The sequence below is a fragment of the Enoplosus armatus genome, chromosome 6, assembly GCF_043641665.1.
Source record: "Enoplosus armatus isolate fEnoArm2 chromosome 6, fEnoArm2.hap1, whole genome shotgun sequence".
NCBI lineage: Eukaryota > Metazoa > Chordata > Actinopteri > Centrarchiformes > Enoplosidae > Enoplosus > Enoplosus armatus.
Window position 1 is genome coordinate 401659 of NC_092185.1, and position 281055 is coordinate 682713.

The 281055-nt window shown below is 42.5% G+C and overlaps 26 protein-coding genes and 1 non-coding gene across 38 annotated transcripts in view; 8 read left to right on the forward strand and 19 right to left on the reverse strand.

Annotated features, from left to right (window-relative positions):
• The first annotated feature begins 4616 nt into the window (after positions 1-4616).
• LOC139286199 (carbohydrate sulfotransferase 8-like) lies at positions 4617-38086 on the forward strand. Its single transcript, XM_070906932.1, has 4 exons — positions 4617-4713; positions 5042-5245; positions 36407-36549; positions 37097-38086. The coding sequence occupies exons 1-4, from the start codon at positions 4617-4619 to the stop codon at positions 38084-38086; spliced, it is 1434 nt and encodes a 477-aa protein (XP_070763033.1).
• Positions 38087-43158: 5072 nt separating this feature from the next.
• On the forward strand, positions 43159-50356 carry LOC139286511 (BTB/POZ domain-containing protein kctd15-like). Its single transcript, XM_070907329.1, has 5 exons — positions 43159-43255; positions 45362-45537; positions 46825-46969; positions 48459-48761; positions 49632-50356. Exons 1-5 carry the CDS (start codon positions 43229-43231, stop codon positions 49791-49793), a joined length of 813 nt encoding a protein of 270 aa, XP_070763430.1. The 5' UTR covers positions 43159-43228; the 3' UTR covers positions 49794-50356.
• Positions 50357-52736: 2380 nt separating this feature from the next.
• Positions 52737-75059, reverse strand: LOC139286607 (transcription initiation factor TFIID subunit 4-like). The gene is made up of 15 exons (XM_070907476.1): positions 73868-75059; positions 72908-73074; positions 69907-69981; positions 69181-69372; positions 68944-69066; positions 68766-68855; positions 68064-68252; positions 67735-67810; positions 67466-67571; positions 63809-63978; positions 62200-62330; positions 61443-61568; positions 60635-60691; positions 56720-56842; positions 52737-52937 (listed from the first exon to the last, which is right to left on the reverse strand). The coding sequence occupies exons 1-15, from the start codon at positions 75057-75059 to the stop codon at positions 52776-52778; spliced, it is 2979 nt and encodes a 992-aa protein (XP_070763577.1). The 3' UTR covers positions 52737-52775.
• Positions 75060-76338: 1279 nt separating this feature from the next.
• lsm14aa (LSM14A mRNA processing body assembly factor a) lies at positions 76339-91139 on the forward strand. Of its 5 annotated transcripts, XM_070906909.1 has the most exons (11): positions 76339-76608; positions 78465-78628; positions 78736-78931; positions 80079-80198; positions 82099-82299; positions 83465-83545; positions 84073-84255; positions 84765-84930; positions 85098-85136; positions 85911-86151; positions 86913-91139. In XM_070906909.1, exons 1-11 carry the CDS (start codon positions 76488-76490, stop codon positions 86934-86936), a joined length of 1536 nt encoding a protein of 511 aa, XP_070763010.1. In that variant the 5' UTR covers positions 76339-76487; the 3' UTR covers positions 86937-91139. The 5 variants fall into 5 exon arrangements, with proteins under 5 accessions (XP_070763010.1, XP_070763009.1, XP_070763008.1 ...); XM_070906908.1 differs by lacking the exon at positions 80079-80198 and having other exon boundaries at positions 78736-78895; positions 82099-82428; positions 84765-84942; XM_070906907.1 differs by lacking the exon at positions 80079-80198 and having other exon boundaries at positions 78736-78895; positions 82099-82428.
• A 900-nt stretch (positions 91140-92039) lies between these two features.
• Positions 92040-105601, forward strand: gpia (glucose-6-phosphate isomerase a). Of its 4 annotated transcripts, none has more exons than XR_011597383.1 (18): positions 92040-92260; positions 94623-94713; positions 95973-96041; positions 96898-97017; positions 97105-97188; positions 97880-98026; positions 98855-98926; positions 99129-99173; positions 99739-99792; positions 100604-100664; positions 101303-101346; positions 102001-102153; positions 102455-102584; positions 103223-103299; positions 103895-104023; positions 104513-104588; positions 104960-105119; positions 105240-105377. XR_011597383.1 is itself a non-coding variant. In XM_070906755.1 (18 exons), exons 1-18 carry the CDS (start codon positions 92142-92144, stop codon positions 105361-105363), a joined length of 1662 nt encoding a protein of 553 aa, XP_070762856.1. In that variant the 5' UTR covers positions 92041-92141; the 3' UTR covers positions 105364-105601. The 4 variants fall into 4 exon arrangements, 3 of the variants coding, with proteins under 3 accessions (XP_070762856.1, XP_070762857.1, XP_070762858.1); XM_070906755.1 differs by having other exon boundaries at positions 92041-92260; positions 104960-105026; positions 105240-105601; XM_070906756.1 differs by having other exon boundaries at positions 92041-92260; positions 103922-104023; positions 104960-105026; positions 105240-105601.
• Positions 105602-106683: 1082 nt separating this feature from the next.
• Positions 106684-111326, forward strand: hsd17b2 (hydroxysteroid (17-beta) dehydrogenase 2). The gene is made up of 5 exons (XM_070907322.1): positions 106684-106942; positions 108182-108394; positions 108735-108920; positions 109128-109265; positions 110309-111326. The coding sequence occupies exons 1-5, from the start codon at positions 106684-106686 to the stop codon at positions 110647-110649; spliced, it is 1137 nt and encodes a 378-aa protein (XP_070763423.1). The 3' UTR covers positions 110650-111326.
• A 576-nt stretch (positions 111327-111902) lies between these two features.
• On the reverse strand, positions 111903-114637 carry mphosph6 (M-phase phosphoprotein 6). Its single transcript, XM_070907324.1, has 5 exons — positions 114496-114637; positions 113948-114060; positions 113250-113340; positions 112559-112662; positions 111903-112268 (listed from the first exon to the last, which is right to left on the reverse strand). The coding sequence occupies exons 1-5, from the start codon at positions 114541-114543 to the stop codon at positions 112133-112135; spliced, it is 492 nt and encodes a 163-aa protein (XP_070763425.1). The 5' UTR covers positions 114544-114637; the 3' UTR covers positions 111903-112132.
• A 783-nt stretch (positions 114638-115420) lies between these two features.
• snx20 (sorting nexin 20) lies at positions 115421-119706 on the reverse strand. The gene is made up of 4 exons (XM_070907323.1): positions 119632-119706; positions 118710-118785; positions 118183-118325; positions 115421-116936 (listed from the first exon to the last, which is right to left on the reverse strand). Exons 2-4 carry the CDS (start codon positions 118723-118725, stop codon positions 116265-116267), a joined length of 831 nt encoding a protein of 276 aa, XP_070763424.1. The 5' UTR covers positions 118726-118785; positions 119632-119706; the 3' UTR covers positions 115421-116264.
• A 133-nt stretch (positions 119707-119839) lies between these two features.
• On the reverse strand, positions 119840-129723 carry sall1b (spalt-like transcription factor 1b). The gene is given in 6 exon segments (XM_070906933.1): positions 119840-119962; positions 124142-124253; positions 124255-124391; positions 125695-126302; positions 128436-128585; positions 129654-129723. Coding segments are annotated over 6 exon segments (1200 nt in total).
• A 2189-nt stretch (positions 129724-131912) lies between these two features.
• LOC139286864 (L-fucose kinase) lies at positions 131913-145601 on the reverse strand. The gene is made up of 23 exons (XM_070907795.1): positions 145520-145601; positions 144555-144706; positions 144305-144355; positions 144109-144234; positions 143314-143386; positions 143107-143204; positions 142891-142971; positions 142308-142427; positions 140555-140726; positions 139956-140062; positions 139769-139870; positions 139059-139232; positions 138655-138728; positions 137539-137894; positions 136642-136876; positions 136397-136563; positions 135508-135735; positions 135269-135412; positions 134624-134743; positions 133807-133994; positions 133483-133582; positions 132336-132559; positions 131913-132067 (listed from the first exon to the last, which is right to left on the reverse strand). Exons 1-23 carry the CDS (start codon positions 145599-145601, stop codon positions 131996-131998), a joined length of 3246 nt encoding a protein of 1081 aa, XP_070763896.1. The 3' UTR covers positions 131913-131995.
• A 996-nt stretch (positions 145602-146597) lies between these two features.
• pclaf (PCNA clamp associated factor) lies at positions 146598-149235 on the reverse strand. The gene is made up of 4 exons (XM_070907884.1): positions 149137-149235; positions 148035-148121; positions 147745-147925; positions 146598-146741 (listed from the first exon to the last, which is right to left on the reverse strand). Exons 1-4 carry the CDS (start codon positions 149180-149182, stop codon positions 146705-146707), a joined length of 351 nt encoding a protein of 116 aa, XP_070763985.1. The 5' UTR covers positions 149183-149235; the 3' UTR covers positions 146598-146704.
• A 1068-nt stretch (positions 149236-150303) lies between these two features.
• On the forward strand, positions 150304-158765 carry nedd1 (NEDD1 gamma-tubulin ring complex targeting factor). Its single transcript, XM_070907624.1, has 16 exons — positions 150304-150340; positions 151231-151371; positions 151855-151949; positions 152048-152164; positions 152347-152487; positions 153469-153698; positions 154270-154471; positions 154878-155001; positions 155328-155459; positions 155564-155614; positions 155691-155780; positions 155953-156113; positions 156246-156438; positions 157009-157150; positions 157249-157315; positions 158191-158765. The coding sequence occupies exons 2-16, from the start codon at positions 151236-151238 to the stop codon at positions 158293-158295; spliced, it is 1986 nt and encodes a 661-aa protein (XP_070763725.1). The 5' UTR covers positions 150304-150340; positions 151231-151235; the 3' UTR covers positions 158296-158765.
• A 603-nt stretch (positions 158766-159368) lies between these two features.
• lyrm5b (LYR motif containing 5b) lies at positions 159369-162018 on the forward strand. Its single transcript, XM_070907239.1, has 3 exons — positions 159369-159647; positions 160904-160970; positions 161541-162018. Exons 2-3 carry the CDS (start codon positions 160926-160928, stop codon positions 161745-161747), a joined length of 252 nt encoding a protein of 83 aa, XP_070763340.1. The 5' UTR covers positions 159369-159647; positions 160904-160925; the 3' UTR covers positions 161748-162018.
• On the reverse strand, positions 161940-166566 carry LOC139286440 (E3 ubiquitin-protein ligase RLIM). 2 transcript variants are annotated; one of them, XM_070907238.1, is made up of 11 exons: positions 166494-166566; positions 165981-166207; positions 165268-165325; positions 164726-165170; positions 163886-163977; positions 163728-163802; positions 163539-163614; positions 163116-163207; positions 162634-162752; positions 162445-162544; positions 161940-162157 (listed from the first exon to the last, which is right to left on the reverse strand). In XM_070907238.1, exons 2-11 carry the CDS (start codon positions 166112-166114, stop codon positions 162086-162088), a joined length of 1263 nt encoding a protein of 420 aa, XP_070763339.1. In that variant the 5' UTR covers positions 166115-166207; positions 166494-166566; the 3' UTR covers positions 161940-162085. The 2 variants fall into 2 exon arrangements, with proteins under 2 accessions (XP_070763339.1, XP_070763338.1); XM_070907237.1 differs by having other exon boundaries at positions 163886-163980.
• A 2822-nt stretch (positions 166567-169388) lies between these two features.
• On the reverse strand, positions 169389-172269 carry sycp3 (synaptonemal complex protein 3). Its single transcript, XM_070907722.1, has 8 exons — positions 171926-172269; positions 171750-171828; positions 171577-171611; positions 171117-171234; positions 170696-170795; positions 170236-170334; positions 170024-170128; positions 169389-169490 (listed from the first exon to the last, which is right to left on the reverse strand). Exons 1-8 carry the CDS (start codon positions 172050-172052, stop codon positions 169437-169439), a joined length of 717 nt encoding a protein of 238 aa, XP_070763823.1. The 5' UTR covers positions 172053-172269; the 3' UTR covers positions 169389-169436.
• Positions 172270-173277: 1008 nt separating this feature from the next.
• actr6 (actin related protein 6) lies at positions 173278-178973 on the reverse strand. The gene is made up of 11 exons (XM_070907546.1): positions 178808-178973; positions 177960-178077; positions 177770-177838; positions 177483-177606; positions 176342-176477; positions 176208-176264; positions 175924-176022; positions 175714-175792; positions 175448-175619; positions 174836-174974; positions 173278-173590 (listed from the first exon to the last, which is right to left on the reverse strand). Exons 1-11 carry the CDS (start codon positions 178873-178875, stop codon positions 173461-173463), a joined length of 1191 nt encoding a protein of 396 aa, XP_070763647.1. The 5' UTR covers positions 178876-178973; the 3' UTR covers positions 173278-173460.
• Positions 178974-182077: 3104 nt separating this feature from the next.
• Positions 182078-188018, reverse strand: LOC139286931 (protein FAM3C-like). Its single transcript, XM_070907875.1, has 10 exons — positions 188000-188018; positions 186771-186809; positions 185657-185740; positions 185281-185355; positions 185086-185194; positions 184110-184168; positions 183952-184002; positions 183780-183864; positions 183076-183202; positions 182078-182167 (listed from the first exon to the last, which is right to left on the reverse strand). The coding sequence occupies exons 1-10, from the start codon at positions 188016-188018 to the stop codon at positions 182078-182080; spliced, it is 738 nt and encodes a 245-aa protein (XP_070763976.1).
• A 5310-nt stretch (positions 188019-193328) lies between these two features.
• Positions 193329-202057, reverse strand: LOC139286201 (uncharacterized). The gene is made up of 10 exons (XM_070906935.1): positions 202006-202057; positions 201830-201923; positions 198559-198646; positions 197302-197608; positions 196898-196991; positions 196640-196727; positions 195701-196019; positions 194857-194950; positions 194595-194682; positions 193329-194230 (listed from the first exon to the last, which is right to left on the reverse strand). Exons 1-10 carry the CDS (start codon positions 202055-202057, stop codon positions 193667-193669), a joined length of 1788 nt encoding a protein of 595 aa, XP_070763036.1. The 3' UTR covers positions 193329-193666.
• A 2164-nt stretch (positions 202058-204221) lies between these two features.
• On the reverse strand, positions 204222-207193 carry LOC139287077 (uncharacterized protein alr4393-like). Of its 2 annotated transcripts, XM_070908054.1 has the most exons (3): positions 207137-207193; positions 205899-205992; positions 204222-205315 (listed from the first exon to the last, which is right to left on the reverse strand). In XM_070908054.1, the coding sequence occupies exons 1-3, from the start codon at positions 207151-207153 to the stop codon at positions 205016-205018; spliced, it is 411 nt and encodes a 136-aa protein (XP_070764155.1). In that variant the 5' UTR covers positions 207154-207193; the 3' UTR covers positions 204222-205015. The 2 variants fall into 2 exon arrangements, with proteins under 2 accessions (XP_070764155.1, XP_070764154.1); XM_070908053.1 differs by lacking the exon at positions 205899-205992 and having other exon boundaries at positions 207137-207174.
• A 1880-nt stretch (positions 207194-209073) lies between these two features.
• On the forward strand, positions 209074-214387 carry kcnj11l (potassium inwardly rectifying channel subfamily J member 11, like). The gene is made up of 5 exons (XM_070906714.1): positions 209074-209232; positions 210958-211197; positions 211287-211556; positions 212958-213165; positions 213957-214387. The coding sequence occupies exons 1-5, from the start codon at positions 209074-209076 to the stop codon at positions 214385-214387; spliced, it is 1308 nt and encodes a 435-aa protein (XP_070762815.1).
• Positions 214388-216227: 1840 nt separating this feature from the next.
• On the reverse strand, positions 216228-224449 carry cd59b (CD59 molecule (CD59 blood group) b). The gene is made up of 5 exons (XM_070906715.1): positions 224375-224449; positions 222584-222710; positions 219011-219074; positions 217165-217266; positions 216228-216609 (listed from the first exon to the last, which is right to left on the reverse strand). Exons 3-5 carry the CDS (start codon positions 219063-219065, stop codon positions 216410-216412), a joined length of 357 nt encoding a protein of 118 aa, XP_070762816.1. The 5' UTR covers positions 219066-219074; positions 222584-222710; positions 224375-224449; the 3' UTR covers positions 216228-216409.
• Positions 224450-225043: 594 nt separating this feature from the next.
• prdm11 (PR domain containing 11) lies at positions 225044-236040 on the reverse strand. The gene is made up of 6 exons (XM_070907991.1): positions 236012-236040; positions 234551-234810; positions 234385-234452; positions 232951-233138; positions 231279-231800; positions 225044-230733 (listed from the first exon to the last, which is right to left on the reverse strand). The coding sequence occupies exons 1-6, from the start codon at positions 236037-236039 to the stop codon at positions 228572-228574; spliced, it is 3228 nt and encodes a 1075-aa protein (XP_070764092.1). The 5' UTR covers position 236040; the 3' UTR covers positions 225044-228571.
• Positions 236041-248794: 12754 nt separating this feature from the next.
• Positions 248795-248866, reverse strand: trnam-cau (transfer RNA methionine (anticodon CAU)). The gene has a single exon. It is a non-coding gene; the product is annotated as a tRNA-Met (tRNA).
• A 5506-nt stretch (positions 248867-254372) lies between these two features.
• Positions 254373-257665, reverse strand: LOC139286843 (mannose-binding protein C-like). The gene is made up of 5 exons (XM_070907771.1): positions 257636-257665; positions 257041-257155; positions 256057-256131; positions 255379-255444; positions 254373-255083 (listed from the first exon to the last, which is right to left on the reverse strand). The coding sequence occupies exons 2-5, from the start codon at positions 257147-257149 to the stop codon at positions 254701-254703; spliced, it is 633 nt and encodes a 210-aa protein (XP_070763872.1). The 5' UTR covers positions 257150-257155; positions 257636-257665; the 3' UTR covers positions 254373-254700.
• Positions 257666-259129: 1464 nt separating this feature from the next.
• ifitm5 (interferon induced transmembrane protein 5) lies at positions 259130-260580 on the reverse strand. Its single transcript, XM_070907772.1, has 2 exons — positions 259965-260580; positions 259130-259604 (listed from the first exon to the last, which is right to left on the reverse strand). Exons 1-2 carry the CDS (start codon positions 260175-260177, stop codon positions 259386-259388), a joined length of 432 nt encoding a protein of 143 aa, XP_070763873.1. The 5' UTR covers positions 260178-260580; the 3' UTR covers positions 259130-259385.
• Positions 260581-261494: 914 nt separating this feature from the next.
• On the reverse strand, positions 261495-272943 carry cat (catalase). Of its 3 annotated transcripts, none has more exons than XM_070907768.1 (13): positions 272808-272943; positions 271703-271874; positions 271441-271551; positions 269668-269798; positions 269255-269359; positions 268938-269063; positions 268653-268844; positions 267947-268099; positions 267475-267613; positions 266122-266252; positions 265115-265222; positions 263639-263722; positions 261495-262823 (listed from the first exon to the last, which is right to left on the reverse strand). In XM_070907768.1, exons 1-13 carry the CDS (start codon positions 272871-272873, stop codon positions 262758-262760), a joined length of 1584 nt encoding a protein of 527 aa, XP_070763869.1. In that variant the 5' UTR covers positions 272874-272943; the 3' UTR covers positions 261495-262757. The 3 variants fall into 3 exon arrangements, with proteins under 3 accessions (XP_070763869.1, XP_070763870.1, XP_070763871.1); XM_070907769.1 differs by having other exon boundaries at positions 263633-263722; XM_070907770.1 differs by having other exon boundaries at positions 261495-262800; positions 263619-263722.
• Positions 272944-275465: 2522 nt separating this feature from the next.
• The window catches only part of syt12 (synaptotagmin XII), a 10260-nt gene continuing 4670 nt past the window's right edge, over positions 275466-281055 (reverse strand). The window contains exons 4-7 of the mRNA XM_070907969.1: positions 278947-279162; positions 277309-277429; positions 276790-276923; positions 275466-275717 (exon numbers count right to left, since the gene is read on the reverse strand). Of these exons, the coding sequence (XP_070764070.1) occupies positions 275544-275717; positions 276790-276923; positions 277309-277429; positions 278947-279162 (645 nt within the window). The 3' untranslated portion in view covers positions 275466-275543. The remainder of the gene's footprint in view (positions 275718-276789; positions 276924-277308; positions 277430-278946; positions 279163-281055) is intronic.

The window sequence follows — 281055 nt, forward strand, 5'->3', positions numbered from 1 at the left end:
CAACGGATGTTCTGTAGAGCTGAACCCATTCATTGTTTAACTATTTCAATAATCACTTAATTTCCCGTAGTTTCCTGTTTTATTTTGTTAATTTACCCTGATTAGTTTCACCTGCCCCTCATTATCCCCAGTGTCAGGTCGTGTGTTGTTGCTGTGTGTTACCTGGCTTGGCTCCCTGTTTCGCCTGAGTTCCTTGTGTTCCCAGTATTCCCAGTGTTTTTGGACTTTTGGACTTATTTTTCGGACTCTAATTCTGGCCTGCTCCTTGTCTGATCTGTTTACCTGTTTGGACTGCGTTCCCGGTTTTGACCACTGCCTGCCTCACAATCCTGTAAGTCTTTGTCCCACTGGTTTAGCCAATAAACCTTTTTACCTGCATCAGTTCTGCCCGTGTCTGCATTTGGGTCCTACTCCGTGTGCCTTTGCAGCCCTACGTACACCAGCCATCACAAGATGTGAGAAACAGGAACATTACAAACACAACAGAAAGGATCTGAAAGAATCAAAGAGGGATTTAAAAACTAATGAAGACAGTTGTCGCTGTAGGAGACCCTAAAATATAAATGTTTCTCTGTAAAAGCAAGTTTGAAAAGAAAACAGTTTTAAAGAAAAGTGTTTAATGGTCAGTACATAGTTTTGGATTGAAGCTGCCACCACACAACAACATGAACATTCAGTGATATTAAATAAGAAGACAAGGTGGAAACCTGGTCTAATGCTGGACCGTGTGCTGTATTACTGCCAAACCATCACACAGTTGGTCAGGGGTCGAGTCTATATGTGAATTACTGGATATGAAATGTTCTGAAGTGAACTGAGGGAGAATATCACATGACATGTAAAAATGTGGTTTGAAAGAGAACTTGTTCTAATGATCTATTAACTCTTTCATTGGCTGAGCTCACTCTGTTCTGAGTGTTTTGTCAGACTGATGTCATTTTGTTTTCTTTAACTGAGAGCAGTTTTCTCTCCTACTCTGCTCTCTGCTGGAGTGGTACAGTGCATAACCATTGATGGGGTATGGACTGGTTATTGATTTGAAGTGTGTGTGTTTGTGCTTGTGGGTACGTTAGTTACATACCGGCACTCCAGATTCAGAGTGTATGCGCAGCGTGAACGACAGAAAATAATCAACGATATTTACATAATCGGTTAATCGTTGGTCTTTTATTGTGAGGATGTGCTGCTTGTCTTTGTCTTTCGTGAAGTTAAATTGAATATATTTGAGCTTTGGACTGTTGATTTCATGACGTCGCCTCAGGCTTTAGGAAGATGTTACAGGCATTTTTACTCTATTCTAACATTTTAACGACCAAACAATTGATGGGTTTATTGAAAATGAGTCGATAATGAAAGTAATCGTTTGTTGCGGCTTTCACTTCCTACGGTCACTGTTTTGTAATAATAGTAATACTAATAATTGAATTGATGGTGTGAAGTAGGAGGAAGTGTGATCAGGTGGATGAGGCTCTGTGCTCCACAGTCTGTCATCATACCAGTCTGTACTGAACTAATCAATGAGGAGGTCGATCAGCCAGCTGAATTAACTGATTGATCAGAAGAGTGAGAATAGACTGTCACATCAATGGAAACACCTGCTGTCAGAAGGGAAGGAGAAGCTGGATCTCAGCTGTAGTCAGCCTGATCTGTAGCTCCCTGAGTTATTGTTCACATCAACCGTTTTAAAGAGTGGCAGAGCCAAGAAGAGAAAAATGCGGCTCTTTGTTGGAAGTAGTTGTATATTGCTTGATATGATCTAAATTTTCAAGTTATGTTTGCAACCTGTGTTTACATTTGCAACCTTTAAAATGCCTCATTGAGCATGGTTTTGGGTCCAACATGCTGATACAGTATGCCAAAGAGAAAAAATAATTGTCAGGTCATACAGATGATATTGTGCCAAAGACAAAGATGCGAAACACTGGCATGGTAAACTTTTTTTTTAGATTGGTGTATAAAGGCAAAATCCAAAGTGTTCAAAAACGGCCAAAATAGCCAGAGACCTCGAAGGGTTAATGTTGCCATAATAAAAAATAATGTATCAAGCTGAAGCCATCTGGACTCTTTGTTTGGCACCAAATCATCAATCGTCATCATCAATCAGAGCAATGAGGTTGAACAGAGTCCTGACTCAAATACACTGCTCAAAAAAATTAAAGGAACACTTTGAAAACACATCAGATCTCAATGGGAAAAAAAATCATGCTGGATATCTATACTGATGTGGACTAATGTGTTAGGAACGAAAGGATGCCACATCGTTTGATGGAAATGAAAATTATCAACCTACAGAGGGCTGAATTCAAAGACACCCCGAAAATCAAAGTGAAAAAATGATGCAGCAGTCTCGTCCATTTTGGTGAAATTCCATTGCAGCAACTCAAAATGGTACTCAGTACCGTGTATTGCCCCCATGTGCTTGTAAGCATGCCTGACAACGTCGGGGCATGCTCCTAATGAGACAACGGATGGTGTCCTGGGGTATCTCCTCCCAGATCTGGACCAGGGCATCACTGAGCTCCTGGACAGTCTGAGGTGCAACCTGGCGGCATCAGATGGACCGAAACATAATGTCCCAGAGGTGTTCTATTGGATTCAGGTCAGGCGAGCGTGGGGGCCAGTCAATGGTATCAATTCCTTCATCCTCCAGGAACTGCCTGCATCCCCTCGCCACATGAGGCCGGGCATTGTTGTGCACCAAGAGGAACCCAGGACCCACTGCACCAGCGTAGGGTCTGACAATAGGTCCAAGGATTTCATCCCGATACCTAATGGCAGTCAGGGTGCCGTTGTCTAGCCTGTAGAGGTCTGTGCGTCCTTCCATGGATATGCCTCCCCAGACCATCACTGAGCCACCACCAAACCGGTCATGCTGAACGATGTTACAGGCAGCATAACGTTCTCCACGGCTTCTTCAGACCCTTTCACGTCTGTCACATGTGCTCAGGTTGAACCTGCTCTCATCTGTGAAAAGCACAGGGCGCCAGTGGCAGACCTGCCAATTCTGGTGTTCTATGGCAAATGCCAATCGAGCTCCACGGTGCCGGGCAGTGAGCACAGGGCCCACTAGAGGACGTCGGGCCCTCAGGCCACCCTCATGAAGTCTGTTTCTGATAGTTTGGTCAGAGACATTCACACCAGTGGCCTGCTGGAGGTCATTTTGTAGGGCTCTGGCAGTGCTCATCCTGTTCCTCCTTGCTCAAAGGAGCAGATACCGGTCCTGCTGATGGGTTAAGGACCTTCTATGGCCCCGTCCAGCTCTCCTAGAGTAACTGCCTGTCTCCTGGAATCTCCTCCATGCTCTTGAGACTGTGCTGGGAGACACAGCAAACCTTCTGGCAATGGCACGTATTGATGTGCCATCCTGGAGGAGCTGGACTGCCTGTGCAACCTCTGTAGGGTCCAGGTATGGCCTCATGCTACCAGTAGTGACACTGACCCTAGCCAAATGCAAAACTAGTGAAAAACAGTCAGAAAAGACAAGGAGGGAAAAAATGTCAGTGGCCTCCACCTGGAAAACCATTCCTGTTTTGGGGGTCGTCTCATTGTTGCCCCTCTAGTGCACTTGTTGTTAATTTAATTAACACCAAAGCAGCTGAAACTGATTAACAACCCCCTCTGCTACTTAACTGACCAGATCAATATCCCAGAATTTTAATTAACTTGATGCTATACTCTGATTAAAAAGTGTACCTTTAATTTTTTTGAGCAGTGTACATAGAAGACTAATAACTTCAGATTGTAGTTTTTTAAGCAGCTATAACGTATATTTTCATAATAACAATGTATAAATGACTGTCTCTGGTGGGGAATCATCAGCTGAATCTGTCCTGGTTCACTCTCAGCTCCTGGTTTATCTGTCCTGGTTCGCAGACAGACTCGGAGACCAACTGCTGAACGTAGTGCAGCATTTAGCAGCTAAAGAGCCAGATGTTTCCCTCAGAAGGTGGAGGAGACCAGAACCAGAGCTAACAGAGAGAGAATACTGGACTTCATCCATCAGGAGGCTCAAACACGACTCCACATGGAGGACCATGTTGCTCTGTGACTGCTGGAGGTGGAAATAAGCAGCTGTTTGATCACAAGTTCCACACATCAACTTAAAGGTGACGATGTGTAAATGTTGAGTCACTACAGAAACATCAGTAAGAGTTTCCTCTCAAAGTGAAATTAGAAAAAGCTTCATTTTATTGTAATTACTCTGAAATCTTATAGTCCTCATGAGCCAAACATCAATTAGAGATCCTATTTTCTTCAATAGACATTTGTTGGCATTTATTCCCAAAATGCCTGCACTGTGGTGTTGTTGTACTGAGCTGCTTCAACCAGCTGAGGTCAGAACAAAGCAGGGGGGGCATCATCAATCCTCCGAGCTGCTGTTTCAGAAATTAATATCAGCTCAGTCTGCATTATGAGCGTGTTCAGAGGTGTGTGTGCGTGTGTGCTGTACCTGGGTAGTTTATTTCCATCGCTACGGTAGAGTCACACCTGCTGAGGTAAGATGTCTGACTACACTCCAAGGAAACAGATGTTCCTGCACGGCCTCATGGGAGCAGGAAGTGTGCAGTCAGCAGGAAGTCTGTGAGATTCATTAACAGTAAACACACACAGCCAGCATGTTCAAACACGCTAGCAGAGACTGTCCTCGCAAGAGCTTCAACACAGTCAGTCCCTTCAGCATCATTTACGTCACAGTGAGGGCAACCTCTGGTGGTCAGAGTAGTCACAACTGCAGTCTGGAGCAAAGCTTTTTATATAATCAGTTCATCAAACAAAACCTTCTGTGTCTATCTATATTTTTATGTATATGTGTGTGTATATATATATATAGACCACATATATACATGTATATGTGTGTGTGTTTCATCTTCATTCAGCATTTTTTTGTTGGATGAATCGTTGAATATTTTCTGGTTCCAGCTTTTTTTCCAGTTTTCTTCCTCAGTAAACTTCTTCAGACTGTTGGACGGAGCCTTACATGTTGATTGATGTATATATTTTATGAATAGCTTGTAAACTATCGGTCTCTTCACCCCCTTAGGCTGTGCAGTCGTGGCTGATCTGGGATCAGCCTGGTGGAGTTTAGGCTGCAGGAGTGCCTGGGGGAGGCTGCTGTCTATGGTCATGAAGCTGCCCTGCTCTCTCTACTGCTCTCTGTGGTTCCTCCTGCTGCTGGGAGCCGGATCTCTGCTGCTGCTGGTCCACCTGCAGGACCTCACCGAGACGGTCCAGCAGCAGATCCCAGGTCAGTGCTGCTAGGCAGGAGCAGTTCCAGCACTGGAGACACCGATGACATGGCAGGTTTACGTACATTAGTAAATATAACTGACCAAGCGATCAAACACATTCTGACATTCTGAATAGTATCATCACCATCGCCATCATCATCACGCGGCAGTCAGCCAAACATCTAGCTAAGTAGTGTTCGCTGACAGCATGGATGTAGCAGGTTGTAATCCGTGCACCATTAATCAATATAGGCACACAAGCAGTTTGTGCTTTTCCTCACGTGGAGAGAAGAAGTGGCGGAGCGTCGTTCCTCCTAAGATCATGTGACCAACAGAGACAGCTGAAGGTGTCAGGAGGCTAGTTTTTGGTAGCTTTGTTAGCATGTCTGCTTGTCCTGTAGATGAGTTAAACTTTCTACAACAAAAAGAAAAACACAGTAAAGCTGTTAATCAACCTGGTGCTTTATTCTTTCACCTCTATTGGCTAACAATGCCAGGTTATTATAATATAATATCAATGATCATTAAAAACAAACTGAAGACTTGTAGCAGCTAACCTTCTATCATGAAATTTCATACAAATTAAATCACTATTTAAAACCCTGTAAGGATCTCTTCAAAATAAAATACTTTAACTTCTATATTCCACTTTTATTAGAGTTGTCCCCTTAAACTCTTTGATATATTTAATGTTTAGCTCAATGCATGAAACATACAGTCACTTCTGTCCGTCACACGCATTTTAATAACATCTCAGACAACCACACTAACCCTGTTGGTCACATGACCCTCGAGTTGCAGGTCACGGCGATGTGTCCAGAGTCATCGTTGTCTCCTTCTTCATCTTCCTCCTCCTCCTCCTCCTCCGTCTCTTTTGCTGAATTGTGGCCTGGTATTGCTGCCCTCTGCAGTCTGTTATAGACACATCACGCTCGTGCTCGTGGTGTGCACGTGGGTCGTTGTGTGTGTGCTGTTCCAACATGTGATACAAACCGTGGTGTCTGCACCCCTTTCCATTTATTGGTAATTGGTCTTTTTTGTTCACTGAGTTTTCTTCTTTTCTGGTTAATTCTAGTAAGTCTGCACTGACAATGCAGCTGTGTGTTGTATAAAAGATCATCGGGCTGCAAAGTGTTTGTCTCTAGCAGAGGTTTTTAAACGGTGACGCCTCCTCAGAGTCATAACTCTGAATCTGAACTCGCAGACATGAAGCACATATTGAATCATTCAGTGGGACTTGCACTTCATGAAATGTGCGCAATGGACAATTTTGTTCTTATCACCATGTAGATGTCCTTAGTGTAGTGTCTTGGGGAGTGACCATGGTAAAAAAGTGTCTATTTGCACCTAACCAAAGGCTTTCTAAATCTGACTCTTTTATATACCCTGCATGCCTGTTAATAGCAAACTAGTAAATTAGTAATTAGTAAATTAATGGTTTGAAATATTGTTTTCTATTGAAGCATGAATGCAGTTTTAATATGCTATGTATTTAGTTAAAAGGTGTGTGTTTACGTTTTCTAAGACAGCCGGGCCTCCATTATTTTGTGCGTACGCATGGTCTTAGGCAGTTCGATATTTGTTCGCAGAGTACGAACAAATTTAGAAAAGAAAATATTGATGAATCCCAGATTTGTGCGTAAAACATTTGTACGCACTGTTTGTGAATTAGGCCCAATGTGACTAAATGTAAACAAATATCAGGTAAAAAAACAGGGCTGAAGTTGTAGCTCACAGCTAACTCACTGACTCCATGGTGACATTATACGTCCTGTATACATTTCACAAAGCATCATGGGAAGTGTATTTCCAAGGCTGATCTACCAAATAGAAGTAAGACAAAGAATAATAAGAGTGACAAATCCATTAATATGAATTATAAAAGTTTTACTGAGACTGTTGGTGTGGTTTCATTATGTCAGGAGGCTCCATCCTGAAATAATCTGCTGACACAAGTGTGTTTAGCGGGATCAGCTGTGGAGAGACAGTTTAAAATAACTCAGGATGTGAAATGTGAGTGATGGTCAGATTGTCTGCTTTGCATTTGTCTTGAATTCAAATTAAAAGCAGGGACAGTCCAGTGTCCTCCTGTCTGTCTCTTCATGCTGTTTGTTGAAGTCGTGCTCTGTTGTATGTTCTAATGATGTATTCAGGACCTGGTTAGTGCTGAAGGATGAGATGTCTTTGTGCGTGGACGACTTGTCTCTGTACAACATCCTTGTGTTTAAGGACGAGCAGTAGAAGGGAGTCAGTTATGGTTCTGAATGGAGACGACTGTCACGTTTATTTTTTCAATAATATTTAATAATTCAATTGTTGAAGCTTTAATTAAAGACACTCAGTGAGCCCATGATACAGTTTCATCATTAACTTTCTCACAGAGTGAATTCTGCTTCCTGTTTTATAACATTAATGACAGCACGTTCAGTTGTTTACTTCCTGTTTGCTCTCATGCTGCATGTGAACAGTTTTACTGAATATTCATTTATTGATCCACACAGTGAAACTACATGTAGAGACTGTTGGTCAGATTATTACTGTGGTGTCTTTAACCTCTTCTGCTCCGGTCGCAGCACCAGGAGAAAATTGTTTTTATAAACTTCAAACTGGTCCTTTCCATAGTTTGTTCAAGTGATTTTGTGTATAGGGAAATAAGATTGAGCTAATGAATGAATTACAGTCACATTTCTCTCTCTGCAGATTAAACTCGTCTTTCTGCTAATCTGACATCATTCAGTTCAGATTGTCGACTTGAAACAGAAATGTTTCAGATGGTCGTCGTAGCTTTTACATAAAAGTCACTCGGTGTTTATTGAGTCATGAGGCCGACATGAACTACTGTCAGATTAAAGTGAAGAGGTTCATGTCTGTAATTTGGACCAGTGGTTGAGAGAGGAGTGTAACGGCATGTCTGCTTTTTTGTATTGTTATTCTTTAAGAAATGTAAATAGTTGTATTGTTGCATATTTTGAAGATATGTGGAACAATAATGTGTCTCTGAAGTGAAAAAAGAAAAGAGTTTGGCTGAGTTAGTAACCAAATAAAAACTGTTCAGAGGTCGTTTGTTTCTATCAGAGCAGAAAACACAGCAGCAGCCAGACATTAGTTCACTGATGTCTTCATCAGCTGTTCTCCTCCAGTCAAACAAACACTTATCTCCTTGAGTTCAGAGGAAACTGTAGTGGAGGGTGTAACTGCTGTGTTGTGAGCGCAGCGTGCGTTCACTAATAAAGGCTTCACAGCTGCCATTAGGCTGCTGCTTTATATGTGTTCATATGAAAACAATGAGGCTGTCGGCAAATCAAATGAAGCAGAGACACAAACATTTAGCAGCTCAGAGGGAAACACAGTTTACAGAAGACTAAACTGTCTGACTGTGCTTATTCTGCTTTAAGGGAACAACAACCCAAACTCTTCAGTCAGAACACAACATGAAAACATCTGTAATGATGTCTGTTTCAGAGAAACGTCTGCAGTTTGTTTCATGGAAACATCTGCAGTTAGTCTGTTTCAGGGAAACATCTGCAGTCAGTCTGTTTCAGGGAAACATCTGCAGTCAGTCTGTTTCATGGAAACATCTGCAGTTAGTCTGTTTCAGGGAAACATCTGCAGTCAGTCTGTTTCAGGGAAACATCTGCAGTCAGTCTGTTTCAGGGAAACATCTGCAGTCAGTCTGTTTCAGGGAAACATCTACAGTTAGTCTGTTTGTTTCATGGAAACATCTGCAGCTAGTCTGTTTCATGGAAACATCTGCAGTTAGTCTGTTTCAGGGAAACATCTGCAGTTAAGTTAATCTGTTTCATGTAAACATCTGCAGTTAGTCTGTTTCAGACAAACACCTGCAGTTTGTTTCATGGAAACATCTGCAGTTAGTCTGTTTCATGGAAACATCTGCATTTAGTCTGTTTCAGGGAAACATCTGCAGTTTGTCTGTTTGTTTCAATAAAACATCTGCAGTTAGTCTGTTTCAGAGAAAAGACTGCAGTTAATCTGTTTCAGAGAAACATCTGCAGTTAGTATGTTTCAGAGAAACATCTGCAGTTAGTCTGTTTCAGAGACACATCTGCAGTTAGTCTGTTTCAGAGAAACATCAGCAGTTTGTTTCATGGAAACATCTTCAGTTAGTCTGTTTCATGGAAACATCTTCAGTTAGTCTGTTTCATGGAAACATCTGCAGCTAGTCTGTTTCATGGAAACATCTGCAGTTAGTCTGTTTGTTTCAGAGAAACAGCTGCAGTTAATCTGTTTCAGAGAAACATCTGCAGTTAGTCTGTTTGTTTCATGGAAACAACTGCAGTTAGTTTGTTTCATAGAAACATCTGCAGTTAGTCTGTTTCAGGGAAACATCTGCAGTTAAGTTAATCTGTTTCATGTAAACATCTGCAGTTAGTCTGTTTCAGAGAAACACCTGCAGTTTGTTTCATGGAAACATCTGCAGTTAGTTTGTTTCATAGAAACATCTGCAGTTAGTCTGTTTCAGGGAAACATCTGCAGTTAAGTTAATCTGTTTCATGTAAACATCTGCAGTTAGTCTGTTTCAGGGAAACATCTGCAGTTAAGTTAAGCTGTTTCATGTAAACATCTGCAGTTAGTCTGTTTCAGAGAAACATCTGCAGTTAGTCTGTTTCAGGGAAACATCTGCAGTTAGTCTGTTTCATGGAAACATCTGCATTTAGTCTGTTTCAGGGAAACATCTGCAGTTTGTCTGTTTGTTTCAATAAAACATCTGCAGTTAGTCTGTTTCAGAGAAAAGACTGCAGTTAATCTGTTTCAGAGAAACATCTGCAGTTAGTATGTTTCAGAGAAACATCTGCAGTTAGTCTGTTTCAGAGACACATCTGCAGTTAGTCTGTTTCAGAGAAACATCAGCAGTTAGTTTCATGGAAACATCTTCAGTTAATCTGTTTCATGGAAACATCTGCAGCTAGTCTGTTTCAGAGAAACACCTGCAGTTAGTCTGTTTGTGTCATATAAACATCTGAAGCTAGTCTGTTTCATGGAAACATCTGCAGTTAGTCTGTTTGTTTCAGAGAAACAGCTGCAGAAACATCTGCAGTTAGTCTGTTTGTTTAATGGAAACAACTGCAGTTAGTTTGTTTCAGAGAAACATCTGCAGTCAGTCTGTTTCATGGAAACATCTGCAGTTTGTCTGTTTCAGAGAAACATCTGCATTTAGTCTATTTCAGAGAAACATCTGCAGTTAGTCTGTTTCATGGAAACAACTGCAGTTAGTCTGTTTCAGGGAAACATCTGCAGTCAGTCTGTTTCAGGGAAACATCTGCAGTTAGTCTGTTTGTTTCATGGAAACATCTGCAGTTAGTCTGTTTCAGGGAAACATCTGCAGTCAGTCTGTTTCATGGAAACATCTGCAGTTAGTCTGTTTGTTTCATGGAAACATCTGCAGTTAGTCCGTTTCAGGGAAACATCTGCAGTTAGTCTGTTTCTATGAAATATATATATGTGTGTGTGTGTGTGTGTGTGTGTGCAGTTAGTCTGTTTCAGGGAAACATCTGCAGTTAAGTTAATCTGTTTCATGGAAACATCTTCAGTTAATCTGTTTCATGGAAACATCTGCAGCTAGTCTGTTTCAGAGAAACACCTGCAGTTAGTCTGTTTGTGTCATATAAACATCTGAAGCTAGTCTGTTTCATGGAAACATCTGCAGTTAGTCTGTTTGTTTCAGAGAAACAGCTGCAGAAACATCTGCAGTTAGTCTGTTTGTTTCATGGAAACAACTGCAGTTAGTTTGTTTCAGAGAAACATCTGCAGTCAGTCTGTTTCATGGAAACATCTGCAGTTAGTCTGTTTGTTTCATGGAAACAACTGCAGTTTGTTTCAGAGAAACATCTGCAGTTAGTCTGTTTCATGGAAACATCTGCAGTTTGTGTGTTTGTTTCATGGAAACATCTGCAGTTAGTCTGTTTCAGAGAAACATCTGCAGTTAGTCTGTTTCAGAGAAACATCTGCATTTAGTCTATTTCAGAGAAACATCTGCAGTTAGTCTGTTTCATGGAAATAACTGCAGTTAGTCTGTTTCAGGGAAACATCTGCAGTTAAGTTAATCTGTTTCATGGAAACATCTGCAGTTAGTCTGTTTCAGGGAAACATCTGCAGTTAGTCTGTTTCATGGAAACAACTGCAGTTAGTCTGTTTCAGGGAAACATCTGCAGTCAGTCTGTTTAAGGGAAACATCTGCAGTCAGTCTGTTTCAGGGAAACATCTGCAGTTAGTCTGTTTGTTTCATGGAAACATCTGCAGTTAGTCTGTTTCAGGGAAACATCTGCAGTTAGTCTGTTTGTTTCATGGAAACATCTGCAGTTAGTCTGTTTCAGGGAAACATCTGCAGTTAGTCTGTTTCTATGAAATATATATATGTGTGTGTGTGTGTGTGCAGTTAGTCTGTTTCAGGGAAACATCTGCAGTTAGTCTGTTTCAGAGAAACACCTGCAGTTTGTTTCATGGAAACATCTGCAGTTAGTCTGTTTCATGGAAACATCTGCATTTAGTCTGTTTCAGGGAAACATCTGCAGTTAGTCTGTTTTAGAGAAACATTTGCAGTTAGTCTGTTTGTTTCAGAGAAACATCTGCAGTTAGTCTGTTTGTTTCATAGAAACATCTGCAGTTAGTCTGTTTCATGGAAACATCTGCATTTAGTCTGTTTCAGGGAAATGACTGCAGTTAATCTGTTTCAGAGAAACATCTGCAGTTAGTATGTTTCAGAGAAACATCTGCAGTTAGTCTGTTTCAGAGACACATCAGCAGTTAGTCTGTTTCAGAGAAACATCAGCAGTTTGTTTCATGGAAACATCTTCAGTTAGTCTGTTTCATGGAAACATCTGCAGCTAGTCTGTTTCATGGAAACACCTGCAGTTAGTCTGTTTGTGTCATATAAACATCTGCAGCTAGTCTGTTTCATGGAAACATCTGCAGTTAGTCTGTTTGTTTCAGAGAAACAGCTGCAGAAACATCTGCAGTTAGTCTGTTTGTTTCATGGAAACAACTGCAGTTAGTTTGTTTTAGAGAAACATCTGCAGTCAGTCTGTTTCATGGAAACATCTGCAGTCAGTCTGTTTCATGGAAACATCTGCAGTTAGTCTGTTTGTGTCATGGAAACAGCTGCAGTCAGTCTGTTTGTTTCATGGACACAACTGCAGTTTGTTTCAGAGAAACATCTGCAGTTAGTCTGTTTCATGGAAACACCTGCAGTTTGTGTGTTTGTTTCATGGAAACATCTGCAGTTTGTCTGTTTCAGAGAAACATCTGCATTTAGTCTATTTCAGAGAAACATCTGCAGTTAGTCTGTTTCATGGAAACAACTGCAGTTAGTCTGTTTCATGGAAACATCTGCAGTCAGTCTGTTTCAGGGAAACATCTGCAGTCAGTCTGTTTCATGGAAACATCTGCAGTTAGTCTGTTTCATGGAAACATCTGCAGTTAGTCTGTTTGTTTCATGGAAACATCTGCAGTTAGTCTGTTTCAGGGAAACATCTGCAGTTAGTCTGTTTCTATGAAATATATATATGTGTGTGTGTGTGTGTGTATACATACAGTACATGTTCTGTTCTCATGTTTGTCTATATTTTGTCTAAAGCACATTGAGGTCACTTGTAATGAAATGTGCTCTATAAATAAAATTGCCATACATACACACGCAGCATATACATACATGTACAGTACATACTTGCAGTATCTCTCTGAAATCTAGTGAAGTAGAAGTATAAAAAGTAGAAAAGCTCAAGTATTTGAAAATGGTACAGTACTCGAATACTCAAGTAAATGGCAGCTGAAACTGAAAGATGTTTTTATTGTGTTACTGTGTTGAAAGGAAACACTAGCATACATTTCATTTATAGAGCTGCAGGGTATAATTTGTGTTCCTGGTCTTGAATAGATGAAACCAGAGTGCCACTTAAGTGTTATTAGATTATTAGACAGCACGGAGGAGAAGAGGGATTCAGTTTCACAGCTTTGACTGAGAGGCATTGATTTCATTAAAGAAGAACAATCATCCGAAACAGCCTGTAAATTATTACAACTGTTTGAGATCCGATTGTGCACTTCTTCCACTCTATGGGCGCACTGGAATCAATGGCCTGCTAATCAGTCAGGTTTTAGTGATATCTGATCATTTATGAAGAAAGAGTTGAGAAGCATCAGATCAATGACAGAGGAGACGTCTCTAATTTTAGCTTCTGTTTGGGCAGGGAGGCCAGCTGAGAGGGAACATGATATTTGTGATACCTAATCTATTTATTAAAGAAATCAATTGTTAGAAAGACACGACCAAACCAAACAGACTACAAACATCTCCTGCTGCAATTCAAATATCCAGTGGCTCCGTGATATCGACACAAATGCAGATTGTTCAGATAAAATCTGCAATGAAACTCTGATAGCAGAGAACAAATCTTTACTTTAATTTTAACTGGAGTCTCTTTGTGGTGGTTTTGAGTCTCTTTGTGGTGGTTTAAAGTCTCTTTGTGGTGGTTTTGAGTCTCTTTGTGGTGGCTTAAAGTCTCTGTGTGGTGGTTTGGGGGGGAATCAACACTGGTGGCTGGACAGTCAGAGGACAACGTTTAGAGAGACTTAAGTGCAGGGGTCTCAAACTCAAATTGCCTGGGGGCCACTGGAGGCAGAGTCTGGGTGAGGCTGGGCCACATCAGGTATTCCACAAAAAAAGCTTTGCTAAAAAAAATCCAAACTTCTCAAACTACATTACTAACAGTTATTTAACTTCAATGGGTTCTTCTGAACATGAACGTTCCTTCTTAACATGGCGTCTCTTGCCTACTCCTTGCTGCCAGAAACCTGGCAGCGCTTCCTCTCACATAGCTGAGCCGAACAGAACAGCCCGGTAGCAGTCGCCTTTCTTTTTGTCTTTCATGATGATATGAACATCATGACATTTGTAGATGGTAGAAAGTACCGGGTTAGTGAACGCAAAAAAAGGCGAATTCTACCGGGCTGTTCATTATCCGCCGTGCTGTTGTTGTTGTAAACGTCGTCATAGAAACAAGCCGGGACAGTGGGACACCATTATCCCATGGAAGCGTTATTTACTGGCTTTTATTTTCTATAATAACTCCATGGATGCAGCAGGAGCATAGCGGCGTTGTCTAATCAAATATGTCGTGTGGCACAGCAGCAGGTACGCCTGGTTCTGTTTTATTAATGTCACACACTGTGGAATCACATGCACGAGCCTCATTTGCTGTCACACAGCGCGCCAAACATGGATGTAAAGGTCTTTTAACGTCCGTTTGTACGTCTGCTCTACTCATTAGACCTCAGTGAGAATTACGCACAGGTTCTCCAACAGCTGATCAGTACGCACAGCTGCTGTGGATATTTGGGGCGACTTTACCCAAAATTCATCACATGTTTCTGCAAACCGTCACCACTGTAAAGTGTCAGTCATCATTATTAAACATCAGAAGAACGATAAGTGATGTATTGACAGAGCTCGTGTTGAAATGGACTTTACAAAGTGCTTCACAATAATTAAACTAAGTGATCATTAACGGGGAGATGATGCTCAAATTAAAAGAATGATGCTTTATTAAGGTTTAATAATGCCTCTTTGAATTTTACAGAAAGCTGTGTAGCAAAAATAACAACACAATCTACCGTGAGGTGCGCACATTCTCAGCGCACATTGGACGAACAAAAATCGCGGGCCGCACTAACATTAAACTTTTATATCAAGGTGGGGGCCACAAAATATTGTCTTGCGGGCCGCAATTGGCCCGCGGGCCGCGAGATTGAGACCCATGCTTTAGTGAGAAAATCAACATGAAACTATAAAAGTGGAGATGACCGCCTTACTGCTCTGTTCATTATCTGATCTGTCCTTCGGACTCAGATCCTCCACAGTGAGTGTGAAAATTCAAGAGGGCACCTTAATGAAGTCTGAGGCAGTGTGGCTCCACTGGCTGAATAACGTATTGATCTGTATCTGGACCTTCTCATCACTGTCGTCCTCTCTCCATCTGGACACCTGCAGCCGAACATACACTCGTACATTCAGATGAGATGTTTCAGGATGAACCTCAGGAGCAGTTTCTCATCTAAAACATAAAGCATCGAGACCAGACGACCACAGAGGACCTCCAGAGCTGGTCAAAATAACTGAATACATCAATGAGACATGTTTCTTATATATATATCATATATATATCATATAATAACTGTTGGATGGATTGTGATGAAAAGTGGTTCAGACCCTCATGTTCCCCTCAGCATGAACTGTAATAACTTTACTGACTTTTCATCTAGGGCGATCATCAGGTCAACATGTTCATTTTGAAAACAGAAGACAAAATATCGTTTCTGTTTTCCGTGAGTCTCCTTCAGTTATTACCATGAGCTCAGATCAATAAGCTTAATGAGCAGCAGGGAGTGCTTTGCAGGTCTTTTTTTCCTGGGTTTTGCCTCTCAGGCCACATTCAGGCAGCTCTATGTTATTGCTTGGCCTGTATGCAGCCTGAGAGGAAGACTGCAGACACTACTTGGGGCTGAAATAAGCCCTCTCACCTTCTCTGCTTTATATTATTTGGGAAAAATACATTAACTATACAAAAACATTTCAGTAATATTTTGATCTACTGTTATATTCTGGGAATTATGTAGTAAACAAAAAAAAGTGTTAAACAAACCAATATGTTTTATATTTTAGATTCTTCAAAGCAGCCTCCTTTTGCTTTGATGACAGCTTTGCACACTCTTGGCATTCTCTCAATCAGCTTTATGAGGCAGTCACCTGGTTTTCAAGGTGTGCCTTGTCAAGAGTTAATTTGTGGAATGTTTTGCCTTCTTAATGTGTTTGAGCATGATGAAAGTGGCTCTCATGAGCACCGTCCCAGGAAAGGAAGACCAAGAGTTACCTCTGCTGTAGAGGATGAGTTCATTAGAATTACCAGCCTCAGAAACCGCAAATTAACAGCACCTCAGATTAGAGCCCACGTAAATTGCTGCTTCACAGAGTTCAAGTAGCAGACACATCTCAACATCAACCGTTCAGAGGAGACTGCGTGAATCAGGCCTTTATGGTCGAATTGCTGCAAAGAAGCCACTACTGAGGAAGAACAACAAGAGGAAGAGAATTGCTTGGGCCAAGAAACACAAGGAATGGACATTAGACCAGTGGAAATCTGTACTTTGGTCTGATGAGTCCAAATTTGAGGTTTTTGGTTCCACCCGCCATATCTTTGTGAGACGTAGAAAAGGTGAGCGGGTGGTTTCTACATGTGTGGTTCCCACTGTGAAGCATGGAGGAGGAGGTGTCATGGTGTGGGGGGGCTTTGCTGGTGACACTGTTGGTGATTCATTCAAAATTTAAGGCACACTTAACCAGCATGGCTACCACAGCATTCTGCAGCGACATGCCATCTGGTTTGCGCTTAGTTAGACCAGCATTTGTTTTTCAACAGGACAATGACCCCAAACACACCTCCAGGCTATGTAAGGGCTATTTGACCAAGAAGGAGAATGATGGAGTGCTGCGTCAGTTGACCTGGCCTCCACAATCTCAACCCAATTAAGATGGTTTGGGATGAGTTGGACAGCAGAGTGAAGGCAAAGCAGCCAACAAGTGCTCAGCACCTCTGGGAACTCCTTCAAGACTGTTGGAAAACCATTCCAGGTGACTGCCTCATAAAGCTGATTGAGAGAATGCCAAGAGTGTGCAAAGCTGTCATCAAATCAAAATGTGGCTACTTTGAAGAATCTAAAATATAAAACATATTCTGGTTTGTTTAACACTTTTTTGTTTACTGCATAATTCCATATGTGTTCCTTCATAGTTCTGATGTCTTCAATATTAATCTACAATGTAGGAAATAATACAAATAAAGAAAAACCATTGGATGAGAAGGTGTGCCCAAACTTTTGACTGGTCTCTTTGTAGTAGATTCCCTTGAGATGACACAGTTTTCATTAGCGTGACGGTGATACAATTTGAACAATGAAAAGTTTGTCTGATGTGGTGGACAGCTCAAGAATATGAAGAAGATCTAATAGAACAGAGAACTCAAGAACAAGTCACTGTTTCCAGATAAAAACCTTGTATCTGCCCATGTATGTGAATTCTACAATGAAGATTTGAGAACAGGTAAATAAGTAACCATGGCATGTATATATATGTATGTATATATGTATATATATATGTATATACACACACGTGTATATATGTATGTGTATGTATGTATATATGACACAAATGTAAATATACATATTGTTAAAACAGCAGCTTCCCATGAAAGATAGCTTTTGTTTAAATGCTGCTTGTCTTTAAACCCAGGGTGAGAAGAGGCAGCGGTGTGTCGAGAGCTCTCTGAAGGAAAGCACATTAAATTATCTCCGAGCTCCCTCCGTGTGCTGCAGATTCAATTTCCTCCCTTAAGTGACCTAATGCAATTTGAAAGTTTGGCTGCAGGAGTGTGACATGTGTGATGTGCGGCCTATTTCAGTCCAAACAAAAACATGTCACAGCACGCTTCAGCCTGATTTGAACAGTACACTTTAATTAATGTTCTCGGAGGGAGTTGCTTTAACAATGACTCTGCCTGGCTGCTCCCCCCTCACAGAAAGAGCCTGTTTATGCCAGGATAAATAACCTGAGTGACATGCACATTATTCTGTGTTGTCACTAAGTTTCTAGTTGAAGCTCTGTGTTGCTGAATCTCATTTGTACATTTTGCCATAGTTTGTCTGAATCCGTCAGAGGTGTTCAAAACCCACCTGATTCCACCGGTTTGTTTTACCAAAGAGGCTTCAGTCCACAAAGTTAACAACACGGAACTGTGAATATTTGTCTTGCAACACTTCCTGTTTCCCACTTGTCTAAACCATGGATTTCTCCTTGTCCTCGTCACACTTGATTTGCATCACAACCGCAGCAGCTCTGTGTCTTTGTTAACTTACATCAGCAGACAGTTTATCCAACAGCTGCTTGGCAGATCATCTCTCTGCCTCCCAGCAGCTCAGAGAACACAAACTGACTTTGTCCGACAGTTTCTTCAGCGATGAAGCAACAATTAAGGAACAGTGCCTCGAGCATTTAGCAAACACTGATGATGGCTGCATCTGTGCTTTTCTGGAAAACTTTATGAACAGCTGTATAGACAGGATAGAGTCTGAACATCAGTCAGAAAGAATAAAGCAGGGGCCCTGTTCTGTTTTGGAACTTGGTTGTTTTGAGTCTTTGTGTAGTCATTTGGGGGTCTTTGTTGTCGTGTTGTGTCTCTTTGTGCTCTTATTCTGTCTCTTTGTAGTCATTGTGCTTCTTTGTAGTCGTTTTGTATCTTCGTAGTCATTTTGCATCTCTTTGTAGCCGTATTGTGTCTCTTTGCAGCCATTTTGCGTCTCTTTGTAGTCATATTGTTTCTTTGTAGTCGTTTTGTGTCTCTTTGTAGTTGGATTGTGTCTCTTTGCAGCCATTTTGTGTGTCTTTGTAGCCATATTGTTTCTTTGTAGTTGTTTTGCGGCTTTTTGTAGTCGTATTGTGTCTCTTTGCGGCCATTTTGCGTCTCTTTGTTGTCATATTGTTTCTTTTTAGTCTTTTTGTGTCTCTTTGTAGATGTATTGTGTCTCTTTGCAGCCATTTTGCATCTCTTTGTAGTCATATTGTGTCTTTGTAGTCGTTTTGTGTCTCTTTGTAGTAGATTCACTTGAGATGACACAGTTTTCATCAGCGTGATGGTGATACAATTTGAACAATGAAAAGTTTGTCTGATGTGGTGGACAGCTCAAGAATACAAGGAAGATCTAATACAGGGGTGCACACACTTTTTCAGCATGCGAGCTACTTATAAAATGACCAAATCAAAATGATCTACCTACTATAAAAATGCAAAACATATATTTATTTATAAATATATTGAGTATTCTTTATATGTACAATATGTGTTGGTGTACCTTGCATAACTGCATGAACCCATATTGCACAATATAACTGTACATTTTTTGTCATTACCTTACTCTGATGACTTGCACTGAATGGAATCAGCCAGGGATGCATTTTGCCGCACTTGGCGCGCTTGTGTCAGAAAAGATCAGATGTCAGACTGGCTGCCCTGTATGTCAATCAAGTGACAAATTTCATAGGATGGATGATAGGCTGACGTCTATTTTTTTAATGCCATGCGATCTACCCACACTACCTTTGCGATCGACCGGTAGATCGCGATCGACGTATTGGGCACCCCTGATCTAATAGAACAACAGAGAACTGAAGAACAAGTCACTGTTTCCAGATAAAAACCTTGTGTCTGCCCATGTATGTGAATTCTGCAATGAAGATTTGAGAACAGGTAAATAAGTAACCATGGCAACTATGAATTCAGTTGAAGGGAAAGAGAGGCTCTTCAACACTAGAATGACATTAATATGCGAGTCAAAAAATCAGTGCGTTGGAGTTTTTCTTTTTGAATAGAGATCAGAAGCGTTGAGCGTCCAGGGATGTCTCCCGGGAGCCGAGTGTAAAAGGCTTTATTTCATTACAGCTGAGCCTTTTAACTCCTCACGGCTGACTTTAGACCTGTGCTACGGCACTGACTCTTTACTTTCATTCAACATGGAAGAATCTGAAAGCAGCTCACAACATGTGACAGAACGTTTTATGTAGTTCCTCAGACACAGATTTATCTTTAATGGAACAGTTGGTGGGGAGATGTCAGAGTTTTTGTACGTTTTATATCTTTGACTGGAAAATCCTGTAAACTTACAGGACTGATGACCATTTTCAAAGCAAATGTATTTTTCCTTCAACACAGCCATTTGTTTCAGGTTGGAACAAAAATCCATGTCTAAAAGTTGCTATACATGTGCATATCATCTCACTTGTTGCCATAGTTTGATTATTGTTATTTCTATATTGATATGTGTATAAAGTATAATATCTGTCACTTGTGTACTGTAGCTCCTGAGTCAGCACTGGTCCAAGGTGAAGGCCTCCTTCTGAGCAGGTCTTTATGGGGGCAGATGAGCTCCTCGCAGCCTCCCTGACCTCCATCCACCTCCCAGCAGCCACTCGTTGTTAATCAAGAGGCGGCGTCTCATTTCATCTCTGCCAACGTCCTCATAATCTGCATAAGGTCACGTCCTGTGCTGATGTGATGTCGCGGGGGCACATATCCCCCTGAATATGAAATATTAATTCTGTTAGACAGAATGTGTGTAAATGTATGCTAATGTCATGTTATTATGAGGACATTTAAAGGATTGAGAGGTCTCAGACGGTGACCTCGTCCTGCCTGCAGCCAGCGATCACGGTCTCAGGTCCAGCAGCTGATCACACAGCAGCATCTTTGTGTGAAGACGCCCACAGACACTGAAGGAAACAGAAGAGCACTGAGAGGCCTGCAGGCCAGTTCAGTCCTCGGGGGGGGATGCCAACTCCCACTTCCTGGACTGAGCTGCATGCAAACTAATAGGTTGGACAATACCTGTCAGTGTGTGACTGCACTGCCAGTCACTTAGTTTCACATCACTGACCGAGGCTGCAACCACTGATTCTATTTGTTATTGATGAAGCTTTATTTTTACTCCAGAGCTGCAACACTTGATTACACTCGTTGATTAGTAACAGAAAAATAATTAGCAATAATTGGTCTCTGGTTTCAGCTTCTTTTGTGAGGATTTCAGTGAACTGAATTTATTTGAGTTTCGGACGGTTGGACAGACACAGCAAGACATTTGAAGACGTCAGCTTGGGCTGGAGAAGATTGTGATGGGCATTTTCACTGTTTTCTGACATTTTACAGGCCAAAGAGTAATCGACTAATCAGGAAAATAATCGGCAGACTAATCAATAATAAAAGACTATCAAGTGAATCAAATCACTGAATGAATGAATGAATGAATGAATGAGGAGATTTGAAACAATATGTTGGGAATGACACTGGAATTTGTTCTTTAATCTGGATGTTTTCATTTAACCACAAGATGGAGATAACTAAATAATGTTTGAAACGGCGATGCAGTTGTCCCGTACGACGCCTTGTGAAAGGTGAAACGTTGGTTTGATTCACTAAAATGCTGCAACAAGGTTAGCATTAGAGCTTCAAATAAGGGTTATTTTCATTACAGATTAATCGGTAGATTTCTTTTGATGAATAGTCTATAAAATCTCAGAAAACATCAAATGTCTTGTTTTGTTCGACCAACAGTCCAAAACACAAAGAGATTTTCTGAGATAGGAAATCTGAGACATTAGAGAAGAAGGAAACAAAATATTTAGCATTTTGTCCTTGAAAAAGAGACTGAAATGATGAACAGATGTTGATTGACGGTTGTTTTTCTCTCGATTGACTCGTGGATTAAACGACTAATTCTTTCAGTCATCATTAGTAGTTTTTCTCAAAGAAGAAACTGAATGCGGCGTGACTTTTGCTCCCAAAAAAACTCTTTCTCACCCTCCTCAGTCTCAGCAGCATGAAATATAATAGTATTTTGAAGCTAAACTTAGAAACCATCCAACAGTAAATACATAAACAGAACCACAGCTCCATTTCCAACTAGAATAACTTAACAACCTGGCATGATGTATTCAGATGCCTCCAGTTTGCTTCCTGTTCATGGATCGACATCAGTAAAAGACGTGTTAGCTTTATTGCAAAAGAGGAAGCATCTGCTGCAGACTGACGTACAGGAGGACGTGGAAGCTTTTAATACAAAGCAGCCAAATGTGTTGAGAGCTAAAGTTCGTTCTCTCAGCCTCATCCATATTCTCAGTTCACACAGCAGAGCGCAGACACAGCGCTGGATGTTTAAAGTCTAACACTGTGCGCGCCCCCCCCCCAACACCCCCGTCTTCATCCCCACACCCCCGTCTTCATCCCAACACCCCCGTCTCTATCCCAACACCCCCTTCATTCTGGTCGGTGTTTACATTCCACCGGAGGCCAACGTGCAGGACGCACAGCGCGCACTCGCCGACCAGATACTGGAAACGGAGCGGACCAACCCGGACTCCTTAGTTCTTGTCCTCGGTGACTTTAACAAAGGTAACCTCAGACATGAACTCCCAAAATACAAACAGTTTATCAAATGCCCCACCAGGGAGGGGAACACTCTGGATCACTGTTACACCACAGTCAGTAACGCTTTTCACGCCGTCACCCGCGCTGCACTGGGACACTGACCACGACATGGTCCACCTGATTCCTGCATACAGGCAGAAGTTAAAACTTTCTAAGCCTGTTGCGAGAGCATCGAAGAAGTGGACCAGTGAAGCTGCAGAGGACCTGAAGATGTGTTTGGACTGTACTGACTGGGATGTTTTCAGGACTGCTACCAACAGTCTGGATGAGTACACAGAGGCTGTGTTGTCATATATCAGCTTCTATGAGGACTGCTGTATACCAACTCGGACCAGGGTGAGTTATAACAACGACAAACCCTGGTTCACAGCAAGACTGCGACAGTTGAGGTTTGAAAAGGAAGAGGCGTTTAAGAGTGGCAACAGAGCAGAGTTTAAGGAAGCCAAGTACAAGTTTAGCAAGGCGGTGAGGGAAGCTAAACGACTGTACTCAGAGAGACTACAAGACCAGTTCTCCTCCAACAACTCTGCTTCTGTGTGGAGGGGGTCAGGCAGATCACCAACTACAAGCCAAGAGCCCCCAACTCTGCTAACGACCATTGCCTCGCCAACAGAGGACTTCAGCTCTGCCTTCAACACGATCGTCCCGGCTCTTCTTCAGGACAAGCTCTCCCAGCTCAACGTGCCTGACCCCACCTGCAGGTGGATCACAGATTACCTGTCTGACAGGAAGCAGCACGTGAAGCTGGGAAAAAACGTCTCAGACTCGCGGACGATCAGCACCGGCTCCCCTCAAGGCTGCGTTCTTTCTCCTCTACTCTTCCTCCTGTACACCAACAGCTGCACCTCCAGTCACCAGTCCGTCAAGCTCCTGAAGTTCGCGGACGACACCACCCTCATCGGTCTCATCTCTGGAGAGGATGAGTCTGCCTACAGGTGGGAGATTGACCATCTGGTGACCTGGTGCAACAGCAACAACCTGGAGCTTAACGCTTCAAAGACAGTGGAGATGGTTGTAGAAGGAAGAGCGCAGCCCCACCCGCCCCCATCACCCTGTGTGACTCTCCAGTGGACACTGTGGAGTCCTTCCATTTCCTGGGCTCCATCATCAGCCAGGACCTCCGGTGGGAGCTTAACATCAGCTCCCTCATCAAGAAAGCCCAACAGAGGATGTACTTCCTGAGGCAGCTGAGGAAGTTTAACCTGCTACAAACAATGCTGGTTCACTTCTACACTGCCATCATAGAGTCCATCCTCACCTCCTCCATCACTGTCTGGTACACTGCTGCCTCCACCAAGGACAGACGCAGACTGCAGCGTATCATCCGCTCTGCAGAGAGGGTGATTGGCTGCAACCTCCCATCTCTTCAGGACCTGTACTCCTCCAGGACCCTGAGGAGAGCAGGGAAGATCGCTGCCGACCCCTCCTACCCCGGACACCATCTGTTCGACCCCCTCCCCTCAGGAGGCTGCGGTCCATCAGGACCAAAACCTCCCGCCACAAAAACAGTTTCTTCCCCTCTGCAGTCAACCTGACAAACTTACATTGACACCCCCCCCCCCCCCCCCCGAACACAAACACAAGTTACACGTTAATGTACATCACCCCCGTCCCCCCTGTGTTACATTAACGCACCCACCCCCTACTGGACACTTCACTTTATTTTGGTCACTGCACTGTTTGTTATTTATCTTATCTTATTTTTATTTTTATTTTTATTCTTATTTTACCTTTTATATTCTACATATTGTTGTCAAAACAATAGCACCTTCAGAACACGGCAAATTCCTTGTAATGTATGTTACTTGGCAATAAACAGTTTCTGATTCTGATTCTGATCATCATCCCAACACCCCCCTCTTCATCCCAACACCCCCGTCTCCATCCCAACACCCCCGTCTTCATCCCAACACCCTGCCATCATCGCCATTATCATCACTCTGGAGCACCAGTCCCTTTCACCTCCCTGTGTCCCTCCACACCCCCCCTCAGCTCTCCTGTGCACGTCTGGTCTGGATGGACGTGTGAGTAAGGATGAGGATCAGGAAAACCCTGTGTCTCCGAGCCGTCTCCCAAATATAATATAACATATAATATTCACTCACAGTTCAGCATGTGGGAGGAGGAAAAGCTGTCGCTCCATCTTCCTTCATCTGCAAATCTGTCAGCTGAGTCAGACGAACATGAGAGCAGCTGCAGCATCCTTTCATTCATTCTTCTCTGAGCTGCTTCCTCTCTGCTGTAATGCTAACACAATGCTAACCGCTCCTGCATGTTGACATTAAATCACAGTTGGCACAAACTGACGTTGACGTTGTCATGATGAATGTGGCTTGTGGAGCTGGTGGATGCTGTGAGGGATGCTTCAGCGTGCGCAGGTGTTTATTATTGATGACAGAAGAAACGTGTGTTCAGGTTTGGTGGAGGCTCAGATGTATTGGTTGCGGCGGCGGGAGCCGTGTTGTGATGCATTGTTGTTCACAGAGCAACAGCAACTGCATTAGCTGATAGATGGAGCTGCTGAAACTCTCTGCTCTCAGACTGCTGTAATACATCCACTCTGCTTCCTGGAACTTATTTTATTGCTGTATTTTTATGAGGTTTTAGTTTGGTTTAACACACTACAGCAGATATTCACCAAAAAACAAAGAGACAAACAAAAAGACAGATTCAATCCAACATGAAACTGAACTAAACAAAATGGCCTATAATAATAAAGCCATGTTGTGAGCTGCTTTACATAGACAACATGTAGAAATGTGTTTGGTGTAAAAGTGAAGCAGTTTTCACACCTGCAGTTTGGTTCGGAAATTATCCATTGTTGTCTTTTAGTTCTGGTTAGGTTCTTGTTCAGATTTATTTTACAAATAACTGAGAATTCAGTCCAATTCCAAGTGAAATCTGGTGTTTTGTTTGTGGTCAGAAAGTTACTCAGACCAACCACAAGATTTAAAGACAGGATTTTCACTTTGCTGAGTAATCATCCAAGCTCAGCTAGCTGCTAGCTAGGTAGCATGTGCAGCCTTGTTGAGGCTTAAAAGCTAACAAGGTTTAGTTTCTGTGTTCTGAGTTTATTTACAGCTGCAGTTAGAAAGCTGCATGAACTTATGACTTATTTTATCTGTGAATCATGCAAAGCTGCTCTAGTGGTGTCGCAGAATGAAGATATCGAGCTGGAAATGAGCAGAATACCTCCTCTTTAATCATTTCTAAAATGATTTCACAAGTGATTGTTTCATTGGTGTATTTTACCCAGTGTATTAGTGTATTAGTATATTTGTGCATCTGTTAATTAGTCTGTCGTTCTTCAGCTCTCACTTCCTTCCTGCTGAACAGATTGTGTGTTAGTGATTCAGGGTTAATTAATGGCGTTTTGCTCACTTTTTCATCATTAGTGAAAGATTAGCCAGATGGCATTTTGATTAGCAGCTCTGTCATCAGCACTCAGCATTTCACTGCCTTCAGGCCTCCTCCTATTAAAGCAGTGTCATCTGTTGTTCACAGCATGAGCTAACAAACGTGTAAACATAGACTTTTTCACAGTGTTTTGTGTGTGTGTGTGTGTGTGTGTGTGTGTGTGTGTGTGTCTCAGGGCTGCAGCTGAAACTGTCCAGCACAGTATTTTACAGTGACGTCATTAAATGTCTTGTTTTGTCCAACCAGCTGTCCAAAAGCCAGAGACACTCAAGAGATCATTTTCCCTGAAGCCTAATAAGTATAATAATATATTTCATAGAGATGTAATATTTTCTACCAAGGTTAGCAGAACAGAGAGCCTCCTCTGAACTCTGCGTCTGTTCATGTGGCGCTGGTCTGACTGAGGCTGTGGTGGAAATTAGTTCTCTTAAAATACTAGTCTGTCTGTCTCTCTGTCTGTCTCCCTGTCTGCCTCTCTGCCTGATGTTAGCATTAGCTCATAGCAGGTTTTAGCCCTGTGAGCTCGACAGCTGCTGAATGAAGCCTTGATTGTTTTGTCAACTTCTGTTTCCAACATCAAGAATGAATTTAGCACCTTTGAAGCCAACAGGAAGTCCTGCCAGATCTGACAAGATTTAACTCTTTAAATACCAGGACAAACTCCACCTGCTGTGGAGGATCATGTGATTCGATCAAAAGCTCCAGAACAGTCAGTGAATGGAGCTTGTGTTGGCATTGTTTGACACGTTGCTGCTGAGCACACCACTAATGAAACATCCTCCTCCTTTGTATTGTGGAAGTGAGGTGGAGACAGATGAAAAGAGAGAACCTATGTTGGGTTCTTTTGTTTATTTGGGTGAAGACTTTAAGCTCAGATTAAAAACTTCAGATCCATAATGCTCTTTAAATGACTCGGCTTTAATCCACATGGACTTTTTTGGCTCAAGCATAAAACAATCTTTCAAAGCAGCATCTCTGCAGGACAGACGCAGCACAATATCACTAACAGGACCTCAGGGAGCCGTGAAACGGAGGCGTGATGTGATGTGACTCACAGTGACATGGGAAATAAAAAACACTGAACTCCAGGCGGACATCATCGCCCTGCTTTATTGTTCAGACCCGGTCGACTTCTACATCAGAAACCTTCTCATGAGCCGCAGAGGTCGATGAACTCTGATCACAGCAGAGAGTCTCATCAGAGCTTTTTATCTCTGGACGCTGTTAGTATCATGTTGGTGGAATTCATTCTCCCATTGTTCCCAGTGAAGTTTCTCCTGTTTCAAGAATGTATACAGATGGAGAGTTGCAACGATTAGTCAATTAATCGATTAGTCGATTGACAGAAAATGCAACAATTTAATCATTTGCAGTTTTTCAGCTTCTCATCTGTTTTTTGTTACAGAAAGGTGACACACACACACACACACAGTTCAGATGAGATCATTAGATTATTTAAAATACATATGTGTGTGTGTGTGTATCTATAGCTGCTGTCTGACTAAATTAAAGCTTCCCTGCAGCTTGAAGTGTCTTTTTCACCTGAAACCTGAATTCAGTTTACATTGTTGAGTGTTTTAGTCTCAACATCACTGAAGATATCCATTAATATGACCTCATGTTTATTACTCTGCAGTTGCCTTTGCAAAGGCTCATGGGAACCGCATGATAAATCCAGGTGTATTTTTAGACGCTTACCTCAGTGCTGGGGTTTTTAATGTTCGTCTACTTCTTCATCACGTTTCTCCAGATGTGCAGATGTGAATCATCTCCTGTGACAGCAGAGGCTCTAAGAGAGGATCTCTATCAGAGGTGTGAAGTCCATACTGTCTCTGTAATCCACACAGTGACGGTTGGAGAAGAAGTGGACCATAGTATGGGCCAGTAAACCCTTTCTTGATTAATGAATTAATGGCATGTCCTTCACAGTCCTAAGTGATGTCTTCAGTTTTGCCTGACCAAAACAGATTCAGTTTACTGAGACAGAAAACAGAGAAACAGCAAATCACAACTTTCTGGAACATTTGTGCTTGAAAAACTACTGAAAATGATCAACTGATTATCAAAATATTGGCTCAGTGTTCCCCCAGATCTGGCACACAGGTCCTCTGTTCATACTAACGTTGTAAATGTTCTGTATAAACAGTGCAGCGAGGCTCACTGTCTCACATCAGATCAGGGGTCTGTAGTCTGTGTGGGCGGCTGCAGCAGGAAGTGTCAGCTCACAAACAACAACAACATTCGATCTGAAGGTCCAGAGATGTTGTTCTGTGTCCATTCAGTCGTCTTTAAGACTTTGAATCCAATGTGGACACAATATGCAGGCCTTTATGACAGAATAACATGGCCGATGTTATTGGATGATTTTATCCGTTTATATGTTGTCTGATAGGAAACAAGGCACTTTATGTCTTTGCTCTTCATCACAAAGATCTGACAGGTTTATGTTTCAACTAAAATGTTTCACTGAGTCATGGCGTGAAGATATCCCTAGCAGACATGTTTTTATTAGTCAGTATTTGGTTTTAAGTTCCTAAAATCTTCTCAAATGAAACCGTTTTCTGTGTTAATCACTGGAAACAACTAGTGATGGAAATAGTGAGACTATTAACTATTTTCCAACATTTTATAAACTAATCAGTGGGTCGAGAAAATGATCTGTTGATTAATCAACTATGGAATGAATTGATGTCACATTTTCATTCCTTCACTACAAACATGCAGGTCTGAGATCTGCCTTTTCACATGTTCCAACAGGTGATGAGTGAACAGTTTGAACCGTCAGTAAGTTTACAGACATGTGGTCTCTCTGCTGCTCAACAAGCTTCATCCACAGGTTCACTGACGGATCCTCCAGCAGGTTCCTCTCTGCAGCCACATCATGTTGCTGGTCATCACCTCGAACTCGACCACAACAGCATGAATAACACAGGAGGCTGATGAATAATACAGGAAGCAGCTGTGTGTGTGTGTGTGTGTGTGTGTGTGTGTGTGTGTGTGTGTGTGTGTGTGTGTGTGTGTGTGTGTGTGTGTGTGTGTGTGTGTGTGTGTGTGTGTGTGTGTGATGAGCTGCACACAAACAAAAGGACGAAGGTGCAGTCAGAATAACAAACCATAATACACCCACTGAGCCTCACTGCTCAGACTTTAGAATAAAAGAACAATCAACAGATACCAGGAGGTCCTGATGCACCTGGAAAATAAGAAAAATTTGTTTCACAACCTTGAAGTAGATTTAGTTTCCGAGGTGAAGTTTTCGAACGTCTTGTTTTATTGTTTGATCAGTTTACTGAGACAGAAGCTGTAGCCACTCAATCTTTTTGAAGTATTTTTGCTTTAAAAATGACGAATACGGCCACACATCCTGCGTGAGCAGTGTGTCTGCAGCACGTGTTTCATTGACATCACACATGAAACATTTCACTACAGTTTCAATGTCTGCATCTGTAGAATATTTCAGACATCCAGACAAGAATCCAACTTTTTTTTTAAACTCAACATGTGCAATTGAGCACACGCTTCTTAACCTTTTCTGTCTAAACTAAATAAAGTATAAATGATATGAAACATTCTATTATTGATGGCCGTCATCAAAGGCAGGGTCAATGTAGAAAGACAGAGCAGGCAGCAGCAGCGCTGTCTGTGTGACACCACACACCTGCGAGACGCAGCTGTTCAGCACGTCGTCACGCAGGATGTCAAATTATCAAAGTAGTTTTTGATTCATTTTCTGTTGTTCAACTAATTAACTGACTAATCGTTTCCGCTCTACACTGTTCCAAATTATTATGCAAGTAGGATTTCAGTTTCACTTGTTGTTTCTCTACCCTTGTCTGTTTTAAACACTGACATCAATTTCAGACAGGTTTGATAATTCATTTGGCAGGTGAGCCTAATTAAAGGGCAACTACTTAAGGAGGTTGTTCCACATTATTAAGCAAGTCACAGGTTTCATGCAATATGGGGAGAAAGAAAGATCCTTCTACAAATGAAAAGCGTGAAATATAGCAATGCCTTGCAAAAGGTATGAAAACACTGGAAATTTCACGAAAACTTAAGAGAGATCATCGTACTATGAAAAGATATGTGTGTGATTCAGAGCGTTCAGATAAAGGTGTATTGAGGAAGATTTCTGTCAAGCAAATACATCATGCAGCTGTTAAAAAGCCAGGTATTTGAAGCTGCTGGTGCCTCTGGAGTCCCAAGAACCTCTCGATGCAGGATCCTTCAGAGGCTTGCAGTAGTGCATAAAGCTGTATTTCGGCCACCCCTAACCAATGCTCACAAGGAGAAATGTTTGCACTGGGCTCAGAAATACATGAAGACCAATTTTCAAACGGTTTTATTCACTGATGAATGCCGTGCTACACTGGATGGTCCAGATGGATGGAGTTCTGGATGGCTGTTGGATGGCCACCATGTCCCAACAAGGCTGCGACGTCAGCAAGGAGGTGGTGGAGTGATGTTTTGGGCTGGAATAATGGGGAGTGAGCTGGTAGGCCCCTTTAGGGTGCCCGAAGGTGTCAAAATGACCTCTGCAAAATATGTGGAGTTCCTAACTGATCATTTCCTGCCATGGTATAAAAAGAAGAAGCGTGCCTTCCGGAGTAAAATCACTTTCATGCAAGACAATGCACCATCCCATGCTGCAAAAAATACCATTGAGTCCTTGGCTGCTATGGGCATAAAGGGAGAGAAAGTCATGGTGTGGCCACCATCATCCCCTGACCTCAACCCTATTGAGAACCTGTGGAGCATCCTTAAAAGGAAGATCTATGAGGGTGGGCGGCAGTATATCGCCGAACAGCAGCTCTGGGAGGCAATTTTGGCATACGCAAATGAAATTCAGGCAGAAACTATACATGGACTCACAAGTTCAATGGAAGGGAGAGTTGTGAAGGTGATATCCAAGAAGGGCTCCTATGTTAACATGTAACTTGACCTGTAAAGATGTTTTTGATTGAAATAGCATTTATTTTGAGAAAAAAATATCTCCTAATGCAGAAAATACAACAGATTTCCGTTTTCAATTCTTTATAACCTATTGAATGCTTTGAAACTCTGTTGTGCATAATAATTTGGAACACTGTATTTGGAGTTATTTAAAAAAAAAAAATACTGTTGTCATCATCTGAAGTTTTGTTTAATAAAATCCTGATTATAATATAATCATAATATAACAGCATATGCATAATAATTTGGAACACAGTGTAATTTAAGCCAGACTGAGGGGCTGCAGCCAGCTAGCTGCTCTGTGAGACACAGCACTGCTCTGAGCTAAATGCTAACATTTAGCAGGTATAATGTTTACCATGTTTACCACCTTCTTAGTTTAGCGTGTTAGCATGCTAACACTAAACACAGCAGTAAACACAGAGTCCAGCTGAGGCTGATGAACGTCATCAGTTCTGCAGGTATTTGGTCATAAACCAAAGTATCGGACACATGAACATGTTGACCTGATGATGGCGCTGATGAAGAGTCAGAGGATCACTAGAGTTATTACAGTTCATCCTGAGGGGACCATGAAGACAGGCAGGCAGGCAGACAAACAGACAGACAGACAGGCTGACTGACAGACAGGCTGGCAGACAGGCTGACAGATAGGCAGACAGACAGGCTGGCTGACAGACAAACAGGCAGACAGAGCATCTATAGAGCTGCTAACATGACTATTAAAACACTTAATAATGTGTCTTTGAACTCCTCAAATGTCAGCCTCAGCATGGAGCTGTTGGTTCAGTGACCTTATCAGAGTTCATCATGGTTCGTCTCTTTGAAGGAGAAACAGCTCATAACCTTTATTCCCAAAGTGAATCCAAAGTGAAAATAATCTTTAGTTGCAGTAAATGTTTTCCTGAAGCTTCAAATCAGCCTTTCGTTGTCTAAACCTCAGTTCCTAAATCAGGTGACGAGGTGGACACATGGTCTCTGTCCCGAGCAGAAGGTCGTCTGGTTATTGTGAACTTTTCCTTGTGATCGTCTTTAAGCTTCAGGACAGAAAGAATCAAGTAACACAAACACACTGAGACTCATTTCAGAGGATTGGGAGGAATTTTGTTCCCACATTCGTCATCCTTCCGATCGCTGCCGTGTAATCTGGTGCACATTCAGGGTGAACGCACTAATACAAAACCTCTTCTGAAGATTTGAATATTTGTCACAGTTTAATCTGACTGGAATTTAAAATCTGTGCAGCAGCAGAAACAAAACCCTCCCAGAAGGTTAAATGTGAGTGTGATGAGGCAGAGAGCCGCGGAGCTGCTGAGGACAGGCAGAGGATGGAGCATCACTAAGGACTTCTTTATTTCCACTCGCTGATAAAAAATGTTTAAAAAAGTACTGAAGCGCCACGGCCGAGCTCAGCAGATCTGAGGCCAGCGGAGCACAGCTGAACACATTAAAGAGGAAGTGGATGTTGGAGGGTTGATTATGTAGGACTTGTATCTTAACAAAATCTGGCAAGCGTTTGTAAGATTTATGTTTGGTTGCAGGATTAAGACTTTGCCAGGTATATTAATCCCTGTGAAATTAGATTAAGCTGCTGCTGCTGCTGCGGATTTTCTGGCAGTTTTGATGCCTTGCTCGGTTTCAGATGTTAGACAGGAGACTGACATGAAACTGTGGAGCAAAGTGCTTCAAAGGTTTCTGTATTTCTGTATCAAGCAGTGATGAAGGACGTATTATATATACATATATATACAGGATATAAACAGTATATATATACATATATATATTTCATTTACGTGGGTCAATGGAAGCTGCAGCAGTTCAGCTTCATGTGCTCTTTATCACTTTCTCTCAGCTGATGGATTTTAAAACTTCTGTTTTTCTGTTGAGTTATAACATTACATTACATTGCTCTCATGCTGCATGTGAACAGTTTTACTGGATATTCATTTATTGATCCACACAGTGAAACTACATGTAGAGACAGTTGGTCAGATTATTACTGTGGTGTCTTTAACCTCTTCTGCTCCGGTCGCAGCGCCAGGAGAAAATTGTTTTTATAAACTTCAAACTGGCCCTTTCTCAGAGTTCCATAGTTTGTTCAAGTGATTTTGTGTATAGGGAAATAAGATTGAGCTAATGAATGAATTACAGTCACATTTCTCTCTCTGCAGATTAAACTCGTCTATCTGTTAATCTGACATCATTCAGTTCAGATTGTCAACTTGAAACAGAAATGTTTCAGATGGTCGTCGTGGCTTTTACATAAAAGTCACTCAGGTGTTTATTGAGTCATGAGACCGACATGAACTACTGTCAGATTAAAGGTTCACTGTCATAAAATAGAAAGTAAGACGTCCAGATGTTCTGTGATGTTGGTGTTGTATCTGAACTCACTGAGTCCATTTACATGCACACTGTATGTTTAGAGTCTTAATCCTGGTTTAGATCATATTCAGGATGTTAACACATTACCTGGTTATTCATCTCTATGTAAACATGAGTCTAACATGATTTGTCTCTGTGCTGAGGAGCGCTCTGTGGAAACAGTAGTATAAAGCCTTCAGTGTCTCCAGGTGTCTCCAGGAGTTCTCCTGCATGTTTTAAGTAACAACAAAAATATAGGTATTACCTAGTACCTACCAGCTAAAGCCAAACCTAGCCCAGCTAACTTTACCTATGCACAAGTACATCAAAGCATGTTCCTTGTGTGTGGAAACCTCTTTGGCAATAACCCTGATTGTGATTCTTCTGCTGCTGGTCTGTGCAGTTTCCTGCTGGACGTGTTAAAGATGACTGAACTCTGAGAGTTGAGGTTCACTGCTGAGATAACACAGCAGCTTCTGGTTGATTTAACAAAACAAATTAACATGATTCTGTAATTTCATGCTCCAGGAGACATTTGATGTTTCAAGTTTGTGAAATGGAGTCTAAGAACAACACTTATTTAGTTTCAGTGTTTCTGAGGTTGAACACTCCCCAGAGGGGTGGTTAGCAACTTCCTGTGAGTGTGTTGATGTGAGAGAGAGAGAGAACATTCACTATATGGCCAGAGGACACCCTCTTTTAGCTCCGTGTTTCCTATCTGTGATCTTTATAATAATTCTGGCTGTGAGTCACTGAGGTGTGACTCTTCTGTGATGTATGTTGTTGTTGTTAATGATATTAATATAATTGAAGTGGAAGGATTTCATGCTCCTCTGGTTGAAAATGTTCTATGAACATTTTAGGAAACGTTGTCATAAATGAAAACTTGAGACCAGTTCTTCCTGAGCACCTGAAAAGCTCATTTTGGAGATACAAGCTTTTCATTTGACAGTGACTGTGCACCTCCCTCCCTGTGCTATCATTAGCGAGCTACTCGGGTCACCGAGGCCTCAGCTGGGGTACAATACAGCTGATGGCATTGGCTGCAGCAGGTGCTGAGCTTGGCGAAACTGCATGCTGGGTAATTAATTAGAGTCCTGTGGGAGGCGGCATCACCTGGTCAGGAGTCAGTAAACACACCTGTACAACTCCAGCTCTGTTCAGCACTTCTCAGTCGCAAAAGTTGTGTGCAGCAGCAGTTTGTGGAGTTGTTGGGGGGGGGGGGGTAAAAACAGAACAATGCACCAGTTCCTTCCCAGTCCTGATTAGAGCTGTCACTGTTTCTTAAAAGAGGTCATTTGATATTCGATTGAATTGATTTGAACACAGCACATGTGGTGTAATGCATGAACATCTGTCAGTGTAACACAAACATCTGTCAGCAGCAGCACAACCTGCATCCTCCACAATGATCCTGCAGCTGAATCAACACAAAGTGAACATGAAGGATTTATGACTTAGTTTTGACTAATAGTACCATTCTAAGTTAACAGTTGTATCAGTTATAAAACTGTGTTGTCATTGATTAAGAAAGAGAATTGATCTTCTCCTCTTCAGCAGCTTCAGTATCAGTCTGATCATGTACAACAGAAAGACGTGTTTGTTTTTGGGTGTAAACAGCTGAAGTTGACTCTGAATGGTTGTTCTGCTCCTCATAATAAAACCGTGTTTGACGTTGAGCTGCATCACTGATGATTCACTGCTGACTGAATCCAGAGGAGATCAACTACACAGTACAGACTGTAGGAGTGACCATGATGTATCACCAACTACTCCTGCAGCCCCCTATCTCCTGACCCACACACCCCCACCCTCAGCACCATCTGTAGTGTTACACAGTGCTGTAAAAATGTCTCTGAGACACACAAGAGACCCTGTGTTTCCTCTGCAGAGAAACGGTTAGAGGACTGAAGTCTGCAGACACACACACGTATATACAAATAAATATACACAAACATACACGAGAAGTTACATGCATGCAGACTACAGGTGTACCAGAATACCAGTTTGACTTTCTACTGTGATGAAACGGCTTCTGTCCCGTCGTACTGTCATTATCACCACGAACACAGCAGCCATCTTGTCCTTATAACAATTCTCATATATAAAAGACCTTTTCCTCTTGTCAGACAGAGGCAGAGTGACCACAGCAGGACCGGAGAACCAGGCTGTTTGTCTGGCTAACTTCTAGCTACCTTGCTATGCTAACGTCAGCTTCTCGACCTGCTGACACACGACCAGTTTGTGGTGCTGAGTTGTAATGTTGGTATAAGCAAGTGACAGGAAGTGACCTGGTATATTGCCATTCCATGTGTTAGACAGTGTTTGACTGTTTGATTGAGGGCCAGAATAGATTCAGGCTGATGATTCAGGCTGATGATGATGATGATGATGATGATGAAGGTTTGGAAGTTTGTCAGCTGGTTTCTAACTGCTTTGTTTGTGAATACTTGTTCTTCGCTAACGAACATGTTAAATAAATGTTCTTCTGCCATAATCCATCATGTCCTCATGTCAGCACTAACAGTTAGTGCTCAGGTGTGTTTAATAAGCTTTCCTTAAGTGAGTCGTCTTTGAGCTAAATGTGACAGTTGATCATGATATTGATCTCAGGTGATAGCGATCAGCCACATGAAAAAGCACAGACACAAAAGATTGAGGAGCCAGTTGTCTTTGTTTGAGCAGCACAGCTGCTGCACGGAGGTTTGAGACTCGGGATGAGTCGCATGTTTGCTTTGTGTTGTGTGTGTCTGACGGTGAGGTGCAGTCTGGGTAATAAATAACCAGCAGCAGCTGCAGGAGGAGCAGGACGCTGCTAACCTTCAGTGTCAGGAAGCTGCTGAGAGGCCATCTGGAGCCACCGCCCCCCGTGTGTGTGTGTGTGTGTGTGTGTGTGTGTGTGTGTGTGTTCTGAGTGCGATCACGACTTTGCCTGAGTACTTCTGAGTACTTCTCTCTAGCGTGTAACAGTATGAAAATGTGTGTGTTACAGTCATTTCTCTGTTCTGTGTGTGTGTGTGTCTATGCTGCCAGAGTTATTTAGAGCATCATTGGCCTCCTGTTGAGTGCTGTCAACACTGTATGTTTTGCTTTGTCTGACTGTGTGTCTGTTCAGAGAGCAGAAACACACACACACACACCACAGGAAGGAGATGTCTTTCAAAATAAGACAACCTCATACAGTCACTCATACATTTTTGAAAAGCCAGAAATCTGAAAAGGTTTGATAGTTTGACTGATTGATCAATCTGATTGATTGACTGATAACTCACTTCATGGATCACCAAAATACCAAAAAGACCAACGTGGACCTCTTGTTCACAGGCCTGAACTGGTTTGATAATGTGGTCTCTGCTGCTCACACACTGATGACATCTGATGTAAATGTTGTGTCTGTTGTTCCAGAGGTTATAGTTCAAGTTATACCTTATGCTGAAGGTCCCGCTGGCTCCAGATCAGTTGTACTCTGTCTCATTTGTTGTGTTTCTTGTCTTTGTGTCTCTCCAGGCCTGAATGTGCTGGCGGCTCCCAGGTGGCCTGTAGAGAAGGTGAGCCAACTGCGGCTCTGCCAGATCAAACAGTCATTACCGAGCTGTCCTCCACTGCTGGAGACAGGAGACAGGGACACCTGCTGGACTGTTAGAGCACTACAACACATTAGATTAGATTCAACTTTATTGTCATTGCACAGAGTACAGGTGCTGAGACAGTGAAATGTTTGTCATCTATAAGAAGTGGAAAGAGCAGTAATGTGCAGAGTGATGGACACACAGACTGTATAGAGCTGTATATACATACACAGTGCAGATATATATGAATACACACTGTACACATGTACTGGATCTCTGACGATATCGTCATACAAACTCAACAGAGTCAGTAGGGACACACACACACAGAGCTGTGCTTTTTTTCTCTTTTCCTATTTATTGTGTATTTGCCTGAATTGAAAGAAAGCATCGCGTGTATAAGAGTGAAAAAATGAAATAATACAAAAACACAGAAACAAACGAGTTCTCCCTCAGTCCTAAATATCTCATCAGGTCACACACCCTCAGTGCTGTCTCTAACCCCCCCCTCCCCCCTGTGTTGAAGGACCTGCTGACTGACTTTTCTGATTCGTCTCCGTTGATGCTTGAAGATTCTGCAGTCGGCTCCAAACAGCCGGTCACCAAACGGCACCGGAAGCTGCTTCTGAAGAGCAACTTTGTAGCTTCTGCTGGCAAAGAGGAGAAACAACACCTGCAACAGCAGCTGGCGAGGACGCAGGAGTCCCGGCGCCGCCTGCTGGCCAACGTCTGTTCCAAATACCAGCCGGGCGTCACCAAGCAGCGCATCTCTCAGCGGCAGGTGTCCCGGGTTTACGTGGAGGACAGGTCTAGACTGCTGTATTGTGAGGTGCCCAAAGCCGGCTGCTCCAACTGGAAGCGGGTGCTGATGGTGTTGGGTGGCAGCGCCAGCTCCACACGAGACATTCCTCACGATGCAGCGCATTATGCCAACCATCTGCGGCGGCTGGAAAGCTACGACCGCACCGGCATCGCCGAGAGACTCCGCTCCTACTCCAAAGTGCTGTTTGTCAGGGAGCCCTTCGAGCGTCTGGTGTCTGCATTTCGGGACAAGTTTGAGAGTCCAAACTCGTACTACCACCCCGTGTTCGGACGCCCGATCATCTCCAGGTACCGCGCCAACGCCACGCTCACTGACCTGAGCACCGGCGCCGGCGTCACCTTCAGGGAGTTCATCCAGTACCTGCTGGACGTGCATCGGCCGGTGGGGATGGATATCCACTGGGAGCCGGTCAGTCAACTGTGTAACCCCTGCCTACTCAGATATAACTTCATTGGGAAGTTTGAGAGCCTGGAGGAAGAAGCCAACTTCCTGCTGCAGAGCGTCGGAGCGCCCAGGAACCTCACCTTCCCCGACTTCAAAGACAGAAACCCCCTCGCAGAGAGGACTTCCTCCAGAATCACCCAGAGATACTTTGCACAGCTGAACTCCACAGAGAGGCAGAAGGCCTTCGACTTCTACTACAGGGATTATCTGATGTTTAACTACCCCAAACCCTTCAAAGATCTGCACTGAGCAGGAGGGGGTCTGAAGCCCAGTGACTTCACAGAACGTAACTGAATAACCTCAGTTATTAGGTTTTTTTTTTTATAAAGTTGCCTTCATGTTTTTTGACAGTCGAAGTCCTGAGTGTTGACTTGTTTATCCACAATGCAGCTGATGAGACAGGAACAACAACCCTCTGAGATGTTTTATGATGTTCATATGCTATAATGATGTACATGTGTACCCCAGGACATCATGACATCATGGTGGGTGAGTAGGAAACAAGTGAAATGATTTGGAAATGAACACGTCTTTAATTATTTATCTATTTATGTTTTAACATTTGTTTTGTCCTGACATTATTTATTACATTATGTATTAAAGTATTTCACACTGTGGTCTGAATAATAAGTATTATATATATTTAATAGAAAAGGAAGAGAATACTGTGATATAATAATATAATAATATAAGAATACAATAATAACATAGTATAGTAGTGATATAGTATTATTATATGGTTCTACAAGTAATATAATACAATGTAAAATAAACTAGTGTAATAGATATTTACTACTTATATTGCGACTCCCATAACGAGAATAAACTGGACAAAACAAATAACTTTATTTTGGCATTGTGCGTGTGTGTGTGTGTATATATATACACATATGTGTGTATATACACACACACACTCTAATGCTCTAATACCATACATCATCTTTGACAAAATGATTCAATTATGTTGAATTTTAGAGAATTATAAATATGAGAGGCTTGGTGAGCTTCAGCCTCTCTGGATACACATAAAGACAGACAGACGGGTCAGCAGACAGACAGACAGACAGACAGACAGGTTGAAAGACAGACGGTCAGCAGACAGACAGACGGGTTGACAGACAGATGGTCAGCAGACAGACAGACAGCCAGACAGACGGGTCAACAGACAGACAGACGGGTTGAAAGACAGACAGTCAGCAGACAGACAGACGGGTTGACAGACAGATGGTCAGCAGACATACAGACAGACAGACGGTCAGCAGACAGACGGGTCAGCAGACAGACAGACGGGTTGACAGACAGATGGTCAGCAGACATACAGACAGACAGACGGGTTGACAGACAGACAGACGGGTCTGACATCATTCATGAATCAAACTTCCTGCCTTTCTGAAAGTGTCCTCGTCTCTGCTGGTCTGAGATCAGTGCAGACACATGAAGATGACCTCGAAGCCTTAACACTGCCATTTCACCTGATGCATTACGCTGGTTGTTTCAAACGTTGCCGTGACTTCAAATAAATGTGTGACACTCTTGTTGATAATGTAATCGTCTGTTTTTATCCACGAACTGAGACGTGAACATGAAGATAATAATGAGGCTCGTCAATCTGTCTTTAATACTCAAGTGTTTAGAATCATGGATCAAAGATGTGAGGAAGTTTGTTTCCATCCCAGCTGAGATCTCATTGTCCAACAGGAAGTTTTGGTCCTTAACAAGAGAACAAACTAGGTCAATCTTTAAAAAGACCTCACAAATATATAGTTTCATGTTTGAAAGGCTCAGTCATTTCCTCAAACAGCTGCTCGCTGTGGTTTCTATCAAACAAACAGGAGGAAATAGTGCATCTGTTGGGGACTATTTTCAGCGGCGGGTGAATCCACGTGTGGTGCTGTAGTGAGTATTTGGGGCAGCAGGACGGTGTATTGAGTCACATTATGAATGAATGTAGATTCATTCAGAGCCGATCACCAGACTTCTCTTTTAAAAGTGTTAATTTAACTACAGCTCTTTTGTAACCTCTCGTGGAGCAGGAGGTAACTACAGATGAGCTCACGCTGAAGCTGACGTTTGCTGGTGTAGGCAGTGAGATGTGGTCAAAAGCTCCAGTGAACCTTTTATCTTGTCTTTTTAGGCTGTGTATGAAAAGTGAAGTCATGGGCTGTGTGACCAGTTCCACCAAACTGGGTGACTTTTTATTTAATTGGGTAAAAACAGTTTTGGTTGGGTTCTGATAATCTGCTAGGGTCAAAACCACGTCAGGTCAGAACTCTATAAAACCTCCATCTGTTCGAGCCAGAGGAAACTAATGAAATATCTAAAAGAATTCTTTTTTATTCCAATTATTTGATTTAATGACTGCTACCTTTTTCATTGGTGTAACTATGGTTACTGGAGGTGTTACACACAAACGTATATATGTATGTGTATATATAAAACCCTTATTGAAGAACAAAGAGGTCTTTGTGTCTGAATGGTCTCAGTGTGACGTCTGTCACCTCTTCATGGACTCGTCATGTCTCACTCTCCATGCCCCCTGGGGGGGCGGGGGGGTCTAGTGGCTTCCCTCCACCCCCTCCATCTCCATCTCTTTGTCTTATGAACTCTGAGACGCCCCTGAGGGTCTCTGTCAGAGGAGGCTGTCCTCCCTCCTGAATGAACATGACTTGCTGATGCCTCCCCACAGGGAGTCGGTGTGCCACAGGGAAGAGTACTGGGACCTTTACTGACCTTCACACACAGAACTGACACATGCAGACGATCTGGCTGAGGTTCTGACAGAGGAAAGAGTTCATACATGTCATTGAGCCCTCCTCCCTCCTTCCCTCCTTCCCTCCTTCCCTCCTTCCCTCCTCCCTCCTCCCCTCCTCTCTCCTCTCCCTCCTCCCCTCCTCCTTCCTCCCCTCTGTGCATAAAGAAAAATCATAGATTACAGACGAGCTGCCAGCGCTTCAGGCAGGTTTAGCAGATATTTAAATCTTTAAATTCGTAACATGGTTCCCTCGTTCTTCATCTAATTGAAGTAACTGCAGGGTTTCTTTAATTAGGAGACAGAGACGTAGAGAGTCAAGTCATTCTACTGGTTTACTCAAGGAAGGCACATGTGCTGCTGCTGCTGCTGCTGCTGCTGCTGCTGCTGCTGCTGCTGCTGCTGCTGCTGCTGCTGACGCCCGGGGCCAAAACTAATGGAAGAGGAGAGTTTAACTCAGTGTGTGTGAGTGTGTGTGTTGACTGGTTCAGGGAGGAGCATCCTTTAGACAATTGAAGACATGGAACTGGTTCAGTGTGTCTCTTTGAAGGCAGTCTCTGTGTCATCGACCTCAATTACACACACATTAGTTTCCCATCAGCCCCTGTTTTATCACAGATCGTTGGGGAAACCCCTCGTACAGTCCAGCAGGAGTTCAGACACCACATGTGATTATAATTAACAGTGTCTCTTGTTTTGGAGTATTTCCACTGAATTTAAGAGCAGGTTAAACACATTCTGCCTTTAAAGCTGCTCAGTGACATATATATATGTCATATATAAACAAAAAATAACACTTCATATATATATATACAAAAAATAACACTTCATATATATATATATATATGAAGTGTTGTTTTTTGTTTTCTAATGTTTTATATACCGAAGACTAATTAATCCAGGAAATAATGGGCAGATTAATCAATAACAAACATGATCGACAGAAATCAACACAATCAACACTGTGATTAAACACATTGTGCCCTCTGGTGGTGATTGTAAGTAAGACAGGTGAGATGTTTCCTGATAGGTCGGTTCAGAATTGAATGGACTGAATTACATGTTACGTTTCCAGACTTGAGTCTTGTTGGGGAACCTGAGCTGTGTGAAGCTTCAGTATTCTCTCTCATGAATTGAAAGTGTTGACACAGCATCAAAGTGGTTATTTACACATTCACAATCTGTTGGCTGTTGATTTTGAATGAAGGTTATTTTGTATTCGTTCACCTGTTACATCATTAATATATGAATCTGTGTGCAGTTTCCTCCTTAAACTAACATGTTTAAAGGCAACATTTGATGAACTCACATGAGGAAAGTCAGAAAAAAGTCACTTGTACTTTGATATTCTGTCATTTCTGGTTTACCTCAAGACCCCCTGAGAGAGTCTGACCCCCCAGGTTGGGACCCGCTGGCTACTCTCAGCTCTGCAGGATACCGCTATATATTTATGTATGTATATATATAGTTAGATATATATACATACATACATACATATGTATGTATCCAGGTCCAGGTCCACAGTTATAATGGTGCCACTGGTCTGCTGCAGACAAACGGACCTGGTCCGGATAACACAAGTGATTGTTTGTTGAAGTTACAGTGATGGAGGAGGCCTCCAGGTGAAACCTCTGCGACCTTCTGACCTTCTCAGTCTAAAAACAGATTTTCTATCAGCTCTGGTTGTAACTTCTTGATTAAAGCGATTCTAAAAGCAACTGAAAGTCAGATTATATTTATTAAAAGCAGAGAAGTGTGTGTCGGTATGAGGCCACTGGAGCGGAGGGAGTGATGAGTGTCTGAATGTGACAGCCAGCAGCCTCCTGGGCTCATCACATCCCGGCTGAGTGTCTGCGTAAAGTCGCGCGCACCGGAACACAAAATGGTTCCGGATGTCGCTGCAGATGAACGCACCAAAACTCTGCTGAGTTTCATCCTTTTTCTGATTTCTGAAACGGCAGCAGCGCAGACACATTTCGGATTCAGCCGAGAGATGAGGAGAATAAAACGGATCTGTGTGCGCAGCCCCCCGGCGCACATCTCCATCTACCAGTGCGCAATAATTGAAATGGCGCATTTGGCCGCAGGCTGCTGGAAGGGCATAATGCATGACGATAGACGTCATTTGGCTCCAGAGCCAGAGGGATGTTTGATGTTGCTAAAATATGAGTTGTCGGGGAGGAAGACGTGGATGTGCAGGGCAGACGGAGAGTGTGTGCAGGCCAGCTGCACACTGAAAACACACACACGACGGATTTCAAAGGTGCAGATGTTTGGTGGATATTAAATTCTGATAAATCATCTCACATCTTTCTCACTAAGCTCTCTGATAGGCGGGTGATCTCGCTTTTCTCTCCTCGGTTGACAGAAACGAGTTGGGGCGAGAGACAAGAACAAACCGTCCGCGTTATTGTAACCTAATCCTGGCCCCCGGGGGTCTGAAGGGCCCCGGGCGAGACTTCTCTTTCAGCCCTCCTCTTTATTCTGTCGGAGGAGACGCGGACGTGTTTTGTTCCTTCTGCCTGACACATACACACACACACTGGAGGACAACGAGGCAGACTGACGAGGACGTGAAGTGTAGACCAACCGGTATCCTCAGATTTCAAACCCCGGGACGGTGCAGACAGACGCCGGTCTCCATGTCTTCTGTGTCGGTGTCCTCTCAGGTAAGACCACGCTGCCTTCAGCCGAACAAGTCACGTAGGTCTACAGCTTCATGATTCAGACCCAAGTTGTCAAGTTTACGATGTCAAACCCTGAAATTCCAATATTCCGCAGTGTTTAGAATAGCCCCGATAGGCGCTGTTCATAAAGTCTTACCAAATCCCATTTAAAATGTGACAGTTTGAAGTATTTGTAGGTATCGGAACACACACATTAATTATACAACAACGCTTTATATAATCTGTAATGGTATGACACGGTGTTAAATTCGGCATAAATCAAGTGTTCCAAAGCAGGCTGTATTTCAATCAAACTTGAACTTTCACTGTTGGCTCGCCTGTTTCTCCTGCCATCTTTTACCATCAAGTACGCCGTGTTGGGCGGAAGAGATCCATATGACTCTGCAGTAAAAGTAAAGATTATCGAAAGTAAGCTTTAGTTCATGGATGATTCATATCCCGAATATACCAACAGGCCCTACACTATAGAGAAAAGCCCTTAAATCAGGCTCAGGCGATACTCAACGTCTGCCGATTAGCGAAGCCCCATTAAATGTTCCGATTTTTTAATGGAGTCTGGCTTGTGGTTTCACACAAGCGAGAGCGGCGCATATTGTGACCACGTTTCTCCACATACACTGAAACAGGTTAGTGAAAGTATTGAAGTTGACATGCGAAGCTACGATTTCAGATACATCCGGTGAGGAAATGTACGAATATTCAAATCGACCAGCGGATTTAGTGACGACACAGGCTTCTTGTTCTTCTGTTCTCATCATTTAGGTCAGAGTTTGAAAATCTGCAGTTTGTGATTCTCAACAGTTTCACCATCAGAGAAGACTGTTTTGATTTGTTTCTTTCTTGTTTATTTTGGTGGGTTGACCTCCCTTGTTGTGTTTACCTTTGGATTACTGATGGGGAAGACTTTCATCCAGGCCACACGTTCAGTTCCTTAAACGTTTCAGCCCTGAAAGTGTTTGTGTGACTTTATATCTGCAGCCTGTAATCAGCAGAGAGCTGCAGACAGGCGGGCACCCTGTTATTTCCGGAGGTTTTAACACCGATTCCTGGTGCAGCAGAGGACTGACTTTTCCTCCGCGCAACAGCAGACAGAGACGGAGATGGAGGGAGAGGGAGCAGTGTTTGTCAGTTTGGCCCGGGGCGGCGTGCAGGCCGCGGGGCAGAGACACTGAAAGCTGCAGCCCGCCTCCTGTTCACCTTTCATGCTTCAAAGCTCTTTTTTACAACCGAGAGACTTTCTGTGAGGGAGGGGGAGGGGGGGGGGGGTCAATTAATCCAGAGTGTGGCTGGCCCAGCAGCCCCCCAGGTCATCACCATCCTCTGTTTCATCAGTGTGGCTGCCCCCCCCCAGGCAGCTTCATGTAGTTAAAGTATCAGCAGTAAAAGTACACAAGTATTCTGAGCTTCATATAGTAAAAGTACACAAGTATTCTCAGCTTCATGCAGTAAAAGTACACAAATATTCTCAGCTTCATGTAGTAAAAGTACACAAGTATTATCAGCTTTATGTAGTTAAAGTACACAAGTATTCTGAGCTTCATATAGTAAAAGTACACAAGTATTCTCAGCTTCATGCAGTAAAAGTACACAAATATTCTCAGCTTCATGTAGTAAAAGTACACAAGTATTATCAGCTTTATGTAGTTAAAGTACACAAGTATTCTGAGCTTCATATAGTAAAAGTACACAAGTATTCTCAGCTTCATGCAGTTAATGTAACTTGTGAACGTGTGTAAAACGGAGCGTAAACACACAGAGGTTTGGTGCTGGTTGAGTTGAAGTCACTGAATGCATTTTGTGTTTTTGATTAAATCATCAAGTTTGAGTTTTGAAAACTTCAGATTGAACTCTGGCCTCAGAGCAGTGAGGTGAAGAAGCTGATTGGTGCTCCTGTGTACATTCTGAGCACTGATTGGTCTTCCTGTGTACATTCAGAGCACTGATTGGTCCTCCTGTAGTAGAATCTTATAGAACCAAGTCAGAACTTGTCTTTGTTTGTTGGAGCCATTCATGATCTAACAGAATAAATTGATAATAAATGAACCTGTTCAGCTCAGGTGTGTTCTGACCTGTGGTTACCTGTGGCAGGAGGGGCGGAGCATGTCCAGGATGTCTCTGAGCCGTTCCCCCGTGTCCCCCATGACCGCCCAGGGCATCCCGTCACCCGCCCAGCTCACCAAGGCCAACGCCCCTGTCCACATCGATGTGGGGGGGCACATGTACACCAGCAGCCTGGCAACGCTCACCAAATACCCCGAGTCCAGGTAAGACCACCTGGACACCCTTGAATTGTTACTGTAGGCTCTCAGGATGAAAGATGTGATAATGCCAGTGTTGAAGTACTCTGTTACAACTAAAAGTCCTGCATTCAAAATGTTACTTTAGTAAAAGTACAAAAATATCAGCATCAAAATATACTTAAAGTACCAAAAATAAAAGTACTCATCATGCAGAATAATATATATATTATTGATTATAATTATTCATGTGTTCATCACTTTAATGTTGCAGCTCATTTTAATGACTTCCTATTCTGATGCATCATATCATCATTTATTAGTCGATTATATTTTGTATTATTAATATGAAGCTGCAAAGTAACTAATGTTATTAAATAGACTCAGTGGAGCAGAAGAGAACATCATTTCAAAACTTTATTAGTTTATTAGTTTTTTCTGTCATCGAAATTAGAATAAAACAAATTCATGCAAAAACCCAAAACAGAAGTGAAATGAAACTAAATGACAACTTGAGAAGCAGAGTCTCTCTGACTGAACACATCCTGTCCAGCCCATCAGGACCAGGTCTCTGACCCCTCACACGGCTTCTCCTTGTTTTCCAAGTAGTTGTTTTCTTTGCAGAGTTGGCAGAACCTAGTAAAAAGAAAAATGTTCTCTGAAGACCTGAAACCTGGACTGTAGTGGGCTGAATTGTGTAACTGGTCTGGACCACTGAATCAACAGATGGTGTATCAGGACTCAGATGCACCAGATACCTGTTAGTAGCTATGGCCCCATGTACAGTCCTCCACTGGAGGTCGCCTGTCTGTTTGTCAATGGGGGTTTGTACCAGGACCACCAACAGCCCCTCTGGGACAATCCCATGCCAAAACACTCTGTCCATCTGGACCCCTTCACACCTGCAAGGGAGGGTGCATTTGATGCTGGATCTCAGGCTGACAGAAGACAGACCCTGAGAGGTGATGACACCGTTTCTAAACGGGGGTCCTCAAAGATCCACATCCCTGGTGTCATCGCAGCTTTCTGATGGGATGTTAGAACCTGAAACACCTTAAGGACAGACTAGTACAAAGGTGGATCTGAGGAGCTGTCCTTATCTTCCACTAGCGAGGTGGTCCTGATGAGCTGGATCTTAATCTATTCAGAAGAGGCTCACTAGCTAAGGAGTTTATCTGTCCTGAGAGAGGACATCCCTGTCTAATGTCTCTGAACCTGCACCGGACAGCAGCGAGTGTGTGTTTTAATATTAAATCTTAATAAAGATATATCAGCATGTGTAGTCATTCCAGTCTGCGGTCTGTGTCTCTGCAGGATCAGTCGTCTGTTTAACGGCACGGAGCCCATCGTGTTGGACAGTCTGAAGCAGCACTACTTCATCGACAGAGACGGAGACATCTTCCGCTACATCCTCAGCTTCCTGCGGACCTGCAAGCTGCTTCTGCCCGAAGACTTCAAGGTAACGTCTAAACTTCAGATCTACAGGTCCCAGATCTACTCTGAACCCGCTGAGAGAGTCTACAGAGTACACAGAGTATACAGTATGTGTATGCAGTATGTGTACAGATATCCTCTATGGAGTATCATCACTGAAGTCTACATGTTGTACTTTATTATTTCTGAAGCTTCAATATGAAACTTGATGCTGTGACCTTTAACTACATTGACCTTTGACCTCTCCAACACCCATCCAGTGGCACCGATGGACTGATGGGAGTCAGACAGTGACAGCGTGACTGTAGTACTTTTACTTAAAAAACAGTGGAAAATATATTTTGATGGAGTAAACATGTGAAGCATGTTCTGAAATATGAAAGAGGACGAGGAGGCAGTTTGTGTTCAGATGAGCGTAGTGGGTTAGGGTTAGGGGTTAGGGGGAGACCACAGCTTTGACTCCCTGACATAAAACAACTGGAGCTGACTCCAGGTCAGCGGGTCACAGACAGCCTAATTATTCATATTATTATTATTACCTTTATTTATCAGCTAGATCCTGATTAAGACCTCATTTTCAAGAGAGACCTGACTACATGTAAAACAATATTAACAATAATAATAATAATAGCAGCTCCAACTGTAAATGAGCTCAAAGATGCTTCGTCTCCGTCCACCAACAGACTGCAGTCTTTGAACTGTGCAGTCGCTTACAGCCCGACGAGTGTGTTTTACTAAATTGTATTGTGTGTATAGTGTGTGTGTGTGTATAGTGTGTGTGTGTGTAGTGTGTGTAGTGTGTGTAGTGTGTGTAGTGTGTGTAGTGTGTGTGTGTGTGTGTAGTGTGTGTATGTGTGTGTGTGTGTGTAATGTAGTGTAGTTAGCGAGTGCTGCCTCTGTTATTCTGCTCAGGATGACTAAAACGCCCCGCAGACACAACCCCTCTTTATAAAACACATCTATTCCTCGCTTCCAGCCTGAGATGGGGGGAGGACCGGGAGGGGGGGGGGGTGAAGGAGGAGAGGCTTTGATACAGTGTGAAGCCTCGGGCCAACAGCAGCTCTCTGTCAGGAGCAGTGTGGAGTAAAAGAAGCACCAGCCTCCTCGTCTTCCTCCGTCACATCAGTGACAGCAGAGATGAGGCTTCATCAAAGAGCTGCAGCTTTTATCAACAGTGAAGAAGTGACGCTGTCCTCCGTCTGTCCTCTTCTTCTGTCCCGTCCATCTGTCTGTCTCTCTTCTCCTTCTGTCCCCTCCATCTGTCCTCTGTCTGTCTGTCTGTCTGTCTGTCCTCCTTCTGGTCCCCTCTGTCTGTCCTCTTTACTTCTGCACCTCCTCCAGAAGGTCTGAGAACGTTTAAATTTCACTGTCGGAACTTTAGAGGAAGATGATGTGTGTAGTTGTTGTCGTCATGGTTACAGTGAATGAATGTAACATCATTACACTGAAACCACCTTCCGTCCCGTCAGCTGGTCCCGTCTCTAACCGTGACCCCCCCCCCGTGTCTCTGTCAGGACTTCCCCCAGCTGTACGAGGAGGCTCGGTTCTACCAGCTGACTCCAATGGTGCGGGAGCTGGAGCGCTGGCAGGTGGAGCGAGAGGCCCAATGGGCGACGCCCTGCGAGTGTCTGGTGGTCCGAGTCACGCCCGATCTGGGCGAGAGGATCGCGCTGAGCGGAGAGAAGGTCCTGATCGAGGAGATCTTCCCCGAGACCGGAGACGTCATGTGTAACTCGGTCAACGCCGGCTGGAACCAGGACCCCACCCACGTCATCCGCTTCCCCCTGAACGGATACTGCAGACTCAACTCTGTGCAGGCAAGTTCACACCTGCACTGCATCCATTCACACAAAGCACCAAACTGAAACAGCCGATCAATAACAGTACTTGTTGTTTTTGTAACTTCTCATATTAATTATAAATTAATTGATGACTTTATGTTGATTACTTTTGCAATCAACATTAATTGCTAGTCTCAGCTGCTCTGGTGCTCTCATCACATCAATCTTCCTGTTCACATTATTCTGGGCACTTTAACTTCTCGTCCATGTCGTCTTAAAAGTTGACTGTCTGACTTTCTGCCTGTCTGTCTGACTGCTGTTCTGTCTGTCTGACTGCTGTTCTGTCTGTCTGACTGCCTGTCTGTCGTTCTGTCCCAACCGGTCAAAGCAGATGACCCCCCCCCCCCCCCCCCCCCATCTAGAGTCTGGTTCTGCTTGAGGTTTCTGCCTCTTAAAGGAAGTTTTTCCTCTCCACTGTCTCCATAGTGCTTCTCATGGTGGAAACTGCTGGGTCTCTGTAATAAGATTATAGAGTCGGTCTAGACCTGCTCTATTTGTAAAGTGTCATGAGATGACTTTTGTTGTGATTTGGCGCTATATAAATAAAATTGAATTGAAAAAACAAATTGAAAATTGAACTGTCTGCCTGCCTGCCTGTTGTTCTGTCTGTCTGACTGCCTGTCTGTGTGACTGTCTGTCGTCGTTTCTGTCTGACTGCCTGTCTGTCTGTCTGTCCGACTGCCTGTCGTTCTGTCTGTCTGACTGCCTGTCTGTGTGACTGTCTGTCTGACTTTCTGTCTGTCAGTCGTTGTCTGTCTGACCGTCTGTCTGTGTGACTGCCTGTCGTTCTGCCTGCCTGCCTGTCTATCGTTTTGTCTGTCTGACTGACTATCGTTCTGTCTGCAGGTCCTGGAGCGCCTGTTTCAGAAGGGCTTCAGCATCAAGGCGTCCTGCGGTGGGGGAGTAGACTCGTCCCAGTTCAGCGAGTACGTCCTGTGTCGCGACCTGCGGCACAGCCAGTCCATCACCAGCACCCCCATCCGGATCAAACAGGAACCTCTGGACTAACAACCACCAACACACCTCATGAACAGTCTGTTTACTCACATCTGGATGGTCTCAGCAGCTGGAGGATAAAACCATGCTGAGACTTGAAGACTTGAAACCTTCACAGGAAGTGTCTCAAGACTTAAAGACCTTTGTGGTCTGCAGACGTCTGGAACTCTACATGAGCTTCAGGTTGGAGCCTGATGCCGGACTTACTTTGCGGTCACACGTAAATAATATTTGTAATAAGAAGCTCTCGTTTGATAGGAACAGCGTGCCGGCTGAATAATGTCCTCTGAGTGTATGGACGCCACAGTGCGCATAATTTAAGTCTTTTTATAAAAATAACATTTTGAAAATGTATATTTAATGTATTTGTTAGCTTCCTTTGTGTCACTACTTTTCATTTGTACAGATGTATTGATAAAAACGTAAATGTCTCTGAAGTCCCAAGTTTTAAATTCCACAAAGTCCAGATGAAGTCAAACCTGCTTCTTTATCATTTTCTTTATTTCATTTTTTTTGCAAAGGTACAAACAACTGTAAAATTGCATTGCCTGAAATGCGTCAGGATTGAATACAGAATGTAGGAAATATAAATAGTCGCAAAAATTGTGTCCTTCCAACAGATGAGACTTGACCTGGGTGCTCTGGAGACCCAGACTCTGACTGATATACAGTACATACACCACAGCTTCATTAGCAGTTAGAGCTATATACTATACAAACCAAATGCCCGATATGAGGGGAAAAAGACATTTAAAGCGTTAAAAACCTTCAATGTACACGCCCTTTCCAAAAAAGTCATCTTAAAAACTTTCAACAGCAAACCGTGAAGCGAAACTGCATCTTCAACTACTGACAAATGAACATGTTCAACAGTACAAGGTCGACGTCTTCAGGCTGAACTCTAATGTTTCAAAGTCGTACATTGCGCTAAAAGTTAAATCACACGTCAGGCGGGATGAAGAGGAGGGGTTAGGGGAAACTGCAGGAATGTTGTTTGATCTGAAGCTTTGTGTTTGTTAGTCTTCTTGAACGTAGCCTGAGTGAGTTCTGTCTGCAGGAGAGCCAGCTCCCTGTGATGACTGCTAACTGTCAATCATCTGTCTTAAAGCAGCAGGTCAACTTTTAGGTGCATCCTCCTCTTCCTCTCCGAGAGTCACATATTCACATCGATACCACTCTCATGTCTGTACGCTAAATATGAAGCTACAGCTAGTTAGCTTAGCTTAGCTTAAAGACTGGAAACGCATGGAAACAGCTAGCACTCTACAGCTCCCTGATCAACATCAGTTTGTGTCATCTGGACCAAAACTGGAGTGTAAACACTGCAACTCATTTATGTGCTGTTTTTTCTGTCTTTCATCTAAAACACCGGATCACTGCTGACGGCCAACAAGTCCGACACATAACCATGGAACAGCACCAAGTGTCGTTTTTAGACCTCAGTGTTTGTACAGGTCAAACAAACGAGATGCCGTGTTGATCAGTGCCTTTCTGTTAGCTTTGGACTTAGCCAGGCTAGCTGTTTCCCCTGTTTCCAGTCTATGCTAAGCTAAGCTAACATACGGACATGGGATGGCATCAATCTGGACAACTGACTCTCAGAGAGGAAGGGAAGAAAAAGAGGATGTACCTAAAAGTTGAACTGCTGTAACCTTTCAAGTCTGTCGGCTGTCGCCGCCATTATCCCACAAATACACACTGACACACACACACACACACACACACACACACACACACCTATTTCGTCTGCGTTCATTTGACCATCGAAGCTTCACAGTTCTCGCGGTGCTCATTCCTCTGACTACAGCGATCGATAACATGATGCTCGATAAAACAAAACTCATGATTCTCGGTGGACGACTAAAAAGTGACGGTTGAATGTGTGAACGTACCAACCTCGCAGATCTGAGCGTGCTCAGAAAACATTAAAAAACAAAGTGAAGAGCCCATGAGCCCGGCATCCTGAGTGGTAGCTGAGGGGGCTGCGGAGAGCAAGAGATGGAGCCAAGGAGACGTTCAGAGAGAGGAGACCCTAAAGGCACCTCAGTAGGTACAGCGCTGGATCAGCTGCAGCATCAGCTCATCTCACTGTCTGGAAAACACTTTGACGTCTCAGAGGCGGTGCCCAGTGTTTCAAATCTGTTAAAGGTGAACTCCAGTGGTTCTCTTCCTAACTGTGTTTCCAGGTGAAGACTACAAGTTTGAAAATGAGAAAAACTGCAACTGGACCTCCACCTAACTGTTGGACGTCCAGTTGCATTGTGGGTAGAATGTGCGGAATAAAAAGGAGGATAAGTTCTGCATCGAGTGTAACTTTGGTGACGTGCGACCGACAGCAAGCTGGAGAGTCCAACATGGAGGGAGCTAACGTAGCTTGTTAGCTGTGTGTTTTAATGATGATTATAGATCAGATTATTAAACAGAGACCTGGTTTACTCACGGTTAGAACAATAAGTCGTGTCAGTATGATGTCCTCCTGTCTCCTGTTCGCGACTGAGCTAAGCTAAGGAGCTAACCAGCTTGCTCACTGACTTATTTTCCCTCCTCAGTAACATTTATAGGATGAAATGATGTTCAATGGTGAACAAAATGTCAGGGGGCGTAAACGGAACAGTACAGAAAATAGTGAAAAGCTGAGAGAGATATTACGTTAGCCCGGCCAGCTAGCAAGTTAGCAATTAGCTTTGCAAAGACCCAGATTAATTTCGCTGGTGTTAACAGGAGATGTTAAATCAGTGGAGTTCTCTTTTAACAAACATGGAGCTGAAGTCCAAAACTAGGCACCCGAAGGAGCTAAAACTGAGACGTCCTTTTCAAAACACACCAAGAGAAGTTGTAACACTAGACGTGAGGGTTCAAAGTGAAGGTCAGAAGATGCTGCAGGGACTCGTGACTATGAAACACCTTTGAGGATATGAGGATTGGAGCAGGAGGTTGAAGTGTAATCCAGTTTGTGATCTGCAGTGGGCCGAATGCTCTACCTGGAGGGACTCCTCATTTCAGCAGCGCCTTGTAGAGCATTAGAGAGCGAGCTGTGGAGCGGTCCTGCTCCAGACAGAAGATGAAGTCCCTGAGGTTAACTCGTGTAATCCGCTGACGGAGCTGCTGGCGGGAGGAGGAGGCCGTGGAGGAGCCTGCACCCGAGCCCGAAGCCACCTGAGGGGAGACAGAGAAGTGTTAGACCAAGTCTGGGTGGGTGGCAGAGTCAACCTCCACAGACTGAAGATGGAGGAAAATTTTTTACCCCAAAATGCTAAACCAGACCAAGAACCACACGAACACCACAGCCACTGATGGGCCTTTAACAGCAGCTGGATTCAATCAGTTCTTTATCAAACCATTAGTCCATTAATCCAGAGTCAAACCACAGGAAATGATTCCGCAACTATTTATATAACAGTATAATATTCCTGTTAATGGGCTCTTGTTTGGTTTTAAAACGCCGTCGAACAGAAACACCAGAGCAGAAAACAAGTTTGAACTCGACATTAAACTCTAACTCCTATGAAGACCTGGACTACAGTGATACTTGAGGCTGTGGTTTTTATTTCCTTTCACTGTCAGGTGTTTCTGTTATTTTGTCCATCCCTTGGACATGTTAAGACTCTGTCAGGACTTCCTGCTTCAGCTCTGTTGTGTTTGATTCTCCAGAGGCTCCTGAATCATCAATAATGGCATTAAGTGAGATCTCCCACACTACTTTAACCACTCATTCAGTCCAGACCTGCAGGAGGATCACCACACCTTCACGGCTCAGGTGTGTCTGCAGCCTGAGGCCAGGTAACACCCGGCCCCTGCAGCTACTAGTCATGCACAACTCCTGTGCTCTCTCAGATGTTGCTCCAACAAGCCCTCTTTCTCAACATGGTACATTATACAAACAGTAACAGCGTCTCTTCCCAGGCTGCTCAAGTGTCCCGAGGCCAAAGCCTCACAGATGAACGTGTGAATAAGCAGTTTCCTGAACTAACCCTGAGGTCAGGACAGGGTCTCTGGTTGTGGGCGGTGTCTCTGATCACTGGGACAAAACCAGTTTACCTGATGGTGAATAAAAAGAATCAAATTTGTAGCTGAAAACGTGAAATAAACCACTTTCCACTCGACTTCGACTCGTGAGGCTGAACAATGTTTGAGTGCAAACTGTTGTAGAGAAAACTGAGCTTCTACTTTCTCCACGAGAAGAGCCTAAAGGCTGAGACAACACAAGATGTCTCAAGTCTCTGCTACGTTTACATCTGAATTATTTCACTTCCTTCTTCGACTACAGATGACTAATTTCTGAGGCTGATATTTGGGATGTTTCTGACCTTTCATTTCAGCTTTCATTACTGACAGTTTGACACAGACACCTTTTGGAGAAAATATGACATCATTTTCTCTCTGTAATCATCTGTGAATCAACCTTTCACTCTGTGGCCAACGTGTGAAACAACTAAAGTAGTACTAAAATATAAAAAGAATGAGTGGAAAATATGTCTAGAATTCAACAGAGTGAAAGTCAAAGTGAGAAGAAGACGATGTGCTGAAGGAGCCCTGAGGGTCGAGCTGCAACCATCAATCTGTTTTAATAATCGTCATTTTTTATATGACAAGACACACATTTTATTTACTGAATGATTAATCAATGAATCAATAGCTATGAAAATAATGGTCAGTTACAGGTCCGCCTGATGGAGGAGGCTAAAAGTGACCCGGTTACTGAGGCCTGATGTCTAAACCTGTTTCTGTGGCAGTTCGTATAGATAACTGAGCCTGCAGGCAGGGCTGACAGCAGAGGATAGGAATGAAGCTCCAGGTCCATACAGGAACACAATCAGAGTATTATGAAGCCATGAGGCCTGCAGGCATGGTCTGACCAAAGATCCTCTGTGAGGGAAGAAGCTCCACTCTGTAACACCACTGTACAACCTGAGTGTTTCTGTAGTCCAACAACTCCAACAGAGTGAGACGTCTTCAATAATAAAGCCAGCAGCTGATCTCACGTCAGTTTCAGGAGTCACATTCTCCAGTTAAACTTTCATTCATATCGGATCAATAATTTAAGATGATCAACTTCATAGTTTTGAATCAGGAGTTTCAGTATTTGATGAGGTGAAGGTATTTGTCAGGTTTAGCAGATACTCACTGTTAAAGGACTAAATGATTTAGGGAACACTCAAAGATCCTTTTTCTTCATGAGGTACCACTCCATCTCCACCTCTGAACTAACAGTGGGTTCAGTCAAACAGTCACTACTGCAGTTACAGCAGCTCACGAGGGACAAGTCAAAATTTTAACAGAAACCTCAATGAACATCTGCTGCTTATCCACATTAATGTCACATTAATGACATCAATAGGACTTATCATTCTATTCTGCTGGGAAGAACTGAAGAAACATGATATAATGAAGTCCAGACCGTCCCTACTGGTTTTCCATCATACTTGATCCATCATACATGATCATGAAACATTATTAAATGTCTTTCTCTGTGGAACTAAAAAGGTCTTTAAAGGTCCTCAATTGAACTCGGTGAGACCGTCAGTCTCCTGTTGACCTCAAAGGTAAAGCAGCTTATTTGTTGTTTTTTTCAGAATAACAAAGCTCCTGCGTTGCTAGTGTGTATTCATAACAGGCTGAAGCCCCGGGGCGGTGGAGTAGGGTGGGGGAGGATGGGACTATCTGAAGCCTGATCAGGCCTGCAGTCGGGAGCTAAAGGGCGTACTGCAGCAGCCTGAGGGCAGATTAGATAGAAAAGGCAGACAGGGAGGCTCAGAGAACACAAAACCATTTGTGCTGGAAGAAAACGTTGGTGTGTGGTTGAAACCAGAAACAGACTTGATGAATAAATGCTGACGTACATGAAGCTGTGACTCAAAGTGAAGAGCTGAAAACATCAGCTCTGTGTGGAGCGATGAGGAGGCAGTAACCTTCCTCACAACACAGATGTCATGTTTCCATCATGTTCTCTTCATGGTTCTCCGGCTGAGCTTCGACTGGAGCTCTTTTACTGACATCATCTTGTCGTGTCCTCCTTTTCTTCTGTGGTGGTTTAATGGCAGTGACTGGAGAATTAGCTCCACCAGCTGTTTATCTCCATCAACCAGGGAACTCACGTTCACACAGAAGAAAAATTGCACTAAATTTAAATGGAGACTTGACTTGTGTAAACAACTTGTTTCTGCTGCCCCCAAGTGGCCGAAACAATCGGTGTTTGCAGGTTTTAATATCTTCTACGAAACTGACCTCAAAGCTTTTTACGACCTTAAACACCCGCAGATGCTGCAGATGTGCTTTATAGAAGCTGCGCAGCTGTTTGCTGCAGACACACAGAGCAGCTGCACATCCCTCAGCTACGTTACCAACTACAGGCCAGCACATAGCTCACATTTCCCAGGGTTCAATGCCCCCCGTCAGAGGCTTAATCGACCCCCCGAAACGTTGGATTTCTCCTCAGGGTTTCTCCCCCCTCTCTGCTGCCTTTGTCTGGGCCTGCTGGGGGCCGAGCCTCAGGCGGGATGTGTAGGGGGAGAGAGAGAGAGCATGTGGGTGAGGGTGGGGCGAGCACGAGGCAGGCACTCCCCCAGGCTGTGACCCCCCCCCCCCAATTCCTCCTACACCCAGCCCCGAGCTCATTTCTGCAGAGCTGAAATCTATGGCTGCCCTCGGGGGGGGGGGGGGGCAGAGAGAGATGGGGGAGGGGGGTCACAACCACAACAAACCTCCAGGCAGACACTGACCCCCTTCACTCAACTTTGGTCACATTCACTGCCTGGACTGGAGAGGAGAGTGTGTTTCTCTGAAGTCATCACCCAGACGCTCATTGGACCTTCATGAACCTCTTCAATGTTAATAACGTTAATCTGATGTGAATTACACATGCCGTTAATCTCTAACACTCGATATGACTGCTTACTAACATGACACTGTTCACATCTCATGTTTCTCTGGTCTCTCACCTCTGTGCCGGCCGCGGCGCCTCCCGGTGAGTCGAGCTTGCGTTTCTTGCGCGGCCCGATGGCGGCGAGGGCCGTGAGGTTGGCGTCTCGTTGTCGCATCTGAGCCAACTCCTGCTGCTGCATCTGTGGAGGAAAACAAAGCAAATGTATCTACATATTTATCTTTGGCAGGAGAATCAACAGGAGTGACTGTCTCAGCTGTTGTGTTTTAATGCAACTCCCATGTGGTGCCATGTTGAGAACCATCCAGAATCAACCATGTTGGGGAGACATTGTGAGCCTCAGTTAGCCTCATAGTTCAGCACTTCATATCAATGGATTCTGTCACTCCTACTATTATTCTTTGTTTTACTTTTATTAGAGGGTTAATCAGGCTTTAAGTTTTAGAACTACAGTTCCCATAATGCTAATAGGAAGTATAATGTTGCCATCGAGTCAGTGAGTTAGCTGTTGGCTACAACTTCAGCCCTGTTTTTCCAGCCTATATTTGTTCACGTCGTCGCATGGTCTCCATCACAGCAGCTGAATCAGCTGTCTGCAGTGTCTTCGTGGACGGACAGACAACTATCACTGATCACTGATCACTGAGACACTGAAGGAAACTTAAAAACAGGAGGATTCTCATGATTTTTCTATGATTTGTAAGTAGATTCATGGCGTTTATCCACTAATAAACTATATCTGTATAATGATTGATAACGATATCCTGTCAGTCACACTGAATGTATGAATCAAATATGTGTATCATGTCAGTGACTTGAGATTCTGACTCAGAAGGAGTGAAAGAGGTAGAGCGTATTATACAGTATTTTCCTGGGTATTTGGTTTCATTTATCAGCCATTAACAGATGAGACAAAGTGTTATTTCAGCTTCCTCACACATGACAAGATTTTCTTTAAAAAATATATTTCAATCTCAAATCAATATTATCTTGATCAAAGTTCTGTCAGTTTCTAAATCGCACAACTAAACACGTTTATTTTATCTTTTTAAACTAAATAAGTGGAAGACATGTTTTCCTCAGTGAAGAAACACAAACATCAGTTTGTCACAGTGCATTAGATAACGTACAGGAAGGATTTGAAGTTCTTGTTGATTACAAACTCTTTTTGCATGACTTAAATAAAATCACTTGAATTCACAATAAAATAACAATCATGCAAGAAAGTAATCTAAGAACTATTGAGGAAATTCTCGATGAGGTCCGTGTTCCCCAAGCTGAAACAACTAATCAGTAAGTCAGTCGGAATCATTTAAGATAAGATCTAACCTGACCCTGAACCCGATCCTGAACCCGAGGCCTGTACTACTACTCATGCTGCACACCTAACCTGCTCCGGAGTTCCAGATAACAAATCAACTCGTAGAAAAGCTCCGCCTTCTCACCAATCAACTCTCTTGGAAACCGGCATCGCCAGTCATGGAGATCCCGTGGAGCTCGAGGCGGATCATGAGAGGGTCTCTTAGGAGGGCAGAGTGTTCAGAGACTGGCAGCCCTTTGTCTTTTCCTGACGGTGTTTAATATGAGAGATATAGATTCTGGTCGGAGGGAATGACTCCTGTGTGCTGATATCATCCTCCAGCAGAGACTGACTGAAGCACTGAAGCCTTGATGTTCTTGTTGTTCTTAGAAGATATGATAGTAAGCCTACTCACCGCTTTGAACCATGTTTTTATGTTTTATTTGCTCCGTCTGAAACTCCGGGGCTGCAGCTGACAGAATAAGACTAAAACTGTCCAACACGCCATAAGAACACGTCTTACAATACATGAATTTAATAGAACACACAAATGTAATCAGTCAGATCTGCTTGGGCCCTCATGATGGGGCAGTGATATTAGAAGCCTTCAGTCACACAGTGGGGATTGTTGGCAGCTGCAGCTGTGCTGCTTTCAGCCTGGATGATGTGTTGAACTTCTTCTTCTTTGTCTAATATCATAGTTTGCTGTTGGTTTGCAAAATATGCCGCTCTGCTGCCAGAAGACGTGCCCATGTTTGTGATTGGTCAGATGCTGCAAACCCCGCCCCTTTCATGTGAACATGCTTGTGACTAGATTGTGAGACCCTGGGTCGACTCTGACTGGTTGTTTAGTTAAATGTACGTCTGGTTAACTTCCCTCTTGGTTACGGAGCGGCACAGCAGCAGCTTCCCTCGGCTTTTCTATGACTGTGTGAGGAGACGGTCCTGAACAGGGCTAACCTTTGACCCCGGTGGCTCAGGTCACCTGACTAAAACTGAAAACATGAGGCCGCTCTCAGTCTGTTCTCATGATCCTATTGTGAAACATCATCAGTCTAAACATGTCCTCACTCCACCCGTTTAACAGAGGACACCAGTCAAGTATCCCAGAATGCATTTCATCAACCAGCAGCGATGGTGGAAGATTTGAGCCAGACACTTTATACTTTTACTCCACTACACTTCAGATATTGTACTTTTTACTGTAGTACATTTATCTGACAGCTAGAGTTACTGGCTACTTTACAGATGAAGATTTTATACAGAAATCATATAAAATACTAAATGATGATGTGTTGTAAATTTCAAACATCAATGGCAACTATTTCATGGTTTCAGCTTCTCATATTTGCTGCTTTTCGTCATCTTAAACTGCAGTAAACTGAATCATGTCGGGCTTTGGACAAAACAAGACAACTGGCAAAACACACAGAGTGAACACACTGTTACCTGTAGACACATCAACTGTATGAAAACCTAAAGCTGGAGTATCAGTGTAGCTGTCAGAGTGATGAATCTGATCACAGTGCAGCCATGAAGCATGCATCTGAAGGATCTATTCATAACACAGAGGGACGCTTCGCCAGCAGCTAAACGCTGATAAACTGTCTGCTGCCATTTTTCTCTCCTATAAACTACAAACCTGAGTTCACCGGAGTGGTGAAGTGTCGAATGAGACTGAACCTTCTCAGAGTTACAGATGAGCCTGCACTTCTGAGTCCTCTGGTTGTTATTGGGTGGTTAATTACAGCTGGCTTACATTAGATGATTTACCGGTGGTATGAGTGTATCCTCAGTTGTAACTCTGAAGTATCACCAGGTCTAAAGTGATCCTGAGTGAGACCTCTTCAGGACAGTTCTGCTCTGACATGCCTCCATCTGGCTCCCACTCTCAGGTTGCAGCAGAAAGACTTATGGGTAATGACCCCTGACCTCTGCTGGCCTCGGGGTCTGCCTGAGGTCTCTGCAGACTCCACCGCCTCGGAGTGACGCGGTAGGAGGACAAAGCCTCCACACAGGGTGGATGAGTGTGTGCGGACACTGGGTTCATGTATGAATATAAAGATGCTGCACACAGTAACAGATAAGCTCCTAGTCTAATCAACCAGCTGTCTACAGGCTCACGCTCTCCTCACAACATATATAATAACTATTAATATCTGTCTGACTCTGAAGTCAAGACTTTATGAAGCTCCAACTTTCTCTCTCATCATCAGAGCCGAAAACATCCAGGAAGCAGCTTCTCTGTTTGTGTATGAACTCGACCAAAGATCCTCTGCGAAGGAAGAACGCCACTCTGTGACAACTCCAACGGCTCATGAAAAATAAGGTGCGTCAGATTCTGTATCAACAGCTGTTATTTCAAAGTTATTACAGTTCATTCTGAGGGGACGTGATTGTTCAGTCATCGTTCTTCTTTATATTTTCAGAACGAACTCCATCTGCTGAAGATCATGTGATGGACTGAAAGCTCCAGCTATGAAATGGAGCTGAAGGTGAGATGATTTTGTCAACAGCTGTTATTTAATGCATTTGTTTTTTGGGTTGCTGACTTCAATGTTGGATGATGTTCACACTTAATGGACTTCATATGGAGATTACACTGAACACACACACACACACACACAGACACACAGACACACACACACACACACACACACACACACACAGTACCTCTTTAGCCTTCTGCTTCAGACGAGCCTGTTCAGGATCCTCTTGTCTGGCGCGACTCTGGAAGTCAAACACAGACAGACAGGTCAGTTTGAATCTGATGACCTGATGAGCTCAAAGCTCAGTGAAACATGAAGAACGCTGAACTGCGACTGATAGATGAAGCATTTTACAAGACAGAAGGCATAAATCAATACAGATATGATACATAAAGGTGATGTTGTGTGGATAATTTAACGGCAACCCTTTACATTAACTCCCCCATTTATCATCTATAATCAGTATTTAAACGTGTAATAAATGGTTAATAACAGCCTGTAATGTAGCTGTAAGCAGACGCAAGTGTTTCTTGCTGTATTAGTCAACTTGAACTGCTCCAGTGGACTGAAGTGGAGGCTGCTGAAGAAACAGATCATGAACGACAATATGGTGAAAGACAACTGTAATAATATAAAACTTCACAGGAGACGTTATAAACCATTTATTACATGTTCATATAGTGATGTTAGATGATAAAGAGGGAGCTTAAATCTGGTTATTTGTCAAAATGTACATATTTTATTGTTATTTAATGAACTAATTGAACGTTTAAAAATAAATAAATAAATAAAAAACAAGTAAAATAAAGGCGGAGAAGGAGGCTGTGGAGGAGGAGGAGGAGGCTGTGAAGGAAGAGGAGGAGGCTGTGAAGGAGGAGGGGGAGGAGGAGGAGGAGAAAGAGCGCTGTGTGTGATGATGGCCGCTGAAAATGCAGTCAAACTTTAAATAAAGCAGCCATCTTCTTTTTAGTGTTCTATATTTCTGTGTGTACCTTTGCAGCCTTCAGCAGGATTTCTCTCTCTTGTTCATCTTTCCTCTGTTTCTCCATTCTCTCCAACTGCTCGAAGAAACGAAGCTGAGAGCGAACGTCTGACGTCTGTTCATGATGCTCTTCATCCTGACAGAGGAGGAGGAAGGAAGGAAGGAAAACAAAGACATGAAGAAGAGATGAGTTATGAGGGAAGGTGAGAACAAAGACAGAAGATGACAGCGAGGAAAAGAAATAAAAGGCCCATTTATATTTGAATCATTAATATCGATTCAGACTTTGCAGCGTAATGCAGGCAACATGTTTTTTTAGACCTAAAAGAGCAACTTAACATGCTCCTTCCTCAAATTCAAAACACCCTTTACTTCATCTTCATTAGATCTTCATGTTTGCACTCTGATCGGCTGCCGAACATGGGCCGACACACAGTGGTCTGTCTGGGTACACTCTGCATGAAACTCCACTTTTACAGCATCACGTTTCAGATTGTTATCAAATGACGCATTTCATTCTCCACGATATATAAATCATAAACTTGCTGGACAGAAGCATTTTCAAAGTAGTGATTTGAGACAGAAGAACTTTACATTACTACATTAACATGAGCTGATTTCATCAGTCCACTGATCAACACACACATCTCTGCTTCACTGGCGATGTGTTTAACAGCCTTGAAGGCGTCACATAAATTAGCCTGTGACGCACTCTGATATTAAGCATCAACTTGATTCACACTCTCTGAATCAGTGTGTGTTCTTGCCTTTCCCCCGTCTGTGCGGTGCTGAGCGACGGCTGACACCTTCTCCAGCAGGGAGCGCAATCTGGACTGGGTGGCATGGGAGATGAAGTTCACCACCTCCAGCGGCACCTCGGCCACACCCAGCTTCTTAGCTGAGGACGAGAGGAGAAGCAGCACAAAATATATTTAGATGTATTTGTTATGCATTCATACACATTTCAACACCTGGAAGCGGTTTAACACCAGACTTCCACTGCTGGCTAGGTCGTTTTTGCAGAGAAAAACTACTTAGAAAAAACATCCACCCTCAAACCCTCCCAACTCTTTTTAACTTTTACAGCTCATGAATCTAAAATGTTCAGTACTTCCCAGAAGATTGAGGATGTGGAGTCAGCTGTGGTCAACAGAAGAAGAGTTTTTACAGGGAAGAAACATTAAGAGGATGAACACATCACACACAGTCTATCTGCAGGTGAACATCGTCTCACCTGAACTTTGCTGATCTGACTTTTCATCTTGCGCCATCATCAGGTCAGCATGTTAATGTGTCCAATACTTTATGGCCAAATACCAGCAGAACTGATGACATTGCCTCAGCAGGACTCTGCTGGTTTACTGCTAATTAGCTAATGTTAGCATGCTAACACGCATTCTCTTAAAATCTGGAGCAAAATTTGACACAAAAACTCAAGAGATAATTTTGCAATAATAATAATAAGTGTTTTGTTTGTTCCCTTTATGAGCTCCTTGAGGCTCTACTTTTGTGTCTGGACTAATTTTTGACTCAAACTCTGTGTGCTTGGGTAAACAGCTTCAGGGGATCCAGCCTGCTCCGGGTCAAGTGACGAGTGGACACCAACCAAAGAGTAAAAAAAAAAAAAAAACTGCCAATAAGAAACCGATCGAATCTGCACCTGAACATGACGGACAAAGAGAGAAGAAGAGCATCTCTGATCCTCGTGCATGAACATCTTCGTATATCTCTCCAGAGTCTGTAGTATTAGTATTAGTAGTAGTATTAGAGGAGCTGAAACAGTTAGAAGAATACTTCTCTGGTTTGTTTTGTATCAGTGTACAAACTCTGTTAACAGCACAAACCAGTAAATCACTCATTCTATCTTATGGAAAGACACAAAGAGGAAATGTTTGAGCTTTAAAGTATCTAACTTTTAGTATCCAACTTCATGTCAAAGTCCATGACTCATATTAAAGGCGGTCACGTGACTGTTACCGCCTACAGCAGGTGATGTTACACCTGCAGTTACAGCAGGAACTGAACTGAGACCTGCAGAAGGCTTCTGAACTAAGCTGCTGTGCTGAAATATGACAATAAAAATCATCACATTTAAAAACATCTCAGTGAACTGGCAGCCATGATAATGATGAAGATGGTGCTCTGGTGAACAGAATATTAATTTTGCATTAAGTCTGTTTTAGTTGTACATTTTATTTTAGTGTCATATTTAAACTGTAAATTCATTCAGATTGAGACGTTTCACTGAAATGACGGCAGGTCTGGAGTTTGTTGGTGAAACTCTCTTAAGGCGCTCATACATGCCACTAAATCTGTCCCTCGACTGCCCCCTCTGGTATCCAGACCCTTCTGGTCGCGGTCAGACATGTGACATACCTGTTTCCAGGATGCGGCGGTGCAGCAGGCCGGTGGGCAGGAAGGACTCGTCTTTACAGGAGCGGATCTTTGTGCCGACCAGCTCAGAGCTGGTTGCTAAGATACGGGCGTTTTCCTCGTTAAGGTTGACGCCGGCCATGGACGCCACGTCGTTGATGTCGTCGTCATCTCTGAGGACGACAGAGGCAGAGCAGTGATTGGTGGGTTGTTCTTCACATGAACACACGAGGAGAACAACCAGTGAGCTTTACTGCAGCACTGAAGACCTCAGCGACATTTGTTTCTAAATACATTTTAAAGTGTTAAATGTTCAAGCAGTTCAAATGTTTTCATGTTGCACATCTTTCACTTGCTTTTTTCCATTTGAATAACTGAACTTTGATGAGTTTCATTCTTCTATTCGTGAGTGTTTATTTCTTATTTCTGCCAATTTTTCTGACATCAAGTACATGAAGAGACCAGGGAGTGCAGTGTCTCCTCTGTCTCCCCTTCTAAGAGAAGGAAACCGTGTGAAGTAACACTCTCTACTGTGTTGAACTGGGTTCAATGCATCTAGCATCAAAACGTTCTGCAGCTTTTCTGAGGACATAAACACGACGATGCTGACCGAAGAGTTCAAACTTGGACTCGTCCGTCCAGAGTACCTTCTTCCAGTCATCTACAGTCCAGTGTTTGTGCTCCCTGGCAAATTTTAGGCATTTTTGGATGTTTGCAGGCCTCAATAATGGCTTCTTAGCAGCTATTCTTCCCTTTATGCCTTGTTCCTTCAGTCGTCTGCTTATGGTCATTCTGGAGACTTTCTCAGATTCTGATCCAGAAGCATTAATCTCTGCCTGAAGATCAGCAGTGGTCTTCCTTCTGTCTCTAGTACTTAAAATCTTGAGGTGCCTGACATCTGCTTCAGTTAGCTTTCGTTTTCGGCCTCTTCCTTGACGCATTTTGTAAGTACCAGTCTCTGCAATCGAGTCCAAGGCATACTTGACCACACTGTGAGAACACTTTATGTCTTGCCCTGTTTGTCTCAAAGACCATCCAGCATCATGAAGTGCTTTAATTCGGACTCTTTCTTTCTCAGTGAGTTCCCTACGCTTCACCATTTTGAACAGGAGTGAGGAATTTCAAACTGAATTCTCATTTTTATACCCAAATTTGAGGCAGCACACTGGAATTCTCTGAGAAGTCAGAAATTAATCAAGAATAACATACAACCACTAAAACAAATGTTTCTGTTCAGGAATGCAAGTAAATAACTGTGCAGTGTCTCCTCTGTCTCCCCTTCTAAGAGAAGGAAACCGTGTGAAGTAACACTCTCTACTGTGGGTGCAATAAAACCTTTAAAAAAACAAAATGAGCCACTTGTTTAACTACAATTTCCCCCTGGGGATCAATATATAAGTATTTCTGATTCTGATTCTGAACTAGTATGAATGTGCAGCATTCGAACATTTTTAGTTGCTTCGCCCTGCAGTCTCTCTCAAATGGAAGATGGCTGTATGTGCTGAACTGTTTCGCCTGATTAGCCATGTTTCTTAAAATTATACTCCATCTGGACCTCAGCTGAAACTCTGCTGTGATATTAATGTTTCTCCAGGACACAGTGATGGGATGTACTGAGAGCACTGTGTACACATGCTGCCCTCTCGTGGCTCATCTGTGAACTACATGTCTACATGACGGGCCGCTCACGAGTGGGAATTTCACTCATTTCATTCCAAAAAATTGTAGATGTTTTCATGTAATCTGGGCACATAATGATTAAGATAATCGTGACTTAGTGTCTCTCATAACCATGTTGTATTAATAAGCTCTAGAAGAATCTCCCAGCTCATTAAATCAAGTTGTGTTATTGATCTTCAACGTTGTGATCACGTTTCCTCAAGTTGTATTATCTTCTGTTTCCAGACACAATCTGAGTCATTCATGGATATACATATATATGTATATATAGATATACATATATATACATATATACACACATATACACACACACACACACACACGTATATATGTATATACACGAATTGAATTCAATAAATCCCAGATCTGTTCAATAGGATTCAAGTCTGGACTTTGACTTGGCCAGTCCATCAGTTCCAGTACTCCAGATTCCTTTTTCTTGGTCAAGTAGTCTCTGCACAGCTTTGCAGTCTGATTTTAACTAATTTGCCCATGCCGTTTCCACAAATGGAACCCCATACCATAATGGAATCTCCACCGTGTTTCACTGTGGGTTCAATGCATCTAGCATCAAAACGTTCTGCAGCTTTTCTGAGGACATAAACACGACGATGCTGACCGAAGAGTTCAAACTTGGACTCGTCCGTCCAGAGTACCTTCTTCCAGTCATCTACAGTCCAGTGTTTGTGCTCCCTGGCAAATTTTAGGCATTTTTGGATGTTTGCAGGCCTCAATAATGGCTTCTTAGCAGCTATTCTTCCCTTTATGCCTTGTTCCTTCAGTCGTCTGCTTATGGTCATTCTGGAGACTTTCTCAGATTCTGATCCAGAAGCATTAATCTCTGCCTGAAGATCAGCAGTGGTCTTCCTTCTGTCTCTAGTACTTAAAATCTTGAGGTGCCTGACATCTGCTTCAGTTAGCTTTCGTTTTCGGCCTCTTCCTTGACGCATTTTGTAAGTACCAGTCTCTGCAATCGAGTCCAAGGCATACTGGGAGAACCACACTGGGAGAACACTTTATGTCTTGCCCTGTTTGTCTCAAAGACCATCCAGCATCATGAAGTGCTTTAATTCGGACTCTTTCTTTCTCAGTGAGTTCCCTACGCTTCACCATTTTGAACAGGAGTGAGGAATTTCAAACTGAATTCTCATTTTTATACCCAAATTTGAGCCAGCACACTGGAATTCTCTGAGAAGTCAGAAATTAATCAAGAATAACATACAACCACTAAAACAAATGTTTCTGTTCAGGAATGCAAGTAAATAACTGTAATTTGGCATCTCAATCAAAAAATAATAATGTGCTTTACTATTTCTTTCTGCTTTTTTGTAAAACAGTAAATTTGAAAATTCATGGATATCAACAATAATTATATTTTAGCATTAAAGATATTTTGATTAAAGAGCTTGCACATACTGGTGGATTAACCATTACAGAAGCATAAAAAAATATTTTGGTAATCAGCAATACTGTTAATTTAGGGCAGCGGTGGCAAACACCTTACACTGGGTGGTGGTCTAATAAATTTGTTAAGCACTGTATATATGTATATATGTGTGTGTGTGTATATATATATATATATATATATATATATATATATACTTTCAACACGTGTGGAAACAGTCCAAAATTGTTTAACAGCACTGAGTAAATCAGTCAGTCTATATTCTCAGTAAATATCCTCTGTGGTTTCCTAATGATGCTGTCATGATTATATGATATTGAATTCATGATTATGAGAACATGTCTCAATTCGTAGTGTACTGATTCATGTCATTCACATTTCAAAGGGTAGACATTTTAATTTCATTTCAGTTCCCTTATCTGACCTGCTCCATTATTCATTTGTCCATCTGTATTTTATTCTCTCTTTTAATCGATTATATTTTCCTTCTTCAGTGTTTGTAAATGCTGTCTTATGTATTTCTTCACCTCATGTCTCTTGAGTTTGAAATTCCTGCCAATGAGTTTATACTTTACCTGAATGTCCCACCCCCTGGGTCACTCAGTTTCCTCTGATTGGCTTGACCTGCCAGGTTAACAGGACTTTTGCCAATTATAGTTGTGGGTCCCCTTACAAGAGTACCTGAAGAGAAACACATTTAACATAAGTCCTTTGTGATGTTTTCCACCAAGTCTGGAGATTTTCACAGTAAACAAAGTCAAGTCATGTTTGCTGAATGGATTCAGAAGGTTAACCGCTGCCATCCATTGGTCCACAGCAGCACAGAGGATGTTGCTAGACTCACCTTGAGGTCTGAGAGTCTGACTGAAGACAACAGGTGTACGAGTCTGAACAGTCTGGACTCCTGCTCTGCCCACAGCCTGGGGTTCAAAAGAGATTAAAAACCATCAACACAACATTAACAAGACAGAGATTAGGTTTAGTTTTGGTTCTTGATTAACTGCAGAACAGAGTTTAAAGGCTAACATGGACAGCACCGAGTGTGCAGTTTTACAGCAGAAATGTTCAGTTTAAATCTTTATTAACTAAATTATTCCATTCAGTGAGAATGTGAGACAGAAAACTGTCTGGGGACCTGAAGAGTTAAATGCAATATGCAGCTCGTGATCGTACCAGAGTGTTTGTGAGGGGCGGGTTCAGTCTGACGGTGCCGCCGACCGGACCGATGGGCAGCCGTGGCCTGATGGCAGCGGTGGTGACGGAGCCGGGGGCAGCCAGGGGGGGCGCGGAGGTGCTGGGGGTGGGCGTCACCAGAGACTGCTGGCTGCTGAGCAGAGACTGACGTAGGGAGGGGAGGCTTTTCTGTGAAGCAACAAGACATCTGAGGATTAAACAGCAATGAAACAAATGAAGCAAGAAAAGGTCTGTTTGACGTACAACTACAGGTACTACAGTGTACAAATACTGCATTCAAACTCTTCCCTTACTTCAAGTACAAAAGTATTATGTCAAAATATACTTAAAGTGCCAAAAGTAAAACTACTCATTATGCAGAATAATATACATATATTATATATAAAAATAATATATATATATATTATGATAATTATTGATGCATTCATGTGTTCATCACTTTAAAGTTGCAGCTGGTGAAGGTGGAGCTCATTTTAATGACTTCATATACTGCTGGGTAGTTTATACTAATAACAATAATACATCATCATATCACATCACATTTATACTTTGTATTAATAACTTGACAGCTAGAGTTACTTCACAGATTCAGATAAATGTAGTGAAGTAAAAGGAAATGTAGTAGTCTGTCAGTGCTGTCAGTAGCAGTAGCAGCACTAAAGTTGGTAATCTGGCTCGTACCTTGAGGAAGGGGATGAGGTAGGGCTGTGGGGAGGACTTCAGCTCAGCCTGCAGCCGAGTGGTGAACTCCTCAGGCTCAATCTTAGCATCCTGAACAAACACAACGCTAGTTAGACTCAAGTTAAATCAAAGTTGAAATGGAAGAATGGATGAAACCTGGTGCAACAAAGCAGCTTACGAGGAGGTCCTGCACCAGGGCCTTCACATTCTTGGAGGTATCTGGGGAGGGGGAGTTGTGGGACGCCAGCTTGATCAGCGTGGCGAGGAAGTTCTTGCATTTCTTCACGTTTTCTTGCATCTCCTGTTGACACGTTAAAAACCAACAGAATTATCCTATTACTTCTCTAACTTCTGTCTATGTCACTCTTCACTGACATAAGCACTGAGCTGTAAACCGTTTATGACTGGAGCCGACCTGGGACACCACATTGACCCTGCCAGGGGGCGTGGTGGTGGGAGCGGACGTCGTGCTGCTCAGGGGGGTGGACGGGACACCGGCAGGCTTGGCGGCAGGCGTCCCCCCCGCTGTTATCACGGTCTGGGCCTTCTGAGGGGTGGTCATCTTCACCGACACAGCTGCACCGCCGGGGGCCACAGTGATGGCCTTCTGGGAAACGAGACAAACCACCACCAAACAAAAGATACCTTAATTTACCTTGTTACTACAATCTTTATTTATTATATTACACATATATATAATATTATAATATATTCTATATTTATTAATCAGATGGTCTCTTTCTTCTTAAAATAAGTGGAAAAACTTCTGACGATGTCAAATACTCTCAGCTGAAGCACAATGAACTCGTCTGCCCTCTTCTTCATGAGGAGCCACAGCTGGAGGATGATCAGTGCAGGAGTTATTAGTTTAGTTTAGTTTAGTTATGTTTGACTTTGACATGAAATCTGATGAGTTTGAAGTTTCTTCAGACCTTTATAATACTCACGGACAGGAGTTTACAATTCTGGAGAGGTATCGCACTGACAGTTATATTATCTTTCACCATGGCAGTCGTCAAGTAAACAGCAGAAATCTACCGGGAATGTGTACTTTCATGTATTTTCTGAATGCAGAGCTGAAGTGTTTCTGAACGCAGCCTGGCTGCAGGTGAGTTTATGAAACAGGAGACAGGATACACACCTGTACAGTGGTAGTGGAGGGAGACTGAACCATTCTGGTCTGAGCAGGGGAGGCCAGGCGGACGGTCTGTGGAGCCTGCAGACAACAGGGAGGGAGGAAAGATGACGTAATGTACCAGCAAAGCATCATGGGAAACATTATTATCAGCAGTTACATCTGCAGCTGAAAGTTCAGGTAAAAACAACTTTTAAACAAACCTTTATGAAACTATCTCACCAGGAGAATTAGATCGACTGATTTTTATCCTTTGACGTTATTTTCTCTAATTTCTTCTCCTCAGGCAGCAACTAACACTGATTCCCACAATCAATTAATCTGCCTTTTATTGATTGATTGTTTGATTTATAGAAAGTCCCAAAATTACGTAATGTAAACCGTACATGAAAAAATGCAAACGGTCAAATAGTAGGTGTGTCCCGAAGTGTTTTTGGCCCCGATCTTGATGCGAGGCCTTAAAAGGTCCCATATTGTAGAAAGTGAGATGTCCATGTCTTGTTTGATCATAAAGCAGCTCTAGCTGCTGTATAAGTACTGTGAAAGGATCAAAACGCTCAGTCCACGGAGAAATACACACAGGCGGGGACATCCGTAAGGTTGTGATGTCACAACTATACAATCAATGCACTCAGCCACGCCCCCAGCAGGTCATCTGCTCCAATCACAGCACCACCCACCAAGTACAGGGACGCTCATTAACCCGCTCAGTCTGTCTAAGTTATTGGAGCGCTCTGCTCAGGACGACTCTTCAAGTTTTTGGAGGTTGTTCAGTTTGTCTAAAACAGCTTGTTTCAGACAGAGGGGGAACTGAGGGGCTGCAGAAAGGGCCAGGACAAGATACATAAGACTTTTTGAACTGTGAATCATGCAAAGCTTCTCTGGTGGAGTCCCAGAATAAAAATATAGAGCTGAAATTAGCAAAATATGGGACCTTTAACATTGATAATCTGCAGAAACACAGTCTGGTATTATATTTACTTTTTGAACATGTTTCTGACACTGAAATAATAACAGCTGTAGATACTAAACCTGACACACCTCATCAAATACTGAAGGTCCTGATTCAAAACTATGAAGCTGATCATCTTAAATTATTGATCTGATATGAATGAAAGTTTAACTGGAGAATGTGACTCCTGAAACTGACGTGAGATCAGCTGCTGGTTTTATTATTGAAGACGTCTCACTCTGTTGGAGTTGTTGGACTACAGAAACACTCTGGTTGTACAGTGGTGTTACAGAGTGGAGCTTCTTCCCTCACAGAGGATCTTTGGTTGAGTTCAGACACACAACAGACCAGTTTACATGAGTCAGTGACAGCTGATCTGAGCTGCAGCCGGGGACATTTGAAAGTGGCGTCAGCTGAACGCGAGGAGCAGCTTCCTGAATGTTTTCTGCTCTCCTCTAATGATTATTAATGATTATTATCAGTATCAGTTTAGTGAATCTGTGCGTTTTGAACTCAGAGTCTGAACTCAGAGTCAAGCACTGCTGTGTGCAAATAATATTTTAACACTCAGTAGAGTGCAGTAAAGAAACGCAGTAGAGTGCAGTAAAGTGCAGTAAGGGAACGCAGTAAAGAAGCGGGCAGTAAGTAAACGCAGTAAAAAAGCGGGCAGTAAGTAAACGCAGTAGAGTGCAGTAAAGAAATGCAGTACAGTGCAGTAAAGAAACGCAGTAGAATTCAGCAAAGTAAAGAAACGCAGTAGAGTGCAGTAAACAAACGCAGCAGAGTGCAGTAAAGAAACGCAGAAGAGGGCAGTAAAGAAACGCAGTAGAGGGCAGTAAAGAAACGCAATAGAAGGTAGTAAAGAAATGCAGTAGAGTGCAGTAAAGTAAAGAAACGCAGCAGAGTGCAGTGAAGAAATGCAGTAGAGGACAGTAAAGAAACGCAGTAGAAGGCAGTAAAGAAATGCAGTAGAGTGCAGTAAAGTAAAGAAACGCAGCAGAGTGCAGTGAAGAAATGCAGTAGAGTGCAGTAAAGAAACGCAGTAGAGTGCAGCAAAGTAAAGAAATGCAGTAGAGTGTATTAAAGAAATGCAGTAGAGGGCAGTAAAGAAACGCAGTAGAGGGCAGTAAAAAGAAACACAGCAGAGTGCAGTAAGGAAATGCAGTAAAGAAACGGGCAGTAAGGAAACACAGTAGAGTGCAGTAAAGTAAAGAAATGCAGTAGAGTGCAGTAAAAAGAAATGCAGCAGAGTGCAGTAAAGAAATGCAGTAGAGAGCAGTAAAGAAACGCAGTAGAGGGCAGTAAAGTGCAGTAAGGAAACGCAGTAAAGAAATGGGCAGTAAGGAAACACAGTAGAGTACAGTAAAGAAATGCAGTAGAGGGCAGTAAAGAAACACAGTAGAGTGTACTAAAGAAACACAATAGAGGGCAGTAAAGAAATGCAGTAGAGAGCAGTAAAGAAATGCAGTAGAGGGCAGTAATGAAACACAGTAGAGGGCAGTAAAGAAACGCAATAGAGGGCAGTAAAGAAACGCAATAGAGGGCAGTAAAGAAACACAGTAGAGGGCAGTAAAGAAATGCAGCAGAGGGCAGTAAAGTACAGTAAAGAAATGCAGTAGAGGGCAGTAAAGAAACGCAGCAGAGTGCAGTACAGTAAAGAAACGAAGTAGAGGGCAGTAAAGTACAGTAAAGAAAAACAGTAGAGGGCAGTAAAGTACAGTTAAGAAACGCAGTAGAGGGCAGTAAAGTACAGTAAAGAAACACAGTAGAGGGCAGTAAAGTACAGTAAAGAAAGAACCTCTTTTCATTGTCTTTATTTTAGCCAATACCGATCCATTAATATCTGCCAGGACTGGCTCGATACTGGTCCTTGTCAGTACCGATACTTCTGGACGTCTGTGGTCTTAACTGCAGCAACAGACGTCTAAACGTCAGCGTGATAATCTTTCTTCTGGTTGATGAGACCAGGTCCTGCAGCCACTGAACACTCTTTGTAACGGTGAAACGATCCAATCTGAGGGAAAGAGATCAGAGCCTGATGTGTACCAGACCTACCGTGGTGGCAGTGGTGACCCGGATGGTGGCCCCAGCCGTCGGTGTCGCAGGTCTCTGGGTGATGTTGGCCACCGTTTGGCCCTGCTGGGTCTTGGCCTGAGCCTGGGCCAGAACCTGCTGAGGAACCATCACCAGCTGACCCGTCTCTGTACGGACCAGAACCATACCTAGAGGAGGAAACAGTCGTCAGTACCATCATCTGGTAGAAACGCGTCATTTCTAAACTGAAACGAAAAGTCGGTTCATCGATTAGTCATGCGACTAAACTTTATTCAGAAATGGAGCTTACAAGATGTCACGCCAGCCAATGTATTCTGTGTCGTTTCTTGTCATATTCTGATTGGTGGGTTTGTAGCCATAGGTCAAAGCTATGGCTGCTACTCATGATTGTTTACATTATCGATTCATCTACCAATTATTTTCTCAACTAACTGATTAATTGTTTTGTCTATAAAATGTCAGGAAATTGTGAAAAACTAGATTTTTTACAGGTCTCTCAAGTTGTGACTGTGCTTTCTGATCCAAACAAAGATGGCAGCTGGAAATGAAAGATGTCCTTGTTCAGTTTGTATAACGGGAGCTAAAAATCAATCAGCAGTTATATTTGAATATTTAGATTTTTCTTTCAAGTATTTTATATTTTCATACAAAACACATGTGCTTACTTGTGTTTTAAAAAAGAGCTGGACATGTGTCATTTTCAGTTAAGGTGCCAACTTATAAATCTTGTTTCTGTTGCAGCAGACTCAATATTTTTCATCCAGAGGTTCGAAGAGTCTTTGAGGATTCTGGAAAACCTTTCAGAAGAGCAGGAAGTGAAGTTAAACCTCAAACATCACTGGGTATTTCTCTTTTATCTATTTATCTAAATCTGATGTTTAGAGTGTGATGGAGTCACACGAGAGGAACAGACTGGGCCTACAGCAACAACAGGTGAGTAGTATCCTTGTGTTTGCTCACCAGGAGGCATGCTGAACCCGGGGGGCAGCTGGATGGTGGTCTGCTGCTGAGGCCGGACAGCTAGCGGAGGCTGAGGAGCAGCCCCTCTGGTCGAGCTCGCCACCAGCCCGGGTCGCTGCTGCTGGATGGAGGTGGCCACCACAGAAGCACCCGGCGGCCTCACCACAGCCACTGCAGGCTGGCCCACTCCATTCACTGCAGGCTTCACCCCGGCAGCAGCCAGGGTGACAGTAGCTGTACTGGTCCCAGTCTGAGTCTGGCTGATGGGGGACTGGGCTGCAGCAGGTGGAGGGGTACTCGTCAGGATGACAGAGTTTCCAGAAACGGGCTGGCTGGGCACCAACATCTTGGTGTGCATCAGAGGGTTGCTGTGGTTCACGACCTGAGAGCTGGAGGCTGATGGAGAAGGGGCACCCTGGGTCACCAGCTGGGCACCCTTAGGATCTACCCCGTTCTGGGCGACGCTGGCCACCGGGCTGGGGTGCCTCTGCAAAGTTACAGCGGGAGACGCCACTGAGGACTGAGGTACAGGGAAATTCGGCTGTGAAGCCATGGAGGCGATGATAGTGGATCCGCCAGCACTGACAGTACTTATAACAGTGCTGGCCCCGACTTGAGGGGGGACAGCGGGCGAGTTCACCAACTTTACAGCTCCAGAGTTGCCGTTTAAACTTTGTAATCCAGGAGAAGCGGTCCTGATAGCCTCCGCCGCGGGGGCGATGTTGGTACTGGGAGCCGTGCTCGGACCCAGGACGGCAGCCCGGTGGAAGCTAGCAGCCGCGGACTGAGTGGTCAAAGTTACGGGTCCCGATACGGGGGAAATAGTAGGAGGAGATGCTCCAACTGTTTGCAGACTAGCTCCGGCGGTTATCACGGCCCCGGCAGCGACAGAGGAGGTAGAGGAGGTGAGGGTTTTGCCGGAGAGCGGCTCATTAGCGCCGGGTTCCTGGTTTAACCCCGCTTTTGGATGCCCTTGTTGCGGCTGCTCCAGAGACCCCACTTGATCGCGCACTTTCCCTGAGAACTGACTGACGGCCGGCGGAGCTCCCTCCCGTTTCCCGTCGGAATATGAAGCAGCGGGAGCCTTTCGGTCGCCGAGTTGTGATTCCAGAGAGCCAACTAAGTCGCTAACTGCTTTCTCATCCACCTCATTGAAGAGCATGTCCTCCAGTGGGTCGGAGGCTCCCGCCATCTTTGATGTTGGACCGTTGTGCAAATCGTATTTTAGAATGTACGCATGCGCGGAGGATCCGTGTTGTTTTTGAGCATAGAAATAGAAGTAATAGATTGTACGTGTTAGCTGAGGCGCTACGTACAGGTGTGTACTGCAGGTAAAACTCACCGTAAACGGACTTTACTATCAGCTGCAGTTTATAAAGTCAACTATTGACACCGGTAGATCACAGTTTAGTATTTCAAGATTTTAAGATGGCAAGTCGATTAAGTTGTGACGATGAGATGATTTATTCAACATTTATTATCAAGTCATGAATCTTGAGGTAATGAATCTTTCAACAGAAGCTAAACGGCTACTTTACTTTCATAGTTATTGTAATATTACAAAGAGGGCGGTCTAGACCTGCTCTATATGAAAGGTGTCCTGAGATAACTTCTGTTAGGATTTGACGATATATAAATAAAAGTTACTCGGTGTGATATGATGCATTACATTTATGTCTCAGTGTGATCTTCTGCTGCTATTTTGTACAATTTTTAATCCTGCAAGTCAGATTTGTTTTATATTTCTCATTAGAGCCTAACCCATACTGGACTTCTGAGACTGGTGGTGAGGCTTACATTTGATATATCAGCATCTCTGACCCCCTAAACGTGGTTCTTAAAGAATCATGACCACGACATAAACAGTTTCAGACATTTTACAGAGTAAAAACCAACTTGTCAGTGCTCTCTGGTGAAGACTCTGTTTCTATAATGATCTCAAATATACGGTTGGAATTTCGGTACTTTATACATGTACAAAGATACCAATATACCTGTGACTAAAATCGATAATATCTGCCATGCCGATGTATCAGTCTGGCTCGAATTTCCATTCATACATGTCTACCTTCACAATGAAAAAAATAGATTACATTTGTTCTATGTCTTTACATATTGTCTTTGCTGTGTTCCTTTACAGTTTGCAGACAAGACCTCAACCAGGATTTTAGATATTTCTGACTAGCCATGAAAAACTTCAGTATATTTATCTTAATATGTTCTTCTTCACGTGTATTCATTTAACTGTATTACAATTATATTTTAAGTAAATGTAATGTCAGTTGTCTAAATGTTGTAGGCCTAAACCTTTTTGGTCTAAAAAATAGTCTAGTAGTAGTAGTCAGTAACCCTATACTGCTTGTGTTTGCTCTTCTATCTTGCACAGATCTAGATCTCACGGCGGAGCGTAAACGCGCGATATTATGATTTCCCGTTAGCCCCCGCGCGCAGAGCCATTCGATGGAGGATGAGGTAGCCATGTTGTAGCGGTGACAAGAGCGAGTTGGTGGAAAAGCACAAACCGGAGAAATTTGGTGTAGAATCTGTTCTGTTAACCAGACGGTTCGGAGGAGCCGTACATCCAGTTCCCTGTTCAGACTGCTGAGTTCTAGAAGACACCATGAGCGGCGGGACGCCATACCTCGGCAGCAAAATCAGCCTAATTTCGAAGGCCGAGATTCGCTACGAAGGAATCCTCTACACTATTGACACGGAGAACTCGACTGTCGCACTTGCTAAAGGTAACACAGCTAGTCGGCTAATGCTACATTAACATCAGCTAGCATGCGTTTATGTTGTTATCGTCTCTGTGCGACTGTGCAGTCTTTATTGATATTTTCTGAATAAATATTAAAATATTATTTGGTGCCACACGGCCGTGACGTTACAGGTTTAATCCAGAGCCGCAACGTGAACACATTAATTACGTTAACCATGTGGCAAGCGGTAGCTTGCTAGCATACGCTAACAGGTTAGCAGCAGCATGCTAGAAAGCCATAGCGATATCATTAACGAGCGGTAGGCTAGGATGCTAAAACATTCGTCAAGTAAGTTAATAGCAACGTTACTTCGGCCGGACGAACAACTTTTTTTTTTTGCAGCAACGAAAACAACTGGTAACTTATTTTTTTTCCTAATGCTATGAAGGAAGAGTAAATGTTAATCTGTATTTGAGACATGAGTCAGCTTTCCAAACTGACTGCTAACGTTAGCGGGTTGGCTAGCTGCAGGTAAGCAGTGCCTGCAGCAGCCGTGCAGTGACATGTTAAAATAAACCAAAAAGGAAGTGTTGATGTCACGTTGACTAACAGCCGTTAAGTTTTTAGTTTGATTTGCTAACGAAGCGGCTTAAGTGTCTGTGTGGCAGGCTGACGTCATTCAGTGCGCACTCATCTCACCTGTTCACTAACAACAGATTATGACGACAAACTATTTAATGAAACTTCCACCTCAGCAGCCTTTAGCCTTCTAGTGAGCAGCCAGGTACAGCCAAGTTTGACGGTGAAGTACACATCATTGTAAATAAGGTTGTGGTTCGTGTGTGTATACATGTATCATTAGAGATCAACTAAACATTTGTCTGCAACCATTTGGATTATCAATTAAGTCATATTCAAGCACAAAAGTGTCTTCTGCTTCCAGCCTCTCAGTTGTGAAGATTTGCAGCTTCTCTTTGTCTCATGTGACAGTAAACTGAAGAGCTTTGGGTTTTCGATGGTTGGTCAGGCATAACAAGATAGCACCACGTGCTTTGGGAAATTGCAGTGGTTATTGTTGAAAAAATTGTGATGTCCTCATTTGAGTATATAGTCTGACAACAGTCTAAAACTCAAAGATATTCGATTTATTATCATAGAAGATCTATGAAATCTGGACCTGCTTCGACACATACTACCTCACTATTATTTATTCTTTAAACGTTTCAGTGCAATACATATATAGTCATACACAACAGTACAATACATACATATACATTGTTGTTGTGTATGTTTTTTGTTTTCTATTTCTTATTTTTATATTTTTGCTACTTTCTACTCTTGAATGGGAGCACCAGTACTGTACAATTTCCCCCCTGGGATCAATAAAGTATTTCTGATTATGAAGATGAAGAAAATTTCAGAAATGATTTATTGAATATATTTAAGAATTAAGCACTATGGCTAAAGCTTGTTTTGCACAGATATGTGATGTGAGTAGCTGACAACGTACCACTGCATTTTGTGCTGTAGTGCCACAATTCACCAGGCAGTCATCTTAATTGAACACGCCTTTAAATAGATATAGTACAATCTGACACTGACATTGACCAAGATTTTATTGGACCCATCTCGCCCAGTGTGCCATGCAATGGACCTGTAAGATCACTGTTACTGACAAGTGTTAGGAGCCGTAAAGGAAGGAGTCCCCATCAGCCTCAAAGTAACTCCAGTCTTTAAAATCTGTACAAATATATTGTAACATAACTCGGTGGACATATATATGATATATATAAAAATGAATTGGTGAAGTGAGTATTGCTATATTTAAACATGTCCCACCTGTGAATTAGCCTCCTTTGACCCGTGATGCTAACTGTGAGCTGTTTCCTCCTTGTTAGTACGGTCCTTTGGCACGGAGGACCGCCCCACTGACAGGCCCATCCCGCCTCGAGATGACACCTTCGAGTACATCATCTTCAGAGGCAGCGACATCAAAGACCTGACTGTGTGTGAGCCTCCCAAACCAACATGCTCTCTTCCTCAGGACCCTGCTATTGTCCAGGTACGTTTTCACACAAACACGTGCAACCTGATGGGATGTTTAGCATTACTGTTTGAAGCTTTTGTACTTCACAATGTAACATTAACCATCTCTGTTTTCCTCCTTAGTCGTCCATGAGCTCCAGCTCCTCGTCTTCTGCTGCCGCTGCCCCAACCCCGTTCCAGTCTGCTGGTTCCTATGGCCTCTTCAACCGGGCTCCAGTTCCTGCCTATAACCAGTTCAGCGCCAGTCCCCTGGTTTCCCCTCAGTTTGGACCAGTTGGTGTTGGTAAGCACAACAATTTGGGTCATTATAGAGGCTACAGTATATAAAACGTTATTTGTGAAACAGCTTGTTCTTCGGCCTGTTTTATGGGTCTAACTATAAAAACGCACTGTGGGAGCAGGGACTCAGCTGGGCATGATATCCAAGGGTTCAGGGTCTCTTCATGACTCTTGTACCACGTAAAGCATGCCATAGAAATCGAGGAGGGATTGATTGGTAGCGTCAGTGTGACTTCGATGCCTTCACTTTCCTCCTCTACATGTATAGTAACAATGCTTAGTTGTTACTAGTTACAGTAACATAAATACTGTGTGACTGAATATAACCTTCACTGAGGTGGATTTAATAGTATAATAAAATAGTGTACATTTATTACTAATAGTATTAAAGTTCTGTGTCAGAAGTTTTAGTGTCCCACAGCTACTTCTGTAAAATTATGTTTCTCCTGTTTGGAGATTAAGCCAATTACTTAACCAGCCACAATAGAGTAGCTACTATTAGCAAAATATTGATATTTAGCTTACCGTCATTGATTTTAAATTGGGTGGACAAAGTAATAGAAACACCTGTCAGTATAACACAATACACTTCATACAGGTAAATCAACACATCTCTAACACAAACTGAACATCTCCATGAAGGAGGATTTATTATAGCTTTCTTGTTACAATTAGTTCATCGGCAGAAAATTAATTGGCAATCATTTAGATAATAATAAACAGTCGATTTAGTCATTTATTAAGCCAAACATTTTCTGGTTCCAGAATATTATGCTTTTCTATGTCATACGTGATAGTTAACTGAATATCTCTGGCAGCCAAAATGACATTTGAAGAATGATGCAGGGCATTTTTTAACTATTTTCTGACATTTTGTATTCAGCGTTCAATACATAATGAAAGAAATCACCCTGGTCTGAGTGTACTTTGTCAGTTTTCATTTTTAACACTCTACAGACTCAAAACCAGTTTACCTTTAGTGTATCTTATTATGGGACATGCCGACAGTGTCAGTCGTCATTGGTCAGGTGATGTTATGATACAGCCTTAGTTATAACACTAAGTGTGGTTTACTTTACATCAGTTTCCTCATCTCAGATAGTCCTTGGTACACAGTGATGCAGAGCAGCAAAGTAGGAACCAATAGTGTTGTTGCCCTGAATACTCTGATGTTCCTCCCTATGCAGGAAGGTCAGTGCCCTCCCTTGTGAGTGACACAAGCACAGCCTCGACCCAGTCCCAGAGCAGTGCTCGTGGCTCTGCTCTGTCCTCTGACTCGCGGTCTGTTGGTACCCTCGTAACCGAAGGTAAAAACCTGTAGAAAGCCACTTGAAAGGGAATCACAGCCCAGTGTCTACTCTGACTCCATCGTTTACAACAGTGTGAACTCTCTACACGAAGAAGTGCTGCTTCACTTACTAGCAGAATCCATTTTCACCGTTTGCATTCTTTGGCATTTGTAATGTTTGATAGATTGACATAGATGACACATGAAATGTTTGAACTTCTTTCTTTCCTTGAATGTTGAAATTATGAAGAGACCTGTACTGACCCACTGTGTAATGACAGTAGAGACATGACTGAGATTCATCTTTGCAAAACGCCTCCAGTATCAAAAGTTGCACGGTAGTAAATTTAAAGGATTGTTTCCTCGTGCCCAGAACATAACTACATGCTCTTCACAATAACCTGCCTGTCCTGTTGAATCACTTTAGTGCCTGTAGGCTTACAGCCCCAGACTGTGATGGAGATGAGCTTTTGAAAAGTTTGAAACTATTTCCAGAGAACCGTCCTGACACTGAAGCTGCTTTCACACCTGTAGCTCCTTTCATTTGTTCTGCATCAAGGAAAAAAAGATCTTCTCTTGTTCAGTTCTAGTTCATGTTAATGTTTAGACTGACTTCTACAAACCAAGAGGAGTGAGTCGTGTGGACTGACAGGAAAATCATTGATTGGACAGTTCTGGTGATGTCATCCTGCATCATCAGCGCTACAAAAGAAATGTCAGCAGTTCATGCAGCACTTTACTGAACCTGATGTGTTTATGGATCATCTCTGGTGTCACAAAGAGCTCACCAAGAACTGACTGACTGTGAGCGTTATTAGTCCAGACTGGAACTGGACCTCAAATATGATAATAAAATAAATAGTGATAAACAGGTAGAAATAGGAGGGGGGAAAAGAGGCATTATGTTTTGTAATGTGTGGCCGCTATATTTCACTCATTTTATTCAGTTTGTGAACTGCTTAAATACTTGTAGTGGGACACAAGCAGGACACACTTCTGTCTTTAATATTTAAGTCCAGTGAAATGTAACGGACACAGATACACAACGCATAGATTGATGCACGTAATGCAGAACCAAATTTTCACGATTCCACTCAGAAACATTTAGGCTCTCATCGTTTGTGCACATGAATAAATCCAGACTAAATATCACTGAAAATCCTCAAACTAACACAAATGTCATATTTCCATCATGTTCTCCACATGGTTCTCCATCGTTTGAGCTTTGACCAGAGCTCTTTTAATGACGCCATCTCGTCGTGTCCCCTCCTTCTTCTGCAATGGTTTAATGGCAGCGACTTGAGAATCAGCTCCACCAGCTGTTTATCTCCATCAACCAGTCAACTCAGCAGTGGATGAAACAAGCAGCAGGTCCGGTTTTCTTTGGATGATTTTCTCAAAATTCAGTTCAAAGTTGATTTGGATGAAACTTGGCTAGAGGATAGGGTTGGACGATATTTTAATATCAAAGCGTGATCAATCATCTGATCGAGATATATATCGTACATCGCAGCATAGCCTAAAAATACTGAGATATTATTTATAAGCAATATCGCACAGCCCTACTAGACACCCTCCTTTTCAGCAGGTTGGTGTTCGATTGTTTGACCCACACCCAAGCTGAATTGACAGCTTTCACATCAGCCCATACAAACCAAACTAATTGGACAAACAGGTAATTTAAACCAAACAGCTGAGGTGAGAAAGCATCCTGAGGTTCAGCTCCTGCTTGGTGCAGTTTGTGTCTAGAAAATGAGCCCAGCTGGTTCATTGTTTTCCTTTTTAAACAGCATGATGGACCTCTGTCTGGGTGCTGTTGGTGGTCCAATCAATGCTGACTAATGATCAGGTTGATTTAGTTCAGTCATTGTGAGCGGTGTGTACCACTAACCCTGATCTCTGCCCCGATTTTCCCCCAGGCCGCAGCAGCCCCGGTCTGGACCCTCTGCGGAAGAGCCCCACCCTGGAGCAGGTGATCCAAACTGCCCCGACCACCACCACCACAGCTTCCGCCCCCGGCCTGGGACGCAGGAGCCCTACCCACGGCCGCACGGCCCCCTCCACCGTGGGTCACAACAGCCAGAAGGTCCAGCACCAGGATGGCGTGGACACAAGGAGGGGTGAGACTGTCAGGGGAGGCCGCAGCAGCCAGGGCTGGTCTGCACCCCGAACCATCTCCGCCTCTCACATCACTGCTGTAGATAGGGCTTCCACTGCAGGGCTTACCCACTCTATCTTTAGCCACTCAGGTGAGACCTCAGACCACACATCAGCACATTAGTGATCTGTGCTGCTGTCATGTGTGAGTTATATTTATGCCTTGTTCCTGAGCGCACAAAGGACTCTTTAAACACAGGAAAAAATGCAAAAAATGATGTAATTTGAGCAAACACATGTATCCTGAGCTCAATAAATGTATTTGTAATGTTTGTAATGTTTTATCTATTATTCACACAAGTGAAGATAACCTCTTTAACTCAGTTTTACTAATGTTCCCTGTCTGTTGCTGCTGTGTTCACAAACCTTTGGACACATAATAAAAACAGAAGAAAAAAAAAATAGAGTTGAAATATAGTGGAAAGTTTTTAAGTTTGTTTGACTTTTAAATCTTAGGAAAAACATTTTAATGACAGCAGCTTTCCAAAGTTAGTTTGTATTATGGATTTGGGACACAGCTGATACTTAACTAAGCTAATGGGCTAATTTGATTCCAGCTACACAGCCATGGACTCACAATCATTAATGTACAGTTGTCACGGTAAAAACAGCTTTAACTGTTTCAGTAAACTGTTGCTGGGCAGCGTGCGCTCCATCTCCTTTAAATGTTCTTTAAAAATATTGGAAACTGAGCGGGTGTACAAAGGTTTGTGAACACAGCAGGAACCCTGAGAGGAAATGAGTAAAACTGAAAAAGACGTTCTCATTGTGCACTTTTGTAGATAATAGTGAAGACACAAACACATTTATTGAGGATCAAATAGATTGTTTTGCCCAAATTAGATTTTCCTTTGCATGATTTCTCTACAAAATATAATCCATGTGCTTGCAAAAAAGTTTTTCTGTGCTGTGAATGTTGCAGGGCGGCTCAGGAAGGAGGCACAAACAACTCCATAGTCACGTAGTAAAGAGTCATTTCAACTTTGTGTGATTTGTTAACATTTTGTTCCAGAGGTCCCACATTTGAAAGCGTTGTGCCTTTGTCTGAAGGTAGGAGACTAGTTCCACCAGGGCTGTTTTGTCATGACTGACGTTGTTTCGGAAGACTAAAAGACTCTGCTGTTCCAGGCACAGACGTCCCGAAAGTCCCCAAACCAGAGTCTGAGCAGGCGCGAGGTGAAGGCAGGGATACCAGTAAACGTTCCACAGGTTAAACCCCCCTCTGCTCTGAAACCATCCTCAACAGCCCATTCAGACTCTGCATGCCTGTTAAGCTTTCCTTTTGGACAGTGGAGCCCATACACTCATCCTCTACAACCACTCGACCCTGATCACCCCTCTTTGACGTGTTTTTCTTTGCTAGTGAACATGTGTGCAGATTGACATGCTGTTCATGTCAATGGACTCGAGGCGATGAGACACGTCTCCTGGTTTTCAGACGGCGTTTTCATGCTCAGTGAATACCTGAGAATGCTACCTGAATGATTTACTGCATTTCCTCCATGTTTGATGTGAATTTTATTTCTGTAAAGCTAACATCTGAAGTTATTTTATGGCTCTTTGCTGACTCATTGTGAAAGACTGAGAACTCCTCTGCCATAGTGGACGTGTGCTTTGGTTTACTACCTCATGTGATGCCATGTAATTTGTTTTGTGTTAACTGGTGTTTTTGTTCTGCACTACCTCTTTTTATTTTATAGTTATAAAAGATAATGTATTCTTAATTCTGTTTTCAGTGGCTGCTGGTGCACCAGCTAACCGGCGTGGCCGAGGGGGCGGACACCGCGGCAGAGGGCGCTTCAACGTTCGCCGAGATGGACCCATGAAGTTTGAGAAAGACTTTGACTTTGAGAGCGCTAACGCCCAGTTCAACAAGGAGGAGATTGACAGAGAGTTTCAGAGCAAGCTGAAGTTGAAAGGTATTTCTGCTTTGACCAAATCCATTATGAAATTATGTTTAAGTTGACTTGCACGTTGCAAAGTGCTGCTAAATGAGATCTGATGCTGAGCTGTTTTGACCCGTGTTGTAAATGTATGGAAAGTAGAAAAGTTTTCTGCTGCTGAACTTGAAATATTGGCTAAAGAGACACTTTTGGAAATGCAAGCATACTGTAAGAATAACAGTATGAGAAAATATTAGACAAATATCTTTATCATGATGATTGAACAAGAGAAAATCAGTGTAGAAGATTTATGAGTAACTTTTAAACTCCTTTGACGAGATCAGCGTACATGGATAAAGTATAGACTAAGCGTGTCAAAAATAAGAGGCTGGTGCTTTGTAATGCATCTTTTAGCGCCTTTAGTAAATAAGGACAAAGACAATTTGACTGTTTCGAGCCTTTTCAAAAAGGGCCACGGTAAATATCTCCCTTGTTTATTGTTATCAAGGCAGGAGTGTGACTGTGTCCATTATCTCTTCACTCAGATGAGAAGACGGAGAAAGCAGTCAACGGAGAGGATAAGGGGGACTCAGGCGTGGAAACCCAGAACAGCGAGGGTAACGCTGACGAGGAGTGTGACCCGCTCGGCCCCAACTGCTACTACGACAAGTCCAAGTCTTTCTTCGACAACATCTCCTGTGACGATACTAGGTACGAGTCCCAGTCAGCCACTTGGCGTAAATGAATGTGGGACACGATGACACAAGAAGCAGAAGAACACAGCTGTGTACTTCCTTCCGCTGCCAGCACTGTAACAACGTATGACAGATGTTTCCTTCACAATGACACGACTGTGTTGTCTGTTTCTATTTCACCAGGAAAGCAAATGAGAAGACTGGAGGCTCGGTTTTTCCAAGGTAAGCGTTCATCTTGTCATGTGACTCTGTGCTACTAAAGCCGGGCTCAGATGACAGAATTTATCCCCGATTTATCCCCGATTCACCCCTCCAGACAATCGGAGGAGAAATCTGGTCTGGGACCTCAGTCGATACCGATGTTAGGCCCAGATTATCTGGTAATGTGAGGGGTTTACAGATCCAGTCTTAAACCTCCCGACGTGCTCGCAGACTCATCGTGCCGCCCCAATCATTTCAAACATGTTTGATATTTAGTTTGTTCTCACTGCAGAGCATCACTACAGCAAGTTGTTGCACCACGTCAGTCTCCATTTTGTTTATGTCTGCTTCCCCTTGAGATGTTCAAATCTTGCAGTGTGTGCATGTTTGAGATTAGAGAGAAGAAGAAAAAACCAAACTTTATGGCCGTACAGCACTAAATTGCCGGAGTAACCCTTTAACTTTCTATTTTGATTGAGAGGCAGTAAGGATGTACTCAACTGTTCCAGTAAACTGTTGTCATACACAACAGTTTTCTCTGCTGTGGAAATATCTTCTAGCTTTACTTTCTGTAATCTGTCTGACGTGATGTCGTTTGACATCATCAAAAACCAGCAGGCCGGAGTCTGTTTCACTAGTAACATCCTTTTTGTCCCTACTATGGGAACCTAACATGCAGGTGAGATAAAGACTGGTGTCTCTGGACAGGAATATTCTCGTAACTGGTTTATTCACAGAGATCAGTTATCAGAGCTGACTGCTCTTCATCACTTCCTGTGATTTCTCCTCCTTCAGGGAGCGGAGGCAGACCTGGGCAGAGGAGCGGAGGATGAATGCAGAGACGTTCGGCATCCCTCTTCGTCAGGGCCGAGGACGCGGAGGTTACCGTGGACGTGGCGGTATGGGCTTCCGTGGAGGTCGGGGTCGTTCGGCTAGCCGAGGGTCCTTCGGGCCGCCGCAGGGAGGTGGCAGTTTCAGGGGTGGATACAGAGGAAACCAGGCTGGCCGGGAGTTTGCCGACTTATCGGCATACAGGGTAAAAGTTCATTTACATGCTTTAATTGGAGGCTGTTTTCAGATAGGAATTGTGGAATGTGAATAACTTTTCTGTGAAAAAAAGGGAAAATAACCTCTGATGTAATAAACTCCACAAATAGGGACCAGGACCAATAGAAAGTGCATCAAAGTACTAACTGAAGAAATATTGATTGATTTAGTTTGATTTTGAAGTTTCTCTTTAAGTGACTTGAGTGAAGACTCCCTGAGCTGCTCATTGGAGCTTCTTACTGAATTGGTGACACACTCTGGGCTTCTAATAGCGGAGACTGCCCTCTTTAGAATCTCTCAACTGCCAACAACAATCTTCTGTTCCTCATTACCTCACAGAACAGTCCCGTATTGCTGTTGGACATGAACTTTTCTCACTGTCTGGCCGCCTTGTTATGATCAATTACTATATTACTATATATTTTTTTATTACTACGGCAGCAAATCCTGATATTTGAGAAGCGCTAAATGTAAGTACCTGAACAATTAAATCAATGATGAAAATAGATTAAACCCTAAAATGAGGTTTTAAGAGCACTGTTGGGTACTACAATAAAATCGTTAAGATTTTATCCAACTGATGATACTGACTGATCCTCAAAATATTGATAAATAAATAAATGGATCATTTAGTTTTAAAAATCAGGGTAGATAAAAGTCCTTTAAGGCCTCTCTAAAAGTTGTTGGCGTCTTTTTTTAATTCTGTGTTTTTTTTGTTCTTGTCTTTTTGTTTTTGTCCTTTTCTTCCAGAAGGACAACAAAGTGGCTGCGTAGTCTCAATGGGAGGAAGATTCTGCAGAAAGGTGGAACTTCTTCACGCTTCAGTGGAAAACAAATAGTTTGGGTTGCTATTTTGTTGACTAAAATAATGAAGATTGTCTACTAGTTGTACATTTGTCACCAGCACTGGGGTAGACTGCTTGAATACAACGATGGAAACAACAACAACGCAGTTTATCAGAGAAACATTTTAAAAAAAGTCCAGATCTCTTCAAAGTAATTTCCAGGTGGCTGAAATAATTATGTGTAAATGTCATATTTCAGAGGGATGTGAGTCATGTTTTTGGTCTTCTCCTCTCCTAAACATGTATTTGATGATATTTTGTTAGCTGTCGACGGTCGTCCGCAGGAGTTGTGTGACTCACTGACATAGCTTTATTTGGGGGTTGGGTTCAGTATATCCTGTAACGTAACTTCAGCACCAAACAGCCCGCAGGGTCTCAGTCACCCCTTTCTAACATGTATTTTTCTACTATTACATAGACATTCATCCTGTTGTGTAGTCCGCTCGCTCACTATCACTCCCCGCCTGTCTTCAGTCGCAGTGCTTGTGATTCTTCGCTTCTCACCTGAAATCTCTCTCACAGTCAACTTTTCTTTTCTTTCTCATCCATCTGAAAGTGTTTACTTGCGTTAACAGTGTAGAAGGTGTTTCTTCACTAGGTGTCACATTTTAACATTAGTGTAGGGAGCCAGTGGTAGACGTCAACATGTGTATTCCACTGGTTTTTGTGGTAGTTTTCACTCCCAGTCCACAAGCTAACTCGGTCTGGGATGTAGATGGATCATAGGTCAAATTTCAGTCGCTTTCTTTTTATCTTCTTATTTTTCTTATTTCCTTCATTCAAGAGTCACTGGTAATTAAAGGTGCTTTTACAGTTTGTTTCAGTTAGTTAGAGCCGCAGTGTAATTCACACAGATGAGGACTAAAATCTCTTAAATAGCTTAAAGCTTCCCAGCAGATAGGCCTGATCAGTGTGGAAGATTTAAGATGCCTAAAATAAAACACATCTAATTAAGTGAAATACAAACCCTTTTTTTTTTTCTTTTTTCTTTTTCTTTTTTTGGACTTATGTATCAATTTACTGTCATAATTCAAAGAAAAACATGTTTAAAGGACAGATAAGTGTTTTGTTTTTAATAACTGAATAGTTTGAGGTGTTTTATGTTTGTCCAGCAGAGAGCAGCACAGACCTGCCAACACTGAATACAAAGCACTGTTATCATGAGGGGCTTTTTCTTTTTAGAAATGGAAAAACTGAATAGAAGCGCCCAAAAGACCATTTATTAAGTATCAAGTATAATTACTAAGGTTCAACATTATGTATTAATTGTAGTTGATTCATGGCCTCTGCTGCTGGACATTGGAATATAATACACCTTCACTTTGTTGTCTGTTGTAAAAGACAAAGTTAAATAATCGTCCTTTTAACATGTTTTTCATTGAATTGTGACACTATGTGTATTGTATTTCACTTTATTTCTTTGTTTGATTTGTTTTTATTTGGGCATTTTGAATCCTCCACAGATGAAGGTGTTTGCACTTTTCTAGCTATTCCAGATGTTGTTCCTCATTCATACAGTGTATGTTTAGTTGTTTGTCGGGCTGCTTCATGAGACACACTAATTTAAACTGCTCTACATTTTGACACAAGCCATAGGCTCACCAGGTCTCCTTTAATCCACCTGTTACCATAAAACTCCACATTCACTTTTAAAAACCAACTCAACCTCTGAGGTCCCCTCCAGACATGTATCGACGCCAGTAACTTTGTCCCACGGCGCTGCAGCTACAGGAAGTGATGTCAACTATAAATAGAAAATAAAAGATGAGCTAGCTGTCTGCGTGTAGCAACATAGTTTTCTAGCAATATTCATACTTATTTTTGGAGTTATGAAGGATTGGGTCTAATGATTTATGACTGAATAATCTGACGCCTTCCTGGCCTGGCATGACTCAAGTACTTAAACTCTTTCAGTGGTTTTTTGATCTGATGTGGCAGGAAATGTAGAGAGTTCCATTTATGCGAAGTTTATGAGAAATAATGCTGTTTTGAGATTGTATTCGGCAACACAGACTGTGTAATGTCCCGATAACTAACTCCCCCAAGAAGGAACTGGTTACAGATGGAGATGGATTTGAGGAATATTGTTCTTCACAGACCTGGGTCGAACACTGTCGACAAAGACATTTTCATCAGAGAAAAGGCCAAATCGACTTTCAGTTACTTTCCAGCTAATTTTCTTCAGTGTCTTGGGCATTCGTAGCAGTTTAAAATGTACGCAAGTTAAAAGAAGATCTTTCTTGACCCAGGTCTGATTCCAAAAAGTTGTTTTAATACAATGTCTGCTTCATGGTTTTGACTCGAAAAAGGAGAAAATCCCCAAATTATAGTGAAAAGATGTCCGCCTGACATGCAAAACTACCTTTAAAGTACTTAAATTGTGCTCAGGAAATGTAGAGAAAATGTTTTTTCTTGATTCGCCTTAATGCTAGAGAATAACAGCTAACGTCACATCGAAGATTTGAGGAACGAAAACGAGAGATTTGAGACTTGGTCTGGTATTGCTGTTGAACTCGAATGCACAAGACTTTTTAATTGTTGATGATAAATGCAATTGAACTTCAATGTTTCCTCACTGTTATAGAAGCTATTCCTTTGCATTAAGGCGCTAATAACCATTTGTTTAGCCCATGTGAGAGTTTTTGGGAGCTTTGAGTTGGATACAACAAGCGAAGCTGCTGTTCAGACAGATGTGGCATGTTTCTATGGAGCCTGGAGTGTTTCACCACAATAGATATAAACATCAATTGATAAATAAATTAATCAGAATACTGCACATTTCTTAAGTATTTAAATCATGTATTATTAAAACTCAAAGTAAAATAAAAACATCAATAAAGTTCATTTGTCTTGCAAAACTTTATTTCCTTATTTTGGCTTTTAATGAAGTTAGAAAGTGAAGTCGTACATTTTGTATTAAAAGCTTCCATATTCAGTCTCATTAGTTACATTATAATGATGACGAAATGGAAATGTTAAAGCAGGAAACGAATTAATGTTCAGATTGAGATTGAAACTGAGGCAGACAGAAAACCAAGAAGAATTCATTTAAAATCAATAATTCACCATTGTAATTATATTTTTATTATATTTTTACTTTGGGTTTCAAAATGCATCATTTAAATGTAGTGAATTTATAATGGATTTTTTGAAATTGATCAATGTATTAATTGATTTAGCTTATCATTAAACTCCATGTTTTCATTCATCTTCAGCCCATAAAATCAAACCTCGTCAGCAGATGAATGTTTTGGACGCCGTCTGAAGCTGCTGCAGAAGTCAAACGTGGCTGAAAGCTTCTGACTTTTCTTGATGTGTCCAAACTGATTCGGTCTCTGATCCAGGCGTCCAGTCTGGGACAGAAATCTGCTTTTGTTTGTTGAAGCAATTCAGGGGTCCTTCAGGGGGAACCGGCTCGATTACAGACAGCAGTGGTGCTCAACTTTTCAGAGCTGGAAAGGAAATCATGTTTAAACAAATGTTCCAGAAGCTTCTGGCAGGGCTGGATTACAGGCCGGGACCCAGACCCTCAGAGGGCCTGAAAACTCCTGGTTCAGTTTATGTTGGGATCACATGGTGCATTTTACTACATAAATGTGTTCTTTATCGTGTTACCACAAACTATTTAAAAACCAACACACAGTAAACAGGCACTGGGGGGGTGCCTGTACTCATTATTATACTTGGTTTAATATAAAGTATAAAGTGAACGCTGAGATGTCAGAAGTGTATTTGGGTTGTCTGATTGGAAAGGGGGGGGTGTATGTGCCTGGACACTTAAAGGAAGCCCTTTAGTTCTTCACGTCAGGTTTGACTGGTGTTGTATTTAAATGCACACAACACTACATGATGCTCGTATTTGTCAGTCGCCACAAAACTGGGTGCAAACATTTTTTGATAAAGAATAATGGCCAAGGTTGTTGATGCAATAACTGAGACGAGTGTTGGCGGTTTGATCATCGGGGGTGGAAAGCAGGCGGGCCGACGTCATGTTTGCTTTTCGCGTCTGACTTCCTTTAACACTCTGGAGTCACAGCCACATGTTTTGTCTTTGAACCCAGCATGGCGTCCTCCTCTGTGGGCCTCAGTGGACTGGGGTTTTTATTAAGAGCAAATAAACTGTTGTTCATTAGTTTGTGTCGGCCTCCATCTCTTCTCTGTTCTTCAGATGTGGAATGTAAGTGACAAAAGAAATCTAGATGCCTAAAAGTCCCCTCCAGACATGTATTGAAGTTGCTGTACTTTGAGTAATAGTTTGTATCTTCAGTTATCTTGTTGAAATCTCCTCCATTCACAATCCAGTCTCAGTCTTTCTGCGCTGGAGGCTTCAAGTTTCTACATCATACTTGTAGAAGTAGAATATGGATTGGCTTCCTAACTACTTGTGATGTCACACATCACGCTCGTAGGCCCGCCCCTTAAAATCTGATGTTCAATGAGCTCAGAGAAACTTTCCACTTTCAGCAGCTGAATATGAAAACAGTCAAACTCTGCACAGTGAAGCTCGAGCATCCAACTGCAGGAGGACTTTAAGACAGTCACTTTGTCTGCTCTAAACATTTCATCTATTCAGACTCGCATTTACAAAAACCTGCATGACCAGAGGAAGTGCCTGGGAGATCTAAAGAGGCCAGGATGGTCCGCTGTGTAATATCTCTGAACCTGGTCTGCAACACTTCTATTTCGTATGTGGTAGCTCTCACTTTTTGACTTCAGTAGTCTTTATTATGTATTGTTAGTACTGATTTTTCATCGTAACATGACAGCATGACTGTGTGTGTGATACAGTCTATTATTGGCACTGATCTGCCTCCATACAGACACAGTCCCATCATATGGAGCATAACTTCCTGTTTACGTAAGTCAGATACAGTCTATTATTGGCAGTAATCTGCCTCTATACAGTCCCATCATATGAGATGGTGTCAGTACACTGGGAGGAGTTTACCCAGCGGGGCGGAGGGAGGCCTCAGCAGCCATTGGTGCAGGCTGGCCTAACCACCTCCATCCCCTGTCAGCCGTGTAGCAGCACGTCCTCGTCAACAGCACACAGAGACCAGTCCACCATCTCTGAGGTCGGAGTAAGACGGGCCCGCAGCCAGTATCACCACGAACCACCACCACCGACCACATCATGGCGCTAACTAACGACCCCAACTACAAGAAGCTGGAGCAGTGGTACAAAGCTAACGGCGGCAGCCTGAATATGAGGGACATGTTCGACTCCGACAAGGACAGATTCAGCAAGTTCAGGTAGGAGGAGGAGGAAGGTGGTGATGGTAGTGATGATGATGATGTAGATGTAGTATAATTTCCCCCCGGGGATCAATAAAGTATTTATGATTATGATGGTGATGGTGATGGGAGGGAAGGGGAGGTGGGCGTGATGCTGACAGAGTTGCACTTTATGCAGCAGTGTGACAGACATTACAGGTGTTCGGCCTTTTCCCTCAGGTGTAATTTAGCCACCACAACACAAAGCTTCAGTGGTCCGTTTGTTTTATTCGCTGTGTTTGCTTCCTACGGCTCTTCATCTACTTCTTTGAGTTACAAGGTCATCGATTCATGTCGTCCTTCTCCGCCTTCATTTCCTAATTGGTATCGTTCCCAGCTGTGGTCTCCAGACCTGCTCTCACACGTCGCTTAAAATCTTCCACTTGTGTCGTAAATCGTTTAAAACAAGCGACAGGCCTCTGAATTAAACCACTAGCTAATGTTAGCTGGCTTGCTAATGTCATAGCGTCCATTATCGGACAATGAGACAGACTGACATTAGATTTCCGTGTTACAAATTATCTTCCTAAAAGTATAACATGTTTAATAAAACCACTGTGACTGACTGCGTCTTTTTATTTATGTCGCCTGCTTAGTTATATGTTGTGTGAAAGCCTAACGTAAACGAAGATTTGTACGTTGCTTACGCTAGCTAAAAGCTCACAATGAAATTCCTGAAGTCCGTTATTGAAGGAAAACCAGTAACGTTAGTGTCTTTAATCTCCTGTAAATTGCGTCACTGTTCAGTCTGTTGTGACACAACGTAGAGCTTTGACATGTTACAGAACAGACGGTTTGTAATGTCTAATATCTGTTGGGCATGACAGTTATAGACAAGCTAGCTTAAACTAACTGTAGGTTAGAGCAAACCTGTTGAACTCTGTACTTCCTAATGTCTGAAAACAACTCTTCTTACTTCCTGCATGCTAACACTGTTAGCAGTGTGAGAGACAGGGGTGTGTCCGATAATGGACGCTAGCTACATGTTACAGTCAGCACGTTAGTTAGCTGGTCATTTTGAACACTTGAACCAGAAACGTGCTGAAGGCGACTTACACACGGCCCAGGTGTGCAGGTGTGTGTCTGACTGTCAGCCAGGTTGTCACTGAGGACGCCATGTTGGAGGCTGGATGTCTGCTCCCGTCCTTCGGGCCGATGCGGTTCATTCACGGAGGCTACGTGTGATGCGGCTCGTCCTCCTCGGATGAGACTGATCAGTTAATGTCGGGAAGCAAAAACTGTAATATAAAAATACTTCTCATATTGATACTGCGATATCCATAACGAGGCTTTATATTATTCTTATTTGAGCAAATAATGCGGGTTTTGAACAGAAGAGAGCCTCAGCCTCATACTTTATTATTATTATGATTATTATGATTATTATTTTCATTATCACTAACAGTGGGAGGGGATACAGTACTGTGTGTATTTGTGTACTTCAGATACATGAATGTCTCCATAATCCTCACTGAATCCAGTGTTTTCCACGTGTCAACACCACACGCAAAGGATTCCTTAATAAAGCTGCAGCGATTAGTTGATTGACGGAAAATTAATTGTTTTAATAATCGATCAGTCAACAACAAAGATATCAAACATCCCTTGGTCTCTGCGTCTCAAATGTAAAGAGTTGATGCTTTTCTTTGTCATTTATAAAAGTAAAACAATACATTTGAGCACTTGGATTTGGGACATTATGATAATGAAAATAATCCCAACAATAACTTTCATCATCAGTTAATCTGCAGATTATTTTCTCCATGACCTAATTAATTTTAATTTTCTGACCAACAGTGGAAAACAAACATTCAGTTCAGAGATGTGAACCAGCCAGTTTGGCATCTTGTTGTTTAATAAATGACTTAAATGATTAATCAACTTTCAAAATGATTGGCAATACATTTTCAGTTAATTTGTGGATTGAAGGATTGAATGATTGATTGATTGGATTTAAACCCTGCAGACTCCCAGAGCCTCGTAAAACTGCTGATGTACTCGTTTGTGAACACATTTATAATTTCACTTTCATCCTTTATCCTGTCTCTTCTTTATTTGTGATGAATTGATTCACTTTTAATCTATAAATCAAATCAATAAATTGTCAAAAGGTGTGAGAATTGTTTCCATTTCTTCTCTATTCTGTTTTGCAATGAATTGATAAATGTTTATCACAGCAGCAGAGAAGCACTAACTCATAACATTTATAGAACCAGTCAGTGTTTTTAATTATCAATTATTGTTCTATAATTCAGGAAGCATCTCAAGTGTTGCATTATAATGAAATGAAAGTTCGATTTTCTGTCTTCGTGTGTTCGTGTTTCTGTAACTTTGTTGGTAGCACGACTCTGGAGACAGATGATGGAGAAATCCTGCTGGACTACTCCAAGAATCTCATCAACCAGGAAGTGTTGGCCATGCTGCTCGCCATGGTAACACACACACACACGCCTCCCTTTAGCAGGGTCTTAATTTAAACAACACACACTCTAATAACCTTGAGCCCTCCACAATCGTCGTCCTGCCAGATGTTCGTCAGCTGTACTGGTTTAGTGCAGGGGCAGACCTAATCATTGCGTGTTGGAGTTCTAAATATCAAACAGTGGAACAATTCAACATGTAAGTTTTATGTGTAGGCTTTATGTATATACGTACAGCTATAGGCACAGCCTCCTCATCGCTCCACACAGGTAGGTACGCTTCAGTGTGCACGCATGCAGCCTGTTACAGTGGCTCCTTTCTGTTTTCTTATTTTTTTCTTACTTTTTTCTCTTATTCCTTTATCATAACTTTCGTATTTTAACTACTAACTTTTTGAAGTTGCGCCCTCTCCAAACATGCTGGTAGAGAGAGTTCTGGTACTTATTTTTCACCCTGTCTAATTTCTCCCCGGGGATCAATAAAGTATTTCTGATTCTGATACATAAGTTGATATATATGCAAACATATTATGATGATGAATTAAAACTCATATTAATATTTACAAATACACCATTTAGACTGTAAGGAAACATCAGCAAGCCACTTGCATAACCAAACTAACGTGACTTAAGAAATAAATGTAGCATTTATGTAAATGAAAATAGCAGATAATTACATTTCCTATAACTGTACTGCATCTTGCACATATTTCACACCCAGCAATGATGTTGAAAACTCTCTGACAGATGGCTTCCTCATCTTCTCTTCTACTGTCTAGTTCCCCTTTAACTGCTCCCCCTTTATGTCCCTTACATGTGGGGAAATTATTCTTATTATTGTAATGTCAGCCAGTGTTGTGAAATCTGCTGTAACAATGTCTTTATTTCGAGTCCTAAAAGTTCCACCACATTTTGTCACTCTGAGATATTTGACCAGTTGGGCCACTTGATCTATAAGAGCCCTGATCTAACCACTGTTGCTCAAAGATCCAGTGAAACGGGAAGTTTTACAACACCTAATTTTGAAAGATATCTTATCCCACCATCACAGCCAGCCCAGAAAGCTGCCATTGTCCTGCAGTGTTATGTTAACAACTGTGGGAATGTGGAAACACCGCTCACAATGCTTCCTCCTCTCACTGCAGACAAGAAGAATTGCTAAAGAAATAAAGTTTTGTCTCGCGGTTGCTGTAATAATCCATCCAGTGTTGGTGTGTCAGATACGAGCTGAATGTGTTTGTGTGTAAACTGAACCTTTGTCATGTTCACAGGCCAAGTCGAGGGGAGTGGAGGAGGCCAGAGAGAAGATGTTCTCTGGAGATAAAATCAACTTCACCGAGGTACTGAACACCACCTGAAGACAGGTGTTGAACAAGCTCATAGAGCGTGTAAATGTCACCTGGTTTATCAGGCCTGTGTGTTGGAGGGAATCAGCAGTCAACTCTCCATCCACATGTAGCACTGACAGAAAATCTATGTGAATGAATGCTTGTTTGAGTCACTGCTGCTGTCATGAGTTCACTGGTTGATGGAGGTAAACAGCTGGTGGAGCTAATAAACAGCTGGTGGAGCTAATTCTCCAGTTGCTGCCATTAAACCACCACAGAAGAAGAGGAGGACGCAACGAGATGACATCATTAAAGAGCTCCGGTCAAAGCTCAAACGACGGAGAAGCATGTGGAGAACATGATGGAAATATGACATCTGTGTCGTGAGAAAGGTTACAGCCTCCTCATCGCTTTACACAGCTGATGCGTTTCCACTCTGAGCAGATTAACAATGCTCATAGAGACACTTTCCATGCCGGATCAATGGCTGTTAACAGCTGATCATGTTTCCACAGTCAGTCCACCAGGGCTGTCGCCGACAGTCAAGTTAGAACTAAACTGTTGTAGAATGAACATCTTACAGCACCATCAAACTGCTTCACCTTCATTCACCAGGTCTCCATCTCTGCTGCTGCATACGACGTGTCTTCTCAGATGCTTCAATGTCATCATTTCCCGTTCAGCCTGTTTGCTTCATGTTGTGTTGGCAAAGAGGACAACAACAGTTTAGTTTACTGACTGCATGCAGTTCTGCTTTGCAGTTTAGGAATGAGGATTCTTTCTGAGGGATGTCAAAAAGTAATGACCGATTCAAACGATGAGAGACTAAAATGTGTGTGTGTGTGTGTGTGTGTGCGTGTGCGTGCAGGGTCGTGCCGTGCTCCACACCGCTCTGCGTAATCGCTCCAACACGCCCATCACGGTGGACGGCTCAGACGTGATGCCGGAGGTCAACCGAGTGCTGGACAAGATGAAGGCCTTCTGTCACGTACGAGCGTTTGTGTGACGAGTCTTCAGTTTTGTAGCTGCTGTCAGTGTGAGACGTGAAGGTCGTGACCTTTTCTATCGTTTACAGAGAGTTCGTAGCGGTGAGTGGAAAGGCTTCAGTGGAAAAAGCATCACTGACGTGGTGAACATTGGCATCGGGGGCTCTGACCTGGTGAGTGACCTGTCAGTCAAACACCTGAGCTTCACTGCCACAGTGTCATCAGCAGGAGAATATGTGACCATGGCACTGCAGCTGGATAGAACAAGTCTGAAAAAGAAGTGAAACCCTAACTCTGACTAACTGCAGGTGATGATTTAGCCCACAAATCAAAGGATTATTTTCAGAATAGATTCATCCAACCATTATTTCCCCTGTTAATCAGATTTATTATTATTATTATTATTATTATTATTATTAATAATATTTTTTACAGTGAGAAATGTCCAAAACCCAAAGAGATTACAGAAGAAAACTGAGACTCTGGAGAAACTGGATCACTGAAGTATTTGTTTTAAAAATGTCTGATTATAAAAACAGCTGCTGATTCATTTTCAGTCAGAGAGAGAGAGACCCGCTAAACATGACATGAAGCCTTCAGTGCAGCACTGAGCTTTGTTTAGATCTGGAGGCATACATGTGTAACTGGACTGTAGAGGACTATGACTCATGCAGATGTAGTATTTCTCCTCGAGCTGAAACACTGAACTTTAGTTTTATTGTCAACGCAGCAGACCTGATGATTTAATGAACTGTAGTGATCACACCTGAGAGCGACCGTGATGTCTGACACTGGAGGCTTCTCGGGTGCTACATGGGCCACAACACACACTGTGTTATATGTAAAGGTATATGTTGCGTTCAGGGCCCCCTGATGGTGACGGAGGCTCTGAAGCCGTACTCAGCCGGTGGACCGAACGTTTGGTTCGTCTCAAACATCGACGGGACCCACATGGCCAAGACCCTCGCTCAGCTCAACGCAGAGACCACACTCTTCATCATCGCCTCCAAGGTGACCACACACACATACACACACATCACCTAGTTGTCAAAAACTTACATCATCTGGCGAATATTTAAGACAACGTGGATTCTTTGTGAAACCTCTTGCTATTGAACCTTGTCCCTACAGGCCACCGTACACTCTGATTGTGAGCCAATCAAACTCAAAGGAAAACATTGGGCCTCCTGCAAGAACATTTTCATATCTGTCTCCTAAACTCTCCTACTTTTGTTTTTTGATTTTAGTTTTAATTTGTCTATGCACATTAAAGTGTTTTCTCTCTGTGGTGACACATGGACTTCATGAGGCGGACTCTGACAGATGTGGATCACTCACTAAGAAAAATGTCTAAATTCTCTTAAATCACTTGTACAGACCACTTGAGAACAAACTGCATGACGCCTGATGACACTGTGTCAAACAGCTTCCTGATTGGTTGCATGTTACACAAAGTGAAAAAATAAACATGTTTAAATGAACAAACATAACTTAAATAATAATAATAATAACAATAATAATAATTAATATAACTGCCAAGCAGCCATTACTGTGAGCCATAAAATACACACCTTGCGTTTCTTTTACACCCCTGAACGTCTTAAAGTACATATTAATGAGCTCAAACAGGCGTTTGTATTTTCTTTCTCAGTGTGGTCCTTTAGGTCCTCTGTGGATCTCCTCCTTACAGTTGTGATAAATATAATTATTGTAGACAGGTTTTTTTGTCTGAAAGCAATGAAATCCATTTTGCTTCATGAGTGTAAAACAGTTTGTAATGAGAACACTGTGTTCCAGCCTCTGGACTCACTTTGTTGTTGTTTGACCTATTTTTTTCAGACGTTCACCACCCAGGAGACCATCACCAACGCCGAGTCTGCCAGGGACTGGTTCCTCCAGACAGCCAGTGATGTGAGTCAGCTGATGGGCTGACGCTGATCTGCCTGCAGCAGCTTAGATTAGAGAGAGGGAAGAGCTGCACAGACAAATCAGCAGTTTGATCCTAAAACAGCAAAAAATCTAAAAATGTTTGTGTGTGTGTGTTTGTAATGAGATGCAGACAAATGTCTCGTCACATTAACATCCGCCTCATGTTTCTTGTCGTCCTCCACAGAAATCTGCTGTCGCCAAACATTTTGTGGCTCTGTCCACCAACGCAGTAAGTGTCCATTTTAAACCGTTTCCCTGAACATGACTGATGATCATAACATCCCCCTCCTGTTGATCCCTTTGAACACGTGTTGTGGAGGCCTACGTCTTTGGGGTCAAAGTTCAATTTAGTTGAATTTTTGTTGCACAATGTGGTGGTAAATCAGTGTAGTGAGCAACGCTGTGGCTGGTGCAGCGGTCCAGAGTGTGTCAGTCCTGTGAGCTCGTGTTCAGACAGACATGAGCCCCCTCATTATTACTCACCATTTGAATGAGATCAGTCTGTCGACACAGCGGGGGCAGCTATAGAGAACCACGCTGCTTTATTACTACTACTTAATTCTACACCTGCACCAGCTGTAGGGCCCTGATGGCCCCGGGGTCAAAGTGGAGACCGTGAAGCACAAGTCAGCGGTTCTCTGGTGACATCTGTCTAATAAAAGCAGCGAGAAACAAGAAACTCTTCAAGTCTGTTATCAGGTTTTCTTCTGCCAAGATCCAGTTCTGATCAAACTGCTGATACTGAAATATGTTTAGTTTCATTAGTAACGTTACCTCTTGTCACCCCCCTCCAGGCCAAAGTGAAGGATTTTGGCATCGACACGGCGAACATGTTTGAGTTCTGGGATGTAAGTGTATCCTGATAATGATTGTTGTGTTCTGCATGAAATAAAGACAATAAAGATCAGCAGCAGGTAGGTAGTCCTCCTCTTCAGCAGGCAGGTAGTCCTCCTCCTCTTCGGCAGGCAGGTAGTCCTCCTCCTCTTCGGCAGGCAGGTAGTCCTCTTCTGAAGACAGGTAGTCCTCCTCCTCTTCAGCAGGCAGGTAGTCCTCCTCTTCAGCAGACAGGTAGTCCTCCTCCTCTTCAGCAGGCAGCTAGTCCTCCTCCTCTTCAGCAGGCAGGTAGTCCTCTTCAGCAGACAGGTAGTCCTCTTCAGCAGGCAGGTAGTCCTCTTCAGCAGACAGGTAGTCCTCCTCCTCTTCAGCAGGCAGGTAGTCCTCTTCAGCAGGCAGGTAGTCCTCTTCAGCAGGCAGGTAGTCCTCTTCAGCAGGCAGGTAGTCCTCTTCAGCAGGCAGGTAGTCCTCTTCAGCAGACAGGTAGTCCTCCTCCTCTTCAGCAGGCAGGTAGTCCTCCTCCTCTTCAGCAGGCAGGTAGTCCTCCTCAGCAGGCAGGTAGCCCTCAGGTCAGCTTTGTTTGTTGGTAGCCACAGAAACATCTCTCCTTCACTCTGTGTGTAGTTTAACTTCACCTTCCTGCCTCTGAAATATAAACGAAAACAAAGTACAGATTTTGGAGAATCTACCTGAATCAGGTCTGAACAGACCGACTCGTGCCTCCTCATGGAGTCGGCCGTTGTTGTTGTTGTTGTTATTGAAGTGACGCTCTGTGTGCTCTGATTGGTGGAGTGACTGTGTGATGCCATGTTTGCTCATCCTCAGTGGGTTGGAGGTCGTTACTCTCTGTGGTCGGCCATCGGTCTGTCCATCGCTCTGCACATAGGTACGTCTGCTGCACGGCTCGTGACCTTTAACCTCCTACTGTTTTGCTAAAGACATGTTTTGATATCTGTGTTGATTCTATCAATGAAATGTTCACTCTGCATGTTTCTGCATGAGTTGACTCAGCTACTTACGTTTTAAAATAAACCAGCTCACGTCCTCTATGGTGGAGGGTTACAGTCGGTGAGGGGGGTGAGGTGAAAGGGGTGAGGTGAAAGGGGTGAGGTGAAAGGGGCAGCGACAATGACTCACAATCATTCAGTGTGACTTGAAGCTACAGAACCTGCCTGAGAATCCTCATGTTTTTAAGTTTCCTTCAGTCTCACAGTGATCCAGTGATAGTTGTCTGTACACTGCAAACAGGAGCTGCTAACAGCTGATTTAGCTACTTTAATGGAGACCATGTGACTAAATGGAACCAAATATAAACCAAAACAACAGGGCTGAAGTTGTATCTCACAGCTAACTCATTGACTCCATTATCAATTCCTAAATCTATTTTACTTACTGTTTTGGTGTCATTGATGTTGTTCAGTGCATTTTGTCTTTGACATTTTTTTTTTCTTTGTTTGAAGTTGGATATTTTCATAAACCTTTCTCTCATGTTTAAGGTGTGTGTGTTATCCTTGTGTGTTTCAGGCTTTGAAAACTTTGAGCAGCTTCTTGCAGGAGCTCACTGGATGGTAGGAAATATTTCTTTCTTTATTTTCTCTATCTCTTCAGGCGAGAACAAAGAGTGAATTTCAGTCAGCAAACACTTGTGACTGTTGCAGAGTTCACGGAACAGACGCTTAAATATTGACATTTTTCTGTTTGGTTCAAGCTTCTAAAATATGTTTGTTAGAATCTAAGAAGCTGCAGAATGAATAATAGTTGTAAATAATTATTTATTAAAAGCAATCACACTTTTATTTATACAGAACACTTATACAGAAATCTGAAGAGCTTAATCCACCCATCCAGTTTCTGCTGCTTCTCTGGGTTCAGGTTACTTTAATTAGTTATATTGTCAGGGATTATTGTTATTTACAGCTGGGAAATACTGAAAAGATGTGATTAATAATAAATAACTGGTTTTCCATCATACTTTCATAAATGTAACCCTGAGAACCTGCAGAAACAAACAAAGTTTCACAGGCATTAAACAAAAACTAATGGAGATAAAAAATTATGGAGAAGAAAAAGGACAAAGGTCTGCTTGATTACTTCCCTTCATACAGCGCTCGCTTCCTGCTGCAGCTCTTCATTCTTATTTCTCTGTAACAGAAAACACTTCTGTTGCTGCGCGTTGGTCTTGTTCAGTCTGTCCGTGAACCAGGTCGCTCTCTTGTCTCCAGGACAAACATTTCCGCAGCACCCCTCTGGAGCAGAACGTGCCCGTCCTGCTGGCCCTGCTGGGCGTCTGGTACATCAACTTCTTCCAGGCCGAGACGCACGCCATGCTGCCCTACGACCAGTACATGCACCGCTTCGCTGCCTACTTCCAACAGGTCAGTGTGGCAGAGAGACCGGGGGGGCAGAGACCATCTGTTCAGAGGGAGGGGGGACCAACAGAACGCTCAGAAAACAGATTTATTATCTTTGGAAACTTCTGGATCTTTTCTTGATTTTCTTGATTCATTGTTTGAACAACACTCGTCTGTCCAACAGCTGATGAATCATCCAATAAAGACTCAAACCAGCTTCACTTAACAAAACTCATTTTATATCAGCATGAAAAGTGAAACATCTAAATTATTATCACCTGATGCGAGTTAGTAAATGTATAAAATATGTGTGTGTGGTCGTCAGGGCGACATGGAGTCTAACGGAAAGTACATCACCAAAGATGGCTCTCGTGTCAACTACCACACCGGACCAATCGTGTGGGGCGAGCCGGGGACCAACGGACAGCACGCCTTCTACCAGCTCATCCACCAAGGTGACGCAGACCATCAAAATAGTCTCTTCCTGTAGACCAGTTTACCTGTAGGACAAGTCCAGACCTGCAGCTGAGAGAGATCTAGTCCCTCTGGTGGAACTTTATATCAAACCGTAGATGGGAACATGATACAAGGCTCACGTGAACCCCAATAAATATGACCTGAAACTATTAGTCGATTAGTTGATCAACAAAACCTTTTTTCGTAATCAAATAATCATTCAAGACATTTTTCAAACAAAAATATCAAAAACATGTTGATTCAAATGTGCAGACTTTAACTTTGTTAACTGCTGTCAGTGTAACTGATTATCTTTGGACTGATGTTTATACTAAAAGAGAAAATGATCAGCAGATTCATTGATCATGAAAATAATCGTAAACATGTAACACTGCCCCCACTGGAGGAGACGAGCAGTGCACGGTGCTCACTGGTTTGAATGGTTTCATTGGGATTGTCAGGGTTGTTCCCTTATTGGAGTCTAAGAGGATGCCATGAGATGTAATGATCAGGATATAAATGATGATCTGATCATTACACTTGATCAGGATCATAATTAATAAGATAATAATAATAATTTAGATGTAATCAGGATCTGGTCTGTGAAGAGTTAACTGACTTGTTATTTCTTCATCAGGAACTCGTATGATTCCTGCTGACTTCCTCATTCCTGCTCAGTCTCAGCATCCAATCAGAGACAACCTCCACCACAAGGTACCGCCCACTGTGCTGCTCTGTCTTCATACCTGATGTAGTAACACTTCCTGTTCACCTCAGAGCAGCAGTCTGGGGTTACACAACACCAACACTTCCTCAGAGTGTTTGTGTTGCAGGTGGAACATGAAAGCAGTCTGATTTCAGCGGTCCTCACTAATATATATAGAGGACAGTAGATGTTTCTGTGTCTCCACGTTTGCCTACAGCCTTATTGTACTATTGTATATTTATTTTATGTTGATAAGCAGTCCAGGATTCAAACAGTCCTCCATAACTTTCTTAATGATTAACAGAAACAAAGCCTCATGTTATCATTTTATATTTTAAAAAAGGGGCAGCTGCTGTCAGTCATCCTTTCAGTCATTTCCTTCACTTAGTTTACTAAAAACAGATGCCTTTTATTTTGAAAGTATCTCTAAACTAATTTCCTGTGACCAGATGAGTTAACTCAGTTCATAATAATTCAAAGTTCCAGAACTGTCAGATTCATATTATTTAAATGCTGTTGGAAAAATACAACAATGACTCGATCTTGCCAACAAACACAAGTTCTGCGTGTCCCGACCTACTGACCGGCTGACTGTGTTTCCAGATCCTGGTGGCGAACTTCCTGGCTCAGACTGAAGCTCTGATGAAGGGAAAGACCGCGGACGAGGCTCGTCGAGAGCTGGAGGCCGGCGGCATGAAAGGAGACGCTCTGGAGAAGCTGCTGCCTCACAAAGTACGACCATCAGTCACATGACCGTCGCGTGACGTGGCCATCAGTCGCGTGATGCGTTTTTTCCCCAGAAAGAAAGAGAAAGAAAGTGAATGTCTGGGGTCCTTCACCACAGACCAACATGGTGTCTCTGTTGTGTGAAACGTACTGAAGGTCCTCGTCAGATCTTTATGTATTTCATGAGTTCGTAGTAAAGAACAACCGATGGCTGGAGTCAAGATACCATGTGGTCCTTCCGTTTCACTCACTGTTCTCTGAACCCTCTCCTCGTTTGTTCGTCTCTGTTCAGTGACGACGTTGAATCGTAGAGTTCACAATATGTTTGTCCCGACACATCCTGTAACATCACACCTCAAAGTCAGACTACTAAACAAGATTCTCTGTCTGACTCAGAGTCAGTGTTGCCTTTCTCAATAGCACCTTAATGTTTCTTATGAAAGGTTTAAAATTGGAGATCTTAAAGTTTTATTCTCTCTTTCCATTCCATCCAAGGTTTTCGAAGGAAACAAGCCGAGCAACTCCATTGTTTTCAAGAAGCTGAGCCCGTTCATACTGGGAGCTCTGGTTGGTGAGTAGTGGGAGTGAGAACAGTATCCAAACCAAATACAGGAAACCGAGTCAGGGTTGAAACCAGACGGTGAGGAGACGCCAGCAGTTCATCTGCTGATGTTAATATTCAGCTGTTTAACTGGTGTGAACATCAGAGGAGGAAACGGGCATCATGATGAGCTGAAGTCTCCCGAGCTGAGCTGCAGTTTAAACTCCCGCTCGGTTTTCTCCCGAGCTGAGCTGCAGTTTAATGTGATGAGACTGACGAGGGTGTCTGACCTCACAGGGAGACACGTTAGCAAAACTCTGACTCTAAGCAGGTGTGGGTGGATAATAAACTGGGTTGTAATGTTTAATCCATAAAGTCATGTGATCTCTCATGTCTTTCAGCCATGTACGAGCACAAGATCTTTGTGCAGGGCGTCATGTGGGACATCAACAGCTACGATCAGTGGGGGTGAGTGGCTCCCACTTAAACATCAAACTACAATGGAAACAAGAACACTCAAGGTTCACTTACCAGGTCTTTTCAGAGCAACAACATCTGACGGTCAGCTGTTAAATTTTTCTAACGTGAAGTTTATGTGTGAGGTAAAATGGGGGGGGGGGGGGGGTTTAAATGTATGTAGAGCTTTCAGCATCACTGCTTTCACTGTTTCCCTGCTAACAGCGTTGAACTGGGGAAGCAGCTGGCAAAGAAGATCGAGCCGGAGCTGAAGGACGACTCTGAGGTGAGCTCCCACGACTCGTCCACCAACGGCCTCATCAGCTTCCTGAAGAAGAACTTCGCCTGAATCATCCTCCTCCTCCCCCTCCTCCTCCTCCTCGTCCTCCTCGTAGTCCTCTCTCATTGGCTGAAGTTCTGTGTTGGTCTGACCCGCGAGAACGAGCACTTTGTTTGTTGATCTAAGACTTCACATGTAGACGTGTTTAACTTGAAAAGGGAATTTATCCGTTGCTTTCATCAGGAGGACAAAGAGAAGATGTTTCTGTAGTCAGCACTGACTTTAAAATAAAAGTCCTGTCACTGAACCTGTGTTCTGTTCTGATTGTACAGACATGATTAAATGTCTCTTATGACCAAAGCTGCCCTGTTCCCACTCTACGCACTGACTATTATAGTCTAATTATTTTCTCCATCAAATGTCAGAAAATAAATACAAATACTCGTTTAAATTTGATCTGCTGAAACCAGCAAAGTTTGATTATCAGTCATCTAAATAGTTTCAGCTGTAATACGGCAGGTCGTAGTAAACTGAACCTCTTTGGGTTTTGCTCTCTTTTGTTGGACGGACAAAACGAGACATTTGAAGACGTCAGCAAGGACTCTTAATGGACATATTTCACTGTCTTACATTTTATTACATTTACTAACTTTAAAACGGCATTAAAACAGCATAAAACGACATGGAGTTAAATCCCAGTTCAGGGTTTGGATCCTCTGATGGATATGGACCCGTGAAGGTGTCCATGAGAGGACCTGAAGACCATAAGCTGAACCTGGTCCACTAATGAGACAAAAACATCAACATCATCAACAAAAGTTAAATATTTCCGCGTTTCTATCAAACAGCCAATGAAATGTGAACACCAGACCAGATACTTGAGTTTCACTTCAACACTTGATGGTCTTCCAGGTTCCTTGTTTGGTTCAGCCTAAATATTAAGTTATGACAAATTAATGAAAGTGATGGTTTGGTCTCCTGATGGACGTCATGTCCCTTGTTTTAGTCGGCGGCCCCTTTTTAAAACCTTTAATAACAGTTTCTGGATGTAATTCAACTTCTTTGACACTGAGCAACAGAAAAAGACAAATTGATGTAAAAGTATCAGAGTTGAACTCCAGGACATGTCTCCAGCTGAAAATGATAATAATTATTTGTAATAAAGGTTTGACGTTTTTCATCAGCGTGTTGTTTAGAGAACAGAACCTGCCTGACCTGAAAAACGTGATCCTCTCTGTCCTCCGTGCACCTGCAGACGAGGAACAGGCTTCATAAAACACGTTTTGGCAGGAGCACAACATACCTGTGGGCAGGACTGTCGGTATGATGAGTCAGGTTAGACTTCACATTTGACACAGGTGAGACAGACTCACCTGTCAGACTGTCAGGATGGACGTCTGTGCAGGTTTCTGCGTTGTCGCTGCAGCGGCGTCCATCTTCACTATGCTGTTGAGGTTTAAAGAGGGCCGTGGTGCTGGATACTGGACTGCTGCCCTCGGGGGCCTCGGGGCCACTCTGTGTTTCATTGTTCCCTCGGCTGACTGTGTGGGGGTCCTCCTCAGCTGCAGCTTCATCCTCATCTTCATCTGTGTGACTGAGAGGAGAGTTGAGATGCTGCTGGCGCCGAGCAGAGCGGTGCTGATTACAGGTGAGACTGTTGATACAGGTTATATACACACACGTCAGCTGACAGCAAAGTAACAACAAAGATGTGTTTCAGGTCATTCAGAAGCAGCGTCTCCATGACGACCAGCTCTTGACTGAGGCTGGTTCTGACTTCGATATTTGGGAGTTTGAAAAGTCTGATAACAACGTATCGATCTATAGGATTGATTTTTAATATAAATGACAATCAGAAATACTTTATTGATCCCGGGGGAAATTAGACAAGGATGAATTCCCCGACCAGAAATCGAACCCAGGCCGCAGCAGTGAGAGCGCTGAATCCTAACCACTACACTACCAGGGCGGGAGAGAAATGTAACTAACTGTAAAACATGACATTTGGTGCAGACATTCATGTTCCCCAGAGGGTGAACCCTAATGACCTTATTACTGATTGATTTAAATAACTAAAAGTCTGAAAATCTGCTCACAGCCTCCAGAATTCATATCAGAGACTTCCGACAGCAACGATGTCTAGTCTTAGCAAGAAGAACTACAAAAGTGTCAACAAACTGACGCAAAATGGCTGCAAAGTGTAGAGAGTACATAGAGACGGAAACATAGTACTTTCTTGAATGAAGTAATAATGAAGTAATATCCAGCTGAGGAAGACGAGGTCCAGCTCCCTCTGTCCACATCTCCCTCAGGATCTGGGATAACAAACTATTTCATTTCAAGTTGGATTCCACAGGTTCAGAGTGCTGAACTTTCTCTACGTATTCAGGTACTTTACAATAATACAAATCTGCATTACTTTCTTTATCTCTCAAGACATTCTGACGTCTGTGTCTCTTTGAACAGCAGCTGCACAGACAGGAAAAACAGGAAAACTACATCTTATCTCCTGTCTGCTGCTGCACTGCCTACAGGTATAATACTGCAAAATATATAAAATAGACCTGAAACTACACTCACAGCATCAGTGAGGTGAGTCTAAAGAGCACAGCACACCTTTGATATTATATATAATTAAACATCAAGCTTAAAGGGGCCCTGTGGAGTTTTCGGCCACTAGAGTCCCTGAACTGTATCGTATGGTTTCAATGGTTATTTCTAATATTACTCATTGTTTAACAACCTGGTCACAGGTCAGCTGCCCTGCTCTCCAACATCACAGTATACATTTTCATCATCATCCAAAAAGAAATACGACTTGCTGAGTGGGAAAGACATGATTAAATAAGTAGATCTACCTGTCAGCCACTCTTTCTTTCTCTCCAAGGCTGTGATTCAGGTTTCGGTCTGGCCCTGGCGGAGCGGCTCAGTGAGATGGGAGTGAGGGTGTTTGCCGGTGTGCTGGATGTGAACGGAGCTGGAGCTCAGCAGCTGAGAGAACGAGGATCTGAAAACCTGCAGGTCCTGCAGCTGGACGTGACCAACGGCCCCCAGATAGAGACAGCACACCACTACATCAGGACTCAGGTGTCTGACACAGGTAAGACGTGTTGACTCTGATTCTCCTTCAGACCTTTGGATCCAACAGAGCCATTTAAGATGCTGAGAGGTCTCAGAGTTCAAAACGGGGGCTTCAAATTAAATCAAATGAAATAATTTAGTACCTATTCGCCCCATAGCCCCCCCATTTTATTTGATTACATTTTGAACACGAAGGTCTGAACCAAAGTCCATCACAATCCGTCCGATAGTTGTTGAGATGTTTCAGTCTGGATCACAGTGGAGGGCGGCCCACCCACAGAGCTGCTGTTTGACCTTGTCTCAGACTTTAGACACTGAATGCAATAACAGGGATGTTTTTCTGTCTCACGTCCCTGCAGGTTTGTGGGGTTTGGTGAATAACGCAGGAATCCTTCACTGCCCTGTGGACGCAGAGCTCCACTCGATTGCAGCGTACAGACGCTTCATGGACACGAACTTCCTGGCTGCTGTGAAGATGTGTCAGGTGTTCCTGCCTCTGCTGAGGAGGTCCAGAGGACGCATTGTCAACGTGTCCAGCATGGCAGGTAGATCTGACTGCAGAGCCCCCAGACACATGCTTAATGATCCATCACGTCCACCGTGTTTGCATTTAAAAACTACAAATCAGCACCAACAAGAACTGGTTTCTTCAAGTCCTCATTAACATGCAGCATGACAACAAGTTGACCTTCGACCTGAAGCCAGCGTCTCGGGGTGCGACTGTGTGTTAATGCAGCCAGTGTCTCCTGCAGGTGACGTGCCGATGCCCATGTTCGCTGCTTACGGAGCCTCGAAGGCAGCGCTGAGCATTTTCTCTAAAGTGATGAGGCTGGAGTTGTCTGTGTGGGGCGTCGAGGTGGCCTTAATTCAACCTGCAGGCTTCAGAACAAGTAGGTCTGAGTTTACTGATGATCACATCCAGCTTTTGAACTTACAAGAGAGGGACGTAAAGTGTAGACAGCTCTGACTGTACGGGTTCAAACCTCAGAGACAAACTGTGATCCCACACGTTTCCAGTTGTCATAAACTGGTCCTGGTCCTGGCCTTGTCTCTGGGTTTGTGGCTTCCAGTGGATTCAGACTGTTTCTGTAGCAACAGACGGTTGTTCCTCTTGTTCTTCCTATTTCAGTCTTTTTCATTTCCTCGTTTTTGTCTTCGTCCTTTCTGACTTTCTTTCTTTGTAATAAAACTGTGTTGAAATCATTTGCGCCTTCAGTCCCGGGTAATAAACATTCCCCAGGAGGGAGGACTCTCCTGGTCCTGGTTCTGTAGCAGATGATAGACTTTAACTGTGCTTAAATACACAAAAAGCTATTATAATGTAATCAATTACATATTCATTGAAATGGTGCATTATGGAATAATAAAACATATATATTAATAAAACCATCATTACCTTAATAAAGACAAAACTAATTTATTATTCTTCATCTAGAAATTTCTGTCGCTTATGTTTTTAATGTTATTTCTTTGTTGTATTTTCATGTTTTGAGAAGAACATTGTATTGCATCTTCTTGAATGAAATGAGCTCTATAAAGAACATATTCAGTATTATTATTATTATTACTACTACACACAGGGGCAGGTTGACCGGCCCCTTGTCCCCCACTTCACTCACTCTATTGTTGAAATTGATGAATCTAAAACATTTCCTCTGATATGATAACTGAAAACTGAAATGATACAAAGATGAACTCAAGATGAGGATTTAATGCCAAATTCAGTGTACAATGACCTTGATTATGAGGGTCTGGGGCCCTTGAGGGTCTGGGGCCCCTGAGGGTCTGTAATGATTGCAGTAGCAGAGTGAGGATGAGCCGCGTTACTCTAATAAAGACTAAACAACAACTGTTCTGACTGTATGTTGTTTTTATGTGCAGCCTCGTCGTCTGCTGTGAAATGAAATCCTGTCTCGATGCTTCTTCCTCACAGACATCTTTGGGAACAGTAGCGACGCCGCTCGGTACAGAGACGAGGTCCTCACGGCCCTTTCCTCTGATGCCAGAGAGGATTATGGGGAGGCATACATCTCGTCTCTCCCCTGCCGTCTGTCCAAAATGTCCCAACAGTCGGCAGAGGATCTGTCTCCGGTGGTGGACGACATGTGTCACGCTCTGCTGTCGGTTCATCCCAAACCGGTGTACACCCCCGGACGGATGGGATGGCTGCTCCCGTTTCTCCACCACTGCTGTCCCACCGCTGTGTTCGACGGCGTCATCACGATCCTCATGAAACACAGCGACTGTGAACCAGCAGGACTCAGGAGGAGCTGAGGCTCATGGGAGTCCATGTTCACCATCTGAGTGTCTTCAGCTCGAGACTTGAAAGATGCTGTCAAGTGTTTTTCCAGTAAAGCAAACATTGAGCTGACTTTTTATTTTGTGGATCTTGGACATTATTGTCATGTTGAGACATGACGGTTAAAACTCAAACAAGCAGAAATGAACTTTATGAAAAGAAGAAGAATCTTCTGGTAGCTTGTTGCATCGCATCACAAGTCCTGGTTGTCTTAAAGGATCTCAAACCAACATGTCAGTCCGTCTCTCAGTACTGTCTGTCTTCCTGTCTGTGGCTCTGAGCTCAGTATTAGTTAGATTCAAGTTGACATTTCAAGATTAAAGTCGAGTCGAGTGTTGTTTGAACACTTGTGATCATAAATGTCACCTCTGTGCGGCTCTGTTGTCCACACTAATGTTAACTTCAGCACCTCCGATAAAGTGCCGCTTCCCTGAGCTTCTCAAAGGAAAGCATCCTGAGTCAGACGGTCCCAAACCGAGCAAAGGGGGTTGTAAGCAGAGGAGACGTCACTCTGTTTTCACAAGTCAGAATAATAGCAGGCTGTCAGGAAGCACTAAAACATGCATGTGATCCAATCAGCCTGTTCCGTTATGTTCACGCTAACGCTAGCAGTTATTCTTGAATGCAAAATAAAAAAAGGTTCCTCCTCTCATTTCTTCCCCGATGTCTGGCCCTAATACTCTTCTGTACCAAGCCCATTGCTTCTTAGTGAAGACGTTAATCTTTAAAAATATATAGTTTCATGTTTCAAAAGGCTCAGTCATTTCCTCAAACAGCTGCTTGATGCACTTTTTATCAAACAAACAGTGGGAAGTAGTGCATTTGATGGGGACTATTTTCAACGGCGGATGAATCCAAAGAAACAGTTCAACTTTTAGATAAATCCTCTTCTCTTCCTCTCTGAGTCAGATGTCCAGATTGATGCCACTCTCATGTCTGTACGCTAAATACAAAGCTACAGCTAGTTAGCTTAGCTTAGCATAAAGACTGGAAACAGGGGCAAACAACTAGCCTGGCTCTGTCCAAAGGTAACAACGTCCACCTGCCACCTCCTCTGAAGCTCCCTGACCAACATGTTGTATCTGGTGTGTCTTCAGACATGAGAGTCGTGTCATCTGAACAGGAGCTCTCAGAAGGACAGCCAGTCTTTCCCAAAATGTTCAACTAACACTTTCAGAGCTATTTAAAGAAACCTCGGACATATAAGACAGACACATAAATACACTGAGCTATGCATTTAATGATGTCTCATCCAGACTGTAAAAACACTTCATAACTCACAGCATCTCAAAGATACATCTTTTTCTTAAAAAACAGGATATATAACATCCAATCAGCCTTAACACACTGTACAGTGTCCTCTACAGCGCTCACTGGTGCTCTCTATGTACAGCTTCTGCAAACAAAGATGTAAAAGTCATTTACATAAAAATACAGAGAAGTCCATCACATGGGGGTTCAGTCCTGAGGTTTCAGAAAGACTCTCTTTGCGTTTGTTTCCACAACGTTGTGGTTGATGTCATCGTCTTCTATCGTGGCTCTCTCGCGCTTCTTTGCAAACTTCTTCTTCATGCTTTCCACTAAACTCTCGTACCTGAAAAAGAAGAAAGAAAAACTGAAAGTTTCCTCCTCCACATGGAGCACAACGGCCAGCTGGTTCAAACAGTTCTGAATCTTTATGATCTTCATCAAGTTACCAACAGGTTTGGATACTGATACGTTTTTACCATTTTACAGTAAAACAGCAGAGAGACATTAAGACGTTATCACAACAAACCGCATCAAACTTAGTTCAACTCGCCGTCCGGCCAAAAACATTTAGACAAATGTTCATCCTGCTTCAGTCAACAGTCCATATTTCACTCATCCTCAGTTTGTTTGTACCTCAGAGCCATTTCTTCATCTGTGACGTCCGTCTGCATCCGGCTGACCTCTTCTTCTTCCTCCTCCTCCTCTTCATCCTTCGGATTCATCAAAGCCATCAGTTTCTGTGACAAACACAAAACAATGAAAACTGTCAACAGGCCCACATTTAAATGAAATGTGGTCATGTTTATATTTTACATACAGCTTTTCATCAAGTGTTTTATATTTTGCAACTTCATCTTTAGAAAAGTTTCCATTCGTGACACGAGGAGGCGGGAACGCTCCAAGAACCTGACAGTTTTACAAGTAAAATCACCCCCATTAAATCAGTGACGTGACAAATTAAACACTTTTATATTAGCAGATTTAGTTTCCGACTGCTGTCATAAAGACATTCAGGCTCTAATTTCACAAAATGCTGCAACAACGTTGGACGTCACCTCAGCAGTTTCTCTGTGTTTGTATCTGAACATTTTTCCTATAGTTCAGGCCAACACATGAAAATCTACTTGTTCAAGATGTTTTCTGGACTTGACTGCAAACCTGACAAACACACAGTGTGGAGTTGTTTTTCTTAGTTTCTGACATTTTGGAAATAAATTTTCAGCATGCATATTTATTTGCCCAAATATTCTGGTGTCCCTGAAGGTAACAGAGAAATCAACAAGACGACTGGAGAACGCAGAGCAGATAACAAATTAAAACAGACCTCGACTTCTGGATTAAAACCCTTGAACGACATGCGACCGTACTTCAGGTCTTCACAGGGAACAAAACTCTTCTCCTCTATGATCAAGTTCCTGAATGAGGAAGAAAGTGAGAAGATTTGAGACTTGAGCTTCTATCATATGGACTGCAGCAGAAAAATAATGATACAAGACTTTTATCCAAAGTGCCTAACAAGGTTCACACACACACACACACACATACACACAGATGGCAGCCAGCTACCATGCAGGGTGCTGGTCTGACCATCGGGAGCAGTTTGGGGGTCTTGCCCAAGGACCATGTGAACAAGAGGAGGTGGGGATCGAACCACCTACCCTGTGGTCAGTGGACGAGCCAGCCCATCATCTCTCCTCTGAAGCACTTCTGTTCTTATGTTTTGCAGTAACAACATGTTAAGGTGACCATTCAGAACAAGTGGGATCAATGTTTGGTTCAAGCACATGACTGCAGGTCCTTACATTTCCATTAAGTTGAGACTTATTAGAGTAATTGCTTGTTGATGGTCTATATTTATGCAGAAATGACCTGTGAACCATTCTGTTCACATAAAGCGTTTAAGTCAAGTTTTACTAGGTGTATAAGTTTTCCAAATGTAAATTATATAAATTTAACTGCCAGATTTATGAATGGGGTTTGGTGAGGGACTCAGAATGTGAAGTACTGGGGCTTGACACCTACTCTTTAGCTTTAAGCTCTGGCAGATCCAGATACCAATGTTCATCACTTATGATTCTCTTCTCATCTTCTTCCAGCTGCTTCTTCGTCTCAGCATCCAGACCTCTCTGCATGAACTGTGGAAACAGATCACACTTTATTTAGTCACTGTCTCAACTCTCTTAGAGGGCTGAAACAACATGGCTATTTAAAACACATTTCCCTCTCATCTACAGAACCAGACTCAAAACTGTAATTATATTATGGTAAATTAGTATACATACACATTGGAAGACAGTCGCAAGAGTCCGGATATTTGTTGCTAGTTTGTCTACTTTGTTAAATTCACAGATGTATTTGGTAGCCTAATTACATGCCGAATTAATGACTAAGGTTCATACTTTATATAAAAATGCATTAAGTCTACGTTTGCCACGAGTTAACGCTTTCAGAGAGCAGGAAATCAATTGTTGTCTGATTTCTGAATCAAATTTGGAGTGCACTGAGAGCTAAAGATAGCTAGCTAACACACGACTAGTATGTTTTGTAGTTTGTGAGACGGCTTCACTTACCTTCATGCGTAAAAGGTTTTTGGAGAGTTTCACAGAGTCGTTCGCCATTGCTGAGCGATTACAGACGACAAACTCAACTCGAGGAGGACTGATAGTTTGAAGAATCGATCTTTAGCTAAAACCACGCGCAGCTCCGCGCAGCTGCTGTTAAAACTCAGGCAGAAGCAGTCGAAGGTCGAGCAGCTTTTAGCAGTTAGCAGTCTGGCTAATCTATCTTGATATGACAACAAGGTGATGAGTTCTGACTTCATGGCTTGTGAGTGATATTTTCAAGGAGCCCATATTATGTATTTATGAATACTGGAATTATAATGAAACGCCTGTAGATCTTCAATATGTCTAGTTCATGATCAAACATCTTCTGCAACTTGATAGACTTTAGATTTTCTCAAAGGCATCAAAAGACTAAAGTGTAAATATAGATTCACTACTTCAATCTAATGTTTTCCCCATTTTTGTGGAGTGAATCTGTGTGACAGTTAGCAGTGACCTTCCTGTATAGTGTTTTTAATGTTCTGTAGTATTAAGTATTTTATATTTGACCTATCTGCATTACTGAACGTAGCCGTGAGAGTACAGTTACGTGTTGTGACCTATAGTCTGCCGCTTTTACTGTAATTTTACTGTAGTTCTCTTGTTGTGTTCACAGTATTAGACCGGACAAACATAAGTATATATAGTACTGTATACTTTATAGCGTTTACACTCTCACATGGTGTCAACATGTTGGTGTATTTCTTTGAATTCATTAAAAATAACATTTATAAAACTGTTGATTGTGTCTGTGAGGACAGATGTTTGTCCTAGTTTCCATGAGTCAGTTTGTACAAACTGTTAAAAGTCATTTGGCAGAAAACAACAGGATGTGTTTCACTACTAGACAGAGATGAGACTGATTGGTTCACAGAAAGTCAGCTGCCTCATATATGTTTCAATGACACAACTGTTATGGTCATATTATTTATAAGTGTATCAGACTTCATTTCAGCAGCATTTAGTGTTCAGACAGTGTCCTCATGCTGGGCAGCACGTTTCCAGATCATATTTATTATTTACTAAAGGACGACTTCAGCTGTCATCAGGGGACAAATATTTATGTTGGATTTGGCCCACAGGCCACTATTTGCCAACCACAGCAGTTTGATAGTCTGGTTGTAGACGGGATTCACTTCTTCTCCACACTGTAACACTTACATTTAGATTTTTCTTGCATTTCTCTGTTATTATTATTATTATTATTATTATTATCTATCACTATTATTTCGTTAAACCCTCTGCAGAAACACATGAACTGTACAGAAAGTGAGTCAGCTTATTTATATAAACGTTGAACTGTTCCTTTAACATGTGCTTTCTGTGTCTCTGGAGCAGACGAGGTCCCAGTTCAGTCAATCTACACAAAACATTTATACAAAACCAACAGAATATATTTCATAACAATGAAATACCCAGAAAGCAAACACGCAACATCCACTCTCCAGTAAATGGACGTCATATTGTGTTGATGTGGGAGAGCTTTCAGTCGGATCACATGATCTTCCTCAGCAGATGGAGTTACACATTTCCATTTTCCAGAGTAACTTTACTTGTTGGTTCATGGTGAAGCAGCGAGAGCTGCAGTGACGAGTCAATTCATCAAAGTAACGCTGACTGATCGATCAGTCAGCGTTACTGATCGCTGAGTCAGCGATACTGATCGATCAGTATCGCTGACTCAGCGCCATTGTTTGGTGTTTATTTGGATTGTGGTCTGATCAGCTCCATCGTCCTCAGATGAACTCCTGGACCACTAACTCCTTCAGGGAGCGGGAGGACACCTCCCCCCTCTCCGCATCCCTCAGGACAGTCAGCTCCTCCTGTATCTGAGCCACAGGACGTCCCAGCTGATAACCCAGATCCACCAACAGGTCCAGCAGTGCGGCTCTGGGGAGTTTCAGTCCATAGCGTCTCGCCGCAGGCAGAGCTCTCTGAGCCGCAGCAAACGCCTGTTCTGGTTCCTCCAGGTCCCGGTAACAGACAGCGAGGGCGGAGAGGGTCGGTACGATCAGAGTGGGCTTCTGCCACGGTAACAGCTTCTCCTCGATCTCTAACACGGTCTGCAGCTGCTCCACGGCCAGCTGAAACTGTCCGGCCCGCAGCAGACTGTGCCCCCTTCTCTGCTCCTGCTCCGTGAAGAGTTTGGGGAAAAGAGGTGAATGTCGGACACAGCGGATCGAGTACACCTGAGCCAGGTAGTCCTGCAGAGCGAGACGTCGCTCTGAGATGATTTCAGGGCTGAAGTTCCCGGTCAGGAGTTTTCTGGGGAGAACCACCTCCTCCAGCTCCTCCTTGAAGTCCTCCAGCAGTTTGTGATGGAAGCGGGAAAAGTCGCTGTAACGGCGCTCCACGGACACACGGCGGGAATCGAAGCTGCCGGAACGCATCAGCACAACGTCATAGACCTGCAACAAACGACAGTTAACAACCACGTGTGTGGCTTTCATTATCATAATCATCATTCTGAAATCACATTTACCTCAAAACTAACGTTGACTTTGAATGTTGTCTCTGGTGATACCAGCTGCTAAAACCACAACGTGTCAGAATTACGCCTCAGTTTTTGTCCAGATGAAAGAAACCAGATGTAACATGTTGGTCAGAGAGCTTTAGAGGAGCTGGTAGGTGGAGCCAGGCTAGCTGTTTCCCCCTGTTTCCAGTCTTTATGCTAAGCTAAGCTAACCAGCTGTAGCTTCATATATAGCATACAGATATGAGAGTGGCATCAATCTGAATACCGAAATATAGTTCATCTATAGATACAGAGTTTACACAGATCTTAATGTACTTTTTGTTGTATTTTATTCGTCTAATTAGTGATAATTGGTGATATCAATATCGAACTTTGCTCTGATATTTGTCACGTGTTTTCGTTGTATTGATCTACAGGGTGACTCCTGCTGTTCTGTGAAGCACTTTGTTATCTTCACTACAGTGAGTAAAGATTACAGTTGAACAGATGGAAATACACTGAGGCCAAATGACTGTAGGTTTGATGGTATTTCAGTAAAAGTACTAATACCACACTATACAGGTCTGTGAGTATAATCAGTCAGATGTCGTTAAAGTACTCCAACAGTCAGATGTCCCCTGTGTCTGTCCTCCTGTTATAGATTCTGTCATTACAGGATTATTCCTCCTCATTAATGTGAAGCAGGATGTTACTGTTGGAGTTGGTTGAGGTGGCGCTCATTCTGAACTATCAGCTAATGATTATTAGTTCATTGTGGATGAATCAGCTGATTATTTTCTCCATTAATGGATCGATTGTTTGGTTGCAATGACCCAGAGCCCAAAGTGACGCCTTCACAAAGCTCCACATTATTAACAAGACATTACAATTATTAACAGCATTCAGAGGGAAAGCAGCACATCTGCATCTGAGCAGCTGGAACCAGAAAAAGGTTTTACACCAAAAATTACTTCAACCAACAAAATAATGCATTTTCTTTCAGCTGTAGTTTATAAACAGTTTCATTTATAACAAAACATCTTATTTTATAATAAATGTATATAATTAAAGCTGCTAGATAAACGTAGTGCAGTAGAAGAAGAAAGTATGAAAAGATAAGACTCAAGTAAAGTACAAGTACCTCAGATTTGTACTTAAGTACTTGAATAAATGTACTTGGTTGTGTTTCAGTGTCTCACCACATGTTTGGACAGATTGTGTTCAATAATACGAGTCGATGGAATTTCAAACAGCAGCCTGACGGGTCGATCTCTCTGCTTCTCTGCCCTCCAGTTTTGCTGCAGCTCCTTAGTGGTCAAACTGGAACAACTGGGGAGTTCATCTGTACACACACACACACATACACACACACACGCACACACACACACACACAATAAACTTGATTATGTACCTTTACAAAGTTTTCTTCTCCACACTGTGTCACTTACATTTTGATGTTTTTGTGCATTTCTCAGTTTATTGACTGTTATTTCTGGAATAACTTACAGACACAATAAAGTTTGAGAGCAGATCAGAAGCCGTTAAAGGAACAGTTCAACTTTTAGTGAAACCCTCTGCAGGAACACATGAACTGTACAGAAAGTGAGTCAGCGTCTTTATATAAACGTTGAACTGTTCCTTTAACATCTGCTTTCTGTGTCTCTGGAGCAGACGAGGCTTGTTGAGGGACAGTAGTTAGTGATTATGTGAATAACATGACCAGAACCTGGAGCCAGAGCCATCGAGTCCGCCTCAGTCGGGTCTTCAGAGTCCCTCTCTGGTTCTGCTGTCTCACCAAACAGCTGATCCACAACATGACAGATGTCAAGTAAAAACAGGCTGATTTACAGTCATAGCTTTTCTTCATTGACTCTCACAGTAAAAACTCTCTGAAGTGATGTCGCAGCATGAAGAGTCTGTCCTGAAAACACAGTACTGAAGAAGTACTAAAGTAGTAAAAGTAGTAATACCACAGTCTACATACACTCCATTAGGACAAGTAAAAGTCCTGAATTAAAAATGGTACTTAAGTAAAAGTACAGAAGTAGTATTCAATGCAGAATGACTCCTTTCACAGTGTTATATTTGATAATGAATACATGGAAGAGCATTTTAATGTTGTAGTTTGTCAACGTGGAGACAGTTTAGATACTTATATATATAAACTACTGCATAGATTAGTAGTCAAGTACTGCATCGTATCATATAAGTAAGTAAGTAAGTGTCAAACAAATGTAGTGCAGTAAAAAGTAGAATATTTTAAATGTAATGAAGTAGAAGTATAAAGGAACACAGAATTAAAATAAGTCAAAATTGTACTTGAGTACAGTAGTTGAGTGAATGTCCTCCTCTGTGTTGGTGCTGACAGGAAGTTCCTCAGCGGCGAGTGAAAAACATCGAATGTGAAGAGGAAGTGAGACTTCACTGTCTGCCACTGCCTGATGAATCTCTTTTACACTTTCAGCACATAAAATGGATGTAAAGCTACACACTGATGGGCAGTGTGGCTCAGCGTTTGTTTCAAGGCTCTGGTGATACCGGCCGGGTGGTGTTTGCCACAGCAGAGAATGTGTCTCTGTGCCAGAGTTCAGATGATCAACACATTAAACCTGAAAGTGAATCTGATCCTTTTTAAGGGAGTGACTCACCTGGTCTCAGCCCGGCTGGTTCTGCTCCTGAACATCTACTGGAGTTAAAACAAACGCTCCTCTTCTCACCACACAGTCTGCAGGTTGTCATTCCTCCCACTGCATATGAAGTGTTGAGGAAGTGTTGCCTTCAGGTGCAGTTCCTCACTGATCCTCTGGGTGGAGACAGATCCAAAGGATGTTTCATCTCAAACAGACTCGATGATCTTCAGCTGCAGACACTCTGGACTCCGTATGTGGCCTGTTTGTTGGTACTGTGAGTACTGAGGACCAACATTCCACAATCATCAATGTTCACTGTGATGGAGGTTTCAGGTCTCCTCAAGTTGATCTGATGTGGAACAAATAAACACAAACCTGTAAAAAGTCTAAATCAAAGTTCAAAGCTGCTTGCATTGTTACTGAAGGAGAAATGTGTCTTGAATTGAAGGGATTGTTGTACAATCGCTCTCTCAGGGATAAATAAAGTTTCTGTGATTATTCTTTTATAGACGAAGCAGCATTCAACCCTGTAAATATTGAAAATAATGTAAAATGAATGTGACAATAACTCATGTATTGTTGTTACTCATGCTGCTCTCTTGGCCTGATTTCTTTTGAAAAAGAGATTTTAGTCTCAATGAGACCTGATTAAATACAGGAAGAAACATTCATTAAAGAGCAAAATGTAAAGAATATAAGGTTCACAGAGATGAGTATTAATGTGTATTGATGGTCTAAATCAATATTAGCTGCTGCTGAATATATTTACAAATGTGTTCTATATCTCAGTGCAACCAGACAAAATGCAGCAACAGCCTCACTCTCGTCACACAGAGACAATCGTCGGCCTGTGAACGTCTCTTTCATACAGAAAGTAAGCACATAAACGAGTGCTTGTGATGGAAACAAAGACTTTTCTCTGAGGCCTTGTTGTTTTAACAGAGCAGGCAGCCGCTCCATGCATTTATTTATCAGTTTTTATACATTTCTGTCAGTCTGTACCAGCTGGAGGACACAGGTCTCTGTTTGTTCTGAAGACAGTGAGACAGCCTGAGACGGCCTGTACAGTGAGACAGGCTGTCAGCTGACGGACTCTCTGTCAGCTGGACTTCAGCTGAGAGAAACATGGTGACGGCTCTGTGACTCATTCTTTTAACAGAGGTTCACATGTCCAGACAGTAACATCCCCTCTCAGACTGTTTGATCTGCAGAGGGTTTAAATATTCAGGACGTCACAAGAACAAATCAGAGATTAGACGTGAAGAAGAGAGAGTCCTCAGCTCAGATTTGGATGTCTACAATTTCATGACAACTTGGCGATTCCATCTGCTGAAGGTCATATGATGTGACTGAAAGCTCCAGAACAGCTACTATGAGTCTATATGATAAACATAAACATAATTTAAGTTTAGTCAGTCAGCTTGGACACAACCTCGCTGTCAATCACCCGGCCGTCTGTTTGTCTGTAACTCCTCTTTGTGTCTTTATGATGATCCAGTTAGGTCGAGCCCCGTTCTGCTTCACGGTCAGTGGTCACATGAACTCACAGGAGCTAAATAATCACAAATAGTCATAAATAATCGTAAATAAGCAACTGAGGCTGCTTTTGGACCAATCTGACAAACAAGGTTGTAATCGGGTAAAAAAGGTCTCGTCAAATGTCAGAAGCTCTCTGAGATTCTATGTGTTCACTGATGGAAACAGCAGCTTTCTGCCATCATGTGTCCTCTGATCAATAATCAATCAAATATATATCGTCTGTAAAGAAAGGTCACTTTCAGCAGGAGAGGAGGAGAGAAAAGGTCACTCTGATGTCATCAATACATTAGAATCAGACGTCCGTCTCCTGTGAGGACCGACCGTGTCTCTGATGAAACCTCCAGACAAACAGAGTCAAAGACAACGCCATGAGGTGATGATGATGATGATGATGATGATGATGATGCTCCGCTCCTTGCATGGAGGGAAATCTTCAAGGAGATGAATTACCTCACGTGAAGCCTGCAGTGTCCATGAGACAGAATTACATATTCATATTACCAGTTTGTGATCATATTTACTTTAGTAAAAGGAACAGTATCAATCGATCAGTCAAACTTAACACAAGTAAACAGGAAGTAAACAGGCGTTTATGACAGAGAGGAAGTAAACAACAGATCAACATTCATCAGTAAAGTTTGAGCTCTCTGCAGAAGCTGCTGTCTGCGTTCAGACAAACACTGTTTGAGAGTCAAAACACAACGTCAGCTCATATCCAGGATGTAAACGTTATTTCAACCTTTACCTGCAAATATTTAAAGGTAACTTGATAAGATTCAATTAAGGATTTGAAAAGATTTGGTGTCGATGCTGAATTTGAATTCTATAAAGTGCTACTGAACCACATCACTGTTGATTTTCTTTTGAAAGGACTTCAGAGTAGAAACCCGCTCAGAATTCTTTGACTTTATTAAGATTTATTTGAAAGTAATAAACATTCATTGTATCTCGGACTTGGGACTTGTTGGTCTTGACTCAGGACTTGAGACTTGCAGAACACTGACTTGATGTGGATGGACAGAGGTCCTGCTGTGAACAAGTGGCCTCTGCTTCATTATCAGAGATGATCTGTGCAGCCGGCAACAAGCCATAATCACACTGTTATCATCAGACTGTGGGGGGGGGCATGGGGGTGCCGGGGGGGGGGGGGGGGGGGGGGGGGCTTGCCACAGGGAGATTTTCACCCTGTCGCAGATTTGGCAGGTCTTCTTGTTATTGAATATTTCCATTGTCAGAGTAACAAAAGTGCAGTGATCACTGCTGAAATGCTTACAAAGGAAATGCCTTCTTGCAAACAACATGCTGAGCCGGCCAGTTTTGAAGTGAAATATGCAATCATTAGAAAAGCACCTTTGTTTGCCAACGATGAGTTTGTCTTTTTGTTTTTTAAGTTGGCTGCTGGGACCATTGTGCTGCCTCTGTCATGTACCATGAAAATACACACAACAGCAGAGCAGACGGCAGTGGACGTCCACGCTGCTGCTGGTATATGACAGTGTTGACATATCATGATGTTAAACATATCAAACCAACAGCGTGCGTCTCTCAGTACTGTCTGACTTCCTGTCTGTGGCTCTCAGCTCCGAGCCCATTGGTTCCTCTATCAGGTGACACCTCACAAATATATAGTTATAAATGTGAACCATAAGCCATAATAGAAGCCTTTGTCTCTGGCTGGTAGCACCATAAACGTCTTAAAGAAACGTAATATAATGTAATGAGTAGAGTTACTGAAGTAATCAAAGATAAACAGAGTCAGTAGAGTCTCAGTCACAACTCAACAAAAGAACAGTTTTATCTTCAGTGTCTGTCAGTCAGCTGTGATCCTGTGACTTGGTCCTCATCAGAATCAGAAATACTTTATTGATCCCCGGGAGGAAATGATACAATCACTTATTTCATCACCTTTTCATTATTTTAACAGTGACGGTGTGTGTGTGTGTGTGTGTGTGTGTGTGTGTGTGTGTGTGTGTGTGCAGCAGTGATTCATGTCTGTCTGTTAGAGATATCTATCTTTCAGAGGCTTTGCGCAGGTTTTGTTTCAGGCTTTAGTTCTCTGTGTGGAAGCTGAACACTCATCACTCTGACTGTGATGGTAGAGGATTGAGGTTTCACAACATCAGCTGGCCGTGACAGTAGTCATGTTAGTGATATGCACTTGTTTTATATAGTGTAGGAATTAATACACCACAGTATAGAGAGCAACTTCCTGTGAGCCTCTGACCACAGACGCTCGACTGTCCTTCTGTTATTACAGACAGTGAACTAACCACAGACACTCGACTGTCCTTCTGTTATTACAGACACTAGATCTAGATCCTGTATGGTCTAGTATTTAGGATTTCTGGTTTTACCAGGGGGACCTGGGAAGGACGGTGCCCACCTGTTAACTCTGCTTGGTACAGTTAGAAGCGTTTGCATGCGATGCTAGCAATGAAACACAGTGGCCTGTTTTGTTGTTTTCAATAAATCAATAGCTATAGTTGGTGAAATCAGAGAAGTAAAGGAATCAGAGACCCAAAGCAAACAGAAAATGACCACTAGAATCTGTAGGAAGCGGAAACACATTATTTCTGTTATGATGACTTAAACACAACGATGACTTGTGGACTGACAATCACACTAATGCATGTTTAAAAATCTATTGCACATGATAACATTATACTTTTTATTGACATATGTATGTCAGCTGTAATTTCACACAGCAAAACTATATAAAAGGGGTAAGCATTAACATTCAATGTTTAAAATTTACATACATTTTAAATACCCAGTAACACAGCAGTAAAGGGTACACACTATATATGTCCCTAAATCATTTAGCCTTCCTTTTGTTCCTATCTTCCATCTAATCAGTCAATCAGCAGTGAGAGTCTTTTTGACAACTATTCCTCCCAGTAACAACAGGAGGTTCACTGTGGTCTGTAAGGTGAAGTTTATTCAGGCAAACACTGGTGCTTTCTACAGGTGTCTTATTCTTCAGTCCTACATGTCCTGAGGGGAAGGACATGCCTCCATTCTGAACCACACAGACATCATTCATCTTCAAACCTGCTGAGAAAAGCTCTGGACTTTGGTTCCAGTAGTAAAAAGATGTTGGAAACCACATCTGGATGCTTCTGTGGCGGTTCAGGAAGTTTAACAGGACGAATCCCGAATCCAACCGATGATCTGTCCACAGACAGTCTGCGGCCTCTCCTACTGGGGCCGCTGTTCCACATGTGAGTTCCCATATGAACCTACAAGAGGGCAGTCATTGGTTACCATTTTGGGTCTCTGTAATAACATTATAAAGAGTCGGTCTAGACCTTGTGTTGTGTTTAAGACCTGCTCTATTTGTAAAGTGTCATGAGATGACTTTTGTTGTGATTTGGCGCTATATAAATAAAATTGAATTGAATTGAATTGAATTGAATTGAGTGCCTTGGGTTCCCTTCCCATGTAATCTAGTGGTTAGGATTCCTGGTTTTCACCCAAGCAGCCCAGGTTCAACTCCTGGTATGGGAATCCACATTTAGCCAGCGAGAATTTGTCGAGAGATCCATCATAAATTTGACGGTCACCAGTGTTGAACTCTGTTAAAGTCCAACAAGTATTGACTTGGCCTCTGCAAAAGAATCCACTGATAATTCTGGTAATTCCATTGAAATTAACTGACTTCGGTCTATTTATAAATGCTAGTGTGACCAGGCAGAAGTGTACATGTACTTTATTGGCCAACGCAGCATGTTGCCAGATGGCATTGTGTTGCAGAAGTTGAGCCTGTTTTTTTTTTTTTTGCTGCATCAGTTCCCTTCAAATGAATGACAGGGTGGCATTTTTCACACAGGTCTGAGGGCGTCCTGACTAACAAAGTAACTCTGACTGCTCTCTCTACAATCCTTAAATGTTGATTCCCACACCGGGAACAAATACATACATAACCCTGCCATTTAGGGTATAATTCCAAATACAGTGACTTGATCTCTATACAAATTCATGCTAGCTAAAACTTGATCCCCATACTGGGAGTTGAACCCACACCGCCTGGATGAAAACAGGAATCCTGACCACTAGACCATATGGGACCTGTTGGTAAACATGTTAGTGATTTACAGGTAGCCAGAACTAGCTGTATGGTACCTTTCATCTTTATCTAACCTTGCTCTGCTCGGGAACACCCCAGGACTAAATTATTTTGTCAGTCAAGTACAGTGTCGTACATCAAGTAAATGTAACTTCATAAAAACTCAATGACACGTAACCTAGAGTTCGTTCTACTGTAGGTTCTGCCTTGTGTAGGTTTTCAATATATGCCACTGAAAAAGGTGACTGCTTCGGATATCAGGACAAACATCGTCATTTTTATGCACGGTTTGGTAGGAGAGTGCAGAGAATTCAGTTTAACTGATTGTTGGAATATATATATATATATTTTCCCTGAGAGTACCTGAACTTGGATTTAATAACACCTCCTTAGCATTGCTGAAATTTATGTTCATAAACATTAAGTCATTAAGTTCCTATAGTGGAAAAGACCTGAAAATATATAGGTAAACCAACCTTTAGATTTCCTTTGGTAGTAAAAGCTCGTCCACAGACAGCACAGGCAAATGGCCTTTCCCCGGTATGAGTCCTCTCATGGATCTGCAGAGCACTGGAGGAGGAGAAGCTCTTCCCACAAGTCTTGCAGTGGTGGTGTTTGGGCATCCGGCGAGGTGGTGCTACAGCACATTCAGGGTACTCAGAAACAGAGGAGCTCTGTGAATGACCAGAAAGATCCTTGCCACTTCTAAAAGAGGAGTTCAGGAAAGCAGTCATGTCTGTGTTTACAGCTTGTGAGCCAATGGATAACATGGGGCCATTATGGTTGGGTGTTTCGTTTTGAGCATTGTAGGGTTCAAAGAGATGTGGCGGGAAGTCCCTCATTTGATGTGTGAGCATGTGTTGCTTGAGATTACCCTTCGTGGAAAAGCCCCTGTTGCATGTTGTGCAGATAAATGGTCTTTCCTTGGTATGGCTTCTGTAATGGATATCCAAGGCACTTTGACAGGCAAAATTCTTCCCACATATATCGCAATAAGTGTTCTTCAGGGCCCCCTTTTCTCTGAAATTGTGAATCAAGCTTGGAGAATCCTCAGTGTGGTTAAACAATTTTAGGTCAGTGGGTGCTGTAGCAGATGCATGAAGCGTTAAAGTGGTTGAGTCAAGCCATGTCTGGTCAAGCCTTGCAGTTTCAAAATACACTGAATCTTTGCCACTAGGGGACAGAGACAGCTTGGAAGCTGAACTGTCAGACACGGGGAGTGTGCTCGTCCATTGACCACTTTCAGCAGCCTGTTGGTCGTTTGTTTGACAACATTCCTCATTTGATCTTTCTGGCCTCTCCATTTTGATCCATTTGAGCTTCAGCTCCCCATGTGGCCCATGGTAACTTGTCTTCTTGTTAGCATCAATTGGTTTTTTACTCAACAGAGATGGGGACAAATTGATGGATAAGGATTTGAATCTAGACAATCGGTTGTCATGGTTGTCATCTGAAAAGTTCTTCTTGTGATTCAATTTTGATTTGTCCCTGAATCCTTCATTACAATCCACTGAGTGTTTCTGATTTGTAAGGTCTACATTGGGTAAGTGACCCTCCAAGTGCATATGTACATGTTGCTGCAAGACTACAGCATTCGTGAACTTCCTTTGGCAGATGGGACACGAGTGCTGGACCCTCAATGGGACTGTGGCACGGTGAACAGCTTGGTGTGTCTTCAGGTTTCCTTTGGTTGTGAAAGCGCGGCCACACAGTTTACACTGGTGCGGACGCTCCCCTGTATGTGTCCGATAGTGCATCCTCAGGGCACTCTGACAACTGAGTATGCGGTGGCAGATGACACACTCATTTTGGTCTGACACTCTTTTGTCAAGGGTGTCTGATGGCAGCTGGAGTTTGGGGTTGTCGGAGCTTTTTAATGAAAGGAATCCTGAAAATGAGGTAGAATTGGAATGGATGAATGGATTGGGTATGACATCAACTGATTCCTCCAACTTTGTGGTTTTAGAGACAAAGTTAAAGGATGGTTTTACATCTTCACTTTTAAGATTCATTTTTCTTTGTTGCCACTGAGTCTCCACTGAGTCAGGGGCCTTTGTAGGGTTTGCTTTTGACCTGAAGCCCATGCTTGCTGCTGAATCAAAGTAAAGATCACCTTTAGAAAGGGTAATCGGTACTGAGATAAGATTCTCCTCTTTCTTAATGAGAGAGGACAGGTTGGTTGAGTCCGACTGTTCCAGGGAACCAGAGATCATCGTAGTTGGGGATGGTGACCTATCAAGCCATCTTGCAGCTGCTTTTTCTGATGACAAGAACATACCAAAAGGAATACCAGCATTGGTTTGGATATTGTCCAGGTGCTCTGGAACAAGATAAGGGTTCATTTGGATGTGTGGGTATCTCTCTTTGTGCCTCTGAAAATGAACCTTTAAGTTCCCTCGGGTGGAGAACCTGTTTCCGCAGAAGTTGCACTTGTATGGCCGTTCTCCGGTGTGTGATCGCAGATGAATTTGCAAGGCACTGTTGCTCCCAAAGACTTTGCCACAAAATCTACATTTGCGTTTGAAGAGAGACTCTTTTGAAGACAGCATGGGTGCAGAAATCTTCAGATTCTTGCATTTCCTCTGTTGGGCCAAGGCTGCCAAGGCATCTAGATCCTCCACAATTGCACTGATGTTTGGTATAGAATTGAAAGCTGTGTGCTCACTGCTCGATGACGGTTGAGGTACATGGGAGTTCTCAGAGGTCTTACTGATGACGCAATTATTGCTAAACATCAAAGAGGACACCTTGGTTTGGGACAAGAAATTAAGTAGGGAGTCAGAAGAACCACAGTCCATGTGTTGTTTTTTGGAAACATGCTCGCAAACTGCTGACGTCATGAGCTTACTAAAAGTTTGTGTGGACTCTGAGCTCGATAGCACATCTTTGCTTTCAGGCTGACTTTGATTTAGCTGCTCTGTGGCTGTAAAATGCTTGAAGTCACTTATGTTGGCAGACTGAGTTGATAAGCGTTTGGCTATCCCTGCAGCTGCAGCTAGTTGCTGAGACAGATGAGCACTGAGAGCCTTGAGTTGATTGGTGGATTTTGAAGATGACAGGTCTTTGGTGCAGATCACCATGGTCTCTGGTATCTCTGCTTGATGAGAAGCAAACAACAGAACCTGGTGACAGATTTGATCAATTAGCTGCAGCTGGTGGATTTGTTGTATTTGCAGGGTGAGGAGCTGCTGCAGCAGAGACGAGATGGCAGTCTTACTGTGGCAGCTGTCTGAGTGTGTCAGCTGTGAAAACTGAGCCACGGCCACTTCTGTGCTCTCAAGGTTTTCAATAATGACGTTGCTCTTCATCCACGAGTATCCTTCTTGGTCAGCTGAGCAGCCAGGTTGAGGTAAGAATTCTGGGAAAACTGAGGTACAAAGGACAGTGTCAGTCTTACATCCAGTGCGACATCCAGTGATGCTCTGGTTACTGCCTGTGCTTCCTGGGCTTTCTACACTTCTATGGCTACTTCTGCTGCTAAAACAATCCACGAATTCTGCACTTTTGTTGGATCTGTCCTTTGATGGGGTGTTGTTGTTCTCCATCTCAAAGTTATTAACTGTTTCACCCGGCTCCCCTGCTGAGCTGGCTGGTAATGAGGCTGCAGGGAAAGTTTTGCTGTTGGACAGCAGATCTTCATCCTCATTCACAATCACAACTGGAGGATTTCGAGAGCAATCTCTTTGATGCTGATCCAGGTCTGATAGTGCGCTAAACTCAGCACAGCATCGGCTGCAGACATAAGCACAGCGATCCACTGCAGGATGAGACTCCAAACTCGGAGATGTATCTTCTGAAATAACAAAGGTGGACATTATTATTGTAATGATGCCACTGCACTTTTATGGAACATTTTAATAACATTCATAAATGTCTCATGTATCATAAAACTACTTTAAGGAATAAAAGCATGAGTGAAACCATCTGTTTAGTGCCATTCATTTTGTTCAAATTAAATTACAATTTAAAGAGTGCAAGCTATTTCAGTTCTTTTTTTAAGTTTAAAGTAAATGAGATAACCAGTAGCAATCATTAAAGATTAGTATGAAACCCACGAACCATCTTAACCAATTTCTCACCTGACTGAACTCAAATGACCAAAATGTTTTAATTAAAAATGAATGGCGATCTTAATACTTACAAAACTAGCCAACATACATAAAAGAATTCATATATTCATATTCAATTCAATATGTTGCAGTTACATGTTATAGTACTACTGTATACTAAACTATGGATATAATAATTTAACTGACTATTATTATTATCACACTGTAGGTCCTGTATGATGGGAATAATTTAAAGATAAAATATTATTTAGAAAGATCAAGGATTTACACCCATTATCAACTTGTTAATAAACAACATTTTCCACATTTTCACATGAATATGAATTAAAAGATTAAAAGTAATTTTCTGTATTAAAATAACTTACCAGTGAACCCGTTTACAGATAAATCATTAGTCTGGATGTGCTGCGGTTTGGGTTGTTTCCTCCGCGACATGTTTCCAACTCTGATACAACTGAATGAAAACAGACGGGGGGGGGGGGGGGGGTCCTAACAAACCACACCCCCTACACACACACCTCAGTGTATAAACATGTGTTGAGTTTGTCACTGTGGAAACATTAACCATCTGAAATCACATTCAGTCATTTTATAACGGTAACTGGGACTTCTTAAACAGTTTGTTTTTCTAAATGTCTTCGACCAGATTAACATTAACATTAACAAGTCTTCAGCTATTTATTAACCGACTGGAAGTGACAAAGCCTTTGTTTTGCCAACATTCCCAGCTCCATATTTTCTATTAAACACCAGAACGAAGAGGCTGAAGTGACTATTTTAATGTTTAACTCCTCATGTTTGTTTTCTGCTGTGTCGTGGTTTGTCCCACACAGGCAGCGCTCGGGTGACCTGAGAGCTTTTACCTTTCAGGTGAGGAGTTCACACAACTGCTCGTCTCTGAAGTCATGTGACTTCAACAGATGAGCTCTGATTCACAGCTGATTCAGTCCAGTTCAGTGTATGTGTGTGTGTGTGTGTGTGTGTGTGTGTGTGTGTGTGTGAGAGATCATCCAGGTGTTCTCTCACACTCTTTGAAAGCAGACACACTGTCGTTAGATATGAAGACTTCTCAGCAGCTCAGAGCCCCGGGGCCCTTAACAACACACTGCAGGGGCTGAGTCACATCAACACTGAATAAACTCCACTTCCTGTCTGCTAAAGTGTGAAATCAACAATCTGAGATACACCCAGCAACAGTGTGTGAATCAGCTAAAGAGGTTAAAAGTATGAAATTAAAGTCAAAGTTGAAGTAACGAAGGAGGATGAAGGATGGGAAAAGAAATGGGACAAACAGGCGGAAAAAGTACTCAGATCAGCTTAGTAAAAATACTCAACTCTTATATTCGTTTTATTGTAATATCATTATTGATGCTTTAACACATAAGCAGCATTTAAATGTTAGCTGGTGGAGGTGGAGCACATTCTAACTTCTTTATATACTGTTGGATAGTTTAATGTATAGTTTAACATGTTTAGCATAGTAATCATGAAATAAACACAGTAAATACATACATGGAAAAGGAAATAATGTGTGTTTGATTTGATTAGTTTTTATTTAGGCATTTTATAGCTTCCATAATCTTCAAGCAAACACACAATCACTCAAAATACTCATTCAAATATTGGACAGGATCTTTGGAAACTTCTAACAGCTTCATTATCAAAAATAAATTCATAAAATACAAAAAAGACGCCTTCACATTCATATTACTACATGAGCTCTGAGTGTGAAATCAAATGGACACTGCAGTTGTATTGATTGTCCTTTTACTTCATCACTGACCGTCCAACACTAATGACATCACAAAGATCAACACTGTTGACGTTTACGTTTAGTATTAAAGTTGAAATACAAAATCATCAAAATACAGCAAACGTTATGAACCAAAACAATGTTCTCCCTTAAATGTCTAATTTGTCCATTAAATGAAGATTAAGTGTTCATTAAAAGGTTATAGATTAACAAGGTAAAGTTAGTATCATGGGTTTAAAAGTTAATATTAGTGTTCTTAAAGGATAGTTTCCAGTCTGTCTTAAAACAATACTCACATGTACATTGATGGTTATTGATATTCAATAAGTTCAGCCAAAGATAATATGACAGACTTCAACAGTCTGAGTTATACAAATGAATACAGCATCTTTCAAAGACATCTGAAGAGACCTGCAAACTCTTTGTTTATCTTCATTTATTATCTCGTGGTGTTTCATTCAAGTTGAAACTTTGTGTTCTGTTTTTATTGTAAAGTACTTTGTAACCGTGTTTGAAAAGTTTATTATAATATATTATTAATATTCACTCTTTCTGTTCTCGTCTCTCTCAAAACAACTCAGCAAGGAGACACTGGATACAAGAAGAGGACAGTTTGCAATACAAAGACGAACGGTGGAAGGTCTCCACCTGATTTATCCAAACTTCACAAACAGGACTGTGGACTGTTTTTGTCCTCCATCACTTCATTGAAATCCCACCAGGAAGGAACAGATCTCTTCATGTCTTCATGTCTGAACAGTGGACGTCAACGTGTCCTTCACAAGCTTTAAAAGGTCTTCATCATCAATAAGTAAAACATAAATCAAGTGCTTATATTGAACTTCATGACTGTCGCTGTAAGACTTTACTGTCTTAAATGTGTGTTGACACAAAGACTGACACACATACCTGCTCTGTGTGTGTGCGTGTGTGTGTGTGTGTGTGTGTTTGTCCTCAGCACGGTGGTAGGACTGTAATCCCGTCCATGTCCAGCTCCACTGAGTGAACACTGAAGTCTCCCAGACCCTAAAAGAAATACATTATCACCACGGTAACAAAACTGAATAATTAATTATCAATTAACAGTATATTTGTTAATGTTGGAACCTCTTTGGCTGGTCCTGACTTTTTATTTTTACAGGAGCCACACTTTGGTTTATGTTGTATTTTTCAAACTTTAACAACGCTCCCTTGCTAATAAATAACCAATAATCAATAATGAGCTGTGTTGGTTAGATGACAGCCAGGACAACACTGAGGCAGATGTGATTAATTGATCAGTTGCGTTGCTTACCGGCGTGTTGTCAAGGACCTGCAGCACCGCCTGCTGCTGTCGAGGTTCTCGGGTCAGAAGGTATAGGAATCCCCCCCCTCCGGCTCCGGCCAGGCTCTGACCCAGGACCAGCGGCCTCAGGGCCTCCATCATGGCCCTCACTGAGGCCGGCTCACAACCAGGAGCCATCAGCTTCTTCTGCTGCCACGAGCGGTCCAGACACAGACCCAGTCTGGACAGAGAACCTGCGGAGAGACAGATTTGATCTTTTCGCCACCTTTGATTTCAAACTGCATGTTGGTGATCACCGTTCACTGTTTGGCAAAAGGCATTCTGGGAAATGTAGGATATAACTAAAGACAGTTTTGAGGTGTTAGGAGGTCCAGGGTGGACTCCTATTAACATAACATGGTATTAGCCTGGTTTATTAACTGGGTTATAGTTTAATAATCTTGTTTCACCTCCTATCACTAAAACTATGAGAAACTGCTAGTAATATGAAATGTTACACGAAGAAGAAAATGTAATATGTGTATCAATAGATGAGACCTTCATCTTTTTCATTTTCAAAAAGAAAGTCACATTAATTTGTCAATTAATCAATAAGTTGATTGACACAAAATGCATTATTTTGTGATTTTTGGTGTAAAACCTTTTTGTGGTTCCAGCTGCTCAGATGCAGATGTGCTGCTTTCCATCTGAATGCTGTTAATAATTGTAATGTCTTGTTAATAATGTGGAGCTTTGTGAAGGCGTCACTTTGGGCTCTGGGTCATTGTGACCAAACAATCGATGGATTAATGGAGAAAATAATCAGCTGATTCATCCACAATGAACTAATAATCATTAGCTGATAGTTCAGAATGAGCTCCACCTCAACTCCAACAGTAACATCCTGCTTCACATTAATGATGAGGAATAATCCTCTAATGACAGAATCTATAACAGGAGGACAGTCACAGGAGGACAGTCACAGGGGACATCTGACTGCTAGAATACTTTAAGGACAGTTTACTGATTATACTCCTTTGTACAGACTTGTACTGGAACAGAGTATTATACAGTGTGGTATTAGTACTTTTACTGCAGTAAAGGATCTGATTACTTCCTCCAGTCTAACTGTATGTAGCTGTTTCTCCATAAACCATGTTGCGGCGAACGGCCTCACCATCTGAACAGGCTCCAGCACAGTCCTCTGAGTTAGACACCAGCTGCTGGGCGTTCTGGACCATCGAGGGCAGACGGCTGTACCAGCTGCGAACCACATCCTGCGGACAAAACCACCAACACCATGATCAACATGATCATCATCATCAATAGATATTCTGTATATATATATAAAAGATATTCTACATGATTTTTTTTGCCATTAAAGATTTAAACCACCTGTTTTAAACAACATGGCAGCCAGTTTTCTTCTGACTGATTTGTTAACAGGAGTTTTATTTTGAAAACACAGCTGTTTAGAGTACCATTGGACCAAAGGACGAACCTGCAGCAGGTTGCGAGCCAGGCGAGTCTTGCCGGTGTACACCAGCAGGAGGTGCTGCTCCAGAGAAACCAGGAAGTCCTCTGGAGGACTGAGACGTTCCACGTCTACCTGCAGGGGCAGGGACGCTCTGGAACGGCCCACCTTGACTCCACCCACCAGACCTCCCACCTGATCCTGCCAGCCTCCACCTGGAGAAGAAGAAGTTCAGAGGCAGCAGACAGAACCGATCCTGCACGACTTTTCTGATACTTGACTCCTAATCTCTTTAAACAGACTTCTGTATATCAATGCATCTGTATGAATCTGTAGACAAGGGACAAGAATTTGGTATCAGAAGTGTTCTGGTTTTTGTTTGCAGCACGAGTAGTATTGACCAATCACGTTTGAGCAGGCTTTGCAGGTAAACAGGCCGTGTGGAGAGCTGGGGAAGTCATGGGCTATCGTCTGACAGCAATGCAGCTTTTTTATCAATCTCAGATTCCTAGACATCAGCTTTCATTAGCTTTTTAAACATCTGCATTCAAATTGTCGTCAGAGGAGAGTTGATAGGTTTCCAGATTCATGCGCCGACCGTGCATGCAGCCTGTTACAGTTGCTCCTGTCTGTTTTCTTATTTTTGTGTAATTTCCCCCCGGGGATCAATAAAGTATTTCTGATTCTGATTTTGATTCTGAACTAAACATTTGAAGATAATCAGAACCCACCGTGAGTAACCATGACAACAACTCTACACAAAGACAGAGATAGATTTAGTTTGTGTGGCGCGTCTCCAAATCAGAGATACATAAGTGACAACAACTCTAAACAAAACAACTACCTGTGGTGAGAATCTGTTCCAGGTAGAGGACAGCGTGGATGAGGGAGTCTGTGTTGTAGGTTCGACCGGTGCACCTGTAGACTGCAGCCAACAGCGCCCCGGCCAGGATACTGCTGGTACCTGCAGGACAAGTACTGATCAACCCCTGACCTCTGGACCAGCTCCCTCACAGCCAGATTCAACTTTAACTTTGTGGGGTTGAATTTCGGAGATTTCTCCAAACAAACAGAAAATATTAGAATCAAATCTGTTCTGAACACCGATACCACTTATTATACTATATATATATATGTGTGTGTGTGTTGTTGTCATAAATGTGTTACAGTCTCGTTGACAGATGACAGTTTTGGTTTGTTGTCTTCTTGTGGGTGGGTGTAGTTCTTCTGTTTTGTTGTAGATGTTTCATCGTCTTATTTTGTTCTAGAAGTAACTCAACTTTTTAGACATTTTAATGTCCTGTGTTACCTTGTGCCTTTACTGTGTTTCAGCTCTATTTAATTTAGCTCTATAAATAAAATGTATTATTACTATTATTTATTTATTTATTTATTTATTTATTTTTTCGTTTGTAGTTTAGTTGTTTTATGATGGATTTAGTTTCGCTGTAGTAAATATTCATATTTTTCACGTCGGGTGGTTTCTCACCCAGTCCAGATCCGGTGGGCAGCACTGACCAGCTGTGGAGTTCCACCCCTCCTCCCCAACGCTGCATCAGCTGATGCCCCAGAGGATGCTGGGAAGAGAGCGACACAAGGCCACTGCACACACACACCGCCTTCAGCAGGGCTCCTGTAACACACACACACACACACAGACACACATAAACACACAAAAACCTCACTGATTCTCTTCATCCCTTTGAACTTGTTATGTCTGTCTCCCACCAGGTGCGTGAGGCTGACAGTAGTCCCTCAGGTCATCTAGGCTGTCACACACCGTCTCCGTGGAAACCCCATTATCCCGCCCTCCAGCGTAGCTGACCAGCAGGAGGCGGGGCTCTCTGATGCGACGGGCCCGGGCACCAATAGGACGCTTCCCATCGACCTTCACTGCGACGTTTGTCACAGAGCCGCCGTGCTCAAAGGCGATGGGCGGAGTGTCGCTCCAGCCGCCTGAAACACAACGATGCTGCTGTTCACAGATGTTTTCAACAGGTGGGAAATGTGTTTACAGCAGTCAAACTGGGTCTGGTTTTCTGTTTTTTCATTCATGAAACCTTCTCAGATGTTTAACATTTTGCTAAATTAACATTTGAACATGCTGTACTGAAAACAACGGTCGCATCATGCGTGAAGGGAGAGTGAAGAAAACACTGATTACTGACACACAGCGTTGACCAAGGTTACTTTCTTCTGTTTTCCTGACAAATAAGTTCAACAATGTCAAAAAGTAGTTTGAGCCAAATCCACAGCCATGCAACATCAAATTAATCATGTAGAGCTGCAACTACGGAATACATATTATATTAATATTTTCATTATCGATGAATCTGCAGGACTGTTGGTTGTATATAAAGCAGAAAACAGTGGGAAATACTCATCACTACATTGTAGAGCAAAAGGTGACGTCCTGAAAATATCTTGTTTAGTCCGACCAACAGTCTAAAAGCCCAAAATATCCAGTTTACTAAAATATAGGCAGAAAATTCTCTTTGTGCTTGAAAAAAGACTTTAATCAATTATCAAAATAGTGGCTGTTTCATTTTCTTTTGACTAATTGATAGATCGACTAATCGTTGTAGTGTGTGTCGTTTGTTGTTTTCAGGTGACTCACCTGCCAAGTCCAGCCTGGCCGGACACTCCACTTCCTGCCACTCCTCAAGGGGCGGGACCTCACCCTGGCCAATGGAGATGAACCTCTGTGATGACATCACAGCTTGTCGTAGAAGCACCTGGCCGGCGCCCTCGTAGTGCCGCGCCGCCCGAACCAGCAGGTCCGGCCTGTAGGGGGCAGTCACAGGAAGAACCGATCATCACGACATTAAAACACCAAATAAAAACGTTGAGGGTGATGCTCACCTGCTGAGCCAGTGCTCTCTCTGCGTAGCCAGGGCGTTGACTCCACCCCTCAGGTTACCCTCCTCTAACAGGAAGTAGGCGGAGCTCCAGGCCTCGTTAGCGGCTGGTCCGCTCCTCAGCCCTCCCCTCCCCCCCGCCATGCACACCAACACATCAGCAATACAGGACAGACAGCGGGCGGCCACGCCCAGCTCTGCGCCTGACTCCACCCCCTGCTGCCTGCTTCCTGCTGCAACTGAGAAGAGAAGAGAAACAGGAAGTTACATAAATAAACAAAATGAAATCAACAAAACAATGTTTCAGGACGTCTCGTTCATGTTGAATCACAAGCAGAGATTGATCCTGTTATCTGAATTCCTTTTAATATTGGATTGTTCTGTCTCATGGGAATTATTTGATTATTATCTAATCAATAAAAAATAACTAGTCATTACTGTTTTCGTTTTGTTATTATCGTTCTAATCTTAAATAGTGGACCATAACATGTTTGCCGTTGATAAAATCACATTTTTAGCCGACACATTTTACAGTGTAAAAATCAATCAATCATATACAATATATCTGCAATAAGCTAATATCAGCTGCCCAATATAAAAGTCAACATCTAATTAAATTAAATGCCCCACAAAAAGATAAAAGCATTGATGTCGACTGTAATTCTGTAATATTTAGAAGAAACAAAGAAAAAGAGGATTGTAGTTTTATAATTATTACAGATTTAGATTTTTTTTAAAGATATAGATTAAATTTCATTTTACTTTATTTGCCTCATTGCCTCCTGAAATGTTTTAATCCTGGTTCAGCCATGTAGAGTAACTTTGTTTTGAAAAGTGCTGTATAAATAAAGTGTATTATTATCAATACCATCATTATTATTGTTAGCATGTTGTGACTCACTGCTGTCGAGTGTCTCCAGCAGCGCCTCCTGCTGGCCTCCCAGCACCGCGGCCCTGAAGCACGGCAGCAGGCAGACGTCTGTGCGACTCCTCAGAGCATCAATCACTCTCCTCCTCCCTGCCAGGAACAGTAACTCCTCCCTCCACTGCAGCTCCACCTCCTGGTGGGTGAGTGACATCACCTCCTTCAGAGAGAGCCTCCACGCCTCCCTCCACCTCCGCAGACAGCCGGCCCCCCCCAGCAGCCAGCAGACACCTCCCTCCAGATCCACAGCACCTCCTCTGGGATGGAGGACCGGGAAGAGGCGAGCCTCCAGGAGGGAGTGCTGTTCTCCTCTGACCCACAACTCCTCTGGCCTGAGAGGAGAGGAGAGGAGAGAGAGGAGAGGAGAGGAGAGACAGGAGAGAGAGAGAGAGGAGAGAGAGGAGAGGAGAGACAGGAGAGAGAGAGAGAGGAGAGAGGAGAGGAGAGGAGAGGAGAGGAGAGGAGGAGAGGAGGGAGAGGAGGGGAGAGGAGAGGAGAGGAGAGGAGAGGAGAGGAGAGGAGAGACAGGAGAGAGAGAGAGAGGAGAGGAGAGGAGAGACAGGAGAGAGAGAGAGAGGAGAGAGAGGAGAGGAGAGGAGAGGAGAGGAGAGACAGGAGAGAGAGAGAGAGGAGAGAGAGGAGAGAAGAGAGAGGAGAGGAGAGGAGGGAGAGGAGAGGAGAGACAGGAGAGAGAGAGAGAGGAGAGGAGAGGAGAGAGAGGAGAGAGGAGAGGAGAGGAGAGGAGAGGAGGGAGAGGAGGAGAGGAGGGGAGGGGAGAGGAGAGGAGAGGAGAGGAGAGGAGAGGAGAGGAGAGACAGGAGAGAGAGAGAGGAGAGAGAGGAGAGAAGAGAGAGGAGAGGAGAGGAGAGAGAGGAGAGAGGAGAGGAGGGAGAGGAGGAGAGGAGGGGAGAGGAGAGAGAGGAGAGGAGAGGAGAGGAGAGAGAGAGAGGAGAGGAGAGGAGAGACAGGAGAGAGAGAGAGAGAGAGGAGAGGAGAGAGAGGAGAGGAGAGAGAGGAAAGAGGAGGTGATCCACGAGTAAAAAGCTAAGTGTATTTTAAAGGTCAGAGATCAGGTGGTGAACTGAGTCCTACTGGATTCCTGTTCTGCTGTAGAAGAGGCTCCATCTCTGGTTGAGGAAGGAGGCGTTGCTGTCATCAGAGGAGACCTGACGAGGAGGAGCAGGAGGAGGAGGAGGTCAGAGAGGATCACATCTTCATGTCTCAACATGTCTTTAACAAAAGTTAAATAAAATATCCTTTAAATAAAAGGATGAAGTCAAACATTCATTCTTCACCTTACAAACAGTAGCTTAATGAAACAAGTCAACTTAACTCAAGGTTCACTTACTGTCTTGTTTCAGAGCTTTCAACAGCAGCTCAGTCTTCCTCAGCGGATGAACAGTGAGGTGTGTTCGAAGCTTCTTCATCTTTTCAGTGAATCTTGAGTTAAGACTTGTTTTGGGGGCCAAATGAGTTAAATATTTAGTGTATTTTACCTCCAGGTCGTCCTGCGCTCCCATCACTGTGTAGACGTTCAGCTTCAGCTCCCCCAGCTCAATTCGATGTCCCTGGATGATGATGTCATTGGCCAGCTCCAGCTGCCTGATACACTGTGGTGTCGACAACTGGAGACCTGACAGTAAACAACCTGACGGGACTTCCAGAGGACCCTGGTGGGGAGTCAAAGGTTACAACCACAGACTGTATATAAAGATGGCCGACGCATCTCCTCTTCCTCCCACTGTACAAACATGAAGCCAAACCCTCCCAGACACGGCCGCTGCCATCTTGCACTGGTGACGTCATTTGAAGCTGGAGTCTGGACAGTGGTGATCGGGGGGTGGAGCCACGGTGCGAGGTCCCGCCCACACACCCGCCCGACCCAATTGTGAGTCAATCATAGCTGTCAATCATGACACCCCCTTTTTAAAGTATTTCTGATTCTGATTTATATCATCAACACTTGAGCAAACATTGCAAATTTATTTGACATGTACTTTGATTTTTTTAGTTTGGCCCATGTCCAATCCACTAACATGGAGGGGGTGGGGCTCATAACCTATACAGCAGCCAGCCACCCGGGGGCGATCGATTGTTTTGGCTTCACTTTCAGGGAGCTGTCATGTCGTCCATCTTGATATGCAGTCTATGGTTACCACTGGGGTGAATTCAAACCTCAAAGATGCATTCCTTATTAACTCCTGACCTGTAGGTGGCAGTGTTGCACCACCGCTCCGGTTGCCACAGCAACATCTCCCTCCAGAACGCTGTTGATCAGTCGAGCTCCTTCATTCACCCCGCTCTCTCTCTGAGGGGAAACAGGAAGTCAGGTGGCTGTAGTGAAACTGCAGTGAGACATTTTAATGAGGATGCTGAGGAACAGGAGGTGTCACCTGGACGTGAGACAGTGTGTTTCTATCCGTCCAATCACAGGTCAGTCGCTCCACATGTTGCTTTCCAGACAGAGTCAGGTAGTCATAGCGACCGCTGGGGATGTACACTGTTAGAATGAGAGTGCTCGGATCTCAGTTTAACACTGACGTACCAGCAGAATTTATGACATCACTAGTCTGGAGCCAATCAGAGTCCAGCATTAAACTTACACAAGTTTGATGTGAAAACTTGAAGCCTCCAGGTCACAAACACTGAGACTTTACAGTGAAGCAGGAGACGTATTGTGACCAGCAGAGGTGGAAGAAGCACTCAGATCTTTTACTTCAGTAAAATTGAATTCAGCAATTTCAATCAGACATGAATTAAAGACTTTTGACTTGAATCCTGCACATTGTCAGTAACTTGTACATTATTAACAACAAAGTAAAAATACTGAATATTTGTGGTTGAGGTAATGAAGAAAAGGTGGACTGCTAACAGAACCACACATGTCCACAAGAGGGCGCTGTGTTGGTACAGAGTCAGAAATGTACTGAGCTGTAACAGAACAGACAGACAGACTGTTTTATAGGGAGACAGGAGAGGTAGAGACACCCACCCAGTCTGAGTGGAGTTCCTCTCAGGATCCTCCACAGCTCCGTCCTGCCACTCCTCACCGCCGCCCCCTGTGGTCCAACAGCAGGATTGCATCCGGATCTCCCCTCACTCACAAACTGATCCTGAGTCAGATCTGAGCAGAGACACTTCAACAGGTCCAGGAACAAAGAAATCTGAGATGACGAAGATGAAGGGATGAAATAAGAAGAGAGCGTTGTTTCAGATCAGCTGTCCAACAGAAAATGACCAAAACTGACATCAGGATGATTAAAAAAACAAATATGGTTTATTACTGAGCAGACCTAACAAACTATATATATATATATATATCGATAAATTTTTTCTTGCATGTCACTAATCATGTTGTGGGATCTTTTTTAAAGTAGCACAAATCGTGTAACATTCAAAAACTGATCTGAAATATCAAAGTATGCTTTGGTATACAGTTAGCTAGTTTAACTACTTTATATACAGTTAGCTAGTTTAACTACTTCATATATGCAGTTAGCAAGTTTAACTACTTTATATACAGTTAGCAAGTTTAACTACTTCATATATGCAGTTAGCTAGTATAACTACATATATGCAGTTAGCTAGTTTAACTACTTCATATATGCAGTTAGCTAGTTTAACTACATATATGCAGTTAGCTTGTTTAACTACTACATATATGCAGTTAGCTAGTTTAACTACTTCATATATGCAGTTAGCTTGTTTAACTACTACATATATGCAGTTAGCTAGTTTAACTACTTCATATATGCAGTTAGCTAGTTTAACTACTTTATATACAGTTAGCTAGTTTAACTACTTCATATATGCAGTTAGCTAGTTTAACTACTTTATATACAGTTAGCTTGTTTAACTACTTCATATATGCAGTTAGCTAGTTTAACTACTTCATATACAGTTAGCTTGTTTAACTACTTCATATATGCAGTTAGCTAGTTTAACTACTTTATATACAGTTAGCTAGTTTAACTACTTTATATACAGTTAGCTAGTTTAACTACTTCATATATGCAGTTAGCTAGTTTAACTACTTTATATACAGTTAGCTTGTTTAACTACTTCATATATGCAGTTAGCTAGTTTAACTACTTCATATACAGTTAGCTTGTTTAACTACTTCATATATGCAGTTAGCTAGTTTAACTACTTCATGTATGCAGTTAGCTAGTTTAACTACTTTATATACAGTTAGCTTGTTTAGTCCAGTGGTTCCCAACCTAAGGGCCTGGCCCCTCCCAAGGGTCATCAGATAAATCTGAGGGGTCCTGAGAGAAAAAAACTAACTTTTGATCACACATTTGTTTTCATCTTTTGGACTTTTCTTTAATTTCAGATTTTTGGTGAAATATTTTATAATCTAGCCCTTATATTGTATAATTTCCCCCAGGGGATCAATAAAGTATTTCTGATTCTGATTCCTTTGGGGCTCAAACAGTTATTTAAAGATGTTTAGAGGGATAATGTGTATAAGGGTGAAACTGATAAACCACTGGTTTAATCTTTAACAATGTGCTGTTATTCATAAACGGATCATATGTTTTTATGTAAAATGTAGTGGAGTAGAGGTATAAAGTAACATAGAATGGAAATACTCAAGTAAAGTACGAGTACCTCGAAATTATACTTAAGTACAATACTTGAGTAAATGTACTTAGTTACTTTCCACCAATGACATTGCTTTTTGGGAGCATTTGAATGTTTTCTTTGTCTCTACATGATCACACAGAAAGAGGGGCAGGTACCTGGAGGGGTGGAGCTCCAGAGTCCAGGCCCAGGTAGGTGCAGCCGTCCAGAGGAGGAGTGACGTGAGTCTGCAGTAACTTCTCTGATACAGACCTGCTGAAGAAGACTGGACCTGACACCTGCACACATACAGATTACAACGGGTCACACAATAGCATGTTGATAATGTCAGTATGAACATTTATTAGCCTAAATATCAATTTAACTCCTTTCCTCCGAAACAAGAGTAAAACTCTGAAGGAAAATACTAAATACTAACAGGTTGTTGGGACTGTTTTGATAATAACAGTTAATATCCCCAAATTCCCCCAAAAAATAATTTCCTGTTTACTCCTGGTGGTATTCAGCCCTGCACATTACTGTGAGAGGTTTTGACAGCTTGAGATATATAATAAGTAATATCTCTTTCCAGAACACTCACAGACGATTCTGATTGTGATTTTTGGTGAACTGACTCTTTCAGAAAACAAAACAAACATCTGTCAGCAGCTTCAGCAAAACACTTCAGTCTTCTTTATCGGTCGAACAGGAAATCAAAAGGTGTGTTTGATTTTTCTACACAAGAAAGAAAGGAGGACACACCAGCGGCACTTTCCCATCAAGCATCACAGCTTGTTGAATCTGCTCCTTTGTTCCCTTGTAGATGATGTCCCTGACCTGACCCTGGGAGACAAAACAAATGCACCTTCAGTCGCAAATAAGACACTGATAAAAGATCATTCAAAACGTTACACTGGCAAGTAAAAACTAGAAATAACATAAAGGATAAAAAGAAATCAGTTTGAATAAAGTGAGCACCTGTTGGTCGGACAGGTAGACTCCGTGATTGGCTGCGTAGGAGACGTTACCTGGTAATGCCAAAACCCGAACACCGGAGAAACCCTCCCACGACAAAACTAACACACACACAGATTTCAGCAGAAAGTTATGAGTACTCATCGATGAATTATAAAACATTTTAAAACTTCCTGGACATGTTGAAGTGACAGATGATAGCCGACTCACCAAAGTCAGGAGGGATGGTGAGGATCATGTCGGTGCTGCAGACCCAAACACCGGGAGGAGAACCAGGACAAATCTGAGTCAATGACAGAAACTGTTTGTTTAATGTCTACAAAAAAAAATCATCATTATCATTAAGGTACAAAAGTTAAAAAGCCTTTATTATTCAAACTACTATGTGATTAAATACCAGACCAACACCGGCTCCCTCATTACACCAGTCCTCAACATTAAGTCCCTGTCACAGAGGTGTTAATGTAACTTAATGTTTATTACTGAGGGGTTGAACTGGACTGCATCATACTGAGAGGGGGGAAGATATTAGAAACACATTTCTATATGAAACACTTTATCAAGTCCACTTTTCTAATCCTGAAGGACCCCCTTTGCCCCCCAGAACAGCCTGAATTCAACAAGCTGCTGGAAACTTAGAGCTTCTGCATTATAAGCTTTGTAAAGGTAGAATATGTGACAGAGCTGCTGTACTGGACTGCACTCGACTGTATCTGGGTATCTAATAACAATAAGTGTGTATAATAACAATATGTGTGCATCCCCAACAAAAAAAAGACAAACTATGGAAAAAGGTGAAGTATCCATATTATCATCGAGACCAGAACAAACTATCATCTTATCCTCGATGAGAGAATGGACTTGAACTATTATAATAAAGTATGGAAGTTTGATTAATGCTTTATGGTGAACTGAGGTGGTTTAACATGCAGCCCTGTGATGTTCCACGTGATTTTATTGTCAAGCTGTAGAGGGTGAAGTTCTTGGTGCAAGAAATGATCAGACCTGGTTACTCAGGCAGTCCAGCAGCAGGTCCAGACAGCAGACCGGAGCCTGGACTCTCTGCTCTGGTTTCTGTTGAGGCAGCCAGCAGAACGCTCTGCTGCAGGAGCTCCAGGGGAAATCACGACCCTGCAGGAGGAAAAAACTGCTGCATGGACTGAAGAAGAAGATCAACATGTGCTGCTGCTGCTGGACTCACTGTGTGGAGGATGAGTATGTGAGCTTCATCCAAGACGTCAGCAGTCACCACCTGAGCAAAAGAAAACAGGAAGTAATGTCCTGTAGTTCAAGAATTAACCTATAAAAACATGTAACACCACACACTGTAAGTCAAGTATCAATGAACCAGCGACTGTTTTAGTAATTTGTAATTTCTATTTCTGACATTCAGATGAATGGATGATGACAATAATCTCTAGTTGCTAACAGTCTGAGCTGTGTAAACTCACAGTGTGTCCGGCTCTGTTGCTCAGGTGTTCAGCTGCTACCAGCAGCGCGTTCAGTGTCGCCCCCCCGCTGCCCAGCGGCTCCTGGCGGTCCCGCACAGTCAAAACCAACGCACCCTGAGAGAGAGAGCCACGCTGCTGCCGCAACTCCAGCTCTGACACACACACACACACACACACACACTGTGTGAGAAGCGTAGTACATCTCTGTCTATAAAATATTTCTGTGATGTTCCCATAAGGTTGGTGATTTCACTTTGAGAACTTTCTCTTTACTTCAAAAACATTATCTGAAGGCTGCAACCAATAATTAATTATTGAATACACTAAACATAAAACCACATTAAGAGTTTGTGCACGACTAAAAGTTGTTTCCAGGCAGGAAAAAACTCAGTGTTGACTTCACACGTCTCATCAAATCAAAGTTAAGTACCTCAGAATGGTACTTAAGTACAGTAAATGTACTTTCCACCACTGAATATGTCCTTGTTTGTTTGGCACTTTTCCATACACTGCAAACGCACTTTTACACACTTTTTTTTGTGGCATGGTGGCCCAGGGGAGGTAGAGCTGGTTAGAGCAGGTTGGGGGTTCGATCCCCGGCTCCCCCCGTCATGTCGAAGTGTCCTTGAGCAAGACACTGAACCCTAAGTTGCTCCCTATGGAGACCAGCACCTTGCATGGCAGCTCGGTCGCCATCGGTGTGTGAATGTGAATGAGACTTTGGGAACCGTGAAGGCTGAAAAGGGTTATATAAGTGAGATCATTTACCATTTACTTTTAGATTTAATACATTGTTAAGGTTTAAGACATATTTACCTGATAAATATAACTGTCATAATAATTCAAATGCACAAAACCTCTAATATTAATCTTATGTCCATCAGCGCCACCCTCAGGCCGATCGGTGTAACTTCAGACGACAAAACGAAAGCTCAAAGATCGTAGAAAGAGCAGATGATCCTCACCTCTCTGGAAGGAGTAGACGCTGTCTTTGTGTTGGCAGGTCAGGACGACCACCGTCCATCTGAACCCGCTAATTCCGGACATCTTCTGACGGATCACAACTGACTGTAAAGTCCTATAAGCACTTCAGAGATCATAGCTAGCTAAAACTGTAGCTGTTAGCTGACGTTACACATTGAGCCTATTACCGACAAGGTGGATCACGTCTGACAAGAGACAGAGGCAGCAGGGCGGAGTTAGCCGAGCAGGATACCGGAGAAAAGTACACTTACGAACCCTGACCAGTTTAACCTGCCGTCTTCATTACATCATCTGAAGCTAACCACTTAAGATGCTACGTTCAGACGCTGTTGACTGTTTTCTGTTTGTTCGCTCCATTCGCTTAGTCCTGACCGCGCGAGTCTCCGTAGGTTACAACTCGCGCGTTTGATTTTAACCTTTGGACCTCTCGGTCATGCGGTTGATTGTTAATGGATATAGACAAGGAAACAACGCTCCGCGGTAGCTTCCGAGCTAGCTGCTTTCTGAAGAGATTCGTGAATGTTAAACATCCTGGAGGGGTTTTTAGAGCTGCTGGTTCCCATACACGAGGTACAATTAATTTCAGTACCGGGACATCCTGGCAAGGCGGAGTCGAAGGTGGAGGCTTGAGATAAGTTTATTGTCATGTTACTCAGAGATGGAAGATCGTTTACTTGAGTTAAAGTACAAAAGTAAAAGTACTCATAGTGCAGAATGGCCCATTTCAGAATATATATTATTGGATTATAAGTATTTATGCATCACACACTGCTGTACCAGTAAGATCCTTTACTTCAGTAAAAGTACCAATACCACACTATAAAAATACTGTTACAAGTCCTTCATTGAAAATGTCACCACAGTATAAGTACTCAATGCAGTAAATGTCCTGAGACTGTTATACTATTATGTCATTAGACTATTATTAATCATGTAAAAATATATATTTAGATTACTCATGTAAAAATAAACAAACCCAAAGCAAAAAGCATTTATAGCAACACGTTACAGATGAGACTCTGCAGGTTAAAAACATAAAAATGTTTAATGAACTATACAAATTGAATTCAGCAGAAATTATATATACACAGATGTACAGATTAAAATGCCACTAAGCAGGTTTGGAGGCAGCAACAGGACCAACAGTCAAACAGATTCATTCATCTTCAGTCATCCTCCTCCTCATCGGGCAGCGGTCTGGACCTGCAGACGGAAAATAAACCAGGTCAGAAGACAAACATGGTTTCACAACTTCTCTAAAGATACAAGGAAACTTATTTTGGTGGCTTTAAAGAGCATGCTCACAAACATCAGCACAGGATCAGTCTGTACACACAAACATGTTTTATAGTCAGTTTAATGTAACTTTACATGTATAATCAGATTCTACTTCATTGTTTAACTCGAGTCACAACAAAACAGGCAAAGATAAGAGCTTGTTCATAAACAACTCAGGCAGGATGTTAGTCAGTTAATATTGATCAGATACCTGAATGTCAGCACTGATACAAAAAGCTCCACTGTTCAGTGTAAACCGTTTTCTACAAAACCATTTAAATGACTCAATAACATAACTTCACTATTATCTACCTTCAGGAGGAACAGTCAAACGCACAGTGAGACCTGTGATCATTCAAAGTCAACGTAACATTGTTTCTGGAGAGACATGTTGCTGTTGAGTTCTTCAAATGTAATTATGAGCTTTAAGCGCCACATGTTCATCATCATATTCACTGATGACAGAAGAGGTGAATATATCAAAATCTGCGCAGTGAGATACCAGTAGGAGTTACTGGGGAAATGTCTTGTGAACTGGGTGAACTGGCCCTTTAACAGCTGTCCTCTTCTGATCAGAGGAGCCTGCAGATCACCTCCCAGTCCGTCCACAAACAAACTAGTGTAGCGCCGGCTGACATTTTACAGGTCAAACGATCAATCTAGAAAATAATTAACTGATTTAACGTAATAATAGTTAGTTGCAGCCCAGACAAGTCTGCTTGTATTGTTTGATGGATCAATGCGTCTCCAGAAGAACAGTGAGCCTGAACTCTGAAGTCTCTTATTTATTAGAGAGATAACTCACAGCTGACTAACGGGACCAGATGTGGAGGAGAAACCCTCCAGATTAAAGCCCAGCGGCGGGTCATCTACCAGTAAGGACTTGTAAAATTCAAATAATGTGGCAGAATGCAGCAGGCCAACGTACTTCCTGCTGGCCTTTGACATCCCACTGCCTCCAGCCTCTTCATCATCCTCAACCTCCCTGGGCCTCTGGTTCTCCTTCTCAGGCTTCCTCGGGGGACCACCGAAGAAGTCTCCGATGCCCTTCTGCCAGGTCGGTGTGGGACGGGGACACACTGGGTTACCGCCAGCATATTTGCCCTTTGCTGTGAATTTAAAACACCATAAGCTCATTATCAACTCCATCACATCATGTCCTGTGTATATACTGAGCGTGGGGTTGTGTCAGGTATGGTAGTGGTTGCAGCGACTGACCAGGTGTGGATGCCTGGCTGCTGGAGCAGGAGGAGGAATTGGCCGAACTGGATCCCAGGGACTTCCGGGGTGCAGCAGCTGCAACAGCTGCAAACACAATCAAACACACTCTGATGACTGGGTGTGTAATAAAACATAAAAAGGAAGAATCGGATCAAGGACAGCCATCATAAGTGGGAAACCATCATTGAAGCAGTAAAATGACACTTTATTGCACCCTGTGGGGAACTGATGTGAAAGAAAAGCAGAGTACAGTTTGGATATAATGTCACAAAAAGCAAACAGTGGGCTAAGTGAGCTTTTAAGCTTGTTTAAAAAAAATAAAAAATAAGCTAAAGTGCGGAAATGTGCCAGTGTCTGCGTGTATGCATTAACGCTATAGATACTCACAATTGGGGTTTTCACGCAATTCGACCTAAACCAAGTTTTAAAAAGATCACTTTTACTAATTCGAGAACTGAACGGCGGATCAATCGTATGCCGAATTTAGCAGAAGACCCCGTCGGTTAAGACAATATTGTCAGTCATGCACGGTTACACGTGCTATCAACGATATGCAAGAACGCTTTAAATTAAGTAACTTTTTTAAGACGGGTTTGGTGTGACGCCCGAACAAAGCCGCACTGCGGCGCTCAAAACTGGCGCCAGTTTCTAGAATACAAGACACTACCTTATGGAAAAGACGAAGTAAAATGTCATCTCTTCTGTGGATCAGAATGCTAAGGTAGAACTACGATTTTGAAGACAGCACCACTTTAAATTGTTTTTTTAAATAATGGCTTCGGCTATTCAGGAGGAACGAAGAACGCAGCTAACTCAGCCTCCGTGTTGGCGGGAGGCTGTTGTTTGGAAGACTGGTGGTCCGGGATTTAACCATGGATTTAACAGATTGACATGTTAATATATAACCTAGGTTATCAAATAATATAACATGTAACACATAACGTGTCCTGGCCTGTCCGGGGAAAACAATCATGTCACTCTGTCTGCTTTGTTTGGCTAGTGAGTGCTCGCCTGGCCCGCCAGACTACATGACAACATTATCACAAATTAGCTATTTTATGCTGAATTCGTAATAAATATCTGCAATGTGTTACTGTACCTTTTCTATACGACCCGGGAACACTGTCGGCTTTAGTCCTCACCATATTGGTAGCGACCTGTAAAGTCAAATGCTGTTTCAACACCAACTACACTGACCACAATGTGTGAAGTGAAGTGTCCCGCCTTGGTTTAAAAAGAACAGCGGATGGGGCGGGAGATTTCTTCTTCTGTTATTCTGTTCTGGTAGATTTTACACAGCGACGGCGTAACGCTGCCCCCTTCGGACGAGGGCAGCAAACACTGTAAACACTTCTGCTTTCTTCTGCAGACCGAGAAAACCAACGGAACAGTGTTCCCAAATTCACATCACATAATTCGTCCATCAGGGTGTGTTTTTGAATCGGAGCCACAAACCTCTAATGGCTCATCTCATCCATGTGATCTTCACATGTCCAGTTGATTTAATTCACAGATTCACAGACTGTTCTGAAGGATAATAACGGAACCTTTTCCCCTCCTTCTCCAATGCCTCCTGCCAGGTCACATATGTCTGACTCATTGTTTTATTAACCAAAATCCCCTTATTTCAAGAAGAGCTCTTAGAGCCATCCTTTTTTACAGTATTATGATGTAACAATAAAGTTTTAACGAGGAACAAAAAAACAGCCAAGGTATCAGGAATGTACAGTTGACTAATGAATTAGAATTACCAAACTGGGCCAGATGCTGCTTTGTCAAAACTGGACTACTATATTTAAATTATTTACCAGCTTTTGATAAACTACTGAAATGATTAAAACCAAGCAAGCATTTATTATTTACCAATATGTATATTTTAATTCCTGATTAGATCCATAATTGTTCTGGTTTTTATTTGTTTTTATATTGTAGTATCAGTATATTGTAGTCATTTTGTATTATTATGAGTGGCTTAGTTCACAAACAGGTAATTATAAAACCAAAGGAAATATTTGTAAATTGAAATAAGTGTCCATTGACATTCAATCAGTTAACTGCATATTTTAAATTAACGTTAATGTCCTGCTTCTATATTTAATACACATTTATTTAAAATATGCATTAAATAGCATGTTTCATAATATACTTGCTTGTAAAACAAAGTTATGTTGTACAATAAAGTTACAAAAAAGTTTCTACTGTTTGTCCCTCCCGGTGCTCCGTAGTGGCGGTTTATTAGCTGCAGGCGTATCTCAAAACAAAACAGCTTTAACAACTTATCACTTATTGATTTATCTTTCCGGGTATGTATGACACGTTTTACAGAAAAGCCTTAAACATTTGCATCTTTTCAACAAGTTACAGCTTGTTTTGTGTTGTTCAGCCAGGTTTTTGTGGCTGTCCGGTAACTTTAAAACCCGCTAAGGCTGATTTAGTCTTCTGTTGTAGCTAGCGTAAACTGTTAGCTAGCGTTTACTAACTTCATCTGCTTTGGTTAGCTTAGTGCTAACTGACGGTTAACTGCCGGTTAGCACCGGCTCACCGAGTGTCACTGCTGGTTTTTAGTGAAACACGAACAAGTGAGCTGGTTGTTGGTATTTTAAAAATTGTTCATTTGTACTTTACCAGAAACGTCCGAGTGTCAGCTGTTGACAGTCTTAGCTAACGTTAGCTGCCGCTGATCTGTCACTGTCAGTTAATAACTTATTACTTGTCAGTGTTTTAGTCAGTGCGGACAAAATAAATAAACTATCACCTGTTGCTATCATGTCTTATTTCTGTCGGTTTGTTTGACCGGTGAAGATGTATTTTCAGTGTAAAAAGAGAAAATTCAAAATAATTACTTTTCCCAGTGATGATCCATTACAGTTAGCTGCTGCACGGCCCTAATACTATACAAAGATACACACAACAGGAGGAGGGACTGAGGCCCTGTGATATCAAATTAAGTCATGTGAATATTGGAAAGACAAGAGTGTTCAGCTATTGTTGCTCCCGACTGAGGAGTCTCAGAGAAGCCAGTGTACATCTTAAATATGATCTTTAAATGTTGTTTTATTTGGCATTTTCTTGGTTTTATAACTTTTACTAGCACTTATGTGTTCTTATGTTATATCGTGTCTTCTCCTCTGGAAAAGATTGATGATGACTACTTTCCTATAAACATTTCATTGATGTGTATGTTTGTCTCCAGGCGTCATGGAAGAGGTGACCCGTCTGGTGTCGACAGGAGACTGTGTGAAGATCTGGGATGCAGTCTCCATGGCACCGCTGGAGCAGTTCAACCCACATAGCATCAGCCATCCTGTTGCACAGGCCTGCTGGAGCTCCAACAGTATCCTGATGGATGGATGGATAGAGCTGTTCATGTGTTTTCATCAGCTCAATGATAAGACCTAGTAACATGATGCTAAAATACTACAATAGTATGAACTGCTAATCAAACAGCAGGTTGATTTACTGAAGCCAGAAACCTGAAGATATTTAGTTTATTATCACACAAGGATGAAACAAGACTTTTATACACACACTGTACAGGTCCTGCTCAGATACATGATATAGAATATGTCTGTGATTGTTTTTCTCACAAGCTGGAGAGTTTGTGTGTCCATCTAGATATCTACTGTAGCACAGCTCCATGTCAGCCTGTTTAGATTCCAAATTGCCCATAAAATGACTCAAACAGAATAATCCAGCTGTGAATGCAGTGTAAACACTGTCGAGAGTATTTGTCATTTCATCTGATCTAAGAATTCATGAAATCTGTGTAAATGTGTGATAGTTGAAATTCTGAACTAGCCTTGACCAGTTTTTTCAGACCAGTACCTGGTTAGTGCCAGCAGCAGTGGAGACAAACTGGTGGTTTCCAGCCTCAAATCAGCTCCTGTTCCAGTGGTGGAACTGGCCGAGGGGGTGAGCGCACAGCTTTTGGGGGTGGGGGTTACTACTGTATATTTTGACTACCGTCAACTTTAGTACTCACCCTCAGCTCTTTATAATTGTCTGTGCAGAAGAAGCAAACCCGTGTATGTCTGAGTTCGTCGTCTCAGTTTCTGGTCAGTGGAGGTCTGGATCACTGTGTTCACATCTGGGACCTGAAAACCAAGAGACTGCACCGCTCCCTCAAAGTAAGACCTCACACAGGACAGGAAAGTAGTGAAACATCATGTTAACTTTAGAATTGAATTTACTTTCTGAAGGCACTGAAATATAAGTTAGATAATACAGTGTACTATAGGAAATGAAAAGGTCTGTTCCAAAGTGATTTCTAGTTCTCGCTGAGGTGTCAATCCCTCTGTCTCTGTCTCAGGACCATAAAGAAGAGGTGACCTGTGTGTCCTTTAATGTCAATGACAGCTACATCGCCTCTGGTTCCACCAGTGGAGATCTGGTCCTCCACAGTCTGACCACCAACCTGTCCAGCAAAGCCTTCGGCCACGGCAGCAACCAGGTCTGTTAGAGAAACGTGCTGTGGAATATACTGTCAGAACTGTTAGAGATAAATCTGCTGCGCAGTGAGAGAGCGAGACAACTGAAACCACTACATGAATAAATACTGTCCAGCTTTAGATGCACTGCTTTAATCCAACTAGTACGAGCAGAGTTCTTACATAAGCTGGTTATGTGTCACTGAGGTAACGCACAGGCGAGCACACATGCTCCTGTTACACCCGCAGTAATCTTTAGTTTAGACTTTCACTCAACGTCAACCTCTTTGAATCTTCTCTAAAAAGATATTAAGTGCATTTCTTTAGTTTTTTATATTTGCCTGTAGAACTGCAACTAATTATTGTATTCATTCTGGATTAATCTCTGTTAGTGCTGAAACGTTTAGTTGATTAATCGATTAGTCGATCGACATATAAAAATGGATTATTTCAGAAACTCTTTCATGTCATAATGAACTGAACATCTGGGATATTGGTTGGACAAAACAAGACGTTTAAAGATGTCACCTTGGGCTCTGGGAATTTCTTATAATATCAGCAGATTAATCGATAATGAAAATAATCTTTTTTTTTTTTGACTTACCAATTGGTCCATAAAATGGCAGAAAACTGCAAGTTCTCAGAGCCAAAATGTTGTATTCGACCAAGAGTCCAAAACCCAAAGATATTCAGTCTTTGCTTGATAAATGAGTCAAGCCATTAATCAATCTAAAGAATTGACTACTCTTTTTTTCAACGGCCCTACCTTCTTGCTGCTGATATAATTCTTCTAGATTATTGCCAGTATATAAATGAGGCATTTGTATAACCTGTGATTTTTTGTTCACACCTCATTAAAACCAGTACCCTGGACTTGGTAATACCTGTAGGCCCAGGAGTCTACATTTATACACTGACTGATGTTTGTGATTTCTTGAGAACATTCCTGAGATCAGTGGAGATCATCCTGCTGAAGACTAACTGAACTCCTGTTTTATCTTCAGCCCATCCATGACCTGAGGCTGTCCACGCTGAAGCGCTCCCTGCTGGGCAGTGTTTCTGACAGCGGCACCGTGGTCCTGTGGGACTCCAACACCCAGAAGGAGCTCCATGTGTTTGACAGCGCCCATAAGGCCCCGGGCTCCGGCCTGGCCTTCTCTCCCGCTAGTGAACTGCTGGTGGTCAGCGTCGGTCTGGACAAGAAGATCGTCTGCTTCGACACAGCCAGCAAGATGTAAGACTGGACACTGCTGGTCTTTACAAAACTTCAGCCCTCAGAGAAGAACTGTTTACAGCTGACTGAGGACAGATTAGAAAGCATGAGACCCCCTTTTACTGTATATGTGGGTCCTCTATAGTAAGGCTGCAACTAGTGATTATTATCATTATCGATTAATCTACCGATTAGTAAAGTGTTGATAAAATGTCAGAAAATGCCTAGTGTGACATATTAACATGTCTTGTTTTGTCTGACCAACAGTTCAAAGAGAGTCATTTCACAGTCTGACGATAAGAAGCAGCAGAACCTTTCAGAACCGTTCAGAAGCTAAAATCTGACTGAAAGTTGTCGATTAACCAAGACATTAATCAACTCATCGTCTCTAACCTATACTTATGTAGATAGCACTTGGCTGCTGTCCAGTATTTACACGTTACTTTCTGTATTATTGAGCACTCAGATCCGAGTTTAAACACCCAGTTTGGGGGGTCTGATGGGGATGTTGACAGGGGTTCTTATCTGGATCATTTCCTTTATAAGTGAGTCTGTTGGAAGCACCTCAGAAAAGTTTTATGTGTGTCTCCAGTGTGCTGAGGTCGATCCGGGTCGACAGTCCACTGACCTCGGTGGACTTCACTGTGGACGGTACTGGTCTGGTAGTCGGATCCACTCAGGGGAAGATCTACCAGTACGACCTGAGGAACTCCAGTGCCCCCACCAGGATCACTGTGGCACATAAAACCTCAGTCACCTGTCTGCGCTTCCAGAGCAGCACGAGCAGGCACAAGGTACCAACAGACCAAACTTTAAGGTAGACAAATAATTCATCTGCTGTAATATAGTGATACGATCTCTCATGAGGCCTTATCAATACCCTGGCACCAATGCTGCCAAACATATTCTTCTGATCGATCGATGCCTCCTTCACTGTGTGACCTCGGTGCTCCGTGTGTTAATCTGCGACTCGGTCACTCAGACTTCTCGGTGCAACAGATGGAAATACGAACGTTTAGTGATCTCACAGGTGTTACCTGCACAAATGTTTCTTCTGTGTGTTAATATGGCAGCTCCATCCATCTGAAGGCTATTTACATCATCTACCACAGGTTCATTTGTTGTCTCTCTGTCTCTCTCTGTTTCACTCTCTGTCTCTCTCTCTCTCTGTCTCTCTCTCTCTCTCTGTCTCCCCCCCAGTCCAGTAAACTGGGCTCCACCAAGATTGCCAGTACTAAGAGGTCCTCAACAAAGCTGTCAAACAGCCAGCCAGACCCTGCCCCTGGCACAGGCCCCGCCCCCCTCAGGCAGATGATGAGTACAGGTCAGCTCACCTCATTGGTCCCTGTGAACATGTCACATTACACTTATATAGAGCTGCAAATATTATTGATTAGTCGATCAACATAAATAATTAGCAACTATTTTGGTAATCAATGAATCATTTCATAAGCTACATAAATAATAAAAAGCTCTACCTCCTTAAATGGCAGGATTTGCTGCTTTTCTCTTTAGTTTTAGACTTTTGGTTGGACAGAAGAAGACATTTGAAGATGTCATATTTTCACTGTTTTGTTTGATATTGACAGTATGACTCTTGTCCACACGAATAAATGATAGGCTGATAAGTAAGTGCAGTGTTGTGTCCAGCAGGGGGCGCTGGTGCAGAGGTGATGTCCCGGGAGGCTGAAGGCCAGCAGGGGACAGAGCAGCTTCCTGTCGTGGAGAAGTTCAACAGCATTGGACGAAACAGTCTGGACGTCTTCTCTCCAGCTCGGGAAGGTCAGACCTTCACTTCACGCTGTTGATAATGTCTGTTGGTCGGATCTTTGAGAGGTCAGTGGACCCTTCAGCTCTTCTTTCTGTCTTTGTGCTGTTTTATCCAGACTCGAGGAACCAGGGGACGACTGGAGACACACCGTTTGGAAGAACACATGGTAAAACAGGAAGCCACTGTTTAGGTTTGAATGATGCTGCTGGTTCTGGACTAACTTTGATGCTGTGTTTCCATAGTTACCAGTTTGGAGATGCTGTCCAGAGAAGGGGAGGGTCAGCAGGTCATAGGTCGGGCCAGTCTGGACATCTTCTCCCCAGTCAGAGAAGGTCAGACTTCAAACAGACGTGTTAGTGTCAGTTCCAGTATGGAGAACGTTCGTTACGTGTGTTGATCTCTCCTCTGTCTGAGTCTTTGTTCTGGTCTCGACCTGGGGAAACCAGGTTTCTCTAATCCCCTATCCTGATGTCGCTGACGTTTGTTGTGATGTTTGTGTTTCAGATTCAGGTGCCAACTTGCACCGGAAGACCCCCCTGGGAACGCCCCTGGTGGCCTCTGGAGGGCGATGCTACACCCCGTTGTCCGTCTTCCAGACCCCCCCACCAATCAAAGAGGAGGAGCCAATCCCTGCTGCAGCAGCTGAACCATGTGACTCCAGAAAGGTGCTGACCTCATTCCTCATTCTCTGTGTTTAAACAGTAAAACATTCAACTAGAGTCCAACATGAAAGCACAGCATGATGTGGGAACAATAAAGCCAGCTGTTTTTATACTTACAAACAAAATGATTGACAGTCCGACAAGGCCAGCAGCTCCAGTCTGGAGGGGGAGGGTCAGACCACGCCCACATCATCCCAGCAGGCCAATCACAGTCAGCCGGCCCCACCCTTCTTCACTCCAGAACCCAGCCTCAGGAGAGCCAATGGTGTTCAAGCTCAACTGAGCTACGACTCACCTGTCCACGGAGCTCCACCCTCCACCACAGCAGGTAGAGCAAGGCACCAACTCCGCCAGAGTCGGGGGTTTGATTCCCACTGAGCACGCACCCAGACAAAAATCTGGAGCTCCACCTACAAACACGAAAGATACAACATAAGCTGCGTGTTGATAACTAACATACAGAGAATCAGAATCAGAAATACTTTATTGATCCCCGGGGGGAAATTGTACAGTACCGGTGCTCCCATTCCAGAGTAGAAAAATAGCATAATTAGAGAGGTAGAGGAAGTATTCAGATCCTTTACTGCGGTAAAAGTATTCATACCACAAATACTGTTACAAGTAAAAGTCCTGCATTTGAGATATCCATTAATCCATCGATTGTTTGGTTTGTACATTCTGCCGTCACAATGACCCAGAGCCCAAAGTGACGCCTTCACAATGTTCCACATTATTAACAAGACATTACAATTATTAACAGCATTCAGAGAAAAAGCAGCACATCGGCATCTGAGACTAACTGGTAACGGACGCTGTCAGATAAATGTAGTGAAGTAAATATATACAGAGGTGTGGTGGGTTGAGGGGTGGTTACTAACAGTACTGTCTGTACCTTCAGGTCCTCCTCTGTCGGCAGCTGTTTCCTCCTCTCTCTCCCAGAACATCGCAGAGGTGGTTGGACAGGCAGGAGCTGCTCCTCTCACCTCCCTGCAGATCCACTTCATCCAGAACATGATCCATGAAACTCTGGAGGACTTCAGGTCTGTCCCTGTCCCGTATGGCTTACACCACAAAGTGATAGTTATGAAATGACATGCAGGACCCTAATGGTGTCCATGTTTGTCCTTCTTCTCCTCAGGGACGCCTGTCACAGAGACGTCGTCAACCTGCAGGTCGAGATGGTCCGACAGTTTTACATCCAGCTGGTACGGACCATCAGTCACTTCCTCCTCCTCCTGTTCATGTTCACTTCTCTCACCTTCATGGTGATGGCTTTTATTTATTGTGTTTTGGAATCAGTGTTAGTGATTAAAGAGTTAAAGACACAGTCTGCTTTCTGACTGGCTGATGGCATCATGTGACAGCAAAATGAAAATGTCTCCTTTAGCTCCCGTCAACTGACATTCACACAGTGGAAGTGCTGTTTCATTAAAAAAAAAACAACCAAGAGGGAAAGAAAGTAGGTTGGAAGAGTTCAGGTCACGCAGGAAATCAGACAATCTCTGTGTATGTGGAGCAGCTCAGCAAACTTGGCTGACTTTTGGCAGCTTTTCATTATTTCATCCAGCCGCTCTGCTGTCACAGTGACAAACAGAAACCTGGTTCCCGGATTCATGACCGAGACAACTGTGTTCTCTCTGAGGAAATAAAGTGTCTCATGTCCTGCCCCAATTACTGAAACCAGGTTTCTGTTTACATGACGTTTAAGAAATCGGCTTACTGGAGAAACAAGACTGTAACCAGGTTATTTAAAGGTGACCACCTCAGCAGGTGTTGGGAAGTTTGACTGCATATGTTTTCAAAGTGGTATAAAGCCTTTAGTGTCTCCAGAGGAGCTGTGTGAAGGCTGATGAATGTCCTCAAGTGATGTCATTGATGTTTTGGGCTGAACTAGGGTCAGGCGATATGACGGTATACAATGAAATGTGCCCACCGGTAGAGATTTGGCCATTTCTACCGTTTCCAGCGCGGGAGCTGTCCCTTAGTGTCTCTGCTATATAATCGGGGCAGGCTACTTCTCACCATATATAATGACACATAGAATGATAGAAGGTCTTCATGTGTTCATGTTGTGTTTCAGAATGAGATCCACAGTCTGATTGAGAAATACTCTGTGAACGAGTCTCTTGTGGAGGAGATCGAGAAGCTGAGAGAGGAGAACCGCAGGCTCAAGACCAATTACTGACCCTCTGATGGAGGTGGACCCTTCGTGCCCTGGGTTGAGTCTCTCAGGCAGTGTCTCCTCCCAGACTGTGTCCCTCCCTCAGCAAGGTTGTGTTTAGATTAGAGATGGTTCTGGGATAAAGACAGTCTCCACCTGAGGCAAGAATCCAGCCAAAGTGGAGAGCACTGCCTTCCTGTTGTCGTCGCTGCTGCCTGCTGATTGAAGAGGACAAACGCCGAGCTGCTCTCTCCTTCGTTGCTGCCTCTCTTAAGAGGCCTGGTGCCTCCTGGTGCCTCCTGGTGCTGTGGACGACTGCAGCATCCCAGATGTGAGTGAAGTTGATGTGTGTGTGTGTGTGTGTTTTGTAGTTGAAGAACGAACAACTTGTGTGATAGAATGAGTCTGTTGAACATTGAAAACATTTTGACCTCTGATGTTGTAACACAGTTTCATCAGCTGGTGGTTCATGTGTGCCTGTATCATGTTTTTATTAATAAGAAACGTTTTGTCTAAAGAATAAAAAAAGATTCATATTGAAAATAAAACTTTTCTGTCACTTTAAATGATGAAAGCTGTTTTCTTTCTTTAATTGTTAACCATCTACAAAATGTGTGTCATCTGAAAAACTCACTCTCATATATACCCTCACACACCACAGCTTATACTTCATTTCATACGTTTTACCTCGAATTAAAACAAGAATTCACAGCTGTTCTCACATTTCTGCTCCAGCTGTTTGATTTCAACCATGTTGCTGTATACAGATTTAAAAGATGTTGCCATATTACTCAGAACAGCAGACCTTTTCTCAAATCAGATATTTAAAGTCGTTATTGCAGGAAAAGCCTATGTTTAATAAATGAATGATTTCTGTGTTTGGTTTAAATGTCTCATTGAGCCAGCGTGCACAATACAACACAAACGTTATTAAGCTATTAATTCAACAGTTTTTACTGTCAAAATGTCTATTTCACAAAAGAAATGGCCTTTCAAAACACAATGTCCAAAAAACATGAAGCGATCATTCAGGAAGAAAAAAACTGCTCTTTAAGCAGGTGTGCGCATGTGCGAAACCTTCAGCGGACCCGTTTTTGTCTGTTTTGGAGGATGACTATCTCTGCGGGTGTTGCTCTTTGGCTGTTTGTCAGCAGTAACTGCTGAAAAGTTAAAATATAAAAGCATCGTCAACGTTAAAGGTAATAAAGCTGCCGCTGAGCAGTTCTGTGTAAACCGCAGCCATAAACGGACCGACACATTACGGCTTTTGTTTGTTTTAGCTAATGTGAAGTCAGCTAACTCAGCGAGTTCACCTAAGTGCACTTTGTGCCGCAGACAGTTGAGGCAGCTGCGGAGAGCAGAGGTCATCACGACAGGTAAGAAGAAAACTTCACGCCGCTGCTAACAGCTGAGTGCTGAACCTAACGTGTGTGCTCATGTTGGGTAAATCTTTATGTTCGTTTCAAAACTGGTCACAGGTGCTAGCTAGCTTCCTGCTAGCATAGATGCTCGTCCGCGCTCAGAGAGGCGTCAGGTTTCTTCATGGACTCGCTGTCCTTCAGTTGTTGAGCTCCTCTCAGGCGTTGGCTTCATGTCTGTACTGGTTTCCAGTGTGTCAGAGAGCAGAGTGCTGCTGGTCTGTAAACCTCTGGTGGAGGAAGTACTCAGACGTTTCACTTAAGTAAAAGTACAAAAGTGTTAGCATCAAAATAAACTTGCATTACCAAAAGTACTCCTTCAGAATAATATATATATAATTATTGATGCATTAATGTGTTCATCACTTAATGTTGCAGCTGGTGAAGGTGGAGCTCATCGAATGACTTAATATTCTGCTGAGTAGTTAAATCTGTAATAATGTCATGATTTATTTGATTATATCTTGTACTGATAATATGAATCTGTAAAGTAACTGAAGCTGTCAGATAAATGTAGTGAAGTAAAAAGTACAATATTTTGCAGTAGAAGTATTAAAAAGTAAAGTCCAAGGGCCTCCAAATTGTACAGTACTTGATCTAATGTACTACAAAATGCCACAAAAGAAAAGTAAGTTAGCAGAGCTCCATTGTTCTTTAGCTGCTGATCAATATAAAGTGTTCAATAATATCTAATTGAGAAAAGCTGATTTTCATTTACTTGATAAATATAGTTTTATTCATTTTATTTCTTTATGCCTAAAAGATTATAGAACGTTATTAATTGAAAACCTGAAAATTAATGTTGTAGTATTTTCACATATATTTTACAATAAAAAATTATAATTTGAATATTTAAATTACATAGAAAAATAGACCTTTTTTCTTCTTGTGCTGTTTATGTAACTGCAAAAACAAAAATGTATTTTAGATTCGATTCAGTTTGACTTCATCAGTATTATTTGTTCAGTAGATATACTGCGTTACATGTACACGTTAACTTCATTTAGTGTAACATCTCTTTTCCTGTGTAGCCTGTTAACAGATTGAATCAATGTTATTGATGGACTGTAAATGGGAACAGAAGTCCTTCAGTCTTTAAATGACAGATATCCTCATTGTTTGGGAGCTCAACTGTTTTTCTAAAACTTCCGGTTAATATTAATATCTACTAAGTGAATATTTACTGGACATTAATGTACCTCTGTGTCCCCCAGCTCTGACCGCCCCTCTGGGACGATGGCCAACCCTCTGAGGGCTGAAGTGGTTCGTCTCTATAAAAACGTGAGTCTGTATTTTTTGATTGGTTTAGAAGCAGCTGGTTTGAGGTTTTGTCATAAATCTTAAACTCAACTTAAAACTCATTTAAAGAAGTCTGGTCTCCGTCAGGATTTAAGATATACTGAATAAAAAAAATACAAAAGCTGATTTTCAGATTTGATATAAAGTGAATCTACCTGGTAAACAGGTGCGTAAGAGAATGAAGGTAGTGAACTCCTGCACACCTGTGGCTCTGAATTTATTAGCAACAAACACCTGAGACAGTTATTGATCAACTATGTAATGATCCATAGAATACAACAGAAACACGTTCACCCAGCTTTACGTTCTGGTCTAAACATCTTCAAATTTAGTGCCGACAGGAAAAAATATATGTTCAGTTTCTTGTTATAATGTTGAGTTTCCTGTTTTAATGAGATATTTTCATGTTATTTTGAAACATTTTATTAATACGAGATACCAAATCATTCAACTTCTTCTTCTGTTGCTTCATGAAACTTGTCTGTCTTTAATGAAACATCAGAGACCTTTACTTTATTGAAACTGTAAACCTTCTCCTCTGCGACTCCACAGCTCCTCTACCTCGGACGAGAGTATCCTAAAGGTGGCGACTACTTCAGGGACCGCCTGAGAGCGGCGTTCACTAAAAACAAATGTGTGCAGGACCCGGAGCAGATCAGGGAGATGATCGCTCGGGGGGAGTACGTGGCCCGAGAGCTGGAGGCGCTCTACTACCTGAGGAAGTACAGAGCCATGAAGAAACGCTACTACGAGGAATGAAAGCTCCTGCAGACACTCTGACTGAAAGAGCGTCTCTGTAACAACCTGCTTCTTATTTCAGTCAGAGATACGAGGATTCATTCGTCCTGCTGACAAAATGAGACAAAAACAACAAGAAACCTTTATATTTACTTCAGTCTCGTTGAGCAGCAGACTGCAGCGACCGTCCTCCAACACAAAACAAAAAGCAGCTTCAAGGTTTTAACGTTTTATTCCTGAAGAGTCGATTCACTTCTGAGAGAAAACAATTAAATAAAAGTATAAAAACAGACGAGTTGTCCTTCATCAAAAACAAACGACAGTAAGGCTCGGACCGGAGGAGGTTCAGAGGTCAGAGGTCAGAGGTGGGGGGGGGCCAGGGAGTCTCCGTCAGCCAGGTTGGCTCTGCAGATCGGACAGGTGGTGTTATCCTGTCAGGTGGAACACATGATCAGACTGGAGCTGCAACTGACAAGTAGTTTCATCATTCGTCAGAAACTAGTGAAGAATGAGTTCAAGGTGGGAAACTCAAAGATCTTCGGTTTGCAATGATTAGAAAACAAAATCTAACTTTACAGGAGCTGGTAGGTGGAGCCAGGCTAGTTGTTTCCCCGTATCCAGTCTTTATGCTAAGCTAAGCTAACCAGCTGTAGCTTCATATTCAGCGTGCAGACATGAGAGTTGAGTCAGTCTGAACATCATGTGTGTGAGCCGTTACCTTTAACCATCGGTCAATACATTGGACATGGTAGTCGTGGAAACAGGGCAACATCCTCAGCTTCTCCCCATTGGTGTAGTCACAGAAACAGATCTGGCACCTGTCAATCAATCAGCAGAGGAGAGTAACAGGTAAGACACCAGCATCAGTAAATAATCAGGTCCAGGTCGGGCCGGCTGTTGGACTCACTGAGTGTTTCCAGCACTGCTGGCAGACTGGAAGGTTTTGGTGGGAAACATCTGGATTTCCCTCCGACTCAACCTTTTGGACACGACGGCCCCTTGACGCTCCTCAAAGGCCAGAAGAGCCTGGAAGACGAGCAGATGGGCACAACAACATCACCAGTCAAAATATTAAGAGTCTGTAAGGAACGACAGGAAACTGGCCGAGGCTGATGATGTGTGACAGTCTGCGTCACCGTCAGGTCCTTCACTTACAGTTAAAATGTTCCTTCAGTAAAAATATGCAAGTATAATCAGGAAAAGGTACTTAAAGTATTAAAAGCAGTAAAATGTCCCCTGTGACTGTGTACTATTACATATGATATCATTCGATTATTATTACAAGCAGCACCTGGATATTCAGTTTACTGAAACTACGTTTTCTCATGGTTGTAGTTCAAACATTTGAAGACACACACATTCTAAATACCAATTCCTCCTCTTCCTCACCTCGTAGTCGTTTCCCTGAAGGTTTTCTGAAAGCTCAGGCAGGCCGTTCCTCCTCCTGCTCCGCCCACGTCCTCTGCGTTGACCAATCAGATCTGTGTAAACACATCAGCTGTATCATATTAATGGATTATGCCTAAAGATAATTACTTCACCTTTTCCTGTTTACTCTCCTGCAGCCAATCAGAGCTGGAGTAAGTTCCTGCTAATGCTAACACAACACTTCCTACTGCTGCTTCACATTAAAAGCAAAGGTGACTTTTATTGTGAAGCAGCCACAGGAAACTGTCACTGAGGTTAGCGAAAAGTGTCTACAGAACAAAACGACGACATTCAGTCCATGTTGTCAGCTGATGACAGGATTTGTTTTGCCTTCAGAAACTCAGCAGAGCAGAATCAAACGGGTGGATGTGAAACACTCGTTACCGTCTTCAAAGCCGACCAGCGGAGAGACGGCGGCCAGCAGGTCAGGCATCCAGCTGGGCTCCATGTAGGGGTGGAACTGTAGACAACGGCAGCTATTAAAGACTTCCTGTTCTCACTCACACACACACACACACACACACACACACAGTATCAGTTTTGTTTTCCGTGTTAAGTGAATGGCTGCCTCACCCTGTGGTGGCTCTGCTGATGAAGATGATGGTGGTGCTGGTGTCTGCTGTGTGCTTCCTCTCGGTCAAACTGGGCCTAAGTGAGCAAACAGCATCGTGAACACTTTCCCACAGTCCTCTCTGCACAGGTGGTTTGTGTTGGCAGGTGAAGGATCCTACCTGCAGGCTTCGAGCCAGCGCCTCGTCTTCCTCCACCTGTGCTGAGCGAACCACGGCCTCCTCATCGTCACTGATGACGATCTGCTCCGGTGCTGCTGCAGGAGACATCACTGATCAGAACCAAAGACCTGAAGCTGTTAGAATCCTTCCCATAAGGACCAGAGCTGATCAATACGCTTTAGACTAAATTATTATAACTTTGTAAATCATTGATCCAAAAAATTTAGTTCCTGCAGGTTCACCAAGTTACATTTAAGACTTTTTAATACCTGTTTCACAATCATACCATTACAGTATGTAAGTATGATGGAAAACAAGTAGGGACAATATGAATTATTTATTATTATATCACATCTTTTCAGTACCTCCCAGCAGTAAATAATAATCATTTCTAATGATATAATGAATTAAATTAACCTGGACCTGATAAGCAGCAGAAAATGGATGAACCAATCAACATTGAAGCAGCTGAATCAGCTGTTAGCAGCTCCTGTCTGCAGTGTCCTCATGGACGGACAGACAACCATCACTGATCACTGAGACACTGAAGGAAAGTTAAAAACAGGAGGATTCTCAGGCAGGTTCTGCAGCGTCTTTCCTCTGATGTCTGAGTGGATTTCTGGAGGTTTATTCTGAAAGATTCTACAAGTGTTTCATGTCTGTGAGTTCAGATCTGACTGAGTTATGACTCTGAGAAGGAGGACAGAGTTTTAAAGAACCTCAATGCCTCCGTGAGCTCCTCTTTGGTGCCAGTGATAATGTGTTCCATGAAAACATTATTATTTTTTATTTTTTTTAGTGTTTGACGGTGAGATGTAAATATCTACAGTGTCTTCCTACCTGTTGAGGTGTCTCCTTGCTCGTTGTTCAGCCATCTCCTCTCCTCTGCAGTCAGGAAGGACAGAGAGTCAGAGGGGGGAGGTGGTGGTGAGGGTGAAGCTGTCGCTGACGTCGGACTTCGCCCCCCCCCCTGGCCGCGAGAAGCAGGACTGGCTTCTACTGTGGAGTCTGTCACAGTCAAAGCCTCCACTTCCTCCTCTGATACTGGTGTGAGGTAGGAGGAGGATGATGATGAAGAGGAAGATGAGGAGGAGGAACAGGATGCGGTCGACAGGGGGGCCTCCAGCCAGCTGCACAGAGGAAAAGCCCTCAGAGATGAAGCTGGAACAAAGCCGACGTTCTGTTCTCCCATCGCTGCTGCTAGCCTCCTGCGTTTGGATTTATGTGAAAATCCTCGTTCACTGCCGGTGGAAAGTTCTGGTCCTGGAGAGCCGCCGCCAGCCAGCTGAGGACAGAGAGAAGCAGCAGTCAGCCTCAGAGCTGATGACGGCGACAGTAAGATGACCTAAATGAAGCCCGTACGTGGCAGCACGGTGACTTACAGGACTGAGATGTTCCTCTGTGATACAACCACGTCTCCTCTGTTTGCCAAGTTGTGGGCTGGAACAAAAAAACAAACATCAGATTCTAACAAACATTCAAAGAAACATGACTCTTATTAGTCAAGTGCACATGCGACAGACCACTTCACTGGTGGCTCAACATTAGTTCCTCGTTAGCTGGAAGGCTGCTTCACTCTCTTATACAACAGATCAGGGAGGTCACGATGTCTGTCGAGCTTTCTGTGCCAACAGAATCTAAATAAGCAGTAAACAATACAACAGTTCTGCAGTTGAGATGTATAAATAGGAACTGAACCTCTTCATGTTAATCTGACAGTCGGTCTCATGTCTCAATACACACCTGAGTCACTTTAATGTGGCGGACGTGAGGACGGCAGATTAACAGAAAGAATCCACAGAGACATTAAATGAAAGGTCGCTGTAACCAGTTTAACAAACTATGAAACACTGAAAGAGATTTCAGTTGTTGGTTCTTCTCAGATCAGGTCAGTCTAGATCTAGACGGTCTCCCTTCTCCCCCTCAGTCCTGGAGGGAGGGGACACAGAGCTGGTGGCTCTGGAGAGAACAGATCTTTTCTCTGCTAAGATGAAAGATGGAAAACAAACTTTGACTTGGAGTGAAATGACACTCTCAGCAGGGCCACAGTCCACATTACAGTGTTATCCACAGGTGAGACAAGGAGCCAGGTTACCTGGGTGTTTCTGGGACGATGATGGAGAGATCATGATAAAGGACGTCAGCGGGGTCCAGGAGGCAGCCTCGGTTCAGACCTCCAGGACTGTCCGCCTCAGACGAACAGAGACTGCCTGTAAACGACTCATCCATGGCCGTCCTCCCGCGCTGTTAGACACCTGGTTCCCAACTCTATAATCCCCTTGAATCCAGACTCATATCATCCAGGTGCTGAGGACAGTTCACCTGAGAGAGGATGAGGAGTTCCCGATAATAATCATCTAACGTTACGGTTTCTACAGATTTAAGTCTAAGGTCATACAAAGCTTGGATTCTTTGACACAAACACACATCAAACTCATAATATGATGCCGGTCAGGTTCAGGAACACAAACAGAGCGTCCGGTTGTTAGCAGGGTTAGCATGGAGAGCTAACAGAAGTAGCTACAGACTAACACGACGGTAAGAATGTGTAAAAGTGTAAAGCTGCCAACGATAACAACACGATGAGCGTGACGTTTGTTAGCTTTACCTAAACGTTGAAGTCCTCTCTCCGTTCGTTAACGGCTAGTCTGCCGAAGAGTCGCTCGCTGGAGTCACAACAGGAAGTGCACTCAGAAACAAGAGCGGGGATTTCCGGTGTCACGCCGAAAAGTACCGACGATTCCTGTTTAGTTTCAATTTGAGTTTTAGTTTTCTGTTTTTATATAAACTGAGGTTTGGACTTTTGAAGACAGGCTTTTATATTCACCAGTTTCTGACATTTCTTCGAACAATCAATCAATTCATCAATAAAATAATCAGCAGATTAATTGATAACGAACATCCTCCTTAGTTGCAGCGCTAATAATAATAATCATATATGACACAAGCATAATGCTACAGTACATTAAAGTATATATATAGGCTTGTGAGTGTTTTTGTTCAGTTTATGTCAGCCTACTGTAACTTTGAACAGGTTATATCAGAATCAGAAATACTTTATTTATCCCCGGGGGGAAATTATACAGAGTAGAAAGTAGCATACATTTAGAAATAAGAGTATGTACAAAAATAAGATATAAAAAATAAAAAATATACACATTTACAATATTTAAGTGAAAAATAATGGTTGAAATATATATATATATATGTATATGTATATATACAGTATGTGTGTGTGTATATATATATACACACACTTGTTGTGATCTTTGCGGTTAATCACCTTGTTAGAGAACAGCATGTTATGCAATATGTACTGAAACACTGAACAGTTGGAGGTGTGCATTCAAAAGTTTAGAGAAGGTCAAATTAAGTTCACCTGTAAAGGTTATAGTGCATTTTAGGTGCATTCTGAAATTTCATCCGAAAGCCGAATATCCCTAACTTTTTGTGAGTAGTGAAGATATGTATGTGTATACACACACACACACTAATATTTCGTTGGACCGCCTTTAGCTTTGAGTACGACACGCATTCGCTGTGGCATCGTTTCGATAAGCTTCTGCAATGTCACAACAGTTATTTCCGTCCAGAGTTGCATTAATTTTCCGCCAAGATCTTGTATTGATGATGGGAGAGTCGGACCGCTGCACAAAGTCTTCTCCAGCACATCCCAGAGATTCTCAATGGGGCTGAGGTCTGGACTCTGTGGTGGCCAATCCATGTGTGAAAATGATACACAGCTGTTTAGTCCCAATCCCTTGAGTTCCCTTCGCAATGTGCATGTGGAAATGCTCTTACTTTCACTATTAAACATAGCCGTGAGTTCTACTGTATATCTTACGATATGATTTAACGTTTAAGTGATCTCCGATCACGATCATCCAAGAGTTTGTTCCGACCACATTTCTTCCTCGAAGATGATGGTTCACCACTATCCTTCCAGGTTTTAATAATGCGTTGGATGGTTCTTAAACCGATTTTAGTAGTTTCAGCAATCTCAGTTGTTTTCTTTGCTTGATGCAGGCCAATAATTTGACCCTTCTGAAACAGATTAACATCCTTTCCACGACCACAGGATATGTCTTCCGACATGGTTGTTTAAGAAATGAGAAGCTACTCACCGCATCAGCCAGGGTTAAATAAGTTGTTGCCAGCTGAAACATATTCATCACTGCAGTGAGAGTCCAGTGCAATTATCCAATGGAAGGCTCTTACCTATTTGCTTAGTTAAAGAAGTCTGTGGTGTAGACGGTGAAGAGGAAGGGAGAGAGGACAGTCCCCTGCAGGGCCCCGGTGTTGCTGACAACTCTGTCTGACACAGTGTTGTAAGCGCACATACTGTGGTCTGCCAGTCAGGTAGTTGACAATCCAGGACACGAGGGGGGCATCCACCTGCATCTCCGTCAGCTTCTCACCCAGTACAGCCTGACGGATGATGTTGAACGCTGACTCTCACAGTGCTCGCTGGCTTATCCAGGTGGGCGTAGACGCGGTTGAGCGATATATAAGATATATCAACATTATCCAGCATAAATGAAGATAATATATCCCTATGAACATCCTCTGGTCAACACATTATGATTCCGTAGTTTGTGATCATTTGGTTAAACATTTGCATGCACCATGTAAGAATTATAACTGATATATTAAAGACATTAAAACTAGATCGTAACACACCTTATGGCCCTTACCATTTCAGTTTTTAATTGTGAATTAATGGGGCGCATTACCAAACAATGTGGTAATGAATCACATTTAAATGTATATACATCAAAGTAATTGCCACACAAACAAGGGTCTAATATATATTAAATAACGTCATTATTTAGAGTAAAACCTTGATATTCTGTCTCGACTTCAAAAACCCTTTTCAGAGTTTCACTGAGGCACACATGTATGCATGTCTTAACACAAAAACTTTTAATTGAGTCTTTACTTGGTTGTGAGCAGACGTCCTAAAGTAACATCCTCCCCACGTAGAATAAACTATAATTATAATATAATAAATAATAATACCTCATATCCATGTATTCTAAATGTTTTCTTTAGGCTACAACAGATTTAATAATATTAAACTGAAATCTTTGAGTGGGACTTTAAAGACTGTAAAATGAAAGAATGTGCACGAAACTGGGCTGTAAAAAAGAACCATTTATTTATTTATTTTTTACTCTCTCACAGAGGTCAAGATGATTTCCCAGTTTTAGATTTTTGTCTCAAGGTGTCCATTAATGAATTCATACAAAGTCTTTGTAACAGAGATATCTCTATTTACAGACGAATTCTAACACACAAGAGGAAGCTGTCTGTAGCGGACAGACATGAAGACAAGCTGCTCTGTCGCTGCAGAATGAACTGAAACACACGCAGCTGTGAGAAGCAGAATTAAATAGTTCATCATCAACTGAACTGTTACTGTAACACAACAGAGAACAGAGTCGCTATGACAACACTGCAGGATTACAACTCAAGTAACCATGGTAACAACACCAAACCTAGAATGCATCCTTAAAGCATGAAGTACCTCCGTCGCCATGGTAACATCAGGCTAGAACAACATGGACTGCAGCGATTTACGGACTGTGGCCATCTCCTGCTGTTGCTGTGGAAACAAATATCGACAGGATGTGACATCATATCTCCATTCAATGAATACATCCCTTTGTTTATTATCTTCATTTGTATTCTCACTGCATATTTATACTTAATTTGTTGTAATGGTTTGTGGCGCTTCACTCACAATACATTTATTCTGCTCTACTGCATTTATAGGATGCACTGAAATTAAGACATTCTTTCAACACCACAGTTACCAAAAGCTGAAATCTCTGGAAAAACAGCTTTCTTATTTCAAACGTATTTAAAATGAAATGTATGAGTCCTGTGGTCATTTAGTCTTATTGGCCACACACAAGTTGTCAACAATGCAAAAGTTTCAAAATTTAACTGATATGTCAGTGCAACCTAAACTCTGCCTTTCTTTGATGCTAAAATAACCCAGTTCCCCCAGAGCTATCAGTATCAAGCAGTCTCACACATATTAGATTTTATTACTTTAATATTTAAGCTGGCTAGTAACATCAAGGCCTCACTGTCAAACTGCTGGGCGATCCTAACTCTCCTATCTGCACTCACAGTGTCCATGAGGATCTTCTTCTGCAGGGTGGCCATCTCCTTCCTCAGCTCTTGTTGCGCCCCCTGCAGGAAAGCCTCGTGGCTGTTCTCCATGTCCTCCATGTTCTGGAGGAAACACGGAAAGAGCTTCAGTTTGACGTCTTCATTTAAGAATTTAGGTTATAGCCAGATACATCCGTTGCTATTAGAGAATAGCGTTTTAAAGGCCTCACCTTCACAAATTGCTCGTACAGCTCTCTGACAGTCTTCAGCTTTTGGTTCTGCACAACTCGGGCCTGCTGCAGGATTTTCTGCTGCTGTCTGAACAGATTCTACAGAGAGAAGAAACACAGCTGATGAAGTCTGACTTGACAGAGTCACTAACTTGTTCTCTCGTATTCTTATTATTCAGATTCATCAATAAATAGAAGCTGTCATTGAACCCTTTAGATCATTTACTGTGTTTTAGTTAGAAGTATTATGTTATTTACATGTTGTATTTAATGCATCACTTGGAGGACAACCACAGTTGGAGAAAACAATCCTCCAACACAAAAAGCTGTAGTGATCAGCTATTTAGGGTTAGATGAGATCTAACCCTAAATAAATGTTTCCTTTAAATGCAGCTCTAGAGGTCACATAGCATCAAACCCGAGGCTCCATCTAACCAATCAAGCAAGGAAGTGAACAAACGTTGAGCTTCTCCTCCTGCTCCTCAGATCGCTGGGCTTCAGCCTCCCACTGCTGCAGCGCAGAGGACACCTGCTGGGAGTACTGCTGAGTCATCTTCTGCCTGCAAACACACACACATTTCAAACATAGCCATTTTCAGACATCCCGGTGATGAGGTGTGACGGTAAAGTATTATCTCAAAAGCTTGAATGGTAATTTAAGTATTCATTCATTTTGGCCCTAATGTTGTAACTTCTATCATTTCTTACTTCCCCATTCATTTTTCACTTCATATATTCTGGCGCTGTAATTGTCAGCTGTGTGGTCTTCTCATCTTTTAGCCTGCTGCAGTGACTTACAGACCTACAGGTATCAATACTTTCATCAGGTTTTGTCAGAGTTCAGTGGTTTTCCTGAAGTCACAGGAAGGAGACAGTCCAACCTCTGGGTGTGATAGTTGTTCCACAGCTGCTCCAGCTTGTGTTGGCTTCCCTTCATGTAGTTCTTTGTCAGACTCTCCAGACGTTTCTTCTTGGCCTGCATCACCTTGCTGATGTCAGCTGGAAGCAAATACACAGAGCTGCATACCTTTTTGTCACACAAAGGAAAAGAGCTGGATAAGGTCACATTTTTGAGTGAGTTTTGATGCTGATACCAAAGCAATAACGTTACCACTTTGCTGAGTTTAAACACATTTTTTCTACTCAGTGTTTTCTAATTTAATAACATGTTAATGCCAACCTGCTCACGTGTTGGTGTTAATATTTTCTTCACATGGACTACAGTATAACATCATCAGTACTGAGAGTATATCTGATCAATGAGTAAGTAAACAAGATACTACACTAATGCTACAATCAGGAGAAAAACAAACAGACACACACCTGCACAAAGCTGCTTACCTCCGAATTTCTCCAACATGGACTGAACTTCATTCCTGGAAGAGTGGAGAGAGAAACACATTTCTTTCTTTCTATATATGTGAACTCATTAGGCTACTGCACAGCACATGATCAGCACACATACAATATATTAATAAATGAAGCTGTAATAAGACAGCATTGATATGGAATACCCCACAGCACAGGGCGCCTCCTCTTCAAAGTCAGTTGCAGGTCTCTTCTTGGCCAACTTGTCCACTTTGGGAGTTTCATCTTGTGACAGCAACAGTCACCACAATTCAAAGTTAATGTCCTTTTATTAGCTAAACAGGTATCAACACCAGCTAAAGCTTCAGTGAGTTACTCCTACCCTCTCGGACATCCTCCTCTGAACCGCTCAGCTCTTTCTTTTCATCCTCTTCAGTAAAATCAAACACGTTTTTATCGGATTTGTCTTCTGGGTGTTTCTTCTTCACCTGTCTTCTCCCTGTTGCCATCCTTCCCACCAGATTTAGCTAACGCTACCCGATCTTAACCTTTTCAACGTGGCAGGCAAGACAACCTGGATTGTGCTAATGGCGGCTAATGTCACCCAGCTAGCTGCTAATGTTAGCTTAGCGTTCGCTGCTAATGGATTTAGCTAGGTACTATTTGGTAAATGTCATGAACAGACTGACACAACTACATTTTAGTTAATTCCTGGAATCAAACGGACCTCTGTTCTGGCTTATAACTACTGGTTACCGACTGAGTGAAGCTAAACTCAACCGGTTACAGAACTAACTAACTGAACAAAGCTAACCTAGCTAGCTGGCGCCGTAGGACTTCGGCTCGATTCCCGCCACAACCAGACCGAGGCTCCGGTTTAAAGGAGCATACCGGTGTTTGTATCAGTGGAGGAAGTACTCAGATAAAAGTACTAATACCACACTATACAAATACTCTGTTACAGTAAAAGTCCTGCATGTAAAATGCTCCTTCAGTAAAAGTCTGTCAGTATAATCAGTAAAATGTCCTTAAAGTATTAAAGCAGTAAAATGTCCCCCGTGGCAGTTCTCCTGTTATATAGTCTATCATGAGATGATTATTCCTCATGCATGATTCTTTTCATTGTGGATGAATCAGCTGATTATTTTCTCCATTAATCCATCGATTGTTTGGTTACAATGACCCAGAGCCTAAAGTGACGCCTTCACAAAGCTCCACATTATTAACAAGACATTACAATTATTAACAGCATTCAGAGGGAAAGCAGCACATCTGTGAGCAGCTGGAACCAGGAAATGGTTTTACACCAAAAATCTTTTCATCCAGCAAAGTAGTTGCTGATTCAATTTCTGTCAATCAACTGACTAATTGTTTCAGATGATTACATTTTCATGTTTTGTGAGCAAAAGTTCTTAATTAACAGGGAATCGTCTTTTCTTTTGTTGTAGATCACAATTTCATACCCACCAACTACTGGTAAAAATGGACTACATATGTGTGCCTATGAGATGTTTGTGTCATTCAAAAACCCTGCTCCTGTCTCAGTATTATGTTGTCCATGTAAATATCAATTTGCAACAAAAAGAAAAAGATTTTCTTGCTGTATACCAAATGACTTAAGGTTTCTTGTAGATTTATGGGGATGAAATTAAAAGATTTCACATCATAACATCTTTTAAAGTCACCACCTTTTGACCTGCATAAAAATATAACACTGAAATAAAATAGAACTGCTGTAGAAAAAACACGTCTCATTTTACTTGTTTGAATCCATTTTACAGTCCCACTTTAAGTGAATCAGAACTGAGATATAAACAGTCAGCTGGCAGGTTTTCATGACTCTGATCCCTCAGATGCAGGTTCATCTCCATGTCCACGATGATGCAGAAGAATCTGCAGGCAAGACTTTCACTTCAGTCAAATATCAAACTTTTCTTCACAAATACAATGTCCGTTCTCTTCGTAGTCCTCTCGTGTCACCACGATCTCGTCGTAGTCCGGACTGTGGGCCAGCAGCTTCCCTCCCTCCCATGAGTAACAGATCGTACTGCAGGACAAGACAGTTGAAACTATTAATGACAATATTATGAATACATTAGTGCCAGAAAACAGGACAGCGTATCATCCGCTCTGCCAGCGTATCATCCGCTCTGTCAGCGTATCATCCGCTCTGCAGAGAGGGTGATCGGCTGCAACCTCCCATCTCTTCAGGACCTGTACTCCTCCAGGACCCTGAGGAGAGCAGGGAAGATCGCTGCCGACCCCTCCCACCCCGGACACCATCTGTTCGACCCCCTCCCCTCTGGCAGGAGTCTGCGGTCCATCAGGACCAAAACCTCCCGCCACAAAAACAGTTTCTTCCCCTCTGCAGTCAACCTGACAAACTCACACTGACCCCCCCCCCAGAACACAAACACAAGTTATACGTTATATTAACGTACATCACCCCTGTCCCCACTGCGTTACATTAACGCACCCACCCCCTACTGGACACTTTACTTTATTCTGGTCACTGCACTGTTTGTTATTTATCTTATTTTTATTTTTATTCTTATTTTAGCTTTTATATTCTACTTATTTGTTATCGAGACAATAGCACCTTCAGACCACGGCAAATTCCTTGTAATGTATGTTACTTGGCAATAAACTGTTTCTGATTCTGATTCTTTTGTGGAAACTCTTTCCACAGAAACAAGGCCGATGCAAGAGGCTAACAGGAGTCCTGCTGTGGATTTATAGTTCTGATGCATGTATCATGCTTTAATTATATTCGACACAGAGAGAGAGAGAGACGGTGGGCTACTCACATAACTGGAGTTACATCCTGGTAACTTGTATTTCGCTTGTCTCATTTCTGAATATATATCAATATAAATATATATATATATATATATATATATATATATATATAAAGTAGCCTGGAGCCTCCAGTCTGCAGCAGAGATGAGCAGCAGCTACAGATCTCTGGTCAGCTGTCTTCTTTCTGACTCCACACTAACCGACTGTCTTCAGTTTCAGACTTGTGGTCTTCAACCAACGCTGACTCAAGTGACATCACTGGAGGACATTTATCAGACTTCAACAGCTTCCTCTAGACACTCCAGGCTTTATACTATTTTAAAACATGCAGGAGAACTCAACACCTGGAAACACCTGGAAACACAGCTGAGGTGTTCCCCTCTAACACGCCCCCAAGTGTTGGTATATTTTTGAGGAGACGTACGTCAGCTACAGTGAAGCTTCCTTTGTGTGTAGGAAGTTAACGTACAACTACAAATCAAGCCGAACTTACTTGGCAGGCAGGAGGACTGACACAGGGAGGTGGGCCGGGACGAGTGACCGCAGCTCGGCCTCCAGTCGCTCTCTGAAGCCTGGAAACAAAATGTTTCCTCCAGTCAGGACGATGTTCTGGTAGAAGTGTGGCTGCATGTCTGATGGCAGAACACACTGTTAACGGCTTCACATACAGACGTGTGTGCGATATTCACTGTAAACTAAATGTGAAAAAACAGTAAATAAATCAGCTGTAACTAAGCAACAGCAATGGTTGTATTTATTTTAACAATGTATAAATAATAAAAGAGAAAAGGGAATTTGACTCTTAGTGCTCAGAAATCAAATCGTTCAAAGACAAGTAATTCATACACAAAGTGGAAAAAACACACACACACACACATTTCATGAACTTCATCAAAGAGATAGTTTTGACAGTTTTCATCACGTGTGAGAACTGCCTCTGACACACTGAGTATCCAGCCCCAAGTCATCACCCAAGATCCTAAGTTCATGTTAGACCTCATGCAGCACGTGAATCTGCCGTCTCCATTTAACACTTGAGGACCGACAGTTGTGTTTAAAGACGTAGCTGTTTGATCTCTGAAGCAGAAAGCGCATGTGGTCTGACCTTCTGGCAGGGACTGGATGGAGTGCACAATGGCCTCTGGGATGCCCATCTCCTGGATGCCGATGTCTGATGGGTGGAAGAGCATCTCAGGAACAGCAAAGCGCTCGTTGGCCAACCTCAAGATCTGCTCTCCTGTCTTGTACTTTCCACTGAAGACCATCTCTTCTCGTGGCTGGAGGACAGAAAGACCAATGAGCTGAACAGACAGACACTATCAGACAGTATCAAGAACTTTCAATGACAAATGCTGATAAACGCTTTCTCACCTTGCAGAACCCTTTTTTGATGGAGCTGAAATCTGGAAGAACATAATCCCTCATCACAGTGTTTTCGTCCCCCTTCCTCCTGATGAGAGAGCACACAGAACAACTGTCATCAGGGACTTCCTGATAAAACAGTCGATGACCTGCAGGATGAAGATGGCTGTGAGAAGGAAGTGCTTCATCACAAGCAGAGGTCGGCCTGTCTGGGCTTACTGTGCCATATCCACGTCCCTGTAAAACTGCTGGGAGACGTAGCAGACGTCTTCTTTCACTTGGTTGATTACATGAGTTTCATCCATGACATGTAACTGGCTGCAAGGAAGAGAGATGATTGTTTCATTTGATCTTGATGATCTACCTTCCACACATTGAACGATAATAAAAATCATTTACCATAGGAGATAATCTTATTTCTAACATTTACAGCTGGAAAGAACCGCTGTTCTACCAACTGAGAGCCAGAGATAACGGAGCAGCGCTGAGTGTGGAGAACTCACCGGTATGAGATGATCTCCTTCAGGTGGTTGGTCAGTAGCTTCCCTCCTACATTGATCCTAAAGGCAGAATAAACCATTATTGTTGTTATTGATGTTAATGGTGTTGCAGGTTAATGATGTTGCAGTCCTCTGACCTCCGGATGCCCTCCTTCAGTTTCTTGCTGCGGCAGTAGGGGGCGATGTGGGTGAAGGAGAATCCACTGTCCACCACCAAACAGCAGAGCTCCGAGGGTTTAGTGTGGAAGTAGTGATGAGCACTGAGAGAGCCCGCTGGAGAACACAGAACACAGATTTAAACACATATCTTGTATCTGCCATCCGGAAGATTGATTGATTTCACTTTATTATCTGAATACAGAAGAAGAACACCACTTAACAAAACGATAAAACAAATACTACACAAGTATCACAAAGAAGTAGCTGGAGAGAGATCACTGTCGTCACTCCCTTTTACAGTCAGAGCTCAGTCCACAGGGACACTGAGAGCTCAAACTGTTCAGTCCGTTCAGTCCAGCCTGTCGGACTCTAAATCTTCTGTTTGATGGCAGACGCTGATATTCTTTAGATAAATGAGAGTCTGATGGAACATTACCAGCCAACAAGTCTTTGACCCACAGACACGTAGCAGTCGAACTGCACTGCAGGACTCTCTGTACCACGACACTCTCTACTGTAATACCCTCTGTATTATCAGAGTTTGACCTAAAAATGACCAAAAATGGTTTATTCTTCTCTGTGTTACCATGACAACTGGCAGCTGTGAGTTGTCATGTCAGTAGATGCAGTATAACTACATGTTAGATTTTGCTTTTTTTCTTCTGTTTTGATGTTTGAAAACAAAACATAAAACTTAGTTTTTAATGTAAAAGCAGCAGTTTTTATGTAGTGAAAAGTGATTTAAAACAATAAATGAACAATGACGTGATAAATCTCAAGGCACACACTTTGGGAACCACTGACTGAGGATACCGAGTGCTTTGTCGTCTTGTTTAAAGAAACACCAAGAATAGAAAGTAGATGTGACTCAGGACTGAACTGTGGTGGGACAAATCTGAATCTTCAAAGAATTCATACAAATCAAGTTGGACCAATTTTCTGTGCACAGTTTATTTTAACTTGAAGGATTCTGGATGACTTATTGACAATCTGCAGGAGTCTTTTATGGTTTTGATTATCTGAACAGTTGCACCCGTCTGTTATGCAGGATGTGAGCGAATCCTTTGACTGCGTGCTGTGTAGAACCTCAGCAGGACGCATCGCCTCAGCTGGACTCACCGTTTATTCTGAGAGCCGACTGGAACTGGTACTCCTCAAACAGGATCTCATTCATCGACTCCTGAATGGAGGTGAAGTTGAAGTACGGCTCGGTGATGATGACGCTGGTGTCTGCAAACTCCACCTGGACCCAGAACACACAGCCATCAGCAGAGGAGGAGGTGATGGAATCAGATCAGATTAGTAGACAATGTGATCACAAATATTTGCCACATTTCCAGGAAAACAAACCAAAAGGCCTAAGTGAAGAAAAGATATTGTGAACAAAAATGAAGAAAACTATGAACCTTAAACATCTCCTTTCCAAACAGATGATCCCACACTTTCCTCTGGACATCCCAGTTGACCAGATAACCCTGAAGATAACGAACAGGAGATAGCAAATGTTAAAGAATCTCTGACATGATTAAAACCAGTCCAGATGGGACCTGGTGCTGTAAAGATGCAGCCTCTACATGTGGTTACTCTCTCTCTCACCTTCTGGAAGGGGAGGATGTAAAAGAGACCTGAGGGATCTTTGATCTCATCAAGCTGATTGGCCGTGAAGGTTTTTAATCTGGAGGTTTTGGAGCGAAACTGGCAGTTTGGGATGACGCTGAGGGAGAAAGAGAGAAAGAAGGTCTGAGAAAGATCTGACTACCAGGTGCTAAGACAATAAATACACATTAGGTGGGTTTGCTGCTGCCCCATACTGCCTTTATGATTATTATTATTATTATTATTATTATTACTATCAGCAAACAATTTAATACATGAGGCAAAAGGATTACCTGAGGAAACGATCACATTTAGTGCTTCAGAATAGAGCTCAAGTGTCTCTCTGTGATAGCATCGACTTCATCATCAGTCTTCCAGTTTATGGTGGATTTTTAGGTTTACTGATTACATTCAACTTGAACTTGACCAACTATGTAAAACACATTGATGTGACATCCTAGACACTAGGACGAACACAAGTTGTTGTTTTTCCACGCCATATTTTTGAATGTCTGGCAAATGAATCTAAAACTGAACAAAAACCTAAAATAGCCAGCTGCAACTCTACGATGTCACTAGTATAATATCCTCTTGGTGTATTCACCCTATAACGAATTTCAGTCTGAGCCCCGAAGCTTCATATTTAGTCTGAAGTGATGTTCTACATCGCAGCTTTATTCATTAAAAAAGATTGAAAACAATAAAACGGTGCGAACTCAGAAGGCGACGGGTAACGTTAGATTATGTATTACAGATAATTACACGTGGACTTGTTTGAAAGATGTGAGCTTGACCGACTGTTTATTACCATTAGCAGTAACGTTAGCTACCTTGTTAACATAACTTACCTGACTTTCTCCTGACTGTATCCTATTTTCGCCGTATAGGCTCCGTTATCCAGCACTAAAGTCGCCATTTTACAGCCTGTACTGACCACAAGTCAAATTCATTCCACAGTTAACGAAGCAGCGTACATTACTACTCTTCTGATAGAACAAAGCTCGGCCATTATGACTTTACTCGTCCCGCCAATCAGCGTCGTCTTCTTCTCTCTTTCCGGGAGACATGACGTTCTGAGGCAGCCAATCAGATCTTCTCCTCCTTTTCTTTACGGTCATTGGCGGTTGGTATAGCCAATTAGATACGAGGTTTAGGGTCCTTTTAGAAAAATGTTCGGGCGGAAACCGGTCTCGTCCAGTTTGTTTCCTCCGCAAAATCTGTAGAACTGAAATGGAAACTACTGAATATTTAGTAACAAAATAACTGTAAAACAGGCTTGATTTTACTATTGCAAATTATAAATACATAAAATTATAAATGAACGTGACAATGACATAGTTATTGTGTCTATATTCATCATCGTTGAAGCTCACGATAGAGTCAAGTATGAAATTACGTCATAATCGTTAAGTTATAAGAAAAATAACAGTTCTATAGAGTAAAGAAAGATCAGAATATTATAATATATAAAATCTTAATATTATTAGGGCTGCAACTAATTATTATTTTCATTATCAGTAAATGTGCATGTTATTCTCTTATTTAATTGATTCATCGTTTTGTCCTGGAAAATAGTGAAAATTGCCCAGTAAAAAGTCCCAGAGACCATGATGATATATTTAAATGTCTGTTAGGGAGCAGAGTGGATGGAATTTAACTCCACAAGAGTGAAACATACTTTTGAAGTGAGAAAACCTAATTGTTTTTGTCAGACTGTTAAAGGACTTTGATAATGATGGAACACGCAGCTTCAGCCTTGCAAGAATCAGACAGTGGTTTGGATTGATTAAATTACCCAGATAGAGATGGATGAACTGTACCTGTAATTGTGTGTGTGTGTGTGTGTGTGTGTGTGTGTGTTTTCACATTTCACATTACTATCAGTTTCTCCTTAATATCACACACCTTTAATATTAGTTAAAGGTTATTTTATTGGAGGAGGCGAAAACATTAATTTTAGCATTATATTTTGAGGCCACCCCTCAACTGTTTACATTCTAATACAATGAAAAGGTCAAAGGGAAAGGAACTTCCCATTAAAACTACCTTCATCTCAGAGCCTCTTATTTCTCAGTTAAAGGGTATATTAACAGCTCACGTTCAAAATCAGCCATAACTGTGACCAGACTGGTGTAATTTAATAGACTTTGAAGATGTCTTTTCACATTAATAATCTATTTACAAAGTTGCAAACCATGCAAATGTATTGATTTAAAATATATACTGCCATGCCCTCACAGCCATGCTCATGTGAGTCATATAAACATCAAACACACATCATAGTCATTCATGTACGTACAATTATAAGACAAGATTCAATTCAATTCAATTCAACTGAACTGGTCAAGATGAGACCAGATGAGATGAGAAAAGATGAAACTTGATTGATCCTCAGAGGGAAAACTCAGGTGTTGCAGCAGCACAAAGACACAAAAAAGATGAGATAAACAGAGAAAAGTAAAAAATGAATAATTAGAAGTATATGAAATAAAAACAAGGGAGAGAAGGTTCAGACTGTCGTAAAGACTAGGAGACCTCGAGGTGTCTCAGGTTCTTGATATATGCTTTTATTTAGTTGGTGAACATCATGTCGTGTCTACCTGCATGAACAGGATGTGATGAACAGAAGTCAAGCATGAACTCATGTTTGTTCAGGTGACAGTCTGGATGTGTCGCAAACACACGGAGTCACATGGAAGGTGTTTGTTGTTAATAAGCAGGAACAAGTGACTGTAAATTTTCACACACGCGTATTTGTAAAGATGAAAAGATGAAACTATGAGCACAGACGTCTTTTTACATCTTTCACAGCAACATTTTCAGAGCCAGAAGAAGTACTCAGTAAAAGTAGTAATACATCAGCAGAAAAAGTACATTGTTACAAGTCAAAGTCAAAATGCATTTACAATTTTACTTAGTAAGTAAAAGTACAAAAAATATACTAAAAGTAAAATTACTCATTATGCAGAATTACCCATTTCAGAATAATATATATTATGATAATTATTATATATACTGCTGAGTAGTTTAATCTATAATAACACATCATCATCATCATCACCTGTCTGCTGTTGGTTTTAGTTCATGCAGAGATAAAAAGAGGCTGTTCACATGAGTACCAAGATCCAGATCCAGATCCAGATCCAGTTTACACTCCTGCACACAAACATCATATAAACACTACAGGACACTAAAATATTACAGGAAACCATCCAAACAACATGTTTCCTTAAAGCTTTACTATACAAAAGTAAAACTCTTTAGAGAAAGTTATTTATCAAATTTCATTAACACACATTCTGAGACGTGTTGATGTTATTGATTATGATGAATAATCTGTTAGCTAAAGTACGGTGGCCCTGAGTTCTTCTTAGTGCCAGTTTTCTTCTGTGAACCTCGAACCAGCAGCAGAAAGTCTTTCCTGCTCCAGTTTGATTTTTATTTTCGTTTCCATTTCCTATTATTTTATCATTATTAATGTATTTATACAACGTAAATACAATACAAAATACAATTCTTAGAAGTTTAAGAACAGCAGATCCTGATCAACTGGTCTGCTAGAAAAAATAAACAGAAATATAAAACCTGCAGCAGATTTAAACATGGCTGCCTTCACAAGTAGACAGATAGTAGCTGAATGAACAAGGAGTCTGGGGAGGACACTTTCCTTCAAAGGATCTGGAAAACCCAAGAACTGGGACGTTGCAGGAGAGACACTGCTCTGTTGAATAAATTCTGAATTCTGTTTCTCGTTGCCTGCAGCTGCGTTGTGTCATCTTTTACAACATCTGCAGGGAGGTTTGACTCTGATCTCCAAACAGTTCTTCTGTGATGAGGGTAGATGATACAAAGCAGTCCTGTTTGATGCTAACTGTCCTTCAGACCCCAATAAAAAGTTTTAAATGTCCACCAGTCTTTTTTCCACAGTGACAGAATTCAGTGTTCATGTTACCTTCAAACCTGTGTTTAACTCTAATGATGCAGTGTCTGGCTCATCCAGCCCAGCAGGTCACACAGATATCAGTTTACCTGCCAGGCTTCGGTTCATACAGTCATATGTTGGCTCAGTTCAACAAATATCCTGTTTCTGCTGCTTTATGATTCGATGGACCGGCACGTCACTCCAGGTATTTGGGGATGCATCCTTGTAGTTCGATGAGCTCGGGCCAGTTTTCGTATTTATTCTTTGCGTTGTCATTCTTCAGGTACTGGAACAAACAGACAGAGACGTGCTGATTCTGATGCAGCCCAAACAACACCAACCAGACACCAGAAAAGCTCTGGAAGACGTGTTTCCCTTTAGAGCATCGATTAGATAAAAACCTTTTCAGTCATTTCTGAAGCAAAATCATGTGTGCAGCTTGTAACTGATTATATTTAAAGTTTGGACTGTCCGTCGAATAAAACAAGTAATGTATCATCACGAGCATTTTTCACTATTTGCTGACATTTTATTGACCAAACAATTAATCGATTTATTAAGAAAATAATTTATCAATAATGAAAATAACTGTTAGTTGCAGCTCTGTTACCCTTAAAGGAATATTTAGGTAAATCCTCTTCTCTTCCTCTCTGAGAGTCACATGTTCAGATTGATGCCACTCGTATGTCTGTACGCTAAATATGAAGCTACAGCCAGCAGCTTGTTAGCTTAGCATAAAGACTGGAAACAGGGGGAAACAGCTAGCCTGGCTCTGTCCAAAGGTAACAAAGTCCACCTACCAGCTCCTCTGAAGCTCCCTGACTAACATGCTGTGTGTGAACATGACAATTTGCTGTTTTCAGGGGGTAACGTGTCAGACAATTTCTTTAGAGAGCCAGGCTAGCTGTTTCCAGTCTTTACACTAAGCTAATCTAGCTGTTTCTCCCTCTCTCCAGTCTTTATGCTATGCTAAGCTAGCTGTTTCCCCCTGTTTCCAGTCTTTATGCTAAGCTAAGCTAGCTATTTCCCCATTTTCCAGTCTTTATGGTAAGCTAAGCTAGTTGTTTCCCCTTGTTTCCAGTCTTTATGCTAAGCTAAGCTAGTTGTTTCTCCCTGTTTCTACTCTGCGTGACATGATGAACCCAGTGTCACTGAAGACTCAGTATAAAGTCAACATGAGCTTGTAGGCGTTACCTTCTCAAAGCTGCTCTTCACTGCTGCTCCTTTCCCACCAACGAACACCCAGTTATCTCTGAAGCCCAGTGACCGGACAGCAGAGCTTCCCAGTTCAGAAATCAGCTTCTTCGCATCCTCGTTTAACCTGTTAAAACAAGCCAACATACACGTGTGGAGACGACTCAGACTGAACAGGATCTACACAAGCAGAGCGGATCAATATGTAACTGAACAAATCGATCCGAAACTGAGGGAACGAATGACCTGAAGAAATGAAAAAGATCTAATCTTCTCTTCATATAAAATGAGGGTCCTTTAAATCCAGTCACTTCACTCAGGAACACAATTGATTTTCATTGGTTAGACATTGAAACGGTAAAATGATCAAACAGTTTGATGGAAAGTGAACAAAGACCGACTTCCTGGTTCAACTGTGACCTGTGTCTCCCTGTCCAATGAGGGATTATTAACAACCTTTCAGGTGTGTTCACCTTCACTTTGACTTCTTCTTCTGTTTGTTTCCAACCCATCACTCGTCTTTACAGTACACACCCACACTTGTTTGTTTGTTCTGAACTCGGTAGGAACTTTGAATGTGTCTTCTTCTTCGAGCGTTGTTAGCTGTAGACATGTACACGTCCACTCTGCTCGGTTCATCTCTAACTGACTGACAGCTCGGCAACATGATCACGTTTCTCTGCTAACAAACAAGAGACTTTTACTTTGATGAAGGTTCGTCAAAGGACGCCATCAGCACAGCAGAGCCCTCCTCGATGCTCCTCAGGAGTTCAATGAGGGGCTTTACATCTGCAACACAAACATGTCCTCCGTCTTTTCAGTCTTTCAAATCATCTAATCACACAGGACCACATGGTGACATCAGCTGCTACGTACCGCCGCTGTACATGTCAAAGTGACCGGTCTTTGTGACTTCTCCTGTTTTACCTGTTTAAGAAAGAGACCTGTGAAAGTAGCTGCAGCCACTTTACTACGAGGGACAGGAATGAACCTTAAGTACAGGTGATGCAGAGGTTTACTGGTTCAACACTCACCATTTATTATAACAATGTTTATTCCATATCCAGCGTTGTTCAGTACGGATCCAAGAACCCTGAGGAAGGTTTGATCTACTGTCAGACAACAAGACACGCCAAGGACAAGCAACAAACCAGTGACTGCAGGAGGAGTACCAGAGGACCAGGAGACCAGAGGACAGAGGACCAGAGGACCAGAGGACAGAGGGCCAGGGGACCAAGGGACCAGGGGACCAGAGGACCAGGGGACCAGGGGACCAGGGGACCAGGATACCAGAGGACCAGAGGACAGAGGACCAGAGGACCAGGGGAACAGAGACCAGAGGACAGAGGGCCAGGGGACCAGGGGACCAGAGAACCAGGGGACCAGGGACCAGGATACCAGAGGACCAGAGGACCAGAGGACAGAGGACAGAGGACCAGAGGACCAGAGGACAGAGGACCAGGGGACTAGAGGACAGAGAACCAGGAGACCAGAGGACCAGAAGACCAGAGGACCAGGAGACCAGAGGACAGAGGACAGAGGACCAAGAGACCAGAGAACAGAGGACCAGAGAACAGAGGACAGAGGACCAGGGGACCAGGGGACCAGGATACCAGAGGACCAGAGGACAGAGGACCAGGGGACCAGGGGACCAGAGGACAGAGGACCAGAGAACAGAGGACCAGAGAACAGAGGACCAGGGGACCAGGGGACCAGGATACCAGAGGACCAGAGGACCAGAGGACAGAGGACCAGGGGACCAGAGGACCAGGAGACCAGAGGACAGAGGACCAGGAGACCAGAGAACAGAGGACCAGAGAACAGAGGACAGAGGACCAGGGGACCAGAGGACCAGGGGACCAGAGGACCAGGGGATCAGGGATCAGGGACCAGGATACCAGAGGACCAGAGGACAGAGGACCAGGGGACCAGAGAACAGAGGACATCCAGGAGGATCAGTGAGGAGAAATAAAAGTAGGAAGTGAAGGGAGAGAAAGTTGAAACACCTACAGGTTGTTTTGGATGCAGATCTTTGGAGCCACGACGTTAGCGGCTCCACTCTGGACGAAGAAGCTGAAGTTATCCTCTGGACAGTATCTCTTTATAATACACGATCCAGCTGGACAGGAAAGGCAGAACATGGATCAATCCCCCATCAGATCAACGTCACTCGTTCATTCTGATCAGCTTGAATCGATCACTGACCTGACTGTTTGGGAAGCGTCTTGAAGGTCTGGCTGGACGCGCCCGAGCCTTCAGATAAAACACGATGCCAATCAACTGGAACAACAAGAGTTACAGAGACGTCAAAGTCATATCAGGACGACTACACAGACGGTCAAAGGGACGCTTCAACTGTCTGACCGATTAAAGTCAAGAGTTAAAGTTACAGAACGAGAAGAAGTTACAGAAAGTCACAACAGGTCCACTTTTTAAAACAGTTCTAACTTCTAGTGGATGAAAAGAGACTTCAATAAACTCTGATCGTCTCATTCAACATGTTCCAGTCACATCAACCCTCCACACATCGTGGCTTTAAAAGATGCCAGAGTACCATCTGTGAGGTGTGACAGGCTCCTACCTGTGAAGGGGTTGCTGTATTTCTGCAGGATGAGTGTGATGAAGACAACTGCAGGCACCATCACCATGATGCTCTGCAAAACCCCTGCAGGAGACACACAGAGACAACAGACCCACTGCACCAGTCAGACCTGATCACAAAGAGAGACTTCTGTCGATCCAGTTCTGAGCTGTCCAACCACCCGGCCCAGAAACTGGCAGCTCATACTCTACATACATACATGTGTGGTAGGTGACAAACCCACAGAGAATCATCATCATCGCACGCTTCCTGTCCGGTTCAGTCTCAGTCTCTGATGAACCCTCTGTACTCTACCTGCTCAGCAGCAGACAGACACAGTTAGAGACTAGCTGGTGCTCCAGGATGCCACATGTCACCAGGACATATAATATATATATATAATATACACCACCTATATATGCAAACAGTATCAGGTAACATACTGCCTATGGATGCAGGTGACGTGTGTGGTTAGAGCACTTTGAGGTGCCTTGTCATCGACAGCACCTGTACAGGTAAACCCGGCTTTCCTGCAAAGGTTAAATCTGAGTGAGGTGTAGATCTTAAAAATTAACTTTAACTTAGCTTAACGCTGCTTTAATGCCATCGTTTTAACCCTCATCATTTATTTACATGTGTAAACATACAAAGTGGACTGCTCTGACTGCACCCTGTATAAATAAAGGTTGAGTGAATGAATGAATAATGGAGACGAACAGTACGACTGGAAGGATTTCATTCATTCTTCAAACCAGGAAAAAGCTAAAGTAAACTAAACAAACTCCATTTCTGATCTGTAAGATCCAAATGTTAACGCATCAACAGTCATTTTATTACTAATATGTTTTACTTTTACTAAATTAAAGATTCTTCCTCCACCGCCAGCTTTGAATCAAACAGTAAATTCATGATTACATATTTAAATACGTCACAACTAACTAATAACTAATGAACAGCTGTAAGTGTCAGAGGTTTACATCAAGATACGACTCTCTCTCTCTTTCTAATCCCACATTAGACGAGATGAACGATTACAGTGAAGGTCAATAATCAATGAGGAATAATACACACACACACACACACACACAAAGTCATGAGCTGAATGAAAACTTACTTCCTCTGAAGTTACTTCGTCTTGTCATTCTTGGTCCTCCTGTTAAAAAAAACATAAAGAGAAGAATGAAGACATAAACACACACACACAGGGTTCATATTATTCATATTATTACTATACATTCATGGGCTCGAATTATTTAACTCCCTTTTGTCTTTTTTGAAATGACTTTCTTTCTGTAAACGATTTGTTTATTTTTGTTTCTGCTTGATTTAGTTTGAATCCTGCAGCTTCTGTTTGTTCATTCTCGCAATTATTTTGCAGATGAGAATAAATAAATAAAATGACCTAAAACAAGAAACAGATTACTTGTTTTGTTCGACCAACCACCAAAACGTTCAATTTACTTTCACATAAAAGATTCAAATCGTCACATTTGAGAAGAAAAACAGCTTACTTACTAAAGATTCCCTTTGTGTGGACTGATATTAATCGACCGATTGTTGAATGAATACTCCATTAACAGTCCTGCTCTTATTTTCTGTTTTTTTTTTATACTTTTCTAATCTCAGTTCATTCTGATCAAACTGAACAATTACAAAGAAACTAATAAATCTGCCCAAACATTCCCCAATTATTGATTTTGTCTATAAAATAAAAACTCTCACATATTCAGATTTCTTATTTTGTTTGACCAACAGTCTGAAACCCATAAATGTTCACCATCATATGCGACACTGAACAGCAGCACTTCCTCACGTTGGAGACGCTGGAAGCAGCAAATGTTTGGCTTGAATAATGACTCAACAACTGAATCAGATACGTTTCTTTGTCAATTGACTAATCGATTAACTGACTACTGCAGCTCTAGTAGCAACACGAATGCAGAAATATAGAAGTAAAACTTTCTATAAAACATCACAAAATAAAAATCTAATGAAAGAGTCAGAATCAAATGTCTCGTTTGGTCAAAACTCAGAGATGTTCAGTTTCCTGAAAAACAGAGAAGAGCAGAAACATCTGGAGGCAGACTCAAATTATTAACTGATTATCAAAACAGTTTCTAGTTGAAAAATAAGACGTACAGGTCCTGCATTACGAATTTAAGATAAGTGAAAGGTAAACAAATACCTCAAAACTTGATTCAGTATTTGAGTGAATGTATTTCTTCTCTGCAAACACCTGTGCAGGTGTGAAACAACTGAATCACGGCTCTTCTTACTTTTCCATGTGATGAAGAAGACTGTAAAATAAATAAAAAGTATAAATGAAGACATTTGTCCACTGACCTACTGTGACTGTGAGCATGTCTCTGACGTCCGGCCGCTGACTCCAAGTCTCACAGGGCGTTCACTTACCGGAGCTGCTTGGACAAACATGCTTGTCCTGTTCCGCCTCCCTGGGCCAGATAACCTGGTTACAGTCAATCAGCTGCGCCCAGAGGCCAGAGTCCACATTACTCACCAGGCGATAACATTATAAAGTGAATGAAGGACTGTGTACAGACATAAAGTTACCTTTTGTTTACACGGTGAATGTGCAGCCCTCAAAGGCACAAAGAGTTCAACTAAAGCTCTGAGCTCTTGAAGCTGCTCAACACTTCTTAATTAATCATTAAAGGGGACCTATTATGCTAATTTCCACCTCTATATTTTCATTTTGTGATTCCACTAGAGCAGCTTTGCATGATTCACAGTTCAAATAAGTCCTTCTTCATCTTATTGTGGCCCTTCATGCAGCCTCTCAGTTCACCTTCTGTCTGAAACAAGCCGTTTGAGCTCCTGTCTCTTCAAGGCCCGCCTCCCTAAAAGCCCACTTTCTTCTGATTGGCCGGCCAAGTTCAAGTCTTTGGAAGAATTTCCAAAGGCAAACTGTAAACCTAACGTTACTAAGCAACGTTAACATAAACATAAACATCTGGTCTGTGCCTGGAGCAGAGATACCATATAAGGACATCCGTGCCTATCTGACATCAGACAGACATGGCGGTTGAAAAGACCGAAACGGAGCGTTCAGAGCAGTCTGCAGCTGAGCTGTTGGCTCACAGGGATTACTTTTACGTACGATTACCTCATTATTTGGCAACTTTGGCAACGTTTAGTATGAATATCCAACACTGTAACATCATATACATGACACAAAATAAGGAAAAGCATAATAGGTCCTCTTGAAAAATCTTAATTAAGATTCTTAATCTGCATTAAAATACACAGACCATCGTGCTGATTGGCTGCTGGCTGCCATCCATTATAGAGAGCACCTACATGTACAATTTCCCCCCGGGGATCAATAAAGTATTTCTGATTCTGATTCTGATGCTGTGATCATATTATGTTTGTTGAAATTATGTTTGTTGATATTATGTTTGTTTATGTTTGTTGATATTTGGTTTGTTTATATTATGTTTGATGATATTATGTTTGTTTATATTATATTTGTTGATATTTGGTTTGTTTATATTACGTTTGATGATATTATGTTTGTTTATATTATGTTTAATGATATTATGTTTGTTGATATTTGGTTTGTTTATATTATGTTTGATGATATTATGTTTGTTTATATTATGTTTGATGATATTATGTTTGTTTATATAATTTGGTTTGTTGATATTATGTTTGTTTATATTATGTTTGATGATATTATGTTTGTTGATATTATGTTTGATGATATTATATTTGTTGATATTATGTTTGATGATATTATGTTTGTTTATATTATGTTTGTTGATATTTGGTTTGTTTATATTACGTTTGATGATATGTTTGTTTATATTATGTTTGATGAGATTATATTTGATATTATGTTCGTTTATATTATGTTTGATGATATTATGTTTGTTGATATTTAGTTTGTTTACATTATGTTTGATGATATGTTTGTTTATATTTGGTTTGTTGATATTATGTTTGACTATACTTGGTTTGTTGATATTATGTTTGATGATATTATGTTTGATTATATTATCTTTGCTGATATTTGGTTTGTTTATATTACGTTTGATGATATTATGTTTGTTTATATTATGTTTAATGATATTATGTTTGTTGATATTTGGTTTGTTTATATTATGTTTGATGATATTATGTTTGTTTATATTACGGCTCAACTCTATGAGCAACTTATTGATGGTTCAAATTGTAAAGATGTCCTACAATGTCCTTACAATTTCCCCCCGGGGCTCAATTAAGTATTTCTGATTCTGATAATAAATGTTTATATTTCTGCTGTAATTGATGATATAAATATAGTGAAAGAAGCGTATTGATCAGTATCAGCAGCTATTTATTCTGTATCTTTCAACCAACGCGAGCATAACGGAGTTATTGATGCAGATGAACAACACTGCAGTCACCCCATCACATTAAGCCCATTGGTGTTTATTACGCAGGAGGTTTCCATAGTAACCAGCGGTCAGACAGAACAGTAGAGAAGTGGTTCCGGTCCGTTTATTGAAGGCTACAACATGACCACGTCATCAGACGCTTCTTGAAAAATAGATTCAAACAGACGATGAACTTTGGTTAAAGATCTGTCTGCAGACAATCATCTGTGTTCAGCAACGACGTCATGATGCTGCAAACCAACAGGCCAGATGTTTTAGACACATTCAGCGTTTGGCTGGAGGACACAACACACTTATTGCATTCACAGGGAAGATTTAATGTACAGCTCTGTCCGAAGGCGTCTGAAGCTTCTGTGTTCGAAGTCTTTAATGATCCAGAGACAGAGTCTGTCTTCAGGACAGGTTTCAGTGTTTCCAACAGGAAGAGAATTTATTGTGGCGGTTGACCTCGAGTGAAGCAGGCAACCTGCAGAAAATGTTTTAATTTGTTTGACAAAATAATTTTGTTCACTAAGTTTTCTGGAGCTTTTAACAGTTTTGAATCCTCAAAATCAAACAGTTGGACAGCAACACCTCCAAACCGGGCAAACTCTGGATTTCTGCTGTTTGCTGCTGCGTGACTCACGTCCTTTGAATAAATGAACCCGAAGGACTCAAGTGTCCCTTACTACAGAAGAGAGTTTTAAAGAAGTGTTTCTTGTCGGGACAGAAATGATTATGTTGATTTTTATCACAAGTTTAAAGCTTCTGACAGAAACGTACAGAAGCATCGTGTTTCTCTCTCTGGGTTTTATTTGTTTTCTAAGAACAAACAAATAAACTGAGCATTAAAGTTCATTTTGGGAAATTGTTTAAAAAATAATCTTAACACAAGGTCCACTTAGTTGAAAGTTCAGGGAAAAGAAACTAAGGCTGCAATGATGAGATTAATTGGCTGACAGAAAATTCATCAGCAACTATTTTGATAATGGATTGATCGCTGCGGTGATTTGTGAAGCAGAAATGCTCTGAATATTTTTGGACTTTTGTCTGACAAAATAAAACATTTGAAGAAAATCAGCAAATCTGAAACACGACAAACAATTGCTCGATTATCAAAATAGCGGCTGGTTAATATTAAGTTGGTCGACTGATTAATCGACTAATCGTTTCAGCTCTGGTTTGGTGTATAAAACATTAAAAAAACTTTCACTTTGTTGGCAAAACAAAATAGAATTTAAAAGATCGAACTTGTGAACATAAATATTGTTTTGTGATCATGATGAGAAATCTCTTATAATTATTATGTCATCAGGCTCGCCTGTGATTGGTTGTAACTCTATTGGCAGTTTGCAGCTGAACTTAAGTGCAGCACTGTCCGACTCATGAGAGGAACAAACTGGAGCCGCAGCTCTGACCAAAAAAGATTTTGTAAATAAATACAGAAATGAGCAAATGGTCTCCTGGTGAGCCGCACAAATACATTCCGAGTGGGAAACACTTGAATGCACATTAGTATTCATGTAGATTCATGTCCAGGATAAACAGCTTTCACAGCCTGAACACTGTTCGATGAGGCGGCTCCACATCATCAGTCCACAGTGATCTCCATCCCGGGTTTGTCTACACACAGTGGCGGTCTACTGGGAACACTGGTGTACACCTCCAGGGTCAAATTACACCAGTGTTCTTCATCAGCACGCAGAGGTCTGAACAGGGAGAGCTGCACAATTATCTCAAAGTCATCATGTCCAATCATTCATCAGGAATATTAAACATTCAGTGATTAATAATATTAATATTATTCCGTCACAGCAGGAGCCTCATTCTTCTCATAGTTAGATTGGGGGAAAGAGGAACACTGGTGTTGGATCAGAGTTCAGTGATTCAAATCAGTGTCGAGAAAGAAAAAGTAAACTGCCTTCAGCTACAAATACTTCTTTACACTTTGTGTTTTTTGTTAAAGCGTCCATGTTGTAACAGGGATCGTTCCCTCAGACATGTCCGAATTCAGTGTCATCATTTATTAAACCAGCAAATCATCCTTCCAAAAACGCAGTCTCTCGGATCAAGGAGCCAACACGACACCGACTGTTTCCACTGTTTGTAAAGTTTCAACTCAAAAATTATGGTTTTATCGGACGCATCGGCTCTCGACACAACTGCTTCTTCAGGGTCCAACTGAAATATTAGACGAAACTGAGCAGCAAGCAGCATCGATGACGAGGTTGTAACTATTTTTCATGCCTCCCCGTCTTCCTCTGCTGAACATGAAGGATGTAAAATAAGTGTGCGTTAGCTACTCTGTGCTACCACTTTGGTCTCTTCTAAAAAAGATAAAATATGTCAGGAGGCGTCCTGCTAAAATAACCGTAAGTAAAAACAAGCAGAAAAGCAGCATTGAGTCTTTATGATCTATTTGTGCCCTGGGCTTCACCTGTCAGGCTAACCCCTCTGCTTGGCTGTTGGGGCCTTATGCTGCCTACAGCTAAAAGCATGGTCGCTGTGGCATCCCACGCTCCATCTCCTCCGTGGGTGCGTGCACACTGTCCACATCAGTTATTGTGGACCTACTCTTCTGTGTGGGAGCTGCTGTCGCTCTCCAGAGCTGTAGAGGGCGCTGTGGACACATCTACAGCAACACACAGGAAGGCCACTTGAGACAGTTAACAGGTTTACAGTGGTTTTTCTATTTGCCTCCACGCTCTTCTCATCTTAATACGTTGTAAGTACCTTGCTGAACTGATGGCCTGTGTGTTTTGAGAGAAGGTGGAAAAGGAAATGATGGGGTGGAGGTACCATCGACCAAGGAGCCAGGCATCAACGCTGAGCAGCGTGCAGTCGGTGCGGATGTATACCGCCGAGTTTCAAATTTCAAGAGGAAAAATGTTTGTGGAGCGTGAGGTGGGAGTCGGTTTCAGAAAGTTACAGAAATAATACAGAAAACGGGGAGGGGGGTTCAGACGCTGTTCGACCACCCGACATGCTCTTCTGTTGGAGCATACAGGACGCTAACTAGTGTGGGAGAAACTACTCTAACCTCTCTGTACCCTTCAGATGATGCTACACCTGGATACTTCTACAGGTGAGTAACCTGTACCACTTCAGGAAGTGCAAACTAGAGCGAGACCAACCAATCGGCCAGCCGACGACATCAGCAGAAGCTGAGATGTTGTATCTTTGTCACAATTCTTTAAAAAAACAAAACAAATCAATCTGTAGCTACATCGTTTATGTAAAAAATTACTATCTGCTGACATGTTGGATTTATGTAAACTCAAATATTTGTCACTATTGGTCTCAAAAAATCCAGATTGAAACTGTTATTATTATTATTAATTGTGCAGCCCTCCTATTAAAATGGTCTACGTCCCCGGGCGGTCTACATCTCCAGGACCAGTCCCCCAGCGAGGTCAATCCTCCGTCCTTCGCCCGGCTCTGTGTGGAAGACCAACAGCCACCATGTCTACATCCAAACATGGCTCGACCACAGTGGTGCACCAGGTCTACATCTCCTCTGTGGTCTGTCAGTGGTTCGTCAGTGGTTCACTCCTCCAGGCAGAAGGTCCAGACCTCCATGACATACCAGGATGTCTCTACAGGGACGGTCCACATCCCCAAGCCTGATGGTCTACATGAGGGCGTTGAGGTGTCCAGAGTGTCCTACAGAGTTCAGCATCAAGGCTCTCTGGTCCAGCACCTCCCTCTCTCGGCTCAGCGTCGCTCTCTCCTGCTCCACCATGGCTCTGTCCCGCTCCACCGCCGCCCTCTCCCTCTCCAGCCACAGCCTCTCCGCCTGCACCGCCGCCCTCTCTCTCTCCACAGCCGCTCTATCTCTCTCCACCATCTCCCTCTCTCGCTCCAGAGCCACCCTCTCCCTCTCCACCATCTCCCACTCCCTCTCCAGTCCTCCCAGCGGCCCGTCGCACGCCTCCGAGCTCCGCTGGTTCTGCTCGGCGTCGCCGCCAAACGCCTCCTGTCCGTAGTCTGAGGAGGAGGAGGGGGGAGGGGCGGGCCGGGGCCTGTGTCTGGGGACAGGGTCGGGGTGCTGCTCATCATCCTGTGTGACGGGGGTGAGGAGGGGGGCGCTGCTCGCCAGGCGACCCTCCATGGCTTCATTCATCAGGTGAAACCAAGGCCAGGAGGAGGTGCCATCTGCTACACTCTCCATCCCAACAGGAGGATACTTCAGATCCTAAAGACAGGAGGAGGAGGAGGAGGAGGAAGGGAGAGAAGGAGATAAAAATAGAGAAGAGGAGCTGCCCCAAATACTCACTAGAGCACCAAATGTGGATTCATCCAACTCTGAAAATAGTCCTCAACAAATACACTATTTCCTCCTGTTTGTTTGATAAAAGTGAGCAGCTGTTTTAAACATGTACTATGTACTTGTGAGGTGTTTTTAAGATTCACATATTCAATAGGAACCAATGGGCTGTGAACTGAGAGCCAGGACAGGAAGTCAGAGACGCATTGATGGTTTGGGTCAACACATGAGTGTTGTTGACTAGAACAAAAACATAGAATAACATCAGACTGGATGTTAGTGAACAGACCACCTTGTATCTCCTCTTCAGATTGTCCCACTTCTTTGCCATCTGGTAGGTTGAAACTTTTCCCTGCAGCCCGAGCTCCTTCAGGATAGCCCTGAGTGAGAGACAGGACAGACAGCATGAACACCAGGACACCAAGACAGACGGCATGGACACCAGGCATGGACACCAGGACAGACAGCATGGACACCAGGACAGCAGCACACTGATGAGTGAGAGAATATGGAAGTTGTTGCATGACATTTAACCATAAAAGACAGTATCTTACTTCCAGGCAGCTTTGGCAGCATTTCTCCTCCCAGTGAACAACGCCTCGTTAGCAGCTCGAAGTTTGATCATCCTCCTGGTGTCCTGGTCTGACACTGAGAGACAGACAGGTAAAGAGACAGACAGCATGTAGGAAACAGTCAGGCGAGAATATATAGATCAGAGACAATATACATCTGCTAAATGTAGGCTTGATGCCGGCCTTAATTGAACGTTTGTTTTCTTATTTATGCTGTTTGGTGAAGATCATTTTCAACACTGTGGACGATAAAGTTCATAATGAACTAAGAGTGTTTCTAAGAGAGAACGTGGTGTTTGTTGCACTTTCAAGGGTCTATTTTAGAGCTGCAACTAACAATTACTTTCATTATTGACTAATCTTGATCATTCAGTATATAAAATGTTGAAATGTACGACGTGATGTCTTCAAATGCGTCCTGGTGACCTGGAGGTCATATCTCTACCGTCCACTCTCTAATAAAGGCATAATTATTATGAAACAGTTAATTCATCATTTTCTGTCCATCAACTAATTGATTAGTCAACTGTTTCAGGTTTCATCTATTTATTCATCATGCAATCATTGAAATGACAGCGCTCCATGCAAATCAAGCAAAACACAGTAACTAAATGTGAATAACAATAAAAATGGTTATAAAAGGGAAAAGAATCAAGCAACAAACAGCAGATTCATCCAACAGAGATTAAAAGACAGAATATAAACAATATCACACACAACTATAAAAGGGCTATAACGATACAGACACACACATTTAAATATATTCCACAAAACGTCACTGCTGATGTAGAAACACTAATAAACCCAGAAGAAGAAGCCGTCTTACTTTTATAGGAGAGGTCAGAGGGCGTCGAACACTCCTCTCCACTGGCATCAATGTAGGTTACGTTCCCATCAGCCTCGGCGGTGTCTCCCCCCACCATGCTCTCCAGCTCAGACACGCTGCTCCTCTCTGCCATTAAACAGTCTCTGTCTGCCGGCGGAGACGAGCCGAAGACGCCGTCCTCCTCACTGCTCCAGACGGGCGTCACTCTGGGAGCTTTTCCCACCAGTCGTCCCTCCAGAGCGTCACTCATCAGCTGGAACCAGGGCCAGGAGGCCGGGTTAGTCTGGCCCTCCATCCCCCGAGGAGGAAACTTCAGGTCCTACAAACACAGAACAGCTCAAAATTGTGGAGATGACAGTGTACCTCAGGAGGGGCCCCCCACACTGCCCCCCATTACCATACTGAACAGCACTCTGCCTTCAGGTTTCTGAGATCCACAATCTCCCAGGACCTAAAGTGGACCTTGACTCCATCATCAAGATGGTATTTTGTATTTCTTTGCACCATTTGATTTGTTTACAACGTACAGACACACTTGACTTGTATACAGAAAAAATCAATCAGCTAACTGATTGATTAATGGTAAACGACTGTATTGGGCAGCATGGTGGCGCAGTGGTTAGCACTGTCGCACGTCATGTCAAAGTGTCCTTGAGCAAGACACTGAACCCTAAGCTGCTCCTGATGGAGACCAGCACCTCGCATGGCAGCTCGGTCGCCATTGGTGTGTGAATGTGTGGATGAGACTTAGCTGTAAAGCGCTTTGGGAACCGTGAAGGTTGAAAAGGGTGATATAAGTGAGATCATTTACCATTTTATTTATTTCTATAGCGTTTAAGAAGCCACGTCTTATCTTAGCCCGACTGATGAAAAGTTATTTCACCACTCCATTTCCTGTACAGGTAAGACTAATGGTTCCCGTGTGTCGAAGGTTGTCACCTTGAATTTGGTCTTCAGGTTGTCCCACTTCTTGGCGACCTGGTCAGGTGTTATCTTCCCTGTCAGACCCATCTCCTTCACTATTCCCCTGTGGACCAAACCAAACTCATCAACGATAAAAAACCAGGGCTATTCACGCAACAAGGATCTTGGCTTTAGATATAGCTGGATGTAGATGTCATGTAATAGTTTAGTCCAGATCCCTTAAGCGCTGTGATTTTTATGATCACAGATGGAACATCTTTTGTGCTCCTTTACCTCCAGGCTGGCTTGGCGGTGTTCCTCCTCCCAGTAAACAGAGACTCGTTAGCAGCTCGTAACTCGATTAGGCGCCTGGTGTCTTCCTCTGTCACTGTAATGAAGGTCAACAAAAATCACAACTCAATTACACTTCTGATTTTATACTTTGCCAACAGAAAGAACAGAAAAATAATCCAAAAACTGAAGCATCATCATCCAATCTTCATCCCTCCCAGTTTCATTCCACAGATCATCACTCTCCTGTAACACTGACGATGGACAGAAATTGATGAGAGAGATGTCGTCTTTTCTATTCCACACATTCTTCTTCCTTGTCCAAACCTGGTGCCTACATTACCCACAATTCAATTGTCTTCAGTTACCTGTTACATTTTCTCGCGTGTACATTACATTAAACTTACATTTGTATGTGAACTCGGCCATGCGGTGCAGATCTCCCAGAGCCGAGGATCCGTTCTTGTCTTCATTATCAACCAGCAGGTCCATCTCTGACTCCGTCAGGAACTCGGCCATTCCCCCTCGGCTCCGCCGGGCTCGTTTCTTGGGCGTCGGCGACAACGGCTCACAGTCCTCATCTTCGTCCTCCACGATTGGCGTGAGGATGGGCGCTGCCCCGGCGAAACGTCCCTCCATGGCGTCGTTCATTCGGTAGAACCAGGGCCAGGAGCTCGGGTTCGTCTCCACACCTCGAGCGGGAAACTTCAGCTCCTGGTAGAGACAGAAAACTCTACAGATCGTCCACAGAGGGACCTTATCCTCCTGTCAACACCGCCACCAGCACCAACTCCTGTTATCCATAACTCACAGGGACATCTCTGCTGTCATTATCACTATGCCCTCACGATTTTCATTTGAAAGGATTTCATAAAAAAGTGCTGGCAGGAACATTTGGTCACAGCCTGTAAAGTAATGAGGGGAGTTAACCCACAAACATCTGGCCTCATGCATGAACCTGTTCCTAAACCCATCCTAAACCCCTCTGACTTTGTTTGTACGATTGTTCCATGTCGGATTCAGGAAAAACTCTCTTAAATGGCTCATTTCAACTTGATGAACATCACGAGTCATTTGATCATTAGTAGAGCCGCAGCGATCGACGGAAAATCTACAGTTTTATCATTTTTTAAGTGCGAAACATTTGATGGTTCCAGCTTCTCAAGTATGACAATTTGCTGCTTTTTTCTGTCTTACATAGACTGAATAGCTGTCGTGTTTACTGAGTATATTACATTATACAGTATCTGATGTTACACTGTTGGTGGTATTAAGAACAGAGACCCTCAGGCAGCTGTTTCACTACTGAACTGAAGAAGTTACCCAAATATAACAATAAAATCATTCATAAAAAAAACACTTTCATCTTTGTGGTTAACTATGGAATTCTAAATATATTTCTAACTCTTAAGTCACGAAGTGTTTACCTCCTGTGGAGATCGGCAGACTATCTGCACTCCATCGCTTCTGAACCTGTTTTAGAAAATTCTAAATATGAGAAAGTTGGTGAATGTGACAGGTTCTCTTAACTCACCCGTACGAGCCACTTGAGAACGAATCTGTTCGTATGCGCGGTTCTTTCATGAAGCCCAATGTCACCTGAACAGAGACGTCACTACGAGTCATGGATAGGTTGCCTCTGGAGTTGAGGTGGTTGGACCTACCTTGTATCTCCTCTTCAGGTTATCCCACTTCTTTGCTAACTGATCCGTGGTCAGCTTCCCCTGAAGACCCAGCTCGTACAGAATGGCTCTGTAAGAGACGACACTCAGGTTGAATCCCTGACTGAAGACTGTTTGTTATTGCCACCTACTGTAGATCAGAGGAATATCTTGAAACCAGCGGCAGGATGTGAATCGAGGATCCTCATGCGCGTGGATGATACAACCAAAAATAATAACCACATCAACTCCATATCACTAGTGTGGTCAAACTCTACTATGAAATCTGCAGTATATTTATATATTTGTATGTTTGTATATGTATATATGTTTGGAGATTCACAAAAAGTTAAAACAGCGCTCGTACACACATAGTCAGCCAGACTGTAACAGAAGCACACTTGACAGTCTGTATGGACATTAAGGTCCCATAGCTCCACCTGACTGAAAGGAACCCGCTCCTGACCTGCTGCAGGTGGTGAACAGTGTTTGAGAAGGAAACCAAACAGAAGCCATCTGAAACTTCACACACACCTCCAGGCTGGTTTGGCCGAATGCTTCCTGCCGGTGAAAAGTGCTTCGTTCGCTGCTCGAAGTTTGATCATTCTTTCTGTTTCTGGTTCAGTCACTGTAAACAACAACAACAACAGTTTCTAGTTATGTGCTGATGTTTCAGTGGGAAACATTTGTCCTATACCACAATAATACAGCTGATGTGTTGTAGTTAGATATGAACGTCTGGTTTGGGATTCAGTTTGATTCCTTCTACTTTGATCTTCTGTATTTGACCATCTAAACTCTCAGCCAGGTGTATCTGCCTACTTTTATAGGAGCACTCGCTCATCCTCCTCCAGCCCATAGGGACTCCCTCAGCAGGGGGGGTCTCTGTGTGAACCGTCCCATCATCCTCTGCGTTCTCTGCTGCCACCGTGTCCTCCATCTCCGTTTTGATGAGGAACTCCAAGATGTCGGTGTTCTCCTGGCTCTGGCTGTGCTGGCTGTTGCCACGGTGAGCGCCATTGTTGGCGGTCTCCGGGCTCAGCACCAGGTTGCTGTTGTAGAGGCGACCCTGCATGGCTTCATCCATGATGTGGAACCAGGGCCATGACTCTACGACACCCCCGATATTGTCCTGGCCCTGGTAGGGCTGCTTCAGGTCCTGGAAAAGACAACAGGATTCTTCACAAGTGGTTCAACTAATCAAGGATAACATGCTGTAATCAACGATCCTGTTCTCATCCAGCTGACTCGGTTCTTCAAACACAGCAGTGTTTCCCACACATAGGCTCTACTTTGGGCAGCTGCCCAGGTAGATAAGCTCTGAATACCTTTTTTTTTCTTTTCTTTTTTTTTTAAGACGAGCAATTGTCATTTCATAATGCACACAGACCAGCGGACTTCAGTCCGGCGGAACAACAATTCTAGAGCGAAAGTTTTACCCGGGATGTTTAGGCAACGCACCAGTTGTTGTCTATCAGCTGTAGCAACCGTAGTAACATCCGTTTCCGGTTAGTTACAGCGAAAGTGGTGTCAAACTGTATAGCGACATCGCTCAGCTGAAGTCAGGTCTGTCTGTGGAAACACTTCAAACACGACATTTGTCGATTAGAGACAAAACCAGACTGGAAGGAGAGTCCTCCTCCCCACAGCGTCCAGGCAGCCTCTCACTGCAGATCCAGACGAACGTAATAACTGATGCTACAGGAGTGTTTATCTCTGCAGATATTTGGCCGCACGCCATCGTAGAGAATACAGAATTTAAACACGTGGTCAAAGAGCTTGAGCTACAATGAGCCTCCAGGGTGCATATTAAGCCCCTGACATACTTCTCACACCCGCGGACCGCTGCGGACTTGTACCGCTTGTGCAGACACACGCGCTTCCATTCATAGTACAATTGAGGGTCTGCGTCGGTCTGGTCTGTGTTGTTCCTGCTCTGTGTAAACCATCACAAGCTGCAGCAGGTCAGAGTCTTGGATAGAGCATTACTCACGTGTTTTATTTGTTCAAAGTCACATGATTCATTTCTTAACCTGGATGACGTTATAATGACTAATAGTGCACTCTTATTTTGAAATAAAGACAACATAAGTAGAGAGCTGTTTCAATTGTAGCCATTTTATTCTGATGTGTATTTAAACATGTATAATTATTTAACTCTTCATTGTGAAAAGTGATAATTAGACCAACAGATAAGAGTGGAGTCTAAATAACCTGCATGTTCTCATCTAAAATCATCACACCTCCAAGAAAAGGACTCTGTTTCTGAAACATATAAACACTCTTGGTCCAGATCCAGCTAAATGTGAATAAGCTGCACTTTTGCCAGTTTGGGCCTCAGGACCTGTTGCTATGACAACGGCCCCACATACATTCTTTAGCAGCTTTAAAGAACAGAAATATCCAGACTGTACCTGTGTCGACACCTGAAGGTTGACACAGGTACTTACTGTCAATCAAAACTTTTTGAACACTGAAATCCAACAGTAGCAGATTCGCAGCTATTCAAACAATAGATTTCAGCAGCTAGCAATCACACGCACTTTAATCAGAAAGTTCACATATTCTAGTCTGCATCTAATGTACATTTTAGCAGTTTGGGGTCAATATGAGTTAACAGTTTTACACTAACAATCTCTGCTTTGCTAAGTCCTGTCTATTCTTTTCATTTGGTGGTTCAGAGTCAGTGTGCAGGTGTTGTACCTGCATGTGATGTGCCTATAACTACGCCCAAAGATCATTTAAGCTTGCAGTGGCTCCTCCAGTCACTCCACATACATCTCAAAAACAGCTTCAACACAAACTGAACATTACAACCTTCACGAAGGGAGGTTTTACTGCAGGACTGACGTAGTTTTAGCTAGGTGTACCTAATAAAGTGGACACTGTGTATACATATCATTAGTTATAGCACACTCCTGAATGAGGTTAGTATTTAGTGATGTGATGCCAACAGCAGACACACTCAGATCACTCAGGTGAGTCTCTGGATGTCTGATCTACATGGTGGCAGATACGACACCTCTCTGACCTGCTGCTGCTGCTTCAGATCACCAGGTAGCTTTGACTAACTCAAAGCCTCACTGCATCGCGTTACCTTGTATTTTGTCCGCAGGTTGTCCCATTTTTTGGCAATCTGGTCTGCTGTCAACTTCCCTTCAAGCCCGAGGCCTTTTAAGATGGTGCTGAGGAACACATGGGGGGGGGGGGGGGGGTCAGCTGGGAGGAAAACTCTCTAACGGAGAAGTTTGAAAAGCCAACACTTGGTTCATACCTCCACGCTATCTTAGCAGAGTTTCTTTTCCCTGTGAACAGAGACTCGTTGGACGCCCTGAACTCAATCAGCCTCTTCACATCCTCCTCGGTCACTGAAGAAGGAGGGGTCAAAGGTCAACGGTCACCAGCCCTGGCGGTGTAAAAGCTCATCTATGAAATGTGATGATTACTTACTTTTATAGGAGTTTTCTGGGAACTGTGGCAGCGTGTTCAGGGCTGACTCCATTGTTATCATGGAAGAAGAGAGGGTCTGTACTCCTGGGGCAGCTAGGGAGGAGGAGGGAGGAAGGGAAGGAAGGAAGGAAACAAGGAGGGGTGGAAGTGTGCTGGTATTCAGGCCTGATGCTAACTACATCCGCTAGCGCATCCTGCAAGTTTAGTAGCGTCGTGTCTCCTACAGCAGCGCTCCTCCGTGCACCATGTGAGACAGTCCCGGTAGAGATTTAACGTAACTTTAACCAGGCGGCGGTTAGCTGTCTCCTCCGAGGCCAACTCCCAGTAAACCGTTAAAGAAGCAGGCTGCTAGCTAGCGAAGTACAGCTAACCTAAACACACCGACACAGAGCCGGGCTTCCCGCCACACAACGACAGCAGTTCCCGTTAGCTTGAGCTTATTCTGACATCCGTTGTTTAACGTTACTTTATGCCATCGTCCCTGGAGTGAATGAAACGGTAAATAAACCCGTTACCGTTGCCAGAGCTAGCCTGCATCCCGTCTCTCTGAGAGGAGAGGAGAGTGCGCTCGATAACTACACTCTGGCCTGCCCTCCGTCACGTGACCTGCAGCTCGGGAGGGCGGGACTGGACATAAACATGACCAATAAAAATGTTTAATAAGAGACCTTTCAAATGTAATACAATACCAATAATCAACGTTTCATATAGTCAGATATTTTAAAATCAAACATTGAATCTAGCTGAATTACCTCTGACACAGTAGTTTATCTTTCTACTCATGTGTTACATGCGAAGTGACATAAAGTGGTGTAATGTAATGTAACATTAACACAGCAACTTCTTGATCTTATTCAGTGGTGGAAAATAACTGTAAGTACATTTACTAAAGTACTTCAGTATCAGTATTAATAATCTAATAGTGTAATTTATGACCAGTCATCAGTTACTTTTAATACTTATAGTACATTTTGTTGATAATACTTTACTTATAATTAATACTGTACTTTTGAATGCAGGACTTTTACTTGTAATGGAGTACTTCTACATTGTGGTATTGGTACTTAGTAAAAGTTTTGAGTACTTCTTCTTTTGAGTGCTTATTTCACCCTTGTTGCTCTATTTTTAGACTCATTCTGGTACCACTTTCTAATAAGACACCCTTAATAAAATTGTAACTATTGTGGCTTTATTAATGTTTAATCAGTTAAATAATTTACCAGTGCTTAGTAAGAATACTTTTTGGGTTGACAATACATTTACAATAATTTAGAAGTTAATAAATGGATTATGGTCCAGATTCTCCGGAAGTGGTAAACAGTTACAAAAAGATAAAACAAAGAAGTTGTTCCATAAAGATTTAGTTAAGAAGCTAATAGCAATTAATAAAGTCACTAGTTACAGCTCATAAAGACTTTATAAAAGGTGACTTATTAGAAAGTGGTACCTATATTCTCTTTGTATTTTGTTGCCAATGAATCGCCCCCACAGGGATCAATAAAGTTTTATCTTATCTGATCTCAAGACGAGTTAAAGTGCTCCAGGCTTCACTGTGAGTGCAGCAACATGTTGACGGAGGTCACAGCTGGTGCGATCCCATCGCAACATGGTTATTGTTTATTCTTACTTATAGTGGAAAGACCTTTTTTGTTAGTAACTACACACACGTGTAAGTCAACTTTAGAATGTGCTGCACCAACGATGGTGTGAGTTCATTTCATGTCACACTGTGTGAGATGGTCGAAATCTTAGTCTCAGTCTGTGTCCGACGGTACGATGTCAGTGTGAGACACGTCATCAGCTTGCCTCGTCCATCTGATGTCTGAAACAAGAAACAGGCTTTGGCCACAGATCTGAAACCTGCATCAAAAAACCTCAAAAGAGGAGGATTAGAGGAGAGGAGAGGACCCAGCAACATGGGATATCAATCTGCAAAGTGTTGACCAGTGTATTCTGCATCATTTCATGTGGTATTCTGATTAGTTGGTTTGTGGACGTGGTCGTAGCAGCAGTCACACTGTGAGAGTTTGATCTTAAATTTCTGACTCTTTGGTCTCCAAATCATCTCACAGTGAGATGCAGGTCCACTGTTGGAGACAACCAAAGATTTTACCATGTTTATCTCACAAATGTCAACGTTTGTCTCACACAATGTAAAGTAAAGAGGTTTTAAGTGGAAGTTTCAACACCAAAGGAGATGAATAGAGTCTTTATTAACACATGAAGAGCAGCAGAACTGAGAAATTGTCTGAACAGAGAAATCTGTTCATCCTTTGTAACTGGGAGCCTTTCATCACAAGAAGTCTGTGTAAACAACACAGAACATCCTCCACTCACAGTTTCTCAACAAGCCCCTGGAACAAAGAAACCAGTCTCTGTCTGGTCTCAAGCTGGTCTGGATCCAGATCTGCAGCCATCAGGCTCTGGAAGAACCAGGTCTGTAATACAACTTCCTTCTCCATCGTCACCTCGGCCTGGTATCCGTCCACAGCCACCTCCTCCCTCTCTCTCCTCAACAGCGCTCTCTCTCTTTCTAAATCCTCTCTGGCTCTCTCTAGAAACACTTGGTCTTTCTCTAGAAAAGGTCTGTCTCTGTCGAGAAACGCTCGGTCTCGATCCAGAAACACTCGGTCTCTCTCCACGGCCGCTAGGTCTCTGTCTACAGTCGTCCTGTCTCTCTGGAGAGAGGCCATGTCTCTGTTCAGCAGCTCTCTGTCTCTTTCCAAAGCGATCAAGTCTCTGTCGAACTCCGCCTGCTCTCTCTCCAGAGCCTGTTTCTCTGCCAGCAGCTCAGACAGCTTCCTGTCGACCTGGGCCGCCTCCCTGACGATGTTTCTGGAGGAGGAAGGCGTCTCGTTGGTCTCGGCGTTGCAGTCAAGCAGTAAGGTGACGTACAGTGAAGCAGTCTGGCTTTTGTTTATCACAGGTTGACTCTTCATCGCAGTTGGGCTTCTCACATGGACTCCGTCTCCTCCGGCTGCAACAGCCTCTGCAGGTGATTCAGATTTGCTCACTGCCTCAACTTCCCGCATGCTTCGATTCCACTTAGATTAAGGACCTCCTGGAGCGTCCCAACACCTTCCAGAGTTCCTGTTCCAACTACACTCAGTCCAGAAAAGGCTCCTCCCGTGTTGGGAAGAATGAGCGGAGGCAGGGCTGCATTGTGCTCCTCGTCCTTGTCCAGGGAGGGCTGGATGATGTTGGCGGTCCCAGCAAGGCGGCCGCTCATAGCCTCCTCCATCAGGTGGAACCAGTGCCACGAGTTGGGCGAGGTCAAGGTCTTCATGCCCTCTGGAGGGTTCTTCAGCACCTACAAAGGAAATGGATATCAGGATTTGAAGGTACCATGAGGAGTTTTTAATCACACACGTCATAACTTTATTTAAAGAGGAGAAAAAACACCACAAACTAATGTTGGTACTATGGAGCACGAAGGTGATGTGAGTTTTGCTGACTGCAGGTGGAGCTGAAGCAAACGAGTCATACAACGTGAAGAAAACAGGTGAAACAAGAACTGAATCCAAATGTCCGAACATAACTCGAGGTCTGTCCCAGTCCAAAAAAAAGAGACCTCAAGCGAACTTCCAGAGTCATCTTGGGGTGCAGAATTACCCATTGACAACACAACTGCACTGTACAAGAAGGGCCAGAGCAGACTCTACCTGCTCAGGAGACTCAGGTCTTTTGGAGTGCAGGGGGCACTGTTCACTTATCACAGCCTGTGTTTAAGAACTTTTGTTGCATACTTAGTAAATTGTTTTTGAAAGTCCATCTGTGACTCCTCATGCCTGCCAGCTCAGTCCCTCACCAGGCTTTTGGCTTTTTAGAATTAAAAACCATGCATGCATTTTTGCCCATGAGCAAGGCAGCATTCGATGGCGTATCTGACTGACCTCCAGCCACTCATGGCAGAGTTCCTCCTTCCAGTGAAGATGGCTGCGTTGGTGGCACGAAGATGAATCATCTGTCTGATGTCTCTGTCCGTCACTATGGAAACAGATTCATCATCAGTCTGACATTATTTCAGTTTTCACCACCATCTTTGTCTCTACTGAATGAATCTGCCTCCTCTTTAGAGTCATGTGTTTCCTTCTGAGTAGTTCTAACAGGATTTCATCTGATGAGTTCTTATTGGCCGTGATTTTAACATTCATATCATTCAATCTCACACAGTCAGTTAATGGCCTCATCCATATTAAGGGTCACACCCTTGACCTGGTCCTCACCTACGGTTTCTCTCTAGCCAACCTGAACCTACTAGATTTTTCTGTCTCTGATCACGACACCGTTATCTTTCAGTCCTTACTCCCTCCACCTGCTACCCAGCCCACTACTTGCTTCCAATACCGTTCTTTTAACTCACATTCAGCTCAGCAATTCCACCAGGCCCTCTTAGGCTCTGCTCCCAGTATCTTTGAACAGCCAGAATCCTCAGCTGAGGACCTAGTCTCCTGTTTCAATAATGCATGCACAAATATTCTTAACTCCATTGCTAAAATAATTTAGTAAAGAACAAATGTATTGCCATGGATTGATGAGCAAATTAAGGATCTCAAAAGACAATACAGGAAAGCTCCCGGTCTCCCGATCACCGCCAGGTCTCCAATGACATCCTCAAAAGCCTGATGACCACCTACCAGCACACAGTGAAGAACACTAGGAAGTCATACTTGTCTAACCTCATAACCAACCCCCCCCCCCCCCCCCCCCCTCCCCCTACACTTTTACTTGAGTATCATTTTGAATGCAGGACCTAACCCTAACCCTAACCCTTACTTGTACCGTGAATGGAGTACCAGTGCGTTATTACTACTTTTAATAAAGTCAAGGACGTGAACGCTTCTTCCACCACTGGTTATAATAATAATGACCTATCCTGAAACACGTTATTAAGCCTTCTGATATCTTGTCACTACATACATGTTTAATAAGGTTAATAATCTTCCTGGTAAGAGAAACAACTGAAGCTAACGTTAACTTAGAAACAACAGCACCTTTATCATGATCAGCTAGCATCTCAATCACAAGCAACAGCGTCGCAGATTAAATGTCCATGTTTCTGTGAGCGTGTTATGAAACATTATCAAATATATTATCTTTAATATCGGAAACTGTATTTAAATAACATTACTTCTTTGTGTCCTCCATTTTTTCACGTTTTCAGGTTTTTCATCCAACAAATCCAAACTTCCGGCGGAGACCGGAAAAGAAAGTGCTCCTCTTCTTCTTCTGTTTATTATTTTCTAAAGCAACTGTATTTTTATTGAGTTCATAAGAAGTTGTTGAATGTTATTAACAATACCCCTTAATATTTGCTTCCTTTCTAATGAAATATATTAAGAATATTTTAACCATTTGTACGTAATTTACATAATTTAACTTATTTCAACTTTATGTTGTTTGTTTTTTTTACTTTCTATTCACATGAAGTGTTAATGTGCTGTGTTTCTATTTCACTGCTGTACAACAGTGGACAAATAATACTAAATAGAGATTGATAGATTGATTGATAATATAGTGAAGATTTTAAGGGATATAGGAACTTTTCATTAAACTCACTTAAACTCAAAAGCCTTAATTTCTCTTCTTCTCGCGGTAAACATAAAAAGTCGTAATTTAATGGTACATTTATTAGGTCTTTCTCATTAATGACCATGTAATCCATGAACAGAATGCTTTTAAAATCCCTTAACTTCTACACCGTCCAAGAATCATCGAATGATGATTCGATGATTCATTCTGTTTTTTTAGTGAATAATTAACTGATAAGGTTTTAATATATTTCAGTGTTTCCAGGAAGTAAACATCTTTACCTCTCTGGCCCTCTGTGGGCAGCAGGAAGCGTCTGCAGTCTGAACCTGCTCAGCATCCTGCAGCAGCTGCGTCAAGTTCAACACGTCCGGGCTACATAACACCAGAACCGAGTTAAATATTTCAGAATTAAAGTGTCTGAAAACAAACAAAAAAACAGCAGCCAAATAAAAGAGATATTGCAGTAAACACTACTTGTTTATTTGTTTGAACGTCACCTATGTTCTGTTACGTATGACCTCAGATAATAGGGCGAGGTCTTTGGTTTGTTAGTCTTTTATTTCAAAGGTGTTGACCGGAAGCTCTTCCTTATTCTGTGTTTTAACTTCACAGGGTCCTGTTGCTGGGGTTATATGAAGGACCTGATGGGGAAACGATGGATGCCGTGTTGTGTTTCACGTCGACATAAATAAAACGGGAACAGATCAGATTTATCAGATCTGTGTTGGTGTCCGAGCTGAGCTGCTGCTTCCCGAACAGGTAACATTACTGCGTTTAAAGGTGACAGTGATACATTCAGAGTGAAACACATCATTCTGATCATTCAGAGTAAACAGTGTAGACATTTAAATGGAGAACAAGCTGGGTGTCCTGTCGGTGGAATTTAATATGAATGTATTTCCTTAATGGCTCTTAAAGGTAATATACAGTATTATCTCTATAGTGATATGATGACATCCAGTATATCTCCTCCTATTATATCTCTATAATATTAATCTGAGCACATCCTGCTACACTTGTTTAGCACCATTTATATATATATAGAAAATTCCGTAAATATAAATAGTACTTTATATACTAATACTATATAAATACTAATACTATCAAAGCATTTACTTAAGTACAAATACTAATACCACAATATAGAAATACTATAGAAACATCAACAACAATAATATCAACAACAATATCAACAACATCAACAACAATATCAACAACAACATCAACATTAACAATATCAACAACAACACCAGGTGGAGCATTACCATAGGAAAGCCATACAGATAAGCTCCAGATGATGACGAAGGTGTGTGGATTGAAAGCATACCGTTTTTTGACCACGTTAACGTCAGCGTGTCTTTGTCTGCATGTGAACTGTTTGCAAAGGACGGTCAAAGGAAAGAAAACATCATTGTTACCAACCACCGTTATGTCAGTTGGTGAAGAAATGGACAAATTATATTGAACATGTAGGCCTGTGTTTCCACCACACCTGTAAACCTAAATGTGTGTGTGTGTGTGCAGGTGTGCAGCATCATGTTGGCCAGGAAGGGCCTCCTGCCGGATGGTTTCCTGCTGACCCGTCTGGCGGAGGACCAGAACCAGCCAAACCGCAACCGCTTCAGATCTCAGAGACCCCGCTTCATCACCAAGACCGGATCCTGTAATGTGGCTCACAAGAACATCAGGGAGCAGGTACATACGATGAGAAACATTTGATGTCCCAACAAACTGAAGTCTCTGTTCAGCAGCAGAGGAGGGATCCCTCCCCAGGACGGACCGACATGGCAAATGGCAAAATAATAATAATACTGTAATAATTATCACAGCAGTACATACATACACGTACTTACAATACATTCAGTACTTTTCTTACTCGTTTGGAAAAACACTAAATCACGTTGAAACAACATTGATGTGAAACTCTGAGCCTGTTTCACAAAAGCAAACTCACGCAGGTTTGGTGCTGGACTATTTGTTACGCTGATGACAACACACAGGTGTTTTGTGTCTCTTTGTGGTCGTTTGGTCCAGCCAAGAAACAGTCCGTACATTTTATAGTGCATCAGTTTCCTAAATATTGCTCTCCAGAAGTATCAATGATTGTCTTTGAATAACAGAGACACTCCAGCTTTTAAGATCCAGTCAGGCCTTCTTTCCTTCTTTCTCTCCAGTTTTAGACTTAGACTTAGACTTTATTCATCCCACAGCAGGGAAATTTACAAGTCACAGCAGCAAAGACAGAAAGGTGCAGAAACACACAGCAGACAAGCACTGTGTCAATAAAAAAACAGAAGTATTTTTAAAAAACAATATACATAAAATAAATACAGATATAAAAAATATGGAGAACAAAAATAGATATATACACGGGGAATATAAATATGTACAGATGTGCAGATTTATGTACAGAATTATGTAGTGCAGTTAAACAGTCTTATAGCCGTAGGAATGAACGACCTGCGGTAGCGCTCCTTCTTACACCGTGGGTGTAGCAGTCTGCTGCTGAAGGAGCTGCTCAGGGCCCCCACAGTCTCGTGCAGGGGGTGAGAGGTGTTGTCCATGATGGATGTCAGCTTGGCTAACATCCTCCTCTCCCCCACCTCCTCAATGGAGTCCAGCGGGCAGTCCAGAACAGAGCCGGCTCGCCTAATCAGTCTGTTGTGTCTCCTCCTGTCCCTGTCCGTGCTGCCCCCCCCCAGCAAACCACAGCATAGAAGATAGCCGAAGCTACCACAGTGTCATAAAAGGTCCGGAGCAGTTTCCTGCACACACCGAAGGACCTCGGCCTCCTCAGTAGGTGGAGGCGGCTTTGACCCTTCTTGTACAGGGCCTGAGTGTGGTCAGACCAGTCCAGTTTATTGTTCAGGAGAACACCCAGGAATTTGTAGTTCTCCACCACCTCAATGTCCAAACCCTGGATGTTCACCGGTGTGATGCTGGATGACTTCCTCCTGAAGTCGATCATCATCTCCTTCGTCTTGCTGGCGTTGTTGTGAAGCTGGTTGAGCTCACACCAGCTGACACAGTCGCTGATGGCCTCCCTGTATTCCAGGTGGTTCCCCTCAGACACACATCCAACGATTGCAGTGTCGTCAGAGAACTTCTGGATGTGACAGCTGACAGTGTTGTGTCTGAAGTCCAAGGTGTAGAGGGTGAAGAGGAATGGAGAGAGAACCGTACCCTGGGGGGCCCCGTGCTGCAGACCACCACATCAGACACACAGTCCCGGAGCCTCACATACTGAATCAAATCGAATCTGTTGAAGAACAGGTTTAGTTTGTTAGCCCAGTCCCTGTCTCCACTGTCCTGGTGTCTCCCCTCACCTTTTCCATGTCCAGAGATCTTCTTAAGTCCTCTTCAGACATCCCTGGTGTTATTCTGTTATTTACTTACCTTTGTCTTCTTCATGTGTTTCAGGGTCGGTTCCTGCAGGATGTTTTCACCACCATGGTGGACTTGAAGTGGCAGCACTCCTTCCTCATCTTCACCTCGGCCTTCCTCTGTTCCTGGATGCTCTTCGCTATGATTTGGTGGCTCCTGGCCTTCGCTCACGGAGACCTGGAGCCCCGCAACCCCGAAGGTGAGCCGGGCCCCGTCCCCTGCGTCACCGCCATCCACTCTTTCACCTCAGCCTTCCTCTTCTCCATTGAAGTCCAGGTGAGTGCTGTTGTTGGTCTGTTGACTGATCCAGGTGCAGTTGTTTGTGGTTTTGTTAGCTTTGACGGCTGAGGTCCTGTCTGCTGCAGGTCACCATTGGTTTTGGTGGCAGGATGGTGACGGAGGAGTGTCCTCTGGCCATCACTGTGTTGATCATCCAGAATATTGTGGGGTTGATCATCAATGCTGTGATGCTCGGCTGCGTGTTCATGAAGACGGCTCAGGCTAACCGCCGAGCTGAGACACTCATCTTCTCCAGAAACGCTGTCATTGCTCCTCGAAATGGCCGGCCGACCTTCATGTTCAGAGTCGGAGACCTGAGGAAAAGTATGATCATCTCTGCCACGATCCAGCTGCAGGTAACCACAAAGAGACACAAAACAACTACAAAGACACAAAACGACCACAAAGAAACACAAAACGACAAACAGACACAAAATGACCACAAAGAGACACAAAACAACCACAAAGAGACACAAAAACGACCATAAAGAGACACAAAACAACTACAAAGACACAAAAACAACCATAAAGAGACACAAAACAACCACAGAGACAAAAACGACCTCAAAGAGACAAAAACGACCACAAAGAAACACGAAACAACCGCAGAGACAAAAATGACTACAAGCAGACACAAAATGACCACAAAGAGACACAAAACAACCACAAAGAGACAAAAACAACCACAAAGAGACACAAAACGACCACAAACAGATGCAAAACGGTGACAAAGAGACACAAAACAACCACAAAGAGACACAAAACGACCACAAAGAGACACAAAATGACCACAAAGAAACAGAAAACAACTGCAGAGACAAAAACGACCACAAAGAGACACAAAACAACCACAAACAGACAAAAGCAACCACAAACAGACGCTAAACCACCACAAAGAGACACAAAACAACCACAAAGAGACACAAAAACAACCATAAAGAGACACAAAACAACCGCAGAGACAAAAATGACCACAAACAGACACAAAATGACCACAAAGAGACACAAAACAACCACAAAGAGACAAAAACCACAAAGAGACACAAAACGACCACAAACAGACACAAAACGACCACAAACAGATGCAAAACGGCCACAAAGAGACACAAAACAACCACAAAGAGACACAAAATGACCACAAAGAAACAGAAAACAACTGCAGAGACAAAAACGACCACAAAGAGACACAAAACGACTACAAAGACACAAAATGACCACAAAGAGACACAAAACGACTACAAAGGGACAAAAACAACCTCAAAGAGACAAAAACAACCACAAAGAGACAAAAACAACCACAAAGAGACGAAAATGACCACAAAGAGACACAAAACAACCACAAAGAGACACAAAACGACTACAAAGACACAAAATGACCACAAAGAGACACAAAACGACTACAAAGGGACAAAAACAACCTCAAAGAGACAAAAACAACCACAAAGAGACAAAAACAACCACAAAGAGACGAAAATGACCACAAAGAGACACAAAACAACCACAAAGAGACAAAAACGACCACAAACAGACGTAAAACAACCACAAAGAGACACAAAACAACCAGAAAGAAACACGAAACAACCGCAGAGACAAAAACGACCACAAAGAAACACAAAACAACATCAAAGAGACAAAAACGACCACAAACAGATGCAAAACGACCACTGCTAAGCTAAGCTAACTGGCGGCTGGCTGTAGCTTCATATTTGCTGACACTGACGCTACGTTTGAAGTTAACTCTGAAGTTTTACCTCCAGGTGATCCGGCGGACAGTGACGGCGGAGGGAGAGGTGATCCCAGTGTGCCAGCTGGACATCCAGGTGGAGAATCCTCTGAGGAGTAACGGCATCTTCCTGGTTTCTCCTCTGATCATCAGCCACACCATGGAGAGAGGGAGTCCTCTGTATGAGCTCTCTGCCCAGTCGCTGGCCTCTGAGGACCTGGAGATCATCGTCATCCTGGAAGGTCAGGAACCACCCAGATCTGGATCCTGTTAATGTGGATCCACAAAAATAAATTCCAAATCTTCACTGTATTAGTTTCTCATAAAGTGAAAGAAGGCTGAAAAGCTTTCAGCTTTGCAACATATTCAAATTAAAATAAAGAAATAAATACATTTAAAATAATTAATACAAACAGAATGTTAACAATCACATAGTCAAAACAAACAAGTCCAAACATTTGTAATAACATTTGACTGAAAAAGACAGGAAATGACTGATTGGTGCTCGTGAGGTGTGACATGTTATACCTGTGATTCATGAAGGTGACACTGACTGTAACACACATCGTATTTATATATGTCTTCTTTATATGCCAGTGTTTTTTCTGTTTTATAACTTTGGCCCCATCATGCTGTAATAACTTTGTTGATCCAGCGCCATCATCAGGTCAACATGTTCATGTGTCCAATACTTTGGTTTAAGACCAAATACCTGCAGAACTGATGACATTCATCAGCCTCAGCTGGACTCTGTGTTTACTGCTAGGTAGCTAATGTTAGCAAGCTAACACGCTAAACTAGTGGTGAACATGCTGGTTTAGAGTTAATTTGACATTAAAGCAACATTTGTGTATCTATAAATTTGTATTTGTGTCAAAATTCAAATTGAACTCAGTGTGAAGCGAGGGAGGCGGTCGATTCACGACCAGAAGCCAACGTGTCTGTTCCTGTTGCACATTGAAATGAATAGGAAGTGATTTTCGGTGTGACTGCTCCTTTGTGAGCGTGCGTCTTTGCTGTCTCATTTTTCTAGGTGTGGTGGAAACAACAGGGATCACCATGCAGGCTCGGACCTCCTACACTCCTGAGGAGATCCTGTGGGGGAGGCGCTTCGTCTCCATCATGACAGAGGAGGACGGTCGTTACTGCGTCAACTACTCCAAGTTTGGCAACACGGTTCCCGTCAGGATGTCTTCTCTCAGCGCCAAGGAACTGGACCAGACCAGGGGCGTCCAGGAAGGCGGCTCCGATGTCCATCTGCAGGGCTGGGGGTTGGTCCGAGCAGGCAGAGGAGGCTTCCGCCGAGGAGGCCGGACCTGCGATAGCTCCGCCCCTCAGCCCTGGTACGCCCAATCAGAGAAACCAGAGAAAGAGGTGGAGCAGAAAGGACAAAAGAAGACGGTGCACCTGGAAGTGATTGGACGACAGATGGAAGAGGACGGACTGGGAGAGATGAGCGACTGAACACCAGGAAACAGTGTCCCAATCCCACACTACATACTGGATTCATATACAATCTATAGAATATATAAAATGTGTCAAAATTACTGGATTTCTGTCTTCAGGGGAGGTGGGGCGATCTTAAGATGAAAACCTGCTAACACCAACATGTAGGCTTGTTTAGGAATCAATATGATGACAGAAAATTTTAAAACCATGAGGAAATCAAGACCCTGTAAAAGCCCAGATCAGATGTGCTGTTGAGGTCAGAGATAATGATCTCCTCTGAAGTGTAAGTCACACTGAATGACTCAACGTGTTTCAGATCTGTTATCTGAGTTATGACTCTGAGAAGGAGTGCGATTTCTTACTGTAATTCACTTCCTGCAGTACCTTTGCCTCCCCTTGTCTTTGTCCTGCTGAACGTCTCCATGTCTGTTACAGATTCTGTCATTTCACCACAGTTAAAATGACGTCCAGAGCGATGAGTTAAATTACCAACGAGCACAGTGAAGGTTTCCCTCCCCACCTCCTCCTGTATTGTTCCTCCTGTCTGAATGGGGCCTTTGGGCAGTCAGTATACAAAAAAATCAACATACTTAACCATTAACCATGTTTACCACCTTATTACTCGTCCCATGACACCTTGTGTGAATTAACAGACACAAGTTGAAACTATTTTCCTGTTTCAATCAATATTCTGTCGCAGCCAGCTCTGTGATAGAAGATACAAAACGTTTAATGTAACTTTATCTATAAGACTTTATGTAATTTTATTGTATGACTCCTGTCCTTGGTAGCAGAAGGAAGGTGTGATCACATTATCCTGTTTTAAGAAAAAGTTTGATTCCTCTCATGATCAATGTTATCAGTAAAAAGACGAAATTTTACAAATTAAACAAATGAGATGTAACATGTTAATCAGCTTCAGAGGAGCTGGTAGGAGGTTTGTGTTCCATTTGGATGGAGCCAGAAGTCACACCCTTAATTCACACAAGGTATCAGGGACTAATTATACAATACGTATGTCGAATCCTGCAACTTTGGAAGGTCTCTACTGAATAAACAAAGACACTGCCAGATGTTGCTCTGAACTGTTTCACCACCAGATGTAAGCTGCTCCTCCAGTTCCTCTGTGCATTGCATTTTGACGATGGTGTTTGTTAGTCTGCATATCAACCGTCCTGAGTTGACTTATTGTGACAGTGTTCTGTCATCTGGGACTCAGCTTCTCTTGTTATCGTCACGTTTCTTTGCCTCGTGGTACCTTCTCCTCTTTTATTACACATTATATCATAAAACCCAGTGTTTTAATAGTTTATTATATTGTATACAAGTCAGATAAAGCCCAGTGTTAAACAGTATGTTATATATAAGTCACATATTGGTTTAAATCCTATAGCACATGATAGTCACTGTGACACTATATCCGTAGATTTATGAGATGTCTCTCAGTCTATAAGGTGCTATTTATGATGTTTAACAAATACAGTTTTTGTATCGGGTCTCGTGCTGTGTTGTGGGAACGTTTGAGATGTTCAATGTTCAGATGTCTGTTCAAAGTGCTGCAGGAGGATCTGAGACAGTAAGAGTTGTTATGGTGTTAATGTGCTTCAAACTGAGAGCAGTTCCCTTCAAACCAGGGTCAAGATTTAACGACTGTAGAGACACACAAGTGAAGGTTTTAAATACACGTCGTCTTCCAACTGATGAATTTTAAGTGACTATTTGTAGAGTTTTTATTGAAAAAGCAGACAGCAACAGATCCAGGGACACTGAGCCGATGGCATCCTTTTCACCAGGATACTTTTATTTAATGTAAAAATTTAAAAAATGTCATCATAATAATTTGACAGATACTATATTATATTATTGATTTTATCAGAATAATGGAGCATAATCAAATGCTGAATAGAACAGAGAGTCTGATCGGGGACATGGTGTTGATCTTGGAATCAGAGACAAAAGGGAGGAACTGTTTAACACTCAGTTTAGTTCATGTTAACTCAAATCCTGAAACACCAAACTACTGTAACCTGCAGTTATTCAGATCCAACACCACCAAACACTCAGCAGGGACCCCGCCAGAGCCAGGACGGGCGTTGCCATGGTAACAGTGTTGCCGGAGTTGCACAGGTTGCTGCTGCAGCAGCGGTAGGTGAAGCCAGTGATCGCCGGGAACATCTGGGCGAGACGAGAGTTATCGCAGTCTGTGTACCTGATACACTGACGGATGGTCTTCCCACCTGGAGACACACACACACACACACCGGTAAATCCTCAAACCACGAGGGAAAAATACTCCAAAACACTCCATGACAGGTTAAAGTCCTGCACTCAAAATGTACCCTCAACCAAAAATGAACAGTAACTTGTGGCTGCAGCTTGTGATTATTTTCATAATCGCAATTTTCCCAATGAATCGATTAATCGCCTGGTCTATTAAACGTCAGAAAACAAGCATAAAATCCATTAAGAATTTCCAAAAGTCCAACATGAAGTCTTCCAATGACTTGTTTAAAAATTACTTCAAACAATAAATCGATTATCAGAATAGAAGGAAAGGACAAAAAGGTTGAACAGAAAGACAAAGACACAAAGAGAAATTGTTTAAGTAACACACATAAAACTCAGCCTCCTGCCATCAGACACATCTGCTGAAACATGTTTCACCACAAATGGAACAGACACTGAACCACGACTGAAATCACGTAGAAGTTCAACACATGGTGGTTTTAATACACAGTATTTATTCACAGAACTTCCCACCTTTGAAAAACAAGCGTATGATGATAACTGACCTCTTTCGCTCAGAGATATACACGAGTCCTCATACGTGCACTCCTGAACGTTCTGACAGCGTCCCGTGTAATCAGAGCACTTGTAACAGCGAAGTCCAGAACCTGCAGAAAAAGAAGGAACAGGTTTTACTTTATTACTCCTTGATTATTTATTAGTCCTTTAATCAGCTCATCAGTGTTCAGGTCAAGTCAACAGTGGCTGTCACGTTGTTTCCTGTTTCATTTACTCATGGTTAGAAAAGAATACAACAATAATACTTTTAATCAGAGGAGGAAGAAGTACTCACATCCTTTACTTAAGTAAATGTACGTAGAAATACTCACAAGTGAAAGCCCTGCATTCATAATCTTATACTTTATCAGAAGTAAAAGTACACAAGTATTATCAGCTTCAAGTAGTTAAAGTATCAGAATAACCCACGTTGTTCATCTGTTCATCATCATGCTGTATAAAATGTGTAATAGCTATAAAAATAGCTTTTTAAATTTGCAGTAACAAAAAAACAGACCTAAAAACCAAAATCGCAGTAACTGTACTCTGGCTGTGTATTACACTGTGTATTACTGCACACTGCCATAGAAAGACAACTACAGTAAGAGGGCTATATCAAGTGAAAGCTAGCTTGTGAGATAGCCATGGCTAGCCTAAGCTAAAGCTAAAGCTAAGTTTAGTAATTGATTTCCCCTTGTTGTTATCTGTAAATGAAAAATATGAATTTGATGAAGTGACGTTTTGGTTATTCGGTTTGTTATTCCACATCATTAAAAAAGGCAGCAGCTAAATCAAGTCATGATGGAGAATAGGCTAAATTCCTGCTAAAGGTAGCTAGCTTAGCATAAAGGTAGCTAGCTTAGCAGATCTCAGTAGCTGCCATCTAATTTTTTGACTTGTGGAGTTGTGATTTGGTGGTTAAGCTGCCTTTGAATCACATACTTAAATCATATATAAATATTAATATATATATACACACTTCCTATAAGCTGTGGACTGTAATGGACTCTAAAGGTAATATGAAGACGCTTTGTTTCTGGTTCCCAGCTCATCCACTGCAGACCTGAACACTTTCACCTGATGTGAATCTCAGCTGACGACTGCATCACAAAACATTCAACGTGACTTCCCCTAATCCTGGAGTAAAAAGTGACACGTCAGTTTATAAATTATTAACAAATAATTATTACATGATATACACGTATTGTGAAATGGGCCATTCCGCATAATGAGTACTTTTACTTTATGAACTTTATGAATATTTGATGTTAATACTTTTGTACTTTTACTCGAGTCAAATTTTGAATGCAGGACTTTAACTTGTAACAGAGTATTTGTACGTTATTACAGTATTATTCAGGTTGTGTTAGATAATCAGCTTTCAGAGGCGGCCATGACACAACCAGCACAAAGCAAGTTAAACCAATGTCACTCTGATCTCTGTCACGTCCAAACTACCCCCCTGTACACATTTAGACCTCTCACAGAGGAAAGTTAAGTCTCTGTTACAAAATGAAAACACAACTCTTTCCGTCTCAACAGCATATTTGTACACACCGCTGCAGGTGTCGAACACTGACTGAGAGGGCTTTGAAACTTTTGGTCAAACATAAGAAGTTGTGTTTTCCTGACGATTGAATTGTAAGGCAGGACTGAGAGACTGCAGTCTTGTATTTACTTTAATTGTTGTCAAATGAATCTAAGTGTCTTTATTATAAACCATTAATTCCATGTTTATATACTGCTTTAAATGCTAACTGATTACGGATGAATACATGTGAATGTTTAGTCATTTATGAGCTGTGTGGATCCCTTCAGTCTGGATCTGGATCAGATCTGTCCTGGTCAACTCACCCAAGTGTAGCATCCCAAAACACGCCAGCAGGAACAATCCGAGGCAGCGCTTCATGTCGTCTCCCTGCAAACGAGAAATAAAGCTGAAGTAAAACCAGACGGGAGAAGGAGTCGGCTCGGAGCAGCAGAGCGTCCGACTGGAGTCCGATCTGTTCCACTGTGACACGACGCAGACCACTGAGAACGGCTCTTTGTCCAGCGGACCACAGAGACTCCCTGTCTGGCCAAACATCCTCCTCCTCCTCCAACAATCACTTGGCCAGCTGAGGGGGGGGTTATTGTACACTGTTTATGTGTACTGCTTTTCATTCATCGCTGCTGTGTAGTGATGTACATGGTGACCTCTCCGGGATCGTTCTCTTTTATTCCTTTAACGTGTCTCTGACCCTGATGGACCTTATAGAGATCTGTCACTCTGCACATATATACACTCAATAGAAAACTGACATGCTGTAATTCAAATCTGAAACCTTGAATTCATCCATATTTTACACATTTTGTAAATGTGAATCAAACCTGCTGCTACAACCTGAATGAGATCTGAAGACATGAAGCTGCACAAACATTCCTACTTTCTAACAACCTTTTTATATTTCTGTGAACTGTATTAATAACCTCGCTCACATCAAGAAGCAGCTGCTGGCTGTCAATAACAACACAAGCGTTAGCATGTCGCCTCTAGTGACACTAGCCATAGCAACCGTAACCACAGCAATCTTGTACTTGTAACAGAGTACTTCTACACTGTGGTATTACTACTTTGCATCCCAGTCTGTCCTCCTCTCTGATGTGGGAGATGCTGGGGTTGGACTGGCATTTGTTGACATTTTGTTTTTGTTGCTCCAGAGACAACAGACACAGCAGAGACACCAGACACAGCAGACACAGCAGAGACAGCAGAGAGAGCAGAGACAGCAGAGACACCAGACACAGCAGAGACACCAGACACAGCAGACACAGCAGAGACAGCAGAGAGAGCAGAGACAGCAGAGACAACAGAGACACCACAGACACCACAGACACCACAGACAGCAGAGACAGCAGAGACACCAGACACAGCAGAGACAGCAGAGAGAGCAGAGAGAGCAGAGACAACAGAGACAACAGAGACACCACAGACACCACAGACAGCACAAACAGCACAAACAGCACAGACAGCAGAGACAGCAGAGAGAGCAGAGACACCAGACACAGCAGACACAGCAGACACAGCAGAGAGAGCAGAGACAGCAGAGACAGCAGAGACACCACAGACACCACAGACACCAGAGACAGCACAGACAGCAGAGAGAGCACGGACAGCAGAGAGAGCAGAGACACCAGACACAGCAGAGACAGCAGAGACAGCAGACACAGCACAGACAGCAGAGACAACAGAGAGAGCAGAGACACCAGAGACACCAGAGACAGCACAGACAGCAGACACATCAGAGAGAGCAGAGAGAGCAGAGACAGCAGAGACAGCAGAGAGAGCAGAGACACCAGACACAGCAGAGACAGCAGAGACACAGCACAGACACCACAGACATTACAGACACCAGAGACAGCAGAGACAGCAGAGACAGCAGACACAGCACAGACAGCAGAGACAGCAGAGACACAGCACAGACAGCAGACACAGCACAGACAGCAGAGACAGCAGAGAGACAGCACAGACAGCAGAGAGAGCAGAGACAACAGAGACACCACAGACACCGCAGACAGCAGAGAGAGCAGAGACACCAGAGACAGCAGACACAGCACAGACAGCAGAGAGAGCAGAGACAACAGAGAAAGCAGAGACAGCAGAGACAGCAGAGACACCAGAGACAGCACAGACAGCAGAGACAGCACAGACAGCAGAGAGAGCAGAGACAACAGAGACAGCAGAGACAGCAGAGACAGCACAGACAGCAGAGACAGCACAGACAGCAGAGACACCAGACACAGCACAGTCTGCAGAGACAGTCGAGACAGCAGAGAGAGCAGAGAGAGCAGAGACAGCAGAGAAAGCAGAGACAGCAGAGACAGCAGAGACAACAGAGACACCAGAGACAGCAGAGACACCAGAGACAGCACAGACAGCAGAGAGAGCAGAGACACCAGAGACAGCACAGACAGCAGAGAGAGCAGAGACAACAGAGACAGCACAGACAGCAGAGACAGCAGAGACAGCACAGACAGCACAGACAGCAGAGACAGCACAGACAGCAGAGACAGCACAGACACCAGACACAGCACAGTCCGCAGAGACAGCCGAGACAGCAGAGAGAGCAGACACAGCAGAGAAAGCAGAGAGAGCAGAGACAGCAGAGAGAGCAGACACAGCAGAGAAAGCAGAGAGAGCAGAGACAGCAGAGACAACAGAGAGAGCAGAGACACCAGAGACAGCACAGACAGCACAGACACCAGAGACACCAGACACAGCAGTAGTTTTTTTGTACTTTGAAAATACAAGAAATTTTATTGGTGTAGGTGACGAAAGATCTCAAGCTAAATGAAACACTATTCTAAAGTCGTGTTGTAGAACAGCACATCGTCTTGTGTTGTGTAACGCAGCAGAGTGTGTCTCTCTGCAGGGCTTTGGTTGGGGTGGACATGTCTGTATTGTTGTGTATCAGTCCCAGGCTGTGACAGACGGGACCGTCAGCTGCTGCACACAGAGGGACGACTGTATCTGCATCCAGCTGCCGTCTGAAGCTGCATGGACGCTTTTGTCCAAACAGTCACTTCTCGTTTAAACTACTTCACTTTCTCTGCAGTTAACGGTCTGATAAATACACACCGCAGGACAAGACAGACATCGACACTATAGTTCATATTTTTGTCCCCTTACCCCTAATTCTCCATCAGGACACCTGTTGCAGCCATAAGGATTTATTTTCATTTGTTTAAATTAAAATTAAGCAAATGTTCTTCTGGATTTTTACAAACTAATGAAAGTTTGACCAGTGAGTGAAGTCGCTGCTCCCATGCAGGTTCAGTTGACTGATTACTGCTCTTATAAATGTAAACAGTGAGAACAGATGAGGTAAACTAGGGTCTGACTTCAGGTCAGTGTGTTGCCTTTTCAAAGCTTAAAGGAACCCTTACATGTGCTTATCGAAACATTGAGCGCTCAAACGTCTACACTGACCTGACGTGGACCTCTGAGACAGCCGAGTGATCTATGACTCCAGAAACCAGAGTAATGTGATTTCATGGTACAACTTAAAAACCTGGTGGGGGGGAGACCAGGACGGACGGACGGACAGCTCAGAGTCTGCACAGTTTTACTCCCTGACTACGTCTATTTGTGTCTAAACATAACCAAACCTTTATCGGATCAGAAAACACTCATTGGTGCTGTTTCAGTAGCTGATGAGGTCCCGGTGTCGACCCGTGGCCTATGAGAGATGCAGTTCTATTATTTACTCCTTCCTGCCGGCACGACACATCTGTAGTCCTGCTTGTGAAGTTGTGCAACTCCTGAGCTGCTGGTCATGTGTCCAAACTGACAAACAGGAAGTGGGAGCATCCGGTGGGCTCTACAGCAGAGTGTGTTGAAACATGCAGACTTGTGTTACATTTTAAACAGTTTGACACTGAACGTACCTGCTGAAGGAAGCTTCTCCACTTCAGATGCTGAGAACTGCTTTGGTTGGACGGATTTCAGTGATTCTTCAGGGTGGGGAGCCAATCAGGGACAAGTTCAGCTGTGAGTCTTCAGTCTTCAAGTTTCCTGGTGAAAAGGAGGGAAGTTTTGAACATGCAATAACTTTGACTTTTAGAACTCAAACAGAAAACATCCTTAACATGATTTATCATGTATGTATGACACACAAGGAAAGTGTAAATAAAGGTGATGTCAGACTGCAGGCAGCTGCAGGTTCACAACAAGTGAGCAGTCGCCTGAAGACAAAGATCATTTCATTCAGCCTCGTTCACAAAGAAGCCACAGTGTCGCCATCAGCCAACGTCCATTCACTTTCTGACACACTCAGCAGCAGAAGATCACTGCTGAACAGCTCAGAGACGGTTGTAAAAGTTCATTTGAAAAGCGGTTTTGGCTCCTCTAACATGAAAATATTCAGAGCATTATGGGGTGTCAAATCCCTTCCTGCCCTCTTTGTTTTTGCAAGTTAACTGATTTCCTTCCTTTTCTTTAGACTTGAGTCCAAGCGGCTGTTAAACTCAGCGGGAGGCAGTTTGTTCTCGGATTAAAATCTTTTCACTCTCCGTCTCTTGGAGACAGATACGTCCTTCCACAAAATAACGTCAAGGGAGAAACTGTTTTGCTTTGATGCTTAATTTGGATAAATTCTGCATTAATGCAGCCGGGGTCCATAACAGCCTTTCGACCCAGACCACCACCCCTGACCTCTGACCTCTGACACAGCCAGGGTTGGCTTCCTGACTCCCTTCAGCTCCTGCTGAGTTCCTCTGTAGACTGTAGTCTTTATTAAAGGAATAGTTCTGCATTTTGGTAGATAGGGGTCAATGACATGGGGAAATGAAGGAACCTGAGCGACTTCTTCTCTGAGTCATAACTCAGTCACACAGACAAGATGCACAAATGATTCAGTGTGACTCACAATATCATTATGACAAAATAAACGTCCATAAATCTGCTTAGAAATCATAGAAAACAGACGCTCCTTATAACTGCAGAACCTGCCTGAGAATCCTCCTGTTTTTAGGTTTCCTTCAGTGATCAGTGATAGTTGTCTGTCCATCCATGAGGACACTGTGGACAGGAGCTGCTAACAGCTGGTTCAGCTGCTTTTAAAGTCCAGATTCATTGAAAAATTCCCTTTTAACCCTCGTCACGACACGGAAGCCAGAGACGCTCGCTGTTTCATCTCGACTTTGATGGAGACAAAACAAACATGGGATCAAGATGTAGCTCACAGCCCGACGACCAAATTCATTATACTTCTTGTTTACATCTCCCAAAGCATTGTGGGAACTGTAGTTACAAAACTCATTGTGATTATACCTCACAAAACAATAAAACAAAGATCCAAACTCCATTAAAACAAGCTGTTAGCTCATGTAGCTCTCCTCGTCTTCTGTGCTCTACACACTGACAGGAAGTGCGTGTCCACCACGACTGAACTAAAACGGAGTGTTTGACAGTCGACGTGGATAATGTCTGACGCCTTCAGAGTTACTTGTGTTTTATGTCCTGGTTGGACTCGTACACAAAGATGGTGGAACATGCCCCCCCCCCCCCACAACAACAACCCGCCGTCACAGACAGGAGTAGTGTCCTCAGCTGAACCGTGGAGGAGGCAGCCTTCTGACACCCTTTCACACCAAAGACCTGTACATTACATCTACACATAAACAGAGAAAACCCGTTGACCACGTAACACACACACACACACACACTGATAGACTTACTGTCGCAGGCGGACACGGTGCCACTGAACACACACTGTAACGGTGACGTAATGACCCGTTAGTCTCTGGGTGGAGTCTTCCTCATTAGTTGACAGATGAAGCTGCAGCCTCTCACGCGCTGGCAGGAAACGGCTCAGCCAATCCTGTGAGCCTTGTTGGGTTAAGGAGGTGTCCTCCAAAATGACTCAGGCCCATTACATAACACACAAACACGAAGAATACCCATAAAACCCTTCTGCCCTCACACCAAGACCTTTGAGGATTTGTCTTTGATCATATTTGAAAGATTTCACATCTTTATGGGAAAATGTGGTGTTTGGTTTTGTCAAAAAACCCAAGAGAAGAAGACAGATACTTTCTTTATAATAATCATAATGATGTTGTATAAATGTAAATGTAGCAATAAAACCTGGAGATTTGTGAAACTACTTTCTAATCTAGTTTTGTCTGGTGTGATATCCGCCCCCCCCCTGGCTCCTTGTTACTGCTCGGTTTGTATACTGAACCTGTACTGTGTTCTTTTGTTAATCAAATAAGTAGAAAAAACTGAGATCGACCGTCAGAGGGCTGAGGGAGCGAGTCAACAACGATGGTCACTCTAGAGGTGTAGATCACCCACAATGCATTGCAGTCATGCATTTGGTGCAAGAAAATACAATGACAATGCACTAATGAGCTCATCTTCACCCTTTAATAAATCTTACAGGCTCACGTGTTTAGGTTCACTCCACAGTCAGCAGATAGTTTCTTCAGAAAATCTCATTGATAGTTTGATATTTTACTGAAATATGTCATGTAACTGCCGTTAATATGTACGTATATTGTTCAGTTCAGCTTGTGTGATTTCTTTATTTCCAACATTATCTGTAAAGGCATGGAAAATGTGCTGTTTTGCAAGATATCATAAACCCATAGCAATATTAGACGATAATCATGATACAGATCACAAAGTGATGCAGCGCTGAAGACGTCTTCGCCTCTTTGAAATTAGTCTGCAGGTATTTCTGATGTGTAGAAATCAAATGCTAAGCCTACAGCTGCAGGTCAGGTGGTTCCATTTAAATCCCCCGCCAACTTCCCCTCTGCTCTCCAAGATGGCTGACAAAACTACTTCGTTAAAATGTCTTTTAAAGTGTATTTAAAGCATTCGAAACAGAAAAAACAGAGAAATCAAGTAAACACAAATTTCTTTTGGTTCATTACCAAAATTCATATCCAACTCCAGCAGTGAAAAGTCTCACAGTTCAGCAAATATCAACAACTTAAAGCGACTCCATCAGCTCTGGAGTCAGATTACAATCAGCCAAACGTTGGTACAAAGATGACCAGCCGTTAAAACACAGACAGTATAAGGCGGAGCACAAAATATTGGCATTCTTCGGTCAAATGTTTTTGGATTGAAACCGCAGCAGTAAAACTGAAATGTGATCAAACCAACAGTCTGTTTATGCTCTGATGAGCTCTGTCCTGCGCCTGAACCATTTAGAAACACACTCATCATCTGTCTGACATTACAAGCAAAACAGCTCAGGCAGCTTCCTGCATACAAACATTATGCGCTCAAAAACAGGTCGGGTTTATACAGTAATAACTGCATGCATACGATACAGACATGCACAACAAGTTAAGAAAAACAAAGGCATACAGGTTTTATCTTTCAGTGAAATGAAAGGAAGAGGATTCAACAGCTTTGAGCTAATCAAACATTAAGAAGTAGTTTGACACTTTAGAGGAATACACTTTCTTGCTGAAAGTTTATAGGAAGTATGGAGCTAGAGCTAGGAAGTGATTAGCTTAGCTTAACATAAAGCCTTGAAGCAGAAGGAACACCTCCAGCATGTAGCTCCCGTAAAACCCCAAATTGTTATTTTCACATTTCTATTTTTGTGTACAGATTAAAGAAGAGAGATATATTGTGCTAATCTTCAGAGGTGTTGGTGTGAGCCAGGCTGTTTCCAGTCTTTATGCTAAGATAAGCTAATCGCCCTCACACTCTAGCTCTGCACTAATGCTGCATTCATGCCATGTCAGCAGAACGGTAAGAACAGGGAAAATCTCCTGTTATTCCGACTTATTCCAAGATGGTTACCGCCATTGGTAGCCTCGCGGTCACAACATTTAAACAGCCTTCATTTGGAGTAGTTTGTTAACACTTTTAAATTAGCTGAACTGATTGTATCAGTGTTAATATTGGATTTAATTTAGATGTAACTGCCAGCAATGGAGGTTTCTGAAGTCATGTTTTAAGTGCTTTGTTGACATTTCCTGTAGTTCTTTACATAAATTGGGAGTTACTGTAGCTCTAAATTTCCTGATATCTTGTCGGAATTACAAGTCAAGGGCTGACATAAACAGCTTTTTGGCTGCTTGCAATTACAGTCCAAATGATATGACATTAATGCACAGACATGAGATTGATGTAGATTATCTAATCCTCCGCCACAAAGCGAATGAGCGTATTTCTCAAAATGTCGAAATATTCCTTTAATTTATCAAAGCAATTTGACCCAAATGTGGCTGTTTGCCTGCTGATGTCATCCTGTCTCAGCTCACTGACCCACCGTCTTACATTTATTTCAGCCATAAATACAGGCATTTAATTATAATTATAGTGTGCACTAAAAGAAACAGTTTAGTATCATGCAGTTTTTAAAACTCATTTGAATTATTTTAAGCCTGAGCTTTGGTTAAGACTGAAGTTATCCCACTAGAAATACCCAAACATGAAGCCGATACATCACTGAAAAAGAACATATTTCAAATATGTCATTTGCAGTAGTAAACATCTTAACATATATGGCAAAATACAGTATGGCATAGCAGGATAGCACCTTTTTCTTTCGGTTCTTGCATTCGATCATTATGGCACAATCAACAAATTCAAGAGAAAAATACTCTCCTTAAAAACAGGCTCAAAGGCATTTACAATATATACAATTTATACAATATATACAGTGTGAAGCAGGGTTGTCTGCATTTCTAATAGAAATATAAAGCCTTTATACATCCTTACACTCTAGCTTTTTCATCAGCTTTGTCAGGCACTACATGACTGAATATCCCATTGGCAAACAAGCTAAAGCAGAGAGCAGCTCAATAGCACAGACATTTAGTTTGACACTAACTAATTGTTCCCAAAGTATAACTGACTTTTATTCTGGCAACAAGTGCTTTATTATTCTATCTAACAAGTGCGGGCCACTCAGTGGCCCTCAGTTTGACAATGCTCCTCAGTGGAACGAGTCAGTCAGTCAAAGAAGGAAGGTTTCAGCACAATATCCAGCTGAACATGGACGGATTATGAGACAGTGGGCCTCTGGGCACTCGTAGTAGTTTAGTGTAGTCGTTTGTGGTTGTTGCGTCTTGTTGTGGTAATTTTGCATCTCTTTGTGGTTGTGTTGCATCTCTGTGGTCATTTTGTGTCTTCTGTAGTTGTTGTGTGTCTCTTAAGTTGTTTTTGCGTCTCTTTTGTGTCTCTTAGTGACATTTTGCAGGTGAAGCCCAGGGGGCACCCTGACCCCTTGGGGCCTGTGCCCGGTAGGTCTGTTCTGTAATCCATCCATCCAGCTGAACAGGGACTTTTGTGGTGTAGGACAGTGGTTCCCAACCTTTCTTGCCTGACGTACCCCCATAGCCCTATCAGTATCCCTTTGTCATACCCTTTTCATAGTTGCTAATATGGCTTTATGATATTGTTCAATGGTATTTTTTAGTAGTTTTGGCCACGTTTGCATTTGTACTACTGCCATTTGGAGTGACAGAAACTGGTTGCTTCAACCATTTACAGCATTTTTACTTTTAGCTTTTTGTTGTCTTTTTTCCAACTACTCTTTCTGCTGTCTTAATCAACTTACAATTGACTCAAGTTGGTGGAAAACTGAGGCATGTCTTGTGCAGTCAGACTACCACAGACAGATCAGCATCACACAGATTGGTAATCTTACTTTTGTACTAATTTTTCTTCTAAACACAAATATGTAGATATATATTGTCCAATCATAATTTCTATTTTTTCAAATTAGCTGAGCTTCACAATGTTTCCACGTACCCCCTGGTAACTGCAGGAGTACACCTCGGGGTACAAGTACCCCTGGTTGGGAATCACTGTTTTGAGGAGTGATGTTGCCTCACTTTGTTAGTATTAGTGTAGTGTTGTATTACTATTTTATTGTAGCACTACACCACTGGGTTTGCCTGTTAGATGTCAGGGTAGAACTCTGTGTTGACGTCAACACTGTGCAAGACAGACTTTTGCTCAGCAGCTGGCATCCTGTTCAACACCTCAGCTGACAGAGAGTAACTGCTGCCAGACTTCTCCTCAAACCAGCTATCTAACGCTCGCTTCCCATCAAAGTTAGCGATGGGCGGTCCGTTAACTGCCACAGTCAGCAGGTCGTTCATCTGCTCCAGAGTTAGTCGGGAACGATTGTTCTTACACATCTTCTGTAGAGACCCTCTGCCTTTATCGCAGCAAACTGTGGAACTGGGCAGGACCCTGACTACCTGCACAATCCGATTCAGCAGAGGAAAGCGCTGCTTGTACCTGCAGATGTGACTGATGACCTCTTTAAAACCGTTCATACCATAGTAGTCTGCTTTCAGATCCTTCCATTCCACCACCAGGCTGCCCCTGGCCTCAGTCCTGGCCTGGGAGCCCTCCCGACCCCCAGAGGGAATGGACTCCAGATGGCTGAAAATCATCTGGATTTCTTCCTCCCCATAAGCTTGTAGGTCCTCCCGATTGTGAGGCCAGGTGGACAGGTCCAGTACCTTGCAGGCTTTGGCAAATGAGCGGCTCTGCAGGTCCAGCCTCTGAGACAGGATGCCCTGGCTCCTGTTGCAGATCTTTTCTCGGATGGACTGAAACTTGGACTCTGCAACACGCAGGTTCTTCAGAGCAACGCCATTGAAACTTTCACGGAAATTTTCCTCAAACTCCTGCAGATACTCTCCGGGACAGTCCACCAACTGGCCAATCTCCAGAATGGCCTCCTCTATCTTGGCTTCCACCTGTGACACCAGCAGGTACTCTCCCTGGAAGGTGAAGGCTAATCGTGAGAGAACAGCTATGATGTCTAGAAGGAAGTAGATGAGCTTTACTGACTGATAGTCCATGAGGAACTGGAGGAGGGTAAGAGCGATGGCTGCAGCGTCAGCCCTTTGCGTCTGGCTGCTGATCTCCTTCAGATGGGCGACTACCTCCAGGTAATCTTTGATGAGTGCATTAAGGACGTTTGGTTCTCCTATGATCCATCGAATGGCTCTAATGTCTCCTAGGAACTCAGTCTCCTCTGACAGTGTTGGAGCAGTGGATCGCAGCTCGGCCATCATGCGAGGGGAGTAGCGGTAGAAACTGAGGAGCTGCTTGAGATTGTTTTCCAGATCTTCCAGGCAGGAGAGCTCCTTCCCACTGATGGCGTCTAGCACCTCCAGATGGGGCCGATGGATCATGATAGGTAGGCAGAGGATCCAAGGAAAAGTCTTTTGTACAGCTACGTACAGGTTGGCTCTCATTCCTGAAGAGATGTTGGTGCCATCTACCCCCAGCCCCATCACCAGCAAGTCCTGAAACCTAAGACCGAGGACACTGAAGGCGCGATCCATAGCCTGGAGATATCCGTCCACACTGGCCATGCTCAGTCTCTGCAAGGACAGGAACTCTGTGTTCGGGGAACCCTCATTGGTAATGAACTGGACGTAGACTGCCACCATGTCTGAGAAAAGGTCGTCATTTTGGGCATCCATTATGACACTTAGGAAGGGAGATAGGCGCATCTTCTCAGCTAGGTCTTCTTTTACAGCCCGAGCAATGTGGTGGATGAGGATCTGACAGTCTCCTTCATTCATGTACTGGTCCACCACTTTGAGCTCACACCTCTTCAGAAGCTCAGCCAGTGGACGGAGGTCGGAGAAGGGCCGTCCCTCCAGAGCCAGGTGGTACGCTGCGTTGAACAGCAGTATCATGTTCTTGCACATCTCCTCTGTCTTTTCTGGATGCATGCGCAACTTATACAGCTGCAGACACTTCTTATGGAGGTTGCTCTGGCTGTGGAGCTTGATGGTGTGGATCTTAAACTGCTTGGAGCCAATGATAAAGGCAGAGGTTCGGGATGACTGGACGGTATACTGGCGGCAAACGTGGCACCACATCTCATTGAGGGTTGGTGAGTAGCGAAGGAACCAGAACTTTTTCAGCCATTCCTGCTTGAAGCGCCGAATCCGTCGGCCACCTCCGGAGGAAAGCTTCGATGGGTCTTCTGGAGAAATCACAAGATCTGCAGCAATCGACTCATCAGCCGAGTCCATATCCTGGTCGTCTTCATCCAGAACCACCTGAGTGGGCGTCAATGGCTCCATCCCTGCAAAGAAAAACACTGAAATATCTCAACAACTATTGGATGGATTGCAATGAAAGATTGTTCTCTAGCACCACCAACGGGTCAAACTTTTCACTTATCAAATTAAATATCTCTAGAATCTAATAGAAGGATTGGCACCAAATTTAGTACAAATACTCATGGTTCCAAAACGATGAATCCTAATGACTTTGGTGATCCTCTGACTTTTCCTCTAGTACCACCAACAGGTTGACATTTGTGTTTTTTTTAAAGACAATGCAATCAGCCTCAGCTGTACTTTGTGTTCACTGCTAATTAGCTAATGTTAGCATGCTAACAAGCTAAACTAAGTTGGGGAACATGGTAAACATACCTGCTAAACATCAGCATGTTAGCATTGTCATTGTGAGCATGTTAGCATTTCAAGTAAAGCCTCACAGAGCATGGCTGTAGACCCAGTCTTGATTAAAATAAGTTTAAGATCTCAATGAAAAAACTGATATTCAATTCAAATACTCAATACTGAGGAGGTCCTGAACATCCAAACATAATTTTTCAGAACATACCTTGAAAATCTTCGATGGGGCCTTGCTCAGGGTGGGGCGGGGCCTGATCGTGTTGGGGTAGGGTCTGTTCAGACATTGGTGGACCGACCACGTGCCCCTGTTCTCCTCTGACACGGGACAGCTCCTCCTCCAGCTCCAGGATCCTCCTCTTCAGTTTGACACAGTTGGGGCAGAAGGAGGTGGAGGGTTCCTCACTGCTCTGGTTCTCCTCCTCTTTCTCTTCCACCTTCAGGTTTGGAACGTTAAAGCAGCTTTCAGAGGAATTAAACCCCGACCCGAGCACTGCTATTTTACACTCACTGGGGAGGGAAGACTGGGACCTGGACTTGCTGGAGTCCTCTAGAGAAGCCTCCAGGACGTCTTTGAAGATGAGGTCAATCTTCTTCCTCTTGGCAGGAGGTTGGCCGTCTGACTCCTCGCTGGGTTGTTTACTGGGGCTGGGTTTGCCCTGCAGAGCTGACTGCAGACAGGGAGATTTAAAGTCCCTCTGAATGTTGGGCAGGGCTGCAGGCTTCCCGGGATCTGGAACAAAACTGATTTCTTAGTTTTGTCAAGCACAAATGGCAACCACACATCACCACATTGAGCTCATGATTGCGATGGTTAGCAATTCAACAAATGAGGTACTTGTTCTAAAATTAAAGTGAAACATGTAAAAAAAAACAAAAAAACATCTCAGACTTGGAAACCAGTCTGGACTCACATGTCATAAACTTTTGTTTTGAGAGAATAAACTATTAACTGCTTGATCAGTGAGCTGCAGTCATGTTGTCAGTATGATAACAGTCTATGGATGATGAAAAATAGTAAATGTAGCCATTTTTGTGTCACACTAAGCACACGGCTCCCTCTATTGGCATGTCAAAAAAAGTCAAAATAAAATATAGAAAATACAATCAACAATGAAAGTGTATCGATCACCTAAACATTCTTGAGTTATGGTGTTTTTTCTCCTTAAAGGGCAGATACACCAGCACGCAGCTCTCAGTGTGACAGCAGCGCCACCTGCTGGAGAAGTGACTTCAGGGCTCAGGCTGGTATTCAGCTTCACTTCAGTTTGCCAAATACTGACATTCTGAGGACACTGAAATGGTACTAGTACATGAGTATTTCAATTTTATCCTACTTTATAGTTCTACTCCACTACATCTCAAAAAATACTGTACTTTTTACTCCACTACATTTATTTGACAAGTTCCTCTACAGATTAAAACATGACAACACATCCGATAAACTTCATTACAACGATTAATTAAACAAAACTTAAGTTAAGAGTCCACCTCACTGAGTCCACATCACCTGAGTCCAGCTCACCTGAGTCCACCTCACTTCCAGGTTACCTGAGTCCAGCTCACTGAGTCCAGCTAACCTGAGTCCACCTCACTGAGTCCAGCTCACCTGAGTCCACCTCACTGAGTCCACCTCACTGAGTCCAGCTCACTGAGTCCAGCTAACCTGAGTCCACCTCACTGAGTCCAGCTCACCTGAGTCCACCTCACTGAGTCCACCTCACTGAGTCCAGCTCACCTGAATCCACCTCACTGAGTCCAGCTCACCTGAGTCCACCTCACTGAGTCCAGCTAACCTGAGTCCAGCTCACCTGAGTCCACCTCACTGAGTCCACCTCACTGAGTCCAGCTCACCTGAGTCCACCTCACTGAGTCCAGCTCACCTGAGTCCAGGTTGCGGTCGATGCTCTCCTGAGAGACACAGTGAAGTCGTTGGATGTAGTCGTCGCTGTACCAGACCCTCAGCTTCTCTCCTGCCACCAGCGTCCGACACACTCTGAAGTAGATGTTCTTGCCGCTCTGAAACGCCGTCAGGTTCCTGTTGTTCTCATCCGACGAGGTCCGGACAAACCTGCAACACTTTCCATCATTAATCCTGTTTGGTATTTGTTCAGTAAAATGCCACAAATCCATATTCAGTGACCCGAGAAAGTTTGATTATCTAAGTCTTGTTTTTGTCTGCATTCCTAAAAGAAGACTTTTTGAAGAGGACACAGTTTTGTTTCATTAATATATAAAGAGTTTGTGTTCTTTTCACTGTAATCCAGGAGACATGTTGTGACTCAGGTGTTGTTTTGTCTCTGAACACTTCTGCCACTTCTTCAATGAGGGATTTCTTCAACAGCCTCCAGTGACGCGATGCTGTTCCCAGATTAAAGGTACACTTTCAACAATTTTCTTGTAAACAAACAAGGTTCTGTTCATCTCTACATTCAGTGTTTCTCACTCAGTAAACATGTTGAATTTCCTTCCTCAGGAAACATTTGCAGATTTTTGATCAAAGATCAAAGATAGTATAGTAATAAAGAAGTTAAACTCTGGAAATCAATCCAGTTTAATTTAAATATTTAAATAAAGCCCTTTTAACCTCAGTTGATGATTTATTTCTGATGAGGGTCTGTGAACTCAAATGTCATAAATAAAGTGAGTAACACTGATGGACAGCTGTTAATATTCCCCCCCGGGGATCAATAAAGTATTTCTGATTTTTAAACCCCAAAAGAAACCAGAACATGAATGAAAACATGAGCTCACTGAGTTGCATTTAATAAAACCTGCTTCTGTTTCTGCTGTTTTTAGTGAAAATGATGTTGATGTTCGTTCATTTGAGTCCAACAAAGCTGCACTTCACAGCTTGTTCGGTGTGATTCAATAAAAGGTAGTAACTAATACTACTACTAACACTAATGGTAGTATTTACTGTAATCATTTTGGCCACAATATACGTAGCATGAAAATGTGATGCTGGCACATCTGTACGAGCTCCAGCTGCAGACAGGAACTATGTTTGGATATTTTAATGCTGCCAGCCAATCAATTCAATTCAATTCAATTCAATTCAATTGGCTGAACAATTATTTTCATTATCAGTTAATTGTTTCATCTATAAAATATCATAATAGTGACAACAGTTGAAAATCCAAAGTCAGTTTACTGAGAAATAAAACAGAAACCTGAGACCAGAACCAGAGATTTCAATGATTGTTGTTGCCGATCAATCGACTGATCTTCAGCTCTAACATCCTGTTTATTGAATCAGTATAAAGTGCAAACACATGCAGAGTTTGATAGAAACTGTTAAAAAAACAGAGCATCACCTCATCCAGTTGGCTTTGGTCTCATCGCTGCCATCGATGGACTGATACGCGTTGTTAAAATCAACAATCTGATTGACAGAAGAAACAGACCAAGAAAACTAGTTCAGAACTGGACTGGAACAGGTCTAGACTGGTTCTAAACTGGTCTGGGACTGGTTGAACTTACTATCCAGGAAAAGAAGCCGGAGGATTTGTCCTTGCACACCAACTCTCCCTCGTATGGACCGAAGACCGCCCCCTTGGGGATAGTTGGATCCACGCAGCGAACATCCACCTCGTCTCCCTCAGTGAAGACCTCCAGGCCTGAAGGGACAGTGAGCGCCGCCCTGTTGGCCGACCCTGGGGCCGCAGGTGTATCAGGGACAAACAGCGGGGGCCCGTGGGACGGACACTCCTTCTGGAAATAGTCCTGACACTCCTCACAGACTGGAGGACAAATATCTGATATTTACAAAGTGTCATTTCAGCTTTTTGTTTTTACCTCTTCCAGCAGCTGTAAAGTACCGGTAAACATACAGGCCGTCTACAGAGATCAACAATATGGGATCAATTATATATGAAGGCCACATATAAAGGAATATAAAGCAATAAATCATGTTTCAGTTGGTTTCTCTGTAGATGACATTTCTGTCTATGAATGGAGTTAGTAAAGAGACAAAACACTTCACAGAGACCAGAGTTTAATGTCTACTCCTGGATTGTCCAATCATAGCTTAGCAACCGTAACTAGCAACAGCCAGTGTTAGTGTCACAGCCCAATGGGACCAGCCCACCCCCAGGTCTGCTCCTCCATCCCCCCACAAACGCTCAAAAAAGTTTTATTGATGCACATTTTAATAGAAAATAACACCTGAACAAAATGCTGCTGAATAAGTACAGCAGTGCTTTGAGCTAAATGCTAACGTTAGCATGCTACTGCCAGTCAGTGTCTATAAACAGTCTATGACAGACCCCAAATATATCAGCCAAGAAGGAGCTGCAGCACCTCAGAACAGGGGAGCCAGGACCCCTTCCTGGAGCCAGACCTGTCTGCCTGCCAGCGTGTCTGCCTGCCCCTCTGTCTGTCTGTCTGCCTGCCGGTCTGCCTGCCTGTGTGTCTGCCTGCCGGTCTGCCTGCCTGTGTGTCTGCCTGCCTGTCTGTCTGTGTCTGCCTGCCTGTGTGTCTGCCTGCCTGCCTGCCTGTCTGTCTGTCTGTGTCTGCCTGCCTGTGTGTCTGCCTGCCGGTCTGCCTGCCTGCCTGCCTGTCTGTCTGTGTCTGCCTGCCTGTGTGTCTGCCTGCCTGCCTGCCTGTCTGTCTGTCTGTGTCTGCCTGCCTGTGTGTCTGCCTGCCGGTCTGCCGGTCTGCCTGCCTGTCTGTCTGTGTCTGCCTGCCTGTGTGTCTGCCTGCCTGCTTGCCTGCCTGTCTGCCCCTCTGTCTGTCTGCCTGCCTGCCTGTCTGTCTTCATGGTCCCCTCAGGATGAACTGTAGTAACTCTGGTGATCCTCTGACTCTTCATCAGCGCCATCATCAGGTCAACATGTTCATGTGTCTGTTACTTTGGTAGAACTGATGACGTTCACCAGCCTCAGCTGGACTCTGTGTTTACTGCTAGTTAGCTAATGTTAGCATGCTAACATGCCCACTCACACCAGAGATCCAGCGGCGGCTCGCTCATGGTGGAACCATGTTGGTAGAAATCCAGCACGTCGTCCACTTGATCAACGCTCTGCAGAGACACAACAACACAGCACCTGTTCCAGCCGGAGGAACCAGTAACAAGCAACAGTGCACAGGTATAACGACATCACTGATACATGCTGAGGAGCTTTCCCTGTCAGTGTGTAAGAAATCTCACAGCTGCAGTGTGTTGTGTTTTATATTGAAATATTTTTGGAACAACGGATCAAAGGAAAGGTGTCAGCGGCTCTGCAGCTCCAGTCTTTTAGAGTCCTTCAGCTTGTTGTTTTGGTTTTACAACGTTTTAGCCCGACAGATATGAGTTTTTATTTCTGAGGCAGATGCTGATGTCGATATTTGGATAGAAGTATATCTGCTCATTTATTGGTCTAGCTCTAGTTCTGGTTCAGGTTCACTCTCGGCTCCTGGTCTACCTGTCCTGTTCACTCTCGGCTCCTGGTCTGTCTGTCCTGGTTCACTCTCGGCTCCTGGTCTACCTGTCCTGTTCACTCTCGGCTCCTGGTCTGCCTGTCCTGGTTCGTCTGTCCTGGTTCACTCTCGGCTCCTGGTCTACCTGTCCTGTTTACTCTCGGCTCCTGGTCTGCCTGTCCTGGTTCGTCTGTCCTGGTTCACTCTCGGCTCCTGGGCTACCTGTCCTGGTTCACTCTCGGCTCCTGGTCTGCCTGTCCTGTTCACTCTCGGCTCCTGGTCTGTCTGTCCTGGTTCGTCTGTCCTGGTTCACTCTCAGCTCCTGGTCTACCTGTCCTGTTCACTCTCGGCTCCTGGTCTATCTGTCCTGGTTCACAGACAGCAGACAGACTCAGAGACCAGCTGCTGAACATAGTGCAGCATTCAGCAGCTAAGGAGCCAGATGTTTCCCTCTGGAGGTGGAGGAGATCAGAACCAGAGCTAACAGAGAGAGAATACTCAACAGAAAACAACACAGACAATCCTGAGAATGATTAATTATTATTATTATTTTTTAAATTGATTAATTATTTCAGCTGTGATCGTAAGAGAACCTCATCAAAACTGAATATATTTCTGGTCTCAGCTGTGATTCTGGCCTCATGATGCTCTGATATAATGACTTTAGAGACATTATCAGACGCCTCCTTACAAAGACTTTAATTATTAATGGACAATAACTGGATTGCATTCATCTGTATTTTGTATAAGGTATCATTGTGTTTCCCTGCTGGTCTGAGGTCTGGAGTCTCCTCGAACCAGAAGACACTTCACAAACACTGGAAACTAAAGTTGCGTCTAATTTGGCGCCTCCGTGATATCAGATAATCTGTGGAATTAGCGGATTTCTGTTTAATTAGCGGCAAAATTTTAATCTGCGCCACAGTTTCTCTGCTCGGTTTCGATCTGCAGACAACTGGCAATCTGCCTGCTGTTTTCGGAAGCCATTTTCGCTGGCCACAGTGGCTACTGACACAGACCCACCTTGTGCAGAGACGCAGCGGGGACACGGACCCTCTCTCCCGGGTGAAGCTCGTCTCTCACCTCCCCGGCCGCCGAGCACCGACCACCGGCCGCTGCCTCCGTGGCTGCCCGCCGATGCAAAGTTTCCCGTTAAATTTTGCAACGACTCAGTCGCCTCGTCGAGCTTTGACCACCATTTTTCATCACAGGAAATGACATGGAAAACGGAAGAAAGCAATTGCGCAAAAATTAAAGTTAACAGAGTGAATTTGAGGGCTGAGTTCAGGACGACAGGACGGAGGCGGATTCACCTTCTCTCGGCTTTAGATGTGCAACCCGGCGGGAAGAAAAGTCTGGAGGCTTTCCACTGTTTCTGAGGAGAAAGCAGCGGATACTACTACTACATACACGAGTACTACTACATACAGGAGTACTACTGCTACATACACGAGTACTACTACATACAGTAGTACTACTGCTACATACACGAGTACTACTACAGGAGTACTACTACTACATACACGAGTACTACTACTACATACACGAGTACTACTACATACAGGAGTACTACTGCTACATACACGAGTACTACTACATACACGAGTACTACTGCTACATACACGAGTACTACTACAGGAGTACTACTACTACATACACGAGTACTACTACTACATACACGAGTACTACTACATACACGAGTACTACTACATACAGGAGTACTACTGCTACATACACGAGTACTACTACATACACGAGTACTACTACATACAGGAGTACTACTGCTACATACACGAGTACTACTACATACACGAGTACTACTGCTACATACACGAGTACTACTACAGGAGTACTACTACTACATACAGGAGTACTACTACTACATACACGAGTACTACTGCTACATACACGAGTACTACTACAGGAGTACTACTACTACATACACGAGTACTACTACTACATACACGAGTACTACTACAGGAGTACTACTACTACATACACGAGTACTACTGCTACATACACGAGTACTACTACATACACGAGTACTACTGCTACATACACGAGTACTACTACATACAGGAGTACTACTACTACATACACGAGTACTACTGCTACATACACGAGTACTACTACAGGAGTACTACTACTACATACACGAGTACTACTACTACATACACGAGTACTACTACAGGAGTACTACTGCTACATACACGAGTACTACTACATACAGTAGTACTACTACTACATACACGAGTACTACTACATACACGAGTACTACTGCTACATACACGAGTACTACTACATACAGTAGTACTACTACTACATACACGAGTACTACTACATACAGGAGTACTACTGCTACATACACGAGTACTATTACATACAGGAGTACTACTGCTACATAAACGAGTACTACTACATACACGAGTACTACTGCTACATACACGAGTACTACTACATACAGTAGTACTACTACTACATACACGAGTACTACTGCTACATACAGGAGTACTACTACTACATACAGGAGTACTACTGCTACATACATGAGTACTATTACATACACGAGTACTACTGCTACATACAGGAGTACTACTACATACAATAGTACTACTACTACATACGAGTACTACTGCTACATACACGAGTACTATTACATACACGAGTACTACTGCTACATACACGAGTACTATTACATACAGGAGTACTATTACATACAGGAGTACTACTACTACATACACGAGTATTACTGCTACATACACGAGTACTATTACATACAGGAGTACTACTGCTACATACAGGAGTACTACTACTACATACACGAGTACTACTACTACATACACGAGTACTACTGCTACATACAGGAGTACTACTACTACATACACGAGTACTACTACATACACGAGTACTACTGCTACATACAGGAGTACTACTGCTACATACAGGAGTACTACTACTACATACACGAGTACTACTACATACAGGAGTACTACTACTACATACACGAGTACTACTGCTACATACACGAGTACTACTACATACAGGAGTACTACTGCTACATACACGAGTACCACTACTACATACACGAGTACTACTGCTACATACACGAGTACTACAGCTACATACACGAGTACTACAGCTACATACACGAGTACTACTGCTACATACACAAGTACCACTGCTACATACACGAGTACTACTGCTACATACACGAGTACTACAGCTACATACAGGAGTACTACTGCTAATTACAGGAGTAATAATACTACATACAGGAGTAATAATACTACATACAGGAGTACTACTGCTACATACAGGAGTAAAAATACTACACAGGAGTACTACTGCTACATACAGGAGTAATAATACTACATACAGGAGTACTACTACTACATACAGGAGTACTACTGCTACATACAGGAGTAATAATACTACATACACGAGTATTACTGCTACATACAGGAGTACTACTACTACATACACGAGTATTACTGCTACATACAGGACTACTACTACTACATACACGAGTACTACTGCTACATACAGGAGTACTACTACAGGACTACTACTGCTACATACAGGACTACTACTGCTACATACAGGAGTACTACTACTACATACAGGAGTACTACTACTACATACACAGGCACTACTGGTACATACAGGAGTACTACAACTTTTTTATTTAACAAGCAGCTGGTAATGTAGCTAAATCAAATCTAAGTACACTCCTGTATAACTTCAGGTACTTTGTGTATATCTCCTCCACTATATTTCAGACTGTACATACACGAGTACTACTGCTACATACACGAGTACTACAGCTACATACACAAGTACTACTGCTACATACAGGAGGCTACATACACGACTACCACTACACGAGTACTACTGCTACATACAGGAGTACTACAGCTACATACAGGAGTACCACTGCTACATACACGAGTACCACTACTACATACACGAGTACCACTGCTACATACACGAGTACTACTGCTACATACACGAGTACTACTGCTACATACAGGAGTACTACTACTACATACAGGAGTACTACTACTACATACACAGGCACTACTGGTACATACAGGAGTACTACTGCTACATACACAAGTACCACTGCTACATACACGAGTACCACTGCTACATACACGAGTACTACAGCTACATACAGGAGTACTACTGCTAATTACAGGAGTAATAATACTACATACAGGAGTAATAATACTACATACAGGAGTACTACTGCTACATACAGGAGTAAAAATACTACACAGGAATACTACTGCTACATACAGGAGTACTACTGCTACATACAGGAGTAATAATACTACATACAGGAGTACTACTACTACATACAGGAGTACTACTGCTACATACAGGAGTAATAATACTACATACACAAGTATTACTGCTACATACAGGAGTACTACTACTACATACACGAGTATTACTGCTACATACAGGACTACTACTACTACATACACGAGTACTACTGCTACATACACAAGTACCACTGCTACATACACGAGTACCACTGCTACATACACGAGTACTACAGCTACATACAGGAGTACTACTGCTAATTACAGGAGTAATAATACTACATACAGGAGTAATAATACTACATACAGGAGTACTACTGCTACATACAGGAGTAAAAATACTACACAGGAATACTACTGCTACATACAGGAGTACTACTGCTACATACAGGAGTAATAATACTACATACAGGAGTACTACTACTACATACAGGAGTACTACTGCTACATACAGGAGTAATAATACTACATACACAAGTATTACTGCTACATACAGGAGTACTACTACTACATACACGAGTATTACTGCTACATACAGGACTACTACTACTACATACACGAGTACTACTGCTACATACAGGACTACTACTGCTACATACAGGAGTACTACTACTACATACACAGGCACTACTGCTACATACAGGAGTACTACAACTTTTTTATTTAACAAGCAGCTGGTAATGTAGTTAAATCAAATCTAAGTACACTCCTGTATAACTTCAGGTACTTTGTGTATATCTCCTCCACTATATTTCAGACTGTACTTCTTACTGTACACTGATGATGACTGATGAAGATACAGATTTTATATTAAACTAAATAAATAACAATTCATCATTCATTCCTACACTTACTTATCATTTAGTCAGAAATCAGAAAATAGGAAACGTGTTTTTGTCAGATATTTGATTCCAATGAAAAAGAGAAAAGCAGCAGATCAACACATTGCAAATGTTAAAAGCATGGATCAATTACCAAATTAGTTAACGATCAATTTTCTGTCCATCGACTGATTGTTTCTGTTGATGTAAACTTCACGTAAAGAATATAAAGTAGTTAGAAACATTAAGTCGTGTTGTTTCATATATTTATCAACTATGAAGTGATTAGAAACACTGATACTGTACTGCGTATTATACACACAAATATCAATGTGAGAGGTAATACTATATTCGGTCAGTACTAATAATTATACTGTACTTCAGCTTAAACTGAAAGCAAAACTTTTACTTGTAATTAAGTATGTTTACATGATGGTGTTTCGACTTCTATATTTTAATTAATTAAGCATCTGAAAACAATAAACTAACTCCAGACTATAAATAATAATTATAATAATAAAATGTTTCAGCAAAAGTACTTTGTGATTTCCCATCTTTGCAAAATTGATCCAAAAAACAAAACACAAAAAGATCTGACAGGTTTCTGGACGATTTGTATTCATATTTTGATGTTTGATTAAAAAGACAAAATAACATTTGAACACAGCAATGTCATTATGTCCATACAATAATAAATACCATACTAATGTACAGTGAATAATTATATCTTCACACTTTCAACATGTTTGGTCCCAAATCCTCAAAACCGACATATGAACGGACTGATTCCAGAGTCACAGATGTTGCTTTAATTTCACCACAAACTCCAGCTGAATCAACAGTCTGACTGTTCATGAAGGGAGCCCTGACCGTTGTTTCAGGCTGCGTCAGGTTAGCTGGCTGGACCTAATAAACTGGACACTGACTGTATGTCCATGATTCAGTCAGAGACACCTCCTGGTGACAGTCCACCGTCCACCCAGGGACCACAGGTCCCTACCAAGTCTGGGATGTGAAAGATATGAATCCCTTTAGTTCACGTCCTCAGGGGACAGCTCACGTGCAGGTTGTCTCTGGCTCTTGTGTTGTGGCTGCTGATTGGCTCAGGCTGCTCGGTCTGAATGCTGATGTCACTGCTTTAATATGCAAATGTGGTTCCAATGAAGACATTTGATTGACTGTATGGAAACAAGGTCTCCGTCTTTCTAGACGACACAAAACTAGTTGACGCCATCATGAACCGAAACATAAAATATACATTTCTCAGGAAGTGGTTTACAGAGCAGACAAAAAAACTCAAAAAAATCTGCCATTTAGCTTCAGTTGGACTTACCTGAACGTACCTGCAGGATTTACGATGTCACAGCCTGATTTAGAGCCAATCGGGTCACAAACACGGAGACTTTACAGTGAAGGAGGAGGTAATTGAAATATCTTGTGTGTTATTACTTATTAGTATCTCCGTGTTCAGTGATGTCTGCAGTGGATCTCTGAGAACAGAGACATGTAAAGTCTCACACATGCAGCATGTAACGCTCCAGATTTTCTCGATGGTACTTGCTGTAACTGTGTTTCTTGATGTTGTGGATCTTAAACATCTTGGAGCCTTTGATTAAAGATAAGTTCTGGTGGGAATTGTCTGCGTGGAGGCGGCAGACGTGGCACCACATGTGATCGAGCGTCTGTGAATAACGAAGGAACCAGAAGATTTTCAGCCAGGACTTCTGGAAGCGAGGAGTCCGTTTAAGTTTAAGCTGCTTGGGTGAGGTGTCCTGAGAAACTGCAGGGCTGGCGGGCAAGTCCACGTCCTGATCTTCTTCATGGAGATCCCCCTGAGGAGGTGAGAGAGGCTCCATCCCTGAGAAGACAGACAGACACATTTAAGCTCTACGGACGCCTCTTCAGATAGAAACGAAGTTCAGTGATTGTGTGCGAATAAAAGTATGTTACGATCCAAATTAACAGTTCATTACATTTTTAAAGAAACACTCTTAGATTGACAATGATTAGCTTAGCATAATGACTGGAAACAGCTAGCCTGGACGTTCCTCCTCTGAAGCTCACTGATCAACAGGCTTCATCTGTTTAATCTGTGCAGACACAGAGACACCAGGCAACCAGCAGAGACGCTGCACAGGCGTACTGGGCGGATGGATAAACGGTTGTTTGTCAAAAAATAGTTCCAGCACGTAAAAAGAAAAAACATAAAACCACAACCTGAAAGGTAAAAGTGACAAATGAGATGTAACATGTTGACCAGTGAGCTCTGGATGTGCTGGTGGGTGGATGTTCTAATTAGCTGGTTAGTTGGTGGCTAGCTCTTTCCCCCACTTCCAGTGTTTATGCTAAGCTAAGCTAAACTGGTCCTGACTCCAGGGGCCTTTATATTTTACAGATTTATAAATCTGCCTGGAATCCAGACTAAAAGCTCACCTGTGCGCCAAAGACCTGACGGCAAAAAATAACCTGAGTTAGAAACTGTGCACGTCTCCTCGTTAACGTCTCTTTAAGAGCGTCACCTTGAAAATGTGCACAGGTGAGCGAGCCTCACATTCTGCCCCCCTTCACATGAGTACTGATACACAGATGTTTCCAGCAGTGTTACAAAGAAAACCCAGTCTGAGAGTGTGATGGCTGCAGCAGAACGTGGACAGAAGCTGATGAAATCACATGCTGAGTATTGAAAAACATGCATCATGCAGGTGTTTCTCTCTGTCAAGACCCGCTCATTGATGAGCTCTCAGCTCAAGAGACTGATGTGGATCTTCTTAGCTCACCCTCAGAGGGTCTGAACTGTTCCTTTAACAGGTTCAGTTCAACGATAAATACATACTCACAATATTGAACAAACATTTGAGTAAAGAGTAAAAGAATCAAATAGAAATGCTGACAAACCGCCTGCTGTATTCGATCTTTTTCTTTCTGGCAGATGAACTCATTTATAATCTTTCATTTCCTCAAACTCACACGCAGGCTCTGCCTCTTCCATGTGGACTGTCTCAGGACTCTGCAGGACCTGGTCTGGTGGGAGCCTGTTGGATACAGGTGAGGCCTCCGTGTCCTCCTCTTCTTCTGTGATACGCGACAGCTTCTCCTGCAGCTCCACGATCCTCCTCTGCAGTCGGACACAGTTCAGACAGGGGGAGGGGGAGGAGGAGGAGGAGGACTCTTCACACGTCTGATTCTCCTCATTCACCATTGGAAGTCGAAAGTTTAGTTCCACTTTATAGTCCCTGAAGATGGAGGGCTGTGGGGCTGAGCGGGTCCTGGACCTGCTGGAGGCCTCCAGAGAAGCCTCGAGAGCATCTCTGAAGAAGTCCTGAAACAATCATTTAACCTGTTAGTTCATCGAGAGACATCACGAATCCACTGCAGGTCTGACGAGACGTCAATCAAATAAAGTACTAAATCATAGTTGTCTGTGAGTGAAAACACTCACTAATACTCACTACTACTCACTACACACTGGGAAGAACAACCTCAAATTACCTGAAGCACTCAGTCCTGCTGGTGAAACCTGAACAAACTAGCACGCCTGCTCACCCCACAGGCACCTTTATATTGTATGTGAAGGTGTATTAACGTTGTTTTTTGTAACCTGTTTTGATACTTTTGAATGTATTTGAACTCGATGTATGACCCAGATGTGTTCTGTGCCTCTTGTCTTTTGTAGTTACTTGTTGCTTCTTGTTTTTGATCATCATTGTGGGAAGTTGTCTAAATCCAAAACCTCTATAAGTGAAGGTTTTTGTTGCAGTCGTACTCTGAAGCTGAGGTCCTTCTTCTTCGCAGCAGCAGCAGCAGCAGGAGGTTGTTGCTGCGTCTCGTCTCCAGGCTGCTTGTTGATGCTGTTTTTATGCTGCAGAGCCGACTGCAGCAAGATTTGATGTCTCTCCAGGGACGGACCGCTGGCCTCATGGGACCTGCAACACAACAGACGGTATAGAAAAACAGACTTTAACGTCTATGTCCACTTCAGTCCAGAAATAGACGTTTAAACAGACTGACTGCCATCAAACCTGTCAACAAAAAATTAAAGATTATTTATTTATTTCTGCTTGTCTCTGTTTTAAATCTCAGTAAACTGAATATCTTTTGGACTGTTGGTCGGACAAAACAAGACATTTGAAGACGCCATCTTGGACTTGGACCGTTTCATTTGAAGGAGTTTTAGAGGCCAAAAAACAGCATTCTGTATTTCACAAGAATAAGGTGGAAATAAGTAAATATAATTTAGTGTAATTTACGTCACCTTGTGACCCCTCATATGTATCTTGTGACCCCTTGGGGGTCACCGTCCACAGGTTGGGAACTACTGGATTAGGACAAAAAGTGTAAAAGTGTAACTTTGGTCATGGTTGTACACCGCACTCTATAGGCAGGGAGCAGTAACTACAGAAACAACGTTTCAAAGTTTTCAGACTGGATGTCAAACTGTCAAACAGATCAATAAGTAATAGTAAATCTGATGTCACAAAGCCAGATACACGTTATAACTCAGTTTTGACCAAATGTGTAGCAGAAAAACCAAAGCAATCACTTCCTGCCGTCCTTGAAGTCCCTCCTTCCTCTGAGGTGCCCTCTTCTCTCCAATCAAACACGTGGACTGTTACAGAAGTCCGTCTCACCTCCTTCCGATTGTCTCTGAGGAGTTCTGGACACATGTGGATGTCCCGTCTCTGCCGTCCATCTTTGTTTCTGATCTCTCTGTGGCTGCTCAGACAGCAGGAAACGCCCTGTGCGTCTGCCGTGTCCTTCTCTGTGACCCAGATGCAGCGACGGGACCCAGTCTGGATATGACTCCAGCATTTCATACGCTGGTTTACCTGTGAACACACGAGGGGTTAACATCAGACAGTGATTGCATCAACACCTGGAAAACATCCTTTTGTTATGTCATGTGATTGATTTACAACATATCGTCTAGCCGCGTTTATATCAGAGGAGAATATATATCATACTGTCAGACTGCAGGATTATTTATCTATCGGTCGATTCATCAGCAACTATTTTATGAAGCTGAAACTAACAATTATTTTCATTTCATTAATTCAGCTGCAGATTATATTCTGTTTAAGTTATGCCAAATTGTCCAAGGTGACGTTGTCTTGTTTTATGTGACGAACAGTCTAAAACTCAAAGATGAATCAATAATGAAAAGAATCATTAGTTTCAGCTTTAATATATTTTGATGAAGCATTTCTTTATTTCATGTTGTGCTTTCATATTGTGTCAGTGAGTGTATTCAGCATCATTTCATGCTGTGTTCTGACTGGTTGGTTTGTAGCTCGTAGCCGCTGTCACGTTGTGAGAATTTGCTCCTACACTTTCAGGATTTTGACTCTACAGTTGAATCAATTAGTCAATTAGTTGAGCGATAGAATAATAATGAGCATTTTGATATAACTGATAACTGCATTATTCATGTAAAAATGCCAAAAGTGACTCCAGCCTCTAATTGGTGAGTATCAGCTGTTTTTCTTCATTTTAAGAAAACTGAATATTTTGGGTCAGACAACACATTTGATTTACTCTAGATATTTACTTTATTTAAACTTTAGGCAGGTTGGCAGGTTTAGGACCAGCATGCACCTGGGGGCCTACATGAATAATAGAATAAAGGAGGCAGAAGGAATCATGGTTTCTTGTTCTTTGTTTGCTTGTGTTGCCTGTATAGTCTTCAGTCATTCCTGTGGTGCATCAGCGGGCCTTTGGACTAATCATTATTATAATATATAACAATAATAATATAATCAACACCTTAGTATACAATAACGTTAGAACAGACCAAGCTACAGCCTCCCCTCCCTAAAACAGTTTCTCAAACACTTAAATCCTTCATGGAGGGAAGCTTTCCTGCAGGGCTGCCTGTTAGACTGCGTTAGCTTTAGCTAAGTGTTCCTAATAAACTGGACGCTGAAGTTGGTTGCAACTCGCCGGAGTGAAAGTGTCGGGAGCAGACCCTCATGGGGGTGGGGATGTGGTCGAACGTGATGTCGCTGCGGCCAACAGCAGCCACCCAGGCCGCCCTCCTCCTCTCCGTCAGCTCAGATATGTGACCTCCTTCATTCCTCCTCCAGGCGGGGAAACAGTGGAAAGTTAGTCCGTTTGGGATCTTCCTCCCGCGGTGGTCGTGAGACCTGCGGCGGCAGCTTTTAACGCAGCAGTTTCTTTCCGCCATGAAACCTCAGAGATATAAAGTTACCGAGCGAAGCGAACAGAAAACTACAACAAACAACAACTGAGGGCTGCGCGAAAACAAACAACTGCCAACAGCTATGGCTGATGTCCCAGAACACAGTGCGGCGTGACGTCACATGTGGTCAGGTCCCCTAACACTACAGAAGATATCTCGGTTCCCCTGGTAGCTCACCTGGTAAAGCGCGCGTCCCGTGTTGAAAGCAGCGCTGGTTCGACTCCAACTCAAACATCAATCTGTCACTCAAACTGTCTACAGATAATAAGCTGACCCCCCCCCCCAAAAAAAAATGTAAATACCATAATAACAATATAAGATCCTGTATGTATATATAAAGGATCTTATATATATATACGTATGATGGAAGCTTATTTCTTGTTATAACAATATACATTTTTATTGTTATAACGTGAAACTCATGTTTGAATGAGGAAACGTGTTTGGAGAACTGATAAATTGAGGAATATTGCTTATTTACATGATTTGATTAAGTTGCCTTCATGCATGGGTTGAGACACAAGGAATGACATGCAGTTTATTTATTATATAAGTTATTACCAGGGTTAAATTGGGATTGTTTGTGGTGGTGGGGTAATAACGAAGCAGGGAGAAAGAAAACGTGTTTTAGTCATTATTTGAATTATTGAGACCGAGAAAAGTATAAGAGTATATACATTGTTGAAGATTTGTGAAGTAAGCTTCCTCTGATGACACAGAAGAGCACGGCATGTGCCGGGTCTTATCACGTTATCACATGAACGTTTTTCTGGCGTGGCAGCAGTAAGTTGCGTTTCTGTACGAACAGGACAGTTTATAAAACACTGAATTATATAAAATCAAATGTGCATTGAGATGTCTTGTGAAAGCGTTCATACACACTGTAAAGCTGAACAACATACAGAGTATTTTACTTTTACGAATAACGTCACCATAACAAGGCTGTGCAGTCATTATCCTGCTGTGAGAAGAAAAAGCCTAGCAGAGGATGGTTTCGATCCATCGACCTCTGGGTTATGGGCCCAGCACGCTTCCGCTGCGCCACTCTGCTATCAAGAGTTCTTCATCGAAAGTAGTACACTCCGTTTGGGACTGCCTCGTCCAATGCGTGGAAGGGTTAGGGTGAAAGGCCTGAATAGAGTTAATTTTCTCTTGAAAGGGGAAGGGGAACCGTCAGGGTGTCAATGTGGTCTATACAGGAAAAATCGAGCACATCTAAAAAAGGACTGTGGTCAAACCAGCCGCCCTTGTGTTTCGAGGGCGCTTCTGATCTAACGTTTACGGCAGTGAACCCGCTCTGCGGAGTCGCTGGAGGAGACTGTAGAATACAGGCGCACACATATGGGACAGATGTTACAAAAGTACTTTAACTATTCCCTCTAATGAACTGAATGAACACTGAATCAATAGAAAGTTTCGTACATACAGTATTATATAGTCGGCCACTTTAAAGCTGCCGTAAATCCCACCAAGGATTACTTCCTGATTTCAAAGTAAAGGACGGCGTGGGGTTTACTTTCCATTACTTGTGATTAAGACCAGAACAATGCGCGTCCATTGACAAATGAAACGAAAGTCAGCTGATCGACTCCAACTAGTAAACCACATACTCTTCCACCCCAATGCCAATTCTGATAAGCAATTAATTGGGTTCAAAAGTAGTTCAAGACACTTACGCGAATGGCATGGGTACTTCTTAAACTACTTCCACCAATACTGTGAACTACCTAAACTATGCAGTTTTTGAGACATCAACAGATAATAACAATAAGCCTTTTCCCCTAACTTTAATGTGGGATAAAAATACATTCTTCCATAAATAGTTCATTAATAATAATTTTGGAATAAGTAGCTTACTTCTTAGACTACTTGCACAAATACTATCAGAATCAGAATCAGAATCAGAAATACTTTATTGATCCCCGGGGGGAAATTGTACAGTACCGGTGCTCCCATTCAAGAGTAGAAAGTAGCCTAATTTAGAGCTAAAAGTAAACAGTCACAACAATGGCATGTGAGAACTCCCTGGGCAAATAATACGGCCTGAGTCCAACCGCCAACAGTTCAATGTCCGGGCAACAGACACGATGCTACATATGGAAGAATTTTTGTTGTTGTCTGAAGGGACATTGGATGTCTCAAAAACTACATAGTTTAGGTAGTTCACAGTATTGGTGGAAGTAGTTGTTTTGTTCTTAATGTCAAGTAATAAAAATGAAACTCCACGCCGTCCTTTACTTTGAAATCCGGAAGTAATCCCTGGTGGGATTTACGGCAGCTTTAAAGACTATATAAAACTGCAAGTACGAAACTTTCTATTGATTCAATGTTCATTCGTTCTTTAGCAGGAATAATTAAAAGTATTCTGTAACATCTGTCCTATAGTTGAACCCCCACCCCGCCCATCCCAGAACTGCTTCATTGAGATTACCGTAAACGTTAGATCAGTCGCGCACTCGAAACCACGCAAACGCGAACGACGGCTGGTTTGACCGCAGTTCCTAATGGAAGCTAACACCACCAGGTGCTACAACCGAAGAAAGGTGGAATATTCTGGCTAGCTACCTCGTTTACTTCAACTTCAACGAAAGGTTGTAACCGGTGAACAATGGGGACCAATCGGCGCTGCCTATTTTGGTCCAGAACAAAAGACATGAAAGACATTGTCATCAAAGTAATTAGCTACAGAAGTTTTGAGGGGCTCATCCGGGTCCCCCAGGGAGTGTTTGGTATTGGTCCAGAAAGGATGCTGGAGATTAACGTTACTTGTGGATTTAACCGGCTGGTGGAGTCTGGGAGCTGCAAACTGGTGAGTCAGTTTTAATTGATGAGACAAGTGCTTAATGAGTCGCATTATCAAGATGTTTTTAAAGATTCTTCTCTTAACCAGCTGATGGGCTTTAAGGAGAAGTTTTGTTTTTTATGGTGTGCTATTATCAGTGGGAAGAGGTGTTAAGAATGCTAATAGTATTAGCATTTAGAGATTGAAGTAGCTAGTATGGCTGAAAAATAAAAAAGTGGCTTCAGGCTGTTGGCTTCTTGATTACAATAATACCATCTATATTATGTTTTTCAAATAACAGACATTGGTCCTCAGTACTCAGCCAGTACTTGTACCCACTCTAAAGTACTGGTATCCAGATGTTGTGTTGTGTGCCTGTTGATTCATGTGGTTGTACTTTGTAACAGCTGTTGATGTGCCACGTGTTTCTTGATTCCTTGCTTTAATCAAAGATTGGATCATTGTGTACATGTCATATTTAGTTTTGTCCGTGGACGCGTGTTTGCTTGTGGGATGTGATTGTGAACAATTGTGTCAGATTGCTTGTTAATGCTCCTAAAGGGGATTCAAGTGTAGGTTGCTTTCAGAGACGTGTCTTATGGTTTGGCGTGAATAGAGTGCCTTAGTCACAGTCACCACTAATATCAAAGCATGCCTTTGAAAAGCCTTCCATGAAACCGTTTCTTTTGTGGCCTGTCCAATAACTAATCACACCTTTTCACTGTAACTGCAGCAGAGATTCACTGTGGCAGGACCTGTGTTCAGTTTGCGTGTGTGCTCCATGTGGGATTTGATATTCATTGTGAGGCGGAAGCAAAAATGCACACAATAAAGGATGTAAATGGCAGAACAGTGAATGGATGGCACAGTTGGCACTACACTGCTGGACAGTTTGATAGTCCGGCTGCATGACATAACATCTCATGTTAATCTCAGCATCTCAAATCTTCGATGTTGTGACAAAAAACACCAAAGACAGCGATGACCAATGTTTCCTTTGCAGCACTTATATTAAGACACAAGAGGAACAGATGTCCCCGTTGTCAAGTGGTTTTACTACTACTACTTTCTCTCTGTGTCCAGGTCTGGACAGACAAGCCTGTTCAGGATAAATCTCTTCTGCCTTGACAAAAGCATACGTTGACAGAAACTTCTATAAAGAAAAGTGATACTCAGTTAGCCCTCTAGTTTCAGTATTTCTTCAACACGATCCTTGTAGACAACACGTTGAAGGTGTGGTTGATGACAGCTGGATGGAAGAAGACACAGATGTTCTGCCTCAAGTCAAGTGCTTCTTTGTCAGCTGTGCTGTTGTCATAGTTCTCTTTCTATTTGATTTGTGCATGTTGATAACACCTAGATATTCAGTTTAAGCTTTCTATTTCAGTTTTCCAAAATATAGAACAAGTAGGCCGTTAAACCAGCTGGAACAACAACAAGAACTGAACAATATAACCTTCATTAAGGTTTTATCCACAATATCTCCATCACAATGAGGATACAGTCAATATGTCTAAATTCACTAGATATTAGCATGAGAGAATGCGTTGTTTTCCTCTACAGATAATATTTCTGCTCTACTCATCCACAGTTAAGTTAATACCACATGTCAACATCTAACGGTATACAGGAAAAGGTTTGGGAACCTTTGCATTACAGCAAGCTTCTCCAGATAGTCCAATGTGCTCCAGGATATCCTCTTGTACCCTTGTCTCCTGTAGAACAAGAAAGAAGACTAAATGTCTGCGTACCCGCTAGCTGCCCCATCACACTGTAATACTCACTTCACACAAGAGGAAGATCGAGGGAGGTGGGAGGCAGGGAGATGCCAGAATTCAGACAAAAGATGGCTTCAGTTTGGTCGGAAACCCAGGAGCCCAGGATCTCCTCTTTCACCTTTGGGACCAGGAGGACCTGGAAGTTGACTGTAACCAATAGGAGCCAACAGGCAGAGGATGCAGAATAAGAGAAACCTCCTCATCCTAAATGAAATATAGTTTAGATGTTTCTTATTTACAGTAGGGGCAGCTACATTTGAGAAGTCTATCTTTTATGCGTCAGTATATGTTTAAAAGTTATTTAAAAAGCCTGAGTAACACAAGACTTGGTACTAAATAGTGATAAACAGCAAAGAATTCACTGTATAAACTGGGAGTGATCTGCTGGCCGTGCTGCCTCTCTGCTGCTCCCAAAGAACATTGACTGAGACATTCTGTTGAAGTCATGTCCGAGGGACTCGGTCCAGAGTAAACAACAGATGCAAAGTCTCTTAGAAAAGAAGATAATCTGAGTCCAAAACCCTCCCTCTGTTTTAACCAACGATGGCAGAGCGCCGTCATTATGAATATCTTTTCAAATGTATTACCACATGTTAAAATGAATCCTTTATATGACATAAAACATAAAACATGTATTGATTTTAACCGTCTTCACTGATATTGTTCTATGACCTCTTATAAAGAAATCATAGTTAATGTATCCATGGACATACAGTGTTGAACGTTTCCAACCTGTTTTGCAGATTCAATTCATACAGTCACTTTGGAGTTCTCTGCTTTTCATCATCACTGAGCATCTCAGCTGAGGAGAGGCAGGGCTTAATTACTCAGCACATTATACGTTTCCTCTGCAAAGATCTGCATAGTCCTCTGTGGAAAGGATGCATGACGTCAGGCCAGTTCGGATGAGCTCAGTTATTGATATTCTGATATATATATTATGATAATCAGAGGTGATTTCACAGATGTGAAAGAGCCAAAGTCAGATAACACAATGTACTGTATTGTAATGGGAAATACAAGTGAATGACTAAGTGAGTATTTGCAGTAGTTAAGAGATGTGCCATGTTGTGGCCCCTCACTGGACCCTGCTGGATACAGACACACTGTATGTTACTGTATGATACTTTCTCTGATTGTAACTTTAAAAAGACATATGAGGCTTTTATGTAGGTGGTGTTAAACTGAGTGGTTTCAAAGGAAAAGTTCAACATTTTTATTTGCTGTCTTGTCGACGGTGAGACGATGCCTGTACGTCAACTTATACCAAAGGGTTGCGAGTACACAGGGCACACACAGAGTCCTCTATCTTCAGTGAAGGTGTTTGGACGCATTTTGGATTTAATAACTTAATAAGTGCAAAACAAAGGTTAAGTTTTCAGCCGGAGACTAGCGTTAGCAATGGGGCACATTGAACTCCAGAGCAAGTAAAGAAGCCAGCCAACCAACACACAATAAACACACTTTTCTCTGCTTCATTTGTTCATCAGCAAGTGACCTTTACCTTTAATACCAGTGAGCTTTACTGCCAGTTATATTTCAATTTGCAAGTCAGTGGACAACTAACAATCACAAAGTGCACTGGAGCAAGAGCCTGAATGCAGTGCCCCTTTTCTATTCATGGAAAAGAGAATTGATTTTGAATTGAGTCTGAAAAAAATTGGGCTCGAATTAGGAGATTCCCCAAGATTCATATGTTCATTGTGAAACAGGGTAGTTTGGTTGAAGTGTTGTCCATGTACCGTGTGCCAGATGTCAGGCGGGGTAGAAGCCGTTTTCGGTGTAATCTGCTCAAAGTGTTCCATGTACAAGTTAGCTACAGTGGGGAAGATGGGTGACACCATGGTGTGGCAGCGCATGAGAGGAAAACAGTGTCCCATTTCTATTTAAATTGATTCTGAATCAAATGGTGAGATTCCCAAAGTTTCCTGCCCATTTTGGTCAGGCAGCCAAACACACCAACATGTCACTGAAATAAATGGATGAATGAAAGTACATAGCTGCTGTGTGCTTTATTGTGGCATAAGCTTTAAGAACACACCTTCTTGTTTCTATATACTTTCAGGTCTATTTCATATAGGAGTGTCTGTGCAACAGTAATAGTGCCATGCTGCTAAAGCAGTTATACGTCTTTTAGTAAAAGTGAGATACATCACATGGATAATTGTTTTACGAAGCTGTTTGGCATTTTTTCCTGAACTGGCTCCTTGAAATTGTTTACATGTAATCGACAGTTATGAAACACTTTCTGCCAACATGAGACAAACACAGGACACACGAGGACACATGTCTTAAAACAAGCTGTGCATGGGATACGAGACTTTTCTATATCTGACAAATGATGTAAGCATTCAGGAAGCATTCGCTTGTCACTGTCCAGACGGCGTTTTCTGACAGCATGGTGCAGCCTGTATCCCTGATGGATTTGTCTGGCTGCCCTTCTCCCCATTTGGTAAAGGTCAGAGGTTGGTTTTTCAGATCACTCTCAAAATTCCCCTCTTCTTTTTTATTGTTGACGTTGATCCAGGCCATTTTATCAACTTCCCCAAACACTTGAGTCAGTATGTTGTTCTCCTCCTCGTTCTGGGGCAAAGCCAGCTCTAAGCCTCGCTGGGAGCAGAAGTCGACGGCTCTGGAGAAAGAGTCTCTCTCCTTGGAGGACACAAAGTATTTCTGACCAACACTCCGGACAAAGTCGTAGTTTATAGCTGCAGAAAAAGAACAACATGCAACAACTCAGGAATAAATGACGAAAGTGAAAACACTGATTCTACATCCTCAAAATGATATAGTCACCTTGGCCCTCTGGCTCTGAAGCTATGTTCAGTGTTTTTGTGTATCTATCTACCTATCTATCTATGATAGATAAATATATATATAACCATAGTTTCTACAAGAAACTTAACAAAGCACTGCGTCTTGAACAGCTATATTACTACAGTCTCCATCCACATGCACTCACTTTCTGTAACACTCCTTGTAATGCGTGAACAGGATACTTACCCAGCTGTAACTTAGCATGGCTGGTCTTTAAGGTTTCAAGGTCCTGGTTAATGGAGTCAAAGAGACCTGGATCAAACAGATTAAGTTGGATCTGAGTCCACATTGTGACACATGTGCATCCTCTCCAAATGAAAAGCTTACCTTCACTTTTCTCTATTATTCTTTTTTTCCTTCTCTGAACACACTGAAGGATAGTTTTTCACTCTTCTGTGTGAAGTGTCTTAAACTGAATGCAGATATCATTGTTAGTTAAACCCAGCGTGTTGTTGTTTTGAAGGGTTTATGATTTACCAGGTGTTTTCTCAGACCTTTGAAAGCCCCTTCCAAACACATACAACTGTTGTCACAGGCTGTGTTGTACTTCTCTTGATGAGTAAACTGATCTTAATGAGTGAAATCTGATTTACAAACTATGGGCTCAAAGTTGAGTTGACATAATATCTCTGGGACACAGCCTCAACAGATTCAACACCAGGTTAAAGAAAGGTGGTATTGTTATTATAACTGAACTGGGATGCATCCTACAAGTGCTTGTTTTGTGTGTGTGTGTGTGTGTGTGTGTGTGTGTCCACCCGTTGTGTATCTATCTACGCTTAACGACAACGACACAGGAAGTTGCTCAAGTTGTACTAATTCTATAAAATATACTGTATATACTAAATCTAGAGAATATATCACCTCGTCCACAGATTACAGCAGGTCCAGCAGGTCCGACAGGTCCGGCAGGTCCACGAGATCCACGAGGTCCAGGAGCTCCAGGAGCTCCAACAAGTCCACGAGCTCCAGGAGCTCCAACAAGTCCACGAGCTCCAGCAGGTCCAACAGGTCCAGCAGGTCCACGAGCTCCAGGAAATCCAGGAAGTCCAGCAGGTCCAGGAGCTCCAGGAAATCCTATGATTCCTGAAGAGCAGGGAAAGAGACATAAAACAAAATTATAAATCCACAGCCTCACCAGCAGCCCTGTGAGGCTGTAAGGATTGTTGTCTCTTTGAAAACCAAAATGTTGTACAGATAAAAACTGGAGAGACGTCTTTGGCTATTGTCAGAAGTCTGAGGGTTACTGAAATCAACAGGCTTCATCCTCTGTTGAGCATGAGAGTATTCGGAGACTTGATGTCAGTCTTCCTTCTTTCTTTGCCTGAGTGTGACTGACCACAACACATCAGCAGCCCATGTCAGCGCTTCCTGTACATTTTGAGATCTTGAGAAGTTGTCTGACTGACTTCAGGGCGGCCTTGCTGACACAGTGAGCCAAATGAAGGAACTGTGTCAGGAGGGGGCCCTCAGAGCAACTGTGGAGATTGGAGAGAGACTGCAGGAGTAAGAAGAGTTGGAGGACCCCGTCCCTTTTTATTGTGTTTGCACTGCAAGAACTGGGAACCATCTCAGTTCTTAGAGTGATGCGTAAGTGTGCGTTGATTGGTTGAACACGAGCCAATGCAGCACTGTCAACCGTCCTCTTTAAGAACCTGTATAACGTCTCGTAACGGTCAAAGCGAAATCTTGTGTGTGACGTTGCTATACCAACGGCCGACCGGCTTACGTCACTTCAGCGTTCCTGTTGGCGGTGCGAATGCCAACAGAGAAAAAGTCCATGAAGGTATGTAGTTCTTGGGGAGCTCCCCAGAACTGTTTGGTCTGGAAACGTCTAATGTTACCCACCTCCTCGTGGTCCAGCTTCTCCTCTCTCACCTTTGGGACCAGGAGGATCTGTGATCTGACTGTAGCCAGCAGGAGCCATCAGGCAGAGGATGCAGAGTAGGAGAAACATCCTAATCTCCAGAAGGCAGAACATGATAATTGTTGGAGTTATCATTTTGTTTTATTGTTGGTGTAAATTAGATCACCAGAATAGGCGGGATCTTCTGGTACAGAGATCAGGTAAACTACATCTGAGGGACCTTTTAGTCCTTTGAACTCAACGGTTTCTGAAATATCGTCAAGAATTTTCCTATTTTCAGAAATATTAAACTATATGTATAGAATTTACATCATTATCATAGTTTACAATTAATTCAGAGTCAGTCAAATGAAATCAAAGCTGTTCATTTCAGAATTCAGAATGACCACTTACTACAAATGGTCATTGCAATATATGCAGACGTGCTGCAGCTAAATGTAATTTCCTAAATGCAAATTAGAATTCTATTATAGCCTATCTTTTGTGCAGCACCCAGCATGCTGTTGTCGAACTATTTAAAAGGTTTGAAGAACACTACGTCTAGTACCAAATGGTGATAAACCGAATGGAACTCACTGTGTAAGCGAGGAGGGATCTGCAGGACGTGCTTCTGCTTCACTGCTTCCAAAGAAAAGTGAGTGTTCAGTCCAGAGTAAACAACAGATGGTGCTGATGTCACTCAATACATCACACAGACGACAGAAGAAAGTCGAGGAGAGTCCGAGAGCCTCCCTCATGTTTAACCAGCACACACACCATGTTTATATGAAATTACCACTTTAAAATCAAACTGGAATATGAATTCTGCCCTCTTCATGTAAGAATCAGAATCAGAATCAGAAACTGTTTATTGCCAAGTAACATACATTACAAGGAATTTGCTGTGGTCTGAAGGTGCTATTGTTTTGATAACAAATAAGTAGAATATAAAAGCTAAAATAAGAATAAGAATAAAAATAAAAATAAGACAAGATAAATAACAACAGTGCAGTGACCAGAATAAAGTAAAGTGTCCAGATAAAGTGTCCAGTAGGGGGTGGGTGCGTTAATGTAACGCAGGGGGGACAGGGGTGATGTACGTTAATATAACGTATAACTTGTGTTTGTGTTCTGGGGGGGGGTCAGTGAGAGTTTGTCAGGTTGACTGCAGAGGGGAAGAAACTGTTTTTGTGGCGGGAGGTTTTGGTCCTGATGGACCGCAGCCTCCTGCCAGTAAGGAAATATAAACTCTGCTGGTGGAGTTGTGTTGTCTTCACCTCGTTGGTGCTCTGCTACGCTGCTTTGTGCGTCAGCGCGACCAACTGTCGCTCAGAGGAATGGTGTGAAACCTGCGGCAGGAAGGTGCGCTGTGTCGCCTGCCTGCCGGATACTCTGAAGACGTGATTCATGACGCTGGGTCACAGGCCCTTGACACGGTTCCAAGGAAAACAACTCCATTCTGACATTTAACTGTTCGAGGCAGAAACATAATGACACCATTTAAGAAACTCCCTCCGACAACACTTGAGCAACAAAAATGAGCTGGAGACTGTTTTCCCTCTGTCAGTGTCAGCTTTATTATATTGTCTCACTGCTCTGTTTAAATCAGAACCACTGAAAAGGCTTTCTCTGTCCGGAGCTCCTGCAGCCGGCGGCCTCTGTGAACATGTGAATTCCTAAAACTGTTCAAGTAAATGACCCACTTACTCACAAATGTCCTGGAAGGTTGTAGTGTGTTTGTTTCACCTTAGTTTCTAGTCATCTAATGTATTTTACGAATGGCGTGTGCATTTGGGGTGCGGGGCTCGTTACAGTCCTTCTCCCACATTTTTTCATACATATGTAGGAAACACTATTTTGTCTCGCTGTTGTCTGTAACACGGGGGGAAGCTTCAAAATAAGGAAACTGTACGTCCTGTGTCCCCGGAGAAGTTCTTCAGCTTGAAATCACTGTCAGGTACAGATGAACACAGTGAAAATGTCACATATAAACACTATAATTTATTAGAATGTGTAAAATCATATCAGTGAGTAAACATCTACAATCTGAAACGTGCTTGTGAGATTTTGAAGGTAAAAAAAGGCGAAGAGTTCTGAAACAAACACCTTTTATTGACGGATGAAACAGTTCTAAGACACAGCAGGACAGGAAACCTGACTACGAATTGTCATTAAGGAAGCGTGGATGAGCTCCATTTAAGACTTTAGTAACAGATAAAAATGCAAATCTCTTTTTCTTGAGGATGTCAGTAAAAAGGTATAAAAAGTTACACATTGTTCCATGAGCATAAAGCAGAGAAACACAAGTATCACCAAGCAGCAGACCACCAGGCTCACACTCTGAAATCTAGCCTCCGTAATTGTAACGGTAATTGCGGTTGTATGGGTTGTATCCACTGAACTCGTTGTACGCCTTGTTTACATTAACGGCCATGACGATGAGCACAATAATGACAATAAGGACAATGATGGAAACCAGGACTGTGGCCCAGATGTTGAGGCAGCGGGCAGTGGAGCCGTAGTGTCGGGCTCCTTCCAGATCTCCAGCCACCTTCCGGTCCCTGGCCTGGAGGGACCCAAGAACAGTGATTATAAAAGTGATTCTGCTCGACTGAAGGGAACTAAAACTGTTAATGTTGAGCAAAAAGCTTTAGATTCTTTTTTTTTTTTTGCATAATTGTTTCTTAATTCTTCATCTTCAAGACTGTCCAGCAAAGTTTCACGTTTGAAGTGTCTTTGTTCTTTTATCTCATTTATTAAGGTCTTTTTCTTGTATATAACTTTTGTATTTTATGGTTTCATTAGTTGGATAGTACATTTTTAAGCCAATTTATTATCTAAAATCTTCGATTCTCTAATTAGGCAGTAACAGAATATTGGCACGTTAATGATGTAATTCATGAACAACCGTCGCACATAAACTCACCTTGATAGAGAAGACGAGAGCTGCCAGTCCCAGGCAGCAGAGGTTTGAGTAGACAAAGCAGCAGAGGGACCAGATGATGTGGTCCTTGGGGGGCTCGTGGGTGATGTTCACAGTGGTGTACGTAACCACTGAAGGTCCACCAGGCTGTTCAGGGAGCCCATCATATCTCCCGTGCAATGGAACAGCCTCAGGCGGGTAATCTGCAGGATTCATCGCTGTCAGCTCAACTGTAGTTTGTAGTTGTAGAGTGTGGGCTGCAGGAAGGTGTGCACGAACTCAAGTGTCACTGGGTTTTGATTTCCTTTTTTCAAGTGCTTCGAGGATTAACACTGACCTGTTTTCTTCCGCCAAAAGCCAATGAGGCAAAAGCGAATACAACACATTTGTTTGACCACCTTTTCAAGTTGTCCTAAATAGTTTGCAGATTTAATTCAAAATTAGAATGCATCCAGTTAAAGTGGACATTAAACTATCTTTTAAATTTTGTCACATTTCTAAAAGTAAACCTGCAAAAAAAGAGCTACCCGGTAGGAAGCCACTTCTGACTCTTAAAAAGAGCATACAGAATCTGGATCTCATTTCCATTTGCCAGCAACATGGCAGTGTAGGTCCACCACTTTGGTCCAGACTGAAATATCTAACTAACTAACTAACTAACTAACTAACTAACTAAATACAGATATTCATGGTGCCTAGTGGATGAATCCTAATCACTTGGTGATCCCCTGACTTTTCGTCCCAATTCCATACGATATATTTTGAGTGTTCACACTGGAAAGGTGACAAAATAAAACACAACATGCATACTAATGCATACTGGTTGATACATGAGTGTGCTGTTGACGCGCACTAGTCTCCCCACAATGCAATCCACAAAGGAAATTGTCCAGCTGTGAGTTGCTCATGGCTGACAAAAATAAGTACATAAATTGTGGGTGGTGATCAGACTGCGTTTTTCCTCAGATTTAATGCTTATTTTAAGTCTTCTATGTGGCGTGTATTTGGCAGTAGCTTTCCAAAGTTACAGTTTGATTTACATCCACTGTCATGTATACAGTGCTATTTCCTGTTAGTAAAAAGGTGTGTCGATATTTTTGTATACTAAGTGCTAAAACAGCATACTATCGGGTGTAGATAGTGTGTAGTAGTAGGAACCCAACTAATGTCAGGTAGAATTTGTTCTCTTAACCTTCACTCCACGTTAACCTCGTCAGTCCCAGCTGGAATCCAGCTCAGTTGAAGTGAGGCTTGCTGTTTTATGTGATCAATTTTCACCTGTATTATCAATTATGAGGTTGTTTTAAGATCATAGTTTGTGTCAGTTTTACCAAAAAGCTCAGACGTGACTGATTAGTTGTGTTACTGTCCTGTGATGAGTTATCATTTGACACCGTCATGTATATAATACATTAAGTCTTGACTGCAACTATTCTCAAATAAATGGTCCATATTTGAAGCTAATAAGAGGCACATGACTGGAAGTTCAGTCCTGGGACTGAAAGGGTTAAACAGAAGAAATGGAGACACATGAAAGCTGCTGATAAGCTTTGATTACAAGTTAATTAATACATATCTCATCTGAAAGAGGGTCACAACTTAATGAACAAATCATTTCGTTTACAAATACACATGGACATATGGACAGTTACCTTTGGGGTCTCTTCCCAGGATGAAGGGGACCAACAAGATTACTTTAAACTTGAACTCCAACATAATCTGGCTCTTCTCAAAGATTTTTTTTGTTATTCATTTTAATACCATTTCAGTCCAATTCAAAAGGGATTCTTCCAGTTTAAGATTAAAGCAATCTGTGTTTGGTACTTTAATATACTGAAAAGGCACTGTAGTTTTAGTTGTAGTGAAAATACTTCCTCATCTTGAAATCTGATGAGATGCAGACACCCACAAAGAAACAACTAATAGTAAGCTTGATGAATCGCAAAAAAAAAATAAAAATAAAAATTTTATAAAAAATAAAATAAAATTATTGTCTGTGGTACATTCAAATGATCTGTGGTTGAGTCAAGTGGAAAACTAGCCAAAACTGATCATTGTCCATAGTGAAAACAAAAGCACGGCCATTAGCAAAGCCACAAGCCAATCCTGCATAGCAAATCATGGTATTTTACCAACTTGAACCCAGATGGAAGATTCATGCAGTATGATCTCAGTCATGACGTACATTTTTCTTTTTACGGAAAAGCTGGATTTCTTTAAACTTAAGCCAAAGAAAAGAGTTGGATCATCACAACAGCAACAAACACACACACACACACACACACACGCACGCACACAACCTGAGGAATTATTGGAAACAATTATCACTCATTATTGTACTTAACAGCAGTTGGGATTCAATGATTTAAATCAATCAAATCAAAATGCAACTCAAACGAAATGCTTTAAATGACTTTCAAGGCTTCATGTGGTAAAAGTCGAGCTCTCAAATGTGACTGGTATAATCCACAGTCATCAGTCAAACTTAGACACCATGGTGGTCAATGTTTTCATTTGGACAAAACTGACAAATCCTGGTGAATTTTTCTAAAACGGCTGTTCAATCAGGACAAATTTACCTCGAAGGGTTTTAACAGATCAAGAGCCTCCTGAATATTGCAAGCTGTGAGAAATTTGAAGAAAATCAACGGTCTGAATTGACAGAATTAAAAATGAACTAACCCCAACCTGCACACTACAAGGTTAGTGTTTCAGTCACTGATGGCAAGAGTCCAGTCTTGTTAGTGGTAGTAGCAGTTGGTAATCAGTGAGTGCTCTTGGATAAATGAGGGGGCATCACATCTTGGAGGCTGCTGCGATGGCCGAGGCTCCTGGACGGCTGTAAACGTGCACAGTTGTGTTCTGAGAAAGACAAAGTGGGAGGGAGGGAGACGGATGGTATTCGTTATTGTAATGTACAGAATATTCACAGCAAGGTGAACAATAAACTGGTGGCATTATGAAAACAAAATATCCAGAGCATGTACTTGGAGTGTTTTCAAAATTGGAAAATAATGATGAAACTTGGGTTTTGGATCCACAACATTCAAAGAAACGTCTGTATGTTATGTTTCTAAAATAAGTCTACAGTTTACAGGCTAGTTTACAGGCTAGCAGCTCAGTGAGGTTGTACTTAGTGGTGCTTTGAGCTAAATGTCAGCATGATAACATATTCAAGTGACAATGCTAACACGCTTATTTTTAGCAGGTATACATTACCTACTAAACATTAGCGTGTTAGTATTGTCATTGTGAATGTGTACCATTTTTACTATCTTAGAGTAGTGTGTTAGCATACTAATATTTGCTAATCAGCATTTCATGCAAAACAGCTGAGGCATTCGTAGTATTTGGTAAAGTATTTGGTCATAAACCAAAGTGGTGGAAGGTCGGGGAGTCACCAACAGTTTTACAGACTCATCCTCTGAGGAACCTGAATGAATCCATCCAATAGTTGTCAGGACATTTCACTCAAAATCAGAAATGTCTGAGTCATGATGGCACAAGAGAAACTGTCAGGGAGTCGCCAAAGTCATTAGGATTCATTCTCTGTGGACCATGAATATCTAACTCTGGACCAACGAGGTGGACGGACTGACCACGACGGCACCCCTGGGAGAAGAATACTCCACCCTGGATGGAGACTTTTCATTAGACTGGACTGGGACTGCGTTTACCTTCTGGGCCTCTGCATTGTACTTGTTGAGAAGAGTCTGAACCCGGTTTCCATAGTCTGGATGGACAGTCTTCAAGTTCTCGACCTGCATGAAGAACCAGACAGTGAGACTTAAAGCCTTTGAAAACATATGATCTCAATCATTTTTGTTATTACTAATGAAGCATTTCTTCATTTTTCTTTTCCTCTGTGGTGGTCGCTGGTTTGAAGTCTTTTAGAAATAGGTGATATCTTCAGTGCACCAATCAGGATTTAGCAACATTTCAATCAGAACGTGATGACCGTCAGTGGATTGTTTGGTCATCTTTCACACCCACACGGTCCAGATGACGCAGATTCATTTTTGAGTTTTATTTTTTATTTTTTTTATTTTTTTATTATTATTGTAATAGTGAAACAGTTTTGAAGCAACATTTTCAGGGGCTTTAGAAAGTGTCTCACGGTTTGTCAAAGGTGGTGGATGTTTTTGTGAAAACCTGCACCTAACCACAGAGCACAGTGTCTTCTAAACAAAGCCACAGGGGTGTGTGATGCTGTGGGTGTTTGGCAGAGGCAGGAAATAAAACTAAATGTCAGAAAGGAAAATAATGTTATTGCATATTCTCTGTATGATAGATACTAACTTTTGGTCCTGTTTTATTTCATCTACACAATTGTAATAGGTCATATTATCCACAATCACAACATTCATAATAATATCACCCCTGACAACTTCCAGTTTATTAACTGCACATCCCAAAACGTTCTCCAACTCAAGAGGGACAAAACTTCAGTCACTGTCTCGGTACTCCACGACATTCCCAAACAAACACAAACATTCCCTGACTGCTTCTATAGAAATCCCTGAATGGCTTTTCCCTCAAATATACCGCTAACCTGCTTGTAAACAGCCAGTTCTCGTGGGTGCTCTGGAAAGAAATGTGCTCTCTGTTCTGAGAGTGGGATCAATGATCAATGAAGATTCATTGGTGGAAAAAATTAGCAGATGATCGAAGGCCCACCTCACCCTTTAAAAGCAGGCTGTTCATTTCTGCTGCTTTTAAAAGGGTTTCTTGGTTTTATTTAGTTTTTATATCAGGATTACCTCTTAGTTTGTGTACATGCTCACATTTTCTGTTTTTAAGTCCTTTAAAGTTTGTAAAGCCCTTTGAAACTGCCAATATAAAACATTTGGCTTGCCTTATACCCTCATAACCATACGTTTCCTGAGCAGGCTCACTACAATTTGTTTTCAAAAAGCTACATCCTTTGGTTAAATCATGAAGCAACTCTGACTACATGGAACTGGTTCACCAACCCAATAGTTAACAATCACTCTTTTAAAAATATATTTTTCTTTTGTGGAATTAATATGCAAAAGTAAATATCAATTGATTTAAATAGTCCATATCCCACTTAAGAAAACTCTCGGCATGATCATTCATTCGATTATACCACTTTTTTTGGATGGAAGCACGACGAGGTGATGTGGACTCACCATGCGTTTCTGGATGAAGAGCTGGGCTCCCTTCAGGGCTCCTGCAAAGTTCTGGCAAAGTCTCTGGCGCTCCTCTTCATTCAGGACCTGGGTGTAGAAGGTGCGAACCTGCCGTAAAACACACACAAAAGTTGAGAACCTGGTCAAAGTGGATAGAATGAAAATGAGATTCATTTAAGTGCATTTCATACCGAAGTTTAAAAAGGAACATTATGTCATCTGTGACCCAGTTGGAGCCCTGCTAAAAGACTGCTCTGTATATGCTAGGTAGCAGTGGAAATATGACTAACTGCCCTTTGCAGCTTTGGAATTAACAAACTAACGAAATAAGTGAAAAACAGAAACGTACCTACGTGCTTTCACAGCAACAGAATAATGAATCCAGGAAAAATAAAGCCAAGGCCACTGCTTATTAAGCCAAACTTCTCACAATACAACATTGATAACAAGCTACACAGTCAGACCATCTTGGATGAGACTGGATCTTTATGGAGGGCTTAATGAATTTTCAATTACAGTAAAGCTGTTTTGAAAGAAACAAAAAGATGTTCATTTTTTCTTTTGGCTTCTGATAATTCCTCAAAAAAATGGAATAGACTCGGGGAAACAAATCTTTACAAACATTCACTCTTAATTCTGTTAAATATTTGTTTTTAAACTAATTGATATATAATCATAAGAACAATTGACTGCTTCTCTTAACTAGAGAAGAGTTGAAGGATTTAATTAGTTATACTACTATATATTTTAACAGTTTTTTGTCAGTTTTCATTAACAGGAAGTCTGTTTAAGCCACTAAGTCAGCAAGGAAGAATAATACCAGCAAAACAATGGACGACTGGCCCCTCTGTACTTTGTTGTGCCAGAATATTAAGGTAACCAGGTCAGTCAGGAAGTGTGTGAATGAATATATGTAGTACACAAATCAAAAACAATCACACTCATTTAGCTCCTGTGGACACACTTGGCCACAGAAAACACGACAGAAGTGTGAGTGTTCTCTTCACCTGTGTGAAATTATCTTCATCTGCACTGTTGTAACGGGCCACATCTGGAGACACCTTGAACTTGGACTCCACAAACTGAGGCTGGGTCTCTGGGGCACTGAAGCTGTTGGGATAGTAGTTTGGAGCGCCACCTAGAGGCCGGACAGACCAAACACTGGTGAGTGGGGTAGGAACAAAAATATGCTTGCCAGCATTTGAAGGGTTAAATTCTGTAACTGAGACAACAAAGTGAGTAAATGTGATCAGTGAATACAATGACACATCAGTCAGTATGGCATGCTGTAAATGCTGTATAGTGTGTTAAAAGTGTTCCAGGTGTTTGTTACAGTGCAGACGACTGTTGTTAGTGTTCACATGTTCAACACAGTTTGATGTACGCGCTTATTACTGATGGGGGAGGCTTTCTGAAGCACTTGATTGTGTCAAAACCTTTAATACAGTCCAAATGGCGACATCTGTTGGACAACCCGTGGTATTGCATTGGTATGGAAGGATTACAAGGATTCAGTACCTTCCAAGGTTTCTGTCTTTTTTGTAAAAAATTCATTCTTTGGAATGAAGGAAAGGATCTTTTCATGGCCAGTATGAACAGGAGGAATTATTACAGCAAGCAAACCTGTTTCAATATACATATTGGCACCTGATGATTGTTTCAAGAGAGACTTGAACAATTGTGAAACTGTCCTTTAAATCCAAGACCACGAACAGTTAGTCGAACATAAGCTATCGCACTGCTGTCATTATTGATATTTTGTTTAATGAGGCTTATATAACAAAAACTGACCCTCATCGTAGTCTGCTTCAAATATAACATCACTGTTGCTCACACCTACACAACTCAGTGTCAGGTTTTTGTTGAGCAGTCAAGGATGGACGTATAAACATGAATTAAATGTGCTTACTAGTGATTATAATAACCAGTGTATGTGTCTGTCATCACCTCATCTGTTTTAACTACACTACTTGTTCAAAGTTAAAGACAATGCTTCAGTATTCAGGGTTTCCTCCAGGATGTGGTGTGCGGCTTGTCATGTGATCAAAGTTCGTAGATGATGGCATAAAAAACCCACAATCTTAAATACATGCCATTTTGATAAAAGTGATGTCAGCGGAGGTGTGCTTTGTTTCAGGCGAGGTGGCCCACCTCCGCTGGAAAACCCCAGTATTGCCAAAACTACAGTAGCGTATGGATATCCATTTACACAAACTTAACTCCCAATATTGTACAGAAGATGAATTGTTGAGCCTCACTGTCCACATCTCCTGCTTCAACAGTATTCAGCACACAGTGTTCGTGTCCGTCCTTGTTATCACATACACAGGCACAGACACACCGGCTGGACTGTGACTCACCTTGGTTGTCAAACATGCACATCGGACCATCACGCTGGTAGTTGGTCACGCGGGCCCTGAAGGGGCAGTTGACGGGGATCTGCAGGTAGTTGGCTCCCAGCCGGTGTCGATGTGTGTCTGGGTAGGAGAAGAGGCGACCCTAGAGACAAAGACAGAGCATTGTCACACTGTAGAGGAGGAGTTCACTCTAACAATGTTTTGAGTTTATTCACAAGCCTTTAGTCAAACTTAAGTTCCACTGGGAGAGAATGAAAACATCCAAACTTATGTAGTGCAAAGGTTGGTTAGAAACAAGGTGCCGATTTAACAGCAGCATTCTCTGGTCACTTTTAGCGGTTTCGATGTCATTTATGGTATGAATGCACATTTGGGTATAACAATGGCAGCAGACTTTTTATTTATCATTTCATTATTCATTCACTTCCCAATTCAATCCGACAGAAAAACAGGAGAAAATCTGTTGTGGGGTTACCTGCAGCATCTTGTCGGGGCTCGGCTCGATGCCCGGCGGCATGTTGCTGGGGTCGAAGGCCAGCTGCTCCACCTCTGCAAAGTAGTTCACTGGGTTCCTGTTGAGCACCATTTTGCCCACAGGGATCAAAGGGTATTCTTTATGCGACCAAACCTGAATTAGAAAAACTCCATTAGCTGAAAAACACTGTACCCTCCTGCTTCATAGGCACAACAACACACCCAGGGAAGTATTTGACATGTAGGCCTGAAGGTCTGTCTTAACATCACCTCATGTCATATTTGTATAAATATTCATAACTAGACCACCAACACATTTCAACACTAAAACCTTAAAAATATAACTTCTCAAAAAGTAACAACTACAATCCAAAACTAACTGCGCTTCCAAGATCACATACTCTTACTGCACACTCTGCAGCTGCTCCAGGGATGAGCAGTTCATCAGTAAAACATGGAACTAAACTATTCTACACTAAATGACTGTATGTGTTCATGGTCTTGATTTTGGTCGACAAATATTTTTAGTCGATTAGTTCTTATTCTATTTGTTGATGGATGATGGCATTCACTTCTGTGACATTACAATAATATATAGAACCGTAGTACACAGAGTAGTCGTGTCCTTCATTGGGTTATAACGTGACTGTTGTTACAACTGCAGGACTTTACGACCCAGTTTGTTCTGCTGTGGAGGGATGTGGTACCTTGGTAAGATCGAACGGGTTGAACTGGAACTTCTCTGCCTGCTCGAAGGTCATGACCTGGATGTAGAAGGACCAGGATGGGTAGTTGCCATTGGCGATGGCGTTGAACAGGTCTCCAATGGCATAATCTGGGTTGGTGGAAGCCAGGCGTTCTGCCTCCTCTACAGGCATATTCTTTATGCCCTGATCAGTCTAAAAACATGCAAGTAGAACATGACATATGACAAAACCAAGCAAAGCCAGGAGGTGGACCTACAAGAGGGTTAAAGCTGGGCTCAAACAGACCTTGAAGTGGAACTTGCAGTAGACACGCTCGCCATCAGCACTGACCAGTTTGAAGGTGTGAGAGCCGTAGCCGTTCATGTGACGGAAGCCGTCAGGCAAACCTCGATCGCTGAACAAGAAAGACACCTGCACAGGTGATACGGGACAGACGACACAAGTTTTCTGTGGTGGTGTAAACCATCAAACTGCAACACTGTTTTAATTAAAAATAGTCTCATCAAGTGCCATCAGCTAAGTAATCTTCCATTCTGAAATATTCCTCTGTTCCTCGACTAGAGTCTGTCTTCAGCGACAGCCTCAGGCTCAGCAGCAGCTACCTGATGCAGACTCTCAGGCCTCAGGCTCCAGAAGTCCCACACCATGTCAGGGTCTTTCATGTGGGTTTGGGGATTGCGCTTCTGGGAGTGGATGAAGGACGGGAACTGCATGGGGGGAAGGGGGCAGGTCAAGGTGATGTTTTACACTTGATTCATGTTAACAAAATAACATGATGGTGTGCATGTGGTCATTGTGGTGCTGCAGTATGATGAACAGGTTTGGTTTCCACGTGTGTTTGTTTTTTGGAATACATGAAACGGCCTTTTAATGGCGTATGAAACTAGTTCTACATTCTGTTCCTATATATTTATTTGCATGTTTGAGTGAAAACTTCAGACTGTTATTCAATAACATTGTGGTTCTCCACTACCAAATGAATGCAAAGCCACTTCTGGCTCCTACAGCCACTCACCAGCAGGGCGTCCCTGATGAAGAAAATGGGGGTGTTGTTGCCCGTCAGGTCCCAGTTGCCCTCTTCAGAGTAAAACTTGACTGCAAAGCCTCGGGGGTCTCGCACTGTGTCTGCGGATCCTGATTCACCAGCTGAAATAAAATGCAAATAAGAGACAACATTTCTCTCATAAATTAGTAAAACAATGTCAGAATTCCACAGACACTGAAAGAGTCATTGTTCTTAATTCAGAGTAAATTCAATGATAAGTCGATTAAGCTATTAGTCGATCCACAGACAAATAATTGGCAACTATTCTGATAATTATTTAAGTCATTTAAATTTGGTGACCAGCTTCTCAAATGTGAGAATCTGCTGCTTTTCCTACATTAAAGTAAATCTTTGGGTTTTAGACTGTTGGTCAGATAAAACAAGACATTTCAAGACACCCCTAGGACATTTTTTTTTACTGTTTTCTTATGTTTCAGAGATCAGACAATTAATCAAGAAAATAATCAGTAGATTAATCGATAATGAAAATATTTGTTGGTTGCAGTTCTGAAGTAAATGTTGAGGCTCATTCATCAGATCAGTTGAAGCAAACACTTCTGAGTTGGAGGAGAAGGACTGGTCTATGAAGTCTATGTAGATCTCAGCTGATAACATGAGTGCAAAGTGTAGCTGTAAGTGTAACTGGCACCGTGCACCTTCTGATGCCACTCCTACTAATCTTATTAAACGTCTGCACCAATGAGCGTGCCAAACTAAAACACTGGGGGCTCCACCCGCCTGCTGAAGACAGATAACCAGTGTGGTGCCAGTTTCAAACAGCCAACAACCAGAAAAGAAGCCTGTACTTCAACTACAGATGTTCTTATTTTCTATCAAAAATCAATGATTACTTATGATTAAATATACATACAGTGCTTAACAAATTTATTAGACCACCTGTCATAAAAATGAGAAAAAACAAATATTTTAGAAATCTGTCAAAAACTTGTTTCAAACTAAAAATTGTATTGTTATTTATTAGGCAAATAACAAACTGGAACAACTAAATAGTCCTTATTCACATATATTAACCAAAAATCTTAATATTTTGTACGACCTCCTTTGGCCCTGATAACAGCTTGCATTCTTTCAACCACAAAACAAATGTTTCTGTTCAGGAATGCAAATAAATAACTGTAATTTGGCATCTCAATCAAAAATTAATAATGTGCTTTACTATTTTTTTCTGCTTTTTTGTAAAACAGTAAATTTGAGAATTCATGGATAACAGCAATAATTATATTTAAGCATTAAAGAGATCATTTTGATTAAAGAGCTTGGCTTGCACATACTGGTGGATTAACCATTACAGAAACATCAAATATTCTGGTCATCAGCAATACTGTTCATTTAGGGCAGCGGTGGCAAACACCTTACACTGGGTGGTGGTCTAAGACATTTGTTAAGCACTTTATATAATTTAGAGCTGACACAAATCCAAACTGTAAAATCTTGAAGAACCACTAATATGAAATAAACCTCTGTCTGAACATCATTTCTACACTACTTTGTAAAAAGTGCTCTGAAACTGTCATCATACCACATTAGTATAATATAAATAATAGTAATATAAGACATCTGCTAAGACAGTCTGTATTTATGTATATTTAAACAAAACTAACCAAAAAATCATTTTAAACCGATGCTGTCCTTAAAAACATTCTTTATATATTTTTGATATTATAGGGGGGCCTCTGTAAACAATGATACGGTATGAATCACACATCTCGTGGATATTCTTACCCACAGTGGAGAAGCGGATAGCGACAGGTGTGCTCTTGCCGACATGCTCGAACACCTTGGCCTTGCAGTAGCGAGTGATGTCATGAGTCACCTCAAAGTAGCCAAACGCACCTGCATCATGGAGAAGAAATACAAATTTGAGTCAGATTAAACATGCGAGTGTTACATCACAATGCACTGGAAAGAACGCAGCTCCCTCCACAAAAATGCTGCAGTAGCACCTTTGTAATGTCGCCGACAGAGGCGACACAGAGACGCTCACCTGCCCCTTTGGCATGCACCACTCTCTCTGGGATTCGTTCCCGGTCAAAGTGGGCCATCTCATCCGTGAAGACCACATCTTGGACCAGCAGAGGACCCCTCGGTCCTGCAGTCTGCAGGTTCAGCTTGTCTCCAACGGGATGGCCAGCCCCTGTGGTCAGTGTGTCTGGCCTCTGTTGCAAACGTTTTTACAAAAAAACAAGACACGTTCACTTCACAAAGCACTGCTACGAACAATTATTATGTTATTGATCAATCTGTTGACCATTTTTGGTTTAATTGATAAACCGTGTTGTAAGAAATGACCATTAGAAGGCCAGAGAGCCAAAGGAGACTTCTTCAAAGGTCTAGTCTGGTCAGAAACTGAATATTAATATGAATCAAATCATTCATTTCATCTCTGATGTTTAGACATTCCTTGCTACATGGTCCTGAGACAATTAGTTTGTATAACAGATGTGATTTGGTCATTTTGAAAAATGAGAGTATGGAAGCAAGCCACTGCATGTAACTGGCATGGCACTGACGCTTGCAGTGTTGCAGCAGAACAATTAAAAATGTAAAGCTGGGTCCATCTAATTAAGGTGCTGACATGACACGAACTGTTGCATTGGAAACCTGCACAGCTGGAGGGACGTGGACTACAACAAGGGTTACTTTAGGCCCTGGTGTGCTCCGGTTATATAACCAACAGGGTTGAAGTTCAACCTCCGGACGATGACCCACTTTATATCTTTACACCGACAAGCTGTTTGCGTGTTTACTTTGTGACTGAAAACTGAGAAACGGTGAACGTTATGTGATTTCTTTGAGGCAGGAGCTACTTTAGCATGAAACGTTAGCAAACGACAGTTGGCAGGTTTGCTAGTGAGCCTTCTACAATTACAACGATTATAAACGGTCCCAAAACAAACAGTTAACAGTACTAAACTACTTGGACGTTTTTTATTAACATTTCTGCAAAGTCAGGCTTCAGTGTTGAACGCTTGCTCGCCAAACAAGCTAGCTTTGGCCGTTGACGTTAGCTGGTTACCTTGAACGAACTCTCACCCATTTCTCCGCAGCCAGAAAGAAAACACTTGATTAAATGCAGAACATCTACAGACCTGGGCAGCTCTGCTCTCCTTCCAGATCTTCATTTGGTCGGTAGCCTTATCTCTGTTGTCAGCCATCTCGACAGGTCGGCTGTGGTTACCTTACAGACCACACACTGTTGGGAAGGTGTAGCGCAGAAACGCGTTACCTATTCATCCCAGTGCCAGTCTTGCACTTTGCTCAATGTGGCCCCGCCCCCTCCGTCGCCCTCTCTGCTGATTGGCTGCAAGGAAGAAACTGACCTACTTTCTATACAACAGGAGAAACCCGGGATTGTCCGTTGTCTTTCCATATTAAAGTACGTTACTACACACCTCTAAACAGCAAATCACCTGCTCAGGAAACCGACACCTGTATGTTCATTACTGTACACACAGATCACTGTATCAGTGAGCAGCACTGCAGCATACTGTAGTCACCATCACTGCGCCATTTCAGTGTATGGATTTCTAATGTACGACAGCAGTGGAAGTGAAAAAAGTCACAATGCTGTCTTACTGCTCTATGCTTCCAGCATTACATTACTACTGTAGCTCACTGAAGTACAGTCAGAAAGTTTTCAAAAGTAATTCTTACTCTACATCATTTCAAATACTGACTTCTGCATTAATTGCACATTTTTATTCTTTTCTCATTGTTATTTGTATGATCTTGAGGAAATTACCATTGCATACTGTTGCTGATAATTAGCTTCTGCTGGACGGCATCATTTCATACTTTGATCTGGCCGTGTTTTCACAGAGGATTCGTGCACACCATATCTCACTCTAATGGTGCCCTTCACAAGACATACCAAGACCTACATCATTTGCCCTGTCGTACTGCAAGATGACTTCTGTGGTATCCAGAAATACGGGCAGCGTGAGACATCTGTCTTTTTTACTCCTCTCAGATTCCAGCAGGTCATTCCAACAAGTTAAACAAGAGGTCAAACTTACTGTTGAATTGCTTTTATTTCAAACAGCATTCACACGATACACTGTTCTTGAGGCACATTCACATCAAGTGCTAAATAACTTCATGCATGGTCAAATGTAGGCTACAGCTTTGTTGAATCGAATGCAAATGCTGTTTGTAAATGAAAATATTGCTTCATTATTTGGCACAGTAGGAAATATTGTTTATTACACGTTTCAAAGTGAGGTGAGGAATGCAGTCAGAACTTGAGCAAAAATGTGGAGTAGTTTCTGCTCGAAAAAACAAAAATCACAACAATGCATTAGGCTGATGATGCTTTTAGAGTTAGCAGGTATTTCACATGATAATTCACATTCAAAAGTTACAACAAAACGGCACAATGTTGTAGAGAATATCTCAGACAGATAAAAAGCCACCTTGACATTCTGACTTTTACAAGACACTTGTCACATTATTATTATAAGTTTCAGCTGCAGAGTGACTCCTCCTCCTGGTTTTGACCAGGAACACCGTCAGTGCTAACGACAAGTTTGCAGGTATCTAAATGACCAAAGCTAAAATGAGTGTGACAAGTGTCTGGTTATAGATTCATTCAGAATATCAAGGTGTTTCCTTTAACATAAAAGGAACTGTAAACCCAGTTAAAGGGGTTAGTATACTTTACATCACAAGTTAAATTCCCAGAGGTGTTTTGATATTAATTCATTGATCAGCAACAATATTGGTGTTAAATATAGTGTTGTATAAATGAATTTGGAGTTTGATGTTTATTAAAGTGTAATACTATGAAAAATATGATTTGCACCCAGAATTTAGAGAAAAGAAATGGCAATGAAAAGAATGTTGTAGTACACTATTTACACTGTTAAATATGCATATGCAACTTGTATTGCATTAATGTAATAACATGGTAAAAATAGAACACTGTAATATGATATTTATATGCTAATTACATCTGATTTGGCCACCCTGTAACAACTGCTACAAATTACAATTATTTCACCTGGATAAGAGTACCTGGATTTTTTTCAAAAGCACAATAAATACTGAACATACCAAATCCTCTATGATTTGTCAGTCTCACTGTTAACAAATTACACAAGCAAATCCAACAGAGCTAACTCAACTCGGCTCTAAAACCGCTACGAAATCAATCAAGTAGGTGCAATCAATGACTGGTTTGAAAAGACAAATGAGTGTTTTCCTGAAAGAGAAGCTATTTCACCCCTCCGTCCAGTCACTCTCTAGACAGCTATCACAGGCTACAACCAGAGTAGGCACCATGCAGAGAGGGGGTCACGCCTGCCAAGGCTGGGCTCCTTTTGTTCTTTAAAACTCACTTCAAAATTCAAAACTTTCTGATCAAGACTTTTGAGAAGGGAAAAAGTATCCACATCTCCTTTGCCGTTGTTGTAGTGGAGCCAAAGGGACGAGGTCAGGACGTGGGACACCATTTCAAAACTCATCAATTACTTTTCGTGTGTAATTTGGGTAATTTGGGATATTCACTGCTCCTTCCTAAATGCCACCCTCACCCATAGTGCACCTGAGCCAGAATGAAGCCAAATACGAAAGACAGGATTCAAATGGATGCCCCGTTCAGGGTCAACACTGGCTTTTCAGATTCCTCCCCCTGACATGAAGATAAGGTGTTGGTTGCTCACCAGCAGAGCGACACACAGAATCCTCATGTGGGCCCAAAACGCTCATCTTTGTCTACAAAAACAGTGTAACAGATTTGAGCTGGGCACCAAATTAGAGATGAAAGGAACGCGAAGAAGCCAGTGTTCTACTTGAAACAGGTCTGGTATGTGTGGGGGCAAAGAAGACTAGATCCTGCGCAGAGGGTGCCACATGGACACGGGCTTCCTCAGAGTGGCCAGCATCTGGTTCCAGTGGGTGATCCCCATCCCGCTGGCCTCGGGGCCGATGATCACGTGACCCAGGTTCTCGCCCCGGCCGTCGTCTGTGGTCTCTGCCACTGTCACCCTCAGGGAGAGTTCCTGCAAACAGCACAACATGGTTACACAACCTGCCGTGTCAGCATGACTCAGCATCTTCTTATCAGCGTGGGCCCTCCAAGTCTTTATGTAATCAGTTCAATGAACATGTGTAATAAAATGACTCACATTTAATGTTATTGCTGTTTGGTCATGTTTGGGCTTCAAACCTGTGTATAGACTGATGCATGTATTTAACACATTTTATACCACAGGAGGATTTTCATGGTGTTGTCATAGTTATGTTTGTATTGGTATTTTCAGCCCCACTAGCAGAGTGGCTCAATGAATAGAAATGTCGGTCTGTGAGTCGGTCCACCACTTCGGCCCTGAAGACTGAAATATGTCAACAACTACTCGGTGGGTTGCCATGACATTCTTGGACACCAGAGGATGAATCCTACGGACTTTGGTGGTCCTGACTTGTCCTGTGGAGTCACTACGACTTGTGGTTTTGAGTGAAATGTCTTGACAACTATTGGATAGATTTCCATGACATTTGGTCCACACGTTCACATTCATGCCCCTCGAACTCTGGTGATCCTCTGACTCTTCATCAGCGCCATCATCAGGTCAACACGTCCATGTGTCCAATACTTTGGTTTATGACCAAATACCTGCAGAACTGATGACGTTCATCAGCCTCAGCTGGACTCTGTGTTTACTGCTAGTTAGCTACTGTTAGCATGCTAACACGCTAAACTAAGATGATGAACATTATAAACATTATACCTGCTAAACATCAGCATGCTAGCATTATCATTGTGAGCATGTTAGCATGCCGAACACTTAGTACAGCCTCACAGAGCCACCAGTGTGGACGTCGACTCTTTGTCCAAATTAATTTAATGTGATTGTTTTAGATAATAATTTACTGATTTAACTTATCTAACCAGGAGCCCTGAGATACATTATCTCTCGTCTTCTTTTGAAAGAGTAGTTAACACAAAAAACATTTACATTTAACACAATAAATGTAAGGTTTATTATTCTGTTATATGTCAATGCTGGTTTTTTATTCTGTTTATCTTTTTCCTTGACCTAAATTCGAAAGTCGAATTGTCTGAAGTGTCACCTGCAGGACGATGGACGGCACAGAGAAGATCATGGCTTCATTGAAGATGGGGTTCGTGTCGTCCCTTTTGGTGGAAGTCTTCTTCTTGCTGATCTTCCGGCCGTCTTGCAGGAGATACACTTTGACAAACGGATCTGATAAGGAGAATGAATGAATAAGATGACGAACATTTTAGGCGTTTAAAACCCAAGCTACACATGCACAAACATACACTCCCGTGTAATAGAGTAGTCAGTTAGAAGCTCAGTCCTGTACACACGATTAGCTCTGTGGATGATGATGACAGTGTTTCAGTTGGTGACCTTTATCGGTACAATGTTAGTGTGGCACTTATCAGGACATTTAACGAGTCATTTAAGTCCCCTTTGCTTCTCTGGATGAGGATGAATGTGTCACAGGCTATGAGTGATTTTGAAAAATGTGGACAGATTCAGAGATAGACAGAGAGACACATTTAAACGTAGTTCTTACAAAGAGAAAGTAAAACACACACACACACACACACACACACACACTGACCTGCTGTGTTCTTGCCGTTGGTCCACACCAGGTTCTTACACTTGGCCACAACCACTGTGAGGCGCTCTGCTGTCGGCAAATAGCTGAGAGACAACAGGATCTCCCCCACTGCATCCACAGCCTGAGGAGTCACGGCAGACTTTAACATGTGATGCTTTGACAGGAAGCACAATCATGTTTCTGTCATATAGTGAAGCGCTGCAGAGCTTGGATTTGATCATTATTATGTGCTACACTGCTGACACATCCTTAAATTAAAGCAAGAAACAAATGAGCTGTGAGATGGAATATGATAAACAGGCGTATTAGTAAATGTAATAACACGTAAAATTAGTTAAACTCAAAACGCCTTTTAACATCATATGATTTCATTTTAATATGAACTTGTTCATTTCAAGACAGAATAAAGAATAGCTGCAATGTGTCCTGTCTGCCTCTTCACTGTCCAAGAAACTGTCCAATAAAAGTGAAAACGAAATATATGATAAAGAAAATGGCTAATTCAATGTTTCTTTTTTGTGCATAATCTTATAATATTGAACATAAATGCCTGTGCACACAGTCTTGATAGGGACTTTAATGATCAGTATTGCTTCTTCATCTGCACTGTCCTATGTTTAATATATTATGATTACACATGATGAATTGTAAATAAGAATAAAGGCATGTTAGATTTACTTTATATCCAGTACCCAGCGCATGTGTAACTGATGACTAACACACAATCAGGTGTCCTAATGTATGAAAATAATGGTGGAAAGTGACTCTGAATGTCCTCTCAAGTCCTGCACTTCAGTAGAATTTCTGTTTTTTGCTACTTTAAACTTCTGCTTCACTACATTTATATGCAAACACATTTGATGAGCTCACAGAATATACTGTTAATCATTAAACCAGTGGCTCCCCACCTTTCTGGCTCGTGACCTCTGTGATGTTTCAGACGTCTCTGAGCTGTTAGCAGTTCCACCAGAGAGACAGTTTAAACTCCTCACATGGTATCATTCAAATAATTATTTAATTTGAAGCCCAAAGAGGCAAAACAATAAGGACGAATTGTATAAAGTAGTTAAACTAGCTCCACCTGGAGCAGCCACAACATTGATGCATCAGTATTAACAATCTAATAATATCATATATAGAATAATATGTTATTGTCCTTTTTCTTTTGATACTTCAAGTACATTTTGCTGATGATGCTTTTGGACTTTTACTTGACCTATTTTCACGTTGGGGTATTGACGGAGTACTTTGTCTTCCAACAGTGTCAAGTTCTGCTGAGTCCATTATTTTCTTTTCCAGTCTTTTAAATCATCTATCATTTATGCTTGTTTGTGCTCAGTTCGACTCATGGTTGGATTATTTTCAGTGAGACTTAACTGGTAAACTTTTATCAGATACTATCAGTTCCATGTTGCAGGTAATCCACTCAACTTGACTTTGATTCTTATTTATTGAACGTGACGTGCAGTTCTGCTGAACGTCCAGCAGGGGCTCTCAGACACCTCCATGCTTTCTTCCACATTACAGTGTATTCAGTATTTAGATACTACAGTTTACTGTAGGACGGAGTACATGAAGTACATGCCATACTGTGGAATTCATTAAAGCATTATTTCACATGACTGCCCTGTAACTCACCTTGTTGACGTCCTGAAGGTAGAGCCAGGCGTTGAACGGTCTGATGGTCAGGTCCAGGTCTGACAGCTTGAGATCTGCTAGTCCCGCGCTGATGTTTCTCTCGTCAGCATCGATACCAAAAGCGGCGAATCTCAGGCTGTATTCCTCCAGCATGGCGGAGTCCATGGGGACGGAGTAGCGCTCATCAAAAATCACAGTGAATGCGTTCGTCTGGACCTGAGAGAAGCACAAGAGAGACGTGTTTACTTGGACCACCCCCCTCCCAGGTAGTGTCACTTCATGTCAGTTTGAGAGGCATCAACACGCAGGATGGTCATCTGAGTTCTGGGCGGTTGATTGCTGTTTATGACTTGAAAAGATTTGGTTTATGTTGTAACATCTGATAGCCTGACTCACTCAACACTTACTGCACCTATTTATTAACCGTGGTCCACACAGGCACAATGGATCCACGGTCTTACCTTACATTCCTTTACTTCCTGAAAGCCTTACCAGAGCATCACATACAGAATCAGAATCAGAAATACTTTATTGATCCCTGGGAGGAAATTATACAATAGACCTCCAACAAAGCAGCTATGTAGATGTTGTAAGACGTGACTCTCAGAGAGACTTCTACAGGCAGAGATTGGCCAGAATCATACCGTGTTGATGCGATGTCAGCAACGTGTTCTTTCAATCACAGCACCAAACATTTTTTAGAAAGTAAAGAATGTTTTCAATACAAATGTTCACTGTTATCAGCACCACAGATTATCTGTGAGTCAGATGTCTTTAAACTGTTCAGACTGTACATAGGTACGACTCCATACTGGCTTGTTGTTCATTCGTCTCTCATTCATATTTAGATACATAAATGTGCATTTCACCACTGTTTGCACTTCCTGGTTAGATGCCAAACTGCATTTTGTTGTAACGGTTCTTACGTTGTGCAAAGACAATAAAGTGGAATCAAATCAAATCAAATCTAATATCTCCAAAATGATCTGTGGAAATGATTTGACCAACCCTGAGGCAGCACCAGTCAAACCAGAGTGAAACCATGAAGCTGCAAAATGTCAGAAGAACACTGCAGAGAGGGAGTCATTTTAATAATAATGATAAAAATGTATTCATCATTTTTTTTGTTTTTTTGTTACCTGATAAGCGTTCGGAGTCTGCATTCTTGAGAACATGCAGCACATTACTGATATCATCCTGGAACAAAATCACCTGCACGGCACGACAACAACATGCATTGTGTGTTTGTGGAGTGGACTAGCCACCGCTCACTTTCTGTTCCTGGCAGCTGAAACAGCTTTTACACTGACAGACAGTCTGACTGCAGTTTGGCCAGCAGAGCTCACCATGACTACTGGATCAAAGAGAGAGACTCAGCTGCCAAAGTGACCAGCATTTGCCTTGTGGCTAATTCTGATCTCAGGCCGTCAGACGCTAAAGCACATGCTCAAACGAGGGCTTACAAAGCGGTCGGAAGTTACCAGGCAACTAGTGAATGTGCAGAGGGGAGTGGATTTATTAATAACCCCGTTTCACACCAGTGTTTGTTCTCGAAGTGTGAAATACAGTGAGGAATATTTCTTTCGTACAAACACAGTCAAACAGAATAAAACAATGCAAGCATGTGCTGTGTACAATAATGTGTAATAAAATGTATTATTAATAAAGATAATTGTGAGTTCAGAGCACAGGGTCTGTGAATCAGCCCGTGAGGCCGACCTCGGATCGCGTCTCGTATCAACCGGCCGAACAGCATCACAATGACACATCCAGCACCTACAGAGGGCAGACCAGGTCCCGGTGCTGCTGCTGCTGTGTGAATGTCTACATAAAGATAAGGCAGGATCTCTCTGCCAGCACAACACACAGCATGAGGCCGCCCCTGTGCTCCGTCAGGCTTATCGCTCGGGGGATAACAATGGCGACGTGTGAGGAGAAACCCAGGCTGAGAGAGGCGTGTGTGAGCCACAGTAGACCGAGACAGGGGCGCTCACATTATTACAGCAAAACCAAAGCAAGACGCAGTGACAGCAAATAAATAAGGAGAAGAAGAGAGGAGAGGGGAGGGAGAGAGAAGCTGTGTTGACCATCAGGGCGAGTGCAGCTGAT

Coding starts and splice junctions, on each gene's coding strand:
- kcnj11l (XM_070906714.1), top strand. CDS start 209,074: ATGTTGGCCAGGAAGGGCCTCCTGCCGGATGGTTTCCTGCTGACCCGT. Junction 209,233..210,957: donor ACAAGAACATCAGGGAGCAG/GTACATACGATG, acceptor CATGTGTTTCAG/GGTCGGTTCCTGCAGGATGT. Junction 213,166..213,956: donor GATCATCGTCATCCTGGAAG/GTCAGGAACCAC, acceptor TCATTTTTCTAG/GTGTGGTGGAAACAACAGGG.
- prdm11 (XM_070907991.1), bottom strand. CDS start 236,039: ATGAGCGAGCCGCCGCTGGATCTCTGGT. Junction 234,453..234,550: donor CCGGCTTCTTTTCCTGGATA/GTAAGTTCAACC, acceptor TCTGTCAATCAG/ATTGTTGATTTTAACAACGC. Junction 231,801..232,950: donor CGACCGCAACCTGGACTCAG/GTGAGCTGGACT, acceptor GTTTTGTTCCAG/ATCCCGGGAAGCCTGCAGCC.
- nedd1 (XM_070907624.1), top strand. CDS start 151,236: ATGGAAGAGGTGACCCGTCTGGTGTCGACAGGAGACTGTGTGAAGATC. Junction 156,114..156,245: donor AACCATGTGACTCCAGAAAG/GTGCTGACCTCA, acceptor AATGATTGACAG/TCCGACAAGGCCAGCAGCTC. Junction 157,316..158,190: donor GACAGTTTTACATCCAGCTG/GTACGGACCATC, acceptor GTTGTGTTTCAG/AATGAGATCCACAGTCTGAT.
- LOC139286931 (XM_070907875.1), bottom strand. Junction 185,195..185,280: donor GACGCTTCCCAAACAGTCAG/GTCAGTGATCGA, acceptor TTTCCTGTCCAG/CTGGATCGTGTATTATAAAG. Junction 184,003..184,109: donor AAACATTGTTATAATAAATG/GTGAGTGTTGAA, acceptor TTTCTTAAACAG/GTAAAACAGGAGAAGTCACA.
- LOC139287077 (XM_070908053.1), bottom strand. CDS start 205,037: ATGCGGGAAGTTGAGGCAGTGAGCAAATCTGAATCACCTGCAGAGGCT.
- cat (XM_070907769.1), bottom strand. CDS start 272,873: ATGGCTGACAACAGAGATAAGGCTACCGACCAAATGAAGATCTGGAAG. Junction 271,552..271,702: donor GGTGCATGCCAAAGGGGCAG/GTGAGCGTCTCT, acceptor TCCATGATGCAG/GTGCGTTTGGCTACTTTGAG. Junction 266,253..267,474: donor GTGCATGTTTGACAACCAAG/GTGAGTCACAGT, acceptor TCCGGCCTCTAG/GTGGCGCTCCAAACTACTAT.
- LOC139286199 (XM_070906932.1), top strand. CDS start 4,617: ATGTTCAAACACGCTAGCAGAGACTGTCCTCGCAAGAGCTTCAACACA. Junction 4,714..5,041: donor AGTGAGGGCAACCTCTGGTG/GTCAGAGTAGTC, acceptor TCACCCCCTTAG/GCTGTGCAGTCGTGGCTGAT. Junction 36,550..37,096: donor CCAGGTGGCCTGTAGAGAAG/GTGAGCCAACTG, acceptor CCTGTGTTGAAG/GACCTGCTGACTGACTTTTC.
- lsm14aa (XM_070906909.1), top strand. CDS start 76,488: ATGAGCGGCGGGACGCCATACCTCGGCAGCAAAATCAGCCTAATTTCG. Junction 80,199..82,098: donor TGGTACCCTCGTAACCGAAG/GTAAAAACCTGT, acceptor ATTTTCCCCCAG/GCCGCAGCAGCCCCGGTCTG. Junction 84,931..85,097: donor ATCTCCTGTGACGATACTAG/GTACGAGTCCCA, acceptor CTATTTCACCAG/GAAAGCAAATGAGAAGACTG.
- sycp3 (XM_070907722.1), bottom strand. CDS start 172,052: ATGGCAACAGGGAGAAGACAGGTGAAGAAGAAACACCCAGAAGACAAA. Junction 171,235..171,576: donor CATGTTGGAGAAATTCGGAG/GTAAGCAGCTTT, acceptor ATTTGCTTCCAG/CTGACATCAGCAAGGTGATG. Junction 169,491..170,023: donor AGAAGATCCTCATGGACACT/GTGAGTGCAGAT, acceptor TTGTTTCCACAG/CAACAGCAGGAGATGGCCAC.
- mphosph6 (XM_070907324.1), bottom strand. CDS start 114,543: ATGGCGAACGACTCTGTGAAACTCTCCAAAAACCTTTTACGCATGAAG. Junction 113,341..113,947: donor CCAGAGCTTAAAGCTAAAGA/GTAGGTGTCAAG, acceptor TTCCTCATTCAG/GAACTTGATCATAGAGGAGA. Junction 112,269..112,558: donor GATGAAGAAATGGCTCTGAG/GTACAAACAAAC, acceptor CTTCTTTTTCAG/GTACGAGAGTTTAGTGGAAA.
- pclaf (XM_070907884.1), bottom strand. CDS start 149,182: ATGGTGAGGACTAAAGCCGACAGTGTTCCCGGGTCGTATAGAAAAG. Junction 148,122..149,136: donor TCCCGGGTCGTATAGAAAAG/GTACAGTAACAC, acceptor TTGTGTTTGCAG/CTGTTGCAGCTGCTGCACCC. Junction 147,926..148,034: donor CAGCCAGGCATCCACACCTG/GTCAGTCGCTGC, acceptor TTAAATTCACAG/CAAAGGGCAAATATGCTGGC.
- LOC139286201 (XM_070906935.1), bottom strand. CDS start 202,057: ATGGAGTCAGCCCTGAACACGCTGCCACAGTTCCCAGAAAACTCCTAT. Junction 196,992..197,301: donor GGCCGAGTTCACATACAAAT/GTAAGTTTAATG, acceptor CCTTCATTACAG/TGACAGAGGAAGACACCAGG. Junction 196,020..196,639: donor ACCTGAAGACCAAATTCAAG/GTGACAACCTTC, acceptor CTGTGTTTGTAG/GACCTGAAGTTTCCTCCTCG.
- gpia (XM_070906755.1), top strand. CDS start 92,142: ATGGCGCTAACTAACGACCCCAACTACAAGAAGCTGGAGCAGTGGTAC. Junction 100,665..101,302: donor GTCCATCGCTCTGCACATAG/GTACGTCTGCTG, acceptor TGTGTGTTTCAG/GCTTTGAAAACTTTGAGCAG. Junction 101,347..102,000: donor TTGCAGGAGCTCACTGGATG/GTAGGAAATATT, acceptor TCTTGTCTCCAG/GACAAACATTTCCGCAGCAC.
- lyrm5b (XM_070907239.1), top strand. CDS start 160,926: ATGGCCAACCCTCTGAGGGCTGAAGTGGTTCGTCTCTATAAAAAC. Junction 160,971..161,540: donor TGGTTCGTCTCTATAAAAAC/GTGAGTCTGTAT, acceptor GCGACTCCACAG/CTCCTCTACCTCGGACGAGA.
- LOC139286864 (XM_070907795.1), bottom strand. CDS start 145,601: ATGTCCGGAATTAGCGGGTTCAGATGGACGGTGGTCGTCCTGACCTGC. Junction 144,356..144,554: donor GCAACAGAGCCGGACACACT/GTGAGTTTACAC, acceptor TCTTTTGCTCAG/GTGGTGACTGCTGACGTCTT. Junction 132,560..133,482: donor TGCTGGAGCCTGTTCAGATG/GTGAGGCCGTTC, acceptor GTCTCTCCGCAG/GTTCTCTGTCCAGACTGGGT.
- LOC139286511 (XM_070907329.1), top strand. CDS start 43,229: ATGTCTTCTGTGTCGGTGTCCTCTCAG. Junction 43,256..45,361: donor CTGTGTCGGTGTCCTCTCAG/GTAAGACCACGC, acceptor TACCTGTGGCAG/GAGGGGCGGAGCATGTCCAG. Junction 48,762..49,631: donor GCAGACTCAACTCTGTGCAG/GCAAGTTCACAC, acceptor TTCTGTCTGCAG/GTCCTGGAGCGCCTGTTTCA.
- cd59b (XM_070906715.1), bottom strand. CDS start 219,065: ATGAAGCGCTGCCTCGGATTGTTCCTGCTGGCGTGTTTTGGGATGCTA. Junction 217,267..219,010: donor TTTTGGGATGCTACACTTGG/GTGAGTTGACCA, acceptor CTTTTTCTGCAG/GTTCTGGACTTCGCTGTTAC. Junction 216,610..217,164: donor TATATCTCTGAGCGAAAGAG/GTCAGTTATCAT, acceptor GTGTGTCTCCAG/GTGGGAAGACCATCCGTCAG.
- ifitm5 (XM_070907772.1), bottom strand. CDS start 260,177: ATGAATCCTGCAGATTACCCGCCTGAGGCTGTTCCATTGCACGGGAGA. Junction 259,605..259,964: donor CTCTCGTCTTCTCTATCAAG/GTGAGTTTATGT, acceptor GGGTCCCTCCAG/GCCAGGGACCGGAAGGTGGC.
- LOC139286843 (XM_070907771.1), bottom strand. CDS start 257,149: ATGTTTCTCCTACTCTGCATCCTCTGCCTGATGGCTCCTGCTGGCTAC. Junction 256,132..257,040: donor AGAAGCTGGACCACGAGGAG/GTGGGTAACATT, acceptor GAGCTCCTGGAG/CTCCTGGACCTCGTGGATCT. Junction 255,445..256,056: donor TGCTGTAATCTGTGGACGAG/GTGATATATTCT, acceptor TGTTTGATCCAG/GTCTCTTTGACTCCATTAAC.
- actr6 (XM_070907546.1), bottom strand. CDS start 178,875: ATGGCGACTTTAGTGCTGGATAACGGAGCCTATACGGCGAAAATAGGA. Junction 176,478..177,482: donor GTCGGCTCTCAGAATAAACG/GTGAGTCCAGCT, acceptor TGTGTTCTCCAG/CGGGCTCTCTCAGTGCTCAT. Junction 175,793..175,923: donor AGGGACGTGGATATGGCACA/GTAAGCCCAGAC, acceptor CTCTCTCATCAG/GAGGAAGGGGGACGAAAACA.
- snx20 (XM_070907323.1), bottom strand. Junction 116,937..118,182: donor ACAATCTGTCCAAACATGTG/GTGAGACACTGA, acceptor CGTTTGTTGCAG/GTCTATGACGTTGTGCTGAT.
- hsd17b2 (XM_070907322.1), top strand. CDS start 106,684: ATGGACGTCTGTGCAGGTTTCTGCGTTGTCGCTGCAGCGGCGTCCATC. Junction 106,943..108,181: donor CAGAGCGGTGCTGATTACAG/GTGAGACTGTTG, acceptor TTTCTCTCCAAG/GCTGTGATTCAGGTTTCGGT. Junction 108,921..109,127: donor CAACGTGTCCAGCATGGCAG/GTAGATCTGACT, acceptor TGTCTCCTGCAG/GTGACGTGCCGATGCCCATG.
- LOC139286607 (XM_070907476.1), bottom strand. CDS start 75,059: ATGGCGGGAGCCTCCGACCCACTGGAGGACATGCTCTTCAATGAGGTG. Junction 69,982..72,907: donor GGGTCACCACTGCCACCACG/GTAGGTCTGGTA, acceptor TGTTGTCTGCAG/GCTCCACAGACCGTCCGCCT. Junction 56,843..60,634: donor TGAAGCAGAAGGCTAAAGAG/GTACTGTGTGTG, acceptor TTTCCTCCACAG/ATGCAGCAGCAGGAGTTGGC.
- LOC139286440 (XM_070907237.1), bottom strand. CDS start 166,114: ATGGATGAGTCGTTTACAGGCAGTCTCTGTTCGTCTGAGGCGGACAGT. Junction 163,803..163,885: donor CGCTGGCTCGAAGCCTGCAG/GTAGGATCCTTC, acceptor TTGCTCACTTAG/GCCCAGTTTGACCGAGAGGA. Junction 163,615..163,727: donor ATCAGCAGAGCCACCACAGG/GTGAGGCAGCCA, acceptor CGTTGTCTACAG/TTCCACCCCTACATGGAGCC.